This window comes from Pan troglodytes, chromosome 2, assembly GCF_028858775.2.
Source record: "Pan troglodytes isolate AG18354 chromosome 2, NHGRI_mPanTro3-v2.0_pri, whole genome shotgun sequence".
Lineage (NCBI taxonomy): Eukaryota > Metazoa > Chordata > Mammalia > Primates > Hominidae > Pan > Pan troglodytes.
Window position 1 is genome coordinate 82422658 of NC_086015.1, and position 288358 is coordinate 82711015.

At 37.0% G+C, this 288358-nt stretch overlaps 1 long non-coding RNA gene across 4 annotated transcripts; it reads right to left on the reverse strand.

Moving 5' to 3' along the window:
• Nucleotides 1-2023: 2023 nt before the first annotated feature.
• Nucleotides 2024-211953, reverse strand: LOC104005631 (uncharacterized). Of its 4 annotated transcripts, XR_001713442.4 has the most exons (6): nucleotides 211700-211953; nucleotides 180434-180512; nucleotides 104078-104220; nucleotides 43735-43902; nucleotides 33594-33652; nucleotides 2024-2586 (listed from the first exon to the last, which is right to left on the reverse strand). It is a non-coding gene; the product is annotated as an uncharacterized LOC104005631 (long non-coding RNA). The 4 variants fall into 4 exon arrangements; XR_001713444.4 differs by lacking the exon at nucleotides 43735-43902 and having other exon boundaries at nucleotides 2026-2586; XR_002943149.3 differs by lacking the exons at nucleotides 2024-2586; nucleotides 33594-33652; nucleotides 43735-43902 and adding an exon at nucleotides 58883-61313.
• Between the last annotated feature and the right edge of the window lie 76405 nt (nucleotides 211954-288358).

Below are 288358 nucleotides of genomic sequence, written 5' to 3' on the forward strand. Positions count from 1 at the left end.
CCTCAATTCTTGTCTCCTCAGAAAAGGAAGGGCATGAGGCAGCAGGAGAAACCGAGGCAAGTTTCAGAGCCAGGTTGACAGTTTATTAAAAAGTTTACAGCAGGAATGAAAGGAAGTAAAGTATACTTGGAAGAGCGCCAAGTTGGGATTTGAGAGCATCAATTGCCCCATTTGAACTTTGACTTAGGGTTTTATACATTGGCATACTTCCAGAGTCTGGCATCCCTTCTCCTCTGATTCTTCCCTTGGGGTGGGCTGTCCGCATGTGCAGTGTCCTGCTAGCACTTGGGAAGGGCCGCATGCCCAGTGTGTTTACTGGAGTTGTGTGCATGCTCACTTGAGGTATTCTTCCCTTACCAGTCAAATCTGCCTAGGAGGTCACATACCAATTAAACTCCGCCATTTTGCCTCTTAATGTGCACGTTTGAGCCCATTCACTCAATTCCTGAAATCTTACCAGGAAACTGCTGATCACCAGTTTTGGGATTTTTTCTATTTATTGAGAGAGTGCCTTCTCCTGGTGCTGACTGTGACCAACTATTTTAGGAGACTGTTTAACAATTGCCTGACTATCTCTGATGGTCATCGGAAAGTCACGGTAGAAGTGAGGGGAAGCGCTCTCCTGTCCTGCTCATGCCTGACTAGCTACCTACTGCAACAGTCTGAGCTCTAATTGCTCCATCATAGTGACCAAGGAATTACCATTCTTGAAATTTTAAACATTGCCTTGCACATATTGACTATTAGTAGAAGTTATCCCTCCTTGCATCCCAACAATGGCCATCCTGTTTCTAAGGTAACAAGTACTGTTTCAATAGGCTTTACATGAATAGTCACTAGGGATATTATGTTGTACTTTGGACTTTGGAAGAGTGCCAGTGATTTTGAGGTTCATACTTTAGATGGTTAAAGGAACAAAGGAAAAACAAGATGTTTGTCCACCTTCCATCTCAGGTGTAATATCTGCCCATCCTGACCTGAATTAGAAGCAGGACTGGAAATTATTAAGGCAGTGTGGAGAAGCATTTGGGAGTTTTGTAAGGTTATCCCCCTCAGTCCCAAAGCCAATGGCCATGTTTTAGCAACATTGCTTATATCTTAGAGAAATAAATGCAAAGAATACATTTAGTTGAATCTTCTCAACAAATGGAACCATGTGTTAATCTGTAGACCTTATTTTAATCCATTCACGTATTTTGAGCCTAGTCAATTTTAAAACTTGTCCAATGACAGTTATTAAATAACAATGTAATTATGTGCATCAAAGAATATAAAATTATTTATTTACAATGATATTTAACTTTTCTCATAAAAATGTTTTTTGGGAATATACATTTATTGGTCTATTTGTAAGCTATGAGAACAAAGTATAAAATAGGTGAATTTTAAACTCCTCCTAGAGAAGAGTGTTTGAAACCACTACTGGATTAATTCCTTTAGCCATCTAAAGTATGAACCTCAAAATCACTGGCACTCTTCCAAAGTCCAAAGTACAACATAAAATCCCCCAGACATGGGCGGTTCCATCAAATAAACGGGTTATTGCTAATATGGGGAAGACTGCTGAGATCTATTTTAACCAAGAAACTGTTGAACATGAATGAAAAGCAGGATGGAATGCCACCCTTCCTGTCAATGCCACTCAGGACAGACCAGGAAAGTTCAAGGATAAGCAGAGGGATGCAGCTAATTTTTAGTAGAAGACAGAGGTTTCATGAGAGAGGAGAAAGGAGACTACAGTGCTGCACAAACAAAGCTTTTAAAGCTATTTTTTGAGGTTAATATATACACAAAATAAGCAACAAATTCTTTGTAAAATGCACATTGGCTTCTCTTTATACACAAATTCAAAAGACAAGAAGACTCTTGAAATTCTGCAATAAAAATTACGAATGACAATAAAAATAGACAAAAGATTTAAGCAAACACTTCAGAAAGGAAGATGCATAAGTGGCCAATGAACACGTGAAAAAGTGCCCAACATCATTAATCATGAGGGAAATGCAAATTAAACTACAATGAAATATCACTATGTATGCATTAGAATAGTTAAGTTGAAGAAAAAAAAAGATTGGCAATGCCAAAATATTGGTGAGGATGTGATACAACCAGGTCCGTTGATGTTAGAGATGGAAAATGATAGAACCATTGTTTATTTTATGTCTTTCATTTAAAATGACATCTTTCAAATAAGGAAAAATTGAGGGAGATCTGATAAACATAATGTCCAATATAAGCATGAGTAGAAATAATATAGGTTAGTATAAAGAAATGTGGTGAATTACATATAATTAGTTTTATTTTAAAATATCTAGTTCAATGCTACAGTTGAAATGACTCCTTCTAGTTCAGATGAGAGGTTCTACTCAAACTAGATGTAAATGCAATGTGAGCTTAACTCCTCTGATAAAGCAAAATTGATGTCATAAAGTATTATGTGGCTCTATTTATCTCCGTGGAATGACTCATATTTTAAAATATTTCCTTTACTGACCTCAGTAAGGAACAGTTGATCATTTTCTCCTTCATCACTCACTTTAAAGAGGGCCTTCTGGGTACTCTCCTGAGTTGCTAGTGCTTGACAGTCTGAGAAAACAGCAAAAAGACATACTGATATCCAGTTTTTCCGTAAGTATATAGCCTTAAGTAGCCAATTAACTGAAATCACCACTACTGGATTAATTTCTTATGCTTAAGGTATTTTCTCCAAAGAGAACTTGTTCAAATAAATATATATTTCAAGATATGAAAGAAACATGAAATAATTAAAAAGTCTTAAGTGGCAAGTTTCACATCAAAAGAAGACTTGGATATTTTCTATATTCTCCTTGGAGATAGGGAAGAATACACTGACAAAAATTTGAAAGAAACATCTTATGCTCTCATTGCTGGATGGAAAAAGAACCATAAAACTAATATTTTCATATCCTTAAGAAAAAGGAAAAGAAAAGTGGGTTAACAAGAGAATTAGTATTTATCTGTCACGAACTCCAAATAAAGGATTTTATATACTTTCTAATTGATGTACTATCTCATTTCTGTATCCACAGCATTTCTAAGAAAAACTTTTGGTCCTCAATATACAGAAAAAGAATTTGTACCTTCTAAATTCATTTGCTTACTAAGGCAAGAATTGGCAGAATTCTGATTTCTGTTATTTCTACTACATAAGCTCCTCCAATGTCTATATCTTCTAGCTGTATCCAGGAAACTCAAATCTTAGTTGTGAGAACTGGTTAACTATAGAAAATACACTTGTGGTTTCTGAAAAGACTATAAATGTAATCTGAGATTCTATTTCATAAAAGCAAGAAAAGGAAAGCAAATAAAACAAAAAGACAGACAACTGAGAATAATAGTGGAAAAATGTACTGTTGGACCATTGTCAGATCAGGAGATTATATTCTATCATATTTTTTCTTTATGATCTTTATATATATAAATTAAATATATATGTGATATTAAAACATATCTCAGTAGTTTGGAGATAATTTTCTAAAGAATGAAAGAATTATGGTCTCTGGTATAGCTTCAACACACTTAACTGAACAGACTCTTACATTTGGTATATAAACCTGTGTTATCATCTAGTGGTAAAGTGTTAGAAATACAGACACAGACTCCCTGAATCCCCAGAAGAAGCTAATTCACGAATCCAGAAAATACAGCATATCATACAAACAATGTGGTCTAATTGCATTCAGCTTGGTTCTCAAATACATAGAGATAAAGTTGGATCACAGTGAAGCTTGATAAAAGCTTAAGTCTGTGCATTTAATGTTCCGCGGAGGTGTGAATAATGCTACCTTCAGAGCTGGGTGGGAAAAGTTTTATTACTTTTATTTAAATTGTAAACAATAGTTAAGAAATAGCTTTCCTGATTAAGCACTGGAAAACCACAAAGCCTATGAAATATTGATGCCAAAAAACATGCCCAAAAATGAAAGTGGGAAATTAAAAATAAAGGACTATTACTTAGATACAAGTGCTATTCTTTCCTAAGAAGAGGAAAACACTGCCAACATGGTATAATAGACTTGGTCTTTCTCCTGGTATTTCCCTAAAATTCTGATGAGAAGGAACACTGATAAGATGCAAAAATATCAGAAGGTACACTGTGGCACATAAGTCCGTGAATGCAGTTTCTTTTGGATCAGGAATGAATATAAGAGACTAAGATAGGAAATGGGTACATTATCAATCCTTCCCACACACATTCTTTCAGCACCTGTCATATCAGTCTCTCTATAAGTTACAAGAGCTAAAGCAAATAAGTAAAGATCTAATGGGGGAAGAATTGACATACAATTACAATCCAAAATAAATGGCATGATAAAGACCTGCACAACGTCTGTGAGCAACAAAGAAAGAGTAAAAAACTGAAATTGGGAGCAAAGAGAAGCTTATGAAAGAGGTACTAATTGAACTTGGCACTGAATTATGAGTAAGGACTTAACAGCTATCTGAGATGGAGAAGATCAGAGGCCTAGAAACATTTAAAAAGCTGCTCTGCTTGAAAAACAGTAAGAAGCTTGAAGACGGCAAGCTCATGCGTGATGTTGCAGTAGAAAATCCTGGGCAGTCAGAGAGTCATAGGTGATGTGCGATAGGTGGAATGTGGAAATGACTAACAGAGAAGATATTTAGGGAGCAAGAAGTCCATCTAAAACACAAGCTATTGACTTATTGTATGGTTTGTTTTGATATTTTTGTAATTTTATTTGTCATCAATTTAAAGGGACAAACTTTTAGAAGTTAAACTCCTTGGAAACATTTTGTCTATTTTGGTCAGTGCTTAATTCCTCAATGCTTAGAAAAGTACCTGGCACATAGCAGCAGCTGAATGAATATGTAAATATTTGTAAATGAAAACTTAAAAACATTCAGTAAATATTTATTGAGCCCTTGATGTGTGCTGGCACTGTAACATATATTAGGCATGTTGACCTTTTGCCCAAGAAGATTAAGTTAAAGATAAATTATAACTGGTGACAAACATGCTTTCTCAAATGCCTGGGAAATCTACCAGAAGGGCCCTATTCAATATAGTAGCCAATAACCACATGAGGCTCTTGATCACTTGAAATGTGTCTATTCCAATTTGAGATGTGCCATAAGTATAAAAGTCACACAAGATTTTGAAAGCTTGGTGCAAACAAAGAGAATAAAAATATCTCAGCAAACTATTTTGTATTGATTGCATGTGGAAATGATAATATTAAATGTACTGTCTTAAATAAAATATCTCATTAAAAGTAATTTACCCCTTTCTTTTTACTATATATGTGGTTGCTAAAAAAATGTAAAATTACATACATACCTTGCTTTATATTTCTACCAGACAGTGCTCTGCTAAAAATCAAGGATTGAACTATTATTCTCAAAGTATGGGTTGAAAAGCCTCTTTACATTTAATTTTCAGACTATATTAATTTTGAATGCTGAGGCTACAGATGAATTTGCTAAACAATTTGAGTGACTTAAGTGAGTTGCACAATTAAGAACAACTGTACTCAATTCTATAGGAAGTAACCTAATTCAATACTTGATGATTCAGGCACAGATATAGAGAACCAATCTTGAGCCTTCACAAAGCTTAAGATTTCTTGCTGACTGGAGAGAAAGTAAGAAACTTTCAATAGCTTTTTCTGCAGGTATTCAGATTTGACCTAGTGCCCCAGTTTATAAATGGAATCAATTTCTTTGTGAAGTTCCACTACTTCCTGGATGCAGGAAAATAGCGCAAGCACTGAAATGGCAGAATTGGAGAATATGATCTACACTGCTAGACCTCTCTGTCAGAGCTGTATGATTGTGACCCCGTGTGTGCTTCCTGACGGGAAATGTTTTCCCCTGGGCCAACTCTGCTGCCAGAAATTTCAGAATACTATTTGAGGTGTGTGCATTCATGTGAAATAGCAGTATTGTGAAAATTCAACTTGGAAATTCTATGCATTATGGAACCAGCAATCAAATAGATGAGGAAGAAATGGGGATGCTGGAGCATGGCTAACAGCAGGGATGGCTGGACAATGTTATTCTGGTCTAGGAAAGTTATGAAGGAGCTTTATCTAGGATGAACAAATAACTGTTTAAAGAGGGTGTAGACTCACTCAAGGCATTTGCAAGAAAGAAGGAATCAGAAATCCAACAAATTGCAATGTAACATGAGAAAAAATATTGGTAGATGATCTAGCTCTTAAAACTCTTCCTGTCAGTGCAAAAATTGAGTTCACACATGGTCAACATTCAATCTGAATTTCAGGCAGGAAATTCACTGTTGGTTCACTGTAGTTATTAATGGTATTTGCCAAATAGTCCCAGTTCTCTCCACTTCCTGACACATAATAGGATTTTATTTCCTGGCAATCTTGTGGTTTGATGGAAACATGTGATTAACTGTATCCAACAATTTGTGTGTATTAGTCCCTTTTGAGAGAGAGCATTTTATTATCAATTCAAGCTTGTCAATACTACGTGGAATCTAAGATCCACAATAAGCTGAGTCACATTGATTACGCTGCCTTTGACATAATAAGTAGAAGCTAACCAGAAGTAGCCTTTCCATCTAACTTATTTATTATAGGGTTATTTGACATAACAAAAATCTATTTAATATAAAAGTTATTCAATATAAAAAGCTACCCAATCAACCAGACTAAAATTTTTCCATCTACACACAAACACATATATTCTTTTGGACTAGAAGTAAGGGGAATACAGGGACTTAACCTGTAGGGTTTATTCCCACAGACCCTCAACCAGTGGTAAAGTTTCCTGATAGGTATTTATCCTCTCTCTTTCTCTGATAGATGCCTACACTGCCACCATGAATTGAATTCAGTATGAGGGCTCTCATCTGAATGATACCCAGGGTTCTGGGCTTTTTCAAATACTAGGAGAGTGTGGACAGAGCATTCTCATCTGCAGTGGGAGCAAGAGCCATCCATCTAAGAAAGCCCAAGGTTTATATAGCTGTAGTGAGAATTTCCATTTCTGTGATTTTTCCCCTAAAGTTGGTGTTATTTCCTTGCTATGACTAGCTATTGCAAAATAGTTGGTATAATGTGTTGATATGATATTTCATTCATGTACATCTAGCTTTGTGACCCCACCTTTCTGGTGGTAGATTTTAGCGATAATCAAATTACGCAAAACTCATATATTGACACTAATAAAATGATATTCCCTTATATGGGACTTCATAACATTTTAGACCCTTGTATACATTGAGGATAGTTCTAGAACTCTCTTTTTCCTGTGGCATAATAATCTTCAAAGTTCAAGACAGTGGCTTCTCCATCAGCTTCGATCTCTGATCGACTACAGTTAAACATTTCTGTCATTAGGCCGGGCGCGGTGGCTCACATCTGTAATCCCAGCACTTTGGGAGGCAGAGGCGGGCGGATCACGAGGTCAGGAGATCTATCTAGACCATCCTGGCTAACATGGTGAAACCCCGTCTCTACTAAAAATACGAAAAATTAGCCAGTAGTGGTGGTGGCGCCTTTAGTCCCAGCTACTCGGGAGGCTGAGGCAGGAGAATGGCGGGAACCCGGGAGGCGGAGCTTGCAGTGAGCCGAGATCGCACCACTGCACTCCAGCCTGGGCGACAGAGCGAGACTCCGTCTCAAAACAAAACAAAACAACAACAAAAAAAGATTTCCATCATTAGTAACCAGAAAGCTAAAGACAAATAAAAGAATATCATTTCTGGTGTTACTGGTCTGGCTTATGATCTTGGTTACAATATTTACTAGTTGTGTTGCCATAGGAAAGTAAACTCTCCTCTCTGAGACTTGATTCCTTCATCTTTAAAATAAAGCTAATCATGGCAACCCAATGAATGACTATGAAGAACAAATGAGATAAAATAAAGGAAAGCCATTCCACAGATGACTAGTAATTCACGTTATGATAAGCAGTAGATATGACATTTTCTTTTTGTCTCCAGTTATAGATTTTCCATTTGGTTCTTTTTTTGTATTTTTCTTTTTTTTAATTTTTAATTTTTAATTTTAGTGGGTACATAGGTATATATTTCTCTGAGTACATAAGATGTTTTGATACAGGCATGCAATGTGTAATAATCACATCATGGAGAATGGGGTATCCATCCCCTCAAGCATTTATCCTTTGTTCTACAAAAAATCCAATGACATTCTTTTAGTTATTTTAAAATGCATAATTAAATTATCATTAACTAGAGTCACCCTGTTGTGCTATCAAATATTAGGGCTTATTCATTCTTTCTAACTAATCTTTTTATACCCATTAACCATCCCCACCTTCTCCCACCCCCACTACCCTTTCTAGCCTCTGGTAATCATCCTTCTCTCTATTTCCATGAGTTCAATTGCTTTGATTTTTAGATCCCACAAATAAGTGAGAAAATGTGATATTTGTCTTTCTGTGCCTGGCTCATTTCACTTAATATAATGATTTCCAGTTCCAGCCATGTTGTTGCAAATGACAGGATTTTATTCTTTTATATGTCTGAATAGTACTCCATTGTGTACAGGTACAACTTTTTTTTATCCATTCATCTGTTGAAGAACACTAGGTGGCTTCCAAATCTTGGCTATTGTGAAGGGTGCTGCAACACACATGGAAGTTCAGTTATCTCTTTGATATGTCGATTTTCTTTCTTTTGGGTATGTACGCAGTAGTGGGATTGCTGGGTCATATGGTAGCTCTATTTTTAGTTTTTTTGAGAAACTTTCAAGCTGTTCTCCATAATGGTTTTACTAATAAACATTCCCACCAACAGTGTACCAGGGTTCCCTTTTCTTCACACCCTCCCCAGTGTTTGTTATGGCCTGTCTTTTCTATGTAAACCATTTTAACTGGGTTAAGATAACATCTCATTGTGGTTTTGATTTGCATTTCTGATGATCAATTATGTTCAGTACCTTTTCTTATGCCTGTTTGCCATTTTTATGTCTTCTTTTGAGAAATATCCATTCAAATCTTTTGCCCACTGTTTGACTGGATTATTAGATTTATTTCTAGCATAGTTGTTTGAGCACCTTAGATATTCTGTCCTTGTCAGATGGATAGCTTGCAAATATTTTCTCCCATTCTGTGGGTTGTCTCTTCACTTTGTTGATTGTTTTCTTTGCTGTACAGAAGCTTTAACTTGATGTGATTTCATTTGTACATTTACTCAAGAAAATTTTGTCCAGACCAATGGCCCGGAGATTTTCCCCAATGTTTCTTGCAGTAGTTTCCTAGTTTGGGGTCTTTGATTTAGGTCTTTAATCCATCTTGATTTTTGTATACAGTAAGAGACAGGGGTCTAGTTTTATTCTTCAGCATATAGATATACAGTTTTTTCAGCATCATCTATTAAAGAGATTGTTTTTTCCCCAGTGTTTGTTCTTGACATCTTTGTCAAAAATGATTTCAGTGTAGGGGTGTGGATTTTTTTCTGGGTTCTCTAGGCTGTGCCTTGGTCTATGTGTCTGTTTTTATTCCAGTACCATTTTGTTTTGGTTACTATAACTCCAAGGTATGATTTAAAGTCAGGTAATGTGATTCTTCCAGTTTTATTCTTTTTGCTTAGGATAGTTTTGGCTATTCTGGGTCTTTTGTCATTCCATATAAATTTTAGGATTGTGTTTTGTATTCTAAATTCTCTTTCAATGTAAGACCTCTATATGCTAACTAGCATTTGAATAGTGGTAAAGTTAAAGTGATGTTGAAGCTGTTCCTTAGCTTTCCAGTTAGATGATGTGGCCATCAAATGAAAGAGAGATTATGAAATAAGGGGGAGGTTGTGTCCTGCTGTTGTCTCATTGAATAGAATAAGTAATTTGCACGACTTGTTAAAAAATACGGGTATCCTTCCCCTACATTGCCTTTAGGAATGAAATTTCCCATTTACATCTTAGGTATTGTACTCAGTCTCCTTTTCTTCCCCAATACATAAATGCCTATATGAACTTCATGCCTGTCTAAATCTAGTAGACTGTTCTCTCCTAGCCTTAAAAACTCTTCTCCTATCTTTTTTTTTTTCTTTTGTGAGACGGAGTCTCACTCTGTCGCCCAGGCTGGAGTGCAGGGGTGCCATCTCGGCTTACTGCAAGCTCTGCCTCCCAGGTTCCCGCCATTCTCCTGCCTCAGCCTCCCGAGTAGCTGGGACTACAGGCGCCCGTCACCACACTCGGATAATTTTTTTGTATTTTTAGTAGAGACGGGGTTTCATCGTGTTAGCCAGGATGCTCTCGATCTCCTGACCTCGTGATCCGCCCGCCACGGCCTCCCAAAGTGCTGGGATTACAGGCGTGAGCCACCACGCCCAGTCCCCCTTCTCATATAATTCTTGAAAATCGCTCACCCCTCTCTGCCCTGTCAGCAAATGCTAAATTTTAATTCTGAAGACCCACTGTATTTTGCCTCATATTACTTTTTTTCTGCCAAGGCTGCATAGCAAGAACACAGACTCTTGCCCCAGCATCTATTTTACTTTCTGTTTTTCCCTTTGACACCATTAGCTTTCTGTCTTTACACTTATTCTTGAATTTAGGAGAAGATCGCCCCCTGAGCCAGTCACTGTGCATTTGTTGGTACAAAATTGGATGTTCTTTCTGCTCTATTTCACTTTTCACAGCATTTTTGCTCTCGTAATCCTATCCCTGTCTTGCCCAACTTGAAGTCTGAGCAATACATAGTCTATAGTCTAACAATATTTTGATTTTTAACTATGATCTAGCATTTTAGTAAGCGTTTAGCTAGGGTCTATATTTGGTCAACAGAAAGAAAGATGCTTAAATTATTTTCCTGGAAATTCTTCATTCATTCATTCAACAATAGTAGTTTACTTACTAAATACCTAACAGTAAAGGAGGTGTTCAAGAAGAAAAAAGAAAATTGTCCCTCAATGAATTTACAGTCTACTTGAATAAAAAAGAATAGTCTATTTATCGTTTTAGTTTCATTTTATTAAAAATACTTCAATTCCCTTTTTTTTTCACCTTTAGATCAAATGAATTCAACAACCACCTAACATATTTGGACTATGTACAGAGTCAATCTAAAAACATAAGATTTTAATGAAGAACATTCTAATAGTAATTATTAAAGTAAAAACTCTGTTTTCTTTATATCTTTATTTAATTTTCTTTAGGTAGAAATCTAATTTTGAATATTTGCCAATTTGATATGTAGTTAAATAAAAATCTACTCATGACTTCTTAAGTTCAGGACTCCACTGGGTGTACAAATGAATAATTGAGGGAATTTAAAAAGAATTCAAAGAAGAAAATAACCATTTGGATTTATTAATTTTATTGCCATCAAAGTTTACTTCAATTCTCAACTTAATTGTCCTATGGGTATCTATCCTTTTTTGCTTTTACATGCTTCACACACACACACACACACACACAATACTCATATATCATGAACATCCACACGTTTCAATTTAATCCAATAGAAAACTCTCATTCACCAAAAGCTTTCTTTGATTTCCATAGCTTTGAAGGCCTCCTCAGATCTATTTTCCCGCTGTCCTATTTTCTTTCAGTTTTATCCTTAAGAAAGCCTCTCTGTGATTTGAAACATTTTCTACTGTTACTGCAGTGGTTAATTTTTTATCATATTTATACCAATAATATGATGCATTTAAGCACTCTGCTGTGTTTTGATAAGATTCCATGGGGGTCTAGGCATTTCCAGCTCTATAAAAATGTTCAAAAAATAAAGCATGAGGGCAAAACTAAATGCCCTGCTGACCAAAAGAGTTCAGAAGACACGGTCGAATCCTGATCTATAGAAGCATTTTCTGAGGATGGGAGCCACACAGAGGACTTCATTAACTTCCAAACACTCCAAAATGAAAAATGGGAAGAAAGTATCTTGGAAAGATTGGACAGCAAGATGACACACTAAATAGCATACACATTATGATAAGTAAAGGGGGTTGTTTGATTTAAGGAGTATTGATTTCACTTTCCTTTTTAATGAAAATGGAGAATAAACTGGTAGTTTCAAGAGAGGAAAATAAAGTATTATATTTTTACCAGATATTGACCACTTATGCTTGCTTACTCATGCCTTCTAGCCCTCTAAGTTTCAACACGAAGAGAGAGGGAAAAACACTCTTCTCAGACTATAATGAACAAAGTAAAAAGAGGAATAATGTAATTCTTCTTAAAATTTCAGAAAAAAAAAGTAACAATTGAAGCTTATCGTCCTGCCCAAATATAATCTGTAAGAATAAATTATAGTTAGTGAGTCTTGCAGCATACACAGGACACAGGATGTTGTAATTTTTATAATATTATCTTGATATATCATTAGTGATTTAGCAATTCTAAATGTTAAATTCCTCACTTGCCCTTGGAGGTTATGCTATAAGCTATTTGAAAAGTAGTTTATTCAGATATGTTAGGAAATGTGAGTTCAACAATGAATAACTTTTAAAAATATTTTTTCATAAAGGAACAGAAAAATATCAACTGCAGAGCAGAGAAATATTCTATTTTCTACCACCTTTGCCAGGATAAAGACTATTTTTTAAATAATTAATTAGGAGGCCATTAGACTGAGGTGGCTCCAGTACCCTGGGTTTATATGTAAGCAAACCAAATCCAATTCAATGTAAACAGTCATTTTCTAGGCCAATCAGAAACTGCCACCTAACTCCTAAGGAATTTCCACTCCTGAAGCTGAACCAATCAGAAACTGCAAATTAACCTCTAAGTAGGAACTTTTCCCTGGAGTGCTCCCAATAAGGCTACTGGTCCTCTTTAGTCAATCAAAAATTTTCTTTCTTGTTCTGATTCTGCAGAGACCTATTAAAGCCTTCCCTCTGTGGCCCTTTATTAGATCCCCAAACCCTCTGTGGTCTGGAGCTACACAATTCATGAATCACTGTCTGTTCAAATAAACTATTTAAAATTTCCATGTGCCTTAGTTTATGTTTTGGAACTGCCTAAAGGTCATTTCTCATGTCTAAAATTTGGCTGTGTCTTATACTAATTGAGGTAAATAAAAGATAGAATGTTCCTAACATCAAAATAATAAGTAAATAAATAAATAACAACTAAAAACTTCTCAGAACCAATTACATGACTACATTAGGTAAAATAATTTTGTTTACTATTATTTTAACCCAAATCACTAATAAAAAAAAATTAGAGATAGGCTCTTGCTATGTTGCCCAGGCCATCTTCAAACTCCTGTGCTCAAGTAATCCCTCCACCTCAGCCTTTAGAATAGCTGTGATTATAGGTGTATGCCATCATGCCTGGCTTTCCAAATCCCTAAATTTTAACTGTCAGTTTTCTGATTTATTTTTCAACTGGTGACAGAACTTTTGAATGTATTGGGATAGTTTTGATCAGCATTCCAACTATCCACATAACAGAAGAGCCCCTGGATGCACATCTTTTGTATTTCTCTTGACACTGTATGCACCAGATACTTTATGGCATCAGAGGCTGTGCCACAGAAAGTCACTCAAAATTGGCTCTAATTTTCTTTTCACTCTTATTAATGGAAAGTAACACATCATACTATTAACATAATTAATTTGACCTAAAAGTTGTATACAAAACTTTCTTAACAGAGGGAAATTATTTCTTTAAATATACTCAAACTAAACTTTAAATAGATATGCTTCATTACAACTCAAGAAAGAAAAATGAGGCTAAATTAAATTTGAATGAAGCTAATGTAAATTTGAAGTTATTACCTCTTTCCTTTTAACATGTTAGGTGGATTCTGACAACAAAGACATTCAGACTTACAATTTAGTTATGTGAAATACTAATGACGATTACCTTGGAAACAGTTACAGTTTCTCAGAAATCTACTTATGAAATCAAAACACAAATACAATCATAACATTCTCTCTTACAACAGAAGCACAGGAAGCAATAAATGGTTGGGTCTGGAAATAAACTATCTATAATTTTGGTAGATGTGCATTTCTACCCCTCAGTTATTGACCTATCACCAGGGAGAGAAAGGTCAAGTCTGTATTCAACTCACTCCACCTGCTACAACTTGCCAATGGATTAAAAAAAGGAAAATGTAAGAATTAATGTGGAGAAGTATAATATTTCAAAGGAAATATCAATGAGCCAGTATCCAAGTTTTTAAGTTAAATTCAGATGTTCATTGAGCCAATGACATTGTTATTTGGAGTGTGTGTGTGTGAGTGTGTGTGTGTTTGTGTGTGAATCTCAACAAATATGTCAAACACAGGGCTATGGAAACTGGAAATTGCTAGCAGTCATTAGGCCACACTTGAAAAACAACTTTTTGGTAAAAAAAAAAAAAAAAAAATCCGCAAAAGAAAGAAATCAACTAATTGATCATCTTTGATCAAGATTTAGGGCTATAAATTTGCTCATAAGTATTTAAACTAATTGTGAGCAAAAGACTTGAATGCATTATGACAATTAGACTATGCCTTAAAACTGTAGAATCAGACAACCTTGACACTTGTTTCACCTGAACTATTGAGTCATTTCAGTTGCAAATGTTCCCAAAAGAAGAAAAATTAATATTCTGTGGAGTTGCATGCAATATGGAAGCCCTCTGAACTACCTGAAGGGTTCAAGGCAGGTGTAGCCCTTCTGGTCTCTGACTGTGTCTACAAAAGCAAAGTGAAGTGAAGAAGTAAAGCAATTATCCTGATTAACCAAGCAAAAAATAATTCCCTGCAAGTTAGTAACAGGCAATTGGTGAAGCATGAATTATCCAGATTTACTATACTATATATGTTGGTCAACTCGTCAAACAACACTATTTTACCTGACATTGTTTGTGTAGACAATTTTAAAAACCTAATAATATTGTGAAAGGTAGCTAACCTCGAACCTTAAGTGTGCCTACATTTCTTTTCATAACATGGAGATGAAGGAAAGGTTTATTTCAGGAGACCTAGCACATACTGAAATACAATGAAGATGAAGGAGCATTCCAATATTATGAATTGAGAATGCTATGTCTCTAATGACCACATAGTCTTCATAAGCACCCTAGGCTAGAAGGAAATATGAAGCTAGGTCAACAACAGAGAAGAGGCCATGGATAAATCAGTGATGTATATTTCACTTCAACCTCAGAAAACTCACACTTATGTAGGGGAGCCTAACCAAATAAAGTAACCAAAGATGAGGAGATAAAAGAAATTCGAGTTTTGAATATGTTCCATTGGAACCAGATGAAAGGTTGAGTACAGAGAGATCTACTGTAGGGTAGTTAGTGAATTCCCCCTGAGATGAATTAAGTATTTCAAATTGTCCATAACAAATGACCACAAATCGAGTAGCTTAATGCAACACCATTTATGCAATCCTGAGTCAGGAATCTGGGATCTGCTTAGTTTTGTTCTTTTAATTTAGGGTATCTCACAAGACTGTAATCAAGGTTTCAGCCAGAGCGAGGGTCCCATCTGGAAACTCGACTGAGAAAGGAATTTCTTGGGTTGTTTACAAGATAAGGTTACATTTGAGTTATTGGACTGAGGGCTTCAGCCAACGGCTGCTGGCCAGGGGCTGCCCCAGGCCCTTCCCACATGGAAATGCAAACATAGCAACTTATTTCATCAAAGCCAGCAAGAGAGAGAACCTGCTAGCGAGATAAAAGTCAGACCTTTGTAATCTCATTGCAGCAGTGACAAACTCTCTGGGTTGAGATATGCTATTGGCTACAAGAAAGTTACTAAAAGGAAGGAGATAACACAAGGCCATGCACACCAGAAGGCAGGGATCATGTGGGGCCATATTAGACACAGTTTACCACAGAAGGCAGGGATCATGTGGGGCCATATCAGGCACAGTTTACCACAGAAGATGTCACCTAAACCTAGCCCTTGGAAAAGTAAGGGAAAGAGAATCCCAGGCAACAGTAAATGCCGAAGGCCTGAGATTAAAAAAAAAAAAAAAAAAAAAAAAAAAAAAAAAAAAAAAAATTAAAAGCTCTTTAGTGTTCAAGAAATTGAAATAAGACAGAATAATAGAAAATTATAAATGATGAGGAAAGTGTTAAAAGATGAATTGGAGAGATAAGCTGAAGTCAGGCCATGAAAATCCTCTTAGACTATGGTAAACTGTTTAGTTTTATTCTAAGTGTGAGGAAATCTATTCACAGTTTTTAGCAGAGGAGTTACATGATCTCGTTTACTTGCTAAGTGGATAACTGAGGCTGTTGTGTGAAAAATGGAAGGGATGTCACAGTAGTGGTGGTAATGAGATGGTAATGAAGACAAGATAATTGAGACTATTCTGGACTGAGTGAGGTGACAGTGGCAATGGGTAAAAGAAGAAACATTCAAGCTATATCTTAGAAGTAGAACCAACCTGGCTTGAATATGACAGGTGAGGAAAAGGGAGAATTTAATTACTGCTAAATTTCTAGAATAAACAGCATGATTGTATTATTAACTGAGATGCACAAGACTGTGGAGTGGGAATGAAAAAACAATTTGACCAGAAGAAAAATCCCAAATTGAATTTTGGAAATGTTAAATTTGATATGTTTGTAGGACTTCCAGTGGAGATGTCAAATAGGTAGTTGGAAATAATCTGAAACTCAGACAAAAGATCATGCTGCAAATTTATCTGCATGATATTAATGAATTTTAGACGTAATCACTCTAGAAGATAATGCACTATTAAATACATATAATTGATATGTATATATACATATATATTTGATAATCATTTTCTTAAGATGGCAGATTAGAGGCATTGTTAGCATACCTCTCCCACTTGGATGGACAAAATAGTGTTTAGAAATTCACACTGTGAACTTTTTTTCGAGAAGCAACACAGGAACTGAACAAGAAAACTGAAGGCATCTACAGACTCTTTGATGGAAGCAGGCGGCTGCAGTTACACTGTGAGCCAGGTGAAGGGCTGCAAGTTCCCAGTGTGACAGGGGGAGAGGCTGCCTCTGGGATACACCCCCTGACCAAGGACCTGAAAGTCCAGGCCATGGAGGAAAACCCTAACTCCACCCAGCACAGGAACTGACTTGCAGAGGGTTGTAGAATTTAAAAATAGAAGCAGCATCAGGAAGACCCTTGCATGCACTCCCAGATTCTAGCATGGACCAAGTAAACCATTCCTTACTGTTCCTCACAGGGGACCCTGCAGAGGACAGCCAAAAAAGTGCAGGCAGTGGTCACAGGTTGAAAAAAGTCCTAAATGGGGTTCGCAATATAACCTCCTGTGGTGACCAACTCCCTTGGCCAGGGTCAGGGCAGCAAAGAGTGAAAAGCAGGCTGCACCTGCAAGTGCAGGAGTCGCGGGTACAGTTGTGGGTACAGGAGCCAGGGGCCCAGCTTGGCAGTGGACAGGGAAAGGTGTGACCTGAAAGCTGTGGCTGCTGTCCCCGGAGGGAAAGCTTATGACTCAGGGCGGTTGAGAGTTCTGAGTACAGCCTGACTGGAACTCAGGTCACCTCTGCCAGAGGAACACTGCAGGAGAACATTTGCCTCCTCAAATGTGTGGGAACCATGCGGGGCTTACCACTCACCACTGCTCCCCACTCCCTGTGCAAACTCTTCTGTGCAGCAGAGGCAGCAACACTCCCCTCTGGAATATCAACCCAGTGGCCCAAGAAATGTTCCTGCTCCTTGCCCTGTAGGCAGAGACTCAGAGCACAAATCTTCCTGATGCAGCCCCCACCTGGCTTTGCCCCACCACCTGCTCTGGTAGCTTCACACAAAAGACAGAAACTCTTTGGCGCTATATGGCCCTGACCATTATCTAAGAAACCAGAATACTCTCCCTGGGCAACATAAGGCAAGCAAAAATCCCACTGCTACTACCACAGCTGGTTCTCTTGTGAAAGCACCACCTCCTGGCTGGAGGCCAACCAACACAGTCCATTACAGCATCTCCTGGTAGAATAACACTGTGCCCAGGAAGGAGAAAATGGCTGTGCAATCTCAGCTATCACCACTGCTTGCACCACTCTGGCTAACCAGGAGGTCCTGAGTCTGTCCACATGACCAGTTCATTACTACTATAACTGGCATTCAAGAAAGCCAACATACTAAGGCTATCAATAACCAAGAAATCTCATAAAGTCTATGTCATGCCCCTGCCATCTCAATTAGAGCTGATGCTGCCACCCACTGCTGGGAAATTTGAGAACATGTCACATCACCAGATCCCTTGCAGACATTTCTGAGCACCAGCCTGGATTGTGGCAAATTCGCTGGGCCTCTAGACCCAGAGGAGCAATAACACTCACAGTAGTCTGGCTCCCAGGGACTCCCACTCCTAGGGGAAGAGGGAGTGTACCCCATCAAGGGAACACCCTGGGGGACAAAAGAATCTAGATAGCAGGCCTTAAGTACCAGATCTTTTCACTGGTGAGAAGTTTCTTTAACCAGAGCCACCGTTGCAGTGCTGGGTTCAGCAGGGTAAGTCTTCAGCTCTAACCCAACATTCAGACAACCCTGTTTCACGTGAAGGGTCTTGGAGAAGAGGATGTATTACCCCCCTTACCCAACACCACTGGCACAGTTGAGACTCCTCCCATGTGAGCTTGGCATGGGTGTGACCATAGACAGCCTTTCTGGGACACATCAGGGTGACTGCATCCCCACAGGAGCAGCCTCCAAGTACAGGCTTGCACGAGAGACAGAGTTCCATTTGTTTCTACTTGGAACATCAACATTTCTACACCTGAGAAGAAGTGCCTATCTGATCTGAATAGCTAGAGCTCTGGGACAGAAGTATCTGAGAAGTAGATAAATTTCCTGCTGACCTGGCAAGGGAGCTGAGGCGGACCCAACCCTTCCCCCGATAAGACCGTAGTGTGACTCCATGAGAGCTTCTCCAGCTACCTCTATCAAGGCTGAGACCTCTGCCTACTATTGGGTATTGCATTTACCCACCTGCTTTAGCCACAACTAGTTCCTACAACCTCCCCTACTGAACTGAAGCCTGAACCATCAAACCAGTAAATAAAATACTGGGGGAAAATAAATCAATATAAAAATGCATGCCATGGAAGAATGAGAAAAGCTTTAAGAGACGTCTACTATTCCAACCCCATAGGAGACAGTAAACTTGCGCACACACTGAGCACATTGCTACCAACATGTGAGAAAGCCATTATACAAACTCTCTATAATGAAGGAACTCTTACAGAGTCTTCACCTCTGAAAGCACCAAGAACCAAATTAGGCTATGATAAATTATAAACATTAAAGTCTTATCCTTAAGGGGAAAAAAGAATTTAACAACAAGCACAGGCAAATCAAAAACAAATTCAAGAACAACTAGAAGAAATAGTCTACGCAAACACCCAAAATATCACACTACCTCTCCAATAATGGATGTAAACCAAGATGAAATCTGTGAAATACCAGATAAGAAATTCAGAAGATCTATTATTATTAAGCTACTCAAGGAGATATGAGAGAAAGGTGAAGACCATCATAAAGACATTTAAAAAGCAGTTCAGGGCCGGGTACGGGCTCACGCCTATAATCCCAGCACTTTGGGAGGCCGAGGCAGGCGGATCACGAGGTCAAGAGATTGAGACCATCCTGGCCAACATGGTGAAACCCTGTCTCTACTAAAAATACAAAAATTAGCTGGGTGTGGTGGCATGCGCTTGTAGTTCCAGCTACTCAGGAGGCTGAGGCAGTAGAATGGCGTGAACCTGGGAGGCAGAGGTTGCAGTGAACTGAGATCACGCCACTGCACTCCAGCCTGGTGACAGAGTGAAACGCCATCTCAAAAATAAATAAAAACAAAAAACAGTTAAGGATATGAATGAAAAATTTTTTAGAGAGATAGATATCATCAAGAAAAAACAATCAGAACTTCTGGGAATGAAATACATACTTAGAGAATTACAAAATACAGTGGAAAGTTTTAACAAGACTAGAACAAACAGAAGAAATAATTTTAGAGCTCAAATACAAGGCTTTTGATTTAACCCAATCAGATAAAAATAAAGAAAAAAAGAATCAAAAGAAATGAACTAAATATCGAAGAAATATGGGATTATGTAAAATGGCCAAACCTAAGAATAATTGGTGTCCCTGAGGGAGAAGAGGAAATAGTAAGTCTGGAAAACTTATTTGAATAATTGAGGAAAAGTTCCCTAATCTGGCTAGAGATCTAGATATCCAAATCCAAGAAGCTCAAAGAACACCTGGGAAATTCATTGCAAAAAGATCCTCACCAAGGCATATAGTCATCAGGTTATCTAAAGTCAACATGAAGGAAATAATTCTAAGAGCAGTAAGACAAAAACATGAGCTATCCTACAAAGGAAAACTTATCAGACTAACAGCAGACTTCTCAGCAGAAACCTTACAAGCTAGAAGGGATTGGGGTCCTATATTCGGCTTCCTTAAACAGAATAACTGTCAGCCAAAAATTTTGTATCCTATAAAACTAAATCGCATAAATGAAGAAATAAAATCTTCTGAGACAAACAAATGCTGTGGGAATTTGTTACTACCAAACTAGCACTACAAGAAATACTAACAGGAGTCTAAACCTTGAAACAAAAGCCAGATATGCACCAAAATAGAACATCTTGAAAGTATAAAATTCACAGGGCCTATAAAACAATAACACAACAACAACAACAATATCTAGGTGACAATAAATATGATGAAGAGAACAGTACCTCACATCTTAATATTCACAGTGAATATAAATGCCCTAAATGCTCCACTTAAAAGATACAGAATGGCAGAATGAATTAAAAAAATCACAACCCAAATATCAGCTGTATTCAAGAGACTCATTTGACATGGAAGGATTCATATAAACTCAAGGTTAAAGGGTAGAAAAAATATTCCATGCAAATAGAAACCAAAATCAAGCAGGAGTAGCTATTCTTATGTCAGACAAAATAGACTTCAAAGCCACAACAGCAAAAAAAAGATAAAGATGGTCACTATATAATTATAAAGGGATCAATTCAACAAAGAGATATTACAATGCTAAATTTATATGCATTAAACACTGGAGCTCCCAGATTCATAGAATTATTACCCCTGGACCTAAGAAATGAGACAGACAGCAACACAATAACAGTGGGGGATTTCAATATACCATTGAACCACACTAGATGGATCTTCAAGACAGAAAGTCAACAGAGAAACAATGGATTTAAATGACATGCTAGAATAAATAAACTTTACAAGACATTCTACCCAAGAACTGCAGATATATATTCTTATCAGCACATGGAACATTCCCCAAGATAGATCATATGATAGGCCCCAAAACAAGTCTCAATAAATTTTAAAAACTCAAAATTATATCAAGTGTCTTCTCAGAACACAGTGAAATAAAACTAGAAATAAACTCCAGAAGGAACCCTCAAAATTATACAATACATGGAAATTAAATAATTTACTCCTGAATGATATATGGGTTAACATGACATCAAGATGGAAATTTAAAAATTCCTTGAACTGAATAATAGTGACACAAACTATCACAACCTCTGGGATACAGCAAAAATGGTGCTAAGAGAAAAGTTTATAGCATTAAATGCCTACAACAAAAAGTTTGAAAGAGCACAAATGTACAATCTAAAGTGACACCTCAAGGAACTAGAGAAACAAGAACAAATCAAACCCAAACCCAGAAAAGAAAAGAAATAACAAAGATCAGAACAGAACTAAATAAAATTGGAACAAAAAAATACAAAAGATAAATGAAATGAAAAACTGATTCTTTGAAAAAATAAATAAAATTGATAGACCATTAGCAAGATTAACCAAGAAAAGAAGAGAGAAGATTTAAATAAGCTAAATTAGAAGTAAAATGGGCGCTATTATAGCCAATACCACAGAAATACAAAAGATCATTCAAGGCTACTATGAACACCTTTACATGCACAAACTAGAAAATCTATAGGAAATGGATAAATTCCTGGAAATATACACTACTACAGTGACAGGTGAGATCAGATATCAGAATGTACCTCTTTACAATTCATCCATTTAACCAAATACCACTTGTACCTCAAAAAACTATTAAAATAAAAATTTACATATATATATATACACACACACACTCATGATTGATTTTCAGATCTTCCAACATTTAGTTACCTGTCCTAAGACAAGTCACATTATCACTTTGAGTCTGTTTCTCATTTATAAATACATGTAATGATTTTATATTTGTGACATGTAAATATATATCTCCAAAGCATAATTATTTAATTAACTATGTGAATTTAGTCAAATTATGTAACCTCACTGAGCCTCAGTCCCCTCTTATGAAATATGAGCAGACAGAACCCTATGGGACCAGAAGTCACTTCATTTTTCAAAATTCTGAGTCTATGTTTGAAATATATCATATATTCAGATTTAGATGGAACGATGTCTTAAGCAGATTACTTTTAAATTGTTAAGAACTAAAATTGTTTCTAATGTTAAAAATAAACATTTAATATTAGCGTCTAATTAGTGTACTGAATATAATATACATGTATCTTCAAATACTTTATAGAATATAATATGCAAGCATCTTCAAATACGTTTAGAAATAAATTAGAACTGAAGCGAAGATAATCCATAGAAGTTTTATCACATTTCCTGAGCAAAATATATATTCAATATTAGCTTGATAGCAATAATATACTTTCAAGATTTTCTTACCATCTTCAAGTCTATAATAATACACAATCAGAATATATTTAATAAATTCTGCAAAAGAAGGTAAGTGAAAAGAAATTATCCCTTTTTCATTTTAGGTCAGGCCAAAAGAATCCAGCCCTTCTATTTAAAAACAAAAATTATTACATTGGCCTAAATTATCCAAATTGGCTATTTTTTTCTTTAACATTTACCTTCAATGCTTTCTTTATCAAATTCAGCCTTGATTAGCCCTATTATGATTATAGAGTTAATGTGCCTTTTACCAAAATTAACCTTATTGTAAAATAGACAATCATCTTAACAATATTTGCATATCTGTTTAGTATGAGAAGTTGTGAGTTGAAATGTTCATGACTTTTCAAAAAGCAACAAATTCATTATCTAAGCATTATAATTCACAGTGTAATATATAAACATTAGCAACTGCCTAAGCTATTAAGCAAATACTCTGATTTGAATTTAATTTCTCTTTGTTTTCTTCATCACAATGTTTCTTTTTCCACAGTGGTTCTTATGCATGTAGATTTTTTTCCATAGGCAATTAAAGTGTAGTTATTTTTAGGGAAGTGATTATAAAATTTCCACAGTGGAATTCCATATATGATTTCCCTCAACGACTCCTGAAGCCATTTTTTTTGGTTTATATTTTCAGGATAAAAAACAAGATAGAATCTAAAAATCATCATCCTGCTTTCTGCTTTTCTCTCCCCTAGCCCCATGGCAATTTGCTACACTCGTTTGCTAAAATACTAAAGAATAATAAAAAGAAAAGATGGAAATAACTTCTCCCCACATAATATTATGGCTGCCACAAAAACATTAGCCACAGAGTTAAGTGACTCTGAAAATCCACCTATGGTAGCCTTCTTCTTGCAACAGTTGGACTGTTCTATGAAGCTTTACAGTGAGAGAGTTATTCAGTTTTCATTATTTTTATCCAAATGTATCATGATAAAAAAAACAAGCATTTATCTCATACTTTCTTCTGATTGTAATCAGTATGATAAAAAACATGAATGTGGCATACAAAGAGTGAGGCAAAGAATTTCAAATTATCTATTTAGTATGGTTTGAGATTCTAATGGAATGTTCACTCTTGGCTGTGTCTCCACATTAGAAGTCAGGATATTAGCACAAAATGTATGAAACCTGATAGAAAAGGAAACCCAACTTTTATTTATTGTATTTCTGTTTTGTAAACCATGATGAAATCTTCCCTCTCCCTGAGAACTCTTCTTTTGAGAATCATAAACTCGTGGGCATCCAAGTTAGAGGAGCAGACTCCTGGGAAGATGTGTTTGAATGCTAGAATTTAATACTTCAACAGGCTGCTAGTTCAGGTGTTTTTACAATTTAGTACCGATTTTCAACTTTCATTTGCCTCACTGCCTTAACTTTAAATCATGTGATTCTTTCTCTTCCCCCCTCAGGCGTTAGAGCTATCAATCAGCACACTGAATTTTCCTTTGGATTTTTTCATTAGCGTTCCCCCAAAAAGGATGGAGCAGCTCATGGCATTTTCTGCATGTTGACCTTTCCAACACAGTGTCATCAGTTTCTCAACCTTTTCAGCTCCTGGAGCTTCAACTGCATTTGCTTTTTGCTATCCACCATCAAAGCTACAGTTTGATTCTGGTATCGTTCTGTATTTCTCCTCCTCCAAAATCTTCAGCCTGAAATTATCCTCAACTCTCTTATATTTTCAGTACTATCTTTATCTTGCTCTTACTGAAATTATGTTTTATTTTTTTAAAGTCATAATTTTGTCAAGATTACAGTGAATTTTTTCAAAAGTCAAATAGTTGACATACCCTTTATGAATTCAGCCTCTCTTGTTTCCTGTTTTTGATATCTATTAACAAGTTTTAAAATATTTATCTTTTTCTCTAAAAACATTGATTATATCAGTACCTCTTGATTTTCTATTAGATATTACCCATTGATTTTTTTTTAATATATAAAAGCTTAGGATTTAACATTTTCACCATTCCCCTCTTAGGCACAAAATTCTCCCCAAATAGTGCTGATTTCATTTTTATTAATTATTATTCAGTGTTTGAAACAGCTTACTCCATTTAAGAATATTTATAGTTGGATGTGAAGGCACTCTGGCTGCCACGTCTGTCACCCCAGTGATCACCAGGGTAGATTTACACTGACCTGGCTGGCTAGGCTGGTGTCTCTTTTTTCCCTCACCAGTCCCCATGCTTCCCTCCAGAAGCTCTTTCAGAGGACGCCCTCCCTCCTGAGCCATGAGGATCTTTCTTCTGCGCTCTGCTGCTAGAGCCTCCAAACTCTCTAGGTCTGTCTGTAGAACACAGAGTAGTCCAGCTTCCAAGACTCCAGACACAGCAATGAGGTGCTGTATATGGCAGTCTGCCTTTCTTGGAGGGAAATATATATTTATAGCTGATCCATGCAAAATGTTATACTTCTTTTGTCGAACTTTTTGTTTTCTCTTAATTGGATTGTCTTATGCATTTGCATTGTTTTCAATTTAACCTCAAATGCTCACCAATTTGAATACATTCTTTTGCAATATCTTCAAATCTATTACTTGTTCTATCACTTTAATCCTCTTTTACCAATGTTCTATCATTTGTGATCCTTTTTACAAATCTCTCACCACTGCTCCCACCACCTAAGGTGTGACTATGGTCTTGGGATGTCCCTTCGCCATCATGTTGGGATTTTCTAGACTTTCCCTGTGTAGAATCTCCTTTTTCCTGGATCCCATGTCCCTTTTTCTAAGTTTACTCTTTGGTATCAGAGAAAGAAATCTTCCACTAGCTTTCTGGAAAAGGGCTTATTTAAATCATATTCTTGGATAGCCTTTATGCCCGAAAATATCTTTTACTGCCCTCATTATTAGTTGATTTCTTAACTAGGTATTGAATTTAGTGTTCTCGCAGAATTTTAGAGCAATATCCCATTGTCTTCTAGCTTCCAGTGTTGGCCACTATTGCAGTTTGATGCTGTTCTGTTTCTTGATCCTCTGTATGAAACCAATTTCTTTTTCCAATTTGGAAATACGTAGACTTAAATATTTGTCCACAGTGTTCTGAAATTTTACAATGATATGCCTTATCATGTGTTTATTTTTATACATTTTACTAGGTAATCAATGGACCATCTAATTGGAAAACTCATATCAGAATTATGAGAACTTCTTGAATTAGTAATTTGATAATTTACTCCTCTTCTTGGTGCTCCCTTTCTTACACTCATATTATTCAGATATGAGGCCTCCTAGACTAATTCTTTAATTTTCTTATCTTTTTATTTTAATTTCTCAGTCTCTTTTTAAAAAATTTACTTTCTGGTAGATTTCTTCAACTTTATATTCCATCACTTCTGTAAAGTTATTTAATTCTTGCTCTTATATTTTTAATTGCCAAAAGCTATTTTTTCTGGTAATTCATTCATACAGTTTTCATTTTTGGATGCAATATTTCTTGTCTCTCAATTTAAAAACAAAAATGTATTTTATCCAAGTTTCTGATTGCATGGCCTCTCTTTTCTGAAAGTTGTTTTTCTGCTACTACCTTAAGGCAAACTTTCAGGTCAGATTCTCTTCTTAATTTTCTGATGTTTCTTGACAGCCTGCTTATATTTATAAATGTAGCACTAAAACAATGTATGGAAACTTCCTTTGTGTTGTGGGGTGCTGACTGAGTGTGGTTCTTTACTGTAGACTGACTTTTCTGATCTGTTTCTGTGCAGAATCTCTGATTTTAGTTTTAGAGTTTTTTCACTTAGGCTGGTCAGTCCCTAGAGAAGTGTCAAAAATATCCTACCTGTGGGGCTTAGTGTGGTATTTGTGTGGGGGTTGAGGACTGAGAGCAAAACATTTAGTTTATAAACCTTCACTAAAATCCATCATTTTCAGTAAAGTGTCTCTGTGCTCAGCTGTGCTTAGTGTCTCTGTTACTCACTCCAGAGAATGATGAACCCCTGGTGTTCAGCTGGCTCTAACAGAAGCAGTTGTTAGACTGGGAAGAGTGGAGGGGGAGGAAGGGATTCCTAACAGCTTCTTGGTCTCCTAATACTGGTGAGATTAGACCAATAATTGTGCTTTGGAGGAATCTGTGATATAAACTGATTGCTTCTCAACTTTCTTAACTGTTGATTAGCGTTCAGCCTTCTCAAGATTGCTTACCTTATATGAGCATAAGAGAATCAAAGAGAAACATAGTTTAAAAATCTTCAGCAAACTAATGTTTTTATATCTCAAAACTGGCTGCTGATATTTAGAAAATTGGGATGACAAATTCAAATGTTAATAGAGATTCATGGAAATAGCAGTTAACCATGAGTCAGCTAGTCATATAACTTTCTTCTTTCTTTAATTGCTTTAATAGAAGCAATTAATTACAGTTTCTTGAATTGCTTTAATACAAGTTGCACAGTAATATCTAAATAAAAAGTTTTTTGAAAAAACTGGGGAAACTTTTTGAAACAGACGTGACTAACAAAGGATTAATAGCCTACACATACACATACACACACACACACACACACACACACACACACAAACACACTGACAGAGAAAAAGAGAGACCTAAGAATTAACAAAGAAACAAAAGAAACCACTCACTAAATGGACAAGAGACATAAACAGGCAAGTTATCATATATATGTAAATCAAATTGACAAATACACATAGGAAAATAGATCTAATGTACATAAAAATCAAAAAGCTTAAAAGTAGGACAATGCATTACTATTATATATTTATCAGTTGATGAGGTTTAAAAATAATTTTAATATCAGTATCGGAAAAGTTGTCACTTAACACACATTTGATATGAAACTTGGCACACATTTTCTGACAGGCAATTTAGTGATAGAGATCACTAAACAATAAAAGGCAAAAAATGTTCATTTATAATAGATAAAAATTTATAGAAAAATTTTACTGAGATCTTTTTAGGTTACGTATGTTCTACTCAATACAGAGGTTTCAACCTGTTTTATCAATTATATATTTATTGCAATCACAGTCAATAGTCATCTTACTTAATCTATAAAATTCTAGTTTTTTCACTTCTTATAACTGAAAATTAAAATTACATGGTAGCTGATAATAAATAACTTTTATTAATATTTTTATTTTCATTAAATAAGCAGGAAAAGATTGCTACAGTATTTAATGAAACTGATGGAGATATTTCTGAACTTTATACATGATTAACTATTCCCCCAAAACTGAAAACTGGAATTCAAAATATAAATGTACATATATTCATAAAAAATATTATTTATCATACTTTTGCCTACTAAATAACTGAAAGATATAGTTTCACATATAACATTAAATTATTATAACTTGTTTTAAAACTAGTAATAAACATTCATTAGTTAATTACATTATATCAATTGCCTTTAGTAACCTATTCTATAGAATGTTTTCAATCCTTAATTTAATTTTTTAATAATATTCCTTGAAATTTTCAATAATGTAATTGAGAAATTCCATGTTTGTTTGCTTGTATATGTTTGCTTTGTCCTGGCAGAAAGTAAGTCTGATCTGGTTGATTGTTTTGACAATGAAAACCAGCTTTAGGAAGTATGTTATATTGTAGATATTTCTCCATAATTGAATTAGTTAAATCTGAAGTTTCAAGATTTAAAAATATTTTAAGACATGCAATAAAAGTATTTTATTAAAAACAAATACTGCTGGTGTTTAGAAATTAATAACATTTTAATTCTCCTAGCACTTTCTGATTATGTTGATTTAAACACTGTCTCTAGTTTTTTAAAAAATTATCAGTAATTTGATATATTTCAATAAAATATTTTTCATATTTTTTCCCCAAAATGAGAAAGTGAATGATCCAAATGTAATGTTTTGAGTTATTTGTTTTTAGGCAAGTTTAAGGAGAATCAGATAAAGTTGTCAGCTATTAATTTATAAAAAAATACTTTTTATAACAAATACTTTTTTATATTGGACATAAAAATAAAAAGTTTATAAATTCTCATTGATTTTAAAAAATTCTTTTCCCATTCTTTAACTTACTTAAATATAAAATTTCAGTGCTTGCATTTATAAACCACAACAAAATCAAAACAAAAGAGAAAAATTGATTTTGAACCTACATCGTTTTAAACACTATTCACTGGAAAATACATACATTGAAAAAGAATTTCCTTTTATTGCATTTCAAATAATTTTACTCTTCTTAAAATATTTATCAAAGTTTCTAATATATTTATAGTTTACAATCAATTGTATACAAACATTAATTGAAACTAAAATTATTCAAAATTTATTTTCTAACTTTTTATTCTATGATCATTTTAGACATTACAAATATTGCAAAAATAACAAATATGAATCTTGTGTATCCTCTCAGCTTTCTTTATGTTAACCTCATACATAACCACAAATGCAACAAAAATCTAGAACTAAGCATTGATTTAACACTAAGCAACAGATATTATTCAAGTGGCTCCCTCTATCTGCCTCATTGTTTTTCTGGTCTAGGATCTAAATCCTGATCACACATTGCATTCAGTTAGCACATGTTCCTAGTTACATCTAATTTGGGAGAGGTCCTCATTCTTTCTTTGTCTCCCATTATCTCGACACTGTTAAAGAACATAGAAAAGTTATTTTCTAAACTTTTTCCTAATTGGGGTTTTTATAATATTTCTCCTTGATTAAATGCAGGTTATGCGTTTGGGGCAGGAATCTAATAGAACTGACGCTGCATCCCTCTCAGAGCGTTGTATCCAGAGGCACATGATGTCAATATGTCTCATTATTGGTGTTTTCTGTTAAAATGTTAATTTGCTAATATTTTGATCTTTGCAAATACTTACACTTATAATGAAAAAATTAAAGATCAATTGAAACATACAAGGGGTGGATATATAGTTTTTCAAAATTCTGTTAAAAAATGTTTTAAGATCATAGTGTAGACAAATATTTTTAGATATTAATTTATAGTGTGAAACAGATGATGGATGCAGAAAAGGGTGTGGTCAAGATAGTTTTTTAAAAATATTTAAAAATATGTTTACATATTATAAATTATATTTATTCATTATTTTTATTATTTTATTGTTATATATTTTACATATATTTTCTTTATCAATAATTTAAAATATTAACTCCATTAACATTTTTAATAAACTATTTTTAAAAATTAACTTTTTACGTGAATAAAACTTTTTTGCTATTGGGAACATATTTATTTGCTAGTGGGAATAATGCAATAAAAGGCAGAAATCCATTATTATTTTAAATCATTACTTATAAGAAACAAAATTGTCTATTAATATGGTATATCCACAAAGTAGAATCTTATACAACTTTTTAAAAAATGATGATTATAATTGTTGACATATGTTGTTTACTATTTATGTTTAGTGAAAATATAAAATTTAAAAAGAACATGCAGAATATGAGTATACTTTTTAAGCATGCATGTGTGTTTGTTTAGAATAACTTTTAGAAGAATGTTACTCTATTAGAAAGTTTAACAATGAATCTCTCTGCATGGTTAACATATATAGTTATCATAGTATTTTGTATTATCAGCTTAAGAATTCAAAATAAGAACCAAAGCCTTAAGGCTAGTTAAAAATTAAATATTTAGACTATACTTGAATATCTACATGTACATATTAAACGTTCCCAGTGAAAATACAAATATTTTTCAAATGGTAAGCTTTCCCTTTCATCTAAAGAACATTAAATATTCAGATACATTATCCAGGCTTATATAGAAACCAGAAACAGTAGACTAATTTTATATCCACCAAGCATTTTACGTACATTTATTAGGCAGCAGTTATGTTTTTAGGTGCTGAGAATACAAAGAAGAATATGACATAGTTAACAGTAAAAGGAGGCCCAAACTTACATTACACAACATGCCTCAATGGACTAGATGCTGTAATAGACTTAACTAGAATTCAAATATTCTTATATGGGCTTCACACACATTAGCTTACTTAGTTTTCTTATGATGACACTGACAAGTAGGTAAGTAAATGATACTTATATTTATTCATCATAAAACTGGAGTTCAGAGAGGTTAAGTGATTTTCTTCATTTCATAGGCTACAAAGTGATGACTATAATTTTATCCTAGATCTTCAAATTAAAACGTACACACTTACATTTGAATAACATTTTTATCTGTATTCCTGAAACCTGGCTACTGTTCATTTTATGAATGATGATTTTTGGAAGATTAACTGCATATTCAGTACTCATATTGATGTTAGTAGTCCTTTGTTTCTTTAACATAAAAGTTTTAAATGAAAACATGAAAGAATTATTTAATGCTTTTAAACATCATAAATAAATAAATGGAATCCATTTTTGGACTTTCCATATTTAATATTTTTCTTTTGTTACTTCATTGTGCTATGAATATACTCCCAGCATAAAATCCATAATATTTGGTTTAATTTATTTTTTGGTAAATCTATCAGCTCTTTGAGGGAAGGGGTTACTTCATATTAATCTCTTTTTCTTATCCTTTAGATTACTCTCTGGCATGCATTATATGCTCAAAAGTTGTTAAATATTTGAATGGATCCCTTGGACCTAACTACATTACATTATTACCAACAAAACATTAAAGGCATAATGATGTTCACTATATCTAGTTAAATTTTAATTTACATGGTTTATTACAAGAAAACCTAAAATGTGTGTTTCTTGAAAGATTTCCCTTGATTTACTATTGAAATTATTATTTAATTTGCTGTTGTATTTTATAATTAAATCCTTATTTTGTTTTTTTAATTTGAACTTCTTAGGTAACATCTTAACTGTTACAAATATTTTAAACATTGAAATCACATGAGAACATAATTCATTATAATGCAGATGTTACAATGTATCAGAAGTCAAATCATGGCTCAAATAGGCCAAATACAATTGAAAGTGAATTTACCCTACAAAGCACTCTTCAACACCAAATTTACAAACGGATTACCTTGTAGCTCTGAGCACATTAAAGTGGATTCGCATGATACACTCTTTATCTAATCGGCAACTGAAAATGCAGTTACAAGTATAGGTCCTTGGAGATTGCAGTTTTGGAAACCCATTGCAAAATATAACCCTTAATTACCTTCATGGTTAAAAAAGCAATCCAGTGTAAGCTAACACATTTTTTTCCCAGTAAAGAAAGGCTAGGAAAAGTAATTTTATTGACCTAAAGGTAGTGTGTGTCCATGAGGCTAGAAAATAATTTTTTTTTTGAAAGATGTATTCAGGGAAACAGAGAAGAGATCAAATTTAAAACTCCTCTTAAATGGTTCATGGAACGGCATTAATAGGAAATCCAATGGGACTTATGCTAATCTACTTTCTTGGCTAAAACTGAGGATGTGAGCAAAGTGATTTCTATAATGCGTGGATAAAATACATTTTATTCTCTCAATGTTGTTTTGTCTTACAGGGAATATCACTATAGGTGATATTACATAAGATTTTATTCAGCCCTCTTACATCGTATTATCGGGTAGACATTAAGAAGCACGTATTTGTTTACAGAGTCATAAGGAATTCAGTTTTGGACTCTGCCCCTCAAAAATCCTAGGCTAGTTTTTGATGCCTCCCTTATTCTCTAGTGACACATGGGAATTGTAGTCCCAGGGCATTCTCCTTGGTCTTAGTGAAGCACTTTTCCGTAGATCTAGGAGCAAAAGTAGAGTAAAAATATCTGGATTGAAGGTACCTATTCATACCTGCTTCAATTCAGTAACCTCTCTCATTTTCCTGGTATCAGCTTCAGCTTCTGTGAGATTCTTTATATTCCTGCATCATGCTGTGCTTGGCTGTACCTCAGAATTTCAGCACGAGCTGTTCCCTCTGCCTAGAATGTCTTCACCGCTTTGCATATTTGATTCCCTTCTCCTTGCATATTTCATTCTTCAGGTCTCAGATTAAATATCAGCTCCTCATTCATTTAGTTCACTCTATGTTACTTATTCTCACATTTTCATTAACTCTATCAAATTTTTTTTAACATTTTCTTGATTACAGCACACTTGCCACTGATTTAATTATTTGTGTTATTGTTTGTTACTCTAATACAACTCCTTTCTGACCACCCAGGGACTAGCACTATACTTAGCACATAGTTGGGGGTTGACAAATATTTATATGGTTAACACATATTTCTTAAGGTTTTTTCTTTCCCCCCCCCTCTTTTTCTTCTTTCTCCTCCTTTGCAAACTCCTCCTACTCCTTCTTTTGAGCAATGTAGTTTCAAATGTAGAATCGAATTATTATTTTAAAAAGTTTGTAGCCCAAAATGTTACATACTGGCTATGCCCAAGAAAGTTTGAGGTTTAGCTCATATTCCTACACCGAATACACATTATATTTAATATAATGAGACTAACTCTGATTATTATAGACTTGAGATATAAAAGAACTTCAGATTAAAAAGACGAATTATAATCAGTATACTGTTGTACCTATCTCCCACTTCATAATATGTTTCACATGAACACATTACAATTATCGTTAGTCTTCCCAGTTGTGAGGCACATGATACATAGTAGATGTTCAGTAAATATTTCCTGAATGTATGTGTTGATATATCAATTGCGGAATTTAAGGCTGGAGAGCAGGCAAATAAGCTTGCAGAAAAATGTCTAACTGCAAGGATTGAAGCAAAAATCATTTCTGATTAACTTAGTTATTTGGAAAATGCATTTCCCCACTTCAGTCTCAAAATATGTTTTAGATAGAGCTTGTAATATGATTTTCAGTGATGTCTTAATTATGTTGGCTGAAAATAAAGAGCATTTGAAGCAGAAAATGTAATGTGATGTCACCAGAAGCCAGTTTCCTCTGTGGTTCAGGGAAATATGTGTCAAGTCCGTTGAATTGAGTTTGAAACACAGTTTTGACCATATTGGCTGGGTCCCTGGGCAGGTTACTTAGCCTCTAATCAAGAGTTTACTTGTTTTCAAAATGGAGATAACACCATACCTGGTATATCTGATTATCTGGAAATAGCTTCAAAATCCCAGTAGCTTCTGGACGGTCTCCTGGAATATTAAGGCATTGTCAAGACTAAAGGAAATATGACAGTTTAATGAGATAATTAATAGACAGCAACTTATGACAAATCATTTATTTTAAAACTAATTTTTCCAAAAATGGCATTGAAATAACATTATAGCAAGTATTATTTCAAGTTTAAAATTTAAGTCTCCAAGTGAACCAATAATTATTATATATTGCAATTATTTTTTTAATATTTTGGGACCACATATATGCCATTTCTAAGAAAGACAGAGGCCCCTTTTGTGTGTAATAGTAATAACTTTCATGATGGGAGTTTGAAGCTCCCAATAAAAGGTCTTCATTCCCTAAAATATCTTTGACGCTGACTACCATGAACCTAATTCCCTATCATAGCCATACATTGGAATTCCACTGTTTATATGCAAATTTCAAAGCGTAAGGCTGAGCCACATGAAATTGATTTGGTTTGAGCATGAAACTGATGGCCAAATACAGGCAATTTAATATGGTTCAATTTTTATATTTAATCCATAATCAGGCATTAGCATCTATGTGAAATTATTTGCAATGGCATCACAAAGCAAACACCAAGCAAATAAATAAAAATTTAGATAAAATAACTTGGTTCTGGATGAGTTATAAAGAAATCAAAACCAAAGGTAAGACATTATAAGGAAAAAGAGAATCAAGAAAAGAGACTCATAGGTTCTTCATAAATTTTCTTTGATTAGACCTTAGCTAGACATGGCATTTGTGGTAGCATCCATCACATATTGATGAATTTATCTTTGAAAAATTGTGTAAGATAAAAAGTGCAGCCTGGGTGGCTGGGCGCGGTGGCTCACGCCTGTAATCTCAGCACTTTGGGAGGCCGAGGTGGGCGGATCACGAGGTCAGGAGATCGAGACCATCCGGGCTAACACGGTGAAACCCTGTCTCTACTAAAAATACAAAAAATTAGCCGGGAGTGGTGGCGGCGCCTTTAGTCCCAGATACTCGGGAGGCTGAGGCAGGAGAATGGCGTGAACCCGGGAGGCGGAGCTTGCAGTGAGCCGAGATCGCGCCACTGCACTCCAGCCTGGGCGACAGAGCGAGACTCTGTCTCAAAAAAAAAAAAAAAAAAAAAAAAGTGCAGGCCGGGCGCAGTGGCTCACGCCTCTAATCCCAGCACTTTGGGAGGCCGAGGCAGGGGGATGACGAGGTCAAGAAATCTAGAGTACTCTGGCCAACATGGTGAAACCACGTCTCTACTAAAAATACAAAAATTACCTGGGCGTGGTGGCGCTGCCTGTAATCCCAGCTACTTGGGAGGCTGAGGCGGGAGAATCGCTCGAACCCGGGAGGCGGAGGTTACAGTGATCCCAGATTGCACCACTGCACTACAGCCTGGGTGACAGCGCATTACTCTGTCTCAAAAAACAAAAAAGAAAAAAAGTGCTAACAAGACTAGCATGCCTTCTCCAGCATTGGCATATAGCACACATAAAGCTGGGACTTAAAAAAATAATAATAATCTATAAACCTGACTCAGAAAGAAAATGTAATTTTTGCTAAAAAAAATTATAGTATCTTCAATGATCATTAAAAATAGCAAGCTATAGGTTGTGCTAATGATTCATATTATTATGAAAAAAATGTAGGTATATTGAAGGATCGAGTATTTCTTTCCTCTAATTTCCCAGGGCTTCCCTTTCTGGAGTTCAATATACACAAACACACACACAACCACCTTAATATACATTATTTAAAAAGTGGGTGAAGGTACTGCTGGACCCAATTAACATAACAACAAAATCAGAGCAAGCGAAGTTCTGAATAGCCTGCCTCAAAACTTCCTGAAAGTTTTTCTATTTCAATTCGGTACATCAAGTCTGAAAACAAAACAAAACCAACAGCTTGTCATGGTGTTACTTTTCCTACCTGAGTTACCAGCACCATTCCCTTTCTTTCCACCCAGGCACAGGTCCATCTGTCCTGCCACTGCTAAATTTGAAGGCTGGGAGTATACACATCTGCCCTGGGCAAACACAATCAGTGTTTCCTCCACAAACACAGATTCCCATGACAGCCAAACAGAAAAGAGAGGGGAAGAAAAGAGAAGCTGCGGATATTAAATTTCTCTTAGACCTACCACCTGATTCTCATTTGACCCACTCTCTCAGTCTTATAAGCCCACCTTCATCACTTTTTATTCACGTGGCTCTTTTACCAGCTGGGCATATGAAATTCTAAGCCTTCGTACTTTTCCAAGTTACTGCACAACAATCTTAGCAAGACAAGAGAATATTTAAGAAGTCCTTTGCTTTCCATCTTTTTTTAGGTTATTGGACTCTTTTGCAGAGGCTATCAACTCCAACTGTGTAAGGACACCTGTCTACCAGAACGGGCTTGAGATTACTAATTCATTTCACATGGGTCACCAAACTGATATCAAATAGCAGTAGTTCTTGTTTATTACCAGCTTAGATCAGATTCAAACGGGAGACTCAAAGCTAAAAGGCTTAACCTCCAGCCCCTTAACCCTGGGTCACTCTCAATCTGTCTCTGGGGCACTTTTAATTAATGGCAGACTGAAAAGGATTATAAATTCCAGAATTCCCATATACAATCCCTTATGAATGCCCAACTCACTAACAGTCAAGAAGCCTTCCAATCCACACATATTTGTTCACATGATTATATCTATACAAACCAAATTAAGTGGAGGCATGAGGAGGCAATCATCTTGAAAATTCAGGCTAAAATAGAAATACTTCAATTGAGGTTTGGGAATTTACCTTTTTAAGATTGGAAAAATGTGCCAGATGATGTCCCTGCGTTAATTTTAACTTTGCATGTGCTAGTGCCAAAGGGCAAAAAAAAACAAAGGTAGAAAATTCAGGTAATTATCTAGACCATTAAAACCTAGCCATCTAATACTGAGAGAAAAATACATATAAAGAGAGGGGAAAGCCGTAAGCAACCAGGTTGAGAAAATTCAGCAATTAGCCAAAATCCAACATTGCCTTATGGTATAAATATAGTTAAGACTATTGCAGAGTGGAAAAGCAGGATTGGGGGACATCAACTTTACAATTTTTCTATATTTTGGTTTTCTAATGGAATACCCCAAGGTAAAAGAAAGCTCTAGGACCACTAAATGTTCTCTTGGAGTCATGTGCTTTTTTTGGCCACTTCTATATACTTATGATTTTGTTTTAAACTGATTGAGATTTGGTACTTCAGCAATTGTACAGAATATAATTAAATAATCCTTTTCTAAAGCTCCCCTGGAAATAATTATCTGAATTAAGTCTACTAATATTTATTGTACCTTAATCACACAGGTAACTGTGGCCTATGCTAGATCTTTCACAAGATGTTAAACTTCTAACATCTTGAATCTTATGAAGCAATCTTATGAAGGTAGTATCATTATCTCTATTATATAATGAAGAAACTGAGGGTCATTTGTAAGAATATCAATTATTTGGTGTATTAAAAAACATAGTCATCTGTTATAGGTTGAATTTTGCCCTCACCTAAAAAAAAAAAGATATTTTGAAGTCTTAATCCTCAATACCTATAAATGAGACCTTATTTGGAAATAAGGCTGTTGCATGTTTAATCAAGTTAAGAGAATGACACTAGGGTGGGTCTTAATCCAATATCATGTGTGTCCTCATAAGAAGAGGGAAATTTGGACACAGACCCAGAGACACAGGAAGAACACCATATGACGATGGAGGCAGAGAGTACAGTGATACATCTACAGGCCAAGGAATGCCAAGGTTTGTTGGCCATCAACATGGGCTAAGAGAGAGGCATGGAATATATTCTCTCTCAGAGTCCTCAGAAGGAACTAACCTTGCCCACACTTTTACTTCGGACTTTTAGGCACAACAATGAAGAGAGAATACATTTATATTATTTTGATCCAACCAGTTTGTAGTACTTTGATATGATAGCCCTAGGAATCTAATACATCATCCAATGAAGAAGAGATAAAATAACAAAGTGGGGAGTTAATTTTACATATTAAGCAAGTTTAGACAATACTAGCATAAATGTCTTTTATGTTTCTTTAGGTAAATACAGCTGGAATATTTCCAGCAGAAAAATATAAAGTCTGGATTACAAAAGGGCTCTTACAAAGTTGTATCTTGAATGCCATTCTGAACACTGACACACACACACACACACACACACACACACACACACAGACGAATCTCAATAAGGGAGACCTCATTACCTATGGAGTGAATGCCTAGCTTCTCAGCCTGGCAGTGTCTTTATGTTTTATACTCTTAAAAGATGTCTGATAATTAGATCTATGAATTCTCCTTCTTTCCCAGGCTAATCTTGTGCTGCTACTATAAAAAAAAAACCACACTATCCTCCAGCTAAACTGAATTCCTGGCTGTTTGCCCAAACAGGCGTTCTGCTTTCCCACTTTCTTTCTTTTACTCATGCCGTGCCCATTATATTAAAGTACTGCCCTTCTTCCCTCTCCTTCACCTCACTATATTTAAATCCTTCCAGGCATTAAGACAATTTGATGAACTATCTCCTGTACTCATCCTTTGCCAATTAGAGAGACTTGGGTTCAGTTATTCTCCTGTCCCGTACTTTTTGTGACTCTCCTGTGGCTTTTCCAGTTTTCTGCTTTGCCATATAGACGTGTGTTTATCTTATCTCCATTACTGTATCAGAAGTCTCTTGCAGTGGGTCGTATCCCTACTTGTCTTATACACCTTCCCTCTACCTCCAGGACCTAGTACAATACCTTCCACATAGTCGGTCCTCTACAAATATTTGCTGGATTGATTTTAAGTTTGAATTAAACAGCACAGTATCTCTTGGGCTGAAAAATCACATTGCAGATGGCATGCTTTTATTGCTCAGTATTGCTGCACCAATGGAGCAAGGCATATTGCTGCAAATTCTTCATCTAAATGATGGGAGCTACAGAGGGAAAGGTTTTCTAAAAAAAGAGTATCCACAAGCTAAAGCAACAAGAGGAACAGAAAAATGCTATAGCATTTTTTCCAGTTTATTCTATCCATCTAGTGGCAATTCATTTGTCTGGTAAGAATATCTGCTAGATTCCAGTGTTAGATTCAAAGTAAAGCTAATTTGCATTGGCATAGTGACTTAACTCACTAGTGTATTATTACTGTGTAAGCAGGTGTACATGCGACTACAAATAAATGCTTGCTGATGGAATCCCAGCAGGGCTTCTGATGAGTTTTCATTTTGTTGAACCTTACCCAGGAAATTACTGTGTAAAAAGCTTTCTATTAGTTATTTGCCTGAAATATCATTTAGCTACACCTGGCCAAATTCATGGCAATTATACTAACTATACAAGAGGACATTACAAAAATCTCATCAGTCTTTTATATTCATTTTCTCAAATTTATGACTGAGACTATAGAAATATACATACATATATGCATACTCAAATACAAAAAAGCACACATCAAGAGAAACTTAGTATTTAAAAGTGAAGAAAGAAATATCAAAAGAGGATAACAGAAGTTAATCTTTCCTCCGTATGGTATCCACACTAAGAGTTATCAACTCCAAAATGCAAGTTACTGTTTACTAGTAGCCATAAAAATACATACAAAATAAATTTATGCATGTTGATTGTAGCCCCAAACATGCTTACATGGAAACAATATAAGCTCTTCTATTGTATTATAGGATACATGAAAAAGCTGACAATGAAAATTAGGACCCTCAGTGTCACAGCATATGACCATATATATCAGTATTTTCCGTAACAAGCCCTGTGATATGATCAAACCCATCTTGTCTCCATAGCTGTGTAATAATGAATTTTGTTATATTTATTAGAATACGTTAGTAGATCTGGAGTTTAAGAATACGTTAGTCAACAAATATTCATTGTGTGCCTCCTTTGTAGGAGTTTTTTCTGTGACAGATTCTGTAAGCAGAAAATGTAAGATAATCTCGCATTTCAAAATTGTCACTCTATTTTGAAATGAGAAATAAGACAAATATTCACATGGAAGAAGATTTAAGGTAATGTATGTAATAATAAAAGTGAAGTAATGTATGCCAAATGGCAAAATACTTGCTATAGACAATCAGTCAGTGCTATAAAAGTCCATGGTGGAGTGAGATTGCCAATGGTAGAGTCAATGGTGGTGTGGAAGAGATCAGGAAAGTGTCATAGGGAGGGTGACCATCTATGCTAGTTTGAATGAAAGAGTTCCAATCTATACCTATACTCCTGGTGTAACAATGGGACCTGCTTTCACTCTCAAAAGTGTTTTGATCTATGGGATAATTATTTGTACATTCTACCACAGGAGCAAATGAGCAAGTGTGGCCTTGAAATGAAGGTAGAATTCGAACAAGCAGAAGTGAATGTTTCTGGAAATCGGAGACAGGAAAAATGGTGTATGCAAAGGGACAAAAGACCATGAGGCCTAGAAATCAATAGGGTGGATGACAGCAGCTTTTGCACAATGAGGCCTTGTCTGCATTGTGAACTACAAACAAAACATGCATTGGAGACCTAGCCTTCCAGATCCAGCTTTCTCCTGAGAAAACAATAGGGCTTTTTTTCAGAGTATGCTTTAAAGACCATTACTATAGCCCGAATTTATGACAGAAAGAAACATTTGGGAATATGCAGTGATTCCACTCAATGTTCAGTATCTCCTTCTGCCAAGGGTAACCAGATTTAACCAAAAGCAACAACAACAAAGATAGATCATTCCTAAATTTGAACTCCTATAATTGATGAATAATTTTCTAGTATAAGAATGTCCCAGATATTGCATGAGGCATAATGCAAAAGCACTTTTTTAGTGTCAGTATGCTCCAATTATATTACACGGGACATATACTAAAATTCTGCTGCTTGTCTGGAATTCACATTTGACTGGGTATTCTATATTTTATCTGGCAACGGTATTTCTGCCTCATCAGCCTTAAGGGGTTTCACTTAGTTACTTTTAGGGTTGACAAATCTCTCCAAGCCTTGACTCAAAACACCAGCTTCTTTAGCTTTCAAAGGTAATTGCTGTTTTGAATTTAGTTGTTAAGAGGGACTTGTATAATTATTTATTGATGTTTTTCTGATTTTTTTTAGTTCCAAGTTTATTTATTATATGCTGTGGATTAAAACTCAAATCTTAATTTCTAATTTAGATTATCCTCTAAAGTAACTAAAAATAAAGGTATGTAATGATCACATGAGTTCAACTGATGCTAATTTTTCATCATTGGGCACTTTAAAATTTGAGGCAAAATCTTCAACCAAATAAATCATGTAATGTTTTCCGAGCTCCTCAACTTCCTCAGTTCCCTTTCACAATGGTCGTATGAGGCATTCCACAGAACATAAGTGAACAAACAGGCTCGGCAGCTTGGGGATGCACTTGAAAGTCCCCTTAACTACTAATGGTGCTAACTTTTGTACCTAGAACCCATAATGGCAAATTTAGTCAATTTATTTACACTATAATATAACTGTCTCCCAAACAGCAATAAACATTCCTTGTCATTACTTTCCAATGATTCTCAAAACTTCCTGGTATGCAAGTGAAAATAAGTTGCTGCTTTCTGATTAACTGTGTGAATATTCTCCTCATGTGTTTTCTCATTTGGTTAATAAATAATGAAAATGACAGTGACAATATTTTCACTTGTTGCGAGCACTGTGCTAAGCATATTAACATGTTGCATTTTACTCGATGTCATTAAAATGTCATTGAATGATTGTGTTCAATAATCAGGAATTCCTTAAGCCATTGGAAGTATGAAAAATGACAGCAGTTTACAATCTTCTGACACATGGATATAACCTTTTGACAGGTACTACAGGAGATAAACTTTTACATCTTAATGTTCTCCATTTGATGGACAGATGGTGCTAGATCAAGAAACAGACTTTGAAGCCTGAAAAAGAACAATTCTCAACAACAGGAAAAATGGTATTTATTCTCCATGAACACACAGACAAAAAAAATCAATATCAAAAAATATTAAAATACTGAAGTATCAAGAATTTATGTTGGTGGTTACAGATATTTATAAGAAATTATTTTAATGTTGGAGTTAATAGAAAGGAATCCTATAAATTCAATGAACAAATAGCCAATAGCAGCTGATTCCAGAAATTGCTAAAAACTCACAGTGATTCCAGAAATTGCTAAAAACTCACAATGATTCCAGAAATTGCTAAAAACTCACAACTTTATTTTCAAAGTTTTCAAAGCTCTGATCCAACATCAGTTACCCTCTAGCCCTGAAACTCTGTTACAACATCACAGACACTTTTCTTGGCTTTTTTCCCTTCCTGCTGCCTGCCTGTCTGTGGGGAGTGAGAGGTATTTTCTCACCATTCCAAGCTATTCTTTGGTTTCCCTGTATCCTTTGTGACCCACCACCCAATCCAAAAAATGCATTTCAAAGCTCCTCTTGGTTCCAGTCTTTAATCTGAATGGCTGGCCTTAATCAAATGCAATGGATTGTACAGGCAGTATGATGACCAATAGATTCTCTCACTTGTCAGGCAGGGCTCACTTCACATATATGTAGCAACATAAGAGTGAAAATACAAGGGAGTAGCCTCCTTACTTTTAGGCCAACATAATAATGCATTAGCCACATAATTGTCAGAGTACGTAAGCCAATTATATGCACATATAGTAACTGGAAAATAATGTTCTTTCACTAGAGAATTAAAAAAAGAAATACATTTTTAAAGATATTTTCTAGTATAAGTAGGGAAATCCGAGGTTACTTAGAAGAGACATAAAAGGTAATGGCCTTCTTTTGATATATTTGTGACTCACTTAATAGGATGGACCAAATAAATAAAGAGAAAAGCCTGGAACAAATAGAGAAAGCCAAACATAAGTGATTCATCACTGAATTATTTCTGTTTGGAATTTCAAATTTTAAAATTTATGAAATAAAACAGAACTTTATAGAAAGTGAACTTTTAAATGAAAAAATTTTAAGCCAGAGCACATTGTTATAGATTATAGCAAAATTTCACTGGGAAGTGTAAAGACCCAAACAAAACAGATCATACAGAGGTAGAGGATTGCTAGAATGGAAAACGTGTCTGTGATCTGACATTTGCAAGTGATGCCATTCAGTTTCTCCTTGCCTGCCGGCCTCTGTTTGTATGAAATAGTTGCAATGCTGGGATCGTCTGTCCACTTCCATTAACTTGCTAGTCTTACTTCTAAGTTCCATATCCCTGACAGGGATATATTCCAAGATATGCTATCCATTGGGAATATTGTTCAAAGAGATGCTACCTATCAGGAATGTTGTTAAGAGGATTTCTGCACAGGTTTTGAGTTGGATTAGACATCTTTTAAGTTTCTTTTAAATTTCAGTGGCTTATAACTGTATTATGATTTTCTTCTAAATAATAGATATTTTTGTCAAAGCACATTAAGACTGTGGCTATACAAAGCAGATTAGCAAATGAATTGTTCTCTTTGCATAATAGCATTATCGAACTTTTTATGAATAATTATGATCTTGATTTCAATTGTCCATGAAACATAAATTTTGTATTTCCAAAAGGGAGCATTTAGCCTCTATTTTGAAAACCAACATTGTCAGGCCGTTCCATGAGTATGTTAATTTCAATTCAGGACATATCTTCTTCATGAAACTCTTCTAGACACTCATCAACTCCAGACTAAATGGTTTTTTGATCTATATCAGCCATGACAGCAGATGTGAATCTTGGTTTATAAACTCAAGCTTTTCATTTATATTTATCATATTTTTTATATGTATTTAAAATAAAGGTTAGCATAAAATTCCATCTTAGGCATTACTAAAGTTTCCTCCCCAAGTACAAAGCTTCTTGAGCCTCATATAGCAAAAAACACTGGCAGCCATCCTACCCCCTTCAATGGGGATTCACCTTTCTACATTGTTATCAGTACAAGGTTCTTTATCCTTGCTGAACTCTTCTGATGATTCTGCTGCTTCTATGCTTAAGGAGTGAATTTTTGTTACAATGTTGGCAATCCCTATGTCTAGAGTTCTGCCTCCAAATGCACTATACCCCCAATGACACCACGTGTGGCTATCTGAGGACTTGCCATCTCACCTGAGACTGTCACCATGAATCTCTGCTACACGTGGGAAAAAGCTTCTTTGTAGTTTACCAAAAGTCTCTCTTCCAGCTGTCTACAGTTGTATTTTTCTCTGTTTGTTGTTGTTGTTGGTGGTGGTGGTGGTGTTATTCCATCTCAGGCCTTTTCTGCCTAGTTACTTGCTTAAAGAAGAAAAAATATAGACCAAATGTAAACTAATAACTCAAGAAATAATTCTTCACCAATGCCATTAGGCCATTTACCTCTAATGAACACTTGTTATTTCCCTGAGAAGAATGTACTGTATCATTTGATCTAATCATCTTCTACCTGATGTTTCTCACTGCTATCTATGTAACTAATATGGGAAATATCTGTGCCAGGGTTTATGTGATAATAAATCAATCTTCAGTGTTCAGCCTGTGAGGGTTGTGGGGAGGAAAATGTCTTAGTGGTTCTCGTTACACAGCATCTAGCACTTATGACTGGTCTTCTCTAAAACTGTTAAACCAACAATATTTCCTTAATTTGATGAATAATTTCTGTGATGACAATCTGCTCTATTAAAGCAGGACAAGCACAGAATAAAATGTTGGTCACTAACCTTTTGTGTTTCTCATGTAGGACATAACATTTCCCCAGCAATCTTTACTTGCATTCATTTTGAATCATCTTTATTTTGCATGAAGCCCTATGCTTAATGTAACAAAAAATTTATCGTTTATGAACTTAAAGTCAAAGCTCTCATCTTGAAGTAAAAGATAAATATTAGTGGTAAGAATAAATCTATATCCAGGAGTTTACTCAAAATTATCTAAACAATAGAATGACTGTAAAATGTTTTTCCAAAAATAATCATATGTTTTTTAAAATGCACTGGTATAAAAAATTGAAGAACAATTTGAGATAATGCACAACAACCTACTGGGTTTGCGAGTGACTAGGCTGTGATAACAACAGGAGTCTGAATCTAGTGATAACAACAGGGCATTTTTATCTTAATGAAGGATAGTAATGATGGCATGGTATTCTCACTGATGACACGAATTTTGACAGTTCTTGACAATTTAGGTATTTTGTCCATATATCATATTTATAGAGTTGAATTTATCTTGTACAAGTTTATTGGATATATATCCCATTTCTTTTTCTTTGTTTTTTTGTTTTGTTTTGTTTTGAGATGGAGTCCTGCTCTGTGGACCAAGCTGGAGTGCAGTGGTATGATCTCAGCTCACTGCAACCTCTACCTCCCAGGTTCAAGCGATTATTCTGCTTCAGCGTCTCAGGTAGCTAGGACTACAGGCATGCACCACCACACCCTGCTAATTTTTATATTTTTAGTAGAGACGTGGTTTCACCATGTTGGCGAGGCTGGTCTTGTACTCCTGACCTCAGGTGATCCACCCACTTTGGCCTCACAAAGTGCTGGGAATACAGGAGTGGGCCACCATGACTGGTCCATATTTCCTAATACATAACATGGAAAGAAAAAAAGGAGAAAGCATAGAGGAGATGACCTGGCTGAATCTGATCTGCTGTTTCAATCATTTAATCTTTTGGAGTTAAGCTGTTTAAATTTCATCATTAATCCAAGCAATTCATGTCATAGATACGCAAAATAAACAATCAGCTACTGTATAAACATCCATTGTACCTTATCTTGAGAAATATGTATTATACAGTATACAATATATAACAGAAATGTATCCCAAATATACAGAGTTTATAAAATATTCTGGTTTGCAGATATATTTCTAAAATAAACGAGTATGAACAAGACACCGCTGAGATGCCACTGATGGAATATTCACATTGTTATTTTCTACCTCGTTTCAATATTGTACATGCGCTGACTTCGCAATCCTTCTCATCTCACATCCATTAGGAAGACTTTCAGGGGAAGAGGGTGACAATAGAAACCAGATAATATTATTGGGTGTGAAAGTATCAGAAGGGACTGAAAAGATTGATAGATTAGGTATGTTTCAAACAGAAGAGTGAATACAGACACTGTGTGGTGGAGAGTAGAATCAAGATTCGCTGTGAGGCCACCATTTACTTTCAGAAATTATCTGACTCTAAAGCTGAAAAGAACATCCAAGGTAATTTTGTCCATCCTTTTCTCAAGGTAATTTATTCAAAGCCCACAGTAACTCATGATAGAATTAGGCCCACAACTATTATTATACAAATTCTAAGGTTCTGTTTGAATTACAGGAGGGCCTTAATAATATATACCACTGCAATGAAGTATCTTGTGCATAATGGACACTTATGTGCATTAAATGTATGCATTAAATAATTAATTTTCTGGGAACTATTCATAAAATGAAAGAAAAAAATTGTCATCATTTACAGAAAATGGTAGCATTTTATAGACATAATTTCAGATTAGTGAATGCCAAATTAAAATTTCTCTTTTCACTCTCATCTCTCCCAATATTCATGGTTTCAGAACTTCATCTTTTCTATAAACTTACTTAAGTACTTACTTTTTTATTCTTGTCTCTTTTTTTTTTCCATTTACTCAATTAGGAAAACAAGAGATAATTCAGATTCTTAAGGTGAACATTGTTTCATTTTCCTTTGTTCGAAACCACTTATACTGACACCTCTCAGAGTCTGTTTCTCTTATTTAAGACTCCCCCTCGCTAGTTCTTTGTCTTTTATGAGGAAATTTCCTGAGATTTACTCTGTACTGTGAAACAAAGCCTAAGCAGCTGTGTGTGTGCTCCAGCAATACCAAACTGCCAGGGCTGTTGTTTCTCTTCTCATTGCCAGGCTCTTGTTTATTTGTTTGTTTGTATTGGAATGGTCCGACGGGAACTAACAGGAGTCTACCTGCAGGGCCTGAGTCCTCCATGTTCTCAACATGAGTTTAAGAAGCCAGGCTCTGCACATGGCAATGCCAGCAGCCTGCACAAGTCACCGCAGTTCCCATGGTACAGCTCTGCAAATTTTAAATATTCCTGTCGGGTTGCATTTTACACAACACTACCACGATACATAGAATAGATTTGGACATTTCTGAGGTGAGGGAAATCAATGCGATGACGAGGAATTAGGAACAGTCTGGTTCACTAGCTGCCTGGAAGAACTACCCTTAGAGAGATCAGAAATCTAAACACACACACACACACACACACACACACACACACAAACCCCATACCACACACTCAATTAATAAGCCAGTCAGTCAGTCGTCCATGAAGATCCTTGTAAAGAAAATGAGGCTATTTTGTCAAGATAATAATCATGTTTTCTGAGGGCTGTGCTGCTAAAAATATAGCTTCTCCAGAGAAACAGCTATATGCTCTCCCTAAATAGTTCCATTTGGCTTGCACCACTGCTTGTCCTTATCTTCACTGAATAAGAACTGTCTAATATATTTCTAAACGAAACTAATTTTTGGACTCAGTCACATTGCACATTTGACAATCCCTTCCAGATGTGATTCTATAGAACTATCTCTCACACTTACAAAATGGGCAAAGGGAATTTGGAGATGTCACATAGCAAATCACTTTTTCTGGCCCTTCCAGGATTGAAGAGGAGGGTGGTCCATATGACATTGAATATAGGTGAGTCACACGCTGGGCTTTGAAAAGAAAAGCATTCTCCTGAGCTGTGAATAGAAGCTCTGTATTCCTCTTTGAGGCTAACTGATACCCTGTGATGAAAAACACTGTATAAACCCAATAAGCTTTTGTTCACAGCACCAGCAGGTGTTGTTAAAGCCTTCTGTCCCAGCTCTGACAATGTTCCAGAAACCTGACCTGCCACAATAGGAAGGCCCTGAACAGAATAGTTAATTGTGCCAGATTGTGCAATTCCATTGTGATACCTAATAGACAAAAACAACAGGTTTTTATGGTTTGATTTTTATATTGATAATCAGAGTAGATAAATGGATGTGTTTGGACACACACACACACACACATCTTCACATACACATATACACTCTTACAGTCCCCACAATAATACCAGGCTCAGACTTCCATCTCAAAATGCAATGGCTCTTGAGAAGTTGTCATGCAATTGCAGTACAATTGATGAGAATGTTATGAATTAGCTCTGATTGCAATATGTCCAACTTCTTCAAGATCCAGTACTACTCAATTTTAACCTTTATCAATACTTAGAGATATTTTTATACAATTCAATTAAGCATAATCAACAATGGTATATCCAACTGTTCTGCTCTCATTGTTACCATCTTGGAACAATGATGTCAAGCTGCTTATTAAGATGGTAAAACATACCTGTGGCAAAAAAAATAGGTTTTATTAAACAGGCACTGTATAGGGAAATGGAAAATTGGGATAATTACTTGGAAAAATGTAAGGCAAGTAAAGACTTACAAAGCAAATATACAAATAAAATATACAAAAATGCAATTTAATTCATTGTTATCTTCTAAAAAATTCCTTTAGCTATCACCCAGCCTAAAATGTTTTTCTTGAGCTTCACTGTTTAAATATCTGTAGCAAAGAAAGTTTTGCAAAGTTTGAACCTCACTGACCACCTAGCTTATGGTTTTACAGCCAAAAATATCTGGGTTCAAATAATTATTCTACCTTTTAATCATATGTGGATCCAGTAAGTTACTTATCTGGTATAAGCCTTAATTTATGCATCAGATTCTTATAAATTTGTTTGGAAATATATTTATAATCTCGCTTAATTTAAGTGCTTAGCCCAGGGCCTGGAGCATAGTTAATGATACATTGTGACTATTAAACTATTTTCATAGAATTCTGCTCTAGTAGGGGGTGTAGAGTAGGAAAAAGAACTCAAAAGATGTATCTTAACAAATTTTATCACTTTTAGTCATATGATTTTTCATTCTAAGATTAATACAGTTTGAGTTTTTATCAAAAAGTAACAAAGAAAAAAACAAAGAAAATATATAGCAATAAGTATGAGATGGATAGAAACAAAAAAAAAGTAGCAATAAGTATGAGATGGATAGAAAGTAAGATAGAAGATTTTCTCTTGCCTAAAAGTCTGAGTTGCTCCATGAAGTGAGAGTGGCTCTGCTTTATGAGTCACTCGGGAGTCCAGACTCCTTCAGTCTTATTGTGCCTAGAGTGTTGCCTTCATTCATACTATGAAAAGAATGATCTTCTAGGCCGGGCCTGATGGCTCACACCTGTAATCCCAGCACTTTGGGATGCCAAGGCAGTCAGATCACTTAAGTCAGGAGTTCAAGACCAGCCTGGCCAACATAGTGAAACCCCATCTCTATTAAAATTACAAAAATTAGCTGGGCATGGTGGCGTGTGCCTATAGTTCTAGCTACTCGAGAGGCTGAGGCAGGAGAATCGCTTGAACCCAGAGGCAGAGATTGCGGTGAGCCAAGATCAGACCACTGCACTCCAGCCTGGGTGACACAGTGAGACTCCATCTAAAAAAGAAAAAAAATAAAGATCTTCTCCATGTCTGTGCTGTAGCCAGTAATCAGATAGGAAGAGGAAATGGAAGCCAAGCACCTGGAAATTTTTCACTTTAGTTCTTACAATCCATTAGCCAGATTACATAAGCATATATGGCCATAAGAGCAGCTGAAAAGTATTGTCACTGCCATGTACCTCATCAAAGCTCAGCAAGTCAAATTGCTAAAACAAAGGAAAGGGTAGATAGGGAAAGACAATTGTGAATTTATTTCAAAAATTTATGCATCAGTTATCCATTGCTCCATAACAAACCATCCCACAACTTAGTAGCCTAGAACAATAATCATTTGTTTAGCTCATGATTTTTTAAATTGGCAATTTAGACTGGGATCCACTGAATGGTTTTAGCTGGCTTTGGTGGGACTCACTCATATGTCTGTGGTTAGCTGAAGTTTTGCAGAGGGGCAGGGCTGGCTGTCAGCTGGAGTGCTTTGACTCTCCTCTTGTCCTCCAGCAGGCTATTTTGGTCTGTTCGCCTGGTGGCTGTGCAGGGTCTTTCACTTGTACAATGTCACTTCTGCTACATTCTGTGGGCCAAAGCAAGTCACAGGACCAGCAATGATTTAAAAGGTGGGCAATACATTATACCCCTTGATGGGAAGAGCCAAAGGTCACATTGGCAGAGAATGTAGAGGAGAAGAACTTGTCCCAATTTGTGTAATCTATCACAGAGGATAATCAAATCGGGTTTGCTATTCATAAATTTACTGCAGTAGAAATATGAGAGAGCACTCTTATTGCAAAATGTGATATTAATTAGAGACATATCGAGTTACTCAAGAATGGATATGGATACAAATGTAAAGTCCCTAGGTCATACATAGTTATGAACATGTGCACGCACACTTGCATAATATTTAAATCTGATCTAGACCTTCTACAGTATACACCTAAGCCATGTGTTAGGGGATAGCCAATCTCTGTTTTGGTGGTTATGGACTCTCCAGTGATCTGGAGGAAAGGAAAGAAAACATCTATATCATCTAATGATAATAGAAGTCCAATAAATATTACAAAGTAGTGGCAAAAAAACTGGCCTGCATATCAGAATAGCTGAATTTTAATTCAAGCTAGGCCTCACAATTTAGATGATATTTACATTTGCTTTGAGCTCACTTTTCATTATGCATTTTGTAAAGGTTTTACTAAATTAAATATAATATTCCCTCTTGTTTTGACTAGTGTTTCTGAATCACTAAGACTAGTAAAAAAAGTGACTTGTCCTTTCAGGTGACTACAAAACTATTAATATATGAGTGAAAAAAGAAATACAAATAATCAGGGTACCTAGTGTGAAATATCAAGATATATGGAAATGTATATACCTATCTAAATTGTGTACATAAGAACTAAAGTCCTAAAATATACCATGTCTGTATGCCAACTACAGAGACATTTTTTCTTCAGAAGAGACCAATGTTATTATTTAAAGTAATAATAAATCATTGATTTACGTATGGTAAATATCCCACAAAAATTATAATTAGAATTCAAATACATTTATGTAATTTATTATATAAAAAGGTTTCAAGTGAATTTGTTTTTAATAAATACATAATAATTGAGTTCTAGATATGAGCCTCCTATATTTTCATAATTGCAGGATATATACACCTAGATAAGAATTTATTCTTTTCCTCATACCTTAGAAATCCAACACTAAGTCATTTTTCTTCTGCAAAACAGACACTAGAATGACAACCAATTTTTCATTCAACAAGAAGTATTATATAATCCACAAAGATGTGAGCAACACAACATATGGCTACCTAAAACATATATTCATACCTCCATAGTTAGCTACAGTTTAGGAAATGCCTCAAACTTTTAAAGAACCCTATAGATTGAACAGCCTAGTGGTTATCGAACAGTGGTGGCAGAACAATAACCAGCGGCGTAAGTATTGCCTAGGAACTCATTTGAAATGCTAATTATCCCACCATACCCAGACAAACTGAATCAGAAACCATTTGAAAGGATAAGGGTGTTTTAACAAGTCCTACAGGTGATATTGATGCATACTAAGGTTTCAGAACACTAAACTAGTGAATACTATTCAGCAAATTACCTAGGAAGTATATTTGGAAACATCTGAATGGAATCAGCTCATTATGCTGCCACTAATTATTACTATCTTCTGTTTTAAATAGATCAACAAAAGTTACCTATGTTCTCTACAAGAACAATGTCTTTGTGTACATTATGGCTCTCTGAAAAAAGTAATGCAACTTTACCCGGAGAAATGTGGGCCATATGCTTAGTATATAAAAGAAACCAAATAAATATTTGTTGACCTAATTTATTATCATTTCAAACAAGACCCAAAGAAAATAATTTTTCAAAATGCTGTAAGAAGATAACTTCAATATTTCAATGAAAAAGGGATTCCAACCAGTTATATTGTTTTAAAATCAGAAAGAACCATGTGGTTTGACAACTTCTTTTTACAAAGAAAAAAGTCGCAGCTCACAGGGGGTCAGGTGATTTTTTTCAAGGTCAATTCAATTTGTAGTGACAGAATTTGGACAGGAATTGAGGTTTCTAACTCACAGTCCAGCATTCCCTTCTTTAAAATCCAGCTTTCCTGATGAAGTAGAGCTCCAGAGAAGTATTTCGTTGTTTAAAATAATAACACAAAAACCAAATGAAAAAAATAAGTCTTTATGTGAATAGAACAATGGCAGGAGGATGCAATTAGTCCATACAATATGGAAGAAATAAAATTTTAGATTTTCCAAAGACTTTTTATTTCTTTCTTTTTTTTTTTTTAACAGATCAACTTTTTCATTTTAAATCTTAAATAAGACATGACACCCCGGAATGTGGAGACTTTAACTAAAAGCTTTTTTTTTATTTCTTAAAAATCCTCTAAGCATAAAGAAATCAAACTCCTTACCTAGAAAAACTCTTTTTATAACATCAAAAGGAGATAAATCCACAAAAGAGAAAAAAAAAAAAACTGTCAAAGGGGATTGTCATAGCAACCAGATAAGAACAAACTTGGCATAGAAAGCAACCTGATTATTTCTTCTTTTTAATCAAAATTACATATCATCAGGATCTGAAGCAAAACAATTGGGAAACCAGCAAAATAATTTCAAAGTATATCACATGCACATTAGTGATTATTAACTCTCTCAGCACCTGAGGCAGATGCAATTATTAGTTAATACAGGAGTCATTTATTTTCATAAGATTTCCAGCCGCATTCCTTCCCTCTACTTCATATATTTAAAAATAACCAAAGTGTTTTTTTCAAAAACATTTAAATTTATTTTTTATGTTCCTATGAAAAGTCAGTTCATACTGACACTCAAGATTTTAAAACTGGTTTATATAATATTCATAGTTTACAGTTAGTGCCTTATGGACAATTAATACTGACTTACATAGCTTTCAAAAATGTTCATGTTTACTTGGTTTTGTAAAAACAGTATGTTGTTTATGAATCTGAGTTTAGTCTCCTACTTGTAGTGACCTCTTTGTAACAAGACATAGAACAGAAATCTGTGATAGACACTTATTTTCCCTTTTCTGCAGTGTCATATGTCTGGAGGAGTAGGCTGATGAAATGTAAGCTGCAGAGTACAATGACCCTCACAAAATAGCCTCAGCAAATTTCCATGAGGCCAAGACATGTCAACCATATTTCTTGGGTTGGTAGATCATTGCTGCCCTCCTCAACTATGGTAAATTGCGAAAGATGTGGGTTATCCTAATGGCCCCTGGGTAGATGCTTACAAATCTCTAAAATAAAATGCTACCACTGCAAAAAAGAACACTAATTCTTCTAAGAAAAAATTAGATGAGTTTCATTGCACAAAAACGTGTGTGAATGTGCAAAATAAATTGCCATGAAGACACACCTCTAACCTCTCCATTTATTCCCGTATCCACAACAAGTTGTTCAAGAAAAATGAAAATTCTCAGTTTACCTCAATATCCAGTTGAAAGCTGCTGCTACCAAGGGGACATGGCCGTCAGAAGGCATGAACAGGGAATGCCATAGCCAGAACAAAAGAGAATAAGCACTATCCTTTTCCTTAGTGGACACTCGACTGTGCCTTGGAATGAGCATGGAAAGTTTCTCCTCTGAAAATAAAGTAGCAGCTACATAGTGCTGATCAATCAGATGGTTGCATTAGTGTATCTTACTTCTTGAGTTCTAACTGAATGTCTGAGAACCTGTTTCCTACTAGAAAGAAGAAATAAGAAAGTAAACCTAAATGAACATTGATTGCATAAAAAATAAGAATACAGATATGCTAAAAATTATGTCTTAGGTCAGATTTTATAGAAGCAGAGTCTGAGGTGAAATTCCTATGGAAATAATTTATTGCAAAGACTTTATTATGCTTCATTCAATAGCTAATAGAACAAATAACAAAAATGATATCAAGAAGGACATGCATCTGAATTTTAAAATTAGTTATGATTAGTATGCATGACAAAATAAGACCAAAAGAATAAGAAAGGTCAATGAAGTTAAAATGCTCTAAGTTACATGCATTGCATGCTGCATTGTAAAATTATTAACTTATTAAAATTGAATTATTTTTAAATACATTGAAAATACCTAAGATTATTAATTTATCTAACAGTTGAGAATGAATATTGTAAACTCTTGGATAATTGGTAAGAGGAAAGTAAAAGATTGATTAATACGTAGCCTCAGAGATTGTCTTAGGTTGGCATCTCTAGAAGTAGCGCCTGAGTTGGGAATTCTGTGGAAGTGACTGTTGAGGAAGTAATTGCAAGTAAACCTGTGAGGCATGAGGAAAGTGGGCAAGTACAAGGGAGAAAACAAAACAAAGGTGTAGTTTCAGGAGTACCTTAGCTTCAAGGTGATCCCACCCGGTATTCTTGAGCATAATGATGACAGAGTTATCCCAACTTTAAGTTAAGGGACTAGGTTTTTGTATGCTGCCATTTCAGCCAGTGATTGGCTGCTGTTGACCTAGGGTTAGCTAATGTCCCAGGCATTTTGATCCACGTAGATCCCAACTTGAAGAGAGCACTTCTGAGAAGTGTGTAGCTTCAAGCCATGAGAAACCTACATTCAAAACAGATAGGAGTTTGGCACACCTGCCCAGAAAAGGATAACTAAGAAGGAAAGCATCAGCATCTAATGCAGAAGGGAAAATGAAATAATAGAAACATTTAATTAATCCAAAAAGGGCAAAAAATATAGTGAAAAAGTATATAGGTGGGACAAATAAATAAAAAGTAAGATTAAAACACAAATTGTTAGTAATTACATTACATATAAACAGATTAATTTTTCCAATTGTAATACAAAGATTATCAGACTGGATTAAAATATATATAAGCTGCTTATAAGAGACCCACCCTAAATATAAAGAATATTAAAGAAAAGTTAAAAGAATAGACAGTAAAATCCTAAGAAAATGCTTACCAATAAAAACATGGTGTAAGCTCTACTAACATGAGGAAAAGTCAACTTTAAGGAAGAGAATTATGAGAGAAAATAATTTCTATATTGTGATAATGAATGATTCAAGCAACCAGAAGTATATAAAAAGTTAATGACATAAGCTTGAAATTTATAAGGAAAAAGTTGACAGAACCAAAAACAGGAATATGTAAATCCATAATACTCCCATAATTGTAATGAAAAAATTTAGCATGCATTGCTCAATAACTGTTAGAACATGCAGACAAAAATATCAATAAGGATATAAATCTGACAATCAAAATTAACTAACCTGTCTTTATTGACATATATATAATACTATATTCAACTCACACGAGAATTCAACTCCCTTACAAATTCACAAACAACATTTACCAAAATTGACCATATGTGGGGTCCATAAGCAGAAGATAATCAAAAAATCTGAAAATTTTAGACATGAAATGATAAACTTTTAAATAATTTTGCTTCAAAGAAGAAAGCAAAATAAAAGTCAGAAGGTATTTTAAACTGAATCATAGTAAAAAATCAGACATATCAAATACTTTTGGGATATAGCTAAAACTGTGATTAAAAGAAAATGTACAACTTTAAATGCACAGGAAAAAGACATGGATAAGTCAATATTTTTAGTATCTATTCCAATAATTTAGAAAAAGAAAAGCTAATTAAACTCAAAGGAAGAAAGGAAGTATATAATCCATGAACATAAAAGCAGATGTTAATTAAATATAGAAACATACCATAGAGAATATAAAGATTAGTTATTTGTAAAGATATATTACATTTATTACTGAGACCAATTAAGGGAATAAATGCAGAGGGAGAGAAGAAATCAAATTACCAAAATCAGAAATGAAAAGACAGACACAACAAATGAAATTACACATCTTAAAATCAGATATTTGAAACATTTTATATCAATTAATGTACAAACTTAAAGTCAACAAATTCTTTTTTAAAATGTACTATACCAAGGAAACAGATAATTTGAATACTATATCTATTTTAAAAATTGATTCTAGTTAGAACCTATCCACAAAGAGATCCTCAGGATGAGATGAATTTACTTATGAATTCTACCAAACATTTAAGGAAAAAAAAATAACAAAAATCGTATGTAATTCTTAAGCACTGTTTTTTATGACACCAGCATGATCCTTATCCTAATCCTTGAAAATAATATCACAAAATAAAATTACATAACAATGTTTATCATAAAAATAGATGCAAATATCCTAGAGAAAAACTGGCAAACCATGTAAGTGAGGTCTGTGTGTTTGTGTGCGTGTTATTTTCTTCCTTAAATGTTGCTAGATACAAAAAGTCGTGTACAACTCAGCTATATTTCTCTGTAGTAGCAAACTAAATTACAAAACAGAATATAAAAATTATGCTATCTAAATGATACTAGAATTCACCAAATGTTTAGAAATAAATCTAACAAAAGTGTATGAGACTTCTCGGAAAACACTAAACGCTGCTGAGAAAAATTACAGAATATTCCATTAAATGCTATTAAAGATAACTTAATAAAATGGTAAATTAAATACACTCTACCCTCTTGATCCATGAGTTCCGCATTCACAGATTCAGCTAACCATGGATCAAAAATATTCAATATAATAAAACCAGCAAAAAACACCAGCCATTAAAATAATAAAAATAGAAAAGAAAACAGTATAACAACTATTTACACAGTATTCACATTGTATTAGGTATACAATACAGTGTATGATAGGGATGATTTAAAGTATACAGAAGGATTGCATAAGTTATATGCAAGTTCTGTGCCATTTTATACAAAGAACTTGAGCATCTGTGGGGGTCGTAGAAAAAATCCCCTTCAAATACTGAGGGATGACTAAAATGTTCTTGCTTTGGAACAAGTACTGAATAAATGTCAGTTTTCCCAACTTGACCTTTACTCTATCAATGCAAAATTTCTGCAAGCTTTTTTCAAGAAATAAAACTAGAACATTAAGAGATGAGTTATATGCTATTTATATGTTGACTATATCTTGATTTATATCTTGATTAGATTTGTGATATTGTCCTTACTTTCTATGTATTTTGTTACTATTGTTTAATGTTCAATGTATTAATCTTATAAGCCCATAATATAATTATTATGCCTTTCAACTTCAACCAGTATTTCTCTTCTTTTTTTGTCTTCTTTTTTTTCTTTCTTTCTTTCTTTCTTTTTGTTTGTTTTCTTTTTTTAGACAGGGTCTCACTTTGTACTTTGTCATCCAGGCTGTAGTGCAGTGGTGCAAACACGGCCCACTGCAGCCTCAGCCTCCTAGGCTCAAGTGATCCTCCCGCCTAGCTGGGGCTACAGGCATGTGCCACCACGCCCTACTAATTTTTGTATGTTTTATAGAGCAGAGATATTGTTCAGGCTGAATCAATATTTCTCTAAATATTTATACACATCATATTTAATGAATAAAAGCAGAATCAAAATGTTGTAAGATATTTAAAAATCTATAGCTTCTTCTTAAAAATCCTCTTAAAATCACAAATTTAATATATCAAATTGTCTGAAATGCTTTAGTCATCTTATGGAAGAAAAAATATGTAAATTATTCCATACATTACAAACTCATTACTATACACTTGCGCATAAACACTGCATTTAAACATAGAGAATTTAAATGTGTTCTTTATCGTCACTATATTTACACTTTTACTTTCTTGAGATTGCCTTTCTAGGATTATTATTGACATTTTTCTAGTATAATATAATACATTATATTTATATCTGCTTAGGATTACTACAATCATAAGAACCAAAAATATAAAGTCTCAGAACAAATACTATTCAGGTTTTCATTAACAACTGATTTTATTTCCAGGTTTTGGTTCTAGAAATTTTCAAATCTAAAAAACAATTTAAATGTTAGTGTTAACGAACCCTTTTAAACTCTCTCCCTAAATTATTCAATATTTAGTGTTTTGCTGTATTTATGGTTCTCTTTGTGTGTATATAAGCGATGTGGAATTATTAAAAGTAAATTGCAGACATTTTGAAACTTCATTCTTAAATAGTTCAATGTACGTTTCCTAAGGATTTTTTTTAATAACCATAAAATCAATATCACAACTAAGAAAATAAAAACAATAAAATCTAATATAAGGTCCATAGTTAAATTATACAATTGCTCTTAAATGCCTTATATACCTGCTGAGTTTTAAAATTTGTATTGTTTTTGTTGTTGTTGGTTTTCTATAATCTGGTATCCAATAAGGTTCACACAATGTATTTAATTATTCTTTTTTATCTATTTCTAGCTAGAAGAGGCATCTTTCCCTTTTGGCTTATTTTTCATAACAGTAATTTATAGAGTCCAATCAGTAGTTTTACAGAATTTTACATATTCTGGATATTTTCTTATTGTCTCTTCATGATTATGCTCAGGCCAAATGTTTTCATTTTTTCCTACAAGAATTCTGCACAGTTAATGTTGTGTACTTCTTATTGTATATGCTAAGATCCAAGTAATCTTTGGAGATATTTTGAGACAATGTTAATGACCTTTTCTCCCGCAAACATTTACCTAATAGTTTTAGGATTCATTGATGATCATTGCCTCAACACTGTGATTTATGGAAGGTCTTGAAGTAATTTAAAGATGAACTCATTAAAAATAAAAACTATAGCCAGACAGACATTTTTAAAGGTTTATCTAATGGAAAAAGTAGATAAATAATATATAATTCTGAGGGTTAATTTTATTGTTTATTTTGTTATTGTTGCTAAAAGTTTACATATGGCTTTTAATATAAACCAGTTTCTAAGTCATTCAAGATTTTAAAATAAAGATGTAAATGATCATCAAAATGCATAATATCTAAGAATCACTTTCATTTCACTCAAAGCACATTAATAGATAACTGTTACAAATATATATTAATTTCATATTCCTACATGTAATTCAACTAAATTTAATGTTAATTTGTTGTGGGGTGGGGGGAGGGGGGATGGATAGCATTAGGAGATATACCTAATGTTAAATGACGAGTTAATGGGTGCAGCACACCAGCATGGCACATGTATACATATGTAACAAACCTGCACATTGTGCACATGTACCCTAAAACTTAAAGTGTAATAATAATAAAATTTTTAAAAAATGTATTATATATAAATTGAGTAAACCAATTTCCTTTTGGGATTTTCATAATTAATGAATGATTATAGACATTATTTCTTATGCCCTACATTAAATTTAAGAAGTATTTTCTACACTTTACCTCAAATGCCTTTAATTATGGTTGAAATGAACAAGAACATTTACCTATGCACTTCAAATAGAGGAGCGTGAGCATGAGAATGATGTTTGTCACAAGCAAATAATTACTTTGAGGATTTACAAATACACTCAATGGATCCAAAATTATCCAAAAATAGGAAAATAATAAAATGCCTGTTTGGAAAACATGATTTTGAAAAATAATCTGTCCTGCTCAGTAAAAATAGTTTGCATAACATTATCAGTTAATATTTAATCTCAGGATTGGTAACAATAAATCAGTAAGTGTAAAGGAAAGGTAGAAACCTTCCTCTTTCCCTCTTCCTCTCTCCCCATCATTTTCTTCCTTACAGATTATTAGTTGAGTAGTATCTAATGGAAAATAAAATACCGATCTTTAAATGAATGGTAACTAACACTTATCAAGTAGGTATTACGCATCAATCATGGGGATAAGCCCTTTTATTAATTACAGAATCAGATTTAACATTCAAGAAAAGCTTATGTGGTAGACACTATTCCTCCGCCCATTTTATAAATAGAGAAACTAAGGACCATCGGATATAGTCAATTTGTGTATTGCAACTACCTACTCATTCCTTCCTAAAAGAGTCACAATTTTTGTTAATTACCCAATCATCACGCATGAGTTTGTATTCTCGGGATCTTATCCAATACCAATTTATTTCAATAGAACTGATACCAGTAATTGTATGAGACCCAACTCCCCAATTCTTCAATCATGAAGCTAAGTTGTCTAATAAGCTTCTGGAAAAAAAATGTACTCATTAATATCAATGGACACAGAAAAAAAATATTTTAGCTTCTTCCCCTGAATATGATTGTGTTTGGGTAATAACAAGATTACTTGCAGTATGAGCTGCAGTTTGAAGATGAAACTGATTATGAGCATGGTAGATGTGACAGATAAAATAAATTCTGCATCTTTGATAAGATATGCATAAATGTTAGCCAGGGAACGAACCAGTCCTGAAAGTTGTGCTACCTGTCCTTATTGTGTAATGAAGTTTAAGTCAGTTTGACTCAGGGTTGCTTTTATATGTAATCAAAAGTATCCTAATTAAAACAGAGGTTGTATTAGTCAGAGTTCTTCAGAGGAAAATAGCCAAATATATATATATTTCTGCCTATACATAATATATATTTACATAAATATATTTGTCTATATTATATGTGATATACACAAAAATAGACTTTTTCAACAAAGAATTGGCTCATGTGATTATGGAAGATGGTGCATCCCAATATCTGCAGGGTGATTCAGCAATCAGGAGACCCAGGAAATCTTACGGTTTAATTCTAGACTGAGTCCAAATGCCTGAGAACCGTAGAAGCCAATATTGTATTTCCATTCCAAAAGCTGGCAGACTCAAGACCAAGGAAGGGCCCGTGTTTCCCTTTGAGTCCAAAAGCAGAGCAAAAGCTAGTGTCCCAGTCCGAATCCATCAGGCACAAAGAATTCTCTCTGACTTGGAGGAGAATCAGCTTTTTGTTCCATTCAGGCCTTCATCTGATTGGATAAAGCTGACCCACCCTGTGGAGGGCAGTTTCCTTTACTCAGTCTCCCAACTTAAATGTTAATCTCACCCAAAACACGCTGAGAAATAACCAGTGTCACATTTGACCAAGTATTTGGTATCCCGTGGCCCAGTCAACACATAAAATTAACCATCACAAGTCTACCCATCGTCAACTTAGCACATACATACTTCTTAAATATACAAAATCTTCAAATAAAGACAATGACAAGGTCATGATCCTGCTTAACATGACACAACTCTCCTGTGTACAACCAAAAATACATTAACCCCCTCCCCAGAAAAGTGAAGTTCTTCACTGATGCCTACCCTTCTCCTTGATATCTTATAACTTAAACACTGTACGTAACATTAAAAATACTGAAGTACTATGTTATGAAGTCAATATATCTTATGTCAATTGGAAAGTGACTAAAAGGAAAAATAAAACAGATATTTGCTTAATATGTATGCATAATTTCCACACACATATGTACATAGATATGCATATACACACACACATTCATAACAAAATAAGGAAGATGGACTCATGACAACTATGGTCCTCATTCCTTTAACTTGTTTTGTGATTATAGCTGCTATTTATATCTACCTTCTTCCAATGTCCATTTTGCATTATCTTTGCTTTCACCAAGCACTTCAGCTGGCCATGGTTCTTAACCTAGTAGGGTAACTCAGACTTTATAAAGGACACTAGTAGAACTGTCTAGATGATTGAAGTTTTCAATTGACCTTAATTATAGGGCATGGTAATAGTAAGAGACACCTTAAGGGATGTCCTGTATTCCAGACATACATTTTCTTACCTCCATTGTGGACTGGTAGTCCAATTTCTTTTTGGCAGTCAGGATCAATCAGCCCAGCCAGCACAGTAACTTCCTTTCTTGCCTGATAGTGCAGAGAAATAAGAACCCCAAAGTGACAGAGTGGCAGTCTTAACCACCACTCATTAGCATCTTTAAATCTAATCAAAGAGTAAATTTCAGAAACCACAAAACAAATCCAGAAAATTCATCCTTAAAATTCTGTTCTAAGAAATAACAAGGATCAGAACAGAGGTAAAATAAAGACTAGACAAAAAAAAAAAAAAAAAACAGAAAAAAATTAATGAAAGTTTTGTCTTCCTGAAAAGATAAAATTGACAAAACTTTAGCTAGATCAATAAAAAAAAAGAGATGAGCCAAATAACAAAATTAAAATTGAAAGTGGGAACATTATCACTGACAGCAACAAAATACAAAAGATCCTAAGGGACTTTTATGAAGAGTTATTCTCAAATTGGATAACCTATACAAAAGTATAAATTCCAAGAAACATACAACATACCAAGACTGAATCATGAAGGAATAGAAAATCTGTTAGGAATAATAATGAGTAAGGAGATAGCTTCACTGGTGACTCCTACCAAACATTTAAAGAAAATTAATACCAATCTTTCTCAAATTCTTTCACAAAAAAATAAAAAGAAAGGCACACTTGCAAATTCATTTTATGAAGCCAGCATTACAGCATATCAAAAGTAAACAAGTAAGGACACGATAAGAAAAGAAAATTTCAGGCCAATATCCCTGATGAACATTGATGCAAATATCCTCAATAAAATACTAACAAGTCGAATTCAACAGCACATCGAAAGGATTATACACTACAATCAAGAGGGATTTATTCCAGGATGCAAAATAGTTCAATGTACACAAATTAATAAATGTGATACACATTAACCGAATGAAGGACAAAAATTATAGAATCATTTTAATAGATGCAGAAAAGCATTTGAGAAAATTCAATGTTTTTTAATGATAAAAATCTTCACCCAGTTAAGTATGGAAGGGATGTACTTTGACATAATAAAGAGCATACATCACAAGTCCACAGCTAGCATCATACTCTATGGGGAAAAGTTGAAATCTTTTTTCTCTAAGATCAGAAATAAGACAAGGATGCCCACTCTCACTGCTTCTACTCAACAAAATACTGGGAGTCCTAGCTAGAGCAATTAGGTAGGAAGAAGAAATAAAAGGCATCCAAATCAAAAAGAAAGAAGTAAAATTGTTTTAAGACGACATGATCTTATATATAGAAAACCCTAAAGACTTAATTAAAAAAACTGTTAGAATTAAGAAATTCAAATTAAGATTCAAAATCAGTTAACACAGTATCTGAAAGGGAAATTAAGAAGATAATACCATTTATAATAGAATCAAAAAGCAAAATAAAATACATAGGAATAAATGTAGTCAAAAAGGTAAAAGATCTGAAAACTGTAAAACACTGATGAAAGAAACTGAAGACACACATACAGTCATGTGCCACATAAGGACATTTGGTCAATGACAAGCCACATACACAACAGTGGTTCCATAAGATTACAATACTGTTTTTTTACTGTAACTTTTCTACAGCTAGACACATAAATACTTTCCATTGTGTTACAATTCCCTACAGTATTTAGTCCAGTAATATGCTGTGCAGGTGTGTATCCTAGAAGCAATAGGCTATACCACGTAACCTAGGTGTGTAGTAGACCATATATACTGCCTAGGTTTTTGTTAAGTACACACCATATTGGCCATACAACAATAAAATTGCCTAAGTATGCATTTATCATAAGTGTCCTCATGATTAACTGACACATGACTGTAAATAAAAACATATGCTGCGTTCATGGATCAAAATCAATACTGTCAAAATATCCATGCTACCCTACTATCTGCCATACTACCCAAACTACCCTACCTACAGATTCAATGAAATACCTGTTAAAATTCCAATGACTTTTTTCACAGATATTTTTTAAAATCTTACAATACGTACAGAACCACAAAAGACTGCAGATAGCTAAAGTGATCTTGAGAAAGAAGAACAAAGCTGGAGATAGCACACTTCTTGATTTCCAATTATATTACAAAGTTGTGGTAATCAAAACAGCCTAATACTGGCATGAAAACAGACACAAAGGCCAGCAGAACACAATAGAAAGCCCAGAAATTAACCCACATATATACAGTCAACTAATCTTTAACAAAGTTGCCAAGAAAACAAAATGGAGAAGGATGGTGTCTTCATTGAATATGTTGGGGAAGCTGGATAACAACACACATACACACACACAAAATTATATTTTTACCTTACACCATATGTCAAAATAAACTCAAAATGGATTAAAGATTTAAATGTCAGACCTAACATTTTTAAATTCCTGGAAAAAATTCTAGGGGAAATTCTCTATTACATTGGTCTTGTCAATAATTTGTTTATACGATACCAAAATCATAAGCAACAAGAGCTAAACTAAATGAATTGCACTACATCAAACAAAAGAAGTTACGCACAGCAAAGAAAACAAAATAAAAAGGCACCCCAAAGAATGGGAGAAAATATTTTCAAATCACATATCCAAGGAAATAAGAATTAAAAAGATAATAGGACTTATAATAGAATCAAAAAGCAAAATAATCAATATCCAAAATATTTAAGAATCACATAAAACCCAATAGCAAGAAAACAAATAACCTGACTTAAAAATAGGCAAAATAACCTAAACAGACATTTCTGAAAAGAAGACATGCAATAGCCAACAGGTATCTAAAAATGTGCTGAATTTCATCAATCATCAGGAAAGCATAAGTTAAGACTACCATGAGATAACACCTCACATCTGTTAGGATGGCTTTTATTAAAAATTCAAAAGATAACAAGGTCTTCAAGCTTATGGAGAAAAGAGAATCCCTTATACATTGTCGGTGGAATGTAAATGGGCACAGTCTTTATGGCGAACAGTGTGGAGGTTCCTCACAAAATAAAAAATAGAGCTACCATATAATCCAGCAGTCATAGTTCTGGGCATATATCCAAAGGAAATAAAATCAGTATGTTGAAAAGATATTGGCACTTCCATGTTCACTGAAGTATTATTCACCATGGTGAACATATGGAAATAACCTAAGTGTCAACCGAAAGATAAATGGATAAAGAAAATGTGATATATGTGCACAATGGAACACTATTTAGCCTTAACCAAAGAAGTACATTCTGCCATTTGTGAAAACATTGATGAATCTGGAGGACAGCATGCTATGTAAAAGAAGCCAGACACAGAAAAACAAATAGTTCATGATCTCACTCATAGGTGAAATATAAAAGACTGGAACTCATAGAAACAGAGGGCAGAAGGGTGGCTACAAGGAGTTTAGGGATGGGGGAAATGGGGATAGTGGTCAAAGCATACAAACTTGTAGGTATAAGATGAATAAGTTCTGGAGACATTCAGGAGGGTGACTACAGCTAATGAAAATATATAATTGATATTTGCCAAGAGAGCAGATCTTAAGTATTCTTACCATACACACACACACACACACACACACACACACACAAACACACACACACACAGAAAGCTAACTATGTGAGGTGATGAAAACATGAATTGGCTTGATTTTGGTAATCACTTCACAATATATATGTACATCAAGACATCACAACGTGCAACTTGAATATATATTATTTTTATTTGCCAATTGTATCTCAATAAAGCTGGGGGCAGGGGGAAAGACTTGAGGACCATAAGCCACTACCTAAAGCTATATAGAATCCACCTCTAAATCCAGCCACCTGCTCAGTACCCAGAACCTTCCTCAAAAAGCACGCTAAACCAGTATCTGCTCCCCACCCAAACTAGTAATGATTTTAAAGATCTGCTTTCTCAGAACCACTCTCAGTATCAAGATCTGGATTAATCAGGGTTCACCAGGGAAACAAAAACATGAAAATGTTTACTCATTTATTTATTTTATCTATTTATTATAATAAACTGGGTCATATGATTATGGAGGCTGGCAAGTCCCAATATCTGCAGAATGAGTCCATAAGCTGGAGATCCAGTAGAGCCCGTGGTTTAGCTCTAGTTTGAGTTCAAAGACCTGGGAAACAGGAGAGCAAATTCCAAGCTGAAGGGTGGCAGGTTCGAGACCCAGGAAAAGCCAATGTTTCAATTTGAGTCTGAAGACAAGAAAAAAGCTGATGTATCAGTTCAAAGGCAGACAGACGAAATAATTATCTCTCACTTTGGTCAGTTTCTGTTTGTTTGTTTTATTCAATTCTTCAACTGATTGGATGAGGCCCACCAAATCATAAAGAGCAATGTTTGACTCAGTCTAATCATTTAAATGTTAATGTCATCCAGAAACACCCTCATTGAAACACCCAGAATAAAGTCTAACTAAATATCTTGGCACTCTGTGGCCCAGTTGAGTTAACACATAATATCATCACAGAGGTTAAGATTGTGAATAGTAGAGGCAGAATTTGAAACTGGGTGCTCTGAGTCAAGAACTTTGGCTTACAAACACTAGCAAATATTGATACATATACTTCAGCGAAAAAGGAAAGTTATGTCTTAGGTGAAGTATAAATAACCCTGAAAGGAGGCTCTGATACAAATTACCATCACCACGGATTTTCCATTTTTGCTTAAATTTCCCAACACTCATAAACACCAAAGAAATTTCTTAAGACTTGTTTTTTTGGTAACCAGTTTATTCTGTTGGAAAGTTGGGAGGATGAAGTCAAAGTTTCTTCCAAAAGCTTCAAGTCTTCAGTGATTAGAATGTCGATAATATCAGTTTAAGAATAAGAATTTTGATGGAAGAATTTAACTTGGGGTTCTAGTGAGATATGCATATGGAAATATCAAAGAGTGGCCAGTCCACAATTCAACTGAAAGATTAGAACAAGGTATATAAACCTGTAATGGTGGGGTCTCCTTTTTCTTTATTATATATATATATATATGTATATTTATATATACATATATATGTATATATTATTAAAGCATTATATATATATATGCTATACTGAGATATATTTCAGATGCCATACAATTCAACCATTTGAAGTGTACAAGTCAATGGTTTTCAGTGTATTCACAGAGTTATGCCACGGTCTCCACAGTCAACTTTAGAATATTTTCATTATCTGAAAAAGAAACCTGGGTCCAAAAGCAGTCATTTCCCCTTTCCACCCAACCCCCCAGGCATGGGGAACCACCAATTTACTCTGTTTTCAAAGATCTGGCCTACTATGGAGAGAAAATACCATGAAGATAATATCCATAGTGAAAGAAGAGCTACAAGGAGGCCTCCAGGAAATACAGGGGAGCTTAACATATCTCTTATGAAACATCTAAAGGACAAGAAATGCACTCACTGTTTGGAGATGGAAACAGAAATGTGCCATTGAATTGGGATCATCCTGTTTGCCCAAAGTGTATTAGAACAAGATATGCATAAATGTTTCTCACACACCAAATGTGTCCCATGAATGAGAGAGTTTGGCTGAGGACATTGAGTCTGCTCTAATAGGCCACTTAGGGAGCAGACGGACCTACAACTACAAGGCCTAGAAGGGACCCCTGGGACAGGGGAGCAGTTACAAGTAACCAGTAGATATACATCCATTCTTCACCTGAGGTCAGGAGTTTGAGACCAGCCTGACCAACATGGCAAAACCCCGTCTCTACTAAGAATACAAAAATTAGCCGGGTGTGGTGGTACATGCCTGTAATCCCAGCTACTTGGGAGGCTGAGGCAGGATAATTGCTTGAACCTGGGAGGCAGAGGTTGCAGTGAGCTGATATCACGCCACTGCACTCCAGCTTGGGTGACAAAGCAAGACTCCATCTCAAAACAAACAAACAACGAAAAGAAGATATGCATCCATTCTTGTTAAGTGAACTACAGAAGAGAGAGCCCAGCAAGAGATCTTTAAGGAATCCTCAGAAGTTCCTTGTCAAGAAAGTGGTAAACACAGTCCTGCCTCATGACCCATCTATCTTTTCTTCTAACAGAGAAAACAATCAGAGCTTTCCAGCTCGGTGAAACCCAGAAGGGCCTGCTAGATGGGAAAGAAAGTAGGAGTAACTATACAATCTCGATATATACCCAGGGGAAAAAACCTTCCTGGTACAATACGAGTGAGCATAAGATAGTTTTACATAAGAGCAGCGTGGTTCTCTGACTTTTCCTCCAAGCTTCACAGATCCAAGAGGAAGTTTGCTCACTGAAAGCAGTTTGGGCATATTCAGGCATCTCTACAATAATTTTCAAGGATACAATGTCACTCTCTCTCAATTTGCCCTTAGCAGATGCACACTTCACAGTAGCTCTTTGATGGTTTCCTTGCATTTCCCTGTAAGATGGTGATAAAACACATTCCTTAGATAATGATAGGAAGACAAAAATTGAGCCATGCATGTAAATGGTTTTGCTCTTTATAAGTAAAAATTATGTTTTTGTTTTATTATTTTTGCCATTATTCTCTTCTCAGTACTACTATAAAAAAAAACACTGTGGTGATTAAAAATAGTCTGTTTAATCAAACTACCTAAGGTAGAATCCTGGCTCCATCTTTCAGTAACCATTGCATGGGGGCAAGTAATTTTATCTCTCTTAGCCTCTTTTCTTTCATCCATAGAGTAAGAATGATAATACAATATTTCTTGCAGAGTTTTGGTAAAAATTCAGTGAGCTACAACAGAAAAAACATTCAGTAAATGTTAACCAGTTATTGAAACTTTAGTATTCATAGAGGCTGCTGGCACCACAGCCGGGGATTCTCTACTCTGGGTCCATGAAGCCTGGCTGGAGGGACAAACAGAAAAAGCCACCAGCCAAGATCATGTGTAACTAGTGCCCTCTTGGGATCAAAGAAAAGAATCAAAATTACTGAGGAATTTGGAAAAGGAAGAGGCATGACGTGGGAACGCTAATCCCACAAGAGCTATTTATCACGGACCCCACTCAGGGACCAGGATGCTATGGCAGCCAGTGAGTCAGTTGAATGAAGCTGAAAGTTATTTTTTGGTCTAAGAAAATAAATCGTCTGAATAGGGTCTCCATGTGGTTTTCACAAGGGTGGGGAAAGTTGATTTGGATTGTATGACGAAAAGAAAACAAAATTTACAACCACAAAACAGAGTACAAAGATTCCAAAACTGGCAAGAGGAAACCAAGAATTTTGTAAATAGTTCATAATTCAGTTTCATTCACATCCTCAATCCAGCAGGATCTATGACTGAGATCAAGTTCCTCTCTCTCTCTCTTCCTTTTGATTTACTACTGTTTTTCCCTTTAGATCCATTCATCTTTTATTCTAAATAGAATATCCATGATTGATTAGGTTACTACTGGGCACTTTCTGTTTAAGAGCTGATGGGAATTTTCAGTGTACTAATAATTTGATATGACGTTCAAGTTATTTTATTCTTACTGCATTATTTTATTTAACCAAAGCTTAGTAAACTCTGTTGTAAGTTTGTTTTAAAAAGAAAAGAAAAAATAAAAATAATATTTTCTCATTACTTTGCCTTTTCAGTGTCCACTATATTAAATTACTTTCTTCTAAATTGTATTGCATTTTCCCTACAGGAATTGACGGCTGTCTAATGGATTTATGCAGTGTTTATATAAGGTAAAGAACACTTCAGTAAAAAATTGATTCAATGTAGGTACACTGTAATTGTAGTAATGCAACTTGACAGGATGAAGTTGCTTTTTTTTTTTAAGTCTGTTTTGTAAAGGCATTCTTGGAATTTTGAGGCTTTTCTCTTTGCAAAATGGTCTTCTTTTGTGGCTTGACTGTACACAAAGCAAAGAAAGCATAGGAGAATATATGTCTCTCTCTCTCTATGTATATATATATAGATAGATACAGACATACGTATGTGTATCTATATATTTAAAATTGAAGAAATTATCAAAATTCCTTATTTGAAAATTACAATAAAATTACTATAACTAAAACATTTCACTTCAGATACTTCATGCTGATCATAAATGAGGGGCATGGATTTAGAAGGTAAAAATATATGGAGAAAAAATTTCAGGAGTATACGACTTGTTTCCATGCATTCTGCAGGAACTGTAAATTTCTCCTTCTTCTCAATATCCACTTAAGTTCACCTCTTTTTCCATTACATAATTAGCCAAATCAAATAGAAATACAACTTTGCAATCTTTTCGTATTAGGATGCTACATTATTAATTAAATAAGTACACAAAGCCCAATGGTGGATAATTGCTCCTAATCAATATATGTTATGGGATCATAATCTCTATTTTGAGGTCATGATTAATAATCTAAAAGCTGGATGTTGAATTTGTTTAGCTATCCATTATGATTTGACTTTGAAGCTGTTATAAAATTTTTTATTTGGCCAGCCAGAGTTGTCATTAGGACTCCTCACCTCCACTCCTGGCCCCACTCCCATTTCGAGGCCTTCAAGGTCCATAGTCAAAGACAACATAGGTAGCCCCTTTCTGACACAACTATGATAGCCAGGAGCTTCCCTACTGCTACGTTTGCCTCCTGCTGTGAACTAGTTCACAATATTGTACTTTTCGTCAAATGACAACTCATGAACCATCACTTTTATAAGAGCCTAACAACTTCAGCTAACTACTTCTCTGCACAAACATGACAACTTCTGTCTCATCCTTCCATTTCACCTTTCCCTTTCTATAATTGTAGGTTTTATAATTAGCCATATGTGTCCCTTCCTTGTCATTAGATTGTGAATCCACTTAGATAGGGACCATATTATCTTTCATTCTACACACCAAATGCATAGTTAAGGTGAACACTACAGATAATGACAGAGAGCCAACAGGCTGATGTGAGCAAATTTGAAATAGGAGCTTAAAATATGATGACTTTTTTTTTTCTAAAAGGCTGCCATAAAAGCATAAAGAGACTTCAAACCTGAAAATGAGTATACTAAAACTAGGAAGCAAAGTGTCAGAAAAGAAATACTATAAACACAGGACACTGACCCAAGGCCACCTGACCTGTGAATTCACTTCTCATGTTCCTCTCTTTCTCCCCTTGGTGTGAACATTTGGCCCTCTACTGAACTCGTTAACCCAGTTGCTATGGTTTCGAAGTTTGTGTCTCCACAAAGTTAGTATGTTGGAACCTAAGACCCAATGTGACAGAATTAGAAGGTGGGGCCTGGCTGGGTGCAGTGGCTCGCTCCTGTAATCCCAACACTTTGGGAGGCCAAGGTGGGTGGATCACCTGAGGTCAGGAGTTAGAGATCAGCCTGGCCAACATGGTGAAACCCCGTCTCTAATAAAAACACAAAAATTAGCCAGGTGTGGTGGTGCACGCCTGTAATTCCAGCTACTCGGGAGGCTGAGGTAGGAGAATTGCTTGAGCCTGGGAGGCGGAGGTTGCAGTGAGCCAAGATAGCACCACTGCACTCCAGCCTGGGTGGCAGAGTAAAACTCTGTCTCAGAAAAAAAAAATAGGAGGTAGAGCCTTTAAGAGATGATTAAGTCATGAAGCTTCCACCCTTATAAATAGCAACCACCTTAGAAACGGCTGGAAGGAGCTAGCTGGGCCTCCTATGTCGTTCTGCCTTCTACCATGTGAGGATACAACACTTGCCCTTTTGGCCACATGAGGATGTACCGAGAAGGCCTTCACCAGACGTCAAATGCCAACACTTTGACCTTAGACCTCCCAGCCTCCAGAACTGTAAGAAATAAATTTCTGTCGTTTACAAACTATCCAGTTTCAGATATTTTGTTAAAACAGCACAAAGACACCACTCCTTCCTATAAACCACTTTTTCTACATGCCTATTATGTGCCAGCCACCTTCCACCAAATTTCAGACTGTCCACTTGATTTATATCCTGTGGTTTGTGGGGTCTTTTTCCCAATAATTTCACTACTCCTGCTTTTGAAAAACATTCTACATACCTATGAATATACATGTTACCTCATTTGGTAAGAAAAACATCTCAATAGCAAACACATTGAGGAAAGTTCCTCCAAAACTTGCTGCACATTTGTAAAGTTTAGATGACCAGGTAAAGAACTGGGATTAAATCAAGAAACTAACATCTTTTTTGGGTGAAGGTGGTAAAACTAGGGGCAAATGACACAGTCAGGTATGTAAAGCAGGAATGCTAAGCCAAACTCATCAATATTAAAACAAACAAGGAGGAACTCTAGACCAGATGTGTAAACTGAATCAGAGCAGACCCTGTGATGCAAGTAAATTTAGAGAACGAATGGCCTTTGGAATTAATAACCACTGGTGTGTATATGGAACTATAACTACCTGATAATGTAGAGACCAAATTACCTTGGGAATCTAATAACCTTGGGTGTATCCACATGATTATATCCACCTGACTGTATGCTTAAAATCACTGTTTTCCATGAGTTTCTGACACTCCCCAAGTGGCATTTAATACACAGACATATCTTTTGCAATTTTCAGAAACCGATGATATTTATTACATGGAGAGACAGCAGATACCTTGAAGGTGAAGACAGTGATTCATTTTTCTTTAAGAGGCAATATAGCAGGATGGTTAACAGCAAGGGTTCAAGCACTGGTGTGCTGAAGCCATTCACTCTCGTCCCAAGACTACACTGATAAATATTAAAAAATTTTATGACCCAGTTGTTAAACCTCTATTGATTGCCTGAAATCTGCTATGGTAGGAGTGTCTAAACAACGAAAACAGCAAACACTACAAACAAACACTTGTCTTAGAAAGCCCATTTACCAGCACAGTATTGGATGATTTGGGACCCAGCTAAACCACATATTGTGGGGAAATTATGTAATTAATTGTGAAGAAATTATTTAAGACATCTGGGCCTCAGTTTCCTCAAATGAAAAATAATGGTAAAACCTGTTTCAGAGTGTTATTGGGGAAATACCCAAATTGAGTGTTCTGTTTCCTGCCAAGACCTTTGACTCACATATTTCTACAAGTTTCTGCTATTCCTTCAAAATACATTTATTTCATTTGGAGGCAATATCCTTTACCTAATTGATTACATTGATAATGACAGTATTTCAAATATGAACAACACTTTGAGGAGGTAATTATACCTCTCTAACAACTTTCAAATCATAGTCCATAACTATCTGTCTACACAGGACAAACTTAAATTTGGGTATCATAACATTGAAAAGGCTAATATAACATTTCGTTAGATAGCAATGCCTACAAAATATAATTACAGTGGCATAGAACATATTAAACACCACAGTTGAACTAAATATCTGGTTATATTTGAAATGAGATAAACATGAATGGAAATTTGAGTGCCATCTTCATGAAGCTTGGGAAAGTGGAAAGCTTGTGAGATTGGAATCAGAAGACTTCAGGTTTGGTGTTAGCTTACTGTTATATATTGTGACTTGTGGATAAATCATTCAACCTTAACTTTTAAGCACATATCTGAAGGCCAGAAATCCAAATATCTGTTATATTTACATGCAAGCTTATCTTGAAGATTGAATTAGATAATATCTTTGTAATCATTTTATAAGATGTAAATAAATGTAAAAAAAAAAAGGTTTGTTATACCTTAGCAGTTAGACTACTACCACTAATATGGTGTCTTTTTATTTTTAAAAATGTCAGATTGTCCTAAGCTATTTGATATAGCTTGGATGTTTGTCCCCTCCAAATATCATGCTGAAATGTGGTTCCCAGTGTTGAAGGTGGGGCCCAATGGGAGGTGTTGGATAGTGGGGACAGATCTCTTATAAATGGCTTAGCTCCATCCCCTTGGTGAAAAGTGAATTCTTGCTCTGTTAGTTCACATGAGGGTGGGCTGTTTAAAAGAAGCCTGGCACCCTCTCCCATCTCTCTCTTGCTCTTCCTCTTACCATGTGACTTGATGGCTCCCCTCTGCCTTCTGCCATGATTGTAAGTTTCCTGAGGCCCTCATCAGAAGTGCTGTGCTTCCTGTACAGCCTCCAAAACTGTGAGCCAAATAAACTTCTTTTCTTTATAAATTACCCAGTCTCAGGTATTCCTTCATAGCAGCACAGGACAAACTAATACACCATCTATAATGTACTGGTTTAGACAGATTTCTGACTAAAGGGATGGGGAAAACAAAATGACCTTTAAGATTCTTCTTTGGTTTAAAATTGTGAAATTTTAAAATGCCTATTCTTTGAATCGCAAACTGGTAAAATATCAGAGGAAAGAGTATTAATTTATGAAAAATTGGGATGATATAAATAATTTGAGATTTCTAAGTAAATCACATAGTGTGTCAAAAGAATTAAGAGCAATTAATTTCTTAGGTTTTTCAGGAACCAAAGGTGTCAAAATCCCAATGGAAAAAATGTTTATATCCTCAGGGAACATCTTAAGTGGTGATAGTAGCTCTAATTAATTCTGAAATTCATCTTAATCTACTGGCCAAGGCACCCACAAGTGTTAAAGAAAAAGCTATTATAGGTAAATTAATAGTCCTACACTAGTAACAAAGCCACAGTTAGCATATTTAGATAAATATTCTTAAAAGGAAACCTGATTTCTTAACCTTTTATGAAGTTATCTTTAATTGAACGATAACATTGCATAGTGATTCAAAGCACATTATCACAGATTCTGGAGCCAGACTGTTCAGGTTGGAATCACAGATCAGCCTCTTGCCAGATGTGTAATTTTGGGCAATGCTTCTAATCTTTCTGTGCCTCAGCTTCCTTACCTATAAAATGAGAGCAGTAATAATATCTTTGTTTTGGCCTTCGTGTTATAAAGATCAAATGAGTTCAATTACTCAAAGCACTTAGAACAATGTACGACATATATTTTGTCATTGCTATTGTAATAAGATGCGGATCTACCTCCTCCTCTAGCATGCTCCCTATCCCTGTTCTTCAAAAAAGCACTCACAGAGTCACACATCTAACACTTTGTATTCCCTACTTTAATCTCTTTTTTTGAGAGGAATGCTTGACTCTAATAGCCTAAAATTAAGGCTTTTCTCACTACCTATACAATATATTCCATTAAATACTCAATTATTAATAGTTTACATATTTGATATGATTTAATGTTCACTAATACCTGTAATGTAAGCATATTATTGTCTCCATTACACAGAAGCAAAAAAAGGAGACACAAACACTTTAAGTAACTTGCTCATGGTCACCTGTGTAGTATGTGTAAGCTAAAACTTCAACCCGGATTTGATTATTGAACAACTCATGTTCCTCAACTAAGCTGTGACGATGAAATCAGAACAGCAGTAGCCTGTGGGAGATAAAGAAAGGAGCAGGGCTGGTTGCAATTGGTAAGATGAAACTTACTGGGATGATAAGACGTGGTCTGCATTGTGATGGGAGCAGTGGTTCCATGGCATGTACCTTTTTCAAAACTACCAAACTGTACACTTAAGATTTGTGCACTTCTTTTTCCCACTTCTTTGTCAACTATGCACTTTAAATATGTGCATTTTGTTGTATATAAAATATATGCCTCCAGGCCTTTACGTTATTTATGCTACTATGCTTCCTTACCCCCAAGAAGCCTTAATAGTGACCCAAAGTAATTGTTCTCCTACTCTTTTATTATTGTGGTTACAGCAACTTTGTGCTACACGTTTACTTATATTCTCAAGTTTTTTCAGTATTTATAGATCTTGCTTACAGCATGGTTTTCTCAGTAGCATAGAACATAAGTTTTATTTCTTTTCTTCAGCAACTGCATCTAGCTATATATAAACTCATTTAGAAAAATGATATGTGGGCCAGGTGCAGTGGCTCTTGCCTGTAATCCCAACACTTTGGAAGGCCGAGGTGGGCGGATCAACTGAGGTCAAGAGTTTGAGAACAGCCTGGCCAGCACGGCGAAACCCCATCTCTACTAAAAATACAAAAAATTAGCCGGTTGTGGTGGTGCAGGCCTGTAATCCCAGCCACTTGGTAGGCTGAGACATGTGAATCACTTGAAGCTAGGAGGCAGATGTTGCAGTGGGCCGAGATCGTACCACTGCACTCCAGCCTGGGCGACAGAGCAAGGCCCCATCTCAGAAAAAAAAAAAAAAAAAATGTAAGTATGTGAGGCAGGGGGAGAAACATCTCATATTTTTTGCATGCATCTTTCTATTCAAGTCTCTGTATCCTTAACTGGTGAATAAAGTGTTAAAGCTATTTGAGAGGCTGAGGCAGGACAATCACTTGAACCCGGGAGGTGGAGATTGCAGTGAGTGGAGATTGAGCCACTGCACTCCAGCCTGGGGACAGAGTGAGACTCCATCTCAAAAAATAAAATAAATTAAAGTATTAATGGTAAATAATTCTGTTTTTATAGGACTAATACCATCAATTTAGGAATAAAATGATTTGCGTTAATTTGTGAAGGACATTTTAATTTAATTTCTTCCTCATTGTGATAACAACTGAAAATGCAAAGCTCCCCCTATACACACACACATATACACAAACACACACACTTATGCATGCATGCACACAGACACACAGGAGAAGGGGGTTGCTTCAACAGGAGGATAATAATTTTTCATATTGTCTCTCATTTACTTACAAAATAGTAATGTGGAGGAGCCCTGATTTTGAATGTTATCCTGTGTAAAGTATAAAAACGTGGTCATTGGACTTGCTATTGTTCAGTCAGAGAATGATCATCATCAAGAATCAGATGACCCTACAGCTTGAAAACAGAATGCAGCACTAGGTTGTACTTTAATGTACCTACAGCTTTCTACGTATGGTTTAGAAACAGAAGGGTAAGAAAATAAGGGTGAAGGGGTGTCTCTAGCAATTTCTTTAAACATGTATATGAAGCTTTGTCCTTTATGTGGAAGAACGTATGTTGCACTTAGAGAAAAGATTGTTGAATCTGGACCTATATTTACTGTCTCTAGAATTTGGTATTTGTTGTTGGGAAAGGTGTGTGTGTGTGTGTGTGTGTGTCCCAGATAACTAGAAATAATAAAGAAGAATATGCCAAACTCACATTGGCTGGGATAAATTAATGAGATCAAGACTTAGAGTGCTAAATTTCATCCTAGACAGACTTATTAAAAAGTACTGCAGCCTATTCCATGTACTTTAGGATTAGTATCTTAGACTTTGGCTTATATACTGCTGATGGCTATCTTATCCTAGAGAGTTTGTAAGTGGAAGAAGAGGAACTACACTTAGAGTAAGAGCCCATGTGTATTCCTCTAAAGATGATAGGGGTGAGTTGGATATTGATGTAGTAGAAGTTTGAAGAAAGGATACTGTCTCCAAAGTGGGGAGACTTTCACAAAGCTAGGATCTAGAATGTATCTTAGGAGTGATCACTTCAAAATGGTTTGGATACTCTTTCTTGGCCTATGAGAAAATCTCATTTGGTGTTCAATTGTCTTTAGTTTTTACAGGGATTTTCCATTCAGCAACTTCCAATTCTTCCTTCAAGTTTCAAGTACCTATAGCCTTTCATGGTGATGAAATGCAGAATAAGAGGAAGGACCATCAAGGGAAATGTTGGTCATTCTGCTTGTACCCTTTTACTGGGGAAATTCAGAAAAAGTTTTCATAGTTAATAATTAGCAGAGAAGGTCACTATGGCTCATAATAGATGGCCAAATGTCTGCTAGAGCTCCACGTGGAATAACAATTGACACAAGGCAAATATGAAATGGGTATTCAAAAGTTCCTTTCTTCCCAACATATTACAATAAGGTTACCTTTTAAGGAGATGAGAAAGGTAATATAGCTCTGAATAATTAAATACAGTAAAAATACAATATTATATTCTTATGACTTTTTGTCTCCTTTTAAAAATCTCAAATCTCAAATACAGTACTTTGATCTTTAAGTGAAAACATAAAAATATTCAAAGAGGCTTGTCTGCAATGGGTTAATATCTTTAGAATTGTCCTAGGTAAGACACATTGGCCAACGGTGAAGAAATAGTTGTATATGTGGGATGTCCAAACAGAATTGGGTTTTTGTTGTTGTGCTTATTGAACTATAAAGTACCAGCATTGTCATGATTTTATTTTTATTACATGTCATCTGAAAAGAAAATCACATTCTTTCAACCCACTGATGAATGAACATTTGAGCCATGCAAATGTATTTCCATTTGAACTTTATATTTCTTTATTACTTCAAGTGACATTGATTTCACTGCCCTCAATATAAACTACATGCATTTCATTCAGAGGGGAAAAAAACTTCATATATGCAATGTCAATTTATATTGTAAAGGAACCAATAAACCCCTAAAACCTTATTATCTTTATAAATAACTTGATAATCTGTTGCTTGCAGAGCATTAAACATCTCTGTTCTAAACTTGCTTATAATCTAGTAAGGGACGCAAGAAAAAAATACCGAGATAAATAGGATGCAAGGCAGCATATGCTAAATATATTCACTGAATTTTTAAAAAACATCTTAAGTAAATTTCTCTTCTGCAGGGTATAAAGAAGCAGGCTGTGCATTATGAAAGATAAAAAAGATATTTTAAGGTAAAAAATGATCCTTTAAAAATTTTAGTTTAGTTGGGTAAGACATGGGGAATATGAACGCAAGGAGTGACTTAGAAGAGAATGAATATGAGGATTAGCTAAATCTAGTGATCTTCAGATTGTAAAGATAGAAAACTGATTTTACTGTGCTTCCTTAAAAATCCTTGTCGCGGCGGGTGCGGTGGCTCACGCCTGTAATCCCAGCACGTTGGGAGGCTGAGGCGGGCGGATCACGAGGTCAGGAGATCGAGACCATCCTGGCTAACACGGTGAAACCCCGTCTCTACTAAAAATACTAAAAATTAGCCGGGCGTGGTGGTGGCCCCTGTAGTCCCAGCTACTCGAGAGGCTGAGGCAGGAGAATGGCGGGAACCCGGGAGGCGGAGCTTGCAGTGAGCCAAGATCGCGCCACTGCACTCCAGCCTGGGCGTCAGAGCGAGACTCCGTCTCAAAAAAAAAAAAAAAAAAAAAAAAGAATTTGCCCTAAATTCCTAAGAATATTGCAAAGCACAGTAGAGGTTAGAGGGATACAAACTTTGGACTGGAGTAACCATGGAATACTTCAGGAGGAGACAGCAGATGAGTTGGTCTTTGAATGATGGATAAGGTTGAAGGATGGAGTCATAGGAATCATTTCAAGCATAGTATCAGGTTGATGCAAAAGTATTTGTGGTTTTTGCCATTAAAAGTAAAACCTTTATGCCACAGTTGTAAAGGCTTGAGATATGGGAGGGGAAGGGTCAAGAATGTTTAACAATTTTTATAAGAATTTTAAAGTCAGTCTTTAGTTTAAATCTACACATCTCCTACTCACCTTCTGTGTAACCTAACAATTATAATCCATTTTTTCATCTAGAAAATGGAAAAATACTGATGTAATAATGTTTTACAAAATTAAATGTAATATCCAATCACAGAGCCTTCCACTTGCAAGGGCTTTAAAAATAATAGTAGTAAGTTGGTGAGTGAGTTTACTGCTAACAGTCAGGTACTGGCTGAGGAATGTCAACGGACGTGGTTTACTGTATAACAATGCTCCTTCAAGAAAATGTTGTGTCTTGATGAGTTATCACACCCTATAATCCTGTGAGCTTTGTTTGTATTGATATGTGTTCGCTCTGTTTTGCAAAAATGTTACCATTTACAGCATAGGGCAACTTGAGCCAGTCAGTTTAAAAGGCTGCTAAAAATACGTCTCTCATTCTTAGGTGCTCAATCAATGTTCTTGCCTCACATTGGGAAGCAACAGTTGTCTACTTTGGTTAGAATATGGAGCCCAGACATGCAAGGAAGTTATGAAAGATAAGGCTAAAAATGCAGTTTGAAAATAGATTTAAAGAACCTTGTGCCAGAGTGACAAATTTTCAACATCATGCTCATCTACTTGCTTGCTCATCTAGATCAATAAATATTTTCAACTTAGCCATCACCTCCTCTATGAAATCCTGATTCTTTTAAGTAAAACTAATCAGTTCCATTTTATGACATGGCTGAACTCTACAAACTCATTGCATTTTACCTTGTTTACATTGTTATGTCCTCACCCTGGATGGTGAATTCTGTAGACTATATCTTATTCACTGTATTTTCATCGATTATGTTCACAGGAAATTTGTCACATAATAGATTCTCAATAAATGCTCCTAAATTTCAGTGGTGCTACTCAACCTGTTTTACTGTTGAATATCCTAATCATTTGCTACTGAACCACTAAGATAGCTTTTTCACTTTTCCACAAATCTCAGAATTACACAGGCAGCTCTGGTTCAACATGTAAACTCAGCACACACATGTTTTTCCTGAGATTTCTATTGGGTTGGTCACTCCTATAAAATTATGCCAAAAACACTTTTTTAATGTTATTAAACTCAGACAAAGAAAAGATCAGTAGTTAAAGCCATAGTGGATGAGAGATTTCAACAAATTTCTGAAAGATTAAATGCAGTTGGACTAGTGGTAATGATAAAGAATCAGAAGTCCTTTCCTAGAATACGGGTTAAGAGAGCAATAGCAGTGGAGCGAGACCATGTACCCATGGGATAACCCTATAAAGAGAGGATTCAAAGATATCAGAGTATGCCAAAGTTAGAGGTGGGACTGAAAACATGAAAATGATTGAAGGTCTCCCTAGGAAACAATTTCCTCTCATCTTCACTACTCCCATCTTTCAGATAATAGACACTCATCTGCTAGCCAAAAATTCTAGTGTTATTACCTAAATAAATTGAACACACTTTCTGGACAAAACTAGGACAGTTTGAAGCAAAGTCTTCTTTATCTCAGCATTTAGGTGTCACTCAAAATGATGTCTGGAACCTAATCAACTCACCCCAAAGCAATTTGACAAGGGCTGCCCTTATGTATAGAAACCCAGTCAATCTTTCCACTGCACTTATTCTTAAATATAAATAAAAAAACAAGGATAACCGGACATTAAAGGATGCAACACGATTCTGGAATAAACAGCCATACTTCACTCAAAAGAAACAATGGGGTGAGACTTCAGGCTTCCAGGACATAATACCTTCAAAGACTATGAAGCAATGTCTTCAAAATTGTAAGAGAAAATGTTTTTCAATCTAAAATTTTATATACAGGAAAGCTATCAATATTGCATAAGACAGAGTAAAGACATTTTTACACTCTGGTTTCAGGAAATGTATCACGTTGCTTAAGAAATAAATAAAGGTGCTTAGGCAGATCAAGATAGTAAATAAAGGTGCTTAGGCAGACCAAGAGGAAATACAGGAAAAAAAAAAGAGCCAGGAAGGAAACCCCTTACATGCTGTTTTTACCCTCCACTCCTCCAAATCCATCTTGTCTTCCTGACTCTAGGCCCTGACTGATATACCAAGTGGACAGCCACCTTAGTCCCACCCAAGAGGCAGAGACATAACCTTCCGTAAACTTCTTCGCCAGCTCACCTCTACAACACTACCTGGAAGCTGAATATGCTCGGCTTCCTAAAAGGCCCTGCAAGTTCCAAGTTATTTACCCATGCCAGTGCTTCAGGGAGGGTTACTTTTGTGTGATTTTCCTACTCCCTTTTCCAGACCTTACTTCCCTAGTTTCTCCCAAAATTGTGTGAATTCTAATTTCTTTAAGGAATGACTTATTCCATATTCAATAATATTCATAATGGATCTGCTTCTCTAATTCAAATTGGACTGATAAAGACCCTTTAGGAAGAATATATAAGCCAACCACATGATTTGCCTTTACAGTAAATATTATTTGCAGTCTCATACTAAACTAGACATTGCTTACTGGTTTTCAGGTTTTAGAATAAACCTGTGGAAAAATCATGAGATTGAAGTATGGTGTTACAATAGGCATAGCTCTCAGTGTTTAGAGGTAAAACTGGGTGAAGAAGGTATAAAGAAGATTGGATCTACTGATACCTTTGATTTCCAGAGTAAAGAATGAACTGAAGCATGCTTTATGAAGTTGCAGTGTGGATTAATGAAGAAACTTGGAAGACAGGTACTTGGAATTATTTGGTAGGAGAAGAAAGCAGGGAAAGGAGGGTAGTGTAATTAAACTAAGTCTTTATTAATTATAACAAAAAAAAAAAAATAGAAGAAACCCAAAACTGAGGAATCAGGAAATAGCAGCACAAAGCATATTATTTAGAAATGTAGCTTTGATTATTGAAAGACTAAATATAGAAATGGTTATCTCTAAAAGATCAATAGTTAGCTGATAAGATTAGTTCCTTCGGGACAAAATCAGGACACAGGCATTGGAAGGGATTGAAAAGACTTTTACATTTCCCCACATATCTTTCTGTAGGGATCGAATGGTGTATTATATGTGTATTAGTTTGCTAGGGCTGCCATAACAATATACCACAGACTTGGTGGCTTAAACAATGGGAATTTATTTTCTCACAGTGCTGGAGGCTGGAAGTCAAGGTCGAGGTGCTGGCGGGATCCATTCCTCCTGAAGCCTTTCTCCTTGGTTTGCAGATGCCTTCCTTCTTGCCATGTCTTCACATGGTCTTTTTTCCTTGCGTGCTCATTGCTAGTATCTTTTCCTCTTCTTTTTTTTTTTTTTTTTTTTTTTTGGATGTGGAGTCTCGTTCTGTTGCCCAGGCTAGAGTGCAATGGTGTGATCTTGGCTCACTGCAACCTCTGCCTCCTGGGTTCAAGTGATTCTCTTGCCTCAGCCTCCTGAGTAACTGGGATTACAGGCGTCCACCACCATGCCCAGCTACTTTTTGTATTTTTAGTAGAGACAGGGTTTCACCATGTTGGCCAGACTGGTCTCAAACTCCTGACCTCAAGTGATCTGCTCACCTCGGCCTCCAAAAGTTCTGGGATTACAGGCATGAGCCAGCACACTCGGGCCCCTTTTCCCTCTTTTTACAAGGACACCAGTTCTGTCGGATTAGGGCCCCACCCTTATGATCTCATTTAACCTTAATTACCTTTTTAAAGGTTGGATCTACAAATATAGTCACATTGGAAGTTTGGGCTTCAACATACAAATTTTGGGGGGAAACAATTCAGTCCCTAATGATCCTGTGAGTAGAATTTATTTATAGTCACTAAATAATTTATTTTAATTTTAAAAATTTTAAAAGAAGTTGCCTCTAGAGTATAAGATTAGGTGTGTAGGCGAGAAAATGAGCTTTCTCATTTCACCTTAAGCCCTTGTATACTATTTAATTATTTTAATTGGGTATAAACATTTTAATATATCTAATAAATGAGCCATAAGGAGAGAAAGCTCATTAGCACTGTGATGGCCTCTCCTAGTATGAAACTTCCAAGGCAGCTCCTACTCTCTTATGGCCTCCCAACTGTCACATGGAGGCCAGTTATTTCTAAGCTCTAACCATAGCCAGCAAAACCTTTCTTCTATTTTTTCTTATTTTTTTATTACTTTTTTCTTTTTGTCATTGACAATTTGTTTTCTTATTTTTTCCCCTCTCTCTCCCTTAGTATTCTTATACTGTGGATTTTATATGGATATTCTAATCTTTCTCAAAACAGTATAAATTCCTTTAGTACTGGGATGCTACCAGAAAGAACTGGTATTCTTCATAGATTGTAGTGGTCTGCACTTAGGAGGAACTCCTAAATAAGTAGCAAAATAAGGAAGAAATCAAGAGGGGAGAAATGACAATGCTAATGAAAATATTTGCATAGAATATAATCATATTTTCCCATTTCTTTTCTGTGCGCTAAAGAAAGCATATACATAAAACATAATATATTTCATGGCTGGACAACTGACCCTAGGGAGTGAGTAGAAGAGAATATTTTGTAAGGATTATCTAGAGAGACATATAATAATAAAGCTAAAGTGTAGAACCCAAAATCAATCATTCAACATTCAGCTGATACAAATAAATAAGAAGCAGATGGGGAGTTAACTCAGAGAAGCAGGATCAATATTGGTAAAATGCAAAATGAAATCAGCAATAAACTCTAGGGTCCAGTTAGGGCCTAAGCAAATCTGCTGTACCTTTAGCTCCTGGCCAGATGTTTCTGGAAGAAAAGGGAGGATTCTATGAGTCCTGGCATAGAGAGATCAAAGACCTGAACGTTTCAGGCATGGGGGAATTGCTCTGTTCCATTTGAGGACCTATTTATAATGTAGAAATGTCAACTCCATGTTGTTAGGCTAAGCTGAACGTGTATTTGTCATATTTGCATTCAAGAAATACTGACACTATGGTCTTGGTTGATGTTGGTATCAATTTCATTTTAATCCTAAATTCATAGAAGGCAAAGATGAATGCATACTTTATTAAGGGGAGGCTTTATTTCAAATTTAAATATTTATAGTATTTGTCAGTTCAGTGCACATTGAAGACATTGATCTGACTTCAGAAGTCTAGCACAGAAACTGAACTGACTGCTGAGAACATGTTTATCCCTAACACAACACAAAGAATAATACTATGCTGTCATTGTTTGGTAGTTCCGTGAGTATAAACTGCATTAATTGTATTTGAATCCATTTCAAAACAATTATTGCAGCTTCACGCTACCAATCAAATATTCAAGGTCATTTCTTAAAGTCTGCCATTTAATAGATATTTATCAAGATCGGTAATAGGAGCTGTGAGGAAAGAAGCTGCTGCCTCAGAAAGCTCATGATCTACAGAGGCAAGTTTCCCATATATTTTTAAATTATCTATCAATACCAAGAACACTGCAAGCTACCTTAGAAAAGAATACAGTACTAACCAACTGGCTATCTTGCCTCCATCACCATGCTGACTTTTACTGTAATTTAAGATGAATTCAGAAATAATGTATCAGAAAAAGAAAGAAAAAATAAAAAAATTTAAACTTTTTTCTTCAAATACACAATTCAAGTGGTACTGCTCTAGATCAAGCTTAAAGATGGTGCAAAATGTTTTTCTTTACATTCCTGAAAGAGAATTCTTTGTAGTTTCTTTGTCTCTCTCTCTCTCTCTTTCTGTGTGTGTGTGTGTGTGTGTGTGTGTGTGTGTGTGTGTGTTGGTTATTAGCTATCCAAAAACTGGGTACAAATTAGATAATGTGTTTGATCTAAACTAAACTTTTAAACAACCAGAACAAAACATGAGTGTCCTGAGTGTGACATATTAAAATATTGCTATGCCAAAAATATTTGTATTCTAAGGCTCCAATACCCCCCAATTTTCTGTAGCCCTGGGGGTCCAAAAGATATGTTATTTTCTGAGTGTCACCCCCCAGCAGGCGGGCCCCTGGGCTTCCTAAAAACCCACTACTGAGTTGCTTCTCCAACTATCCTGCAGAGGGTGATGGCTCACCTGAAGTCCCAGTCCACTCCACAGTGGAGCCTCACTTGTCTGGTTTCCTGCACAGCTAGGATCTTCCTGGGGGAAGGACTTTTAAAGGAAGACCTTCCCCCTCCCTCAGGACCAAGGTTGTTGGATATTAAGTTTGTCAATTTATATAGCTAGGGTCAGGTTCTCCGCACATAAGGATAAGTAAGCATTGTGACTGGGCAGCTGTACCTGCTTTGCTTTGAAATAGCAAAATGCTATAGTCATAGCAGAAATGCTATGACTGCTTTGCTTTGTTCAAGTAATTGTATTTTAAAGTATTCCCTGCCTTTTTCTGAAATCCTAGTCCATCTGAGAAGTTTTTTTAAAAATTGCATCTTATTATAGAGAAAGGATTGGGATCTTAAGCCCTTTCATCTCAGAAAACTCTCCTATTCCTACACAAATGTGACTCACTTCACCACCACCAATTACACACACTCACACACACACACACACACCCTGTCAGACCTCTGAGCCCAAGCTAAGCCATCATATCCCCTGTGACCTGCGCAGATGGCTGGTTCCTGCCTTAACTGATGACATTCCACCACCAAAGAAGTGAAAATGGCCTGTTCCTGCCTCAACTGATGACATTATCTTGTGAAATTCCTTCTCCTGGCTCATCCTGGCTCAAAAGCTTCCCTACTGAGCACCTTGTGAACCCCACTCCTGCCCGCCAGAGAACCACCCCCCTTTTTCCTTTACCTAACCAAATCCTATAAAACGGCCCCACCTCGTATCTCCCTTCACTGACTCTCTTTTTGGACTCAGCCCGCCTGCAAACAGCTTTATTGCTCACACAAAGCCTGTTTGGTGGTCTCTTCACATGGACGTGAGTGAAACACAGTAGTTTCATATACCAGGAGGCTTCATCAGTGATGGACTTGATTAAGTCACTAAAGATTTTTCGGAAAGATGCAATAGCTTCATTAAAATTAGAAACTTAAAAATATTGACTTGGTTATAGACACTAAATTTTAAAAGAATTAATCAATCATATGAATTGATTTCCCAAGAACCTGATAAAAAAGTAGAATTTTAAATTTGGGGGAAGAAAAAAAACAAAGTCCATCAACTACCTTTAGTATTGTAATTCTCTTGACTCTATTTATTCAAGTAGACAAACTTAATTTAAGATACCCAGAAAAGCTTTCCAGTCACAAATCTAACTGCTCTGGGAACTCCTTCCATGTACTTCAGAAATGCTATAATTTTATTCTGTTTTCTCATATTGCTCCCATCTCTTAAGAATAAGTGTGTCTCATGTTCTTCTCCTTGGTACTTGCAGTAGATTAAAGACTACCACTAGGCCTACTCTTGAGAGCTGGCCTTCCATTGAGAGGCCTTCTATTGAGAGGTGGCATCTGATTCCACTTCCCTTGAATTTGGGATGACCTTAATTACTTGCTTGAACACTAAAATATGGCAGAAGTGTTTTTCTGAGACTTCCAAGATTTGGTCGTAAGAATCTTCTGCCCATTTCTCTTACAACGTTCCCTCTGGGGGAAGCTAGCCACCCTATAAGGCAAGCTTGTCCAACCCATGGCCCAGGATGGCTTCGAATGCAGCCCAACATAATTTCATAAATTTTCTTAAAACATTATGAGATTATTTTGCATTTTTTTATTAGCTCATCAGCTATCATTAGTGTTACTGTATTTTAAGTAGCCCAATACATTCTCCTCCTTCCAATGTGGCCCAGGGAAGCCAAAAGATTGGAGACACCTGCAGCATAGATTCAACCTTCATGAGACTGGCCTGCTGTTAGGAAGCCTAAGCCTGCCAGGCAGAAGGAAGAATGCGGAACAAAAGATCCCCAGCCAGGCCGGGCGCAGTGGCTTAGCCTGTAATCCCAGCACTTTGGGAGGCCGAGGCAGGCGGATCACGAGGTCAGCAGATTGAGACCATCCTGGCTAACACGGTGAAACCCCGTCTCTACTAAAAAGACAAAAAATTAGCTGGGCGTGGTGGCGGGCCCCTATAGTCCCAGCTACTCAGGAGGCTGAGGAAGGAGAATGGCGTGAAACCAGGAGGTGGAGCTTGCAGTGAGCTGAGATTGTGCCACTGCACTCCAGCCTGGGTGAAAGAGCGAGACTCAGTCTCAAAAAAAAAAAAAAAAAGAAAGAAACATCCCCAGCTAGCCCCAACTCTCAGCCACTGGCTGGAGCCAGGAGTCAGACATGAAAGACTCATGCACACGTATGTTTATAGCGGCACTATTCACAGTAGCAAAGACTTGGAACCAACCCAAATGTCCAGCAATGATAGACTGGATTAAGAAAATGTGGCACATACACACCATGGAATACTATGCAGCCATAAACAATGATGAGTTCATGTCCTTTGTAGGGACATGGATGAAACTGGAAACCATCATTCTCAGCAAACTATCTCAAGGACAAAAAACCAAACACTGCATGTTCTTGCTCATAGGTGGGAATTGAAAAATGAGAACTCATGGACACAGGAAGGGGAACATCATACACTGGGGCCTATCGTGGGGTGGGGGGAGTGGGGGAGGGATAGCATTAGGAGATATATCTAATGTTAAATGACGAGTTAATGGGTACAGCACACCAACATGGCACAGGTATACATATGTAACAAACCTGCACGTTGTGCACATGTACCCTAAAACTTAAAGTATAATAATAATAATAAAATAAAATAAAATAAAATAAAGAACTACCTTGACCTCCAGCCCCAGGACATCCAACCTGGAGAAATCCAAGGATCCCAGTTGACAGCCAGAATCAAAGATTCATAATGTTGCCACAAATATCCAATTTGAATCCCTAATGTCTTTCTTTCCTGTGGCTTTGATAACAAATTACTCCAAACGAGGAAGCTTAACACAGTAGAAATTTATTCTCTCATAGTTCTGGAGGCCTTAAGTTTGAAAGGAGTATCACTAAGATGAAATTAAGGTGTCGGCACAGCCTCATTCCCTCCTTCTAGAGGCTGAAAAGGAGAATCCATTCTTTGCGTCTTCCAGATTTGGATGGCTACTAGCATTGCCTGGCATACGGTCGCATCATTCCAATTTCTGCCTCTGTCTACACAGCAAATTCTTTTCTATGTGGGTCAGTATGGAAACTCCTTCTACATTTTTCTAAAAGGACCCACATCATTACATTTAGTGCCCATCCATATAATCCAGAATAATCTCCTCATCTAAAAATTCTTCTCTTAGTCACTTCTTTTGCCCTATAAATCAATACTTACAGGTGCTGGAGATTTGGGCTTGATATATCTTTGGGACATTTTTCAATTTACCACTAAATATATTATATCCTTTATTCTTATTTACATCATCCATAACAAAAATTCTTAGACTTCCAGTTCGCTCTTCTTTTCTTATACTCTAATTGGTATAAGATTCTGTATCTGTCCCCTCACTTTTGTTTTTTCTTCTAACCTTCACAACATCTACCACACTCCCTATTGCCTTCACACAAATCATTATCATCAGTTTCCACCCTGTGTTTGATCTTTGTTTTCAATAACACATTTACCTTTTTGCTCTGATGAAAACATGACAATCTATTAAGAACATTGTTTCTCTGCAGTCTTAAGTGGCCACCGATTTTTCTCCCTTTTTCATGCCACTGGGCGTGGAAGTGGCATAGATATCTTTCTTGTTCTCCTTTGCCGGTTTTAAATCATTCTTTCTCCTTCCCTAAAATTCTTCTTTTTGAATCATCTTACCATATCACCCACCACCATTCATATTGCTGATATTATAAACTTCAGTTTATTTTATTTATTTCTCTAATGCTATTCTAGTCTTAAATCTTGGCATTTTCAACATATACAGATATGATCTTTTCAACACGTTTGCTTCTCAACCCCCGTTAGTAAATGACCTTGTCTTCCACTTTACATCAGACATACATTTTAATAGTCATAACCTTAACTTTGTTTTTACTAATAAATACAACTTTTTCATAATCTCAGTTGCGTGGATTCTATTCTTTCACTATTATCCCTTCTTTTTTAAGTCATTCAATGACTTTGCTCTCACAATTCTCTCCTCTCTTTTTGCCTCATCAATTTTCTTTCTCTACTGGATCATCCACCATTATGCAAACATACAGTTAGTTCCCTCATCTTAAACAAATATTCTCTTTCCTTACTTCTCCAGCAGGAGAACTTCATTTATTTTTAAATTTATCATTTTAGAATAATTCTTCTAAGAATTTGCCTAGTTTTACTGTCTCCAAAATTTTGGAGAAACTTCTCAATCCTGTTGTCCTTGGAGAGTCTTGGTTTATAATTTTTTCTCGTGTAATCAACCATGTATAGTCTTATTCTCAAAGCATCCTGATTCAGATGTTAATTCTAAAGTTACCCTATTTGTTCTCAGTATTACACAGATTTAACTGATGTTTTCATCCTCCAAACATTTTCTTAATTGATTTCCATTTTTCTGGTTTTCTTCTTTACTCATGAGCCACCTTGCCAGTCTCATTTATTGGTCCTTCCTCTTTTCCACAGCCTGTTCCACTCCTGAGGAGGAGTATTGGGCTCATTACTTGGATTTCTTCTCTTCCTGTAGGTAACCACTGCTGCCATATTTAATGAAATTACACTGAAAATGAAATAAATTACTTGAGACAATGATTAGTCACATAAGGTGATAATTTCTCTATGATGGCTACAAAGTATTTTCACTTTGTACATGAGGCTAAAGCAAAGAAAGATTTTAAAAAATGTATCAGTGGGATTGCCAAACTATCAAGAATTATTCTGCTTTATTTCTTTCCTGTCTTCCCTCTTGGATCAGCTTTCCATCATCACTCATAAAAATAAAATATTTCTGACATTATCGTGGTAAAAAAGACACTTAGTGTTCAAGTGGAAATATAAGCTCTAGCCTTAACTTGACCAATCCTCCAAGACTATAATTATTGATAACAAATTCTACTACAAATTTTTTTGTATAATCATGGAGAAGCAAAAGGCTTAAAGAAAGAAAACAATAATTATATATGTATAAGTAAAATGCAGATTGGTGCTTAGAATATTATGTATAATCTGTTACCTCATTCTTTCTACCCAGAACCTTTCATATAATGAACAACAACAACAACAGCAAAAACTGGTAGAGCCTTGATTGTTCCAAATGTAAAGCAAATACTTTTTTTTTTCTCTTGTTTATTTTCTTGGTGAAAGGGTAAAGGGGCCTTTAAGAAAGAGGCATGTTGAAAAGCAACCCTTGAATATAAATGTAAATTACAACATTCCCATAAATTGTAACATATCATTATCTTGCCCATTCTTTAAAGAAAGAAAAAAAAAGACTAATAATCATCCAGTTACATGTTAGAATAGTTTCGGGTTTTTTCATTAGACTATTATGTTCATTTATTTATAAATCAAGATGTTTAGCACCAAGGTGCCCCTTTCTGACCTTTTAGATGCCCTAATGTAAAAGTTGCTTCTCATGATTGCTCATCTCTATTGTCAGTAGGCTACTCCTGTCTATATCTTTGTATTGCTGTCTTTCTGTATTTGCATAACATAAATCTTGCTTCATTTCTTTACGTCCTTGAGTCAGTTGTTTTCTAGTCAGATGCTGAATAATTCCTCAATATTTCTTATTGAATAGCAAATGGGAAGATGAAGTCTAATGTTCATTCCTTCCATAAAAGTCTTCATCACAGAACAGAATATCATATGGATTGGATGCTTCTTAATTCACAACTCTGGTCCATTAGTGCCAGGACTGAAATCTCTTTATATACATTAAATCTTTCTCCTTCAGTAATATGTGATGTTTAGCCAATCTGTCAAAGTATTTCTTTTATCACATTTTCACTGTCTATTTTTTGTACAAGATCTCATTGTTAAGCTGCATTTTATTGATGCAAAGAAATTTTATATGCAATTTCCATTCCATTAACTATTCCAAAAGATAATACACCTTCTAATGGTGCTGAACAGTAAACTACAGCCAGTTCTGAGTTGCTGTCTGATGTTTTGTTCAGCTGTCTTGTGACCCTCTCTGACATTTCAGCCATCTTTTGGGGGTGTTGTGGGCTTTTACTATTTACCTAAGAAAATACTAAACTAGTTATAACTTGTTTGAATGAAGAAGTAGCTGCTATGTTTCAAATTATTTGTTATAAACAATGATACTTTCAAATAAAATTTCAGTGGCTAATTCAAATATTGTGAATGTGAAGTATCTGTGCTTATTATCAAACTTGTTGTAGATATACATTTTATAGATATTGTTAAAAAATAAAGTACACGTTGTTCAATACTGATGTCTTAGCTTCGAAATCAGAGAGTCCTGTGTTTTTAAATTAACACTTCAAAATTATACATAGATCTGTGTGGGCAAACTACTTACCCAGCAGGGTCTCTGTATCTATAACACACGGTTATTTTAAGGGAAAAATTAGTTAAGGTATGTGAAGCTGTAAGCCTGGAACACTGTAGGACCATCCAGTGACATTGTATTTGTTATCAGGAACTTAAAATCTAGGACATGAAACCCTAATTGTGTCCTTCAGAAGGGCAGTGTGAGCAACATTTTAATTGATCCTAGTATTATTCTTTGTTATTGTCCTTCCTATTAGACCAGTTTTTATGATGGTATTGATTGATCCTGGGATGAATAGTATTGTTAGCACGAGCGTTTACGCCACACAGGCTGTGACCACGCAACTGTCTTTGTCCAAAAGGGAATTTCTTGGTTTCTACTATAATCCCTTCCATATGCATTTCTGCTCAGATTTCTGATGAAGAACTACTTGCATACATATTTGGCCAACATTTTATATTAGTTAAGGTAAATTTCTAATTGTACCATCTCATAATGTCTTGAATATATGTTTGATCACTCAAGTACTTTTTTCCTTGAAAATAAAACTAAAACCTCAAATTGCATAATATTATAGATTTCATCCAGGCAGTGCAAATATTTTGTTGACTTTGGCTGCTGCCACGAGATAACTAAATGTAAATGTATATTACCTTTTTTTTTTTTAACAAAGGTAAATTACAGGTTAAATGAGCTTATGCCTAAATAAATAGCTTTTATAATTTTAGATCTCAAATCATCTACCTAAATTTAGTTTAATAATTGCAAATACATTCAAGGTATATTAGAGAATTTGTTCTTTCTTTGTATTGCTGCCAAAATTTCAGTTTGCAGTTTCTGACATCACCAACACTTAAAACGGTGTGACACATGGAGTTGGGATGTAGCTAGAAATAACAGAAGAAAATTAAATCACTTACACAGGCAATCCTGCGGTCCATTTACATTTGAAAAATAAAACCCTTTACTAGCACACTTCTGAAATCACTAAATGGCCTTGCAGAGCTAAACTTTTTGAAAGAGAAAATGAATAAGATGATAGGGAAAGAGAAAGCATAAGAGAAAAAGATGAAAGAATTTCCAGGGAATCAATAAACACAGTAAGAGCCAAGAACAAAATGTACTTTGAAGAGCCATTTTGAGATTAAGATTAAGAAACTGCCTATAAACAAAAATGAGTTTTCCAAAGATTGAAAAATATAAAATATCTGATTTATCTCTTCACCATATCTAATATGTCTGGTACTGTAAAGACAAAGCTTACAATCTAAAACAGAAATTTCATGTCTGAAGAGGAAGTTAACAACTAACTAGTTCAGACTTGAAAAATGAGAAATGTGATTATTAAAAATTGAAATCACTTGCACAGGCTGTGAAGCTGTTGTTTATCAATTCTGTGAGATTCTATCTCCATGGCTTCCCTCCTCCTAACTTTCAATCTTGTCACCTATTCACAGCAATGGCACTGTGATTGTTAATACTGAGTGTCGACTTGATTGGATGGAAGGATACAAAGTATTGATCCTGGGTGTGTCTGTCAGGGTGTTGCCAAAGGAGATTAAGATTTGAGTCAGTGGGCTGGGGAAGGCAGACCCACCCTTAATCTGGGTGGGCAAAATCTAATCAGCTGCTAACACATGTAGAATATAAGCAGGCAGAAAAATGTGAAAAGAGAGAATGGGGCCTAGCCTCCCAGCCTACATCTTTCTCCATGCTGGATGCTTCTTCCTGCCTTCGAACTTTGGACTCCAAGTTCTTCAGTTTTGGACCTCAGACTGACTCTCCTTGCTTCTCAGCCTGCAGACAGCCTATTGTGGGACCTTGTGATCCTGTGAGTTAATACTTAATAAACTCCCCTTTATATACATATATGTGTGTGTGTGTGTGTGTGTATATATATGCACACACACACATATATTATATATACATATATAATATATACTTATATATAAATATATACTTATTTATATATTAAATATATATACTTATATATTTATTACATAAATTATATATATTATATATGTATTTTATATATATTATATATGTATTTTATATATATATTACATGTATGTATTTTATATATATATATATATATATATATATATATATATTCCATTAGTTATGTCCCTCTAGAGAACCCTGACTAATACAGGCACATTCCCCTGAACAGAGTAATGATCCAGAAATGACCCATAGGTGACCAATCGGGTTCCTTTTTTGGACTTTCGCTTTGAACATTGAGAAAAGAAAGAGGTTGCAATCTAAAGGAAAAATATGTGACTTGGAGCTATAAATACCTGTAAATCTCCAGCCACAGGAGAAAACCAACCTGCAGTAAAACGATAAAGGTAGCACAATTTATTATCATTATTTTTAGCCCTTGAGTCCTGCTGTGTTTGAAGTCAGATCCAACTCTGGACTTGCAAGTGAGACAGTCCCTTATTTCTACTGTGATTTGTACAAATTGATTTCCATCACTTGCAACCCAAGGTGATCTGCCTAATACGTGTGTCTGTATTATAATGTGTATCCTTCAGAAATAAGGCGTGGCAGCATTTTTGTAGCTACTCCAGGGATGAAAAATATCTTTCTTTCCCATCACTATGTTCATGGCTGAGGTCTCAAGAGATTAACAAGAGAAGAACATACAAACTGATTTAATATGGGTTTTATATGACACAGGAGCCTTCAGAAAGGAAGACCCAAAGAAATAGGTAAATTTGTATATTTTCGTGCTTAGGTTTGACGAAGAATGGAAAGTCATAGAGAAATATAATTGAAGGAGAAAAGGATATGACCTAATGGTTATAAATTGGGGGAGTGGGAGGGTAGAATTAGCAAGGCCTGTTTATTCAGATCCTTCTCTGTTTCTCGTATCTTCAGAGATAAGGATGCCCCTCTCCTTCAGTTCTAGGGAAGGTACTTCTCAGATGAGAGTCTTATGACCTGCTTCAGAGGAGAAGGAAGATGGAAGGTGAGAGCGACCTTCCTAGTTCTGCTGTTTTCTTAAATGCCAAGACGCCATATTTTGGGGTAGTGTGGCCTAATCTTATAGCAATAAATATAATTTTATTGTCATCTTTCTTTTGATTCATTTTATAATTGTATTGATCTACCTGGGATAAACATGTGCCCATCTAAGTCTATCCAGAGGCCAAAGGCAGTCTCAGAACCTATATCTCCTGAAGCCATTATGCTTTCTCTGTAAATAATCTCTTTTTTTTATATTTTATATTTAGAAATTTGTTCAGTATTCTTCCTAGTCAATCACAAAGCTAAAACAAATAATTAAAATCCTTGCTATGTGCTAGGTTTTAGGGGATAGACAATTTATGTGGGAGTTTGGTTAATATTAATAACAAACTTTTTATACTAGTTGATAATATCCACTTTAGAGATAGAATAGCAGGATTAAACAAGTGAAAAAGTTGGAATTTAAACCTGAAGATGGGGGAATAGGATTTTCTAGCACACATTCTATTATGTAAACATCCATTTGAAAAAACTATTCATGCATGAGAATACTTTTCCAGGAGTTACAGAATCCAGAAATTACGGTGCCTGAGTATAGCAGAGAAATAATAAAAGGTGCATGTAAGAGGGTAGCAAGGACAGGTTCACAACACCCACATTAACCCCTTGCCAAGCCTGAGCAGCACCGCACAAGAGAAAAATACTCTCACAAGGGAAAGGAGAGTGAAGCAAGAACAGTTCTGCGCTGAACACCTGCACCAGGCCGATTCAGTGCAACCCTGCCCCAAGCCAGCCGCTGAACACCAGCACCAGGCCGATTCAGTGCAACCCTGCCCCAAGCCAGCCGCTGAACACCTGCACCAGGCTGATTCAGTGCAACCCTGCCCCAAGCCAGCCTCCACAGCCTCAGGCTCCAGGCTAGCCATCATAGACTAAGGCTTCAGGCCTGCCCGAGGCTTTAGGCCCACCCCAGTCCAAGGCCAGTTCCAGTGGACTGCAGCTCCACAATGTCATCCAAAGTACTTAGCCAGTAACTGTGGACCCAGGCTTCAGGCCAGCATCCAGGCTCTGGTAGACCCAGGCTCCAGGCCCAACTCAATAGACTCTGGTGCTGTGCTTGCCCCCATATTTCCAGTTTTATGGACTCAGGCTCAATGACTGTCCCAGTAGCAGGCCATCCCCAGTAGAATAGAAACAAATAACCATGCAATGGAGCGCCAATACATCTGGTAGTAGACTTCACAGTGGAAATCATACAGGCCAGGAGAAAGTGGCATGCCATATTTAAAGTGCTGAAGGAGAAAAACTTCAATCCTGGAATAGTATATTAAGTGAAAATATCCTTCAAACATGAAGGAGAAATATTTTGCCAGACAAGCAAAAGCTGAGGGATTTCATCAACATTAGACCTGTCTTATAAGGAATGCTAAAAGGAATTATTCAATTAGAAAGACAAGGGCATTAATGGGCCCCAGGTGTGGTGACTCATGCCTGTAATCTCAGTACTTTGGGAGGCCGAGGTGGGTGGATCACTTGAGGTCAGGAGTTTGAGACTAGCCTGGTCAACATGGCAAAACCCCATCTCCACTAAAAGAAAAACACAAAAAAAAATTTAGCCAGGAGTGGTGGTGCACACCCATAATCCCAGCTACTCAGGAGGCTGAGGCACAAGAAACACTTGAACCCGGAAGGTAAAAGTTGCAATGAACCAAGACTGTGACACCACACTCCAGCCCAGGGAAAGAAAAAAACAAGAAAGAGGACATTAATGGGTGATAAGATATCATCTGAAGGTACAAAACTCGCTGGTAATAATAAATACATAGAAAAACACACAATATTATTACACTGTAATTGTGTCATGTAAGCTACTCATATCTTGAATAGAAAGACTAGATGGTGAAACCATCCAAAATGATAACTACAACAACTTTTTAAAATATAGAAAATAAAGTAAGACATTAATAGAAACAAAAAAAAGTTAAAAAAGCAGGGGAATGAAGTTAAAACACTGAGTTTTTATTAGTTTTCTCTTTGCTTGTTTGTTTATGCAATCAGTGTTAAGTTGTTATCTTTTTAAAATCATGATTTATAAGACAGTATTTGTATGTTTCATGGTGACCTGAAATCTAAAAACATACAAGAGATAGATAAAAAAATAAAAAGCAAGAAGTTAAAATATATTATAAAAAATGGCCTTTACTAAAAGAAAGACAGGAAGGAGGGGAAAAGGGAGAGAAGAACACAAAAGAACCAGAAAACAAATAACAAAATAGCAGGAGTTAGTCCTACTTATCAATAACATTGAATGTAAATGAACTAAACTCTCCAATCAAAAGCCAAAGAATAATTAAATGGAGAAAAACAAGACCCAACGATCTGTTGCCTACAAGAAACACACTTCACCTATAAAGACATACATGGACTGAAAGTAAAGGGATAGAAAAAGATATTCCATACAAATGGAAACCAAAGAAAGACCAGGAATAGCTATATTTGTATCAGACAAAATAGATTTCAAGACAAAAATATAAAAGAGATAAAGAAGGTAACTATATAATGATAAAGGGGTCAATTCAGCAAAAGGATATTCCATTGTAAATATGTATGCACCCAATGCTGGAGCAGCCAGATATGTAAACCAAATATTGGAGATGAAGAGAAAGCTAGACCGCAATACAATAATAGCTGGAGATTTCAACACCCCACTTTCAGCATTGGACAGATCTTCTAGACAGAAAATCAACAACAAAAAATCAGACTTAATCTGCACTGTAGACCAAATGGGTCTAACAGATATTTACAGAACATTTCATTCTTTTCCTCAGCACATGGATCACTGTCAAGGATAGGTCTTATGTTAGGCCATAAAGCAAGTCTTAAAACATTCAAGAAAATGAAATTATATCAAGTATCTTCTCAGAGCACAATAGAATAAAACTAGAAATCAATAACAAGAGGAGTTTTGAAAACTATACAAACACATGGAAGTAAAGAAATATGTTCCTGAATGACCAATAGTTCAAGGAAAAAATTAAAAAGCAGATTGAAAAATTTCTTCATATTATAGGAATGAAAATGGAAATACAACATACCAAAATCTATGGGAGACAGCAAAAGCAGTATAGTATAGTGCAGTATAGTATAGTATAGTATAGTATAGTATAGTATAGTATAGTATAGTATAGTATAGTAGTGTAATATACTATAATATAGTGTAAGGTAGCATAGTATAGTATAGTGTAATACAGTATTGTATAGTGTAATGTAGTATAGTATAGTGTAATGTAGTACAGTACAGTGTAATGTAGTATTGTATAATATAGTATATTATAGTACAGTGTAGTGTAATTTAGTATAGTATAGTATAGTATGGTACAGTGTAGTATAGTATTAGTATAGTATAGTATAGTATAGTATAACACAGTTTATAGCTATAAGTGCCTACATCAAAAAAGTAGAAAAACTTCAAATAAACTAATGATGCATCTTAAAGAACTAGAAAGGCAAGAGAAAACCAAACCCAAAATTGGTAGAAGGAAATAAATAATAAAGATCGGATCAGAAATAAAATTGAAATTAAAAAAATACAATCCAGCCATTTGCAATAATATGGATGGAACTGCAAGGTCATTATGTTAAATGAAATAAGTCAGGCACAGGCATGTTCTCATTTTTATACCAGTGGAAGTTATCCCAGTTACCAGTGGCAAATCCGTACAGGTCTACAGCAACCTCAATGCTTGCCTCCTCTGAAGAAAAAATTCAACTGAGGGGCATAAGGCAGAAGAGACTGAGGCAAGTTTTAGAACAGGAGTGAAAGTTTATTTAAAAGCTTTAGAGAAGAAATGAAAAAAAAAAAGTATACTTGGAAGAGGGCCATGTGGACATCTTGAAGGTCAAGTGTCCCATTTGACGTTGGACTTAGGGTTTTATATGCGGGTCTACTTCTGGTGTCTTGCATCCCTTTTCCAGTAGAATGTCCCTGGAAGGCTATATGCCAGCTAAACTCTGCCATTTTGCTTCTTAATGCACATGCTCAAGCCCACACACCCAACTCCTGAGATCTTATTGGGAAGCTGCCTATCACCAGTTACAGGTGTTTTTATCTATAGGGAGACTGCCCTTCCTTGGAGCTGGCTGTGACTAATTATTATTTTACAGAGACAGTTAACAACTGCCTGGCCATCACCTGATGGTCACCTAATATTTCTGGTTGTTGGGAGGGGGCCCCTCTCCTGCCCTGCTCATGTCTGCCTGACTACCTGTTGTAACAATTTATTTGTGGGAGCTAAAAAAAATTCAAACAATTGAACTCATGAAGATAGAGAATAGAATGATAATTACTAAAGGTAGCTGGCAGCGAAGCACTGGAGCTGGTTAATGGGTACAGAAATATAGTTAGATAGAAAAAATAAGTTTTAGTATTTGATAGCACAGCTAGTGACTACAGTCAACAATAATTTATTGTACATTTGAAAATTATTAAAAGATTATATTTGTATTTTTTGTAGGACAAAGAAAGGATACATGCTTGAAGTGTAAATGGGATACCTCATTTATCCTGATGTGATCATTATGTATTGTATGCCTGTATCAAAATATCTCATGCACCACATAAATATATACACCTGCTATATACCTATAAAAATAAAAAATATTAAAATTTAAAAATAAAGAAAAATATTTGGCTTCCCATATAGCATGTATAGGTCTATAATTTCTGTTTTCTATGATATATAAATTCAAATATGATACTGTAGTTGACTCTGGATATATATTCTCATCATTTCCATGACTGATTATAATTGTGATATAGTTCAGACTATGCCATCTCAAAATGTGCCACTTCGACATATGAATTATTTTGAGATAAAGGCAATTATAAGGAAGTGCACACATGCCCTCATCTTCTCTGCCAGGACACAGGACAACTCTTAATCATATTAGACAACTCCAGACCGTTATCAGCCCAGAGATGGCACCAGAGGAATTTACATAACAAAGCTAACTAACTGGCCTTTTATATTCCACTAGTTTCCATCATATATTTATGTTTCCACTGTTTGCCACCCATAGGAGCTCAGTCTTTTCTTTTATCTTGCCTTTTATTTTTTAACAACATCATTCTTCTTTGCTGAAATGCTATGTAAACTCAAGTTCTACCCACCCCCTTTAAGTTACTCATCACTGAGTGCTCCCGTGTGTATATGCAATACACATGTCGATAAATGTGTTTGTTCTCTCTTGTTAATCTGTCTTTTGTCAGTCAAATTTACAGGGTTCTAGCCTTAGAACCTAAGCTGTGTAGGGGGAAGAATAATTTTTATGCTCACCTACAGTTTTATCTACATTTGTTTTTTCCTCCTTCTTATCTATAAGTTGCTTAAAAATTCTCCCACATTAGGTCATTTTTTTTCTTTTTTTGAGACAGAGTCTTGCTCTGTCACCCAGATTGGAATGCAGTGGCATGACCTCGGCTCACTGCAACCTCCACCTCCTGGGTTCAAGGGATTCTCATGCCTCAGCCTCCCAAGTAGCTGGGGTTATAAGCGTGCCCCACTACGCCCAGCTATTTTTTCTATTTTTAATTGAGACGGGTTTTCTCTGTGTTGGCCAAGCTGGTCTCGAACTCTGACATCAAGCAATCCACTTGAAGACCATCCTGGGTCTATCTACACCTCAGCCTCCCAAAGTGCTGGGATTACAGCCATGAGCCACGGCACCTGGCCACCCACATTAGGTCTTTTTATTAAATGAGATAAAATAGTGCCACACACTTAAACTGTGGCATAGTTCCATTTTATCTTCTAAAATCCTATAGTAACACCAGTCTCTTTCAAAAATTTTATTCTATTCTCTTGATAATCTACATATTACATTCTGCTGACACAGGTTTACAGGATATGCTAAACTATGTATGAACCATTTTAGAAATTTCCTCTTAAATTCATCTCCCAGATAAATCTACTGATTTGTTTATTCCATTAAATTTACATTCATTCAAGTGTTTCTATATATAAAGCCAATTATATACACGTTTCTGTGTGTGTGTTATATGTGTATATATATGTGTTATATGTATACATATATATATATATACATACACACATATGAGAAACTTTGTAGTGGAGAGTTTTATATAGACATATATGCATATGTATAATGTGTATATGTTTATTTACACACACACAAATATGAGCAACTTTTGTAGTGGAGAGTTTTATATATACATATATGTATACATATAATGTATATATATCTATTTATACACACACACAAGGAACTTTTGTAGTGGAGAGTTTTATCACATAAACAACAAGGTAGGAAGAATTTTCTATAAGCAGATATCGCTTACAGTTGTTATTTATCTGAAAAACAGTGAAATAAATATAAATTAGCCAGAGGTTGTTGTCATTTTTTAACAACCAATAGTTTGTAATAGTGAGCAAGTATTTATTATACAATCTCTAGGAATCAAATAATTATACTAAAAACTAGAGATAAATTTCCCAAATCAATATGCGGTCTGCGCTATGCCAACAACTCAATTCTCAACCCTAAATTAAATGTTTCTATTTTCTAAACAGAATAAGAGAATACATTGATCACTGACTTTTGAAATACTCATGTTGATGTTAACTTTCTCCCTTAGATTAATATCCTTATCATTGTTTTTGTAGCGTAGACCTAGACTAAATCCTCCTTGAGGACCATCCTGTGTCTGTCTACATGATTAGGCTCACTCATTTAGTTTAATTACTTTATTCAAATTATAATGAAACAATTCTTAAATCTTTTCTTTTGTTTTTGGTTTAACCCATGAAGTAAAAGCATGGTTTAAACCAGGCAGTAACAATAACAGCAGATAATTAAGTACAAAATATTTTTAGATTTCGACTAGCAATGTTATTTGATCAAAATTAAAAGAAGTTGAGAGAGAAAGGCATTCTTCCACTTTCAGAAATAATGGAAACAAGATGCTTATATACATCTAGAAATTCTAAATTAAACATTCTAATTATGTTTTTCAAATTAATAATGAAGCTTATAAGACAATTAGAAAAATGATATGGGGTTATAAATTTTTTAAAGTATGTTAAAAATCAGAGTTAAATCTGGCAAGCAGACTGATGGTCTGCATCATTTTAGGCAATTTTGGGCCCCTGCAAGGTGGAAAGTTGAAACTAAGATTTCTCATAAAAATTCCATGCTCCCTCACAACTTGCTGAAGGGCTCATCCTCACAAAAAGCTAGAAGTATAAGAAAGAAAGAAAGAGAAGAAAGAGAAAGAAAGAGAGAGACAGAAGAAAGAGAAAGAAAGAGAGACAGAAGAAAGAGAAAGAAAGAAAGAAAGAAAAAGAGGAAGTAAGGAAGGAGAGGGAAAAGAGGGAGAAAAGGAGGAAAAAATGTGACATGAAAGTTTGTCAGTCTTGGCTTGGGCTCATAATAGAAAAGAAAGACTTCTCAACTGGAATTCCACAACCATAAAGCTGTTCATATTAGGTTGTAGAGTTAGAATTTATGTTATCTACATATTCCAGGGAGTCCCCTAAAAATGTAACATTAAAAATGGTTCCAATTTGGTTATACCTCAAGGACACTTAGAAAAACCAAAAAGAAAATTATTTGGGGGAACATGCCCTTAACCAAAACTTCCAAGAATTCCAACGAATAAAATCTAACCTTAGAAGCATACACATTTATTTATTCCCAGACATTGTGCTAGGCATTAGGGATGTACTGAAGTTGAAACTTTTCTTCTGAAGGTTTGAGTCTAAGTCTGTTGAAATGAATTGACAATCAACAGATTCACAGGAGAAAAGGTATACAAATTTATTCATGTGCACATGGACACAAAAGTCCCACAACTATGAAACTCAAAGAAGGGACAGATAGTTGAGGCTTAAATACCTTCTTCATAGTGATACAGAACAGCTGGGCTCCTTGTTAAACCTCCCCCCACCGTCAAGCCTGCAACCTTGGCCCTAAGTGAAAACAGCTGACCCCATTTTTCACCCAAATGATTGCCTTTTGGCCTGCTGTGCCCCTATCCTGTTCCCATAAAAAGACTTCAGCTGGCAGAACAACACAAGCAGTCGAGCATCTGAGATACAAGGTGCTGAGCATTGAGGATACAAGCTGCTGAACGTCAAGGATACAAATGACTGATCATCAGAAACTACGGATAGACATGAGTAACTTCAAACAGTGCAGCTTCAGGAAAAGATCACATTCTTCCCACACCATGCCCTTTCCAACTTCCAACCCACTGAGAGCCATCACTCAATAAAATCCTCTGCATACACTGCTCTTCAATTAGTCCATGTGACCTGATTCTTCCTGGACACTGGACAAGAACCTGGGCGCAAAGAGGGCAGGTGCATGGATGCTGCTGCAGGGCCTGCACAGAGCCTGCTCCCACACTCACTTGCTCGCATGCTCCCTCTCTCAAGGAGTGGCCAGCAGCAAGCTGAGTGAAATGAGTCACTCCAGTTCCCCCCACCCATGAAGGGAGTCAAAGTCAAGAGAACAGCCCCATCTCATCAAAAGAGAGGAAAGTTGGGGGCTGTAACTAATTTTAGAGGGGGAGTAAATGATTTCCAGGGTAATTGAATGGATTTGAAGGCAGACGTTATCTGGTAAATGATTGTCTTTGAAATTTGAATGATCCAGAGAGACAGACAAGATCTTGTGACAAAGTCTATCTAGAAGCAGTTATGTTCCTTAGTCGTCTACCTGTGATTATGAAATTTCCGGGAGAACATGGAAGGTAATTTTGTTGCTTTGGTGAGTCTGGTCATAACGGACATAAGGAAATTTCAGAGAAAAATTCATCCCTGAGTAGGGGCAGAAGAGAAACAGGAGAGATCAGGAAGTCATTGATTCTAAGGCAGCCTCTAAGGCCTTCCTATTTTAGTTCAAAGTGCTCAGCAGGCCAAAGTGCTAGACTTTTGGGCTATTGTTTTCAGAGCTCCAACAGAGACATACAGTGCACAAAAGCAGCCACAAATCAGTCCTCATAGAGTAAACTGATCTTTTATTTTAAAATAGTTACTGTAGATTTTGTGTCTAAAGTAGATTGAAGAGAAATAAGACAAGAAGAGAGATGAATGAGGGGCTATTGCAATCATCCAAGAGAAAGAAGACAGTTGCTTGGACAAAGATGTTAAGAGTGGAACTTTTAAAAAAATGTTGAAAATAGGAACAATAAGATTACTTCCAGATTGCATGTGGGGCCTTAGAAACAAAATTATTAAAGTCACAAAGGATTGAGTAACCATTAACTTTAGATGTAGAAGACAGAGAAAGAAGTAGATTTAGGGGGAAAAAAACTGACTTTTAGAAATATTATGTTTGAGATGCTGAGTGTTATAAAGGCCATATGTTGAAAAGCATTTGGAAATGAAAATATACACTTAGAGAAGTCTTGGCTAAAGGCACAAATTTGGGATTCATTGGTATATAAGGAATATTTAAAGTGTGAATGAAACCGTCTAGAAAAAAAAAATTAAGGTAGAGTAAATAAAAGGCTAACTTCTGATGAGTAGCCAGTGAGAAAAAATCAAGAGGAAGTAATCAACTACAGCCAATCTGCTAATAAGCCAACTTATAATGGTGGCTGAGTACAGATCATTGGATTTAGCAACATGAAAATAATCGATCATCTTCATAAAAGCTGTTTCATTAGATTAAAGGGAGAAAAAGCCTTATTAGAATCTGAAAATAATTGGAGGTGAATGAAAATATTAAACGTAGAAAAATCTTTCAAGAACTTTTACTAAAAGAGAAACAGAAATGGGGCAGTAGCTGGAGAGAGTGTGCATCAAAGTGAAACCATCAGGAAGAAAGTTTTATAAAATCAATTAGGGAAAAAAAAAAAACTTCAACTAGGCTTGCAGCACAATCAATAGCAATCATGAAATCAGCTTGCCTTTTGGCCCACAACCTTGTAGCTAATTGCTGCTTACCGCCCCAGGATCACATAGCCCTTGTCACAAGACTCTTTCTTCCTATTCTGTTCTAGAGATAAAATCTAAGACATTGTGAGATCATATGGTTTGCTTTTGAATTTCTCCTTTTGGTTCTGCATATCAATATAATTACCGATGAAGGACTGAGCAAGGAGCTGACTTATGGAGGAATGCAGTTTTCCGCATCCTGATAATTTTGTCTCCCTTACCCTGACCTCTTAACCACTCCAATTTTCCAGCCTCTTGCCATCATCATTCCCCTTAAAAACTCTTACCAAGAACCCCTTGAGGAGATAGATTTGAGGCTTGAGGATTTCTCCCATCTCCTCTCTCAGTGGTCTTGCATTCTCTGTTGCAAACCTCACTGTCTCACTGTGTTGGTCTGTTGCTACACAGTTGGCATATGAGCCTGGCAGTCCTGTAAAAAAAAGAGATTTTTTATTTTTTTTTTATTTTTTGAGATGGAGTTTCACTCTTGTTGCCCAGGCTGGAGTGCAGTGGCACAATTTTGGCTCACTGCAACCTCCGCCTCCTAGGTTCAAGCAATTCTCCAGCCTCCCAAGTAACTGGGATTACAGGCATGCACTACCACACCTGTTTAATTTTGTATTTTTGGTAGAGACAGGGTTTCTCCATGTTGGTCAGGCTGGTCTTGAACTCCCAACCTCAGGTGATCCACCCACCTCGGCCTCCCAAAATGCTGGGATTACAGGCATGAGCCATGATGCCCAGCCAAGACCCTTTCTTATAAAAAGATAAATTATAGGTTGTTTCTATGTTGGTAGAAGTGCTCCCATAGGTCAGGAAAAACCAGTTAATCACAATAAAAAGGAACAATTGCTAGGGCCTTATTACTGAGTAGGTAAAAAGGAAATAGTTTCCATTGACCAACTGGAAGGGTTGGTCTTAGTTAGGAGCATGAATCATTAAAATGTCAGGAGGAAAGATCATATTATATTGAAGGGAACCAAAATATTTCACCCTAAAATATACTTCTTTGACATATTTTGAGATGACTGTTCATACAAACAGGCCTACAAACAGAATAGCCCTGCAAAGTTATCTTTTGTGGAGATTTGTGTCTGTAGAGAAAATCTGCATTGATGCAGTAAGGCATTCTCTGAGGCCTTGTCTAGATATGGAATAGATCAACTGATATTTGACACCTCTCAAGGTCTGAAAGAAATATTTAGCATTTATTCTCTCCATGGGCTGCTACCTGTGAGGTTTCATCTACATAACGAGACCATCTTTGCTAGCCCATCCTCTTCTTCCCTTCCTATATAACCTGTTTACCACCATAAACTGGTTTGCCATGATTCAATCCCCTATTTTTTCTGTAACCTCAAGACATTATAAAAGCCTCAACTATCCACTCATTTCTTTGAGCTCTTTATAAGATCCCCATGCACATTAACAAATTTGTATGCTTTTTCTCCTGTTAATATATTTTTTGTCAGTTGATTTTTCAGAGAACCTTCAGAGGGTAGAGGGGAAGTTTTCCTTTTGCCCTTGTGAGGGTGATGAGGATGCATAAAAATGTTATGAACATCCATTTATTTAGGTCTTGATGATGGGGAATGATTGTAGAAATCAGTATAATAAGACAGGAAGTTGAAAATTTACAAGGTGATAGTTTTAGAACAGAATGCCTGAAATTAAGTTTATGGAATTCTTCTAACTTCTGTTAATAATGAAATCTGATGTATGTTCATGGAGACAAAGTTGGATGGAAGATGAAATCAGTGCAAAAGAGAAAGTCAAGAACTTAGGATACAGAATATTGGCAGAATCATCAATGGAAACAGAAATATCACAAAGAATAGTAACAGAAACAGTGATAGGAGAGACAAGGAGTTAAGTTATTCAACAAATGTTGAATAATAGCCTCAGGTAGCAGCAAATGAAAGCACTGGTTTATAGAATTGCCAGATAAAGTACAAGACACCAAATTATCTGTACTAATTTATTTGAAATTCAGATTTAACTGTGTGTCCTGTAATTTGATTCCCTGCATCTGGAAACCTTAACTTGGTGGTACGATCTGATAATATCAGATTCAAATCTGGAGTTTTTAGACAAGAGATAATTTGAATGATATGTAAGCAAGTTTAAGACAGAATATGTCACCCCAAAATGTGCCTTGTTAGCATAAAAATTATTTTGAGTTGATTATTTTGAGAAACTGCAGACATAGAAGAAGTTCTGAAAACAGAAGTTACCCTTTTATAAGAAAAATTTGCATCTATAAAGAAAATCTCTATTTGTAAGGGTGTCTCCCTCTCCGTATCAGGAATAAAAGGATGATTCGAAGCCACTAGATAGCTCTTATCAATGGAGAAGGCACCAACTTAAATCTGCAAAACAAACCTTACTGTTGTTTACTGTGCTTTTCCTGGTCACCTCTCTATTACTGGCCTCTTAACACCCTTTTTCCTTTGTTTCAGTTGAAGATGGTATTTAAGCCCACACTCTTAGCCACCTGTGTGAGATTTACTAATTTTTCTGCATATTTTCTATGTATACATGAGGTATACGTGTTTATAAACTTCTATTGTTACTTTTTTCTCTCTCTTATTGATCTGTGCCTTGTTACAGGTGTCTGTCCCAACTTAAAACTTAGAAAGGGTAGTGGGAAAATTATTCTTCCTCTCGTATAGCAGCCATAAGAATCAAGAGAACAAATTCCTTTACTTCTGATTCAGTACTACCAGGAGTGAGCAAGAAGGTCAAGAGTATCTTCAGAGAGAAATTTCATGATGTAGAAAATCTGGGGAATGACAAATCATGAGTTCTAGAGATTAGAGTTGAAGAGCGTACAGGGTTGAAAAGAGATGTAGGATAAATTTAGTAACAAAGGGGTTGTCTTGAGCAAAAAGAAATTTGAAACTGGGGAATAACCTTAGCATACTGTGGTTCTTATAGTGAGGGATACAAGTAAAATTACAGGGCATAATGGTATTTTTCAGGTGGGTCTCCAAAAGCTAGTGAGACTATGATATTTGAGGTGGGAGAGGAGTGATTTTTCCAATACTATGTACTGTTCTGGGATATTTCTTTACTTCTGCCGAGGAGAATGTGAAAACTGGGTAGAAGATGAAACTCCTGAGCTTTGGCTCTTGCCAATAAAGACATGGAAGTGAAGGAGTGGGTGATCCAGATGAAGTCATGAAATAGGAAACAATATAACTAGACTGTCCCTAGAAGTCAGCTTATTCTGTCTGATAGTAAGAATGAGAATTGATAAGTTTGGAATAAATGGATAATTGTATAGTTTGTTAGTGAGAAATAAAAATGAAATCCTAAACCCCACAACTGACTTAATGGATCCCCTCTTGGCCAAGGGGACCCTAGAGTAACCTTGAAAACTAAGTTATTGTCCATGACAGCAGGGGAGGTCAGACATGCCTGTTACACCCCTTCCCTCACTAAGTGCCTTTAAACTTTCTTTCTTAAAAGCTAAACAGAATCCAACCCTTTCAAAAGACTCCACAGCTGATATCAACCAGCCGCCTGACTGCTGCCCTTCCAATTTGTGGTTTCAACAAAACAACAAACCAGTATTTCTTCCTGATAAGAGACCACCAACCATGGAGTGATTCTGGCCAGTCTACAAAGGATGCACTGTAAGGGCTTTTGTGTTCTCTGTGTGTGTACCTTTTGACATCAGAGAGCTGAAAATTTCACCCTCAGATTATGTTAATGCTGCCATTTTTTAAATGGGACACATGAAGGGGCATGAAGCTTAATTGTGCATGCACTTATTTCTTCTTTCATAAATATTAATTACTGTTCCTGTAGCTTACTGAATATGTACATTTGCCCACCCTGCCCAGCAAAAATTCCTGTCCCCTTTCTCCTTCCCTTGACGTGTCTGTTGCCATGTGCATTATGCATTTCATCTTTTACAACACCATGCTCAGCTAAAACCAAAATAAAGATTCCTGCTTAAGCATATTTGATTCTGTGAGCACATTTTGTTTAGAATTATATTACTTGTTGAATTATGCCTTCCAAAATAGAATTTTTAAAATTAAATTGTATTATTATGGATGATTATATGTAAGCCATTGATAATCTTTGTTACTTATACAAAGATACATAAAATTATCTGCCATATGAATTATTATTAAACAGATTCATTATAAAATTGAAAATGTTTATTGACCTAATGAGTATGAAATTAAATGAATTAAAGTTTTCTCATCTCTAAGGCAGGGGCTAGAAGATGTTTCCTGTAAAGGTCTGGATAGTTAATATTTTTGGCTTTGTGGACCATAAGCTTTCTCTGCCAACTACTCAGCTCTGCTGTTACAACATGAAAGTAGCAACAGACAGCACTTAAAGAATGAAGGTGGCCAGATTTGGCCCAGTTGTGAAGCTATAGTTTTCAGATCCTGCTCTTAGGAATGATTTTTTTTACTTAGGTTTATTGTAGTTGCTGCTTGCTTTCATTTTAACACTGAAATCTCAATGGCATTAAGATAAAGCCCAAAAGGGCAGCACCTAATATTAAAATGGTTAACAGTCATAAAATGATTTAATAGATGTCATTTAGACTCTGGCTTTGCCTCTAGCCATGATGGGTTGTATTTTTGAGAACTATCCTTCCTGATGGAAAAGTGTTCTTAGTAACTGAGCTGAGGTATTTTGATCATGGTTAATTTGTAACAGTCCTTAAAATAGCCCTGTGTTCAAAAACCAGTTGAAAATCCTCCCAAATAGCTTCTAAAGATATATTTCTTACTCGTTTCAGGTATCTGTTGAAATGTCTCCTCAGTAAGGTTTTCTTTTTGATTCCCCAATACAAAATTGCAATACCCTCAGGAACTCTTTGACACTTCCTCTTCCCTGCTTTATTTTTTCAAACTACTTATCAAACTACATATGTTTTATTTCACCATTTACATTTTAGTTTCTGTCTCCTCTCACTTGAATGTAAGTTATACAAACAGAAGAATTTTCATGGTTTTTGCTCATTGTTGTATTTTCAGTACCAAGAAATGCCCATGAAATACAGTAGACATTTAAAAATACCTGTTGCATAACTGAATAAATGGTTATTGATAAATATGTTAATATTAGTCAGATGTAATCATCTTGGAAAGTACCCAAAGAGATTTTACTGTTTGATTGAAAAAAAGAAAATAAAGTAATACATTTATTACTAGTAATAAATTCAATAAAGCTTGAATTACAGTTTTAGTGTTGTGATTTGAAGTAAGTCAGTGAACCTCTTCTTAGAGGCATCTCATTTTCCTCAAATATAAAATAAGAGTGTTAGACTACATTATCTAAGGGTGTGTTCTCACTGGTTTCCGTTGCTTTTACTGTCTTATTACCAGATCTATACCATCCGACTGGTCTCCCAACTGGGTAAAAGCTAAGCAGAGATCTTAATAACACATTAGTGGAAGGAAAAAAGGTAGCCTCTACCATTCTGACTGTCAATCATCTCCAAGCTTACTGAAATATTCCTGAGTATCAAGTTCAGTAAAAAACAAATCTAGGACAAAATTGTGGCAGGCAGGTGGGAAGGGCTCCCCGGCAAAACTCCAGCTCACGTGTGCACTGGAAGGAATGCACACTGGAGTGGAACCACAGAAGTCTGTGCATTTGCAGCTAGGGAGGAGCCTTGACTCTCCTCTTCCTGGGTGGAAACTGAGATTCAAACTGCGAGGCAGGAAGCAAACCAGCAGAGATCCTGGCTTTGCAGAGAGTCCCCATTTTTCTTCTTTTCCCTTTTCACCCGATAAAACCCTGCCTTATTTACCCTTCAAATTGTCTGTGAGCCTAAATTTTCATGGCTGTGTGATAAGGACCCCCATCTTTAGCTGAATTAATGAAAAAGTGCTGCAACAATTTTGGCACCCAACGTGGGGCTCAAGAAGTGTTGAGTGAAATGGGGACTCTCACTGTGGTTTCTAAGCCTTTTTATCCTCAGACTTCTGAGCTTACTGGAAACCGCACCTCCTCCTGCATTGTTCCCAGGGGTCAGGAAAGTTGATCAGCCTTGATCTCCATGGCCTTTTCTTTCCTTTTTCAGGACAGACCAGTGAGCAGTGGCTCCCTCTCTCCTCCCCTCCCTGCCAGGGTTGTGATCCATAACCCAAGGGCCCCACATCGCTGGTCCCTGCTATGTGCCACAGGAGCTTTGCCCTTCCCCAGCCAAGGGGTTTTACTCCATCAGACAGTAATTAAGCTTTTGTCCTGGTGGAGGAATCAGTTGCACAAGAATAAGAGATTCTTCCCCAAGCATTTCAAAACTGCTTCTTTTCTTCCCCTTCTCTACCCCATCAGCAGGTAACTTTTAAAGTTTTGTCTTTTCTTCCTTTTGGAAGACGTCTTACTAGCCTAGGAATGATAAAGATCACTGTTTATATTCTCTGTAATGTTTTGGTTGTGATAAAGGGTCTTATGGGGACTGGGTTTTCTTCTGTCTATGTAGTTATATGTGTGTGTATGGTGTCTGCAAAAAGAGCTCTAATTAATTTGACCTAAAGAAAGACAAGCACTTGGATCAAATATTTTTAAACAGAAGATAAAAGCTGTGATACCTTCCAGTTCACGTGACTTTAATCTTTGAGAAATAAAAACAGTCTTAAAGACTACTGGTAAAATGCAGGTGTCATTAAAGTGTAAATAGGTGAACTAAATTATGCAGGTCACATGCAAGGTTTGCTAAGTGTTTAAGGTTATAAACTGCTTTTTGGATTTTGAGAACTTTTCAATTTGCCAGTTTCACAATTGGTAAGGCCCGAGGACATTTGGAGCTAACCATGCCCTTAATTATGCTGGAAGAAGGCAAATCTTGGCTGCAGATAGCACACAATTAAAACAACTTACCAAGTTTTACATTAAAGTTAAAAATTTCTGGGAGTTACCATTATAACCTGTAATTGAGACTACCAGAACTAGATTTACATGCAAGTTGTGTAAGAACAATAAAATGTGTTTTGTTTTTTGTTTGTTTGTTTGTTTTTTGTAAAAGGTTATAAGGAGGCATGGAAATGTAAATTTTTGCCTAGGGTTAAAGGATTGTTTTAAATTAAATAAGATAAAGCTGAAGGTTCAAACAAGTGGTGGAAAGATTGTGGAAATTAATCTTGCAGAAGAGATTCTCTGTGTGAACATAATGACTAAATTCACAAAAAGGTATTATATGATCATTCTGTGAATTGAGCATTTAAATAAAAGCACAGAAAGATTTTCTTAATGCACTAATCTGCTCTTTGGCAAAATTTGTAAAGGGTTATAAAAGGTTTTTGCTTCTTTAAATTTCTGAGTCATCACTTTGGCAAAACAAATAACTTATGATAATCTGGAATTCTATTTCATAATATCAAGTGTTTAAAACTTTGAACATATTTAACAGGCTCCTCAAAATCATACTTCACTTTCAAAATTGTTTTTCCTAATGCTTGTTTTTTTTTTGGATACTTCAGAGGGCCCCTGAAACATCCAGAAAAGAGGTAAACAGGATTATTTGACATGTTTAGGTACATGGAAATGCCAAAATGATGTTCAATCTTCTTTAAGTTATATTTTGGTAAATAATACTAACATATATTCTAAAATTGTATGGGATTTCTAAAATTCTAATGTCTAAGTATATGCTATGAATCAAAATTAAGGTTGCTATGTTGAGTTATTGTAAACCAGGGAGATAATCAAACTTCTTTGATAATTGTGTTTCTAAGTGTTAACTACCCTAGACATTTTGTTATTTACAGACAATTGTTGTCTTGTTTTAGTCTTTTTCAAAAGATGGTTTATAATAAGCTATAGAACTGTGACAGGTGCTCTCAAATATGGGCTTCTGATAACTATGGAGACTGTAATATTGGAATAAAGAAAAATATACAGGACTCATGAAGAGCTGAAATGCTGATGAAAAGCAGGTATTTTCTAAAAAGAGAAGGGAACCAGGAATACCTGCCTCCCTTTTTCTAGATAGGTGACCATTCTACCTCCAGGTATTTGCTAGGAAGAGATGGGAACCAGGAATTACTGCTCCCCTCTTTCTACATGGGTAACCATTCATCTTCAGTCAGTACCCCTTTCAAATGCATCCTGAACCCCTGATATTCCCTTGAAAAATGTCTTCTTTCTTTTTTCTCCTCCTCTGCTGTCTCTTCACTGATAGGTAATTGTGTCTCTGTACTATGGGATGCTCCGCTCAGATGCATCCTCCAAACTGGAAAGAGTTAATTTCCCAAACATTAAACTGGTTGGCTTAGGATTGGGCTCAGGAGAAGGGAACCCAGAAACCCACCATGCCGGCAAAAGAGTAAAGTTTCTTTTTACCAGTGAGGCTTTTGGCATCCCTCTCCCTGTGCAAACTGGTAAAAGGCCTCGGGATTTTTGAGCTACCTTTACCCCTCCCCTTGTTTCATTCTGATATGTGTTTTCTAATATCCCGATTTGTCTCTTCCTGCCTTCAGGCCATCAAACTCCAAATGGTCACGCAACCGGAGCCTCAGGGGATGGCTCTTTCTGCTGGGAACCCTTAGATAGGCCTCTGAGGGAGCTCTGACTGCCATTTTTCCAAAACAGCATCCCCTGTCAGCAGGAAGCAGTTAAGATCTGTCTTTATCCTTATCCTTAGTCTAACGGCAGTTCAATGTACTTCTTTAAAGAGGGGAGTGAGACAGACAGGTGGGAAGGGCTTCCTGGAAAAACTCCAGCCGGCCTGTGCTGTGGGAAGAATGCACACTGGGGTGGAGCCACAGAAGTTTGTGCATTTGCAGCAAGGAGGAGCCTGGCCTCTCCTCTTCCTGAGTGGAATCTGAGATTCAAACAGCAAGGTGGAAAGCTTACCAGCAGGGACCCTGGCTTTGCAGAATTTTCCTGTTCCCATTCTTTTCCCTTTTCACCCAATGAAACCTTGCCTTACTCACCCTTCAAACTGTCTGTGAGCCTAAATTTTCATGCCCGCGTGATAAGGACACCTGCCTTTAGCTGAACTAAGGAAAAAGTCCTGCAATGGAATGATATGGACTCATTTTTCTATTTTTCTCTTTCTAAATACAATTCAACACTGTCAAAAGACAAAGTTACAACAAATTTAGTTATAGATCGAATTGGCTTTTGTTTGCAATTCACAAACCAGACAGACTCCATTCTACAAAAAAGAACAAGAGCTCCCACTGGGCAATAGAAAACAGTGGGTTTTGGAAGGTAGGAACTACAATAAAATAAAAACCTGGAACAATAGAAAAGTAAAACTGATTGGCTAATACTTAATTACTTCAGGCTACTTTTTTGTAAGGGTTAAAGCAGAGAGGACTTTCTTATTACACTGACTCAGGTAGACTGGACTTTTCTGTTTTAAGAAAAAAAAAAGTCTGTTTTGGATGTATCCATTTCCTTAAAAGTTTCTGTTTGATTAAGTGGCATTTAGCACGAGTGACCTCATTTTTGTTTAGTCTGGTCTTTTAGGGTCTAGAGCAGGAACTCAGTCCAAAACAATAGTCTCCCATAGTTTTTGTTTAACAAAACTATGGAAATAATTCAATAATAATCATAAAAGGACACTGAAAGGTAGAAAGTGGAAGTGTCATAAGGACTTGAAGAAAGACACAGTGGTGGGTTCTCTGGGCTTTCCTTTTACCTGCCATAAATCTCAGACAAGGTGCCGGAGAGAGCTACAATGTAGAACTATCAAAAGGAATGGTGGTGGGGGAGAAGAAAACCCTCATTTTGGGAAAGGGCAAATCTGGCAGACTCAGCAGAGGATCGTGCCCAGTGGTGGCAGTGGCCCAATTTGTCTGATGTAGTACCAAGAGTGGATTGCAACCTGGCTGACCACCCAATACTCCACAGCCAGAAGCAACAGGCAGATCGCTCCATCCACACTGGTTGTACCAACAGGCCTATTATCTCCCAGGCTTCCACCCAGCAACAGAAGGTAATCTAGGCCTGGAGTCCTCCAGCTCTCTAACCAGTGACAGTGCAATATGCATACCCTACCCCTGCTTGTCCTCCACCCAGTGACAGAAGATGGCTCAGGTAGATGCTTGCGTCCCTGGATAAAACTAGCAGATGGAGTGAAAAATCCAATAGCACTTAGTGACCAGAGAACAGGCCAGAAGAAACATTCTCCGTCCTGTGTGTCTGGATACCCCTTATCCTGTCTATCACTGGGCAGCCTAGAGAAGCACATTCTGCTCCCAGAAACAGCACCACCAGTGATCCAGCAAGAGTTCACATAAACCAGAAGAATGATTTAGACCAGAATAGACTCACAAGGACTCAGAAACCTAAATTGTCATTGGGATACAGCCCACAAAAGTAGGCTACTTACTACACATTGAACCTAAAGAGGGTGACTGCCTGCTAACATAGAAGATTAGAACAGGATCAAGCATCTCCTAACATAATATGCAAAATCTCAAGGATACAACTGAAAATCACAGGTCATTCCATGAATCAGTGAGATCACAGCTTGAATGATAAAAGAATCAACTGACACCACTACTGAAATGGATCAGATACTAGCACTGTCTGACAAAGATGTCAAAGCAACTTTAACATTATTATCAGTTCCCTTGCAACAAATGAAAAATAGAAAACCCATCAAAAAATGTAAATTTAAAAAAAGAACCAGGTGAAAAATATGTGACTGAAAAATACAATAACAATTTTTTAAAGTTGTTATATGCACTCAATTGTAGAGAAGACAAAAGATAGAATCAATGTACTTGAGAAAAAAATATTTACTCAATTTGAACAAACAGAAAATAAGGTAAAAAGAAAATGAACAGAATATCAGGACCTGTGAGACAAAAACAAAGGCAAAAATCTAGTATTTATATCATTCGAGTCTCAGAAGTAGAGGAGAAAATGTGGGACTGATAGACTACACAAAAAATATTAGCTGAAATCTCTATAAATTGTGTGAAAGGCAATCCTGCAAATTCAAGAAGCTGAGTGAAATCTGAGTAGGATAAACACAAATAAATCCCTTCCAAGACATATTATAATTAAACTTTTGAAAAGTAAAATAAAAGGAAAAGTCTTAAAAGCTACCAGATAGAAATAATGTATAACCTTTAGAAGAACACCAACTCCAATGACAGTGTGTTTCTCATCTGAAACCTTGGAGGCCAGAGAAATTGGCATAATATTTTTCAAGGGGTGAAAGGAAAAAAATGTCAACCACAAATTCTATATCTAAAAAATCTTTCCTTTAGCCATATAAAGGAAATAAAGACATTCTCAGACAAATAAGAGCCAAGAGAATTTGTCACTAGCAGACCTACCTTTAAAGAATGGCTATAGGAATCTCTTTAAACAGAAAAGAAGTGATAGCAGAAGAATACTTGGAACTACAGAATGAAAAGAAGAATAACAGAATAAGTAACAATAGGGATAAATATATTAGACTCTCCTTTCTCTCATGAGTTTCTAAAATAATAATTGATGGTTCAAGCAAAAATTAAAATACAATATGTTATACTGTATAAATATGTGGTACGCAAGCCTGTTAACAGAAATATTGGAAAAAAATATATTTCGGTGGTGGAGGCTAAAGGAAACTAAGTGGAAGTAAAATTTTAATAGTGACTCGATAAAACATTAATGCAAGTAGGCTGTATTAAGTTATACATTTTATACTACATAGGGCAACCACTATGAAAAATTTGCAAAATGATATACTAAAAACAAGGTAGAAAAATGAAATCCTACCAAAAAAAAATGAATAACCCACATGTATATAAAAAAAGAGAAACAGAAACAGGAAACAGAGAAAATAAGTGAAAATAAATAAAACAGCAGCCTTAAACCCTAACATTTCAATCATTACTTTAAATATGAATTACTTATACACCAGTTAAAAAAGATTGGCACGAGGGATTAAAAAAAAAAAGACCCAACTTTATACTGCCTACAAGAAACTCACTTTGAACATAAGGACATAGGTAGTATAAAATGAGAAGGACGCAAAATGCTATATTATGTTAACATTAATCAAAAACAAGCAGAAATATTTATAAAAAATCAATGAAATTAAAAGCTAGTTATTTTAAAAATTAGAAAAATTGATAAACCTCTATCATGACTGACAAGACAAAAAGAGAGCACACACAAATCATGCATAATGAATGAAACAGGATCTATTACTATAGATCCTGTACCCATAAAAGGATAATAGTGGAAAACAGCAAACAACTTTACATTCCAAAGTTAAAGTTAAAAGAAATAAAAGAAATAGACCGATTGCCTGAAAAACCACAGAATGTACTTTCTGAGGGTAAAATTACTGACCTGAATCATCTTATAACCATGCATTTAATTTTATAATGTAAAAGTTCCCTCCAAATAAATCTTGAGGCCTAGATGGCTTCCCTGGAGAATTTTACGAAGCTCTGAAGAGGAATTAACACCAATTTTATAAAATATGCTATAGAAAACAGAAGAGGAGTGAACACTTTCTAATTCATTTTATGAGACTATTGTTACCTTGATATCAAAACAAAGATAATACAGAGAAAGGAATCTGCAGACCAATAACTTTCAGTAAATTAGATCCACAAGTTTCAACAAAATGCTAGCAAAACAATTTTAGCATATAAAAAAGATTATATCTCATTACCAAGTGAGAATTATCCCCAAAATACAAGGTTTGTGGAATATTTAAAAGCCAATTAATGTACCACATCAATACTACAAAAGGCAAAAAAACCACATGATCATCCCAAAAGACGCAGAAAAGTCATTTGACACACTCAACATTGTTTTCTTGATAAAATTACTCCAAAAACTATCAATAGAAGAAAACTTGCTTAGCCTGATAAAGGGCATATATGACAAACCCACAGCGAACATGAGACTTAATGGTAAATATGTTGATTAATTTTGTGTCAATTTGACTAGGCCACAGGATGCCAGGTATTTGGTTAAACATTAATTCTGGGTATGTCTGTGAGAACGATTATGGAAGATATTAGCATTTGAATTTGTAAACTGAGCAAAACAGATAGACCTCCTCAGTGTGGATGTAGATCATCCAACTTATTGAGGGTCCAAATAGAACAGAAAGGTAGAGAAAGATTGGGTTCACTCTCCCTCTGCCTGTTTGAGCTGGGACACTGATCTTCTCCTGCCCTTGGTGCTCCTGCTTCTCAGATTTTTAGACTCAGGCTGGAATCTACACTGTTAGTTCTCCGGCTCTCAGGCCTTCAAGCTACAACACAGGCTCTTGTGGGTCTCTGATCTGCAGACAACAAATTATAGGACTTCTCGCCTCCATAATTACATGAGCCAATTCCTTATAATAAATCTCATTATATATTATGTATTATAAAAATACATAATATATAATGTATTTTAATTAATATATAAATTATATTTATATAATAATATATAAATTATATTTATATAATAATATATAAATTATATTTATATAATAATATATAAATTATATTTATATAATAATATATAAATTATATTTATATAATAATATATAAATTATATTTATATAATAATATATAAATTATATTTATATAATAATATATAAATTATATTTATATAATAATATATAAATTATATTTATATAATAATATATAAATTATATTTATATAATAATATATAAATTATATTTATATAATAATATATAAATTATATTTATATAATAATATATAAATTATATTTATATAATAATATATAAATTATATTTATATAATAATATATAAATTATATTTATATAATAATATATAAATTATATTTATATAATAATATATAAATTATATTTATATAATAATATATAAATTATTAAATATAGAAATATAAATTATTTGCCTAATATAAAATAATATATAAATATTCAATATGATAAATATAATATATAAATATATGGTAATATATATTTATACCCAGAGGATATATATGTATATATATTCCATTGGTTCTGTTTCTCTTTAGAACCCCTACTAATATAGTATAAGATTTAAAACATTGAATGCATTTTCTTTATGATCAGAACAAGGAAAGAATGTCTTCTTTCAATCCTTTTATTAAAAATAGTATTGAAGTCCTAGCCATTGAAACAAGGCAATGACAAATAAAGGCATTCAGATTAGAAAGAAATAAAACTGTTCCTATTTGCTGATTCCATTTATACCATAGTTTTGAAATTACAAAATTACAGCAATGGAGAATTGATGGTGGTTGCCAGGGGTTAAGGGAGGGGGTGGATGGGGGCAGGATGTTTGGTTTTGAAAGAGTAACAGGAGGAATCCTTGTGGCAGTGGAACAATTCTGTATTTTGACGTGGTCGTGGATGCATGGACTCACACGTGATAAAATTGCTCACAGAATGACAAAGCCAAACAAATACAAGTAAAATTGGAGAAATAAAAAAAAATGGTAGATTATACAAATGTTGATATTCTGGTTGTAATATTGTACTATAATTTTGCAAGCTGCTATTAGTGAGGGAAACTGAGTAAGAGGTGCACAGAATCTCTCTGTCTGTATAATTATAACTGCATGTGAATTTACAATAATATCCAGAAGGTTTTAAAAAGCACATTTAATGCCATAATTATTTGTTTTTTATAACCCAAAATTGCCAACTCTGGGGACATATTATGGCAATTATTTGAAATGGTTTGAAATACTTCCATACCTCACTCACATTTACAGGATCATATATAATAATAGTGGAATCATTATGAATGCACATAATCAAAGAGAACCACAATTTGACAGTGCTGATAAGAATGAAATCAACTTGAGGCAGAATAGTATGGTTGAGAAAATAATCTATGCCACTCTCTGTAATAAAGTGTTCAAAATCAGGTGTGTAACCAGCAACTTTTGAGAGTAAAAGGGAGTTGACGAAAGATATCAGAACTGATGAAATTACTATCAGCTCTCCAAAAGTAAAGACTATTTTATTATTTACAAACAAAACACTAATATCTCTCCTTCTCCACTTCCAGTCCACAAAGGAATTAAGGTGTCTCCAAAACCAAAGTTGCTTTTGTGATTACTAGTGTTCACTTAAAAAATATCGGTCATTTTTCTTTAAAATTAATAGACATCTTCCAGAGGAAGTCAAGAATATTTATGTGATTGCAGTCAACTTTTACAGATCTGAAAACCATCGCTCAAACAGATTCTCATATAAAACCTGAGATTGATAAGGGCACTGAGTCTGGTTTCATCATCAAGTGGTGATTTTAAGGTACTCCAAGCCAAGATTTCATGTGCAGTCACAGGTAAGTCAAAATGTCTGCTGTAAAATGATGTCTGGTTTCAATTAAGCTCATGATGAGACATTTACATATAATTGTTTACATGATTTCATGTCAATGTCTTTACATCATATGCTGTAGATAAGAACTGGAATTTATAGTGAGCTTGAACTTATTCTTGTAACTATTTCACAACAGAAAGCTAAAGTTCATTTGTAATTGTTTTCTGTATTTTAAAAGACATTCTTTTTTAGCTTTAATTATTTATAGATAAAATGTTTTATATGTCTATCTTTAACAAAGAAAATGTCATTATGTATTATTTTCTTATGAAATCCCTAAGTAATTTTCCGTCCAATAGGTCAGAGATTCTTTATTTTAAAAAAAACAAAAACTATTCTTTTCACCTTTCACATGTACATTTCCAAATAATCAATTTTTACCTGAATTTAATTGAATAAGAACTAAATATGTAATCTTTTATTTTAAAATATCTTTTCTATATTCTGGATATGTCACAGGAACTTTTTTTTGAAATCTGAAATCATGCAAATGCCTTTCATTAAAATACCAGAGATTTTACTCCCCTGAAAATTTGCATTGTTAGGAATATATAGCATAAAAAGACCCAAATGCTATTAAGGTTTTTAAGCTGTCAACTGAATTCTGCACACTACATTTATTCTGTTTCCATTTGCTACCAAGGAAAAGTGCAAAGTCAAACATGTTCTTACAAAAAGCACTATAAGCTGCATGTAAATGAGACCACTTTTCCTGAGGGTCTATCTTCAATTTGATAGTGCATTTAAGTGCTTGCTTTCACTTAGAATAGACTGAAATATACAAATAGAAATTGAGAGCAGTGAAAATGACATGTATCCAAGATTTTACCCAAGAATAAAAGAATCAAAACAGATTATGCTGTCTCTTTAAAAGACCTACTTGATTAATTAAACGATTACTTTCTATAAAAAAATACAGATATTAAATGTAAAAACAAATGTTTCAGGCAATAGTGACCAAAAGGAAATACTAATCTGGCAACTTGATTGAAAAATATTGCTGTGATACAGTGTCTTTCTTTTCTTATTTTTTCTTTCTTGGTCTAAATACCATTTTGCAAACTGCAGATGGTTTGGATTTATAGCTATAGCTATTTACTATACATGTGCCATTTTCCAACTGGTAGGAGCTCTGCAGATGTGTAAGCCTGTTAATCCAGACCAAAACACTCTAACCATTTTTTCTTTTTCAATTTATGATTTGTAGACATATCTTAAGATTACAATATTAGTTTTTATGGCCTGTTTTATGAAAATTATTCATACTGTAGGTATTTTTACAGTGGTTTTCCAATTGAAACCCATTTTGGATGGGTGTGACTTTGACAGGCATAGTTGCACAGTGGTGAAAAATATGGTTTGTGTTGTCAGACACACCTAGATCTAGATTCCGTCTTCTTCTAATTAACCGTACCACAGAGGGTAAGTCACTAAATCACTCAGAGCTTGTTTCTCTGCTTTTGTATAATAGATATAATAATGCCTAACTCATCAGTGAAATAATACCTATAAATTTCTAAAATAGTCCTAGAATTTAGAAAAGACAGTAAATGTTAGCTCTTACGATTTTAACTTGTTTCAACTGAATGTGACATTTTAATTAATCTCTGGAAAGGCATCTCTGCTCATAATAAAAACAATTTTTATTTTTTAGAGGTGATATGAAATGGAGATCAACCTAGTTTTCATGTCAGATTGTATATTGCATGTAAAAATTCATTTCTATTCTTTCTGTAGGAGAATACCTCCTCAGGCCCTTGAATTTGGATTTACCACTTTATATTCTTAGGCCAATGTATGTGAGCAGAGATAATTTAAGCTGCTTTCCAGCAGAAGCTTAAATATCAAAGTTACTACTTTGCTTCCAAAAAGAGAGTTGGTATGTTCTGCATACAGGGGACTCTACATCCCAGGTCCTGGATCTGAGCTGAACAGAGATAACAACAACCAAAATAAAGCAGTCAGGATAATTAATGTGAATGAAAAAAAAAAAAAAACGTTTGAGTGATAAGCCAGTGAGATTTTGGGATTTTTTTATTATCTCTGGAAAATTGACAAATACAAAACTCGATACCTAAAAATAGGGCACTACCATAACAAAAACTCTCTAAAATATGTGACCTGGGCTTTGGGCCCAGGGCCTGTACTGGGAAAACTGAGATGGCAGTCTGGAAAAATGATAACTCGTAACAGGCAATGGCAAGTCATAATATGAAATAGAGAAACAACTTGAGTGGTAAATGATGTATGTAATACATGTGTGGCTTTAGGGAAGGGATTTGCAAAATTCAATGTTGTTAATGTGCCTTGGTTGCCATTTGCTGCATTACACAAAGCATGGCAAGACAGAGGTGTTTTCAGAAGGAATCCATCATTTTTCCTGAAGGAGTAAAAGGAAGAGAAACGAATCGAGGTATTTCAAGATTTGCATTGTTGAAAGATGCAAATATTCCTCTCTGAGCAATTAAGGCTGGTTTATGTTCAGTCTTTGAGCAAGCCTTTGTTAAAGCCTCTGATTGAATTAAGGCGGTCCCCAGGAAATCCTTTTAGTTGGAATAGTTGAGCAAAAAAAGACAAAGAATGTGGTCACCCAGAAGCATGAAATATTCAAAATACCTATAATACCTATAATTACCTGTAGAAAGAGGTAGTCCCAAAGAGGCTATACATTGGCTATTGGGATGCCAATCTGACTGGAATCAAATAGTAAAATAAACCACAACAATGAAAGACTGTTTGAGATATAAAATGACATTTAGTATTCAGATTTCTTCAGACAAGAAGTAGCATTAGACAACTGCTAAATCTATAAAGACCTTATGATGCAGCCAAGGAAAATAATATTAAAAACTCCTATAGGGTAAAACCAAGGAATATGGAGATCCACAGTCAAGAAAACCAGAGTTTCTTTAGAAATATCGTATACTCCCAAGGTAAGGGACACATACAAGTTTTCCCAGAAGGATATTCTGAATGGCTATGAATCAGTGACTGCTACGTACTTTCCATTCTTTCTCTATGAAAGGAAGGACTTTATGCTGTTACCCTCTCTGTTCTATCGTTAAATGTGAGGGCTGGAATGGGTCCTTTTGGGTCATGGACTCCTAGATTCTGATACCTGATATAGAGGGTGTCTTTCATAAAATCCCAGAAGGAGAGCTTGATGTGACTGAATGTGGCTTTGGAAATTCCTCTTTGGGGAGGGTGTGGGTGTACTTTAAATGCAGAAAGGAGGAAAGTAAATAGTTGTGACTAAACAGGCTGATTACAGTAGATTTCAAATATCCAGTCCCTTCTTCCCTGTGGGAGGATAATATCCTGACCCTACTGACTAGAATTTGGACATGCCATGAGCTTCAGCCAATGAAATGTGAGCAGATGTGATGTTTGCCACATAAAAATTTAAAGAATGAGGTCAGGTTTTAGAAGGAGAAAATACGTGTGATGGAATTTTAGGCCTTCTGTAGCCTGGAGCAGAGGCTTAGCCTTTACATAACATGAGTGCAAAGCAGAATTGGCTCTTAAAAACCACTGAGATTTTTGGATTGTTTGCTACCACAGTAAAGCTGATAGAGATTGTCTTGAAACTCTCATGTTAAATTTGGAATTTTGCTGTTCCTCTACCAGACCAAGGAAACAATTAAGTATTTTTCCCCCAAAACTATGTATAATCTGTCTTTCAAAGAATCATTATGCATCAATCAATAGAGGGAAATGGAGAAAAACTGCAAGCTTCAATGTTGATCTATGCTTCTAGGCATAAAAGTTTCTGAAATTTCAGAGCCTAGTTTCAAAGACTTTGAGTACCTATTATGAGTGCAGAAATTGTCAAAATAAAAATGGAGTCACTTATGTTAAAAACAAAACAAAACAAAAACCCTGACACATAGGACCAGGGAAGTCTAAGAAGTGAGGCTTCTTATGCTTGTATTCCTGATAACAAAAACTATCACAAAAGACTGCAAAAACCACAAACCTAGCACAAAGGCCATCGCAACTTTACACAAAAAATAATTCTGCCAAGAGATCTGCGGAGCAACTGCCTGTCCAGCCTCAGACTGACATTACTCTTGTTTTTGATCCTTGCTGTCAAGGGTAATCATTTCAAAGCAATTATGTAATCCTCCTCATTTTTCTTTTAAAATCCTTTGTCTTCCTTTACCTCCCTGAATACACACATACTTTACTATGACATGCATATTCCTACCTCCATACCTTATTCTCTAATAAGTATTATTTTCTAGAGAGCGTTTCTCTGTTTGTTGTTTAGGATAACATGGGCCTGGTATTATACAAATACATTTGGTGCTTCATATACAATTTTTAAAAATCTTTACAATAGGATATAAAGATTATTACTGCATGAAAAAGCAAATACTCAGACCAGTAAGCAATTTCCTAAAACCACAAATTCAGTAATAGGGAGAGGCTGAAGTCCATTCTAGCTGCGTCTCATCCCTGTATAGCCAATGTTCTTTCCACTAATCTAAAATGATTCAATGCCAGGTTTTCACATGTGTCAGCATACTTCGACAAAAATCATGGAAACCATCACTTTAAAGCTCCTATTTTGACTTATTTATTTAAATCTTGCAAAATTGGACAAGGATTAAAGATGGATCAGTTGATGTAATCTTTCCTCTTTTCGTTATTGGATGAGCCCAATTAAAGCTATGTAAAGTGGAATGGGTTAGTGATAAAATGGCTCTTGATTGTAAAAAAAAAAAAAAAACCTTCAAAAACGAACTCCTAAAAACAATATTTCACCTTGAAAAATACTCTGAAATGTATGGCTAGTACATGACTAATAGATTCACATAAAATTTCCATCCCTGATAAAAATTCCCTCAGAGGCTTTCCATCACACATATAATGAAATTGAAACTCTTCATATGACCTAAGGTCTGACATCATTATCTTGCCCTTCTCTCTCTCTCCAACTTCAATTTTTTCCTTTCTCTCAGATTCTTTCTAGGCTAGACAAACTGACTTTTTTTCTTTTGTTTTTCTTTCTTTTCCTGTTTCTTGTGGGTTTTTTTTTTTTTGGGGGGGGGGGGTTTGTTTTTTTTTTTGTTTTTTTTTTTTTGAGACAGGGTTTCACTTTGTTTCCCAGCTTAGAGTATAATGGTGTAATCACAGCTCACTGCAGCCTCAACCTCCTGGGCTCAAGTGATCCTCCCATCTCAGCCTCCCAAATTGTTGGCATTAAAGGCATGAGTCACTGCACTTGTCCTTCTTTTGTTTTTCCAGCATATAGAATTCATTGTCACCTCAGGACAGTTGTACTTCTTGGTATATTGCTTTCTCTTCAAAACTTCACATTGCTCATTCCATGCCAACATTAAGGTTTTCATTCAACTGTCACCTTCTTAGAAAAGACTTTTCCAACAGCTTCTCCTGTCATGTTTTATAATATTATTCTTTATTATCTTCTACATGGTACACAGCTATGTATCTATATGTTTATTATTTTTCTTCCTTCAAGTAAATGTAAGCCTTACAAGTCATTATCTGATGACTTTTGTATCTGTAATGCCTAATAATAGTGCCTAGCATATGACAGACACTCAAATATTTTACAACTAAAATTCCCCTATTGTAAATGCATTCTGTATTAATTTACAAGTGCCATAAGTGAAAGTAACTAGTAAATTACTAGTAAAGTAGCTAGTAATTATTGATTTCTTAATTATTCTCTTATTATTTTTATTAACAAATTTGGATTTTAGGAAATGACATGGTATTGGCATTAAAACTGACATAGTATTGGTAGCACTGTTTGCTAAGAATAGAAATAGAATTACCAAATAGTAGATAAACTGCTGTGCATGTTAATTTATTTGCTAAAGATATATATTTAAAAACTAGTAATTCTATTGTTTCATTAGTATTCACAAAGTATTTCAAGAGATGAAAATATACTGGCAATTTTTTGTTTCATTTAATCCATAAAAATAGGGCATATGTTAGCATGCCATATTAATCTTTTAATGGAAAATAAAGATGAATATGTATCTTCAACAAAAGCTATTCAGATACCTCATCAAAAGAAAAAAGTCAGGGGTAGAACAGGTAACTAGAAACTATATCTTATATAATTTCCCTGAAACTACAAATTACATATGTTAGAGAAATAATGATGAAAATATTTTTAATATAAGATTTTATATAACAACATTTTAAAGTACCATAATACTAGAATTCTGTTGGGGTTAATTTGTTGATCTCTATGCCTAAGCAAAAATTAATTTTTTTATTTTTTATTGATACAAAATATTTCATTTATTTACAGGGTACATGTGAGTATTTTTTACACACATAGCATGTACAGTGATCAAATTAGGGTCATCCTTTAGTAGTTATCATTTCTCTGTGTTGGTAACATTACAAATCTTCTCTCCTAGCTGCTTCAAAACATATAATATATTGTTGCTAACTATAGCTGCCATTCTCTGATATGGGATATTCGAGCTTTTTTTTTTTCTATCTAACTGTAAGTTTGTACCCAATAACCATCATCACTTTGTCTACCCACCCACCCCACTCCCCACCTAGCACCCTTCTCAGCCTCAGGTTTCTGTCATACTATTCTCCATCTGCATGAGATCAACGTTTTTAGCTCCTGCATATGACCGAGAAAATGTATTTGTCATTCTGTACCTGGACTATTTCACTCACCATAATGACTTCCAGTTCCATCCATGTTGCTTAAAATGATAGGATTTTGTTATTTTTATGGCCAAATACTATTCTATTGTGTGTATATCACATTTTCTTTATCCATTCATCCATCAATGGACACTTAGGTTGATTCCAAATCTTGGCTACTGTGAATAGTACTGTGTTGAACATGTGAGTTCAGGTATCTCTGATATACAGATGTTTTTTCCTTTGGATAAATACCCAGCAATGGGTTTTCTGGATTGAATTGTAGCTCCATTTTTAGTTTTTTGATAAATCACCATACTATTTTCCATGGTGGCTGTACTAATGTATATTCCAGTCAACAGTGTAAAAGAGTTTCCTTTCTCCACATCTTCACCAGCATCTCTTTCTTTCTTTTCTTTCTTTTCTTTTCTTTCTTTTCTTTTCTTTCTTTTTCTTTCTTTCTTTCTCTTTCTTTCTTTCTTTCTTTCTCTCTCTCTTTCTCTCTTTCCTTCTTTCCTTCTTTCTTTCTTTGTCTTTTTGATTATAGCCATTCTAACAGGCTAGTCAGAATATCTCATTGTGGTTTTTATTTGCATTTCCACGATGATTAGTGATGCTGAGCATTTTTTCATATAACTGTTGGCTATTCGTATGTCTTCTTTTGAGCAACATCTATTCATATCCATAGCCCACTTCTAACAGGATTATTTGGTTTTTTATTGTTGAGAAGTTTGAGTTCCTTGTATATTTTGGATATTAGTCTCATGTTGGATGAAGACTTAGCAAATACTTTCTCCCATTCCATAGGTTGTCTCTTCATCTGTAGATTGTTTCCTTTGCTGCATAGAAGCTTTTTAGTTTAGTACAGTACCAGTTATCTATTTTTGTTATAGTTATTTGTGTTTTTGAGGTCTTAGCCATAAAATCTTTAACTAAGCTAATATCTTAAAAGTATTTTTCCAATTTTTTTCTAGTAGTTTTATAGCATTGAGTCTTACATTTAAGTCTCTTTTCTATTTTGAGTTGATTTTGTATATGGGGAGAGATAAGGGTCCAATTTCATTCTTCTGCATATGGATATATACAATCTTCCCAGTACCTTTGATTGAAGAGAGTAGTTTCTCCCTACTGCATGTTTTTGGCACCTTTGTCAAAAATCAGTTGGCTGTAAATACTTCAATATTTCTAGACTCTCTATTCTGTTACATTGGTCTATGCATCTGTTTTTATGCCAATGTCATGATGTTTGGGTTACTACAGCCTTGCAATATATTTTGGTGTCAGGTAGTGTGATGCTTCCAGCTTTGTTCTCTCTCTTTTCCTCAGGATTCCTTTGACTATTCACGCTCTTTTGGGGTCTATACAAATTTTCAGTTTGTTTTTGCTAATTCTGTGAATAATAATGTCAGTATTTTTATTGGGATTGCGTTGAATTGCTAGACTGCTTTGGAACGTATAGTCATTTTAACAATATTAATTCTTCCAATCACTGAGCACAGGATGTCTTTTCATTTCTTTTTGTCCTCAATTTATTTTATTTGTGTTTTGTAGTTTTCCTTGTAGAGATCTTTTACCTCCTTGGTTACATTTATCCCCATGTAATTTTTGTAGATATTTTAAGTGGGATTGAATTCTTGATTACTTTCTCAACTAGTTCATAATTGGTATACAGAAACACTACTCAATTTTGTATGTTGATTTTATATCCTGCAACTTTACTGAATTTATTGATCAAATCTAAGAGTTGTTGGTGAAGTCTTCGGGTTTTTCTCGATATAAGATTATATGATCAGCAAAAAAAAAAAAAAAAAAATTTACTTATTTTCCAATTTGAAAGCCTTTCATTTTTTTTTTTCTTCCCCAATTGCTCCAGCAGTATGTTGAAAAGAAGTGGTGAAAACAGGCATTCTTGTCTTGTTCCAGATCTTAGAGGAAAGGCTTTCAGGTTTTTCCCATTCTGTATGATGTTAGCCCTGAGTTTGTCATGTATGACCTTTATTTTGTTGAGGTATGTTTCCTCTATGCCTAATTTGTTGACAGTTTCTCTTATGGAGGGAATAATTTTATAAAATGCTTTCTTTGCATCTATTGAGATGATCGTATCATTTTGGTCCTTCATATGGAATATCACATTTATTGTGTATGTGGAATCATCTTTGCATGCCTGGTATAAATCCCACTTGGTCATGGTGTATTAGCTTTTTAATTTGTTCTTGAATTTGATTTGCTAGTATTTTCTTGAGGACTTTTGCATCTATGTTCATCAAGTATATTGTTCTGTAGTTTCATTTTTGTTGTTGTTGTATTCTTGTCTACTATTGGTGTGAGGGTAATGCTGACCTCATACAATTTTTTAAGAAGAGTTTCCTGTCTTTAACAGTTTCAGGAGTATTGGTATTAGTTCTTCCATTTATATTGGTAGAATTCAGCTGTGAATTCATCTGGTCCTGGGCTTTTCTTTGTTGGTAGACTTGTTATTACTATTCAATCTCACTACACAAAATTGGTCTGTTTGGGTTTTCTATTTCTTCTCATTTAATTTCAGCAGGTTGTATGTTTCCTGGAATTTATCCATTTTCTCTAGGTTTTCCAGTGTGTTAGTATATAGTTGTTTATAGTAGTCACTGATAATCTTTTCTGTTTCTCTGGTGCCAGTTGTAATGTCTCCTTTTCCATTTCTGAATTTTTTTATTTGGCTCTTCTTTTCTTGGTTAGTCTATCTAATGGTTTATCCATTTTGTTTATCTTTTCAAAAGATAAAATGCTCATTTCATTGTTTTTTATTGTTTTTCAGTCTTTATATTACTTGGTTTCTCTCTGATCTTATTTCTTTCCTTCTGCTAATTTTGCATTTCATTTGTTCTTGCTTTGCTAGTTCCTTGAGGTCCATTGTTAAGTTGTTTATTTGCAATATTTCTACTTTTCTGATGTAGGCATTTATTGGTATGAAATTTCCTCTTAGCATTGCTTTTTCTGTATCTCACAGGTTTTGGTATATTGTGTTTCCATTTTCATTTGTTTAGAGAAATTTTTGATCTGCATCTTAATTTCTTCATTGACCCAGTGATCATTTAGGAGCATGTTGCTTAATTTCTATGTATTTCTATAATTCTCAAGGTTCCTCTTAGTGTTGATGTCTAGTTTTATTCTATCGTGATTATGAGCGATATGCTATATGATTTCAATTTAAAAAAATTTTTTTGAGACTTCTTTTGTAACCTACCATATGGTTTATCTTGGAGGATGTTTCATGTACTAATGAGAAGAATGTATATTCTTCTGTGTTGCAGTATGATGTTCTGTAAATGTCTGTTAAGTCCATTTTGTCTAAAGTACAATTTAAATCCAATGATTCTTTGTTGGTTTTCTGTCTAGATGATCTGTCTAATGCAGAGAATGAGACGTTGAAGTCCCCCACTATTATTGTACTGGAGTTTGTCTCTTTGGATTTAGTAATAATTGTTTTATGAATATGAGTACTCCAATTTCAGTGCATGTATATTTAGAATTGCTGTGTTTTTTTCCTCTTCCTTTTCCTGCTATGTCCTTTTATCATTATGTAAGGATCTTCTTTGTTTTTGTTTTGTTTTAATTTTTTTCACTTAGTTTCTTTTATCTGATATAAGCATAGCTATGTGTGCTCATTTTGGTTTCTGTTTGTATGGAATATCTTTTTCCATCCCTTTTCTTTGAGTCTATATGTATCTTTACAAATAAAGTGTGTTTCTTGTAGGCAGCATGTAGTTGGATCATGTTTCTTTATCCATTCAGCCAGTCTGTGTATTGTAAGTGGAGAATTTAATCCATTTATAGTCAAGGTTATTTTTGATATGTGAAGTCTTGTTTGTGTCATATTGTTAATTGTTTTCTGGTTATTTTATATATTCTTTGTTCCTTTTTCTCCTCCTTCTGATTGTCATTGTGGTTTGGTGGTTTTCTACAATGTTATCATCTGAGATTTTTTATCTTCCTAATTTATGTGTTTGGTTAACCAATAAGTTTTTTACTTTTGTGTGTTTTCATGATGGTAAGTGGCCTCTTTTAACAGGTTAAGGACTCCCTTGTGGATTTCTTGTAAGATCAGACTAGTAGAGATTAATTCCCTCACTTTGCTTCTCTGGGAAGGCTTTCTTTCTCCTTCATTTATGAAGAATAATTTGCAGTATATAGTATCCTCGTATGGCAGGTTTTCCTTTTCCTTTTTTTTTCTTTCATCATTTTGCATATGTCATCCCATTTCTTCCTGGCCTGTAAGGTTTATGCTGAGAAATCCACTCTTAGTCTGATGGTGAGGGAAGAGACAGACCCTCTCATATTGTTTTATATTGTTTTATACTCAGTACCTGTTTTAAGGAAAAAAACAAGGAAGTGAAACCAAAGGCAGGCAGCCTGGCACCAGGCCCGAAACCAGGCCTGGGCCTGCCTGGCCTAAACCTACTAGTTAAAATTCAACTCATGACTTAGCAACTGATGTTATCCATAGATTCCAGACATTGTATGTAAGAACATTGTGGAACTCCCAGCTCTGTTCTGTTTCACTCTGACCACCAGTGCATGAAGCCCCTGTCACATACCCCCTAGATTGCTCAATCAATCACAACCCTTTCACGTGAAATCTTTAGGGTTGTGAGCCCTTAAAAGGGACAGAAATTTTGCACTCGGGGAGCTCAGATTTTAAGACAGTAGCTTGCTGATGCTCCCAGCTGAATAAAGCCCTTCCTTCTACAACTTGGTGTCTGAGGGGTTTTGTCTGCAGCTCGTCCTGCTACAATGGTGGTTCCTTTATAGGTGATTAGATGCTTTTCTATTGCTAGCTTTAGAATCCTTTCTTTATCTTTGACTTTAGACCGTTTGACTATAATGTGCTGTGGTGAGGACCTTTTTGCATGTATCTGTTTGGAGATCATTGAGCATTCTGTATTTTAATGTCAAAGTCTCCTATTAGACTAAGAAAGTATTCATCCATTACTTTATTCAATTGGTTTTCTAGCCCTTTTGCTCTCTCTTTGCACATAGGGGCATCAATAATTCAGCTGTTCAGTTGCTTTTTGTTTTCCCAAATGTCACAAAAGCTTTGCTTATTCATTTTATTATTTTTAAAAAATTTTGCCCAACTGTTTTACTCCAAAAGACCAGTCTTCAAGTTCTGAAATCCTTTCTTTTGCTAGACCTAGCAGTTGTTGAAGTTTTCTAATGTGTTTTGCATTTTGTTAAATAAAGTGTTCAGTTCCAGAATTTGTTTGGTTCTTTTTAAAAATATTTATATTTTTTGTAAATTTCTCATTTATAACTTGAATTGTTTTTCTGTTTTCTCTGTGTTGGTTTTTAGAATTCTCTTGTATCTTGTCTAGCTTTTTAAAAATCAATATTTTAAGTTCTGTGAATTTTGTGATTTCTTTTTGATTGAAGATACATTGCTACAGAATTATCTAGTGTTTCTTTGGAGGTATCATATTTCTTTGCTTTTTTGTGTATTCTGTGTCCTTACATTTATATCTATGCATTTGGTGTACCAGTCACTTCTTTCAATTTTTAAAATTTTGTTGCACTGGGGAGGATTTTTCCCTAAAGATGTACAGATATTGTTGGGTGGCTTGGGCACTTTGGCTTTTATTTTGGGTGCATGCAGTAGAGTAGACTCTGTATGATTTATTTGGCTGTAAACAGTATCAGTGGTATCTGTGATTTCCTCAGTGGCTTAGGGTATGGTTATTGGAGAAGGCTGTGGTGAAGTTTTGCTGGGGACTGAGATGCCAGATGGGCCGATCTTCAGGCCCCAGTAGTAGCAGCATTGGGCTGAGCATGCCTGTCCTTGAGCCCCAGAGCAGTATGTGCTGGCTTCCATGTTAGCAGGTATAGGTGGGCCAATTCTTGGGCCTCCAAGTGACTTCCTTGGATGATGGTAGTGGCAGTAGTGGGATGAGTGTATGGGCAAGTTCTCATGTCCTTTGGTGTTGGGCGTGATGTGGGTGATGGTAGTAGCAGTGGTAGGACAACCTACTGGAACCCAAGTGGCTTATGCTGGTGGTGGTGGTGGCTGCAACAGGGTTGGACAGGCCAGTCCCCTGACCCACAGGGATGCATGTGAGTGAGTGCCAGCTATGGTGGTATTAGCAAGTTGGTTCAGACTCCAAGAGAGATATTCAAATGCCAACAGTGGTGGACTAAGCTGAGTGATCCTCAGGCCCCTGGATGGCATGATCAAGTACTGGTAGGATGAACTGGGCTGGTGAACTTGTCCTCAAGCTCTTTGGTAGTACATTCAGGCTCTGGCTGTAATAAGCAGAGGCAGGATGGTCCCTGGGCCACTAGCATAATGCTCAGATGAGCAGTGAAGCAGCTGTGCTACATCACGGAAGGCAGAGGGACACTCTCATCGGCAGCACCATAGGTAGGCAGCTCTAGGAGGCATGGTTTGCTTGTGGCTCAGTCCCACAGCAGCCCACAGAAGTAGTGCTGGCATTTGTCCTCAGGGTATATGGATTTGCCCAACATTCCCTCTCCCTTATTGGCCCAGTAGCTGCAGTGGCATCATCAGCCCCAGGGCAGGACACATTTCTTTGAGGGCTGGGCTCTCAGAATGCTGCTAGCTGCAGGTCTGTCACCCAGGTGGGTGGGGCCACTCTCAGTCAGAGCAGCATAGGCAGGCAGCCACCAAGAGTGTGATTTCCTGGCCCCTCAGTCCCACAGCAGCCTGTAGGAGAGGTGATGAAATTTGTCTTCAGTGTGCATGAAAGTGCTCAGCTTCCTCTCTCCCTCTTTGGTCTGGTGTTGGCAGTGACAGTGGCAGCCCTCAAGCAGGATGCAGACCTGTGGGGGCTGAATTCTTAGAGAAGCGCCAGCTCTACCTTCAGGCTTGCCCTCTGGGATTTGAGGCAGGGGTGGAACTACTCTCCGTGGGAGTAGCATAGTCAGGCAGCTGTGGGGAGTACAGTTTGCTTGTGCCTTAGTTTCACAGCAGCCCACAGCAGCAGTGGTGAGATTTGTCCTTGGAGCGCATGAAAGTGCCTGGCCTCCCCTCTCCCACCTTGGCCTGGGGGTAGCAGCAGCAGCTTCAGCCCCGGGGCAGGATGCAGTCCTTTGGATCCTGAGGTCTCAGAATGGCACCATGCAGGGAGTGCGCAGGGCTCTGAATCCTGTGGGTCTCTGTGTGAGTTCCCTCTCTGGAGCAATGTCTCTGTGCAATCTGAGGGCAGCTGCCTTTTTGTTAGTCACCTGCAAGGGTGGAGAGGCTCCCCTGGAGCTAGGACTGTAAAAGTCTGTGGCAAGAATGTGGAGCCCTGGTGTCTCTCACTTACCCTTTTTCCACATTCAGGAAGTTCTCCTGGCTCCTAGACTAAGAGACTATATTTAATGTGTCTTGCATTTCACATCTGAGAAAGGTCCAAGGTCATTGAGTAATTTAGATGAGAAAACGGTGAATAAAATCAATCTTGACTTTCTCAATGTCAAATTACAAATTGCACAGCATCAAGCATACACTTTCCTTACACATAGTAGCTGCTTAATGAATATTTGGTTAAAGGAATGGTTATTGGATGATCTGAAAAACAATTTTGTTAATTTGTTTTATCTTCTTAGTCTGTGAAATCTTTGACCTAGATAGTTAACAAGTAGCAGAAAGGGATTTTTTTCTTCTCCCAGCAAGAAGTGATTTTTTAAAATGTAGTCATATCACTTGCAGAATCAGGTTCATAATATGTCATATGAATTTAGTCTGACACTAGGGAAATCTATCTTATTCCATCTTTTTTTCTAATGACTTGTGCATAAAACATTTTTCTTACAACTTTTTCAACACATAGTATATAAGACATATTTCTTTGAGGTTTAGACTATCCACACATTCCCTTTTTCACTGCTGATAACCAATAAATTTCTATTATCTTCCTTTTACTCATTGGAGAATTTGGGGCCAGCTCACAACCTAATAGCTCATTTCTATTCTATCTCCTACAGATTTATGTTTTCATGTAGGTGTAATTTGATAATCTCACTGCTATAGACTGAATTTTTCTGTCCCCCCAAAATTCATATATTGAAATCCTAACCCCTAATGTGAAGGTATTTGGAGGTGGGGACTTCAGGGGTGGTTAGGTCATAAGAGTAGATCCCTCATGAATGGGATTAGTGTTCTTATAAAAGTGACCCTAGGGAGTCTCCTCACTCCTCCTGTATGTGAGATTATGGGAGAAGATGACTTCCTTTGAAGCTAGACCCTTGCCAGATTTTAAATCTGAGAGTACCTTGATCTTGACTTTTCATTATAAGCCACCCAGTTTATGGTTATAACAGCCCAAATGAACTAAAACATGTATTTCCGGACCTATTTAAACTTAGTGGCCATACCTGCCCTCTGCATCAATCTTCCAAACAGTGGCCATCATCATCTAGGGAGCTGTTCTAACTCAAAATTTGAAACCCCTTGACTACTATTCATTTGCCTTTCCTTCTTTTCCAAACTTTATCCAATTTTCTTTACCAAAACTTTGACCTCATGGGGACCTTCAGTGCTCTGACCTCTCCATTTTATCCTCCTCTGTGATCCCTCTGTAATCCTTATAATCCTTCTATTTTATTTTAGCCTCTATTCTTTCCATATTCAGCCTTGGCCTCAAAGTTGATTACATGAACTATAAACCAATCTATAAGCCTATAAGCATACCTACATAGTTTTTTATTTATTTGTTCTTTTTTATTTTACTTATTTTTTATGGCTACTCTATCTCCCTTCTCCTCCTCCTTCTCCTTTTCCTCCTCCTCCTCGTCGTCCTCCTCCTCCTGTTCACCCTCCTCCTTATTCATCCTCCTAGCAAAACTGCAACAAAGGTGGCTAAGAGCTGCTAGAGAAATCACACAGCTAGACAGGGACTGCTATACGTTCATGGACTTCTATACATTCATTCTATATATTCATGGCCTCCAACCTGAATAGGGTCCCAACAGGGTCTTCTCATTTCTAATCCTAGAAATATTATATAAATCTTACCTTAATGAATCTTCCTGCTTTTTAAACTACTAATTACTCTCTCTTTTTTTTTCAAATATTCTCTTCTAAGGTCTTTTGATAGTACACTTGTTGAATTTTCTTTGTACCTTCCAACTCTTCTTTCTTTCCTTGGTAGACTTCTACTATACTATTCGTATCTTTAATGATAACATTTCTTGCTCCCTCAGTCCACTGCTCTACTCATTATATAGGGTTTCCCTGAGTAATCTCATTCTTTTTTTATATATTGGTAAGTCATAGATCTATATTTCCCACTCAGCTTTTCCCTTAAGTTTATGACTCATACATTCAGGAGCATGCAGAATATTTATTTCTACCTAGTAGATCTAAAGTGTCTAAAATTTATCACTCTTTTCCTGGTTCCTCCACCAATACTCACCTAATGCTTCTAGCTGGTAACCTGGTTCCTCCACCAACACTCACCCAATACTTCTAACTAGTAACATTTTTTGGCTAATTTTCTCCCTCATTTCCCATATACAAGAAATCACTAATTTCTGTTGAATTGTGCCATTAAATAATTCTCTAGGCCAGGCTTGGTGGCTCATGCCTATAATCTTAGCACTTTGGGAGGCCAAGGTGGGTGGATCATGAGGTCAAGAGATTGAGACCATCCTGGCCAACATGGTGAAACCCCGTCTCCACTAAAAATACAAAAATTAGCCAGGCATGGTGGTAGGCGCCTGTAGTCCCAGCTACTTGGGAGGCTGAGGCAAGAGAATCACTCGAACCTGGGAGGCGGAGGTTGCAGTGAGCCGAGATGGCACCACTGCACTCCAGCCTGGTGACAGAGTGAGACTCTATCTCGAAATAATAATAATAATAATTAATAATAATAATTATTATCTAATCTTAGTTTTCTTCATTTCTATTGTCTTTGTATTGACTTGGGCCTTTTTTTCCTCTGGCTTGGCTTCTGTAACTACTATCTAATTATTACTTCTCTTGTCTTCTCTTTGTTCAGAATTTTCAAAATGACCTATGTAAAGGAGATTCTGATCTATTGACTTTTCCTCCTAATACACTCCCTATGGAGTATGGGATCTAACATCATAATTTCCTTTCTAATCCTCAAGACTTCTTCCTCTCTTACTCTTGTCTTGTGCACTTAACAGAGATATACCAGAAGTATAAATATGTGCAACCGCATACCCTTTCTATCTCCCCTCCTTCTAGCAAATTCTGAATCAGCCTTTCTAATTAACATCAGAAATCACCTTATTCAGGAAGTCTTACTGGACTTATCTATGTCCTTGTCTCAGCCACATAAAATAGGTGCCAAATTTGGTACCTGATAAGGTTTGGATGTTTTGTCCCCTCCAAATCTTATGTTGAAATGTGACCTCCAATGTTGGAGGTGTACCTGGTGGGAGATGTTTAGGTGATGGAGTCGGATCCCTCAAGAATGGCCTGGTGTCTTCCTCATGGTAACGAGTGAGTAGTCACTCTGAATTTACATGAAATCTGGTTGTTAAAAGATCTTGGCATCTCTCTCTTGCTCCCTTTCTTGCCATGTGACATGCCTGCTCTCCATTCACCTTCCACCATGATTGTAAGCTTCCTGAGGCTTCACCAGAAGGAGATGCTGGTGTTATGCTTCCTGTATAGCCTGTAGAACCATGAGCCAAGATAAATATTTATTTTTCTTTATAAATTACCTAGTTTCAGGTATTCCTTTATAGTAATGCATGCAGACTAACACAATATCCTCAAGGTCCTGGGTATAGCTGCATTTGTATAAATATCTATTTATGTCTATAGCACCGAGTAGAAAATTTTTCATTTGAAGGTAAGTACTGGGTTTTATTCATCTTTGTAGCTTCAGCACTTAGCTAAAATATTATTTATTGAAACATTTAGTACTTCTGTACATGCCAGTACTCTATCTGGACAGTTTATTCAACTCTTCTCTCTGTGCGTATATCTTACCTATTTTGGTAGGTTGTGTTACTTACTGTTTTAGGCTGCCTGACACATTTTATTCCCCATGGTAAATCTTTTATTCCCAAGATTAAATGTGATTCAGGCCTGGCCAGTCATGGTGCTCCACTGTCCTGGACACAGTGCTTGATTCAGAGATGGATTTTCACTAAAGCAGAGCCCATCTAATTTTTTTCCTTGACTTGAGAAATCAGTGAGGCATTCTTTTCCACATGTACTGCTAAGTTGGAGAAATTTCAGTGTGTGGCTGATGATAGCCATTTCCACCAGTCACGTAGAGGAAATCTGTTTGTAGGAAATATGAAACCCAAAAGCAGAAGGAAGCAGAGCTGAGAAATCATGAGAGCAAGCCCTGATGATATTGTAGGATGGTAAAGTCAGCTGGGTCTGAAAGCACTCCTCCTTGGTTCTTATCTGCTATATAAGCCTGCAAAGTACCTTACGATGATTGAGTTTTATTACTGATACTTTACTGAGAGTGGTTTTTAGAGCGTAATTTGAAGTATACCTTGACCCCTAGCCCTTCTCTAAACTCACTAGCCCACAATATATATAATCCACTCTGGGCTGCATAGATCTATTTTATCTATTTCCTTTTGGCATCTTATACATAATAACAGAGTCTTTCTCTCTCTCTCTCTCTCTCCCTCTCTCTCTCTGTCTGTCTTTTTTCTTCCCGCCATACACACTCACAGTACCAACTATATGCATACGTTTATACTCCTCCTTAATTTGGTTACTGTCTGTTCTAGAGATTCTATGTTTTAATTTTTTGGCATGTCCCAAAGTCCTAGGATATGTGATTTTTAAAAGACTATTTATTTTTAATGAATTGGTAACATTTATTGAATATCTGCTACATTTAAGTCAGTGTTGTAAGTGTTAAAAATATTGGGGGTGGATTTTATGTATTTAATTTATGTCTGCCCAATGTTCCTGTCATTGGGGAACCACATATCTCCTGTTTCATTTTCCAGAGTCCATCTGCTCACTACATGTGATTCAAGCCTAGCTGGAAAGATAGGCAAGTGATGACTTAGGACACAGTCAATGGCATGAGACTTCTTTCCAAGCTATCACAAGACCGCCTTCTTTTCCCGCTGCTACTGCCAGGTATATGGTTAGCACTTGGAGGTAACCTTTAAGACAGTAAAGCAAGGCAGAGACAGGGACACAAGATCGAGATACAGAACCAGATCTCTTGCAAACTCCTAAATTCATCCAGGCCAGACGCTAGTTTATATGCCTTGATATTCACTTTAAGTGAAACAAAACTTGTTTGTCTTATTTTTCTTTTTCTTGATTAAAATAATTTGAGTTGTATCGCTCTTTTCATTTAAGACTGAAAGAGTTCTACTTAATACATATGGATGCCAAAATGAGGGAGCTAGAGCCCCTGTCCTCAGGGAAGTTTTAGATCATTGCCAGTGGAGAAGAAACACCTTCAGAGTGTACTACAGTGCTGCATACAGCACAACACGTAAAATGAACAGCCCAGAAGAATTGTTACTTAGAATAAAGAAACTATAGATTGAGGTATAAGAGTTAGAGCTTAGACATGAAGAAACATGCTATATAATAAATATTTATATAATATATTAAATTAATCAGTAAAATAAATATTTATATAATAAATATAATGAATAATAAATCAATATAATTATAATTAGTATAATATATAATAATCATATAAATGATATCAATTAAAATTATAAATAATGTAATAATATAAATGTAATTATAATTAATATATTAATTAAATTATCATAAAATAATACATATTTATATAATATATTAAATTAAGTAAAACCTAGAAACTTGACTTAAGAGCAAATTATCTGCTTTTCTTTCAAAAATCATTAAATTGCTTTTTCTAAGAGAATGGAATATAGAGAAAGAAACCTCTCATTACACAAAGTTTATTCATAATTTTAAGTGAGCTTGTCAATGTTGTAGATGCTAAGAAGATATGCAACAAAGACACTAAAATCAAGTAAATATCTCACCATGAGTCACCATTTCAGAAGAGACTATTTTTTGCCATAAATAAAGTTCCTTTAGGAAAAGAAAAGACACAAGGAACATCAGATGACCTTGCTATGTTTCTAAATTCAAGGAATTGATACCTTTATAAAATACACATAACTAGATTATGTGAAGGAAAAAACTGGATATACACTGGTCAGAGAGAGTTCACCCAAGTGGGTTTTGTTTGCGGTTTTCTTTATATAGCTTGAAAACAATAGCATCCCTGTAGAAAATATGTAGTGCTTAGTGCATATAGAGACAGGAATAGTCACAGCTAATTGTGAAGATGATGTAAGTCTGTCTGTTCTAAGTCAAACCTAAACTAACCGTCTTTCACCTCCTATCCCAAATCTTTCTTTTTTCTATATTCCCAATCTCAGAAAACAGCACCATGGTATATGAAGCACTAGAGCTGGAATCCTGAAAGCTATGTTCTAGCCTTCCATTTCTTTTCATCTCCATTTCTGCTTGCTAATTGTGCTTTGCTCACTTCAACACATCATCCTGAAAACAGAAAGCAGCGTCTTTTTCACCATCCTCTTCTTTCAATTCCTACTTCTATGGCCTCGACTCTGACCTTGTCACCTCTCTTCTTTGTCTAACTCTACTTCCAGAGAAAGAGACTTGCAAAAACAAAGATGGTTATTTGTGAGCTAGGCCAGAGAGTAAATAACAACAACAACAACAAAAATCACAAAAACAAAATATCTGTCCTGAAATAAAATACCCAGGTCAAATTGGAAAAACCAGAAAAAAAAAAAGGTGTGGGGGTGAGACTATGCTTTTCGTTCAGGGCTAAATGTGGAGGAGAGTTATAAAGAGGTGAGATTGAAAGTGGGAAGAAGGAAATATATATTGGCCATCCCATGAAGAAGGCGTATGTGAAGTGGCCTGGATCAATTCTGAGACAGTGTGGCAATACCTGTGGTGTTTGTTTTGTGGTCCATGTGCACAAGCATGATTGAGCCACATTTATTACAGTGGTCTGGATAGGGTAGACATTCAGAACCCTTGCAACGATCTCCCTACCTCCATCAAATTTTCCACACTTACTGAACATATTTTCCCTCAGTTATCTGTTCTTATTTCTCTCCTACTTGAGACCTTTCAGTGACTTTTTAATGGCTGTTCTTGGCATAAACGTATAGGCGAAGAAAAATAATTTTTTCTCCAACTCTCACAGGTTCCAGTTGAAATGGAACCCTGTAGAAAAGATAAATCAACAAGAGAAAAACAAAAAGAAATATATATATATGGAGAGAGATAGCCAGGGAATGAATAATTCTCAAAGAGGTAGCTTTGAAACTCAGCTTACATAACATCTTCAACAAAGAACAATAAATTTTTAGAGAAGTAATGACAAAGAAAAAGGATTTTCACTCTCTAGCAGTGGTAATTTTAAAAAGGCAAATAATTGGCAGAAAAACACTAATTAATAAGGTTTTTCACAAGGGCAGTAAGAGTCTAAAGTTGTCTTCAGTGGTTAAGCTTTGTTCCCCTTGTAGAGGGGTGAGACAGGATATCTTCTGTCTTTGTAAATCTATGACCTGCTTTTAGGCAAAGAGAAGGAGGGCAGACAGCTTTCCTGCATTTGCTCCTTCTTAACTGTCTTCAGCTCAACAATCTTCCATATTTTGGAATACTTCCATATTCTGATCTCCCACTAAAGCCATGCTAATGACTGTCAAGAACTGATCTTAGGCCAGGCACCATGGCTCACACCTGTAACACCAACACTTTGGGAGACAAAGGTAAGAGGATCACTTGAGGCCAGGAGTTCAACACCAGCCTGGGCAACATAGTGAGACCCCCATCTCTACATTATAAAAATATATTAAAAATAATGTATTTTGATCCCTTAGTGCCAGTGGAATAGAAAAGAAGGTGTTGGCAGGGTTGAAGGCAGTATACCAAGTATCAATAGTCTATGATAGATTCAGTTATAATCACTATGTCTAGAACATTAGAACAGCCAGTTTATAGGAGAAATGACTGAATTCAATTGATCATCATCTGCCAGCTCACTTTTACTGGTCATGCAGGGCTTTTGTTTCAATATACGTCATCTCTTACTACCCCTTACTACTAGTAAGAGATGTCGTATATTGAAACAAAAGCTCTGCATGACCAGTAAAAGTAAAAGTAAAAGCTACTTTCATTTCCTTAATCCAAGCTCTCATTTTTCTTTCTTTTCTTGTGATTCTATATAGTTTTGGTTGGACTACTCAAGAAAAGACCAAGAGGGGGTTTGATGACAGATTTATAGGTCTAACTATCACTTTCTACACGTGGCTCTTCAAGATTCAGAGAATCACTATACATTCAGCAGTGGAAGCTACAATGTTAGTTAACAAACAGGCCCAAATGACCCTACACAGGTCTCTTTCCCCATCAGTTGAAAGCAGGTACCCCCCTTATAGGTCCTGTTCCCATGGTGACTTTGGCATCTATAGCCAAAAGAACCATTAATGTTGGATTCCCTCCTCTCCTTTGCAGTGTGTTCACATGGATGCATGAGGCCTTTATTCCCTCCTTTGGGGACAGGGAGACCTTGGCCTCACCCTAATCATCATTCTGCTTAAAGCAGCTAAAGTATTAGAGAGCAAGTGAGGGAGAAAGTGGCTCTGTGCCACACACACACAAAAAAGGTACATTTACATGTGGTTTCAAGCTGTGCTGGGACTGGTCATGGCTGAATAAAAAACACTTTAAATACTGTCTGCCTGCCTAAAGTCCTACATGAAGCAGCAAGGTCATCATTATTGCTACCATCTATGTCAACTTTGGGGACCTCTTGACTCAACAGCTGCAGACACATTGCTTTCTGCTGGAGCTGTAGTTTTTGCCCCTTTTTTGCTGACTCAAGCTTGCCAACACTTTTTGCTAAGGAACCCACCACATTGAGGGCATTTCCTGCCACACTGTCAAGATAACTTCTCTGAAATCTCACCTGTTTTTAATGTAACAGCTAGGAGAGTTTTCCAGGGCAGCAGGGTTGACCACAAGAAATTCTTTATATTTATTTCAGTCATTTCTCATTCTTTAGTGGGTGACCTTTATTAGCATTATAAATTCTCTGCAGTATCCTCCGAACACTATCAGTCTGTCAATTTTGGGTGGAGCCTAATTTATCTGTCTTAAGGAACTCTCCCTAAAAAGGCCAAAGCTTTCTTAGAGGACAGGAGCCTCTGCCTAGGACCCTAAGACATTATTTTAGATAGATAGTTCGAAGAAGGCCTCACTGAAGAGGTGATATTTTAGAAGGATTTGTTTAAATTGTGAACATGAACTGTGTGGGTATTTGGTGGAAGAGTGGTCCAGAAAGTGAAACAGCAAGTTAAAGGATCCTGAAACAAGAATCTGAGGAGTACAAGAGAAGAACAACAGAGAAGCCAATGTGACTGAAATAGTGTGAAGGAAGAAACATGTGGTAGGAAATTGTTTCCAATATAATATTTAAAGGAAGACCTACTGAAATATTATAACCAAATAATTTATTATTATACTTCATCAGTATTGATTCATGTATCGAAGATATCGAGTCTTGCTCTGTCACCCAGGCTGGAGTGCAGTGGCACGATCTCAGCTCACTAAAACCTCCGCCTCCCAGACTCAAGTGATTCTCCTGCCTTAGCCTCCCAAGTAGCTGGGATTACAGGTGTGAGCCACCACTTCAGACAAAAAAAAAAAATTTGAATACTATACTTTCTCATAGTTTCTTACATATAACCTCTTACATTTATGTGTTTTGCCCTGTTCATCCCCTCCCCCTCTTTTTTGGTCTTACTTGTTATCTGTCTTCTAAATTACATCAATAGCAAATTATGCTTTACGAAGTTTAATATTTCTGGAGAACTCAGTGACACATTAACTCAGAGTGCTAAATACACTTTGTTCTAATATTGAAACCAGAAGGAAAATGCCCACGTCCTTTTGAGAATGTGGAAGAAGACTTCAGGTTATGCAAGAGTTAACCCTGTATGTGAAATAGAGGATGATTATGTTGGCCACTGAGTAAACAAAGAAAAGGAGACAGCTCTGCTCTCTTATTGTAATTGCAAATTTATTTTTTATAGTTTCTATTTTCCTTTAAACTGCCTTAATCTGTCTTCCTGCTGTGACCTATTTCCGGTAATGCATATTCAGTATAAAAATAGTAGATCAAATCATATCAGAACTCAAGTTACTCCTTGTGGAGCAGAAATACGTACTTTTATACAACAGTGAAATCAATTCCCCTCATACTAATTATTTAATTTCCATAATACACTGACTGTATTCTGCTATTAAGTATTCATATCTAAAACTTGTTTTGTAATATTTCAATAGTTCTTCCTTTAAACAACACTGTGAGGAAATAGTTACTATTTTATAGATCAAGCAATTGAGCAGTTGGAAAGTTAAATTATTGATCCAAAGCCATAAAATGAGGCTTTGCGTATACTTGTAACCAGGGTGTCATTTGGCCTAACTGATCTTTTTAGTTCAAATGTGTTGATTGAATGAAAAATTAATCAGTCATACTGACATATGACCAAATTGATCAACTACTAACATTGATCATTTCAGGGTGGTGTTTCTCGAACTGTGGCCCACAGACCATTTACAGACCATTTCAAATTGCATGCATGTATCAAAACCTCTCATGTACTCCATGAATATATACACCTACTATATACCCACACAAAAAAATTAAAATTAAAAAGCTATGAATTCTGCTTCTCACCCCAAATATACAAATAAGAATTTCCTGGGCTAGGGTCCAGGACTCTGCATTCTAAACAAGTATCCCAAATGATTGTTATGCATGCCAAAGTTTGAAAATGTGATCGTTTGTGGGCAGTATTAGCGAAGTGCAACTGAATTACTTCCTAGGGTGTATCTAGCATTCAAATAAGTAGAAATCCTTGATGTTAATTAACTAAGCCAGGAAGGAGTAGAGTGGAACTGGCTAAAACTCTGATGATTCTAGACGCTCTTTCAGATATTAAATGCAGCCCCTCAGTCTACCTGAAGAAATTTTAAAATATTCTACTTTGATTTTACATCTAAGAGATATCCCTTAGTGGTCAAACTGTGGTGTATGTATATGTATACGGCCACGTTAGGAAAAATAAAAATTTGTAAACTATTCAATTTATTGTGATTCAACTATTTAATAACACCACAAAATGTATAAGACAGGTAAATTTGCTTTCATTTAATAATTGGGCCATGCAGTACATAATTCTCTTTCCAGGATATTCATGATTCCCTACCTTGAATCAATGCCGCCATCTTCCTTTTAACTCAGGTAAGCAACAAATGCCAATCTACAATTATGCTGCATGATGCAAAAAGAGCTCCAATTATCATTTATCATAAAAATTCCCTTATTCACTGACTTAATGAATCCATACTAAGTACCTACTGTGTTTGATGTAGATATCTATATAGTCTCAGATGTTCCTGCCCATCACTTTCATTTTCAGAAGACGAGCTTCATTTCTTTGCAATGAACGTTGACGATAGCAAGAACTTCTGTTATTTTTTTTTTATCCACATGCTGCCATAAATTGTAGTACAATTATTTCTGATTTCAAACTGTGAATTTGTTCTAATGCAACTCATATATCCAGGAACCTTTTAAGCATAACACAAATGTCATGCTTGCGGATACATGATTTGATTCATGAGAAATACCAGAACACAGAAAGCTGTGTTAAGTCGAACTGCCTAAAAATGAACAAAATACACTTAAACACACATCTCAAATATTGATCAGGGGCGGGGCCAAGATGGCCGACTAGAAGCAGCAAGGTTCAGAGGCTCCCATCAGAAAAAAAAACATAATAAGCATGTGAATCCTTCACCAGCAACCAACGTATCCAGGTTCTCTCATCAAAATTGACTAGAAGGCTGGGGTGACCCACAGAGAAAAGGAAGAGCAGTGTGGTGTGGTGGCCCACCTGACAGCCACAGGGGGAAGGGGAACCCTCTACCCCCAGCCAAGGGAGGCAGTGAATGAGCGCCACTACCCAGCCAGGGAAACTGTGTCTTTTCCAGGGAACTGTGCATCCCATGTATCGGAAGATGCCACTCTTGAACCCACGCAACCAGGGCCTAGCATCCCAACTCCAGAATGGGCAGAGCATTACAGCTTCTCAGCTCGAATCTGCTTAAGCCTACTGAACTCCCAGGGGGAGGTGACCTGAACCAGCTGCCCCTGCCTGCTGTCTAAGCCATTTGAGCTCCTTGGGGGAGGGGCAGCAACCAGCACTGGGACTGGAAATTGCCTAACAGGCTAAGCTCCCGGGGCGGGAGAGGGGCGGCACTCATTTATACAGCTCCAGGCTGTGCTTTTCCCCTGCTGGAGCCAGGGAGGCTGGGCAGCTTGGTCCAAAGACTTGTCCCCACAGTCCAACACACCGGCTGTGGCAGTCTGTGGCCAGAATGCCTCTTCAAGTCTAACCCTGACCCATCCTTCCTCAGTGGGTAGGGCTTCCCTGCAGGATCTCCAGTAACTCCAGCCAAAGGCTCAGAGACAGAATTCGGATCTCCTTGGGCCTGAGCCCACAGGGAGTGGGGTGGCCGCCATCTCTGCAGACCAGCAGACTTAGCCTCTCCTCCTGGTACTTCTGAGGAATCCGGGAAGCCCAGACGAGTGGGTTTTCCCCCAGCAAAACACACCCTCTCCAACAAGGGACAAAGTGCTTAATTAAACAGGTCCTGCTCCCTGTGCCACCCAACTGGGTGAGATCCTCCGACAGGGGTTGTCAGACACCCTGTACAGGAGTGATCCATCCTACTGGCATCAGGTTGGTGCCCCTCAAGGTCAGAGGTCCCAGAAGAAGGAGCAGGCACCCATCTTTGCTGCTCTCCAGGCTCTTTGAGTAACATCCCCAGGCACGGGAGTGAATCAGATGAATAAGGCCTGAAGTGAACTCTCAGCAAATGGCAGCAGCCTTACAGAATATGGAGGGATCTATTTGAAATAAAAACAAACATGCAGAAAGTAACAACAACAGCATCAACAACAACAACAACAACATAAAAGGCCCCCACAAAAACCCCATCCAAGGGACAGCAGCCTCAAAGACCGAAACTAGACAAACTCATGAAGATAAGAAAGAATCCATGAAAAAATGCTGAAAATCCAAAAGGGCAGAGTGCCTTTTCTCCTCCAAATGATTGCAACGCCTCTCCATCAAGGGCGCAGACTGGGAGGAGAATCAGATTGATGAATTCACAGAAGTAGGCTTCAGAAGATGGGTAATTAAAAACTACAGTGAGCTAAAGGATCATGTTCTAACCCAATGCAAAGAAGCTAAGAATGTTGATAAAAGGTTAGAGGAAATGCTAACTTGAATAACCAGTTTAGAGAGGAATATAAATGACCTGATGGAGCTGAAAAACACACCACAAGAATTTCGTGAAGCATACACAAGTATCAACAGCCAAATTGACCAAGCGGAAGAAATGATAACAGGGTTTGAAGACCACCTTGCTGAAATAAGACATGCAGACAAGAATAGAGAAAAAAGAATGAAAAGGAATGAACAAAGCCTCCAAGAAATATGGGACTTCCTAAAAAGACTGAACCTATGATTGATTGGAGTATCAGAAGGAGACAGGGAGAATGGAAACAAGCTGGAAAACACACTTTAGGATATTATCCAGGAGAACTTCCCCAACCTAAGAAAGACAGGTCAATATGCAAATTCAGAAAATACAGAGAACACCATTAAGATACTCCATGAGATCTACCCCAGATTCTCCAAGGTTGAAATGAATGAAAAACTGTTAAGGGCAGCCAGAGAGAAAGACCAGTTCACCTACAAAGGGAAGCCCATCAGACTAACAGCGGACTTCTCAGCAGAAACTCTACAAGCCAGAAGAGATTTTGGGGGGTCAATATTCAACATTCTTAAAGAAAAGAATATTCAACCTGGAATTTCATATCCAGCCAAACTTAGCTTTATAAGTAAAGGATAAATAAAATCCTTTTCCGACAAGCAAATGCTGAGGGATTTTGTTACCACGTGGCTTTCCCTGCAAGAGCTCCTGAAAGAGGTACTAAATGTAGGGAGGAAAAACTGGTACCAGCCACTGCAAAAACACAACAAAATATAAACACCAAAGATACTTTGAAGAAACCACATCAACTAATGCAAAATAACCACATAGCATCATGATGGCAGGATCAAATTCACACATAGTAATACTAACCTTAAATGTAAATGGGCTAAAGGCCCCAATTAAATGACACAGACTGGCAAATTGGATAAGGAGTCAAGAACCATTAGTGCGCTGTATTCAGAAGACACATTTCATGTGCAAAGACACACACGGCTTAAAATAAGGGGATGGAGGAAAATTTACCAAGCAAATGGAAAGCAAAAAAAAGCAGGGGTTGCAGTCCTAGCCTCTGATAAAACAGACTTTAAACCAACAAAGATCAAAAAAGACAAAGAAGTGCATTACATAATGGTAAAGGGAACGATTCAACAAGAAGAGGTAACTATTCTAAATACACATGCACACAAAACAGGAGCACCCAAATTCATAAAACAAGTTTTTAGAGACCTACGAAGAGACTTAGACTCCCACACAATAAAAGTGGGAGACTTTAACACCCCACTGTCAGCATTCAGCTATGAAATCATGTTTCCTCTGAAAATTTAAAAAAAAACAAACTGTAAACCTAAATGCCATTGAGACAACCTTTTTTCAAACAATATGAGGGGAAGGTTCACTTTCTCAATACATTTATCACTTCAACTTTGGCAACAGCTTCATTGTTCTTAAGGATACTATCCAGGCACAATATGCAGTGAAGCGGATTCTGATAATGACAAGGAATTTTTCATAAATTCTTAACATAGTCCATTGGGTTTATGTGGAATTGGTGAATTAGAAAATTTCTCTAATGTTTAGTTGTGTTAATTCCCTGAGGGGTTAATTCAGTGGTTCCATGGCATATATCACAAGATGAGATTCCCATGTGGCACAGTGAAGAATTGCAATGAATGGAATAAATCAGATGCCATATACTTTACCCTAGACCTTAAATGTCCTTAAATTGATTACTATCTTTCTCAGCCATGTGACTTTTCTATAATGTTAATAATAAATACATGTTAGCGACCAAATCTATAAAATATATCTTTCATTTCTAGTTGAGTGAATGTTTTTCAAGGAGTGGATATAATGGTGAACAACAGCCACAAAAACTTTATTTGAATCCTTATTTCACTATTTACTAGCTGAGTGACCTAGGACAAATTACTTAAATGCCCTATTTCTTTATCAATAAAATGAGAATCAAATAGCTATTTATAAGGTGGGTTACAGAATAAAATATAATTGTGTATTTTAAGTATCTACTACAGAGGCTGGTATTTATTATATACACAATAAAATGAGTGTCTTTATGATTTGCTCAAAATATAAGTTCATACAATATAATGTCAAAATCATTTTGAAAAAAATCAACTGTATATAATCTGATTTATTTTTCAAATGTAAACATTAACTGTTCTTTCCTATTATCATATGAACATGCATATTATAAAAATTTTCCACAACTCGGAAGTATGAGTAATAAGGGAAAGTCCCTTTGTATCATCCTCAAAATGATAGCCACTATTAACTATTTGCTGTAAATGCTGTCACATATTTTCTGAGTGTATTTTTCTACAAAAATGAATGAATAAACATATACATATGTTTATTTCTGTAGCTTTTTATTTAATTTGTCATAGAAAATTTTCTTTGTCATCTATACCACCCTTGTAAAATAACAAGAGTACTTATTTGTATTTGCAACCTTGTTTTAGTCCATTTGTGGTGCTACAACAGAATACCTGAGACTAGGCAATTTACTTAAGAAGAGAATTTTTTTTTTTCTCGTAGTACCAGAGGCCGGAAGGCTTAAGTTCAAGGTACTAGCAGTTTCAGTTGTCTGATGAGAGTTGCTCTTTGCTTCCCAGATCACACTTTTTGTTGCATCCTGCAGGGGAAACCAATGCTGTGTCCTCACATAGCAGAAGGCAGAAAAGAGAGCCCAGTGTTGCCTGAAGCCTTTTTATGAAGAACTTAATCTCATTAATGAGGGAGGAGCCCTCATGGCCTGATCATCTCTTAAAGGCCCACCAACATCTGAATTTTAGAGGGAGCACATTCAAACCATAGAAAACCTAATTGAAAAAAAAATTGTCTTTTTTGTAAGCAGTGCAAGAATTCCTTGGAAGAGGGAGAAGGCAGCCTTTGTTAAGAAAATGCTATGACAACCCGGCTGTAAGATGGAGGGTAGTGACTAGGACTGAGCGTCAGACTGGCAACCAGAAGCTCTGAAGAAGAAGGCATCTGCTCTCCCTGAAAAGGAGAAGGACGTGGATGTTTTTGGAGAGGTAGAGTGGAAAAGGCTAGAAGCAAAGAAGAGGAACTAACAAGGCTAAGCTCTGTGTGTGTGTTGGTGTGTATGTGGTGGGGGGTGGAAAGCTGGCGGCCAGTGAGGGGGTTGGGAGAGAGAGATAGGGAAGGACAGAAAGAGAGGGAAAGAAAAAAAAGAAAAGAAGAAAGAAACAAAAAGAGAGAAAGAAAGAAAGAGAAAGAAAAAAGAAAGAAAAGAAATAGGAAGAGAGGAAGGAAGGGAAGAGAAAGGAAAGAAGGAAGGAAGGAAGGAGAAAAGAAATAAAAAGGTTTGTAGGGATAGTATTGTAAATATATATTTTTGCATTTACTTATGTCATTATTTTATTAAAGGTTATATTTTCACTTATATATCATACCTAATTGACACTCTATTGTTGAATATGCTAAGTTATACTCCTTTCCTAGCATCCAAGAACTTCTGAAGAGCTTTGACCTCTTTTCTTCTATAAGAACTCTGTTCCAAATGAAAAGTTCAATATTTGTTTCCCTAATACATGGTAAAATCTCATCTTAGAACTTCTTACTTATATGTAACCACACACTTGTGAATTTAAATTTTATACATTTCTATGAAATTCCCTGAATTTAAATTCTGCCTTCTCTTAAAACCTGTTTGAGGTTTACTATCTCTATGAGGCCATAATTGGTTATTTCCTCTCAAGCCATTTGTCATTTATCAAGCATCCTCAAACTTGTAAAGCAAAGCTAACTTCAGCCTTTTATTTTATTAAAATGAATTAATCTAAAAAATTATTTGAAGAGTGGATCAACACAAGCACTTCAAGAAGTGTAGTTCAATTTAAGCATTAATTGGGGGTCTGGAGTAGTGGCTTAAAGCCACTACTATGGTTTGAGAATGCTTGTTGTCATATTCTATGCATTCCTTATCTGAAAAACAGGATTATAAGTGCCTGAAGTTAGGAGCCTCCCCCTTATGGACAGCACTTATCCTGGAACTCACTCTGTGAAAGTCTACCATAAATATTTGTAAATGTTCATGTTTTGAATATTTTAAAGAATTTCACAAAGAAATCATATCCCCAAATTCTAAACCATTATGATTTCCCTCAGAGAAAAATTCTGAATTAAATACTAGTTTATACATTTCCTGTTATAAGCCCAGGTACTGAAACTAATGATTAAGAAATAGTTGATAATAACTATATATTTAGTGCCTATTGGGTGCCAGAGACTGTGCTAAACCTTTATATAATCAGTGTATTTAATCCTTATAACAATCAGAAGATAGGTAGTATTACTTACTGAAATTTAATGTTCAGTATACAAAGAACTAAAAAAGCGTAAATAACATACATACCTAAGGACATATAGCTGGTAAGTAGTAAAGTTGGGAATTAAATTCAGAATTGTTTTACTCCAGCTTTAAGCCACTACTCCAGACCTCCAATTAAATGCTTAAATTGAACTGCACTTCTTGAAGAGCTTGTGTTGATTCACTCTTCAAATAATTCTTTAGATTAATTCATTTTAATAAAATAAAAGGCTGAAGTTATGTTTGCTTTACAAGTTAGTTTAATGAAGCAATAGCCTCTTGAAAATCCTCTAGGATTTTAAATAAACTCTAGGTCAAAACGGACAAATTAGCATAACATTCATATTAATGCCTCTGAAAGAGTGTTACAGAAGAAGTCAATGCTTTGGAATCTATGCAATGCCAGATATATTATTTTCAAAGGGGCTTTGGTTACTCATTACAGTGATGGATGACTGTGATGAAAATATCAATGTATGCCCAAGTCTTTCCTTCAGTGTTTCTCCCATAAGCATAACACAGTGACACACAATGAAGATTATTTAATGAGACTGGCAATGGGATTATTTGCTAAAAGTGTAAGTAAATTTGATTTTCAAATCACACAGTCTGACATTCCTTGTGACATTATCTACTGATTTTATTTGACCTTGCCATTGTTAGAATTAAGAAATGTCTGAATAGACAATAACCAGTTCAACAATTTTCAATACATCAATTGTACCTCATTGTAAGATAAATTCAGAGACCCAAGGGAGACAATTTTGTTTAAGAAGAGGTATAAGACTAATAGATTAGATATAGATGGTCTTTAATATACTATATACAGTGTAGAATTTGTGATCACAGTTGTTAAAGTTATACTTACACAACACACAAATACTTCAAATTTGAGAAAGTGTGAACACAAAAATCCAGTTAATTTAAGAATATGATAAAAAATGTAGTAGATATAATTTTTTAGCCTATGCTATGGTCCAATTTGCCCAAACATCATGCATAAGTGGGTTGAGCTTGCAGGTACTCAAGAGAGTAAGTAGTTAGTAATGTTGTGCATATTTTGCATAAATAACTATATTTTCTAAGTAATACCTCACAAGGTTTTGTTCAAAGGGAGATTGAGCAGGAACTAGAAGATAGCAGAACCAGCATTCAAAGTGGACTTCAGAGTTCATGCTCGTGACTCCTCTGTGATGCTCCCTCATCTGAATAAAATTTAGCTAATCACTGTTTTCAGAACAAGACCATCCTATATGTTCAAGTAATTCAGCCCCCTATTCATCGGTCAGTATTCTACCTTTCTGGACTCTCTTGCTTTTGCACAGCAAATATTCTGGAATATTGAATTGTGAGAAAAGGCAAACTATCTCCCAATGGGACTCTTGAACTGCAACCCTAGTCAGGCAGGACACTGGTCATAAAGTCTCTTAAAACTCCAAATTAGTATTGGAGTAATCAGTTAGACTATGAGGCAAGCTTGGAAGAGCCACCTAATGCTTCAGCTGTAATTACTGCCTTTCCACCATGTAACTGTGTGATCTTGGAGAACTTAGATTTTCTTTCCTGGCCTCAGCTCAGTACCTGATATGGATAAAAATGATATGGTTAAAAAATCTTCTGTTTCTAAAAGGATCTCAGTGCTAACAAGGCTAACCTGGGACCAAATTGAGACAGACAGAATCCTTGTTATACTTGCACATGTAATAATGGGAGAATAGGTTGATAAATATATTTCTTATTTTTTCATATAAAAAGAAGAAAATTATTCTCTGTAGGATTATGATCTGGTTACATTAATTTTTTGGACAAAGGAACTTACAAGGGGTATGCTTGCTTCTTTAAGTGCAAGGAGATAATAACTAATTTAAATATGTGAAATAAATAAATTAGTTGAGAAATTATTACTGAGAGCAGTTCTCCCTGGTATTTTGAATCCATGATAAAATGCAGTTTCTATCTCTAAACAGGAAGCAGTTGTTTAGCCAGGTTTTTCACAAAATGTATGTTCACAAAATGCTACAGAAATAGAAACAGTCTTTTCCTTATGGAGAAAAATGTTAAATATAGTTACAGTGATGAGAGCTATATCAATACGTCAAGATAGTTCAGGTTTCCTGATTTCCAGAAAGATGTGAAGCCTAAAGCAAATAATACATAAGTGAAGTCAGAAAAAAAAACATTATTATTTAGGGACATTTTCATCTGAAAAATATTGTTCACTCTTCCACAAATGATGACTATTTTGTGAATAACAGTTTTCTGCCTATTGTGTTGATCAATTTATCACTAAGATTCTTTCTCACCCTTCATTCCTATTAGTAAGTGTGATGGTTAATTTTATATGTCAAGTGGCCTGGACCACAAGGTGCCCAGGTATTTGGTCAAACATATTCTAGATGTGTGTGTAAGGGTTTTTGGATGAGATTGACATTTGAATCAATAAACCGAGCAAAGCAGATTGCCCTCCTTGATGTGGGTGGACCTCATACAATCTTTTGAAGGCCTACATAATACAAGAAGGATGACACTTTCGTGAATAAGAAGGAACTCCTCCTGCCTGACTGTTGAGCTGAGACATGAATCTTTTTCTACTTTTGGACTTGAACTGAAACATTAGCATTTGGATCTCATGTGTGCTGGCTTTCAGGTTGAAGCTGTATCATCAACTCTCCCAGGTTGCGTCTTCATCTTGCCATTTGATTTTAGAACTTAGCCTTCATAATCACATTAGCTGATTCTCTAACATAAATAAACAAACAGTCATCCTGTTGGTTCTTTTTCTGTAGAGAACCTTGACTAGAAGAGTAAATTTTACATACATTTAAATAAATGTGACTACATAACAGAAGAATTTCCTTTCATCAAATAACTTGAGGTAAAATAATTTCCTGTTCCCAAATGTGAGCTTAATTCATTTGGATTAGTATCTAATAATAAGATTTTTATTTCAGGACAAATGTCATAGTTGAGAAAACATTAATATACAGATAACTCTATTTACCTGTGTAGAAATATTATTGAAAAATTGGCTTCTTGCCACCTAATTTTATCAGACTTTCTCTCTCTATCCTATCAAATCCAATGCTTTTCAAGAGTTGCAAAAATAGTTTTTCTTATTAACCCAAGAAAAACAAAGTAAGTGTTTAGCTTTAATATAATTAAGAGTTTTTGAGCTATTATCTGTTTTATTAATTTTTTCCGCTACCCTCATTATTGTAGATTGATATCTACAGTTTAATAAATAGTTAATTAGCCCTCCTTACATGCTACATTCTATCTAGGAAATGGAAAAATAAAGAGAAATAAGACAGAGTCTCTACATTTGTGGGGCTTAAATACAGCCATACACTGAACAACAATGTTTAGTTCAATAATGGGTGACATATAATGAAAGTGGTCCCATGAGATAAAACGTTGTATTTTACTGTACCTTTTCTGTATTTAGGTGTGTTTAGATACACAAATAGTTACCATTATATTATAATTGCCTACAGTATTCACTACAGTAGTATGCTATACAGGTTTGTATCCTAACAGCGATAAGGTATACCATAGGGCCTAGGTGTGCAGTAGGCTGCATCACCCAGGTTTATGTAAGTGCACTCTATGATGTTCACTCTCGGAAATTGCCTAACGACAAAATTCCCACCTTTAAGTGAGGCATAACTATAATTTATTCCATAGTCTCTCCCCTCTTTCCTGTTCTTTATTAATACATTTGCTTACTCTATTGTGAGAAGTATAGTGAGCGAATTTACCAACCTCCAAATTCACAAGTAGAGAGAAATGTCCTTGACACTATCTACCAAGAGGATTTATTTATGTAGTCAGAGGAAGAGTCTAGACGTTGTTCCTGAATTGACCTAGGCACCTGCTAGTTGTAGAATATTCCTATGATGGCCTGAGAAAATGCAGGTTCACATGAATAATAACCTTTCTATTCTGCTTATTCTGCCAGCGGCAGCATGAACTTCTCCCAGTAGCCTCTTTGTCCGTGAATATGGACAAGTGGAAGAGAAAAACCACAGAGGAGAATTTGAGCTGAATTTGTCTTTCAACTATCAAGATTTACATTTTCTTTGTCTTTTTTTACCTTTTTTTTTGTTGTTGTTTCTTTATTCTTTGCTCTATATTGTGTGGGTACTTGCCACAAAGTTTATGTTTTATCTCTAAATGTATAACAAAAAAGTATTTCAAAAGATGAATGTGAGCTTTATAAAGTAGTGGTTAAATACTAGGGCTTTCCAGTTAAATGGACATGGATTTGAAAGGTGATTCTAGTACTGTAAAGGCAAATTTCTTAACCTCTCTATGCTCAGGTTTCTAAAGTTAAAATAGGAATAAAAATAATACTAATCTGTTAGTATTGTGTGACGCACTGTGTGCAATGATATTTTAAAGGGTAGCTACAGACCAATCATTCTGAGGTGGTAGAATGGGTGGGATGTGGTCCTGAAGTAAAGGGTTCAGAAGATGGGGAGAAAGGGTGGGAGACTTAGTAACTTGCCTTTTCTCCCTTTAAGATTTCATATCTTAGAGTCTGATTGATTGCTACCTTATACCAAGACAAAGGTTATAATGTCGGGTAACACCGTAACTAAATGAGGTCACTTTCTGAATAATATGATAAGTGAATTTAGAGAACAAAATTAATGCTTGAAAACACAATTTTTAAACTTTTAAATATATTATTGTAAAACGATCTCAAAGGTAAGTTAGTATGTTTTAAAAAAACACAATTGTTTCCAAAACCACTGTTTTTATTAAGAGTGATAATAATAAAATATGTCTCCATCTAGTTTAACAGTATACTAAGTCCTCACCTAATGTCACTGATAGGTTTTTGGAAACTACAACTTTAAGTGAAACTATGTATAAAGAAACCAATTTTCCCATAGGTTAATTGGTATAAATGAGAGTTAAGTTCCTGTATTTCTAGTCACAAAACATCACCAAATTTCTAAATAAAGGTCAAAACACTTCCAATATTAAACATAGAAATAAATGAGAACTATACATACATTTAAGAAAGATTAATGAAAATAAGCAATATAATCATATTAGTCCATTTTCACGCTGCTAGTAAAGACATACCCAAGACTGGGTAGTCTATAAAGAAAAGGAGGTTTAATAGACTCACAGTTCCACGTGGCTGGGGAGGCCTCACAGTCATTGTGGAAGACCAAAGGCATGTCTTACATGGCAGCAGACAAGAAAGAGAATGAGAACCAAACAAAAGGGGTTTCCCCTTATAAAACCATCAGATCTTGTGAGACTCATTCACTACCATGAGAACAGTATAGGGGAAACTGTGCTCATGATTCAATAACTCCCACCAGGTCCCTCCCACAACATGTAGGATTTATGGGAGCTACAATTCAAGATGAGATTTGAGTGAGAACACAGTCATATCATATCAATAATTATTTACCCAATTATTCCATTTCAGGTCTCAGATGCTGCACCCCATCCCCACAGCCCAAGGAGCAAGGCAGGAACCCACTCTGGACAGAACATCATCCAATTGCATGGCACACTCACACACATCCATGCTCACTCAGGCTGGGACCACTCAGCCATATGTCCACACAATTCATTTGGCGTGGACACTTTGGGGATATAGGATGCTTTGGGAATGTAGGAAAAAACAGTGTACCCAGAGAAAGAAAATCCATGAAGACATGATCCAGATGTGCAAATGTCACATATATATTGGCCCCAGGCAGGGAATCAATGTTTTTTTCTCATCAAGGTTATAATGAAACAACACTGAATGAAAGGATGTTATTTCAGGGTGTGCTATATAAAGGAAGCCTAGAATCAACTACCAAAAGGAGCACAAAGAGGCAATTTTGAATACAGCCTCATGTTATCTCCACCCATATCATGGAGCAGCATAAGATAGGATTCATTGGAAACCTGGGGAGAAGCCACGCAAGAAAATGAATGGGAAGATTTTTACTCATATATAAAATCTGACACATTTTGGGTATTTGGGGTTTGCAGAATGGGAGAGAAATCACTTCAGAGGAAAGCTTTTGTTCTGTAAGCAGATGATACTGAGTTTTCTAGATGTTGTATTGCAAATTAAAGAAAGAGTTTTAGACTATACGGCCTCTGCTCCCACAGTCGGGTGGGCTGCGGAGGAGAATCTAGAGGAGGATTCTATAGACGAGCTATGGAGAGAATCTTTAAGAGGCATTCGGCATGTGACAAATGAGGTAGTTCAATGAAGACCAAATAAGATAGACACATACCAAAGACTATTTTAAAAATTTGCACAATTGGTCTCTTTAGCTACAATTATCATATAACTAAAATTGCCTGACATAAGAATCCTTATTTCTTCTCCACTTGCACTATACAGTCACTTATACTAATACCATGGATGTTTAATCATAAGAGTTGGAAACAAATGGATATAAATGTCACACTATACAAACTGAACCTGCGCTGAGAACATTTCTACCACTGGATTTTTCAGGTGTATTCTTCACCATAAAGGAAATTAATTAGCAAACAAGAGCAATACTAACATGATTGATGATCTCAATGACCTTTTAAATCGTGACAATTTGCTCTTTTCTGGGTATTTCCAATGGCACCATCATTATTAGTACCCTATTAGAGTCATGTTTTATATTTTGTTTCTAGACTTTGTATTTGACATATTTCTTTTTAATTTCTAACCCAGAGAAGGCCAATAAAGAATGTCATGAGAAAGGCAGCTCTCCTCTGAGACTTGGTATTAGGCAAAAAAAAAGACCTGTTTTCAGATCAGCTGCTCAGGTGGAATTACTCTCCAAGGGCAGTCTCGTTCCTCTGAGGTAAAGTAGATCTTCCCCCTTTTTGTCTTTCAGGGACTAATGAGATACACAGGTCTTCAATGCCAGTCACCTCATGGACTCACCACCTAGTTTATCAAGGAGAAGTTGACGCTGGGAGCAGCTACAAAAATGAAGCTACTCTGATTTAGATGGCACAGAAAAGCAGGCGAGGGTTTCTCCCTCCTGTCTCATTTGATCATTTTTCATGCTTTACCTGTGCTTCTAGGGGCCAATCTATCTTTTTTTTTTTTTTTTTTCTGCCTTCTCTGCTTTAAATGTTCCCAGTTCCGTCTGGAACTTGTCTTTGAACAAAGAAAGATTTACTTCTTTCTTGATTCTTTTATTCCCCTCATTTTTGTTTATTCTCCTCCTGGCTCTTAGAGCTTTTCTCTTGACATTGTGACTGGTGCATCTATTTTCTTCATCTCTCACCTCCTGCCCATGAACTTATTTATGAGGAAATGTGTAGGATAATAGAAAGAGCAACAATTTGGCTTAAAGGGCTCTAGCTGTGTGACCCTAGGCACATCAGTCAACTCCTTATAAACAACAGGTTTCTTTTCTCTAAAATGAGGATGTTAGATTCTATTATCTCAGTAGTTCATCTCAGCACTAATTTTCTATGATTCCTTTTCTCACAGTGCTGTCTACCTTGCAAGCCCAGTACATGTATATTAGTTCCCTATTGCTGCTGTAACAAATTGCCACCAGCTTAATGGTTTAAAGCAAGGCAAATTTGTTATTTTATATTTCTGTAGATCAGACATCTGGCACGGTGCCCTTGTGCTAAAATTAGAGTGCTGACAAGCCTATGGTTCTTTCTGGAGCCTTCAGGGAAGAATTGGTTACCTTGCGTTTTCCAGCTTTTGAGAGCACCTGCATCCCTTGGGTCATGCCCTTTTCCTCCATTTTCAAAGTCCAAAACAGGATGTCAAGTCCTTCTCTCTTTGCATCTCTTTGAACAACTGTAGCCAAAAAGATTCTCCATTCTAAGGACTCCTGTGATTTGATTGGGTGCCTCTACATCATTCAGGAGAATCCTCTGACCTCAAGTTCTGTAACCTGAATCACATCATAAGTTAATCTATTCATAGGTTCTGGGGATTCGCGTGTGGGCATCTTGGCAGGCAATGATTTTCCACATTCCATAATGATACGGAAGAGCTAGGCTCCTGGCTAAACCCCACCTTTAAGCCTGGGACGGTGACCATAAGTGAAAACATCTGACCCCATTTTTCTGCCCAAATGTTGCCTTTTTGGCCCAGTCTGCCCCTATTCTGTGCCCACAACAGACTTCAGCTGGCAGAGCAACACAAGCAGCTGAATATCAAGAGGTGAAGAAGCAACTGGGCATCTGAGACTATGGATAGATGCGACTTAACTTCAGACGGCACAACTTTGGAGAGGAGCCCAGATGGAGACGACCAGGCTTCAAGGAAAGATCACCTTCTTCTTGCACCCCCCCTTTCAGCTCCCCTTCTGCTGAGAGCTACTTCCACTGCCTAATAAAATCCTCTGCATCATCACCTTTCAAACCATTCGTGCGACCTGATTCTTCCTGGATGCCGAACAAGAACCTGGGAACCAAGAGGGCAGAGTATTAGGCTGTCACCCTGACTCTCCACTAAGCTGGTTAACACTTAGCTGCCATGGACAGCAACTGCTAAAACAGCATTAATTTTATCACACCCCTAGATGCTGCCAGGGGGCTGGAGCCCAAAAGCATTTGCCCCAGCTCCAGCACCCGCTTGCCTGTGTGCTCCCTCCCGTGAGGGGTTGAGCCCAGCGGGTTTGAGTGAGTGAAGTTCATCCCTGTTGGCATCAAAGTGGCAGGCTGGACCCAGAGCCAGTGCACTCTAGTTCCCATCTGCAAAAGGGTCAAAGGAACTCTCCTGTCTCAACAACATGTTACTAACACAAGCATCTTATGCCTGGTAGCATCAAATTAAGCAAAGGTAATCAAGTACTTTTGTCCTTTTTCCCACTTTTCTTGTTTCAAATGGCATCATAGAACGATCCTGCTCAGTCTCAAACTATCACCATCCAGAGCACACTCTTCTGAAGCCATTCTTACACTGTCCCTCAGATTAGATCTTTCAGAAACCTACATTCCTGCCTGTAACTCTTCTATCTACTGTCCCTGCCTGAATTCAGTTTGCTGTTAAGTGTATTTCAAAGATTTCCACATTCTATATTAGCTTCTCAACATCCCACCTTATTTTTCCATCATTATTCTCCTCTCCTTCTATCTTTGGTCATTCTAAGTGACTACTGCTCTTTGGCTTTACACTGTACATTCCTAATGAGGACAAGTTGTGACACTAGACTTTTGGCTTCCTGCTGTGGTTTCAAAACCCTTGAATATAAAAGACATATCTTCTCTTGGACCTCTCAAGAATCTCTTGAGATTCTTGCTCTAGCTATGCCTTCACCTTTTTAATTCCTTCCAGTTATCATGATCATTCGACAGGACCAACTCGTAGGTAATTGACCAATGCAGCCACACAAGGCTCTGTGCTCAGAAGAGGGCCCCATTCTTGGGGCTGAATGCTATGTCGTTGCCATCTTGAAATTCTTAGTAATTCTATCTTCGAATTTATGTTTGGATAGTAAAGTCTGACAGCACAACTGAAGCATGTACCAGAGACTTGGAGCCTCAGCGCACTGCCATTTTGCTACCATCCTTCTTTCTTGGCAGATCCTAAATGTAGGAAAAGGGAGAGTCAAGGATGGTGCTGAATTGACAGGCAGAACCCAGGGTGCCTGTGAAACTCTGAAGTTGCTCAACCTAATGACATATTTCCTTGGGCACAGGATTGCAAGGAAACATGACATTAATTAACAAATAAAAGACACCGGCCGGGTGTGGTGGCTCATGCCTGTAATCTCAGCACTTTGGGAGGCCAAGGCAGGCAGATCACGTGAGGTCAGGAGTTCGAGACCAGCCCGACCAACAAATTAGCTGAGTGTGGTGGCAGATATCTCTAATCCCAGCTATCAAGATTGCGCCAAGATCACGCCATTGCACTCCAGCCTGGCGGCAGAACAAGACTCCATCTAAAAAAAAAAGACACCATGAAAGGCAGACAAAGAGAAAAAAAAAAAAAAGTTTTTCCTGCTTTTTGAACACAGGACCCTAAATATTTATTTTGTACTGGCCCCAGGAATTATGTAGTTGTAGATGGCCCTGTCAGTTTCATTTGAGATTTATCAACCTCAGCACTTTTGACATTTTGTCCAGATAATTCTTTGTTTGAGTTACTGTCCTCTGAATTGCAGGGTATAGAAAAGCATCCCTGGCCTCTGTCCTCTGGATACCAGTAGCACTCTCCAAACTGTGACAATTGAAAATGTCTCCAGACATTCCAATATCCCTGGGAAGAGGGGTAAAATCATCCTAATTGAAAATTAATGGTTTGCTTTTTGAAAATTTAATCCTTATTCTTGACTTTCCTGTTTGATGAAGGTACTTATTTCTACCCTGAACTCTAAGTCCAACTACTTTAATTGTCTAATATTGAGTAAAATCACAGGGGCTAGAATCCATCTTGGATTTGAAACTAAGCTTTTACCTTTATTAGTAGTATTAGTGTGAGCAAGAAAATCTTACAATCTAGTTTTCCCAGAATAGGGGAAAAAAATTATCTTTTCCTTCTACTCTCCTAAGTTCATGGCCTCTATTACAAAAGACAGATTAACAAGAGAAAAGTATACAAATTCATTTAATATAAGTTTCACATCACACAGGAAATGAAAACCTTCATAAGAAAATGAGATCTGAAGAAGCATTTTAACATGAATGGGCATTTTTTTTTTGTAGTAGATTTGATGAACAGTGGAAAGTTGTGGAGAAATATAATAGGGCAAAAAGAGTATGATTTGATGGTAATAAACTAGGAAAACCTTAGCAAAGCCTGTTTGTTCAAATTGTTCTCTGTGTCCCTGTGTCTTCAGAAATAAGGATGTTCCTTTCTTCCTGCTATAGAGAAGGTATGGCTCACCTGAGGACCTTCTGACCTGCTTCAGGGAAAGGTCAAAAGTTTCTTCCTAGGTTTTATGACCTATTTCAGTGGAGAAGGTAAAGGAGAAGGTCAGAGTGAACTTCCTGCTTCTGTGATCTCAAATTATTCCTTCACCTTAAAATGTTTAATATGCCAAGGTGCGGTATTTTGGGTGGTGTAACCTGAACCCCATCATTACCTTTAACTGAAAATAATAATTATAACAACATCTACAATAAAATATTATTGTGAAAATTAAATGGTGTAATATACGTAAAGTTCTTAGCACAGTTCCTTGGTCTGGCACATAATGGATAATCAAATGATAATATTACTATTATTATTATTATTATATTGGCATTATTAGAGTCAACTCCATCATTCCTAGAAAACTATACAGTGCTGATTCCTTTGCAGCGTTAACTTTTTCCTTTTACTGATTTTTGTTAACTTCTTTATTGTAACATAACCACTAGTAGTTTTGTGCTTAATGTTGATCTTCTTTGTCTATTGATTTAAGTTAATATCAGAGTCCTTCCTAGCAGTCATGGGGTTTTGATAACAGAAGCTAACATAGTTGTATCTTCTCTTTCCTGCAGGGTAGCCTGAATGCCATGTCTTCACATTTTATTCCACTTGGATCTCCTGTAGAATGGCTGTTTACCATGGAAGGGCTGATTCCAATTCTCACGTTAATCACTTACAAGGCAGAAACCAGCTAGTCTAGACTAGCAAAGGGCTTTCCAGTTCATTCATCAGCCTCCTCTGATTCTCTCAGGGCTCATTCAGATGTTCCCAATCCTTTCACAAGATTACAATTCAACACATATGGAAGCACAAAAAAAATGCTGATTTCCTCACATAAATAATAATTAATTACTAATGAAGATAATGGTGGCAGACTATGGGACTTAAGAAAGAACCTACGAGGATGTATCACAAGAAAAATCCTTTTAAAAATTAAACTATTTGCAGACATGCAGAAAGTCAAAACTAACAATCTGTTAAACATTTCTCAGATATGGCTGTAATAACATAGCATTCCTATAAAAATGAACATTTAGGTTAAATATAAATATATCTTTACACACACATGCACTTGCACCCACATGTACACACAATCTATTTTTGGATCTACTGAATAAAGCATCATTATTTAAAGTGAAGCAATAAAAGTTTCAACGTCTTTTTTTCTAAGCCAAGTATTAGCCTTGAAGTTATTCACCCTAACCAAAGCACTAAGTTATTTAAGGAAACACCTTGAATTAATTGCTCATTTTCAAGTTCCTTGCACATTCATTCAACAAATTGAGTCTTGTTTTTTGTTTTTAATTCTCAATTCAATTAAACAAACTGATTTGGCTAATCACCAAATCTACTGAATGATTTACTATTATATTCATAGAAAGAGCAGAGATTGTGTTAAATATGTTGGCAACCCTTTTCATTCAGCTGAAATTTGTTTGTGTACCCATAGTTCTCTGTACATCACCCATCACCACACTAACCGCTTTGTACTCTGTGATCCCTGTCTGTCTGCTGCACTGGATTGACAGCCTTATGCCAAAGTTCCTGGCACAGGTTAGGCCTCAAAACATATTCACTAACTTGTGAATTTTCTATGTTTTGACAATTTCCAACAGGTTTAATAATTTTTTAAGAAAAAATTCTAAATGAACATAGTAAAATAAATGGAAAAAATCAAAAGACAGTATATATCAAAAGACAGTAGATATATATATGCACCTGTTTTTTAAAAAATTGTTTATAAACTCATTTGAAATGAGGAGATATGGTTTCTATTATTTAAAAAACACACACTAAAATTCAGAAATCTTTTTTTAATGAAACAGGTGAAGAAATGTAGACATAAACCTAATAAAACTGAAAAGAAACTGAAATATGCTATTTACCTGATGTTAAAGAATGAAACTAAATCTTAAAAATTAAAATTTAAAATTAGAAACCTCTTATTATTAAACAAATATATACCAATCTTGGTTGTATTTGGGGTAAGAACTTTTTGAAAGCAGATGATGTACTCTTCATAACCTAAAATGTTTCACGCATATTCATTTAAATTTCAAAGAGGATCTCATTATCTCATCCAAAAAAGAATTAATAATCCTTAATGGTTTCCGATGACACTTGTCTTTGTCCGTTTCTCAAACGTGCAGATGATTTTAAGCATACAAATGTTTCTGCTCATGCTTTGACCTCTAAAGTTTCCTGCATGATTACAGAATTGAAAAGAAATCATTCTTTCTACACTTTGTTATGAATTTTGTATTCCTCTTTTACATATGTCAACAAAACTATACTTGGGTTTACTTTATATGTTTGCACCAAGTTTTTAGAATTTAAAAAATTAGCAAAATAAGAAAGGGGCCTTTGTTGATTCTTAGAGGAAAGCAAAGTACTGATGGTCAAAGCCCCTGTGAGCCCTCACGGGGACTTGGGATCTATTCCTAAACACAACAGGAAATCACAGAAATGTCCTTAGGGATGAGCAAATCAAACAGACCTGGGTTCACATACAGCTTTACTGTCCACTCAATGCCCTCAGCTACTCAACAGATGCAAAAATAGTAACTATCTCATTCAATTATGACAACGATGATGTGAATGTAAATGACTTCGTATGCTACTGGGCACCTAATAAAAACATGCACATCTTAATATATTCAATTCAACAGTTTATTGAGAATCTCACACTAGATATAAAAATGAACCAGTTGTTTTTTTTTCCAATAACCACGTTCAAATTGTATTGCCAATTCTTCCTTTTCTGCCTTTTAACAGTGTCTTAGACAAATTTTGTAGCTCTCTAGTTACTTTAGGTCCATTTTGAAATTCTAGTATCATACATTATTTTAAATTCTTCTGACCACAGCTAATCTGATGATTGAAGAGGACTTGAAGTGGACAGAGGGATTGATCTGCTTTTATTCTTCCTCCTGCTCTGTTACTTTAAAGTAGAGAGTCTATCCTGGTCTGATTTTGAGATAAAGGCAATCTCTTTCTGTGGCTTCTATCCTCTGTTGTTAGATGTTACTATGGTCTGAATGTCCTAAAATTCATATATTAAAATTGAATTCATAAGTTGAACCTAAAATTCATATATTGAAACCGAATTCATATGTTGAACATAAAATGCATATGTCAAAACCTAATGGAGGTGAAACTTTTGGAAGGTGATGAGGTCATGAGGGCCAAGTCATCATAAGTAAGATTAGTGCCCTTATAAAAGAGGCTCCAAAGAGATTCCTCACCCTTTCCACCATGTGACAACAAAGAAAAAGATGGCCACCTATGAAGAGGGTCCTCAACAGACAGAAATCAGATAGATCCTTGATCTTGTACTTCTGTGCCTCCAGAAGTGTGAGTAACAAATTTCTTTTGTTGATAAGCCATCCTGTCTGTGGTATTTTGTTATAACAGCTTGAAGAGACTAAGACAGATGGTGCTTAGGAAGAGCAAAGCATGGAGGTAGTTGTCTGCTTACATTCCTGGACACCTGTCTGGATTAGAGTTGTCTCACATGGTACTATTATTTACATCTAGTGGATTCTACCAGTATGGTGGTCTCATGTGGACTGCACGTGGTTTTCTAGTAATGAATTCATCTTCACTCCGCTACCATTCAAAACTGAGAACTCCCTCAGAGAACAACAGCTACATTTCCATATGGTCTGACAATGTGTCCAAACCCCAATCCCTATGGATATTGCATTGCTTTGTTAAGCTGCCACTCAACTAGTCCAAAAGCTCTTGCCTCCTCTTTTATCTACAGTGCTCCTTCCTGTAGAAAGGTATTGTCTGCTAAATCTTTCTAAGAAATCTGGTATGGGAAAGGCATCTTTTTCTTCCTAGGCACCCTATAGTTACAAACAACTGGGGAAAAAATTTTCTGAAACATTGTCACCTTTGAAATCTCCATTCGAAAAGTGTGAACCATACCCTAATTTCATAAACATTCCTAAACTCCAAGGAAAGATGTTCAGCTTGCTCAAGAACTTCATCCTGTTTTTCACTGACAGAACCTAAACCAGCTTGAAGACTGTAACCCAGAAAGCAACGAGCCTTAGGCCAAGAGTCCAGTCTCTCCTTGTAGGACTCTCTAATCTCTCTAGTGATTCTCTCCAAGCATAACTTCCTCTGACTAGTAAAAGTATAGGAGTTGGTGAAGTTAGGTATATTTACCATAAACAGTTCACCCCCCTCAAAACACATGATCCCAAACTCTGATTCTTCTCTCCTTATACCCATCCCCAGATGGCCTCTTGTAAGAAGTAGGAGGGTTATATGACAAAAACAGCAGATACAGTTCTACCACTTTCTGATGAAAATATGAAGGATTTCTCCTAGTAATTTTGGAGTTGATCGGGCTACTTCCTTACATAGGAATGAAATAATCTAGTGTGCAGAGCAAAGATAAAGAAGCAGCTGTGATTTTGGAAGTGGAAAAGAACAGAAAGGAGCAGGTTGAATGTTTCGAGCTAAAGCAAAGTCTCACATCATAAGTAGGATAACAAAAACTATCAAAGATAGAGGAGCAAGGATACAACCTTAATAATCTGTATCTAGATTTGGCTGGCAATGCCTATTTTTTTCCAGGGTTGCATTATTATGTATACAATGCAGCTAACAAAGTCATTTTAGGAGTAAAGAAATATCACCAAGATCCATATGTAACATTTTATTCCCTTTTGCATCCTGAAGATATGGATTCCATATCACAGATGAGACTTTCTCCATCACTTCATTGGCTTTGTTTGGAGAATCCTGCTGGTTATGCATTTAGTTGTTGGCATTGATCCTGCTGAATTCTAGAGTTGTGATGATGAGTTATACAAGGTTTTCCTGTGAGAATTGCTTTGGTGTTAGGAATGCACTCAAAAGTGTATCTAATAAATTTTAAAACATATATATATGTATACATATGCAATAGTACTCCAATTTCTTCTTTTTCACCATCTGTATTAGGAGCTTTTATTATTTAACTTATTAGTTAATATCTCAATTTGATAATTTGAAAACATTACTGGCAAACCATTTATTTTCAGTTGCAAGTAGTTAGGGAAAGTTACATTTTTCTCTTATCCTTAGGCATTATAAATTCCTGAGTGTTATGCAAAGCATTACTAGAATGATTTGCACAACAGGGGTCTCAGTTTTCAATAAAAGTGACTCTTATTTTTAATTATAGCAATTAAGATCTTCTTATTGGCAGCCAGGCTACTGCTTTGCAGTGATGAGACTTTGCTTCTGCCATTCCACTGGGCTTAGAATATATCCTACTCTTTCGGTTATGAGTCTCAAGATTACTGAACATAGATAAGTAATACACGGAAGGCATAATTCTTGAAAATAAGTCTGAGGACCTGCTTTTATCCTGGTAGGCTCAGACTCTCCTCATATCTTAGGAAAAGGAAAACGAAAGAAGCAATGCATAAAGAATGAATATGTATCTTTGCAGAAACCTTGGTTGGAAATATTTTTTCACTGTAACATATTGTGAATGAATATTACACTTCAGCTTGGTACATACTTGAACAATATGTTTTAAACAAATGACATGTTCATTTTCTCACTCTCTATATGTGATCCTCATAAAGAAGAAACCCCATACAGGAATTAGAACTGCCAAAATGCTAAGCCTTGTGACAGTTCTATTTCTGTGGTAGACCTAATTAAACCTCAAATTTTCCAATATTTTCACTGACATCATTTATGTTGTAATTAACACTTTTTACTGCTAAAGACAGTTGTTTTCAGATGAAGTCTTTCATCTTGTTGTGGTTATAACTACAAAACTGAAATAATAAAACCATAATTATGAAAATTTCCTAGCCACAAGTTTGCACATGAGACTGCTCTACATCTGAACAACAACAAAAGGTAATTAAATGTAGACGGGTATAAGATTGCAGAATCATAGAGCACTGCCTAGTGTTTCTATCTTTCTGGTATATTTTAACAATATTTGTAATTTGGCAAGCTATGTAGATGACAGCATTATTATAAACCTAGAAAAATGTATATTTTGAGCAGATGGAGCAGCTAACTACAACAGTGTGGATGAGGAAGAGTCAGATAACTATATATAAATATTATGATGACACCTGGAAGTCTGTACAATTTATATAAACTAGCATAACAGTTGGTAACATACGAATCTGTAGTCTGACATACATACACACACACATGCATATATGTATATATTCTTTGATATAAAGTGTTAGGCTAGGTAGTAATATAAGTATCTAGTAGATAACTAATCAAATTCATTTCTTAATATTACTTTAAAATCCTCAACATGTATGTTTTTAAATTTCCATATTTTAAACCAATCCATTTCAATAAAAAAATTATAGAGAAATAGAGCTCTATTTATAGTAGTTTTCTTTTAAGTGGAACAAGGTTGAAATAAATGGAGAAAATTGACATTCTACCTTATTGGTCATCATAAAAAATGAAGAGAAAAAAGATGTTGCTATTACAGAATGATTTGATCAATTGTATTGATGGGCTGAGATAAAAGTGCTGAGAACTGTACCTCAGGTTGGCACAGCTCACTGAAAGCAAATTTGCTGTGAGTGATGATAATTTGTACTGAAAGAAATTAGTGCCAATTTGATTAGGAATTGTCCTTCTGTTCAGATTTCAGTCGCTAATATATCCTGTCATGGTTACAGCTTTATCTAGGACAGAGGAGTTAAAAAAAAATGGTCCAGAGAGGAAAAAGAATGATTCAGGGACATTCTCCTCCTTTGATTTGTAATTTTTTAGGGCCAAGACAGGAGCACAAAAGAGATGATATAATCATACTTTACATTTCATGAAAAACTATGCATTTTCCCCACCTGAGGGCATTATGATAATTTATCTTAAGCTTGAATGATGCATGAAATGAAAGTGTTTCTAGCTCCTGTTTCCCCTTCATTTTATAAGTGAGAATAATAGATCTTTGTCAACAATGGACTACATACAGTGTTCCCATAAGAACCCTGAACTGAAAAATTCCTATCACCTAGTGACATGGTAGCCATCCTAATATTGTAGCACAACACATTACCTTTTCTGTTTAGATAAACAAATATTGATCATTGTGTTACAGTTGCCTACAGTATTCACTACAGTACCATGTTGTACAGGTTTGTGGTCTAGGAGAAATAGGCCATGCCATATAGCCTAGGTGGGTAGGTGAGCTATTCCATCTACATTTGTGTAAATGAACAGTGTGATGTTCACACAATGACAAAATTGCCCAGTGACACATTTCTCAAAACGTATTCCTGTCATGAAGCAATGCATGACTGTATTTGTTCATCTGCTTATTATATCTCAGCATGTAAGCTCTATGAGGTCAACCATTTTGCCCTGGATCTAAATAATGCTTGACACATATTACTAATAAAAACTAACACTAAAGAGTTCTTACCACATATTCATTCCTTTACTTGATTTCCTACTAAATAGGTGATCCTAGCTTCTCCATTTCAGATATGAAAAATCTGATGCACAGCAAGTTTAAGTAATTTGTCCAAAGTCACACAACCAGGAAATGATAGTGCTGAAATGTGAACCCAGACTGTGGCTTAACCACTATGTTGTAGACCCCTAAGATACACACATGAATTAATAAGTGGATTAGTCAAAGAATGTTGTTATTTGATATAGTTTGGGTCTCTGACCTTACCCAAACTCATGTCAAATTGTAATCCCCAGTGGTGGAAGAGAAGCCTGGTGGGAGTTGATTGGATCATGGGGGCAGATTTCCCCCTTGCTGTTCTTGTGATAGTGAGTGAATTCTCATGAGATCTGGTTGTTTATAAAAGTGTGTAGCACTTCCCTCTTCTCTCTCTCTTCCTCCTACTCCAGCCATGTAAGACATGACTCCTTCCTCTTTGCCTTTCACCATGATTGTAAGTTTCCTGAGGCCTCCCGGGCCATGCTTCCTTTACAGCCTGTGGAACCATCAGCCAATTAAACCTCTTTTCTTTATAAATGACCAGGACTAATGTGGTTCTTTATAGCAATGCAAGAACAGACTCATAAAGAAAATTGGTACCTAAGAGTAGGGCATTACTATAAAGATACCTGAAAATGTGAAAGTGGCTTTGGAACTGGGCAGAGGTTGGAACAGTTTGGAGGGCTGAGAAGAAGACAGAAATTTGAGGAAATGTTTGGAACTTCCTAAAGACTTGTTGAATTGTTGTGAGCGAAATGCTGACAGTGATATGAACAGTGAAGTCCAGGCTGAGAAGGTCTCAGATGGAGATAAGGAATTTATTGGGAACTAGAACAAAGGTCACTTTTGCTATGTGATAGCAAAGAAGTTAAGTTGTGCCTCTGCCCTAGAGATCTGTGGAACTTTAAACTTGGGAATGATGATTTAAGGTACCTAGCGGAAGAAATTTCTAACCAGCAAAACATTCAAGATGTGACCTGGCTGCTTCAATCAGATCACCTCTATGCTTAAGCAAAGATTACCTCTATGCCTAAGCAAAGGGGTGATCTGAAACTGGAACTTATACTTAAAAGGGAAGCAAAATGTAAAAGTTTGGAAAATTTGCATCCTGGCCATGTGGTATAAAAGAAAAACCGATTTTCAGGGCAGGAATTCAAGCTGGCTGCAGAAATTTGCTTATGCAAAGAGGAGCCAAATATTAATAGCCAAGACAATAGGGAAAATGCCTCAAAGGCATTTTGGAGACCTTTGCAGCACCCCTCCCATCACAGGCCTGGAGGCCTAGGAGGGAAGAATGGTTCCTTGGGCCAGGCCCAGGGCCCTGATGCCCTGTGCTATCTCAGGACACTGCTCCCTGTATCCCAGCCACTCCAGCTTCAGCCATGGCTCAAAGGACCCAAGATATGTCTCAGGCCACTGCTCTAGAGGGTGCAAGCCATAAGCCTTGTCAGCATTCATGTGGTGTTAAGCTTGCAGCTGTGCAGAGGGCAGGTGTTGAGGCTTAGGAGCCTCCACCTAGATTTCAAAGAATGCATGCAAACTCCTGCATGTCCTGACAGAAGCCTGCTCTATGTGTGGAGACCTGATGGAAAACCTCTATGACAGCAGTGTGGAAGGGAAATATGGGATTAGAACTTTCACACAGAGTCCCCACTGGGGCACTGCCAAGTGGAGCTGTGAGAAGATAGCCACTGCCCTCCAGACCCCAGAATACCAGATCCTCTGATGGCTTGCACTGTGTGCTTGGAAAAGCTTCAAGGACTGACTGTCAGCCAATGATAACAGCTGAGAGGGCTGTGACCTGCAAAGCCACAGGAGAGGAGCTGTCCAAGGCCTTGGGAGCCCACCCATTGCATCAGTTTAATCTAAATGTGAGAGATGGAGTCAAAGGGTATTATTTTGGAGCTTTAAGATTTAATGATTGCCTTGCTGGGTTATGGACTTGCATGGGGCCTGTAGCCCCTTTGTTTTGACGGATTTCTCCCTTTTGTAATGAGTGTATTTACCCAACTCCCATATACCCATTATATCTTAAAAGTAACTAACTTGTTTTTGATGTTACAGGCTCATAAACAGAAGGAACTAGCCTTGTCTTAGATGAGACTTTGGACTTTGGATTTTTGAATTAATGCTGGGATGGATTATGACTTCGGGAGACTGTTGAGAATGCATGATTGTATTTTGAAATATGAGAAGAACATGAGATTTGGGAGGAGATAGTGGCAAAACTGTATGATTTGGGTCTGTGTCCTCACCCAAATCTTATGCTGAATTGTAATCCCTAATGTTGGAAGAGGGGCATGGTGGGAGGTGATTGGATCATGGGGGCAGATTTCCTTCTTGCTGTTCTTATAATAGTAAGTGAGTTCTCACAAGATCTGGTTGTTTATACAAGCGTGTAGCACTTCCCTCTTCTCTCTCTCTTCCTCCTGCTCTGGCCATGTAAGACGTGACTCCTTCCTCTTCACCTTCCACTATGATTGTAAGTATCCTGAAGCCTCCTCAGCCATGCTTCCTGTACCGCTTATGGAATCATCAGCCAAATAAACCTCTTTTCTTTGTAAATTACCCAGTCTCAGGTAGTTCTTTATAGCAATGTAAGAATAGACTAGGCATTATTAGTTAAGACTTGAGTAGTAAACAAACAGACTTTATTGAAAAACATTTCTGATTACAGTCTTCTCTTGGAGTTTTGAACCATTCATGCATGGACTTTGCCAAAAATACTATTAATTAATTTGAAATCTGAAAATAGATGGGAGTTTACTCAGATCTTTTGTTTACAATTCTCCTAAACTACCTGATCAAGAAACTTTGTAAATATTGTTGTTTGGGGTTGTTTTCCCTTTATAGACTAATCTTTTGTAAAATGAAAACTGCTATTAGCCAATTTGCTAATTAGGGTCATGTTTAGTGGAACAACAAAACATCCACTTGATCATTTATTACTTCCCATAATAAGAGTTCAAGCACTTGAATTTCAAAACCAGGCAAATTAGCAGCTAGGTCTCAGTCAGCATTCTATTCCCAGTTAGGGTGGAAGTTAAGAGTTTGTATTAAGTTACTAGGCTTTTCTTTAGCTGAAATAATGAGTTTACAATAATATTACAATCAGCATCCAATGACTTGATAATGAGTTCTTCTGTTTGCCTGGAATTCATAGCTTAGTAATAGCAGGTATATGATATATGTGTAACTATACAGAGGTTTAAAATTAAAAATGCCTCGTTGTAAGTATTTATTTAAAAAAAAGACCATTAAGCTCTTCTCTAACAATATACAGTTTTTAAACATACTCACTTTTCCTATCTATAACCTATGATTCAAGATGAATCTAAGATTTTAAGTGAAACTCATTTAGGAAAGTTGCTTGTTTTGTTGCTCTCCCGGAGCCCCCAGAAGCTGGTGTCTGTAGGGTGGACTTTTCTAGGCTTCAATTCTGATCTGTTCTGCAACCCTAAACAAGATGAAAAATGTGCTGCAAAATCTTTGAGAGTCAAGAATACCTGGAGTTTTATTTATTCAATTTATAGCACCAACTCAAAAGAGAGCCTGAAGGACTGGAGTAATAAATAACATTTATTTTTAATAAAAATATAGAATATGCCAATTCCTTTCACCATAATTCTTACCCTATCTATTATCTTAATAGTAAGGGTTACTAATGTTGATGTTTTGCTATTTGGAATGTACACACCCTGATATATTAGAAAAGTAAAAATAATGATTTTACATTTAATATGGGATTATTTACTTATTTTATAACAATATACTCCAAGTCTCTAGATAAAGGGAAATGGGTGCATTTATTTTCATTCTGAATAAATTGTATGGACTCAATTTGTAGGACATGTCACCAGTAACAATACAATATGTTTCAAGCTACATTCAAGACAGGAAAGCAGTTTGCCAAGTTGTAAGCACATTGTTTTCACCCAAACCAATTATTCAACGTAATATTTAATAAAAAGGCTGAATAGCATGTGGTTCAGTGCTTGACAATTCATAGTATCCAAATACATCTTTTGAATTGAATTGAATTGGCTGAAAACCTCACATATAGAGAGACTTTTTTGAATGATGTTAATTTATTGTCTCTGAAGGAAAGAACATTTAATCTCAGGCAAACTTCCTCTAGTAAATTCTTCTTTTGATTTATACAAAGGGCATCTATTACAGTAGTATAAACATGCACAACACTCTCCAAGGGAAAAAAAAAAGGAAGAGAAAAATATGAAAGAGTAAACAGTGAATCATTTAAAAATATTTTTTTGTGTTTTGCCTTGCTTTGTTTTTTGTATTAAACACAGCACTTAGTTAATTTAAAATAGTGCTTAGTGTAAATTATTCCTGAGCTGATCCAGGGCTTAATGAATAGGTGATTGCTTAGCTGCAGGGCTTCAGAAATCCAAATTGCCTTCTTGAAACAAATCCACACCCTCTTATCCTGATCCCAGTAAAATATGTCATAAAGGTGGTAGCTGTGGATTCAGAACTCTCATTTTCAGTATTAAAAACCTAGACCAGAAACCCATAAGCTTCCAATTATTATCTTAGTACAAATAGAGAATACACTCCCTGAAACCTCTTCTGTAAGAAATTATTAAACTTTTCTGTTTTCATGCTACTCGTGATTTTGTTTGCCCACAGTAATTTAATAGTTAACATTTTTTAGCATTTACTACATGCTAGGTGCTGTTCTAAGAAACATATATTAGCTTTAATCCTATAAAAACCTTATGAGAACATTTAATACTACAAGCTAACTTCCAAAAAGGAGGAATTAGAAAAAAATCACTGGCTTCTATTCAGAGTTGGGTATCCTTCCATGGAACACCTCTGACTCCCTGACTCCATACATTCCTCCTTGGGTATTGTTAACATACTCCTGATGCCCACACATTTGTTCTTTCCTGACCACAAGTGTAAGCATAGCTGCCTTGTCTGGAGATGCAGCATCTCACAGAGTTATCAACACTATGTCTTACAAAGCAAGGAAACTCTACAATAGGACCTGAGGGTTGTGTATACAGGTAGAAAAAGAAAGAGAGAGAACTCTTCCACTTTACAATAATGTGGCACCACGTGGACTATATCCTCATCTAATCTCAATGCTAGATGTCCAGCTCCCTTTCAACCTGTATCACATCTAAATCCTTTCCTCCTTTACCCGGTAAATCCCAGACCAACTTCTTCCTGTCTCTGGCCTCAGCCAAAGCTGTTCCCACTATGATCTGAGCACTATTTTCCCTGCTAAGAAAGAAGTCAGGGCCAGATGCGCTGGCTCATGACTGTTATCCCAGTACTTTGGGAGGCCAAGGCAGAATAAACACTTGAGGCCAGAAGTTTATGACCAGCCTAGGCAACATAGTGAGACCCTGTCTCTACAAAAGATAGAAAAAAATCAGCTGGGCTGGTTGCACCAGCCTGTAGATGGAGCTACTCAGGAGGCTGAGGCAGAAGAATTGCTTGAGCCCAATGGGTCAAGCCCACAGTGAGCTAAGATCATGCCACTGCACTCCAGCCTGGGCAACAGGGTGAGGAAGGAAAGAAGGAAAGAAAAAGAAAGAGAGGGTGGTGGGGGGCAGAGAGAGAGAGAAAGAGAAGAAAGAAAAGAGAAAGAAAGAAAGAAAGAAAGAAAGAAAGAAAGAAAGAAAGAAAGAAAGAAAGAAGGAAGGAAGAGAAAAGGAAAGGAAAGGAAAGGAAGAGAAAAAAGGGACGGAAGGGAAGGGAATGAAAAGGAAGGGAAGGAAGGAAAGGAAAACGTTGCGAAGGAAAAGAGGGAGGGAAGGAAGGGGGGAGGAAGGGAGGAAGGAAGGGAGGGAGAGAAGGAAAAACAAAAGAAGGAAGGAAAAGAAAGGAAAAGAAAAGAAGTCAGAACGTTGCCTGAGAGAGACAACCCAAAGAAAGAAATTAAGAAAGTTGCTAGTGAGCCTTTCTAAGGGACAGACCAACTTTGGTAAAAGAAGCCGCAGTTGAAGATGAGTCACCTGTCAAGCCAGAGGCCCCTCCTGCTGCTCCAGCATTGTCCCCAGCTGGGTCATCCAGCATGACTGCCCCTGCTTCCACTATGTCCTATGCAGGAGCCCGCTAAAAGGACACAGGCTGTTAGCAAGAAGATAGCAGCCAAGAAGGAGAAAAGAGAGAGGAGAAAGAGGGACAAATTCAACAGACAGAGAAAAATTGGCCCAAAAGGTGGCTGAAGAGAGGACTCACAGTGAGGAAAACTGCTGATGGTTAGGAGCTGGACAAGTCAGAAGGAAGAGCAACTGTAAGGGTGAGCAGAAGAGAGAATGAAGGTGGTGGGAGGAGATGAAATGCATTCAGCAATAGAAAGAAGCTAATGTTCCTAAAGAAGAGAAAGTCCCACAGGATGAAAGAAGCATTTCCCAGGACAAGAGCAGGAATGCTGTAGACAAAGAAGTGACTTGAGCAGATTATGAAAGAACCAGGAGCATGGAAGCTACAGGTAGGAAAACTTTGACCCAAGAAATGGGGATATCAGTGTCTATACTTCCATATGAGGCACACTGCCCAGGAAACGGAGTCCTTGCAGCTGGCTCCTCTGTCGGAGCTCAGATTAATCGGGAGTGACGATGGAGAACCCTGCCCATGTGGAAAAACAACCAAGTGAAGAGACAGTCTATTCTGAATGAAAAGTTTAGAGAAATTATAAACTCACCCATTGCTTGAGCCCAGGAAGTCAAGGCTATAGTGAGCCGAGATCACACCACTGCACTCCAGCCTGGGTGACAAAGTGAAACTCTGTTTCAAAAAAAAAAAAAAAAAAAAAAAACTCTTCTAAAATCTGAGTGGGGAATGATGGGCATAGATGTAATAAAGGGCATGCCAAAGTCCTCAGTTTTCTCTTCAGGTTGAAAGGCAAGGCCATCTGCTAAGGAAGGGGTGGATGAGAGTCAAGAAAGCCAGAAAATGTTGGGAATAATTGCTGACAGAAACAAGATAGAAGATGGCAAAAGACAAGTAAAACAATGACGAGTAGTATAAAGTTTTAGTGAATATTGTTGGATAAAATAAGTCCATAATTGACATATATATGGACCCTGTGTTATTAGATATTAGGTAGTAGGTAGTATATTTGGTAATACTTAATAGAATATTTAGAAAGACACTGACTTTGATTTAATACAAATAGACTAGTAGTTTACCTCTTTGAAGTGATATGTCAATAGGACCCTTTAACTAAAATGCTTTTCTGGCTATCTGAAATTCCTCTACGAAAAATTCACTCATTTGACTATGAAAACTTTTCAAGGCTGGCATGGTGGCTCATTCCTGTAATCCCAACACTCTGGAAGGCTGAGGCCTGAGGATCACTTGAAGCCGGGAGTTCACGACCAGCCTAGTCAGCATGGCAAAAGCCTGTCTCTATTAAAAATACAAAAATTAGCCAGGGGTCATGGTGTACACCTGTAAACCCAGCTACATGGAAGAGTGAGGCATGAGAATCACTTGAACCTGGGAGGCGGAGGTTGCAGTGAGCCAAGATTGTACCACTGCATTCCAGCCTGGGGGAGGGAGTAAGACTCTGTCTAAAAAAAAAAAAAAGAAAGCTTTTCAATTCTAATAATTTTCTTCTAAAATCCTCCAACACTCTGAGCATTATTAGCTGAGGACAAAGCCACAGAGTAATGTAAACCTATTTTTTAAATAGACGGTTACTTCCTAGGGACAGAGACCACAGAAACTTTGAAACAGTACTTGGAGTTGTAGACCCTGAAAATGAGCAAATTAAACCTACATTGATTTTTAAATTTTTACTGCTGTAAAAATCTGACTATTCATCTCAAGAACTTCTTGATAAATAGTTACCACCCTGGAAATGTTTCTTTGCACAAAAGATCAAAATTGCTTTTCCCCAGAGTTCCCTTTACGATCCAACTCTATTGAAGTCACGGTTATATTTATCCTTGGTTTTCTTCTATCACATAAAAGCTGCTAAATGCCATCTATTTGCATGTGTGTGTGTGTGTGTGTCTGTGTTTTCCTTACTGAAGTTACAATGCAAGAAGCATTGATTTTGCTGAATGAAAAGGTGCCGTGCTCTCAACAGAAATGATAACTTGCCATTTATTATGAAATTTGACCTTGGTGGCACAGCAATGAAACTATTGAAGGGGATCAATGTGATATCTTGGAGAAAAATACCATTTAAAGTTAAGGTTGATGAAGGTCATTCTGTCTTATAATTCTCTCCTGTACCATTTACAGTCAGCAGTGAAAACAAGAGAAAGAAAAAAGACGAATATTACTTTTTTCTATGAAAAACTTTGACCTTGGAGGAGACCTATTAGTTCAGTAGAACACAACAATGAGTCTTCATAGTGGGTGGAGAACAAAAGTGTTTTGCGTAATTAAATTGGGGTAGATCCCAGAAAGAAAGCATAAGAGATTTAAGGATGAGGCCAAGTACTTGGGCAGAAAGCAAAGCAAAGCTGATGTATCACACTGCATTCATGCAGAGCAAAGAGGTGAGAACATCATGGAGGATGAGATAAAAGTCAAAAGGAGTGAACTGAAAGTTGAAAACTGGACTTGTTTAATGGTCAAAAAATTTTATTTGTCTAGTCAACATTTTGAGATAACAAAACATGACAGACAAACTGTCTTATTACTTTCCTAAATACTTTTTTACCATGCACTCACACCACAATATGATTTTTTTAAGCTGATAAAATGCATACGTATTTATCCTTAGTGTTAAATGTAAAAATGTGAATTAAGTCTGATATCACAGGCTTGGTAGCTCTGAGGTTAAAAAAGAATTAGCTTTTAAAATAAAACAATAACTTGTGTTTTCTTGATCTAATTTCTCTGAGGGTTGGAACTTCATTTTACTTCACAGTTAAATTAGGTAATAACCAAAGTCTCCTCTTTTACCAAGTTGTGAATTTCATATGAAAACACTGCTTGGAATCTCTCAGTGAATAGTTCTACTCTCCATGCCTAAATTAAGTATTTGAGGTGCACCAATGTTTTAAGATCACAATTGTATTTAATGTATATAACTTCAATGTGGCAAGTGGTACCCTGGAGTTTCCCCATTTGTCTGTAACACATGCATTCATATCAAAATATGTACAAAAAGGACAAAGTAAAATCATCACATAACTATTTATTTAGGAGAACTTAATTCATTTTTTGAAGTGAAAATGAAGTCTTATGCTGATAAAGGGGGAAAAGCATTAAGTCAATATTTGAAGAGGGAGGGTGAATACCAACTGCCAATTTGCTAATCAGCTCTCATCAATGTCCAAGATGACTGTCTTTCATTGAGAATGCATTTCAGCCTCTGTTTATTAAATTTCAGATGGTTTACTACAACTGCCAACAAGAGAACTAATTGATGCCAATTACAGGGTCTTTCTCAGAGGAATTGGAATGAGTCCACACGATCATTTCACACACATGACTTATTTTCCCTCAATGTAATAATGATGATTAGCCACCTTGATACCATTATAGATAAAAATACAATCTCTGAATTGTCTTATAAGATATTTGATCTGAAGTTAAATCGAGATAATTTACTACTGGCATTGATAGAGCAAATTTCCCAGAATTTGGATTTAATGTTAGCTTTCTCAGTATTACCATCTCTGTAGGAATGCAATATCCAGTTTCATAAGAAATAGGAATATATTTTTAAAATATTGTGGAAATGCTACTCTTGAAAAGCCTTTTTTTAGAAAATGCAAAAATAACGCAAGCTGTGCTACTATAACACACGTCTGACTTAACAACACAAAAAAGCATTTTAACCTAATTCTGAATGACAATTGCTATTTATGCTGTTGCTTTTTCTAATGTAAACAACTGATCACTTCTCCAGAAGTTAATGTCCTGCCTCCCTAAAGCCCACTGAAATCCTCTCTTCTATTTAAAAGCTATTATACAACTCCACAGCATCATATTTTATTTATTCTTATAGGTAAGGAAGTGGGATGGGCATAATGGCTCACACCTGTAATCCCAGTACATTGGGAGGCTGAGATGGGAGGATTGCTTGAGGACAGGAGTTTGAGACCAGCCTGGGCAACATAGTAAGATGCCATCCTTTAAAAGAAAATGGAATTCTTACATTGCAAAAAGAAAATCTCTTCTTTACATATTCTTAATTTAAAAAAACGGTAGGATTATGCCTTAAAATGAACTAGTAGAACAGAGGATAAACTCTATCATTTATTGGTGCTAGGATATACCAGACTTTGCACTAAGTATTTTATGTATTTTTTCTAATTTAATCCTCAGAGTGTCTTTGTATTGTAGATATAATGATTCCTTCTCAAGAATGAAGAAATGGAAACTAATTCTCTGGTAGCACCATTATGCCAAAAAGGATACAACATGGAAATGAAAGGAGACCTGGAAGGGATGACTATGAAGTTCATATGGTGAATGACTTTGTTCTGAGTATACGTGTTTTTCATATGAGTCAAAATAATTTTATATATATGTGTAAGTTCATATAATAAGTAACTAGGGCTCTTTGTTTTTTACTTAAAAATAAATGAAGAAATTGAACCTATTTATTTTGTTTCTACATACAAGTATAACATTTGGTTCAAAGATTGGCAGTTTCTCAGCCAAGTAAAATTATTGTTTTTTAATTCGTTATCCCACTATCACCTAAAAGTCACCTTGAGAACACAATATACATATCCAAGGTCTGGTTTTAAAAAAACAGAAGAGCCAAAAATCTAAATTTCCAAACATTTAGAAGGGAAGAAGATAATCCTGGAAATCAAAGGTGGTCAGTATTACCAGAAAAGTAAAGAGATTATCAAAAATCACCGACAACATGACAGAATTGGCCTACACATTACAACGATCATTCTTCCTACCTCGAATCCACTGAAAGTTTTGTTTCTTTTTTTGTGGGTTTCAGATGAATTTGGAGCACTGAAATACCTTCTCTCTGGGCTGACATATACTTTATTCTACAGAACAAACTCCTCCTGATAATAACATGGTATGAACTCTCTTACTGTGATCAGCATCACAGAACTGAAATACCTTGTTTCTCTCTGGACTGACATATACTTTGTTCTACAGAATAAACTCCTCCTGATAACAACATTGTATGAACTCTCTTACTATGATCAGCATCACAGAATCTATAACTTCTGTAGTGGTAAACTTTAATTGACCATTTTAAAAGATGCACTAAAGATTTAATGGTTAACATTTACTTAAAAAGTAACTCATTTATAGCATATTAATAAACTCTCTGATAGGTTATTAGTCCATTTTCATACTGCTATGAAGAAATACCCAAGACTGGGTGATTCATAAAGAAAAAGAAGTTTAATGGATTCACAGTTCTACATGCCTGAGGGGACCTCACAATCATGGCAGCAAGCAAAGCAGGAGCAAAGGCACATCTTACATGGTGACAGGTAAGAGAGCATGTGCAGGGGAACTACCCTTTATAAAACTATCAGATCTCATGAGACTTATTCACTATCCTGAGACCAGCATGGGAAAAATCCGCCTCTGTGATTAAATTACCTTCCACTGGGTCCTTCCCATGACATGTGGGGATTATGGGAGCTACAATTCAAGATGAGATTTGGGTGGGGACACAGCCAACCCAGTTAGATATTACTCTTTTTCATGCACCTAAAATAGGTTTTAATTTTTTTAAATTTAAGAATATTAAGAATAACCTTGTAGCCCTAAAGTTTCACTAGTGAGGATCTCAAATAAATTACAGTTTATACTTACCTACTTGCCTCATCCTTTTAAAGTAGTTCCAAAGTATCTTAATAATGAAACAAGTATGTCCAGATCATCTACCCGGTTCCTAAAAGGAAAATAGTGGACAAGCAAATGAGCAAAAATAGCAAAAGTTTAAGAAAGATCATTGCATGCAGTCCCAATTACCTAGTCCCAAGACATTGCAAAGTCACATTGAATGAAAATGGATGAACTATACTTTTGGAAACCTACATCAACTATTGCCACATCTGAAAATTTACCCATTGCATCAGTTTTACAGATTTAAATTTGTCACAACAGCAACAAAATCAAAAACAACAAAATAGAACTATGTATCTTTGACTTTAATCCTGATATTACTAAATGTATTCACAGAAATAGGCTGTCTATTCTGCTGTTTGCTTGTTGTTGGCAGGTTTTTCCACCTAATTTTCTGTTAATTTCAAGCTTAAAAGCAAGCAATTTCTTTGGCCTGAGAACCCCTGCACAAGTAAAATGAAAAACGGTGCAGGAATACAAAGGATTTACTTAACAAGAGTCTAATGAAATCTGATAAACCTTTCTAGGAATTTCAGGATAATTTTCTCATTAATTAAGATCAAATATAGAAACACGTGCCAAGGGATTTCAAAAGTTATGTTAATAAGAGCATGGAATTTTCTGACGTTTCCATAGATAAGAAAAATAAGGTTATAGTGTAGAGATTTTCTTTCTTTAAATGCCATCAAATGCAACCTTGGGTGCATGAATGAATGAAAGGTATAAACAACTGAATGAAGTTTATACTTAGAACAAGAAAAGTGTTTAATTATTTTAAAATGCTTTTTGAAATATCAAACGTCATATCAGAGCTGAATAAAATTATTTTCCCCTAAGCCTATTTTCTAAAAGATATGTATCAGACATTTTATATTGTATCTAAAAGCTTTTCTTATATAAAAATATTATAAAATGTCTGTAGAGAATGGAGCCCTAACATGTTGGTGATCTCATTTTTAACTGTATAATTTATACATTGGGAATTTGACAGGAAGAAAAATCTTTGAGTGTAGTAGTAGAACATCATTTTGAATGTCAAAAAATTCTCAGAGGACTTGGTAACAAGAGCCATTCAGTACAAAATATTCCATGTACTCTAATATGCTGAGAACTATTCACTAACAAGAAGCAGAAAATAGTAAGAAATAAATTTAGGTGCTTAAACATTTGCTGGTATTGCCAGAGAAATACAGGAAAGCTCTGATCCATATGTTATGGGAATTAAAAAGAAGAAGGCCGGGCGCGGTGGCTCATGCCTGTAATCCCAGCACTTTGGGAGGCTGAGGCAGCTGGATCATGAGGTCAGGAGTTTGAGACCATCCCGATCAACATGGTGAAACTCCATCTCTACTCAAAATACAAAAATTAGCCAGGCATGGTGGCACACACCTGTAATCCCAGCTACTTAGGAGGCTGAGGCAGGAGAATCACTTGAACCTGGGAGGCGGAGGTTGCAATGAGCCGAGATCGCACCATTGCACTCCAGCCTGGGTGACAGAGTGAGACTCTGTCTCAAAAAAAAAAAAAAAAAGAAGATACTTGTCTAGGAGATTTCTGTCAGAATTAACTTAAAATACTCACATACTCTGGTATTACTACCTCGCATCCAGATGTTTCAACAGAATCTTTTACTTCTAAACAACCTCAACAGGAGATGAACATTGTGCCAATAAATATCTAAGGTCTGAAATAATCACTCTTAGCTGGCTAAATCAATACAATAAAGAGAACTATTAGTTCAAATGAGGGAAGGAAAAACAGGGATTGTATGAAATACTGTAGGAATTTGCAAGCTATTAGTAATCTAAATATCATAAATAAGGATCAACCAAGTGAACTGATTATTGAACTCATTTATTACAAAATGGGCAGCTTAGTTTTAGACAATACTTTAACCATCAATCCACAGCCTATGCAAATCTTACTTCTAATTTATAAATGAATACATGATATAAATATATTTTTCTCCAAAATACTGTAATGGGAATTCACATCCTCTTCTCATTAAAAAATTATTAAAATATATCTTATGTACTTGACATATTTGGTAATGCTTTATGTAGAAGTAGCTGAGACCCACTTGCTTTTCTTATAATTTAGGGAAGAAAGTTCAAAATTAACAGAGGATATTTTTGATTGAATGAAAAGAGAGAACATTTCAGTATACAATGATGAAATGATAGACATAGCAAGGCCTGCTTGTTTAGATTCCTGTTGTGTCCTGAGTCTTTAAAGATAAGGATGCTCTGTTCTCCCAGGTAGAGGGAAAGCACTTATCACATTAGGGCGTGATGACCTGGTTCAGGAGAAGCTCAGAAATTTCTTCCTGGGTTCTATGACCTGGTTCAGTGGAAAAGGGTTGGAGAAGCTCAGAAATTTCTTCCTAGGTTCTATGACCTGGTTCAGTGGAAAAGGGTTGGAGAAGGTCAGAGATTTTCCTGCACAGGCTGATTTTCAGATTTCTTCATTTTAAATATTCAATATGCCAAGGTGCCACATTTTGAGATAGCATGTCCTGAACAGCATCAATGTCTATTAAATTCATCATAATGATAACTACAATTAAGTATCTACTACAGAAGACACAGTAGGCTAAGCACTTTAAATATACTTTAATCCACACAATACAGAACATTTCGTATTAAACCAATTGTAGAGATGTACAGAGCAAGTTGTGGAAGTGATAAAACAACACTTTATCCCAGTTAAATAGAAGGCATTTTAAAGCAGGGATTGTAACCAACACTCTCTGACTCCAAATCCCAAGTTCTTTTCACATTATGCTGCTTCTCACAATTACTTATTCCACAAATATTTATGGCTTCTCTAGTGTGAATCGGACATTGTGTTAGGTGCCAGGTACTACGCTACGTGCTAAAATCTTGATATGGTCTGTCTCTGTGTCCCCACTCAAATCTCATCTTGAATTGTAATCTGAATTGTAATCCCCATGTGTAGGGAAAGGGATGTCTTGGGAGGTAATTAGATCATGGAGGCAGTTCCCCCATGCTGTTCTCATAATAGTGGGTGAGTTCTCATGAGATCTGATTGTTTCATAAGGGGTTTTTCTCCACTTCACTCTGCACTTCTCACTCCTGCCAACTTGTGAAGAAGGATGTGTTTGCTTTTTCTTCCACCATGATTGGAAGTTTCCTGAGGTCTCCCCAGCCATGTGGAACTGTGAGTCAATTAAAATTCTTTTCGTTATGAATTACGCATTCTCAGTATTTCTTCATAGCAGTGTGAGAACAGACTAATATAAAGCTGAAGAGGCGGAATGTATGCAAAATAGTATACACTTTATCATGAGACAAATTTGAATTTAAATCCAGTTCTGCTCTTTGGCCACTCACTATATGACCATAGGCTGATTATGTACTTCTTGCAGTCTTGGTTTCTCCTCTATAAATGGAAATGGCAGCAGGATCTTTTTCATTTGTTGCTATAAAGATTATTTTTATGAGCATCAAGTACCTAGCACAGTGCCAGGCACATGGTATAGAGACACAAAGCAATATCTGTTATTATTGGTACTTCATAGAATTTTTCTGAAGATTAAATGAGTTAACATCAATTTCTTAGCACATCAAATATATTAGTTTTAACCTTTACCCTGTACTAGAGAAAGACATAGTGCATACCTCTTGGGCCAAATAATTCTGGTTTTCTGTGATGTTGAAACCCACAGATAATTAACAGGAAATTATAGACTTGGCCTAATGAAAACATAGTTATTATTGACTAAACTGCTTATGAATCCAGTCTGGGTTTTGTGGGTTATATGGCAATAAATAAACAAAATCGTCATCAGCAAGAGGTCCTTCTGCTCAAGAAAAAAATAGTTCTTGCTTTTTTGTCTAATATGTCAAAACCAGAAAGACCAAGTTTACTATCTTTGGATTTTGTAAACAATAAATATTTATTGAATGGGTGTATGATTCTTCCTTCAAGATCTTTCTCCCTCTCTCTCTTTTTCTGTGTGTGTGTGTGTGTGTGTGTGTGACCAAATTAGTCTAACTCAAGAGGAAAACACATATAAGAGAAAGAGCAGATAAGGAAAAAGAATTGTGAAGATACCAAAATATGCTATCCCAAAATATGCCTCTTTGGCATCTGGAATATTTTGAGCTAAAGGCTATTGAAAAGCGGCAAACCTAGGAAAAGCTCCAAAAACAGGGCACAAGTTTTCTTTCTATAAAGAAAAGTCTTATTTGGAAAAGGTATCTCTCTCTCCTGTACCAGAAACAGGAAGACTCTTAACAATTCTTATCAAAGGAGAAAGCACCAATGAAAATCTGCATAAAAATCTTATTAAATGGCCCTTATTTAACATATTTTTTTAGTCACCTTTCCATAACTCGCCTCTTCCATATGAAGACCAAAACCCCTTTTCCTTTGTTTAGCCTAAGGTGGTATATAAGCCCAAGTTCTAACCACCCCTTGGGGTTTCTCCTCATTGAGTGCTCTCATGTGTATGTACAAGGCACATCTTACTAAATTTTGTTTGTTTTTCTCTTGTTAGTTTGTCTTTGGTCAGTCTAATTTTCAGAGTCCCAGCCAGAGAACCTAAGATGGATAAAGAAAAAAGATTGTTTTTCCTCCTTCAGAGTTGGATAGAAAAAAGCCACAGTTTGACCTTAGGAAAATTCTTGTCTCTTAACTTGTTGCAATCAGTAAAAGTTGTTTGGTTCTGGATGGTTGTGATCCCAAAGTAATGGAAAATCTCTGGCAAAGTGTTGGAAAAACAGAGTCTAAACCTGCCTTTGCTGTATCTCTTCATTTCTGTGAGCCCCTTCTGTGAGAATAATAATAATGTCTAGCAAGTACTGAGCAATTACCATGTCAATCTTTATATCTATGTAATCATTTAATCCTGTAAACAATGAAATGGATACAGATGAGGGGCCATTGGTAGTGGGAATTTTTTTCAAACATTTTGTTTCAAAGCTAGTTTGCACTAGAATCTGGATTACAACCAAGAGATTCTAGCAGCAGAGTTTCATCCTCAACTGTAGGGGAGGAAATATTACTTCCTTCTGTGCTGCTGGGTTCTTTGGCTGGCCTAAAAATTAAATTGACATAAGACACATTAACAGGAGAAAAATAATTTTAATTATGTATGTATGCATACAAGTCCCACAGAAATATAGAACTCAAAGTAGCTGGATGATACAGGCTTATATATTATCCTGAGCTATTGAAAGTAATAGGGGTTTGAGGGTAAGAGCGAGTAAGGAGGAAGGCCCAGTTAAGAAAGATGGTGAGTAAAAGCATCATAAAATAAACATAAAGTTTGTTATGCAAGTTTCTTTGTTTGTTTTTTTTTTTTTTTTTTGAGATGGAGTCTTGCTCTGTCGCCCAGGCTGGAGTGCAGTGGCGCGATCTCAGCTCACTGCAAGCTTTGCCTCCCAGGTTCACGCCATTCTCCTGCCTCAGCCTCCTGAGTAGCTGGGACTACAGATGCCTGCCACCCCCACCCCCCAGGTAATTTTTTTTGTTTTTTTAGTAGAGACGGGGTTTCATCATGTTAGCCAGGATGGTCTCGATCTCCCGACCTTGTGATCTGCCCGCCTTGGCCTCCCAAAGTGCTGGGATTACAGGCGTGAGCCACCATGCCTGGCCTGTTATGCAAGTTTTAAGTCCATGATTGAGGGTCCATTCATTAAGTCTCTAGTGATTTAGTCATTTATTCCTGAAGCAGAGGCAGACACCCTTACAAAAGGATATTTCCTTTATAGATATAAATTTCTCTTACAGATGGGCAACGTCTCACAGATACTTCTGTATCTACAGTTTCTCAAAATAACCAACTCAAAATAATATGCAAAAGAGGTATATTTTTGGTTGGTGTGTCCTGAGTCTCAATACAACCAATATACTATGTGTAAAAATGAAAGAATCAGTATAGGTGGGCTCAAGGACTCCCTTCCAATACCAGCTTTCTTTGTGCTTATGTTGGGTATGAAAAAGATGACAACAAAATTGACTGCCTACAAGTATGGGAATTATTTTAGCTCACAAACATGATGCTTCACAAAAAACAAATTCTGTTTTTCAGATGTAACAAATAGGGATAGAATACTTAATTCTTAATAATAATTTTCATAGGATAACTTTTGTTTTACTTTCAAAGCAGAAATCAAACTCTTCTCCTAAGGGATATTCTTATCCTTCTAATAGAATTTTATTGGTAAATGATTTCTCTTCCTACAGATCTTTTTCTTTATGTCAATATGATGTTTTTTTGTTATAGATTTAAAACATTGTGTTGTATTTTTTGTTTGTTCATTGTTTGTTAGCCCCTGGCAATATTTACAAGATTGAGAAAAAATACAGTCCCTAGCAGTGTGGCTTATCATCTCAAAGACAACACTGACACATGCATATTCCACACACAGACACACATACATACATCCTCCTCATAAATGACTCAATCCAGAGTTTCAGATGCTAAAGTCTAACAGTTGCCACCATTGACATTTTCAGCCAGGGAGGGGAGAGGGTGTCATTCTCTCTTTATTCATTTTCACTTTTATTATGTAACTGTGTAATGTGAGTGAAACCTGTATTTTAAAAGGAAAGAAAGGGGTAGCCTATTCACACTCTCTAGGTGTATGCAAACCACTTGAAACCAATTAGGTGTCAACAGAATTGTTAATTATCCTGGGGTCACCACCTTTTGTGAAGCCTTTCAGAGTAAAGGGGAGGTGTGGCTTAGCACACAGCAGGTTCAAACAACCCTCTAATTGACAAATTTTATACTCAGCAGTTGGGTTGGCTGGAGAGGTTAAATCACAGTTACTCTCCTTCACAGGAGAACATGGATAGACCATTATGTTTAATATTCATTCATTTATGAAACAAAGATTTATTGATTTGTTGGTTTTAACTTTAGAGTTTGGCTACCAGTGGTTAATAATAGGTCACTGCCCTATGAATATTTCCTTATGAGAGATACTCTCACTTTGCAATTTACAAATAACTAATTCAGAGAAACCGATTGTAGGATACATCAGAAAACTATAAGTCTGGAGACTTCTAGAGCATAGGCTGCTTTGTTTCCTAATTCTGAACCTGAAAAGTCAAGGTGCTGTACATTTACTTAGGCTAAAGAATTAACAGTCTTCATAAGCACAGCCCCACACCCATAAAACACCAGCTTTCTCCATCTATATTTTTAATTCCAAGATTCCCATTCCCCTTTGAAGAAGCCACCATCACTGTCAGGCCTCTGAGCCCAAGCCAAGCCATCACATCCCCTGTGACTTGAACGTATACGCCCAGATGGCCTGAAGTAACTGAAGAATTACAAAAGAAGTGAATATGCCCTGCCCCACCTTAACTGATGACATTCCACCACAAAAGAAGTGAAAAAGGCCAGTCCTTGCCTTAACTGATGACATGACCTTGTGAAAGTCCTTTTCCTGGCTCATCCTGGCCAAAAAGCTCCCCCACTGAGCACCTTGCGACCCCCACTCCTGCCCGCCAGAGAACAAACTCCCTTTGACTGTAATTTTCCTTTACCTACCCAAATCCTGTAAAACGGCCCCACCCTTATCTCCCTTCGCTGACTCTCTTTTTGGACCCAGCCCACCTGCACCCAGGTGAAATAAACAGCCATGTTGCTCACACAAAGCCTGTTTGGTGGTCTCGTCACACGGACGTGCATGAAATTTGGTGCCGTGACTCGGATCGGGGGACCTCCCTTGGGAGATCAATCCCCTGTCCTCCTGTTCCATGCTCCATGAGAAAGATCCACCTACGACCTCAGGTCCTCAGACTGACCAGCCCAAGGAACATCTCACCAATTTTAAATCAGGTAAGTGGCCTCTTCTTACTCTCTTCTCCAACCTCTCTAACTGTCCCTCAACCACTTTCTCCTTTCCACTCTTCAATCTCTCCCTTCTCTTAATTTCAAATCCTTTCATTTTCTGGGAGAGACAAAGGAGACACGTTTTATCCGTGGACCCAAAACTCTGGTGCCGGTCACGGACTGGGAAGGCAGCCTTCCCTTGGTGTTTAATCATTGCAGGGATGCCTCTCTGATTATTCACCCATGGTTCAAAGGTGTCAGACCACGCAGGGACGCCTGCCTTGGTCCTTCACCCATAGCGGCAAGTCCCGCTTTCCTGGGAAAGGGGCAAGTACCCCAACCCCTTCTCTCCTTGTCTCTACCCCTTCTCTGCTTTTCTGGGGGAGGGGCAAGTACCCCTCAACCCCTTCTCCTTCACTCTTAGCTGCAAGTCCCGCTTTTCTAGAGCAGGGGCAAGTACCCCAACCTTGTATCTCTGCACCCCAATCCCTTATTTCCACACCCCAACCTCATATCTCTGTGCCCCAATCCCTTATTTCCTTGCCCTGACCCCTTATTTCTGTGCTCCTACCCCTTATTTCCATGACCCGACCCCTTATTTCTGCACCCCGACCCCTTATTTCTGTGCCCCACCCCTTATTTCCATGCCCTGACCTCTTATTTCTGTGCCCAATCCCGTATTTCCATGCCCCAACCTCTTATATCTCTGCGCCCCAATCCCTTATTTCCACACCCCGACCTCTTATTGCTGTGCCCCATCCCTTATTTCTGTGCCCCGACCTCTTATCTCTGTGCCCCAACCCCTTTTCCCACTTTTCTGGAAGGTAAGAACCCCCAAACCCCTTCCCTCCGTTTCTCTACTCTCTCTTTTCTCTAGGCTTGCTTCCTTCACTATAGGCAACCTTGCACCCTCCATTCCTCCTTCTACTCCCTTGGCCTGTGTTCTCAAAAACTTAAAGCCTCTTCAACTCACACCTGACCTAAAACCTAACTGCCTTATTTTCTTCTGCAATGCTGTTTGACCCCAATACAAACTTGACAGTAGTTCCAAATAGCCAGAAAATGGCACTTTGAATTTTTCCATCCTGCAAGATCTAAATAATTCTTGTCATAAAATAGGCAAACGGTCTGAGGTGCCTGATGTCCAGGCATTCTTTTACACATCAGTCCCTTCCTAGTCTCTGTGCCCAGTGCAACTCGTCCCAAATCTTCCTTCTTTCCCTCCCGCCTGTCCCCTCAGTACCAACCCCAAGCATCGCTGAGTCTTTCTAATCTTCCTTTTCTACAGACCCATCTGACCTCTCCCTTATTCCCCAGGCTGCTCCTCGCCAGGCCAAGCTAGGTCCCAATTCTTCCTCAGCCTCTGCTCCTCCACCCTATAATCTTTTTATCACCTCCCCTCCTCACACCTGGTCCGGCTTACAGTTTCATTCCATGACTAGCCCTCCCCCTCCTGCCCAGCAATTTACTCTTAAAAAGGTGCCTGGAGCTAAAGGCATAATCAAGGTTAATGCTCCTTTTTCTTTATCCCAAATCAGATAGCGTTTAGGCTCTTTTTCATCAAATATAAAAATCCAGCCCAGTTCATGACTTGTTTGGCAGCAACCCTGAGACACTTTACAGCCCCAGACCCTAAAAGGTCAAAAGGCCGTCTTATTCTCCAAATACATTTTATTACCCAATCTGCTCCCGACATTAAATAAAACTCCAAAATTGGAATCTGGCCCTCAAACCCCACAACAGGACTTAATTAACCTCACCTTCAAGGTGTACAATAACAGAAAAAAGTTGCAATTCCTTGCCTCCATTGTGAGACAAACCCCAGCCACATCTCCAGCACACAAGAACTTCCAAACTCCTGAACCGCAGTGGCCAGGCATTCCTCCAGAACCTCCTCCCCCAGGAGCTTGCTACACGTGCCAGAAATCTGGCCACTGGGCCAAGGAATGCCCTGCAGCCGGGGATTCCTCCTAAGCTGTGGCCCATCTGTGTGGGACCCCACTGAAATCGGACTGTTCAACTCACCTGGCAGCCACTCCCAGAGCCCCTGGAACTCTGGCCCAAGGCTCTCTGACTGACTCCTTCCCAGATCTTCTTGGCTTAGCAGCTGAAGACTGACACTGTCCGATCGCCTCAGAAGCCCCCTAGACCATCACGGATGCCGAGCTTCAGGTAACTCTCACAGTGGAAGGTAAGCCCGTCCCCTTCTTAATCAATATGGAGGCTACCCACTCCACATTACCTTCTTTTCAAGGGCCTATTTCCCTTGCCTCCATAACTGTTGTGGGTATTGATGGCCAGGCTTCTAAACCTCTTAAAACTCCCCAACTCTGGTGCCAACTTAGACAATACTCTTTTAAGCACTCCTTTTAGTAATCCCCACCTGCCCAGTTCCCTTATTAGGCTGAGACACTTTAACTAAATTATCTGCTTCCCTGAGTATTCCTGGACTACAGCTATATCTCATTGCCACCTTTCTTCCCAATCCAAAGCCTCCTTTGCGTCCTCCTCTTGTATCTCCCCACCTTAACTCACAAGTATAAGATACCTCTACTCCCTCCTTGGTGACCAATCACACACCCCTTACCATCTCATTAAAACCTAATCACCCTTACCCCACTCAATGCCAATATCCCATCCCACAGCATGCTTTAAAAAGATTAAAGCCTGTTATCACTCACCTGCTACAGCATGGCCTTTTAAAGCCTATAAACTCTCCTTACAATTCCCCCATTTTACCTGTCCTAAAACCAGACAAGCCTTACAAGTTAGTTCAGGATCTGCGCCTTATCAACCAAATCATTTTGCCTATCCACCCTGTGGTGCCCAACCCGTACACTCTTTTGTCCTCAATACCTTTCTCCACAACTCACTATTCTGTTATCGATCTTAAAGATGCTTTCTTCACTATTCCCCTGCACCCCTTGTCCCAGCCTCTCTTTGCTTTCACTTAGACTGACCCTGACACCCATTAGGCTCAGCAAATTACCTAGGCTGTACTGCCGCAAGGCTTCATAGACAGCCCCCATTACTTCAGTCAAGCCCAAATTTCATCCTCATCTGTTACCTATCTTGGCATAATTCTCATAAAAACATATGTGCTTTCCCTGCTGATCATGTCCGATTAATCTCCCAAACCTCAATCCCTTACAAAACAACAACTTCTTTCCTTCCTAGGCATAGTTAGTGCGGTCAGAATTCTTACACAAGAGCCAGGACCGCACCCTGTAGCCTTTCTGTGCAAACGACTTGACCTTACTGTTTTAGCCTAGCCCTCATGTCTGCGTGCAGCGGCTGCCACTGCTTTAATACTTTTAGAGGCCCTCAAAATCACAAACTATGCTCAACTCACTCTCTACAGTTCTCATAACTTCCAAAATCTATTTTCTTCCTCATACCTGACGCATATACTTTCTGCTCCCCGGCTCCTTCAGCTGTACTCACTCTTTGTTAAGTCCCACAATTACCATTGTTCCTGGCCCGGACTTCAATCCGGCCTCCCACATTATTCCTGATACCACACCTGACCCCCATGACTGTATCTCTCTGATCCACCTGACATTCATCCCATTTCCCCAAATTTCCTTCTTTCCTGTTCCTCACCCTGATCACGCTTGATTTATTGATGGCAGTTCCACCAGGCCTAATCGCCACACACCAGCAAAGGCAGGTTATGCTATAGTACAAGCCACTAGCCTGCCTCTTAGAACCTCTCATTTCCTTTCCACTGTGGAAATCTATCCTCAAGGAAATAACTTCTCAGTGTTCCATCTGCTATTCTACTACTCCTCAGGGATTATTCAGGCCCCCTCCCTTCCCTACACATCAAGCTCGAGGATTTGCCCCACCCAGGACTGGCAAATTAGCTTTACTCAACATGCCTGAGTCAGGAAACTAAAATACCTCTTAGTCTAAATAGACACTTTCACTGAATAAGTAAAGGCCTTTCCTACAGGGTCCGAGAAGGCCACTGCAGTCATTTCTTCCCTTCTGTCAGACATAATTCCTCAGTTTAGCCTTCCCACCTCAATACAGTCTGATAACAGATGAGCCTTTATTAGTCAAATCAGCCAAGCAGTTTTTCAGGTCTTAGTATTCAGTGAAACCTTTATATCCCTTATGGTCCTCCGTCTTCAAGAAAAGTAGAATGGACTAAAGGTCTTTTAAAAACACACCTCACCAAGCTCAGCCACCAACTTAAAAAGGACTGGACAATACTTTTACCACTTTCCCTTCTCAGAATTCAGGCCTGTCTTCGGAATGCTACAGGGTACAGCCCATTTGAGCTCCTGTATGGACGCTCCTTTTTATTAGGCCCCAGTCTCATTCCAGACACCAGACCAACTTAGACTGTGCCCCCCCACAAAAAAATAATACTTGTCATCCCTACTATTTTCTGTCTGGTCATACTCCTATTCACCATTCTCAACTATTCATACATGCCCTGCTCTAGTTTACACTGCCGGTTTACACTGTTTCTCCAAGCCATCGCAGCTGATATCTCCTGGTGCTATCCCCAAACAGCCACTCTTAACTCTTAAAGTAAATAAATAATCTTTGCTGGCAGGACTATGCTGAATCTCCTTAAGCACTTTCTAATCAGATATCCTGAGTCATCCCAATTCTTAGACCTTTTATACCTGTTTTTCTCCTTCTGTTATTCCATTTAGTTTTTCAATTCATACAAAACCGTATCCAGGCCATCACCAATCATTCTATATGACAAATGTTTCTTCTAACATCCCCACAATATCACCCCTTACCACAAGACCTCCCTTCAGCTTAATCTCTCCCACTCTAGGTTCCCACGCCGTCCCTAATCCCGCTTGAAGCAGCCCTGAGAAACATTCCCCATTCTCTCTCCATACCACCCCCCAAAAATTTTCGCCACCCCAACACTTCAACACTATTTTGTTTTATTTTTCATATTAATGTAAGTAGGCAGGAATGTCAGGCCTCTGAGCCCAATCCAAGCCATCGCATCCCCTGTGACTTGCATGTATATGCCCAGATGGCCTGAAGTAACTGAAGAATCACAAAAGAAGTGAATATGCCCTGCCCCGCCTTAACTGATGACATTCCACCACAAAAGAAGTGTAAATGGCCGGTCCTTGCCTTAACTGATGACATGACCTTGTTAAAGTCCTTTTCCGGGCTCATCCTGGCTCAAAAAGCACCCCCACTGAGCACCTTGTGACCCCCCCCCTCCTGCCCACCAGAGAACAAATCCCCTTTGACTGTAATTTTCCTTTACCTACCCAAATCCTATAAAATGGCCCCACCCTTATCTCCCTTCACTGACTCTCTTTTCGGACTCAGCCCGCCTGCACCCAGGTGAAATAAACAGCCATGTTGCTCACACAAAGCCTGTTTGGTGGTCTCTTTACACGGACGCGCATGAAAATCACCACCTTCCTTTTACCACTATCTCAAAATATAATATGGATTACGTTGAAACCTACACTTTCACACAGAATCAATTAAGGATTATACTTAAATCGACTTTAAGTTTCATTACTAGTTTTAATATGCTGTGTGTAAAATATCCTGCATCAGGAGCAAAAAACCCTGAATTCTGACTTCCGCTCTTACACTTAACAGCCAATTAATATGGGGCAAGTTTTAACTTTTCTAACCTTCATTGTCCCCATCTGTAAAATGGGGCTAAAACAATCTCTTATCCATTTAACAGTGTCAGTATAAAGGTTTTAAAATGCTGTATATAAGATTAATTTGAAAATGTATCGAGTATGTAAATATAGAGCATATAAAATTGCTATGATTGCATTCTACAAACTGGAAATAATAATGTCTATAATCCACCCTGCAAAATTGTTCAGTTAAAACAGTAGTTTCCATGGTCAAATCCAAGAACCCCTGATGGTTCCTCATGCCCTTTTAGGGGGTCCATGAGGTCAAAACTATTTTGATAGTAATACTTTTGTGAACCCCCCAATTCTGAAACAGGTCTCAGTTAATTTAGAAAGTTTATTTTGCCAAGGTCGAAGATGCGCATCCCTTTGGCAGCCTCAGGAGGTCCTGACGACATGTGCCCAAGGTGGTAGGGGCACAGCTTGGTTTTTTTTTTTTTTTTTTTTTTTGAGATGGAGTCTTGCTCTGTCGCCCAGGCTGTAATGCAGGGGCGCCATCTCGGCTCACTGCAAACTCCGCCTCCCAGGTTCCCGCCATTCTTCTGCCTCAGCCTCCCTGGTAGCTGGGACTACAGGCGCCCACCACCACTCCCAGCTAATTTTTTGTATTTTTAGTAGAGACCGGGTTTCACTGTGTTAGCCAGGATGGTCTCGATCTCCTGACCTCGTGATCCGCCCGCCTCGGCCTCCCAAAGTGCTAGGATTACAGGCGTGAGCCACCACACCTGGCCCACAGCTTGGTTTTATACGTTTTAAGGAGACATGAGACATCAATCAAAATGTGTAACCTGTGCATTGCTTCAGTCTGGAAATGTGGGAAAACCCAAGGCTAAGGCAGGACAACTCAAAGTGGGGAGGGGCTTCCAGGTCATGGGTAGATAAGAGACAAATGGTTGCATTCTTTTGAGTTTCTGATGAGCCTCTCCAAAGGAAACAATCAGATATGCATTTATCTCAGTGAGCAGAGAGATGAAATTCAATAGGATGGGAGGCAGGTTTGCCCTAAGCAGTTTCCAGCTTGACTTTTCCCTTTAGCTTAGTGATTTTTGGGGCCCCAAGATTTATTTTCTTTTCACACTATGAAGACATTATTTGCCTTTTTCACTCTCATTCTCTGAGAATCATATATTGGATTTTTCCAGAAGCTACATGGCACGTGATATCACAACAGATTAAATGAAGAAGCAGATATGAGAATCCAGAAAGGAGTATTTTTTAAGTCAGATATTAAAGAGCGTTTCCAAATTATCTTAAAATGCAACTTTTCTCAGGAATTATTTTCTATTTTGGAAAATGATTCAAAATGTCCTTAAAATATGTTATTTATAGTAACATAATACATTTATTATGTACTTCTAATGAAATAAACATTTTTAAATTTTTCCAATTTTAATTTTTAAGAGAGTGAATATTGATTAATATAATCTATATATATATAAGCTCTATAGGGTTGTAGAGGAGGAAATATACAGTTCTGACTTTCTGTCACAGTCACCAGAGCTGTAGCGGAGAAAGTTTTCTCTCTTCACTTTGTGAGTTCTTATCTGAACTGCCTGTAACAAAAGACAGATGAACAAAAGAAAAACAAACAGAAATGTATTAACATGCATACCTCCTGTATATACATAGGAGACACCCAAAGAAATGAGTAAATCTCCAAAAGGTGGTTTAGACTTCAGGCTTAAATACTATCTTCAGCTGGAACAGAAAGAGGAAACCAGTAATGGGGAGATGACCCAGAAAAGCACAGTTTAAAAAAAAAGTGAAGTTTGTTACGCAGATTTAAGTCAGCGCCTTAGCCATTAACAAAATTTTCTGGTGATTTACAACCATCTTTCTCTTTAGGAGATACTCTTACAAATGGATACTTCCTTCATAGATTTAGATTTCCTTATAAAAAAAATTCTACTCCGTTTTCAGAGCTTTTCCTATGTCTGAAGTTTCTCAAAATAATCAACTTTAATTCTTAAGCCAAAAGAGGCATATTTTAATGTGGCGTACTCTGGTCTCCTACAGTCATATTTTGAGGTAGCATAGTCTGTTCTCCTATAGTCTGCTAAATATTTTTTTTAAGAGTGTAAAGAGATCAAGAGGCAAAGAAGTTTGAAAACTGCCTAGCTAAAATATTATATAAAAGGGGGCTTTTTTTTTTTTTTTTTTTTTTTTTTTTTTGAGACAGAGTCTTGCTCTGTCGCCCAGGCTGAAGTGCAGTGGCACGATCTCGGCTCACTGCAAGCTCCGCTTCCCGGGTTTCAAGTGATTCTCCTCCCTCGGCCTCCTGAGTAGCTGGGATTACAGGCACGCACCACCACGCCTGGCTAATTTTTATATTTTTTTTAGTAGAGACGGTGTTTCACCATGTTGGTCAGGCTGGACTCGAACTCCTGACCTTGTGATCCTCCCACCTTGGCCTCCCAAAGTGCTGAGATTACAGGCATGAGCCACTGCACTCGGCCACAAAGGGCTTTTTAAATGTGAAGTATCATATTCATAAAAACTGTTAAAATAAAAACTGAACTAGAATTAAGTCATTTGTAAATAGACTTGTATAATTAGCTGTTCCCTACTTTGTGTTCCAACCTATTTCACTACACATGTTTGTAATAAAACCTGTTCTTACATAGGATTAAGAACACGGGTCTGACTTGGCACAGCAGCTCACACCTGTAATCCCAGCACTTTGGGAGGCTAAGGCAGGTGGATCACCTGGCCTGGCCAACATGGCGAAACCCCATCTCTGCTAAAAATACAAAAATTAGCTGGGTGTGGTGGTGGGTGCCTGTAATCTCAGCTACTCAGGAGGCTGAGGCAGAAGAATTGCTTTAACCTGGGAAGCGGAGGTGGCAGTGAGCCGAGATTACACCAACGCACTCCAGCCTGAACGACAAGAGCAAGACTCTGTCTCAAAAAGAAAAAAAAAAAAAAAAAACAGGGGTCTGATGGCCTATTTACACGCATTTAAGAAATAATGAAACAACATTAAATTATGGCAGAGGAGTGTAAATGAAATTCATGTCTACATAATCAACCCAAAGCTACCATATTATTGAGGATGTGAAGAGTACTGGTATTCTGACACTTTCTTTTCCCAAGGGAAATGCCATATTAGTGGCATATCAGTCCCTGTCAGACACTTAAAGAAGTTAAGGGTTGAGGTATGGGGGTACTCATTCTCTTCCCCTCTTGCTCCGGGAGCTGGGGAACATTGGTTTAAGAAACTAAGTATTCCTACCTGTACTTTTGAATCCTAAGACAGTAAAGCAAAGGCAGAGAGACAAACAGAAAATTCACAGCAGTCATGGCAGGGTTGAAAATGTAGTTGTGGGCTGGTAAGCATCTGCCCTACAGTAGTGGCAGCAGCTGTGGTGGCAAATGAGAGTCCATTGTTGGTGGTTCTAGTGTCAAAGACATGATCTTGCCTCTGTTTTCATCAGTCTAGTCTCTGTTGGTTCAAGTCCAAATTCTGAGTCTGATTCTGGAGCCTTCCCATGATGCTGCAATTACCTTATCCTTCCAGTTAAATTATCTGCTTATTTCACCAGAATTGGGAATTTCGTTGTTTGCTACCCAGAACCCAACAAATACTGGCTGCTGAATTAGACAGATTTGGGCATTCAGTTCCAGTTTCACTATGTTCAAGCTATGTGAACTTAGCCAAATTGTTTCACCTCCTAAAAATGTAACAATAATAATAATTGTCTCTTTAGTTTTGGTTTATTGATCTGTATATTAAAGTTATTGTTATGAAGATCAAATGAGATAATGCATGTAAAAACAGTACAGCATCTGCTTGGAATACATTTGAAATATAATCAGAGAAAAGTACATTTCACAAATAAATTAAGATTAATATGAGTGAATATAGACAAGACATTACTCTTACATTGTTTCAATATTTTTTTTTTCCTGAGGGAACATGTAGAGTTTAACAAAAAATAACCATTAACTTTTCTATCATATTCCTCTAATCCATTTCTGTTGCTGTATCAAATCATCATTCCTTCTTTCTACTTAGAGCTCATTCAATACTGTTTTTTAAAGTAGTGATATTGGTATTTTGGATGGGACAAGTGTTTATTGTACACGGCTGCCCCAAGCATAGCATAATCATCACTGATTATTGCCCATTGATATGGTTTGAATATATGTCTCCACTAAATATCATGCTGAATTGTAATCCCCAATGTTGGAAGTGGGGCCTGGTGGGAGGTAGGGATCATGGGTAGGGATCCCTCTTGGTGTGGTGCTATCCTCGCAATAGTGATTTCTTGTGAGATCTCGTTAATGCAAAGTGTGGCACCTCCCCCCGCCCAACCACCACTCTCTCTTGCTCCTGCTCCCTCCATCTGAGATACCTTCTCCCTCTTTGTCTTACATCATTATTGAAATCTTCTTGAGGCCTCCCCAGAAGCCGATGCCAGCACTATGCTTCCTGTACAACTTGTGGAATTGTGAGCCAATTAAACCTCTTATAAATTACTCAGTCTCAGGTATTTATTTACAGCAATGCAGGAATGTCCTAACAGGCCCATGTATGAGCCAAGGAAAAGTTTATCTCCATCCTGTAGAAGTTCACTGAAAATGAACTAACAAAAAGTGGATTATAGGAGAAAAAGGCATAGGAAATTTATTTTAATATGCATATGGATATGAGAGCTATACACAAAGTGAGAGACTCAATGAGGTGCCAAATGATTGAGGCTTAAATATTCTTTTCATAGGGGAGAAATGTATGGACCCAGAAAGCAGACATTATTTTGAAAATGATTCTCTATGGAAGTTAGATGGGAAGGTTATGGGAAGGTGAGAGGCGGAATTGCACAGGAACAAAAATTGTCTTATTATGGAGATAAAGTCCTCCAGGTAATCTCTGGGAGCTTCCTCACAAGAATAAATACAAAGTCTGTTTGGGTGTGGTGATGACTTCTAGTCTCATCTCTTCTGTGGTGGTTAATCTTTCCTGGTTAATTGATGATGTTCCTTGGAAGGGTGCATTAGTCGCTCTTGTATTTCTATAAAAAAATACATGAGGCCGGGCACAGCGGCTCACGCCTATAATCCCAGCACTTTGGGAGGCCGAGGTGGGTGGATACCTGAGGTCAGGAGTTTGAGACCAGCCTGGCCAACATGGTGAAACCCTGTATCTACTAAAAATATAAAAAATTAGCCAGGCTTGGTGGTGGGTGCCTGTAATACCAGCTACTCCAGAGGCTGAAGCAGGAGAATCACTTGAACCTGGGAGGTGGAGGTTGCAGTGAGCCGAGGTCACGACACTGCACTCCAGCCTGGGTGATGAGAGTGAACCTGTGTCTCAAAGAAAGAAAAAAAAGAAAATAATATACCTGAGACTTTGTAATTTATAAAGGAAAAAGGTAATTGGCTTATGGTTCTGCAGGCTTACAAGCCTGAATCTACTTGGCTTCTGGGGAGGCGTCAGGGAGCTTTTACTCATGACCGAAGGCAAAGTGGGAGCAGACACATTACATAACCAGAGCAGGAACGACAGAGAGTGTGGCAGAGGAGCCACATACTTTAAACATCCAGAATTGGAGAGAACTCACTCACAGCCCACTACCACAAGGCTACCACCAAGCCATCTGAGATCCACCTCCCGACTCAAACACCTCCCAGTAGGCCCCACCTCCCACACTGGGAATTACATCTCAGCATGAGATTTTGCAGGAATATATATCCAAACTATATCAGAGGGTGTCTTAGGACAATTGCATTTCCTTTAGGTATCTGTTCTAGGTAAGAAGCCTCATGTACAGAAAGAACTTAGACTTTGGATTCATCTAGGGATAGACCGCAGACCATAGACAAGTTACTCATTCTCTCTGGGCTTCAGTTTTCTCATCTGTTAAACTAGAATAAGAATTATATCAACTGGATGAGATTGATGTGGGATTACGTGAGGTAATATGTGTAAAGCACTTCAAATAATGCTAGACACAGAGTATGATCTCAGCATGTTAGTTGCTACCAAGCCATCACACTAATATTTTTAATTATCTGTGAACTGGGACTGAAATTAGCACCACATCATCAGATTTTAAAAAGTAAATGAGATAAAATATGTAAAATGTGTACTTTTTCATAGTAAATTCTCAGGGGATGTCAGCCATTATATTATTGTTCTTAAAACTTTGGTTTACTTCCTATAATATGAAGTCAAGAAGATGGATGCTGTGGTTTCCTTTATGTAACAGGGCAAGTCTTTCTTCCCTGTAATATAACAAATGGAGCTTTATCAACTACTCTGGCTTTTGGCAAAAAGTAAATTTTCAAACTGAATGTGCTTTAGAATAATTTTCAGACAGTTATAAATGTAACTCTCACACAAATATAAAATGAATATATGTCAAAAATTTCATTAAACTCATTAATGAAGGAACCAGTAGGATGTTAAAACAAGTTCAATATAGAGTTTATAGAGCAAAGCTAAAGCCAAGAATGTTGAAATGCATTTTCTAAGAGTTGCAAAACTGATTAATATCCTATAGGACCATATAATGTAATAATTGCTGTTATCTTTTCTACAGAGCAAAAATTAATTGTATATCATCCAGACAAAATTTACTTACATTGATACAGACAAGAATCACTTTTATTACTGTCAGTCTTCTATAATTTAACTTGTATTCCTGTAAGTGCTAACCCATAAAAAGCCAGTTAAAGGTACATGGCCCTATGGAATCAGATCATCTCTGAAAGCTTGCATGACAAGACTCAGCATTTTATCGAAAGGACACCTGATAATATTTTTTGCCCATTTCCAATCTTGAACATTTATTTTCAAACAAGTGCTGCTTCTGAATACTGCCCTTTCAAGGAGAAGTTATTTATTCTATGACAATTTTACAATACATATTAGATAGTCCCCTCCTATCTATACCACTGTGTGTATATGTTTATAGACTTTTTAAAACATTGTTTGCCAACTTATTTTTCCAGTTGTATTTATTTATTGGTATATAAAAAGACTACACATAATTAATGCATACAATTTGGTGAGTTTGACCCACCTGTGTGTTACCATCACCAAAATTCAGGTAATAATTAAATGTTCTTCTCATTATAATCAATGAAACTCATTAACACATTGTTATCACCCAAAGTACATAGTTTAAATTAGGCTCACTCTTTATGTTGTACATTCTATAAGTTCTGGCAAATGTATAATAACATATATACACTATTGTAGTATCATGTAAAGTGGTTTTACTTTCCTAAAAATCCTCTGTGCTCTATTCATCCTTCTCTCCCTCCAACCCCTGGCAACCACTGATCTTTTTACTGTTTCCATAGGTTCGCCTTCTCCAAAATGTCTTATAATTGGAATCATACAATATGTAGTATTTTCGTATAAGCTTATTTCACTAGTAACATGCATTTAAGTTTTCTCCATGTCTTGTTATGGCTTCACAGCTCGTTTCTTTTTAGCACTGAATAATACTCCATTGTCTGAATGTACCACAGTTTGTTTATTGATTTGTCTACTGATGGTCATCTTGGTTGTTTCCAAGTTTTGACAATTATAAATAAAATTGCTGTAAACATTTGTGTCCAGGTTTTTGTGTGGATATAGATTTTCAATTCCTTTGGGTAAATATTAAGAAGTGTGATTACTTTGTCATATGGTAAAAGTATGTTTAGTTTTATTAGAAACTGCAAAACCATCTCCCAAAGTGGCTGCACCATTGTACATCCCTACTAGCAATGAATGAGAGTTCCTGTTGCTCCACACCATCTCCAGCAGTTAATGTTGTAAGTGTTTTGGAATCTGATCATTCAAACAGGTATGTAATGATATCTCATTGTTGTTTTAATTTGTAGTTTCCTAGGGACACATGATGTGGCGCATATTTTTATATGCTTATTTTCCATCTACCTATTTTCTGTTCATGTATTTTGTCAGTTCCTTTAATCACATTGTTGATTTTCTTTCATTAAGATTTAAGAGTTCTTCGTATATTTTGAATAAAAGTCCTTTTTCAGATGAATATTTCATAAAGATTTTCTCCCAGTCATTACCTTTTCTTCTTTTATTCTTGACCATATCTTTTGCAGAACAGAAGTCATTAATTTTAACATCATCAAGCTTATCAGTTATTTCTTTCATGGAACATGCCATTGGTGCTTTACCTAAAAATTATCATCATACACAAGGACATCTAGATTTTATCCTATAAGTTTTATAGCTTTATATTTCATATTTAGGTCTATGATCCATATTGAGTTAATTTGTGTGAAGGTTGTAAAGTCTGTGTGTAGATTCATTTCTTTGCATGTGAATGTTCAGTTGTTCCAGCAGAATTTATTAAAAGGACAATCTTTGCTCCATTGAATTGCCTTTGCTCCTTTTTCAAAGATCAGTTGACTATATTTATGTGGGTCTATTTCTGGGCTCTCTTTTCTGTTCTATTTATCCTGCTTAAGAGTTCTCTGAGCTTCCTGGATGTGCAGTTTGGTATCTGACTTAATTTGGAGTAAATTCTCAGTTATTATTGCTTCAAATATTTCTTCTGTTCCTTTTTCTCTTTCTTCTTATTCTGGTATTCCCATAAGGCATAAGTTACACCTTTTATAGTTGCCCCACAGGTCTTGGATAGTCTGTTCTGGCTTTTTTGTTCTGTTTTGTTTTGTTTTTTGGCTTTTTTCCCTTTGCCCTTCCATTTTGGAAGCTTCTATTGACATATCCTCAAGCCCAGAGATTCTTTTCCTCAGCCATGTCTAGTTTACTAATGAGTCCATCAAAAGCATTCTTCACATCTGTTACAGTGTTTTGATCTCTAGCATTTCTGTTTTTTTCCTTAGAATTTCCATTACCCATCTGTCTTTGCAGGTTGTGTACTTTATCCATTAGTGCTCTTAGCATAATACTCATAGTTGTTTTATATTCTCCATCTGATAATGCCAACATCCCTGCTATATCCACGCCTGGTTCTAATGCTTGCTCTGTTCTTCAAACTGTTTTTTTTTTTTTTCTTTTTTGCTCTTTAATCTTTCTTTAATAGCCAGACATGGCATACTGGGTAAGAGGATCTGTTGTAAATTGGTCTTTGGCCATGTAGTGGTAAGGTGTAGGAAGTGGAAGAATTTTTTCATCCTATGATTAGGTCTCAGTCTTTTAGTGAGCCTGTGCCACTGAACTGTGAACTGCACAAATGTTTCTCTCACTTTAGCGGGGATAGGATGACTAAAGGACACTGAGGCTGAGTATGTTCCTTCAACCAGGTAGGTTAGAGTTTGGTAAAACCCAGCAGGTTAGGCTCTGTAAAATATATTCTCCCAAGGATGAGTCTTATTAAGAAAAACAGAATGCCCTGGCATATGTCAAAATGATTCCTTTTCCCCATCCCTTGCCAGAAGCACAAAGGAATTTTTCTCCAATATTCACTATGAGAACCTGGTTGAGCTCCTGGAGGTAAAACTCACCAAAATGTGCCCCTCCCACAATGCCCTGGAGTTTTCAACTCTCATCCTTGTCCATACTGAGCCTCCAGGATTTGTCAATTACAGTTTTAAGGTTTCCCTAGTAAATACTAGTTCTGGAGAAGTTTGCTCCTGGGTTTCTCCCTGTCGGTCATTCCTATTTTGGGGGTAGGGGTTTGTCCTGTAATCCCATTCTCTAACAAATCTTTGAAGGGTTGCTGATTTTTCAGTTTCTCAGCTTTTTACTTACTGTAAGGACAGAGTGAAAACTTCCAAACTCCTCAGATGCCAGACAGAAAATCCTCCTACTGTTTTTACTGTGATTTTACCTACAGATTTGGCGTCATACATTCCCACTTGTGTGTAGCCCACACATTTTCTCCAAATTAACCTAGAATTGCCATTGCCACTTCCAGAATTTGACCAAAAAAATTATCTAAATATGCTGTCTTTCTGGTTATAGTAATTGTCATGGGAATACTATGACTAAGAGAAAAACGCTACAAATATGGGATTCATTTTGTTCACAGAGAGTTTTCAATGTGAGGGAAAAAAGCAATGTATTTAAAAGCTGTTTCTTCTTGTTCATAGGCACTAAATACTGTCCATCTCTTTAAACATTTTACCTCTCTACGGGCTCCATGGTAAAGTGAATTCTACTCTTAACTATTTGGAAAGCAGTTTGTTAAGCAGAGAAACACTGAGCTGTGAATTAAAACTTCTAATGTGACACTGGAGGCACATAGAATTTTATCCAGATATTATAGAATATTCATGTATTTAAATTTTATTAAGCAAGTCAATGGGAGTAATTTCATGGTGATAAGATATCTAATTTCATTGCCTTCAGTGGCCCAGCTTTGTCTCATGTTTTTGTCCATTTTTTGCAGGCTTATAGCTAAACTGTTCTACACATAGACATCATCTTCTCTATTTTAAAATATTCGGACACCTGCAATAACACATAGTCAAAAAGCTCTTTTATATTGAGTTATTCATCCTTCAGCTTGTTTTTATTATAGGTCTATTGGAAGATTTCCACCCTCAGCCTTACTCTCTTAGCAGTTAATTAAAATATTCTTGCTACTGAAATGTACTATATAGTTCCTATAAATTAGGGGATGTCAAATATTGTAGTTTTCTTAGAGTAGCTAGGATTCCTCCTTTTTTAAAAATTCCCACTATTTCATACTTGCAGCAATTTAGAAAAATTGCCAATGCATCAATTAATGCCAATTGTCTAAAGGCTTCTATAATTTGAGCTTAAAATGCTAGCTCCAACCATAGAGCTTTGTATTTCCATGAACTGAGACTTAAAATACTGGGTTCAATGTTCATTTACCTAATGTTCCCCGGTAATAAAGACGTCTATTAAGGACATCTGTTGCAATTTGGTAACCTCTAATTTTAATGGAAAATAATAGAGTTCATGTCTGTAAGATTAGAGGTTATGGACTAGGTCTTTACACTGGTTTGGCGTCCTGGATATAATGTTCTGCCAGCCAACCTAATACATTCGCAAAAGGCCCAAAGTCTTGGTTCTGCAGGCCAATAAAAAGAAATAAAGAAAAAAAAACTTTTCTATCTTGTCACTTTGATCATTGCCTTGTCGAAAATCTGTCACCACCTGCTAGAAAATAATACTTTGTTTCTCTTTTTAAAAAGCACATGAAGAGACAAGAAACCAGTGAATAATTACACAGTAAAATGTACTTTGCCAACTAACAACAAGAGGGTGGGAAAAGGCAGAAGAGAGAAGAGAAGTAGAGAAAAGGGTAGGGATGAAAATCTCTGAAACTCTGTATAGTCCCCAAAACCCCCGATAGAGTTCATGGCCTTTCACTGATATTCAGGTTTTCGACATTTTTCTCTTTGTAGGGGATGGGGATTGGGGGTGAGAGAGAGACAAAACCTTTGCCTCTTGAACTGACAACCTACAGATAGTAAAAAGAATGCATCTGAGAAAACAATTATATCTGCCAACTTCAGCCACTGTAACAATGAAATTGTGACTGTTTTTAAATTCAAGCCAAACTTTAGCATTCCTTTTGAATCCAAGTCCTTAATGGCATTTATGACTCTCACGGGTATTTATTTTAGCTGAATATCTTGCATTTGCTATGCCAAGAGCAATCCCAAGTAAAAAGGATTCCTGTCACTTTATTCAGGCTTCAACAAAAAGCACCCAAGCCAGTAAATCACTAAATGGGACTACCAACTTCCTATGACATGCATGAATAATGCCTTAGCAGTCAGCTCACCGGAAAAATTAGAATGGGAGTGAAAAAAATCCTGTAAAAGTATGCCTTCACAAGCTGAGCCCAGAACTCTATCAAAATCAATTTCTTCCATTTGACATCTGAGTATGTTGAAATGTTCTAACAGGAAGCAACAGAATCAAATTTCTTTTCAACTTGCGTTCTGCATAAAGGAGGAATTATGATAACCAAGCTCACCAGGCTTTAGGTATTACTCAAAGTCCAATGTTAACTTGAGGCCACCTTGAGGCAGGAAAAACAAAGATGAAGGCAAAAATTTGGTGTTGGACACCTAGATTGACAAAAATTGAGCAAGTCAAGTTTCACACAACTATGTTTTTTCTTTAGTGACAGAAAGTTGGAAATGTCCTTGATCCAGTTTTACATTGGAGTATCAAAGGAAAAGGTTAATTGTGTAAGACAGTAACAAGATTATGGAATGGGTGTAGAAAGTTAAATATCTTTTACTATGATCAGTCCTCTATATAACAGTCCATACAACCTCCTTCATCGAAACCATGAGGCCCCTTGTAACTGAAACTATGTGCTTAACATCTCTGTTGAAGGAAATAGAAAGTCATTGAGATGCATTCAAATGTGTTCCTTTTGCTTTTTAGTCAGACTGTGCTTGCAGTTACCTTTGCTTTCTAAATATAATAAACCCAGAGTTAAGTCATTAAGTGTTGTCACCGAATGTATAAATGGCCACCTTACACATTTCTAAATGAATATCTCATTTTACATGTTGTTTTCTTCAAAAAATTTTTTATCTTAAATTGATTACCCATTACCAAAATGACAAAGAAATTTTTAAATCCTAGGAAAGAAACAAGTTTTTAATGGCATAGCTAATGAAACACATTTCTGTTGTATTTTCTAGTATATTAATTTGTTTCAAAGTATTTCTAAATGTACCAAAATTCACATATGTTTTGCTGAGTTTATTTCAAAATGATTTAGTAGTAATAAAAAGTAGAGTTTTTATATTATACTAATTAACATTCTTATCTTGAAAGGTCTGACCTATCATTTTGTATTAGTAATAATACAGAATTTTTCAATAAAAAATAAATAAGAAAGCTAAGGCATCATTTTTTGCAGGCTCATGTGGCTCTTTTGGTGATTTATAGACTAATCAATCATTAATAGAATTAAAGGCCATTTATACTAAATAAATTGCTTATGGCTGCAGCAAATTGTGTTTTGAGATTTACTGGTAAAGACTATAAATTGCCAGTCATGTTATTAGACATATAAATCACACAGTTACTGAAAATTGATTATCTGACTCCAATTTTTCTGAACATATTGTTACTCTTGCTTATTATTTTTCTTACCTAGGTCAGAGAAGTTCAACGCTACAGTGAATGAAGAAATGTGCAATTCTAGTATCTAAGGCTAATACTCTAATGTTTTTTGTTGTTGTTTTCTTGTTTTGTTTTGATTTCAATATTCTTTGAGATAAAGAAAATAAGATTTTTGCTTTTATGTAATATTGTAGTATTGTTTTTGTTTTTTCTATTCACTGTCTGCTATGGTTTGAATATTTGTGCCTCCCCCAAACTCATATATTGAAATCCTAACCTCCCAATGTGATGGTATTAGGAGGCGGGTCCTTGGGAGATGATTAGCTTAGGAGAACAAGGCACTCTCTAATAGGTTTAGTGCCTTAAAAAAGAAAAGTGCTCTCTTCTACCATGAGAGATTATGGTGAAAAAACCATCAGAAAGAAGGCCCTCCCCAGAACCCGACTGTGCTGGCAGCCTAATCTTGGCTTTCCAACACTGAGAACTGTATGAAATAAATTTCTATTGTTCATAAGCCATCCAGTCTATTGTATTTTATGATACTAGCCCAAATAGACTAAGATACTACCCGAGTCTAACTATCCCAGTCTAACTATATAAAAACTAATATATTTTTTAAAAATCATTGCAAAATATCTCTTGAATTTTATGATGGAACAATGTTATAACAAATCCATAATGAACACAGCTTCGTCCTCCTCCTTTGGCATTTTGCTAAGATCCCAAATATATAGTCTGCTTCTAAGAATAGAGGAATCACAAAAAGTTAAGGCATGCACTATGAATATTTGTGGTGTTTTGATGGTTTTTATGATAATTATTTAAGAGATAAGGTAGCATGTATTATTTGCATCTAGATGAAAAATTGGTTTAGGAGAACATTCTGGATACAGATTTTGAGTTCTAAATTAGTATGCTAGTTTCCCTGTCACTTGTCTTTTCCTATCTGGTATATGATACACCCTACACAAAGTTACCAGAATATTCTTATTTTGTTTTGTTTTTGAGACAGAATCTCGCTCTATTGCCCAGGCTGGAGTGCAATGGCAGGATCATAACTCACTGTATCCTCCACCTCCGGGCTCAGGTTATCCTCCTGCCTCACCCTGAGTCGCTGGGACTACAGGCACGTGCCACAATGCCCAGCTGAATTTTATTATTTTTAAAATTTTTTTGTAGAGAGGAGGTCTTGCCTAGTCTGGTCTAGAACTTCTGGCTGTAAGTGATCCTCCTGCTTCAGACTCCAAAAGCACTGGGATGACAGGTGTGAACCACCACACCTGGGCAGAATATTCTTACATATGGCTCTCATGGTTCCTCCGTTATTTATAGTATAATTTTCAAGAATTCCATTTTCTTAAACTGCTCTTCACAAGCTCTATCGTCCAGTCAGTCAATTCCAAAAAGTGACTGTTACCTAAACACCCACGTGCCAGATCCACTATGACTGCCTTTATCCCTCTGATGGTGCTTTGCAGCCCCAGCGCTACCATCTCCATCCTTCAGGGCCAGCTCAGAGACAACTGTCTCCAGAAAGTACTTGTTTTCATCAAAATGCTAGCACTGTTTCATCCCCTTAGGAAGCATTGCAAATTGTCAGTTCATCTCACGTACTTATATTTCTATTTATGCATTTATCTACTGTATCTACCTTTTTTTTTTTTTTTTTTTTTTGAGATGGAGTCTTGCTCTGTCACCCAGGCTGGAGTGCAGTGGCGCGATCTCGGCTCACTGCAAGCTCCGCCTCCCAGGTTCACGCCATTCTCCTGCCTCAGCCTTCCCAGTAGCTGGGACTACAGGTATCCGCTACCATGCCCGGCTAATTTTTTGTATTTTTAGTAGAAACGGAGTTTCACCGTGTTAGCCAGGATGGTCTCGATCTCCTGACCTCATGATCTGCCTGCCTCGGCCTCCCAAAGTGCTGGGATTACAGGCGTGAGCCACCGCGCCCGGCCTACCGTATCTACTTTTAAAATTTTTTACCACAAAATGTATATACCTTCTTATAATCTACAACAGGCAGAATGTAAATTTTTACAAATAGGTGATCATAGCTTTTTATTTCAGTATTTCAGGTATGATGTACTTTATAGAACAGACAAGTGTCTCCACCAAATCACTTGCTAGCAATCTGATATATTGTGATTTGATAGCAATTGAATAACACACAATTATCAAATGATTTAATTAACCTAGAAACAAATATCTGCAAATTAGAAACTAATTTTAAATATCTTGCAAAATTCTCCATTCCCATCAGGTCCGCAAATGTAAGATCTTGAAAAGAAACAAGGTCTGATCACAGATGAAGGAATTCAGAGTATGCCATCCTCAAATATGCAAGTTCGACCTAAGGTTTACTTTGAGCTGAAAGCAATTAAAGAAGAAACAGACTCGAGAAACTCTCTGCCCTCCCTGTTTTCCTCTCTACTAGGAAAGACAGGAGAATGCCTAATCAGAGGAGACAACTCTAGACCTTAATTAGCCCAGAGATGGCACCAGAAGCATCTGCATAACAAAACTTACTAACTAGCCCTTATCTTCTATTTAAGCCCACCCACAATTTGCTGCCCTAGAAATTCAAGTCCTGGAGTCTCACTCTGTTACCCAGGCTGGAGTGCAATGGTGCAATCTCGGCTCACTGCAACCTCTGCCTCCCAGGTTCAAAAGATTCTCCTGCCTCAGCCTCCCAAATAGCTGGGACTACAGGCATGTGCCACCATGCCCAGCGAATTTTGTATTTTTAGTAGAGATGGGGTTTCACCGTGTTGGACAGGCTAGTCTCGAACTCCTGACCTCAAAGGATCCACCAGCCTTGACCTCCCAAAGTGCTGGGATTACAGGTGTGAGCAACCACACCTGGCCATCTTGTCACTTTTCTACAACATTATTTTTCTTTGCTAAGATGTCATATAAGCTCAAGTTCTAACCACCCCATTGAGTCACTACTCAGCACTGAGCATCCATCGTGTGTGCGTGATGCACATGTTAACAAACTTCTTTCAGTTTTTCTCTTTTTGATCTGTCTTTTGTGTCTAATTTACAGGGCTTCAGCCAATGAACCTAAACTAAACACAGGAAAAATAAACGGTTTCCTTCCTTACAAAGGAAAAGGGTACTTTGCTTTTCTGATGGACCACCACTGAGCCACAATGGTGGGGCAGTAAAAATACAGAAGATGAGAACCTCTGGAATGAGAAACACCTATGTTCAAATTTCAGCTCTCACTTATTTGCTATATTATGATAAAACACACAGACACACACACACACACACACACACACAAGCTGTTATTTGATGCATGTAATAATTTTTAGCTTAAACTTTGCAAAAAATTTATGTAAAATCATAACTTGGTCCCATAATTCTTCAAATATATAAAAAACTCATGCTCCTTTGGAAATAAACATTTTTTGAGCAAAGATGTAGAGCAAAATGATAGCACTGTTTCTTACATATTCACGCTGTGTTTAATCATCATAAATGTCATGACTTGTGCTTATACATGCAAGCTGAAGTTTAGAACAGAAATACATATCCAATTAATTTTGTTACAACTGTAAATATCAAGAACTCTTTCAAAATCCAGAAAAAGGGATTTGTTAGTTGTTTTTGTTGTTTGAGTCAGTGTTAGTTATATTTAATTAATATGACTTCCCTCCTATGAGTACACAGAAATGTGCAAAGAAAACATCCAACTTTACTTATCCCTAAAGATTTTTAAAGTAAACCATGACAGTAATACCTTTCTAACACTTGATTACAGAATCACATTTGAACTATGTACAAGATCTTACGATGTTGGAGGTGGTAGGACTGTTCCTGTTTTTTCACCATGCTATGAGTACGATAAGTAATTTCTTCTAACAAAAGGTTTTTCAAAGGTCTATTATGGCTAAGTTGTTAAAACTGCTGGTAAATGGTCTGAGGGTTTCACTAAACCACAAACATTTCTGCAGGTTTTTTTCCTTTTTTAAAAAAAAAAACATATTAATTTCCCCATGGGTATACTACACCTTAGGAACTATTTTTTTTCCCATGAAATGGAATAGCCCTTTGGTTGAAGGAAATAAAAATATGTTGCTGTTATTCTTAGCCATTAAACCAATATTTGCTTTAGTCACAATAGAATTCCTTTTATAGAAGCCAGTTAAAGGAAAATCCCTTCAAAATTACAACAACAACAAAAATCCCTCCAAAGCTATATGCTTTTAAAGATAACTATACATTTGAGGAGAGATGTGACTAGAATCATTTCAAGAATTATTTTCAACTATAATTAATTAAACTATTGTCTTCTATTTGTTTTTTTCTTTTTGCTTTCTCCTTTTGTTTTGAACAGTTGCCTAACTGATACCAACCCCAGACAAAGTCATTAGCACTAGAAGATGCAGAGTGTGCAAGAAATATAAAACCTTTCCCGAAATGTGAAAAAGCCAAAGCTGATTTTGAACTCTTTAGATTGTACCTGACTAGCTCTAATAAAAACTCAGGATTCAGGTGACCCATGGTGCCATGTGGAAGTGTTACTGGGGGTCCTTGCTCCCAGAGCTCCCAAGAGGGTGGTGGGCTGCTTCCAAAATGGCGGCAGGCAGCTTTCAAGATGGTGACAAGCCTCGTGTTCTCTGAGGTGGGGTTCTTGGCCTCACAGATTCCAAGGAATGGAATCTTGGGCCATGAGGTGAGTGTTATAGCTCTATTAGAAGCCGTGGGTCACAGAAGAGAACCGTGGAACCCAGTGACTAGTGTTCAGCTCGATTAGGACGAACCTGGGCACTCAGCTGTGCAGGAACAATGGCAAGCCTCTAGCCGGATCAGGAGCGGCAATGGGCGCCTCGCTGGATCAGGAGCACAGTGGACACCCTGCTGGATCAGGAGAGATGGAAGTCAGTGGCGGGTCTCTGTCTGCGACGGCGGCAAACCCCAGTGGTGGATGGCGAGCAAAAGCTCAGCTTGAGCTGTAACAAACACAGACCAGAGAGTGCAGTTGCAAGATTTAACAGAGTGAAAACAGAGCTCCCATACAAAGGGAGGGGACCCAAAAGGGGCTGTCGTTGCTGGCTCGAATGCCTGGGTTTATATCCCTATCATTGTCCCTCCTGCTGTGCTCTCAGACAATAGATGATCAGCTATTTCTTTACCTCCTGTTTTTGCCTAATTAGCATTTTAGTGAGCTCTCTTTACTCCCTGATTGCTTGGGTGTGAGCTAAGTTGCAAACCCCGTGTTTAAAGGCGGATGCGGTCACCTTCCCGGCTAGGCTTAGGGATTCTTAATCGGCCTAGGAAATCCAGCTAGTCCTGTCTCTCAAAAGCACTTAAGTCGCAGACACAGAGAATAGTCTTCTTTGGAACACTCATCAAATTTGCCTAAGTGAATATGGAAGGGAAGAATCGTTGCAACTTCCATAACACATTGAATCACATTAATTTTAGCCTATACAAAATATATAACCCTTTTCTTAATGGGTGTTGCTTGGTTTATTGTTGCCTTTATCTTTCTTTCTTTTTCTACTTCTGAACAAATATCCTATCCCACTTCCTGCTAATGTTAAGGTAGAGGTTAGAGGGTAAAATATACACTCTCAACTCTGTAAAACAAGTAAGGCACCAGATATTCAGTTTTGGATTATCATATCGAACTGAAGTCAGCTCATTAATCTACCATTTTCTCCCTAAGATTCCAAATCGACACTCTTACGCAATTTAGAAGTTACCAAAATGATTAATAGGTTTCTCTGGTGCTAACCTAATTGCTATGACACTAAAGACAAGAACATTACAAAAGATAAAGCATTGAGATGAGAATTACCTCCCTTCTAGGCAACAATCAGCAGTTCAAGGCAATTCGCCAGCTTCTTTGAGCAACGAACAAATTACTGTCACCAACTATGGTTTTCGCCTTTCTGGATTCAAATGGAAGATGTTATTAACAAACCCTCATGACCAGGTCACTATTTTCTGTCTTATCCAAAGCTTATGTTATAAAATTTCTCCTCCGGAAAAAAAAAAAAAAATTCATTAAAAAAATTCTAATTAGTATTCTTACATTTCACTTTCACATAGCATCATATTTCCATATGTGCCATAGACTGAGTTTTACTTAATGTAATATCACTAACCTAAAATCAAATGAATGTGTAGATGTATTTAACAAATAAGAAGTGAAGTGCAGAAAAGGCAATAATCTGAAGACTCTATGCATTAGTTCCATTTGTGCCATGTGTATATTTCCAAGGAATGTACTTTTCTATCAAAGTACCCACAGTATTGTTTTAGCTTTTTCATTTGCTTTTCTCTGTTTAGATGACCTATTCATAAAATGTCCTGTGGGCTATGTCGACAAAAGGAGTCAAACTCTTTGAAATATTTGAAGAGATTTATTCTGAGTCAAATATGAGTGACCACGGTCTGTGACACAGCCCTCAGGAGGGCCAGAGAACATGTGCCCAGGGCTGTCAGGGTGCAGCTTGGTTTTATACATTTTTAGGGAGGCATGAGACATCAATCAAATACATTTGAGAAATACATTGGTTTGGTCCAGAAAGGCAGGACAATTTAAAAAGTGTGGAGGGGGCTTCCAGGCTATAGGTAAATGTAAACATTTTCTGGTTGACAATTGGTTGTGTTTTTCTAAAGACCTGGGATCAACAGAAAGGAAATGTTCAGGTTAAGATAAAAGATTGTGGAGACCAAGGTTATTTTGAAGTCTCACAGTGGCTGCCCTTAAAGAGGAGAGATGACAACTGTTTCCTATTCAGACCTTTAAAAGGTGCTGGACTCTCAGTTAATCGCTTCAGGATTGGGAGGGCCTGGAAGAAAAAGATCTAGCTATGTTAATAGAGACTTTTTGCAGATGCAAATTTTCTCCCACAAAGGATGGCTTTGCAGGGCCATTTCAAAATAAGGCAAAGAAACATGTTTTAGGGTAAAATATTTTGATTTTCTTCTTAGTCATGTAATGTTATGCCAAAGTCAAATTGGAAAGTAAGTCACAATGAGGCAAGAAAATAGGGTCTGGAGGCAGGGAACATAAGGCCAATTCACACTTCAGCTATAACAGGAAATATCCTCTCCACAGGGCATACCTCATAAATGTAACTTTACTTCATCCTCTCCATTTACATAAGGTGTACCCAAAGTAACCAATGGAATCCTCTCAGATGTAAACTCCCCAAAATTCTGTAACGGGGCCTTTGAGCCCTCGTGCTCAGGCCTGCAACCACACTGTGGGGTGTACTTTCATTTTCAGTAAGACCCTTTATTCCATCCTTGCTTCGTGCGTTTTGTCCAGTTCTTTGTTCAAGACACCATAAACCTGGACACCCTCCACCTTTAACAACAATATATAGAGTTCAATAAAACCTATCTGATGAGAATTTGTGGTTTGTAGGGCATAACTCCCCAGACCCCTTAGATCGGAATTTGGACAAGATGAGAAAAAATCAGAGCTTAGTCCTCAACTACAAGGCACCAAAAACACATACTAAAAACCAAATAATCAATAAAATCTTAAATTTTCTGTTTCTTTTTTTCTCAGTGTTTACAAATTTCTCACATTAAATTGATATATGACTTCCGATTAGTTAAATGAGTATGAGTTAGTTATTTTCATAACAAACCTAAGTCTCCTTTTATGCTATCTTCTACCAAAACCAAGTTCATTAATAGATGCCTGTGTTTTTTTATTTAAATCCCTGAACACCAGTGATGGAAACATAAATTTCTAAATTGAAAAAAATGTGTCTGTGCTGATACTGTTGGCTACATGTTCTATCCTATCATCTTAATATAATCTGCAATACCTGTAATTTCCCCTAAAATAGAGTTTGTCAGTTAAAAGAGAAATATTTTCTTTCCTTTTGTACTTTGTGATTCCAATACTTTATTAATCTGTTTAAAAAAGACATCCTAGGTTTCTTTAGGTTCTCTACTTGGTGGCATTGCCACCACTGAGTTTTTATTATGTAAATCATTGCAATCTGGTTAGCTCCTTCCGTCTTGTTTCTTAACAAAAGGGGTCTGCAAGTGCTAATCAAAATGTTGCAATTTACATATTAATGAAGTTTTTATAATGACATTTCCTTCATACACAGGGTGAGCAAAAGGGAGACTTTTTATCCTTTTTTGAGAAAGCAACCACAAAATTTTGACCTTATGAAGTATCTTTGAAACTTTCCAAAGCTGATTGGAATAGCGTTGATGTATTTTAATCAGATACAGAAAGACTTTACAAAGTATGAGCTGCACACTTGCTGTCGTAATGCTTATAAGCACTAATTTTTTTGTATACATTCATGTACTTGTAATTGCACAAAATGCGAAGGACACATTTGGCAGTGAGGATGCTGTGCACAATCAACTCCTAATCATTTTCAGGAAAGGATAAACATTCCGCTAAAAATGAGGAAAGACAAGAAATGTTCAAAAGCATGTCAAAGGTGTCCAGCTGTTTTCATAGAATATAGGTGATTTCCTGGTGCTAGCAAAATCCAGAAGAAACGTTATAATAACTAGAAATGTCTATAATTGTGAAGAAGCCCAAGTATGAAGATTCACAAAAATAGAATAAGTGGATGAAATTAGTTAAAACAACCTTCTTAGTAATGAGGTACTCTGATTATAAAAGTACTTTGACTCTTTAGAATGTGTCACTGAACACCAAGCTGAAAAAACAAATTAACAGTCTGTCACTAGAACATGATCTCCCTCAGACAATATGCTCATAAATGAAAAGACAGAGAGTCCAATATTCATTATTATTCAGTCAATGACATTATTAGGAAATTCAGGCAAGGAACAACTTGTGTCATATTTTCTTTAATTATCAAATGAGCGTATATAGGCACAACATTTGCAATGAGAATTATTTTTCAACCAATAACATTCTTAAAGACTATTTATCTACATAAATATATATATTTAGTGTAGTTATAGATATATGCTAAAAGAGAAAAAAGATAAAAGTGGCCCAAATATTTTTGTCTGATTTCCTAATTGTACTATACAAAGTATTTTATGTGAAAAATTTATTGTCGCTAAGAAGCCTGAAAAATTGAACTGTTTTTCCAAATTAAACTCCTTCCCCCCCCCAGAAAATTGGTGTGAAAATTAGTAATTTGTTAGTTATTTCTAAGAGTAACAATGTAATATTTGATTTGTTTTCTCTAAAATAATTTTGTTATAAGAGACAACTTAGTATCTAAGATCAGCAAAATTTTTAGGATGTTGAACACTCTTAATAAATATTTAAAATTAGCTAATGTATCATAAAATAGTTCCTAAATCTGAAAAATAAATATATATGTATGTCAACTTACCTTGGATTAAATATTAGCTAAAATTTTTTTAGAAAATGGCAGTTGATGAGAACAGACAATTTGTGTTTTAGATTCATGGAAAGACACCCCAACGAGTGAAATAATAAGACAGGTCTTACTTCTTTACACAACAGGACAAGGACACCCATTCAATTGGATTAGATGACGTGATGCCAAGAGCCATTAATCCAATCATTGACTTGTGCCTGCAAGTGCTGCCATTTAGACACATGGAACCACTTCCAGTCACATCTGGCCACTTGGGCATGTGAGTTGGCACAAGCATGCTATGGAAAGAATAAATGTCCCTGCCCAAACTACCCCAAATCATTTAATATTTTGAGGTCATTTCTCTTTACAAAGAAGAATCCTTAAAACTAGAAAACTCTCAGCTGGGCATTTATGATCCACAGAAAGTTTATTTTTCTTTCTCTTCTTCACTTGAGTGGTTTGGTTTCTGAATAGCTTCAATCTAGCTCCAGGCTTTTGAACTGTTGATTGCTCATGTTCAGGCATTGATTTCGGGTTTTGCCAATTCTTTGAAATTGTACTTAATTTCAAAGGACTTCCATCACTTGCTAGAAGACCAGTTAGTGTAGAAGTGGACAAATGACTTCCCTCTGGGGAAACTGACCTTTTCCAACCACAGGTGTACATAGGCCTCTCAATGACAGAGAGTAATGGTTCTAATCTTTTGCTGATTTTCCCACAGGTCTCACAACTATTTCAGTCTCCAAAGGGGAAAAAAATATTTGCTTAATTTTGTTTGCTATTGTGTATGCCCATCCCCATTTATAATTACTAATGCTAAACATGACTGAATTTATACACTTGAACTGTTTTAAACACATTAAACTATAAACTCTGAAGAACCGAATGATATACAATTGCTAGTTATCTTTTTTTTAATAGTACATGGTCATCCAAAATTAAAATCACACATGCAAACTTATACACATACACATACGACACACACACACACACACACACACTCTTTCTCTCTCTCTCTTCAGTAACTCAACTAAAGCAATACAGATGCTTTAGAGATTCAATTATTTTCTAATTCTTTCTTTGCAATCATCAAATTCTGAACCACTCTTTGCTGACTTGGCTCTTTTATGAAACCTCACTGTGCCTTGTCTGTTTACCTCAACTTTATGCTGTGATTGTTTCTGGTACTATTTGATTAGAATACATAACAGCTGGAACTTGTCAACTTAATACATTTTTCCTCAAGAGGTATATTTGGGGTTATTTGACTTTAACTTAATCAAAACAGCATCAATATGGTTTCACCCTCCTTTTCTCGTCTCAAAATGAAAGTGTAGGAGACCGGAGAGTAAAATCATGTTGTACTAATCGGGCTTTTTTTTTCCTTCCCCCAAGGCTAATACCTGGTACTCACAGAGTTTTGCCAGCCTAAGACTTTTATAAGTATATGTCAGGGTATCTGAAAAGAAACAAACGAAGCATTTGGTTCAACTTGGATTTGCTGCAAATAAACAAATCTGGAAACACATTAAGAATCTATTAGGCCAATCCTATCAGAAAAAAAAAACTAAAAATACCATTAAACAATGTCACCAATGCCAAGGAGTGAAGTCATTACAATTTTAATTGATCTTCTGTTTGACATTGTAGGGGAGAAAAAAATTTTTTTTTCTCACCCGTCACTAGGTTCACGGCTAAGATACCTATAACAAAAGACAGACTAACAGGAGAAAAGCCTAGAACCTTCCTCAATATAAGTTTTTTGCTAACAAATTAAGTTTTATGTGACACAGAGTCTTCATAAATAAAGACCCAAAGAAATAGAGAAACCTGTTTTGTTTTGTTTTGTTTTTGCTAAGTTAGATAAAGAAGTAGATAGCTGTGGACAAGTATGACTGGAAAAAGGGGGTATAATCTATTAATAATAAACTGAGGGAACGAACTTGGTAAGGCCTGTTTGCTCAGACTCGTTTCTATCTTTCTTTGCCTTCAGAGATAAGGATATATTTTTCTTCCAGGCGTAGGGTGAGCATTTCTCAAATGAAGGTCTTATAACCTACTTTAAAGGAAGAACAGGGAATTCTTTTATGGCCTATTTCAGGGGAAAAGGGTCTGGGAATATCAGAGTGACCTTCCGGCTTCTACTGTTTTTCTCAATGCCATATTTCAGGGTAGCGTGGTTCTGGACCCCAACAACATTGTATTTGTAAGCCTTATTTTCTATGTTTAAAGCAAAATGTATTTAAAATATTTTAAACAGAGGCTCAACAAATTCCCTAATAGCACTAGAAAATAATTATTTCACTTTTAAAGGGCTTGTAAGAGCTTAATAAACCAATTTTCAAAAACAAATATATACAGAATTCACAAATGAAAATGAATCAGAATATAATACTAATAACACACTTACTAGCAAACAGTGATGCATTAGACACATCTTGACAGGTTGCAAGCTCTTTAATTTTTTAAATATTTTTTCTTTTCTTTCCTTCCTTCCTTCTTTCCTTCCTTTCTCTCTTTCTTTTGCTCCTTTTCCCCTTCCTTCCTTCCTCCCCACTTCCTTCTTTCTTTGAATTACTTCCTCTCAAATTTTTTTCTATAGTATGCCAAGCCAATCATAGAGAAAAGTTTCTATAAATTTTTCCTCCATCTCACTCCTCTTTACAGGTTTCTTGTGCACTACCTAATGAAATCGGGAGACTGTTATTAAGGAGGTCTCTGACTGTACCAGCATTTTGCAGTTACTCTTCCTATTCTATCTCTCATCTCTTCATAGGTGGGATGTTCTCAAGTCTCTCAGTTTCCTAATAAGAGCAAAGCTTTATTTCAATTGTTTGAAAAAGTTTCCATTGCGAAATCTTCTCACAGTTTGAAATTCTGGCATAGAATCTTGGAAGCAGATCATAACTAGACATGATATTTAAAAACCACATTTAGCATTTTTAGCACTAAGTCAAAATGTAAAAATACTAAAACTTTTCACTGGGAATATTTTTTTCCTTTAAATGGAAAAATATGAATTATTTACATTTATTAAATAACCTGCTCAATACATATATTATTTACAGCACTCTTCACAGGTTTCTGAGTTTATTCATGTAGGAACATAAAATATATTGTATGTATCAAATGATTTGTGTATTAAATTACTGTTTTGGAGGGTTTTACTTACCAGTCAGAATTTCCATTCTTATCTCCTTCTTTGTCAATGTTCCTCCATCTGGTTCTTAACCTATAGTTTTGTTAGGGCTCAGAAAGTGATACCTCAGAGACTGACACTTTGGCTGAGAGTCCTTAGACACTTCTCAGAGTCAAGGTCCATCTAACCTTATTTTGTTTCTCCCCACCCCCAACTGTAAAAAGAGACTCTCTCTTTCTCTGGAATTTCCTTCTTTGACCAAGAAAGCTTCTTTTCAAAATAAACACAATTTCCTTCCTTCCCTCCCTGAAATTTTATTGTCTTTCTCAGAAGAAAAGACTGAGGAATCCAGCCATACTAACCATACCTAGAGGGACTTTTTTTTTTTTTTTTAACAAAATTACAATGCTTGCATCTGGGATTCATTCAAATTACAAGGAGAATTACTTATAAGTTAATCTCTTTTCATCCATTCTCCTGAATAATCATTTGCTGCCACTTGAAATCATTATCTATTTCCCCACCTTTCCCTGCTCCCATGAAAAAGAGTATTTAAGCTTTTATACCCCATTTAGTTATTGGTTAATCATTTTTTCAGCGATTTTTCCCATGCTGTGCTCATTAAAATAAAATTTTGTATGCTTTTCCTTTTATTAGTCTGCCTTTTGTCAGATGCAGATTTTCAGAATGCAAAAGGAAAGTTTTCTCTTAGTCTCTATAGTTCATTGACTGGGACCTACATAGCAGCTGATTTTTGCAGGCACAACACAAACACATGCGTGATTCCTATAGTGTGGACTCTCCCTATGATTCACAAAAGCATATCTGAATGGAAAAGTATGAAAAAGATATCACCGAAATAATTTTAAAAATATTTTTAATAGACAAAAGAGAAGTAATTCACTTGTAAACGTTAGAACGTTAGTTAAGATTACTCATACCACTAATGATAATAACATATAGCATCAATGACACTGATTGAGTTCCGTTGTTCTGCCCTACCAATTCAATAAGTACCCTATCTATTTATTTTATTGTCTACAACTTCTTGGGGCTTAGAAACAATACCTCAAAATGAAGACCTCAGAAATAGCCTCAGAAGTTAAGTTTTTCTTTGATCTTCTCCCGTACTCCTTCTCTCAGTCCCATTCCCCCTCAAGGCTAGCCATAAAAAGTAGAATCCCTCTTTCCCAAGGTCATGGAAACCAGAACTCCTTTTCCCCAAAGCCAGGCATAAAACCTATGAGGAATAAGCTCTGATTTTCCTTTTTAATCTTGCCCAGATTCCTATCTAAGGGGTCTGGGGAGTCATGCCCTACAAACCATAAATTCTCATCAGATGGGTTTTATTTAACCCTATATATCGTCATTTACTCTTGCATAACATTAGGAAACAAGGAAGAAAATAAAAATATTTTACCCCAAAATGTATTTCTCTGCCGTATCTTGAAATGGCCCTGCAAATCTGTTCCTGGTGGGGGAAAATTTGCATTTGTAAAGATTCTCTATTAAAATAACTAGATCTTTTACTTCCAGATCCTCCCAATCCTAAAGAGATTAAGTAAGAGTCTAGCACCTTTTTAAAGGTCTCAATAGGGAAGATTGTCATCTATTGTCTCTAAGGGCAGCCACTATAAGACTTCAAAAGAATCTTGGTCTCTACAATCTTTTATCTTAACGTAAACATTTCCTTTCTATTGATCCCAGGTCTTTAGACAAACTTAACCAATTGTCAATCAGAAAATGTTTAAATTTACCTATAGCCTGGAAGCACTGCCTACTTTGAGTTGTCCCGCCTTTCTGAATCAAACCAATGTATTTCTTAAATGTATTTGATTGATGTCTCAGGCCTCGCTAAAATGTATGAAACCAAGCTGTGTCCTGACCACCTTGGGCTCATGTTCTCTGGATCTCCCGAGGGCTGTGTCACGGGCCATGGTCACTCATATTTGGCTCAGAATAAATCTCTTCAAATATTTTACAGAGTTTGACTTTTTAATTGTCATCTAAAAATATAACTCTAACTGTCCTTCCACCTTTTTATATAAAATCTAGTCATAAAGAAATTATCCATCCTAGCTTGTTGGACTGTAGGTCATAAGATCTCCATTCTAGAGAGGGTCCTGCCCCACAGCCAGATGGAAGAAATCCATACTTAGAGAGGGCAAGGAGACTCTGCGCAGGTAGGCCTTACTACGTTTCCCCACCAAATCTACTAGTATTACACTATGCCTGTTTGTCCATTTATATTTCTACACAGCTGTTCATACTTTGTTGAACCTAAGCATAAAAATGGACCCTTTATCCTCAGGTCTTCATTCTGAAGGCTCTCATGTATATGTATTAAATAAATTTGTATGATTTTTCTCCAATTGGTCTGCCTTTTGTGAACTGATTTTTCTTTTTCTTTTCTTTTTGAGACGGAGTCTGGCTCTGTTGCCCAGGCTGGAGTGCAGTGGTGCCATCTCGGCTCACTGCAAGCTCCGCCTCCCGGGTTCACGCCATTCTCCTGCCTCAGCCTCCCGAGTAGCTGGGACTACAGACGCCCGCCACCACGCCCAGCTAATTTTTTTTGTATTTTTAGTAGAGACGGGGTTTCACCATGTTAGCCAGGGTGGTCTCGATCTCCTGACCTCATGATCCGCCTGCCTCAGCCTTCCAAAGTGCTGGGATTACAGGCGCGAGCCACCGAGACCAGCCGTGAATTGATTTTTCAGTGAAACTTCAGAGGGCCAAGGAACCTTTGGCCCCTACACACTGCTTATATTTTATGTGATTATTGATACACACGTGCTTAAACATTTTTATCTTAAATAATAATAATATCTTAAATATTAATAATAACAAAAATAAACCTTCTTAAATCCCATATCCCACTCTGTATATTGTCTTAGCTCTCTTTAAAAAAGTCTACCAGTTGGCCGGGCATGGTGGCTCACACCTGTAATCCCAGCACTTTGGGAGGCCGAGGCGGGCGGATCACGAGGTCAGGAGATCAAGACCACCCTGGCTAACATGGTGAAACCCCGTCTCTACTAAAAAATACAAAAAATTAGCTGGGTGTGGTGGCGGTGCCTGTAGTCCCAGCTACTCGGGAGGCTGAGGCAGGAGAATGGTGTGAACCCGGGAGGCGGAGCTTTCAGTGAGCCGAGATCGCGCCCCTGCACTCCAGCCTGGGCGACAGAGTGAGATTCCGTCTCAAAAAAAAAAAAAAAAAAAAAAAAAAAAAAAAGTCTACCAGTTATTCACAAATCTGGCTGCATATTAAAATTACCTGGTAACTTTCAGAAAATACCGATACTAAAGCCGATGAAACAGGACAGTTCGCAGAACTAGCAAAGGGGTTGTCTTATTTACTCAGCTTGCAGCTCTCAACCCCTTGTGGGAGGGGGAGCATGCAGATGAGTGGGTGCAGAGGCCAAGACAAGCTGCTTCTGGGCAACTGGCAGGAGCAGAACTTTGCGCGGCCCTGCAGCAGCATCTAGGGGTTGCCTGTGACCCCTGGAGCCCCAGAGGGTGTGTGTTACAGTGTGCTCTTTTGGCTTTGCCATCCGTGGATGGCTTAAGTATTAAACAGCTCAGTGGCGGGTCAGTGTGACAGCCTCTTGCACCTGCACTGGGGCCCTTGTCCCGCATCCAGGAAAAATCAGGTTGCGTGAATGAATTGAAGGGTGTTGAATATGGAGGATTTTATTGAGTGGTGGGAGTGGCTCTCAGTGGGGTGAAGAGCTGAAAAGGGGATGGAATGGAAAGGTGGTCTTCCCCGGGAGTTCAGCCATCCCCGGCCAAACTCTCCTCTGAAGCACTGACATCAAGCCGTCCCTCTGAAGTCAAGCTGCTTCTCTCCAATATCCAGCTGTTTATTCTCTTCTCTCCTTTTCTGCCACTCTGCTGCTCCACTAGTGGGATCTGGGGTTTTTATGGGGCCAGGGTGGTTTTGGAAAAGGCAACATTTGGACACGAAAACAGGACTGCAAGTTCTTACTTTGGGCCGCTGGTCTAAGCTTGAGGGTGTGGCCCTCACCAGGGCCCACCCTCTTCTACCCAGTATTTCCCTGCCTCCTGTTCATCTCACCACCATACCAGGCTGACTAAATCGGAATCTCTCAAGGTAAAAACCTGGCAGAATAGCTTGAGAAACAAAGTTCTACATTCTTGTCACTATCTCCTCATTTCTATCCATGCACTCCTCATTTAACTGCAATCTGGCTTCATTACTCCACTGAAACTTTTCTATTCAAAGTTATACTTTTAAATTGCCAAACACAAAAAGCATCCTGTGCATTAAATACACAGTGTAAATCATTCTTGAAATTCTCAGCATCCCATCCACAAGAATTCAGCTACCCTTTGAGTATTTGTAATTCCAAAATGTACAGCTCTAACTCAATTCTCTCTCTGGGCATTAGATAAAATATTCATTTATTTAATAAACATTTACTTAGCATTTACTATTTGCTCAATATCCCATAGGCTTCTTAGACTCTAAGAATTCATACATTAATTAGTTTTCTTCTCTTTTCCCCCTTTTACTACTTACCTCCCCAAACACAAAACAAATAACTTTTAAATAAAGCAACATAGCACAGTCTGTCTTTTAAGACATAAACATAGGAGTAATTTTTCTTGGTTTCTTTCTTTGTCTTACTTCCAGATCCATTAAATTATTACATCAAATTCAATCTCACTTGCTGGAATCTCCCTAATTATATTTATTTATTTATTTTTGCCTATTTTCATTGCCATACACACACACATACACACACAAAATCCAGGTGCTCACAATGCTTTTCTTGGATTTTCCCAACTATTTTCTCACTAATTTCCTTAGGCTTGATATCCATCTAGTTATTCTTTCTAAACACCGTCGCTACTTTGAACTCTTTAAAATAATAGTTGGATAACATTATTTCCCTGCTTAAAGTCTCTCATTGCCTTGAGGAGCATTTCCCAGATTTCTTGGTGGAACATATTAAGGTGTTAATATGTTTAATTTTTTACAAAGATTGATATCAACAATGTTATTTTATTCTGATATCTAGGAAATTATATTTGTTAGACAACTACTATTATCATGCTAAATATGATTTTGGGAAATGGAGAACCCTAGGGAATTGCATGGAAATTGTTTTAGGTGTAAATATATATGCCCAATCTGTGATTAATGGCAGATTCAACGTTTCATTAATTGTCTATATAGAATTGCCTATTTGATTATATGCTTATAATACATATCTTAATATTACAAAAATATTTTGATATTAGTTTCATTGTGCATAAAAGCATGTTTATTATTTATCAGAGCAAGTAATTTGTTCCAATGACCATTTTGCTGTTGTTGCTTTTTACTGTAATATTGTCCCATACGCTGTTTTTTTCCAACATGTTATGATTTTTAAAATATTAAAATACTTCCATGATCAACTCAGTTTTACACTGTTGTCTTACCATATGGAATCCAAAGACTCTTCATTCTTTGTTTGCCTTCCTGTATAGCTAGATTTCTCACAGTTTCCATTCTCTCATATCTCTCTCTCTTTTTTTTTTTTTTTTTGGCACATGACATTCTCTCTATTATTGAGTACTCTGATTCTTTGAGTTTAGTTTGGATATAGAGTGAGCTGCCTATGCTCGTGTCTCTTTACACCACTCTACTATTTCTGTTGCTTACAGCAGATAGCTAATATTGAAAATTTGATGAGCTCTGGTTGCAATAGACTAAATGTTTGTGTTCCCCCTAAACTCATTTATTGAAATCTTAACCCCGAGTGTGATGATATTAGGAGGTGGTGCCTTTGAGAGGTAATTAGGAGGATGGAGCCCTCATGGGATTAGTGCCTTTATAAAAGGGACCTCAGAGAGTCCTATCACTTTCTTTCTGCCACATGAGGATACAATGAAAAGAAGCTGTCTGCAATCCAGAGGAAAGCCTGTACTAGAACCTGACCATGCTCTCATCTTGATCTCAGACTTCCAGCTTCCAGAGCTATAAAAAATAAATTTCTGTTGTGTATAAGCTACACGGTCAATGTACTTTGCAAAAACAGTTTTAACTGACTAAAGTATTGGCTAAGTTAATATATTATATTGATTAGTATTTGACCACAATTCAAACTTGAAAAAGTATATTTATTTAGTTTTTTAAAATGAATTATACCATAAATTATTGGACATGGAAATATATATATATATATATATATATATATATATATATATATAAACTTTTGTTAGTTTATGACAAAATAGGCAAAAACCAAACAACGAAGAAACTAACAGCATATTAACAAAACAAAAATATAGGCTTTTATTTCCAATAACTTATTATTCTCGAAAACATCAAGTATAAACTGAAAACACTCATTGTATCAGAGAAACAGCCATTAGGAGATTGACTTATTCTTTTTTAAAAAAGGCTTAAACAATTATGGAGACTGATAACTCCCAAAATGTGCAGATCCAGGAGAGCCAATGTGTATAGTCCAAGTTTAAAGGCCTGAGAATGAAGAGAGCAGATGCTGTCAGTTCTAGTCCAAAAGCAGGAAAGCTCAGTCCTCCAAAAGAGCTGATGTTTCAGTCTGAGACCACAGGCCAGAAAAGACCAAAAGCTCAACATGTCAGGCAGGAGAAGTTCCCTTACTTGGGCTTTTTATTCCATTCAGGTCTTCCACTGATTGGGTAAGGCCCGCCTTTATTAGGAAGGGCAATCTGCCCTACTCAGTCTACCAATTCAAACATCAATCCCGTTTGGAAACACCCTCACAGACATACCCAAGATAATGTTTGGCCTAATGCCTGGGCACCCCATGGCCCAGTCAAGTTGATACATAAATTAATTGTCACAAGTCTACCCCTTGTCAACTTGGCATACACATACCTCTCTTTAAACCATACTTAAGCTCCAAATAAAGGAAATTAGAAGGTAATTATTCCATTTCACATGGTACAACCGTGCTGTATATAATTGAAAACTCACTAACACCCTACCCAGAAGAGAAAGTAAAGTCCTTCAGTGATCTTCACTCTTCTTTTTAATATCTCATAACTTCAATAGTATCGTGTAAAACGTACAGTACTTAAATACCAGAATATAAAGTCACATCTTATGTCACATGATAAGGGAATAAAAGAGGGAAGAAAAAATGTATTTGCCTTATACATACACACATATACACACACACACAAACCTATTAAATACAAAATAAGTAGAAAATACTTGGCCAGGCACGGTGGCTCATGCCTGTAATCTCAGCACTTTGGGAGGCCAAGGTGGGTGGATCACGAGGTCAGGAGTTCAAGACCAGCCTAACCAACATGGTGAAACCCCATTTCTACTAAAAATACAAAAATTAGCCAGGCATGGTGGTGCATGCCTGTAATCCCAGCTACTCAGGAGGCTGAGGCTGGAGAATTGCTTGAACCCAGAAGGTGGAGGTTGCAGTGAGCCGAGATCGCACCATTGCACTCCAGCCTGGGCAATAGAGTGAGACTCCGTCTCCAAAAAAAAAAAAAAAAAAAAAAATACTCTTGACAATTATGGTTCTCATTTTTATAACTTGTCACTTGGTTGTAGCTAACATTTAAACCTACCATCTTCCATTACCCATTTTTTATTCCCTTTGCCTTCAGTAAGCACTGCAGTTGGTTGTGGTTCTTTACCTGGTAGGGTGACTCAAACACTCATTCCTGAGGAGTCTGAACTATTAGTAGAACTACGTGGGTTGGTTCATTGTAGTTGTCCACTGACCTTAATTACAGGACATGGTAATACTAAGGGACACCCTATGGGGTCTCCTGTATTTCAAACATTCTCTTCCTTATCTCTACTATGGAGAGGTAATCAATTTCTCCTTGGTAGTTAGAATCAACTAGCTAAGGTAACACAAAAATTCCTTTCTCTGTCTTATAATTCAGAGGCATGAGGAGCTTAAAATGGCTGGGTGACAGTCTTAACTTCCAGTCATATGGAATCATTGTTGGAAATTCTGGTGGAAGCATTCACCTCTCTGGAACTAAGATTTCTAAGCCTGCAGAACATAAGGTCACTGGAATAGGAAGCAATAATTTTTCTAGTGGATCACTAGGTGTAATAGTGAGTGGCACTACTTTTATTTCCACTCTTCAATTTCTGGATCCATGAATCCTGGTTATGGAGGATACAGGACAATATACTGGGTGCTAATTCAGAGCACATTCAGCTTTTTAAAAAATCTTGCCTTAGCCCTGCAAGGTTTTACCCCCAGCTGACATTGTGAGTCTTCAAAAGGCCATTCTATCGTTCTGTCAGAATGGTTGCTTCAGGATGGTGGGGAACATGGTAAGACCAGTTGAATTCCATAAGCCTAAGCCCATTGCTTCACTTGTTTTGCTGTGCTGTGAGTTCCTAGATCAGAAACAAATGTACGGAATACTATGGTGGTGCACAAGGCACTCTGTAAGTCCAAGGATGGTGGTTCTCATAGAAGCATTGTATACAAGGAAGGTGAATCCATATTCAGATAAAATGGCTATTCCAGTAAAAACAAAATGTTGGACCTGGCTGGGCACGGTGGTTCATGCCTGTAATCCTAGCATTTTTGGAGGCTGAGGCAGGTGGATCACTTGAGCCCAGAAATTTGAGACCAGTCTCAGCAACATGGCAAAACCCTGTCTCTATGAAAGTCACAAAAATTAGCAGGGCATAGTGGCATGCACCTGTAGTTCCCACTACTCAGGAGGCTGAGAGGCAGGAGGACCAGTTGAGCCCAAGAGGTCCAGGCTGCAGTGAGCTGTGTTCGCACCACTGCATTCAAATCTGGACAACAGAGCACTACTCTGTTTCAAAAAAAAAAAAAAAAAAATTTGGACCTTCCAAGATGGAAGCAGTTCAATGTAATTGGCCTGCAACCAGGGTAGCTGGCTCATTACCCTTGGAGAATAGAACCATATTGAAGATTTAGTGTTTGTCTCTGTTGTTGGCACATTGGGTACTCAGGAGTGGTTGTAGTCAAGTCAGTGTTGGTGAGCGGAACTTGAGTGTAGTCAAGTCAGTGTTGCTGAGCCCAGCATAATTTCCAGTCCTGCCACCACAACCACTTTGTTTATGAGCTCACTGGGAGATGACAGGAGTGGCTGAGGAGAGAGGTTGACTGATATCCACAGAAGAGGTTATCCATCCAGTTGATTATTAAAATCCCCCTCTGCACAATTCATCCTTTGGTAAGCATTCACATGGCATACAAATATCGGTATCTTTCTGTTTATTCAGAGAGGTTCATTTACATATCTATTCTCAAAATTACCTTGTCATCAATTTTTCTAATCATGGTCCCTCCAAATCCCTGATCATCCAGCCATATCATTGGTCACAGATCATGAATTGGTATATAATCACATGTCCAGCCATTTCTCCTTTCAAGCAACGTGAACAACCAGGTGCATTGCTTGAAGTTCTGCCCACTGGGAGGATTTCCCTTTATTGCTGACCTTCAGATATATCCCAGAAAGGAGCTATAGTGCTGCAGCTGTCCACTTTTGGTGGTGCCTTCATATTGTGCAGAACCATCTATAAGCCAGGCCTGAGTTGTCTCTTCCTTTATCAACTGATTATAGGTAATTTCTCACGAGGCCATAGCTGCAGGCAGAGAGAAAGAAGGCAACGCAGTAGCAGCAGGAACCATAGCTATTTGGGCCACTTCTTCAGGGAATTTACTTGTGCTTTTAGGGCCTCTCTAGTCCAGTCACAGATCTCTTCCATTTAATGATGAAATGCTGCTGTGCACACCCAACTTTATGACTAGGTGGGCCAGACAATACCCGTTTAATGATGAGCAACTCAGGTCACATGTTAACTTGGTGGCCCATGGTTAAGTGTTTAGTCTCTACTAAGGCCCAGCAGCAGGCCAAGAGCTGTTTCTCAAAAGGGAAGTAGTTATCAGTAGAAGATGGCAAGGTTTTGTTCCAAAATCCCAAGAGACTAGGCTATGATTCATCTATGGGGGCTCCAAATAGCATCTCTGTCTTCCACTGACACTTTAGATCTTACGGAACATCTAGTCCAATTTGCAGAGCGGTTTACATGGAAGCATGGACCTGATAAACAGATGGTTTTTGCTCTGGGGCCCACTCAAAGCTACTAGCTTTTCAGGTAACTCAGCATATGGGTGAGAGTAACACACCCAAATGAGGAATATGTTGCCTTCCAAAGCAAAAAGGCCCAATAGGCATTGTGTTCCATTTGATTGTAGAATGGGTTATTTTTTATCTTAAGAAGAATATCTCTACATGTCCCATATTACTAGACCCTTACAAATTTCACTGAGGTAGAAGGCCCCTGAATTTTTGTTGGATATATTTTTCTACACTCTTGCACATATCCTACTAGTAAATCTAAAGTGATTGCTACTTTGTGTCCACTAGGGAGATAAGCATAATATCATCAGTGTAGCAGACATTTTATAACATGATATCTTGTGGAAAGGAAAGACAATCAATCAAGATCCATGAAAACTAAATCACGACACAGGGCTGGAAAGTAGAGATGCCCCTGGGGTAGGATAGTGAAGGTGCATTGCTGGTTTTGCCAGCTTAAGGGTAAACTGTTTCTAGTGAACCTTATTGATAGGTATGGGGGAAAAAAGGCATTTTCCAGATTAATAGCTGCATACCAGGTACCACGGAGTGTGGAAATTTGCTCAATCAATGAAATCACATCTGGTACAGCAGCTGCAGTTGGGATCACCACCTAGTAAAGCTTGAAATAATATTTTGTAATTCTCCAGTCTCTCTCTGTCTTCTATGTAGTCCAAATAGATGAGTTGAATGGACTGTGGTGGGAATCACCACTCCTGCATCTTTTAAGTCTTTGTTGGTGGCACTAATCTCTGTAATCCTCCCTAGAGTACAGTATTATTTTTGGTTTAGCATGTTTCAACATAGACAGTTCTATTGGCTTCTACTTGGCCTTTCCCACCAGAATGGACATCACTGGGAAAAGGAATGTGGAGACTCTGCCAGCTGATGAGCATATCTATTCCAATTATGCATTTCAGAACTTAGAAAATAACCATAGAATAGGGCCAGGGACCCACTGGACTCACTGACATGGACCTGAACTAAAACTCTATTGATCATCTGGCCTCTATCAGCTGCTACTCTGACTAATGGATCACCATGACATTTTGTGTCTCTTGCAATTAGTGTTAGTTCAGTGCCGGTGTCCAGTAGTCAATGAAAAGTCTGATTATCCCTTCCCTCTGATGCAAAGTTATCCTGGTAGAAGGCTCTGTGCTGCTTTGGGGGATGCTAGGACAAAGAGTAACAGTATAAATTTTTGGTAGGTCCTGGGATCCTCTTCAAGGAAATGCAGGCTCCCTTTGCAGGCTGGAGTGCAGTGGTGCCATCTCGGCTCACTGCAGCCTCCACCTGCCAGGTTCAAGTGATTCTCCTCCCTCAGCCTACCAAGTAGCTGGGATTACAGGCATGCACCACCACGCCCAGCTACTTTTCTTTTTCTTTTTCTTTTTTCTTTTTTTTGTATTTTTAGTAGAGACAGGGTTTCACCATGTTGGCCAAGATGGTCTGGATCTCCTGACCTCATGATCCGCCCACCTTGGCCTCCCAACGTGCTGGGATTACAGGCGTGAGCCATCATGACCAGCTACCTCCCTTTCATATAAGGGTTTCTGGGTCTGTAAGCTGGTTCAAGTGTTAGAATTGATTGAAGGGCTTTAATTCTCCATTTGTATTATTCAAGTTAGCCTTTCATTCACTTGACCTAGACTTTTTCTTTTTTTTTTCTTTTCTTTTTTCTTTTCTCTTCTTTTTTATTTTTGAGATGAAGTCTCACTCTGTCACCCAAGCTGGGGTGCAGTGGCATGATCTCAGCTCACCGCAACCTCTGCTTCCCAGGTTTAGCAATTCTCCTGCCTCAGCCTCCCAAGTAGCTGAGACTACAGGTGCCTGCCACCACACCTGGCTAAATTATATATTTTTAGTAGAGACTAGGTTTTGCAATGTTGGCCAGGCTGGTCTTGAACTCCTGACCTCAAATGATCAAACAGCCTCGGCCTCCCAAAGTGCTGAGATTACAGGTGTGTTCCACCGCACCTGGCCTGACTTAGACATTTTCTATTTTTACAGACCAAGTAAGAATTTAGTAGGCTTTCTATTGATTTTACTGCCAGGAACACTGTGATCACTAGCCAGTGCCAGACCTTTGAGAATCAGACGATTCTGATTACTGGTTTGACAATTGTGGTTACCAAGCTTACCTTACCTATAGCAGTTGAGTGACATCACTTTGTCTCAGACATAACAGGATCCAATCTCATCCATTGCATTTAGGTTTCCTACTTCCATTGCCACAGTTCCGTGTAAGGCCTGATCCACAGAGAAGAGTAATCGCAGAGCTCTTCTAGGATACTAGCATTCCCTTCACAAATTTATTTCTCACAGTCATGAAAAGTGTGTCTTCTGGACTTTCTCAGGATGAGTGAGGAGGTTTTAAATGGGTCTAACATTTCAATCTCTCTAAAACTTTGAATTCCTTTCTCCACCTTAAAAAAAAGATAGGTCCAACATTTGTAACTTCCTCTTATGCGCTATCTTCTTGTCCAAGTTTCAGCAAACCAACCAAACAAACCATTATGGCCCTTTCTAACTCTTCACACTGCAACATTAAATGAAGAATATCTGCTTAATAAGCCCATATCAACGAATTCAGCCTGATCCAACTTTGTGTTTTTTCCACCATTTTCCCATATGCCTAATGTCCTTTCTCAGACCATGTTCCCCAGATTTCTGTCTGTAGAAATTAAAATTTTCATATAGCTCTTTTGTAATGTAGCACACTTCCTCTTTGTTCACACTTAGTACCTCACCTTTAGGATCCTGCTGGGTCTTGAATCTATCATAGGTCTAGATGCAAAGGGGGCTGGTCATGTAGGTCCTGAGCAGAATCAGCATTGTCTTGAAAGGCAACTGCTTCAGGAGAGGCCATTCCAATTTCTTCAGGCAATGTAAGGTTAATCTCCCTCAAACAGGAGTGGAAAAACCATTTCCACTGAGCCTGTAGAGGCTGCTTTCACTGGCAAAATCAACTCATCAAAATTTAGGGCTTCACTATCCCCATCTTCATCAGTGACTTCCCACACATCCCCATTTCAACTTTAACATCTCATTTTTTTCCCAATCAATGCCCTCATTTGAACAGTGAGCACCCTGTGAGGCTGAGAGTTCAACTTGTACTATAATTCAGCCACTCAGAGTATAAGACTTTAGGTGCGTTTTCAGCAATCGCAGTCCTGTGGCTACAAGGAAATAAGTTTTGGGGCACACAAAAAAGCTTTCAGTTCTTTTATATGGCTCCCGAGCTGGGAATTCAGATCCCTGACCTTATCTATTTCTTTCCCCGCTTTGTCCAATGACATTAGAACAACCAGCCAACCCATTCTACTCATTAGTTTGATAAAAGTATTGAGGATATCGTATAGATAGTCACCCAGGTCTTTGCTTCTCATACGTGTTTGATTAGGAATATCCAGTGGTGACATTTTGCAAGTCTCTCTTGCCAGATCATGCCATGGACTTTCAGTGCTTTACTACTAGAAATGGATTATTTTAATCTAATCAGATTAGAGAACCAGTTCAAAAAACCACAGAACCAATTCACAACACTTATTTTTAAAATGTTGTTCCTCTAGCTTCACTCATGGTACCAAAATCTATCGTCAATTAGCACACGTTATTATCGAGGATGAGAAGTGTCGAGATGTGAAGTTGGCAAGCTAGAGATCCAGGAGAACTGATTCCCAATGTCAGAGAACCAGGAGAGCAGATGATATAAATTTCAGTTCAAAACCTGGGAGGCGGTAGACCTAAAAAGGACTAATGTTTCAGTCTGAGTCCAAAGACCAGAAAAAGCAATGTCCCAAGTCATACAGTCAGGCAGAAAACGTTCCCTCATGCTCAGCCTGTTGTTTTATTCGGGTCCTCAACTGATAGGATGAAGCCCATCCGCATTATGGAGGACAATCTGCTTTACTGTCTACCAATTCAAACGTTCATCTCATCTAGAAACATTCTCACAGACGAACCCAGAATCATTTGTGGCCAAATGTTTGGTGGCCCAGTCAAGATGACACATACAATTCATCATCACAGTCATTTTTAGAGAGGAGCTGAATAATAATAAAGGAAAAACAAAAAATAAAGTAAATTAACTTTAAATAAAGTAAATTAACAAAATACTATTTTACATTTGGGAAAAAAAAACCCACTTAATAATTTAGCTACTTGAAAATTTACCCAAGATGAATTAATCTCAGTTTTGAGAAATCTCTATTAGTAGTTTTTGCTTTAATATTAATATGCTGAAATATTAATTATATCTAATTGATCTTATTTTTAAACATCTAAATTCTGACTAGAGGTGGTGAAAATCTCTATACAATATTATGTATTTGTTTATTGCTTGAGTTTCTATGAACGTTTCCAAATATCAGCTTTTTACACATTCTAAACAACAAAAGAAACTCAAATGTGGCCATACGAGTTAAAGGTTGTTAGGAGCACACAGTGGGTGGCATGTGCCTGGTAAAATTCCAGACTTCATTCCTAGACTAAACACTTGAACATAAACTGTGTTGTATTAATTCATTTTATAGAACTTCTCTCTGCAAGATGTGACTTGAAGGGGCGTGTGTGTGTGTGTGTGTTTATTGGCTGAATATCATTCTGAACTTCATGGGGACAGAGGTCCTGTTTCTTTTGTTCATTATCATATATCAGGCACCTGGCACTGTCGCTGGCAGGAGAAAGGAACTCTGCAAATATTTGTTGAATGACCGAATGAATAAAGATGAATTATGCATTTTCTAGGTGTTCTTCTATTTTCTACCCAAGAGCAAAATTTGTAGGCCAGTTACAGCACATCTAACTGTAATTCTTTTTTGCCATTTAGAAAAATAAAGGGCAGGCCAAGATTGAGCCATTGCACTCCAGCCTGCGCGACAGAGCGAGACTCCATCTCAAAAAAAAAAAAAGAAAAAGAAAGGGCAGGCTCAAAGCCTTTTGATTTAGAATTTAGGCTGGTTTGCCCCTCATTGTTAAAATTCTATGGGTAAGTTTTGCACATAAATTAATATAATAGAAGATATAAGAACAAGAGTAGAGCAATCAAAAGATATAAACATACAAAGGACAGAGTTAATAGATTCTATGTCTCCAAAATTTTATTATGATTATTTTACATGTTCTAAGGAGTGACTTGTTTTATAATCTGACTGAATACAGGGTAGAGCTACCACCATGTTTGTTTGTTTGTTTGTTTGTGTTTTGAGACAGGTTCTCACTCTGTCACCCAGGCTGGAGTGCTGTGGTATGAACAGGACTCACTGAAGCTTTGACCTCCCGGGCCCAAGCAATGCTCCCACTGCAAGCTCCTGAGCAGCTGGGACTACAGGCCTGTGCCACCATGCCCAGCTAATTAAAAAAGAAAGAAAGCCTGGGCGCGGTGGCTCATGCCTGTAATCCTAGCACTTTTGGAGGCTGAGGCGGGTGCATCATGAGATCAGGAGATCGAGACCAGCCTGGCCAATATGGTTAAACCCCGTCTCTACTGAAAATACAAAAATTAGCCAGGCATGGTGGCAGTCGCCTGTAGTCCCAGCTACTCGGGAGGCTGAGACAGGAGAAGAGCTTAGCTTATACCTGGGAGGTGGAGGTTACAGTGAGCCGAAATCATTCCACTGCACTCCAGCCTGGGTGACAGAGTGAGACTCCGTCTCAAAAAAAAAAAAAAAAAAAAAAAAAAAGAAAGAAAATAATTCTAGAGATGGGGTCTCTCTGTGTTGGCCAGGGTGGTCTTGAACTCCTCAGCTCAAGCAATCCTCCTGCCTCAGCCTCCCAAAGTGCTGAGATTAGAGGTGTGAGCCACCACACCCATCCTACTATCATTTATATTTGCTTTTCTGTTATCTGGGAACAAATATGCTACAGCATAAATTGACTAGCAATAAAATTCTTCTCATTCTCTAATAACTAGTTTCACTTTTATTTTTAATTGTATATATACACTAACACTAAAAATTTCAAAAGTAGTTTACAGAATCTTATGGGATGAACTATCTTACATAAATTATAAAAATTATACCAGGAGGAAGCCAACAGTGACCAAACATAGCACTAGTATTTAGGCAATCTGTATTACCAACCCTTTTCAGCTGGATGAGCATAGTCAATTTTCTTGCATTACCCGGCTTTTTCCATCTTAATGTGGGGTAATGAAAGCACTTTGTAAACTGAAAAAATGTATATAAATGAAAATTATCATTACTGGTCGTAAAAACTGATTGCTGTGTAAAATTTTAATTTGGAAATATTCATTTTCTAAATAAAGCAGTAGGATGGAGAAAAATTTCAGAGAGCAATGTAGCAAAAAGTCATTTTGAAAATTTTATGTTTATAGGAAATTCAGGCTGGGAGCGATGGCTCACGCCTGTAATCCCAGTATTTTGGGAGGCTGAGGCAGGCAGATCACTTGAGATCGTGAGTTCAAGACCAGACTGGCACCAGCCTGGCCAACAAGGTCAAACTTAGGCTCCATTAAAAGAAAAATTAGCTGGGTGTGGTGGCACACGTGTAGTCCCAGCTACTTGGGAGGCTGAGGCAGGAGAATCACTTGACCCTGGGAGGCAGAGGTTGCAGTGAGGTGAGATCTGCCACTTCACTCCAGCCAGGGCAACAAAGCAAGACTCAGTCTCAAAAAGAAAAGAAAAGAAAAAAGATGGAAAAGAAAATTCAATTTCGATAAAGCAATAAAACCTCTTACCTTTTCCCCAACCCCAAAAAGATGTAGTAATTTATGGAGTATTTCTCCCTTTTAACAGAAATGCAAATAATGGTAGCACTGCTACTATAATAAACTAGATTACAAAACAAATTTTAATCGCATATAGAATAGTGCAGGAATGATGCAACAGAGAGGCAAAGTCACGCCTTCTCTGCATTTTCATAGAGCATTGCTTAACTCTCTAATTGCTCTTAGAATGTGTCATTGTTTTCATTTTATGGCAACTATTGTGAGAGCTAATCTTTTACTATATGTATTAGCGACTGGAGTTAGGCAAGTATCTGAACATAATGTAGAAAAACATAAGAATGTCTTCAGAATTAACCAGGAAAAGATAAGTGGTTATCCTTATCAAAACCTTAATCAAGGAGTATTATGTTCCTAGTACATTATATCTTTAGTGCACAAAATAACAACCGTCGTTCTTTAGTGCCCACACATAATTAGTTATTTCCTTTTCTGATATGCCAAGCAAGGTGACTTAGCTCGAAGGGTCACCTTCCATTCAAAAGCTGTCTTGGCTACATGTTTGCTAAAGCGATTAACTTATAACAAACAAAGGCTCTGCTTTTGTAAAAGTGTACAAAGCCTTGAAAGAGCTTTCAGTTTTGGACAGTCACAATTGAGTTATTTGTAGAGGTATAAACATTCATCAAAGACCACCCATCTCTATCATAGCACAAGGCCAACCAGTTTAATGGTTGTTAAATCTGTGTAGCAAGAATGTGATTAGCAGCTCTCGTGATAGCGCTTCTTTATTGTTTGCCAAATATGTGCTCAGAATTAAACAGGATGATAATTTAGATATGAGATTCTGATAAACAGGATGTGACTGAGGCACTTTTCACAGAAGAAAGTGTATAGCTATTTGGCGAAAGCTAAAGTGGGGCCATATTTTTACAAATCTCAAGCCCTACTTAATATATTTGTGCTGCCTTTAATTTTGCATTGGAAATGTCAGTCATTAATAGGAAATCCTTCCCTCTCCCACAATCAAACAACAAAAATACCTATGTTTACTTTCGTTTCTTCTTTCTCACTATCATTACAATAGAGGAATTGACCTTTCCTCTCTCAAAGGTTTTCTGCCACTACTCTTAATCTCATCTCCCCTAGCTTTGACAAAATTAGCCATCCTTAACTGTCCCATCTAAAATATATCTTATTATAATTGTTTTCATAGCCCTTATCAAACCTGGTACTACTTTTCCTAAATGTCCATATTTTTCTGCCCATCTAGAATTAAGCTATATAGAGACAGATATCCTAGTTTGTATTATGTCATCTGGTACATAATGCCTATCTGACACATTGCAGGTGTTAAATTTTTAACTGAAAAAACAGAAGACTATATGAGTTGGTTACTGTGTTTGAAGATACTACAAATTGGCTTACCAATGAATTCTAAGGTTATTGCCAGGAAGTAATAAGTTAATGGGTATAAAATATTTAAAACAGCTTGATCAAAATAAGCTATAATTTGCTAGTGATAACACTATTTCCATGAAAAAATGAGCTAGATTTTAAGAAACTGGATATGAGACAGCGTTCTGGCAATTAATTTGAAAACAAAAAAAAACTTATTTATTATCGTCTCACGATATGACTTTGAAATGTGTAGCACATACGTGGGTTGGGCCAATGGATATCTTATTTCCTTTTCAACTAAAAATTCAGCAGCTTTGCAATTTGAGTCATTACAAAATGACAACATTATTATGGCTAAATTCAATAACAAAGCTTCCAAGAGGATCTGTGATATAAAATAGGCTTTTTAAAACAACCAGTATTAGATACAACCTTCTAGATCTAAGGCATAGTATATAATGCACAGATGGATGTGACTCTCTTCCCACTTGCTGGGAGCTCAGCATCTGATGAGCCTGTTATTTAAACTAATAATCAGAACACAGTGTGATCGGTGCTAGCCTATGAGAGATGTGTGTAGGAGTTTCTGTTAAAATCCAGTGGAGGAAGAAATTAATTTAGCTTCAAAAGTCTGGAAAGGCTTTATGTACAAGCCAGGAAAAGAGAGTGGGAATTTCCTAGACAAGTGAAACAGTGAATGTTAATCGTAAGGAATAGAATAAATAGATATATACAAAACTATGTAAGTACTTGGAATGTTGGAGAAATGGCAGTAGTCTAGAGCATACACTATTTCAGAAGAGGAAATAGAGAAATGACGATTGTAAAAGATAAGGCAGGAAAGTGAGGTTGGAAGAGCCATATTTATTTGAATCAGTCAAGAATCTGTATTGACTGTATCTTCTAGGAAAGGGGAAAACAGCTCCACAAAACAAAAGAAAACGACAACAAAAAACCTCTAGCAATTATGAACAGGTATAAGGGCTTACAAAATTGAATGCAATGGTCTGCTGCAATGATAAATATGAAGTTTGAACTTTATTTTGTAGGACGCACCAAAGACTTAAATGTGAGGCCAGGCGCTGTGGCTCATGCCTGTAATCCTAGCACCATGGAAGGCCGAGGTGCCGTGGAAGGCTGATCGCTTTGAGCTCAGGAGTTTGAGACCAGCCTGGCAACATGGCGAAACCCAGTCTCTACTAAAAATACAAAAGTTAGCCAGGCGTGGTGGCACGCACCTGTAATCCCAGCTACTCAGGAGGCTGAGGCATAAGAATCACTTGAATCTAAGAGGTGGAGGTTGTAGTGAGCTGCAATAGCGCCACTCCACTCCAGCCTGGGAGACAGAGAGAGATTCTGTCTCAAAAATAAATAAATAAATAAATAAATAAATAAATAGATAAATAGATAATGTGAGGCATTTCCAGGATAGATTTGAGAAAAGAGTTCAGGTAAATTGATGGTATAGTGAGAAGGGCATGTCTATAGAAAAGTAAGAATAACCAGCTGAATAAAACGAAGTTAAGAAAAATAAAACAGGATAATTCACAAACTGGGGGGGGGGGGTCTTAAAATATAGGTATTATACATGGAATATGATGTAGATGATAAGAGGGAATTGTTATCACTTTTGAGTGAAGAAGACTCAAGATGTTAAAAGTGCTTTAGGAAAACTACTACTAAGTTAGTGGATGATTTGAAGGAGAGACTTGGAGTTAGTTGGAATCAGCTGTATCTGCCTGGGAATGTTGCAAAAAGGTAAGTCCTTTCTGTAGGACGTTGGAATAATCATCTGTTACATAGCAGTTCAAAGAAATATAAACTTCAGTGTTTTGTTCATTTGGTTCAAATTTGGAATGCTAACTATGCTTCATGTTTAGTAAATAGATATTCATTATTATTCTCATTTTACAGATGAGGAAATTGAGGCACTGAGAGTTAAGGAACGTGTCTATGGCCACACAGCTAGAAAGTAGTGCAGTCAATTCAGTAAAGATGAATATGGTGACTTTTTTACTAGTAAGCTTCAAATATACAGTATTTCACATATAAAAGCATAGGTGAACATGGTTTTTTTGTTATTATAAATTCTGACATGGTGTATGTCTTGCTTTCGACCAGGCAAAAATGGAGAGAAATATTTTAACATAAGGTGTAAAAGCACTCTGTTAGGGCTACCCTGTTTTAATCTTAATTTGAGGCTCCCCACAGTTTCTCTTTATGCCTGTAAGTATTATTTTGTCAGAAGCCAATGTCTGAACCTCCTTGCTGCCTAAAGATGCCTCAACAGTTGACTTCACTGTCCCTTTCTTTCCAGCTAGTTATTGGAAGAAAAATTGCATTATAGTCTCAGACTGACAAATGAATAAGAGGCCAATGTCACTGTGAGTGTCAATTTTTCTCTAAAAATTATAAAACCAAACCAAAATAAAGATAGCTTTTATAAAAACTACAAACCTCATCCAAGCAAAAACAAAAAACAAAAACAACAACGACAAAAATTATGTTATGCCCAGACTGTTAGTTCCCCAAAAAAGACCACCAGAGTCCAGAGTCAAAGCCAAGCGGCAAGGATCTTTACTACAAGTTCGAACCTGGTCCCTCCATTCCACAGCATACAAGAGGGCCCCGAACAATGCGAGTGTTTGCTTTTTTATAGCCTGAAAGTTACAGGGGAACAAAGGAATTCTTTTGGTTCCCGCTCTTTCAGTAAAACTTTGAATGGCTGTCCCCTCATCTGTCCCCTTATCGGAGACTTTCCTGGTGGTGTTTGTACTGGGCTTGTTTGTTTTGAGCCCGGGGGAAGTTTAAGAGATATATGGTGATATGTGGTGGGATGGGAGGATGGGTTGTGTTTGTACTGGGCTTGTTTGTTTTGAGCCCGGGGCTGAGGAATGTGCCTGGCTCTTTTCATTCCCCCCCTTTCTTTTCAGGTATTTTTTAGAGCCAATCTTGGGTCTTATAAGTCTGATTCTGTTTCAGCATTTACAGGTTGGTATTGGGCTCTGAGGACCATGAGTTGTACAGTGTTAAACCTTTCTTTAACGAACCGCAAAATTCTGTTAACAACACAAGGTCCTACGGTAAGCAGAAATAGTAGACTCAGCAGGGGTCCAAGGAAGGGGGCTAACAGAGAAAACATAGATGAGTTCCACCATTGGTCTGCAGCTGAAGCAAATGGCCGTGTTCTTACTTCTGTGCTTAACTTGCGTAACTATTGGACTCGGTCTTCCATGAGTCCTGATTCATTTATGTAGAAACAACAGTCTTCCTTTAGAAACATACACGTTCCCCCTTTTTCAGCAGTGAGTAGGTCTAAGGCCCTCCGGTTCTGCAAGGTTACCTGTGCTAGGGACGTGAGCTGCCGCTGGAGGGAGGCAAGGGACTCAGCTGACTCCTCCATAGCAACGGCAAATTGTTAGTACAGCTTGTTACTTTCTATAAGGGTGTGACCTAGGGCTCCCCCAGCCAGTCCGGCCGCCATGAAGGATGCGGTGAGGGAGATTCCTGCAATGAGGGGGAGAAATATGGCTCGTGCAGGTCTCGGTCTAGGGTCTGGGTGAATAACAGCACTAGTCCAGTTACTGGTATACCCTAGGAACTTGCCGGCAGTAAGTAGAGTTAACCGGGGAACTAATGTGACAGGAAGACACAGTAGGTTGGTAACAGAGGGGCTTGATAGGTTTTTAGATAATGTTCCATTACACCAGAAGAATATGCCTGACGGAGCCCTTAAGGTGATGTTAGGGGGCGTTGCAGTGATGTTGCAGAGGCTGGAATTAGTTCCTGAGAAACAGTAGGGAAACTTCTCTTGACTGGGGTTTAGGTATAGTGGCACGTTAGGGATAGGGGCATATGAGAGGTTTTGGTGGTTGTTAGCTTGGGCAGAGGTGGAGGATCCCCATGGCAGGGGGACAGCGGTTAGTGGTGGACGCCCTAGAGTGGCACACAAAAAGCAGCCAGACAGGCTGTGAAGTCCTGTAAGGTTGGCAAGTTCTAATCCTTCTTGCAATAATTTTAACCAGGAAAAAGGACATAAATCTTGTGTCAGGTGGTTTTCTTGTCGCTGGATATTTCCATGGACCAGGGGCCGTACCTGCACTAGACCCCGCCACAGATAGAGGTGACTGCTAGGCCACGTGGAGGCGGAGGAGTAGTATACAGCCCCGTGTTGAGGTGTGGTCCAGCGGGAGTTCCAGGGGTCTCTAACTATCCATGTATATGAAAGGTCTCTATCTCGTCTGCGATGGAAGGGCCATCTGGGATCTATCTGTTCTTTTCCACCCCACCATTGGTATTTATGGATGTTACAATAGTTATAAGGGCAGCCGGCACTTTGGTGCCACCAATAGTGCTTACAATTGTATTCAGTCTGATCATACTCGAAGCATATTATTGGTGCCACTGGTTTGGCTACTGGGAAATCGGTAAAATTTAGTAAAATTGGGCTATTGCACCCTGAGGAGGGGCAATCTGCACTGGCCACTAGTTTCCCGGGCTTATGAGTTTGCCCAGGGTGGGTTTGGTTTTCATAAAGCCAGAATCTCTAGACAAAGGGATTAGGAGCTGGCTTTATGTTTTCCCCAGCGGCCACTAGGGCGACCAATGTTAGAGTTAGACTACCTAACTGCATGTTTGCAGTGAGTTATGCTGCTGGCGCAGGGTGAGTTTTAAGGGGTTGTTCTTAGCTCTGTCCACAGTCCACGTGTCCGGTGCTTCAGCCGCCGCCGTGATTGGCCCCAGAAGGTCGGAGGTTGGGTCCACTGGCTTGACGTGGTTGTAGTGGATCCACGACGCAATGCCTTCTACCTTCAGGGCGGTGGGTGTGGTCAGGAGTACTTGGAGTGGTCCTTTCCACCTGGGCTCTAGGGTCTCTTGTCGGTGTCGCTTAACCAGGACCCAGTCTCCCGGCTGGTACGGATTGGGTATCGGTGGGGGACTGGTCTCATATAGCTCTTTCAGCTTGGGCCAGATTTCTTGGTGAATTTTCTGTAAGGCTTGTAAGGAAAATAAGAATTCAGAGACATTTTCTGTTTCAGACTTAAGCAGGTCATCTTTTAAGCTAGGAACCAGGGGTGGAGGTCTGCCATACATGATTTCGTAAGGGGTAAGGCCCAGTTTGTAAGGGGTATTACGGGCCCTGAACAGAGCATAGGGGAGAAGGACTACCCAATTAGCGCCAGTCTCTATAGTCAATTTAGTTAAGGTCTCTTTTAAGGTCCGATTCATCCTTTCTACCTGTCCTGAACTCTGGGGCCTGTAAGCGCAATGTAGTTTCCAATTTGCCCCAAGGATGGAAGCCAAGTCCTGACTTACCTTAGCGACGAAAGCGGGCCCATTATCTGACCCTATCTGGATGGGGAAGCCATACCTGGGAAGGATATCTTCCAGAATTTTCTTTGCTACGACCTGAGCAGTTTCTCTTTTGGTTGGGAATGCTTCAGTCCACCCTGAAAAAGTATCTACAAAGACAAGTAAGTACCGGTACCCGTACTTTCCTGGCTTTATTTCAGTAAAATCTACTTCCCAGTAGATACCGGGCCTGCTTCCCCTGAGCCTTGTTCCTGTTGCAGCTTGAGATTGGGGGTATGCGTTGTTAAGCTGGCAGACTTTGCAACTTGTCACGATACTGCTGGCCGTCTCAGCTATATGTCTGATTTTGAGCTTGGAGCGTCTGATCAGGTCTATCATCCGCCGGGCCCCCAGGTGGGTGGTTCGGTGGATGTGTTCTAACACCTGTTGTCCTAATTTTTCTGGTAGGATGGTTTGGTCATTAGTATCAGTCCACCACCCATTCTGGATTTGTTTCAGGGGAAGTTTGTCAATCCACTGGAGATCTTGTTCTGAATATTCAGGGAAATATGGCAAGTCCCGGGGGCCCGGGTCAGGGAGCTGGAGTGCAAGGAGTTGGCTGGGAGCCTTCGCCACATTTCTTGTAGTTTGGTCTGCCAGAAAGTTGCCTTGAGCAGTTGGAGTAGTTAGTTTCTGATGCCCTGGGCAATGTACAATGGCTAATTTTTCCGGCCTCCATAGGGCTGTTAGCAGGGCTAGGATCTCTTGCTTGTTTTTTATCCCTTTTCCTTCAGCCGTCAGTAACCCTCGCTCCCTGTAAATGGCCCCATGTATATGCGCCATTGCAAAAGCATATCGGCTGTCTGTATATACTGTCAGCTTTTTCCCCGCCCCTAAGGTAAGAGCTTGGGTGAGCGCTATCAGTTCGGCCTTCTGGGCCGATGTCCCCGGGGGCAGGAGTTCCGCCCAGATTACCTCAGTCTCTGAAGTTACTGCCGCCCCAGCGTACCTCTGGCCTTGATGCATGAAGCTGCTCCCATCAGTGAACCAGACGAGGTTGGCGTCAGGAAGTGGGCGGTCCTGCAGGTCTTCTCGAACTCCGTGCACCTGAGCTAGTATCTTGGTGCAGTCATGGAGTGGGGCGTCCAGGTCCGGGTTGGGCAGCAGCGAGGCAGGGTTTAAGGTCGTTGGGGGCAGGAAAATTATCCTGAGAGGATTTAGTAGTAGTCCTTTGTAGTGGGTGAGCCGGGCGTTACTCATCCATCGATTAGGTGGCTGTTTGAGTACACCTTCGATGGCATGTGGAGTAACGACCCGCAATTCTTGCCCCATGACAAGTTTATGAGCATCTTGCACCATCAGAGCCGTGGCTGCAATCATTCGGAGACAAGGGGGCCACCCGGCAGCTACTGGGTCTAACTTCTTTGACAGGTAGGCAACTGGCCTCCGCCAGGGGCCTAAGTTCTGAGTTATTACCGCCTTGGCGACACCCTTATTCCCATCCACGTATAAGTGGAAGGGCTTGGTAACATCAGGTAGTCCTAGTGCAGGCGCGGAGAGTAGGGCGGTTTTAATCTGTTGGAAGGCCAACTCGGCTTCGTCTGTCCAATTAAATGGCTGTTGCCCCCGTGTTGCCTGATACAAGGGTTTAGCCAGTTCTGAGAACCCAGGTATCCGTAGTCTGCAAAATCCCGCCGACCCCAGGAATTCTCTCACTTGTCGGGTGGATTGTGGCCTGGGGATCTGCAGAACAGTTTGTTTCCAGGCGTCTGTTAGCCAGCGCTGCCCTCCCTTAAGCAGGTACCCTAGATATGTTACCTCTGGCTGTAGATGCTCTTTCTGTACCACTGCTGCCAGGACCTTGGTCATTTTTTTTTAGTGGCCTTAAATTGGTTTTCCTCTGGAGTATCTCTGTTATTGTAAACCCGCTGGGCTATCTGAAGGAGGTCCTGAATCCGCTTTCCCTCCAAGTCTTCTAATTTCTGGAGTTTTCTCTTAATATCTGGGGCTGCCTGATTTACGAAAGACATTACAACAGCTGCCTGACTTCCTGGAGCCTCTGGATCTATGGGGGTGTACTGTCTAAAAGCTTCCATTAATCTTTCTAAGTAGGTAGCTGGGCTCTCTGTCTTTCCCTGCAGAATAGAATATACTTTAGCCAAATTAGTGGGCTTGCGAGCAGCTGCCCGGAGACCTGCCATTAGAGTCTGGCGATAAAGGTGTAGCCGTCCCCTACCTTCTGCCGTGTTGTAGTCCCACGCCGGCCTGGTCAGAGGAAAGGTTGCGTTTATGAGGTCGGGGTTGGCAGTCGGTTGACCGTCGTCCCCCGGGACCAGCTTTCTAGCTTCTATCTGTATTCTCTCTCGCTCTTCCGTGGTGAACAAAATTCGGAGGAGCTGCTGACAATCATCCCAAGTGGGCTGGTGGGTGAACATGACACTATCTAGTAAAGCCAGTAAATCTTTGGGGTTGTCTGAAAACCGAGCACTCTGAGTTTTCCAGTTATACAGATCACTGGTGGATAATGGCCAGTACTGGAGCCTGGGGATTCCTGTGTCATCTGGGGGTCCTATTTCCCGAAGGGGTAAAGCCACCGTGGAGTGAGGCAGCTGAGGGGGGCTAGTCTGCGAAGTGCGCCCTCGCGTCCTCCCCGCCGGCCCTTCAAAGTTACTTTCCCTTTCAGCGGGCCCGTGTGTGCCGGCCGCCTCCCGTCCGCCTGCTCCCTCCCGCAGCTCAGCCAGGGGGGCTGGGGCCTGGGGCCCAGAGGGGTACGGAGGGGGTTCTGTGAACAGTGGGTCCCCGCTGTCAGGTAGAACAGGATGGGGGGGGCAGTTGGTTGCTTGGATTTTAGTGGTCGAGCAACCAGTGCCTTACAGGGTTCAGAGGCCAATTGGAAAGGGGACAGCCAAGGAGGCGGGTTCTCAACAAGGTCCTGCCATATGAGGATATATGGGATTTGATCTAAGTGGCCCGCACGCCCAGGTAGGAAAATCTTGGACTTTACCCTAGTGATGACAGCAAGTCGGAAGGTCCCTTCGGGCGGCCACCCCACATCAAAGGCAGGCCATTCGGAGCGACACAGAGTAATTAGCTTTCCTTTCCTGATTTCTATACCAAGATCATGGCCCCTTGCTCTAACTTCTTTGAAATTACTCGTAAGGAGAGATAGAGGAGTGCTCTGGGTATTACCCATCCTGTAATAATTTGTAGTCTCTTCCTGTAAAGGAATGTGGGTTTGAATCCCTGTAAAATAAATCTGATCTGACTTATTAATGATATATAATCGCAGGCGCACTTTGGCAGCCCTGGTCAGAGGCAGCTGCTGCCCACCAAACCGGGGCAGCTCAGATCAGAGACAGCTGCTGCCCACCAAACCAGGGCAGCTCAGATCAGAGACAGCTGCTGCCCACCCAACCGGGCAGCTCAGATACGGCTGCTGCCCACCAAACCGGGGCAGCTCAGATCAGAGACAGATGCTGCCCACCCAACCGGGCAGCTCAGATATGGCTGCTGCCCGCCAAACTGGAGCAGCTCAGATCAGAGACAGCTGCTGCCCGCCAAACCGGGGCAGCTCAGATCAGAGACAGCTGCTGCCCGCCCAACCGGGCAGCTCAGATACGGCTGCTGCCCGCCAAACCGGGGCAGCTCAGATCAGAGACAGATGCTGCCCGCCCAACCGGGCAGCTCAGATACGGCTGCTGCCCGCCAAACTGGGGCAGCTCAGATCAGAGACAGCTGCTGCCCACCAAACTGGGGCAGCTCAGATCAGAGACAGCTGCTGCCCGCCAAACCGGGGCAGCTTAGATCAGAGACAGCTGCTGCCCGCCCAACTGGGCAGCTCAGATATGGCTGCTGCCTGCCAAACCGGGGCAGCTCAGATCAGAGACAGATGCTGCCCGATCAACCGGGCAGCTCAGATACGGCTGCTGCCCGCCAAACCGGGGCAGCTCAGATCGCAATATAGATCAGATGAGAGCCAGGGGACATCTCCCACCGGTCTCCGCTGGCCGTCCTATAGCGCGTCCGCCAGGACTGTGCCAGCTCCAGTTTCAGACCTCGCGAGTCACAGATTCGGATTCAGAACAGACACAGACAAACGGAGACGAGCCAGCTCACCTATCAGTAGATCGATCCTAGCAGATCCGTTGACCAGGGGTCTGGTGGGCTTGGGGAATCCCAGACGGGCCCCCAGATGTTATGCCCAGACCGTTAGTTCCCCAAAAAAGACCACCAGAGTCCAGAGTCAAAGCCAAGCGGCAAGGATCTTTACTACAAGTTCGAACCTGGTCCCTCCATTCCACAGCATACAAGAGGGCCCCGAACAATGCGAGTGTTTGCTTTTTTATAGCCTGAAAGTTACAGGGGAACAAAGGAATTCTTTTGGTTCCCGCTCTTTCAGTAAAACTTTGAACGGCTGTCCCCTCATCTGTCCCCTTATCGGAGACTTTCCTGGTGGTGTTTGTACTGGGCTTGTTTGTTTTGAGCCTGGGGGAAGTTTAAGAGATATATGGTGATATGTGGTGGGATGGGAGGATGGGATGTGTTTGTACTGGGCTTGTTTGTTTTGAGCCCGGGGCTGAGGAATGTGCCTGGCTCTTTTCAATTACAGTCTTCCAGATCAAGGACTGTAGCTCTGAAGATGATATAGATCTGAATGTCACTTCATTTTCAAACCATCAGCTTTGAAATTCTACTTCTTAGCTGCATTCCAATGTCTGGGAGCTGGGTCCTGGTCAACTACAAAGCAATGGAAAACAAGCGGGAATGAAAGAGTCCCGATAGTCTGTCAAAACCAACGAAATTAGGTACGAGTAAAGTCTCTACTGTTATAAACTGCCTGGATTTGAATCTTAGCTCTGCCACTTTTTAGCACATGATCTTGGACAAATTATTTGAATACTCCATGCCTCAGCTTCATTATCTCTAAAATGGGAACAATAAATATATCTACCTAGTAGGATTGAAGTAAAGTAAAATGAGTTAATATATGTAAGCAGAATTAGAACAGTACCTACATATGAGTGAGCTCTGTAAGCTTTAGCTACGGATGTGATTGTCCCCACTCAAAGAAAAACTTCTTGAAAGAGTGATCAATAATAGTTGTCTTCATTTTCTTTCCTCCTTTCTATCTTCAATTGAGATCAATTTGTTTTCACTGACTACCAAGCCATTGAAATTGCTTTTTTAAAGATTATCAGTGATATTCGTGTTTTCAATTCAAAAGTTATTTGTTGTTCTTTATATTACTTAATGTCTCAGTGACATTCTATATATATATAATATATTCTATGTAATAATGTAGAATATATTATATATAATAATATAGAATATATAATAATATATAATATTATATATAATATATAATATTATTATATAATTAATATATAATATATAAAAATATATAAATATATACATTATATATAATATATATATTTATAATATATATGTTATATATATATATAATTTTTGTTGTTTTTGAGATGGAGTTTCGCTCCTGTCGCCCAGGCTGTAGTGCAGTGGCATGATCTTGGCTCACCGCAACCTCTGCCTCCCAGGTTCAAGCGATTCTCCTGCCTCAGCCTCCTGAGTAACAGGGATTACAGGCATGCACCACCACACCCGGCTAATTTTGTATTTTTAGTAAAGACGGGGTTTCTCCATGTTGGTCAGGCTGGTCTCAAACTCCTGACCTCAGGTGATCTGCCCACCTCAGCCTCCCAAAGTGCTGGGATTATAGGCCTGAGCCACTAAGTCCAGCCCTACCTTCAATATTTTTAAGCACTGCTTTCTTATTAAAACATTTTGTTTCCTTGGCTTCCAGGAGATCACATTTTCCTGGTCTCCATCTTATTCAGGGACTCATTCCTGACACTTCTAATTCCTCCTTTACAATAAATAAATATTTGAATGCCACAGAACTATTAATGGATTGTAGATTCTTTTCACATATACTGCCTTATTCCAGGTAATCTTATACAACTTTATCGCTTTCAATAGCATCTTTACATGAAGACTGAATTTATAACTTTAGTTCTGACAGCAGTTCAGACTTCTCTACAGACCTCCAGATTCATACTATAATCATGCAATCACTTAAGTGTTATCTCCACTTGCAAATATAATAGAAATCATGAACTTAAAATGCCCAAAACAAAATACACCCGATCTGCTGTTTCAGATCTCCTCAAAAAGAAGACTCACTTCATCTTCCTATGAATCAATTGTTGTAGATTTTGTTACAACTTCTTTGGGATAAACATCAAAGAAAAAAATGTAATATGTATTTAGATTACTCTTGTGTTACAAGTTTCTGAGAGTTAGAAAACTCTTGTTTTACTAATCTTGGTATCAACTGAAAGTTCAGGAGATTTTACTACTAAAAGGAAGGAGAGAATGAATAATAGAAGACAGCTGTTTCTGCAACAGACGTGATTGATAAATATTTTGCTAAATAGAAGAACCTGATGTCTTCAGTTTAGAAAATAATGATTAATCAAAATTAACATGGCCCTGATTTTTGTTTTATTTAAAAAGCTATATTAATAGTGAGATTTCTCATTTAGGCAATGACACATATGAAAAATATTTCACATCATTGTAGTATTATAATGTTAGAAAATTCCTTATTTCTTACACAGAAATAGGAAAAGGAAAAGGCCAAAGCTACATTTGTTCATTGATTATATTAGTAATAGGTATAATGTATTTGTTGATATGTTTTCAGATTAAAATATGTCAGAATTTAATGGCCAGAAATAATGTTTCTATCTTACAATATAACTACATGAAGAACATGCTTGCTGTTTCTCCTCCGTGAATTTGCAAAGCCACCCAGAGTCACATCATCTCCACCTTCGCCTCCACAAGAAAACAAAAACAACAAAAAACAGAGAGGCATCACTAGAAACCTTAATGTCTAGACTTGATTTACAAGGTACAAATGCTCTGGATTTAGAACCAACTTCTTTTTCCTTACTTCAAATTAACTTACTAATGTACTTGGCCCTGATATTTGTTCACTCAGGCTTACGGTTTTTTATTTCTACTTTTGGAGTTGAAACATGTATAAATATAATAGAAACAATAATAACCACGGTATCCAGTCTTAGGGGTCAAATACCAGTTTCAATTTAGCCTTGACTCGAGGCCCTTTGATTGACATTTCCATTGCTAGAGTTAACTCAAGTCATTTTAAGATCCAACTAAATTTTATTTTGCCTTATCTGCAGGTTATCATTCTTGCAAGAATCATCTCATCCTGGCAGGATCTTGATTTAAGGCTTTACAATTTAGTGAGGCTCCAAGGTCGTAAACAGTGTAGGTTTGTTTGGTAATACAACACCTGAAGATGGAATGCCAGCTCTTGAAAAGTCTGGGCAATAGTTAGACATGTCACACACTATATTCTCATTTACAATCAGGATGACTTTTAAAGTGTCTGATTCACAGTTTTCTCTTATGACCTGATTTCAATATTTCTTTCAGGTATACACTTCTTATAAAATTTTGTTTCTCCCCAACTCACTCACCTCTAGGGAGGATGTCAGGCGAGATATTAGTATCAGTGAACACTCTGACAGTACACTCCAAAGGGGTATTCATTTATCACATTTTTACTCAAAAAAATAAGTTTTCCTCCTATGGAAAGTTGCTTTTAGTCCCGTAAGTCACATATCATATAGAAGCCACTATAGATATACAAGCACCTATGGATATTCAGTTAACACTTGAACAACACAAGTTTGAAATGCACAGGTGCACTTATATGTGGATTTTCTTTCACCCCTGCCATCCTTGAGATAGCAAGACCAATTCCCCCTCTTCTTCCTCCTCAGCCTTCTCAATGTGAAGATGATGAGGATGAAGACCTTTATAATGATCCACTTCCACTTGTCAACAACAAGGGTCAAACTGCAAAATATTTGAAGAGATTGATTCTGAGCAAAACATGAGTGACCATGGCCTGTGGCACACCCCTCAGGAGATCCTGAGAACATGTTCCCAAAGTGGTTAGGGCACAGCCTGGTTTTATATATTTTTGGGAGACATGAGACATCAATCAAATACATTTAAGATGTACATTGGTTCATGACAACTGAAAGCGGGCAGGGGCGGGATTGGGTGGAAGGAGTGTTCCAGGTTATAGGTAAATTTAAAAATTTTCTGGGTGACAATTGGTTGAGTTTATCTAAAGATCTGGGATCAATAGAAAGGGAATGTTTAGGTTAAGATAAAAGATTGTGTGGACCAAGTTTCTTAAGTCTCATAGTGGCTGCCCTTAGAGACAGTAGATGACAAATGTTTCCTATTCAGACCTTTAAAATGTGCTGGACTATCAGTTAATCTCTTCATGATTGGGAGGGCCTGGAAGCAATAAGATCTAGCTATGTTTACAGAGATTCTTTACAGATGCAAATTCCCCCTGCCCCCGCAAAGGATGGCTTTGGCTTTGCAGGGCCATTTCAAAATATGGCAAAGAAACATGTTTTGGGGTAAAATATTTTGATTTTCGTCTTTATCTGTCATGTAATGTTATGACAGAGTCAGGTTGAAAAGTAAGTCATAATATATAGGGTTAAATAAAACCCATCTGATAAGAATTTCTGGTTTGTGGGGCATGACTCCCCAGTCCCCTTAGATAGGAATTTGGGAAAAATAAGAAAAAATCAGAGTTAGTCATCACACTTAATGAGTAGTAGTAAATATATTTTCTCTTCCTTATGTTTTTTTTTTAAATAACATTTTCCTTTCTCTAGCTTTCTTTATTGTGAGAATACAGTATAAAACACATATAACATACAAAATACGTTTTAACTGTTTGTGTCATCCATAGGGCTTCCAGTCAACAGTAAGCTATTAGTAGTTAAGTTTTTTGGGGGAGTCAAAAGTTATATACTAATTTTCAGCTGTGCAAGAAGTTGGTGACCCAACTCCCACAATTTCAAGGGTCAAATATACACATAGAAGCATCTATAGACGTACAATTAGATATTAGTAAAGAGAGTTTGTTAGAATGTTGTCACTCAATAATAATATGTTGTTATTAGTAGTAAGATGGGTAATAAGTTATTTGATATTAACGTTAGCAAAAGTTCTGAAGTTTAAAAATATGAGAAGTGATATAAAGGGGAGAAAGAAGGCTAAAAAGGCATTTAGAAGCCTCACTGAAATATATAATTGAGAGTATTCACCTGGAAGTGGTATATGGGCTGACGTTTATAGACAACCAAATTTTTTGCATGCATGTGGATATGTCACAACTATTTTTGCTATAATTTCATATTATGCATCTGTGGAACAATGATGTCATCTTTCAATTTCAAGATGGATAATCTGGTATTTTAAGTTATTTTGTAATTTATATCCATATTGAGGATTTAAGGACAGTTTAGTTAAACTGTGTCAATATGTCATATAATACAAAAAGGAGTTAATTGTATAGACATGCATATGTAGGTTAAAGAGTTAATAAGCCATCACACTTCTCTTGCTGCCTGGCATAAGCAAGATAGCAGGGTGAAGAAGGGCAGACATTTGAAGTCAGGTTGAGTTCAAATCAGGTTGACTTGCAATCAGATCTAGCATTTGCACTTAGCGTGATCCTAGTCTGATTTCATAAGCACTCTAGGCTGCAGATTCTTCATCTATTAAATAGGGACATTAAAACTTACCTCAGAAGATTATTGTAAAGGTGAAATAAGTTAGCATATATGTAAATCACTAGGCACTTAATGGCTGTTCATAAATGCAGATTTTTTTTTTCTTTTTGAGACAAGGTCTGTCTCTGTGGCCCAGGCTGGAGTGCAGAGTTATGACCTCAGCTCACTACAACCTTTGCTTCCCAGGCTCAAGCAATCCTCTCACTTTAGCCTCCCAAGTAGCTGCAACCACAGGTACTCACCACCATGCCCAGCTAATTTTTGCTTTTTGTTTTTTTGTAGAGACAGGTTTTCTCCATGTTGCTCAGGCTGATCTTAAACTTCTGGGCTCAAGCGATCCACTCACCTTGGCCTCCCAAAATGTTGATATTACAGGCGTGAACACCGGGCCTGGCAATAAATTCAGATATTTTTAAGTTTCTGATAAAGCTTGGTAATCTTGGAGGGTGTAGGTTAAGAGTAGTATCATCCAATAAGGTATATGGTGATCACTAGTGGGATGAGTAACAAGTCATTTGTTAATGTTAGCAAAAGTTCTGAAGTACATAAATGTGGAGAATGGTATAATGGAAAGAAAGAAGGCCACGAGCCCTGCCACACACACTTCATGATCAGGATTCCATGTTCCATTAAAAAATGAGGTATTGTTATAAAGTTACAGTGCATATTGTTGAAGTCATGTTGATCCAGTGTTAGCTTTTTTGCTATAATTATCATTCCATGACCACAAACTAATTATTTTGTAATATGTCTAGATATCTTACAAGTGTGTATTTGGCTTTAAGGACAATCATGTGGGAGAACATGTTAGAAACCATGTAAACTGTCTTTAATGCTGGAAAAATCTCAGTGAACCTCTTCATTGTATGACTTAGACATTTTCTATGTTATTCTGTCATGCGGCTCGAAAATTCTTTAGAGAAAAGTGTTTAATGAGATCAGGCCTTTCCTTAAAATATAAGTCTTCTCTTAAATTTTTAGAACTGGAACCAAGCAATAAAAGTGCCCCAGAATCATCATACCTATGGAACAATAAAACAGTGGAGTTTGTGGGGCAGCGGGGAAGAGAGAGAAAGGAGGCAATAGGCATAGAGGAATAGCTAACAGATAGAGGGTCCTGATGCTGTTTGACTCACTGTCTCCAATTATTCCTGTGGTTCAGACTTATTCCCCACATTCCTGAATCTCTTAAGAATACCCCATATGCTTGTCCCCAAAAATCATTTTCTTGCATAGTCTAATTTGAATCAGATTTCTATCTTGTGTAACAGACACTTGTGTAGCAGAAACAAGAAACATGCTTCTTGCATGCCCTTCTGTATACACATCTTTCTCCTAAGCAATCCATTTTGCTCTATTACTTTAAGTTGTCTAAGAGGAATCACATTTCAAGTCAACTGCTATCTAAACGGCTTCATATCATATTCCTTCTGCTTCCTCAAAAATTCTCTTTGCCTATACTACTATTTTAGGACAATACAGTTTGCCCATTCTCCTCAGCCAGAATCAGGAACTTTCTCAATAGCTCTTTTTCTTTTTTTCTCTTTTTTTTTTCTGGAGATAAATAATATTTACTACCATCTTTAAAATCAAAACTAATGCAAAAATATCCACGATGAATAAAATACCACATTTATAGATAAAGACAAGATTACTAGTGCGCTGTGTGGAGCCATCCTTTTCTTTTTGAGCTCCACTTTATCTCCTCTCTCTTCTTACCTATACTTATCTTTTTAAAGCTATTATCAGTATTTTCCCAGCTATTAAAATAGCTTTCTAATTGTTCTCCTCACCTAGCCTAAAAGCCCTTCAATTTGTCCTTAACTTAGCTAACAAAGTCATTTCTAAGCATGCAGATCTGATTATATCTCTTCATTGCTTAAAACCTTTATAATGGTCTCCATTTTCACATGTTACTGAATGTGCTATATGAAACATTTTATGATCAGGTCCCTAAATCTCCAGCCTCATCTCCTACTACTTTCCCTAGCAATACTGAACTTTACCCTTCCACAATACTAAACTTCCTTTTGTTCTTTAAGTGCATTGTGGCACTTCACTCACCTCTGCTTTATTTACATGTTATGCCTTTGACCTAGGCAGTTTTTTTTTTTACCACTTACCCCCAATCTACCTATTAAGCACTTTCATCTTTCAAACCCAGTCCAGATTTGCTTAATCCAGGAAGATGGGTATCAAATATTATTGCTCTATAATTCTGTTTTACTTTTTTCCTTGTTCTTTAGCATTAATACACTTTCTCCTTGGATTATCTCAGCCACTTCCCATATCTTCAATTATTGATGACTCCCAAAGTCAAGATATGACCCTACCTTCTGAATTTTACACACATATATTCAATTGCAACTTATATATAAAACAGACAGCTCAAATTCAATATGGACAAAAATAAAATTTTATTCCCCCTTGAATTGCTTCTTATCCAAGATCTCTGCTTCAGAAAATTGCACAGCTCCATTACTTAAGGAAAAAAATGAATGGAAATTTTCCTTGACCCTTCCTTCACCCTCAAGATGAGTGTTATCCAATATGCAGAACCCTGAAGATACTCCAGCCATCATGTTGGCATTGCTAAGGTTTACATCTTTCCCAATGCCATGGTCACCAATGCTGCTGCCAACACTGTTGCTGACATTTACATAGAAATTTCTGCCAATGCCATGCCCCAGTAGTACTGCTAACACCATCAGCACCAATGCTGCCAATGCCTCACACTCTTCATATCCCACACCAATTACAGAGCAATAGCTCTTCTTAACTGGAGCTTCTTAGTTTGCGTTTCAGTCCCCTTGTCCAAGGATTTGTGTGTGAGATAATGAGATCTGGGCTATGTAACAATATCAGAAACACAAACCCTGCTCAGAATCATCCCTTCCTTCTGTGTACAATATGTGCCAACAATCCTTCAATAAAACCTACCCATCTTGACTTTCTTTTCCCCTAGGATAAATTTTTTATTTTTCTAGGAGGTTTTTTGATTCTCCGTGTAAACACACCGCTGGAAGCTATTTCCCAGTTCTACAAATTATGCCTGAACATGCGTGAATCTGACAGTAAACACAACTTAGGCTCATGCAATTACCACTGTCATATAGAACAAGTAGTTGTTAGTTAGTGAATTGTTGTTGAAAACATAAGTGAATATTCACTTTATACTTATGTTAAGTTTTGCAGGGTTTTTTGTTAGACCTTTATTCTTGTTTGATTTCCTTTTTCTAAAATACTAATCATGCTCCTAATGAATTAAGTTTTCTTTTTTTCTGAGCTCTGAAGGATTATTCCTAAAGAGCTAGGACCATGTATATTACAATTATCATTCAACTATACACAAATTGAAAATATAGGTAAATATTATCCTGTTCATTGTTAGAAATATAGTTTCTTTTTTCATGCTGTAGCTAACCTGTTAAAAGATATAAAAGGTAAAAGACAAGACATCCAATCCTCCTGAGGGCAAGCTCTTTGTATACTCAGTGCTTAGCACATTATCTGGCATATTTTATTTTAGGTCCTCAATATGTGTTTGTGAAGGGAAGAGCGTCTTAGTCCATTTTCTGCTGCTGTAACAAAATACCACATGCTGGGTAATTTACAAAGAAAACCCATTTATGTAGCTCACAGTTCTGGAGGTGGGGAAGTTTAAGAGCACGGCACCAGCATCTGAAAAGGGTCATTTCATGGTGGAAGGGCCAAAGACAGAAGCAAGAGCACACAAGACAAAGAAAATGGGGGCTGAATTCCCACAATAACTAACCCACTCCCCAAGTAATTACACTAATCTATTCATGAGTGTAGAACCCTCATGGCCCAGTCACCTCTCAAAGGCCCCACCTCCCAACACTGCCACACTGGCAATTAGGTTTCAACATGAGTTTTGTGGAGGGACATTCAAACCATAGCCGAGTGTTATGTTCCTGAAGCTTGACTTCTGACAACCTAGAATCACTTGGACAAGGAAGCAATGTGCTATGGTCTGAATATTCCCCCAAATTCATGTGTTAAAACTTAATTGCTAATGTGATAGCATTAAGAAGTAGGGCCTTTATGAGGTGAGTAGTGGGATTGAGTGTTTTCACCGCTTTTTCCTTCTGTCCCTTCTGCCATGTGTGGACACAGCATTCAGGGCATTATATTGAAGGCCGAGTCCAGGCCATCACCAGATACTGAACCTGCCATTGCCTCGATCTTGACTTTCTTAGCCTCCAGAACTATAAGAAATTAATTTCTATTATTTATTAATTACATAGTCTGGGGTCTTTTTTTATTATAACAGCACAAACAGACTAAGACACCAGGTCTCCATCTTTCTAATGGGGTTGGAGCATGTGATGGTTTTCACTTTATTGTGTGTCTTCGATGGGCTTGAGAGAAAATAAGTTGAGAGTCATATGATATGATAATGATTACCTACAAAAGAATCCTAAAACCAGGTAAGATCTAGTTAATGTGAGAAAATGCATCATTTGAGTCAGAAATGCCACAAACATTAAAAAAAATCCCTTCCTCTCTCTCTTTTTTTCTTTTTAAAAAAAGACATATAGTTCCAACAATAGATCATCCAGATGTCACAATGAATCACAGATAAAGTAAATTCACTGGGCATGAACAGATATAACACTATTTAATTAATGCCATTTATTTGGGGTAATATGGTCCTATCTACACAACAATTACCTGGAGTGCTTGTTAAACATGCAGATCCCCTTGGACTCTGGGGCCCAGGAATCTGGGTTTTACCAATACTCCGGGTAATCTGATGCACACATAGTTTAAAAGCTACGGATTGAAGGAATTTATAAGAACAACATAGACTGTATGCTGGTGAAACTGGTACATATCTAATTAATTTATATTGAAAAAAGTATATATTTAAATTAACATTAAATAAAATTAAAAGCATAAGTGAGAGTTAGGAATAATTTTGCTTGATGATAGTGTTGCCTTAGTACCTGCTTCTGCTCAATGTCAAGATTTTACTTTATGTACTAGCTAAAACTTTTTATGACTTTAATCACTTTCTAGGGATAATACCAGTCAAAACGTTAAAGTCAACTCTTGGTCAAAATTGTGTGATGCAACCCAGATGAGATAAGATTGATATTTATGTTTTAGGTACATAATAGATGCAAGAAGGTTAAAAGGCTAGTTTTTAAATAACTACCACCTTCTGTTATTTAGAAAACTTGTTGATATAAAATGTAAAATTGTGGTTTTGCTTTTCTATGAAAGAAAACCAAGTATTTTATACAATTGTAACCAATCTTCATTCTACACAGTATTTCTTTTCAGTCAGATATCCTTTGCCCTAGCTTCTCTTTTTGTACCCTGAGAAACTTCAACATTTAAAAAATCTCCTTCCCTGTTGGAATAGAGAACACATACCTGACTCACACTTAGAAAGTCTATGAATTGCATGCCCAAAAATGGAACTAGCCCAGCTAAGCAACTCTTTCCATTCCTTGTTGGATATTAGTGTAGGTTCTAATGAGCTGAGTCTCCTGGGGAGCATTTTAATAGTTTTTTCACCTCCCCTGATGACCATATTTATGCTGAGTTTTGATACAGTATACAGGACTTGTGTAGTAATTAGCATTCAAATGGACCAGTGATTTCCCTTTTAGTAAGTGGGTTGTACATTTTCAAGCTTGGAAATGGAATCTGATGAGTTAGAGCTTGTAATAATCAAGATATATTAACCATTCAAATCCTAAATTAAACATCCAAGAGAGAAAGTGCAAAAAGGAAGCATCATCCATGTCATGGACTGCTTAAAAAACCAAAAGGGAATAAAATAATGAAGAGGGCAAACTATCAGGGCTAATGTTTATTAGCAAAAGTGAGTAGTTATATATGTATATATAAAAATACAATTCCAAAGTGATATTAAATGATGAAATATGTCACTTTTAAGGTTTAAAATATTCATATCCTTAACCACTGGTTGAAATATTTTCAATATAGTCATTGATAAAATTTAGGCAAGAAAGTATGAAATAAAAATTCAGTATACCTGGCTAATAGATATTTTAGGGCATTTGAGGGAATTACCTACAACCTTAATAAACAGCTGGCACTTATTCCATATAAAGCTTGAGTATCAAAATAATTTTGCAGTTTTCTCAAAGCCCATTATAGTATCTGAAAACATTTAACTTTTAATATGATAATATTTTTAGACATACATCCCCTGTCAAATCTAGTGAAATTCTTGTGCTTTTTCCTTAGAAAAATGTACATCTATTCATACAGCAACTTATTAACACTCTTTTTGTGTCATTATATTAAAGAGGTGGAGCAAATAAAAGTAAAACGACTTTACACTTCAAGTCTTTAGTAAATAATAGTCATATAATTTATATACATATTATTGATTTAATTTTTATTTTCTTTTATTCCTAAGACTATACCTATAATGAATGGTTAAAAAAATAAAACAATAGCAACAAAGATATTGAATAAAAACATATATAAAGATAATTTTACTAAATAAATCTCTCTCAAACACAAAATAATTAAAGGATTATTGTTTGGTAAACAGTCACCTATCAGGTTTGCAAAACATCGAAATAGTCACTATTATTCACATCTACAAATGAAAGGGAAAGCAGAAGAAATCAAACTAATGTAAACTACCCATATTTTATTTAAAAAATACTTTTGCTACATTTATGCCCGCCACAAAAAGCATGAATATATTTTTAGCACAATTAACCAAATACCCTTGAGCCTACTTTCCTGTTCATGGCTTTAGGTTGGTTAACATGAAATTTAATTTGTGCTAATCTTCTCAAGGTCAGTAAAGTGTGAAATACACTGTACACTGGATTTACCCAACTTACAGTAGCAATGCAATTATAAAATTCTAGAAAATAATGTCTTAGAATTTTCTAATAAAAAAAAGAAGCATTGAGGATCTATTACCAGGGTTGAAACTATGCTAAAATTATAAAGGAGAGGGAGTGTTCTAGGTAGGCCAACAGAGACTGCAAATGAGCTTTTCAAATGAATTTAGGAATTATGGAAGGACTCTACTTAAAGCTATGGTTACAAATTATTTATTTATAAGCTGAAACTTAAGAGGGATGGAGAAGTCACCTGAATGTTACTCTTAACAAAATGTACCTTCTAATCTAAGAAACCATATCCTCTAATAACATCTAATAATGCAATTGTCTAGGATCAATTCATCTAATAGTGAAAATTTGAAATTTCTCTTGTATAGGAACTAACTGTCCTGGCTCTATATAAGCTAGAAAAATACGCATCTTATATTTAGGGGACTCTGTGAAATCATTTAGGTGGCCAATCCAGTTACATATCTAATTCATCTAAAAAGCATTAGTCAGTGGCACATATAAATAACTTTTAAATGCACAGTAGGTGGTAAAGAAAATGGGTGTGGTGTACAATTTGTATTCTAAATGCACAAAGCTATTACATTGGAAGAAAATCCTACAAAACACTTAATGGTTTAAACTTGAAAAGGAGTAATGATGTGAAAAAATATACAGGAGAAGAAGCAAGTTGCGTGCAATAAGGCAGAAAATAAAATTCAGTGATATTTAGATTTGTACACAGTTATCTCAAAGAAGTTCCCATTTTCTGGGAACTCATAACAGAGCTATAAAAATGCAATAAGGGTTGAATAACTTGATCCTACAAAATTAAAATATGTGTGTGCATATGCATGTATATCTACACCATTTAGATGAATAGTATTGAAAGCCATATTTTAACCATATACCAGCATTTAAAGGAAACACAGAGCAAATAAAGTAGAAATTTATTCAAAATAATTCACAGCAACTCCATTACAGTATTCCATGATGAGCTCAGTATGGTCAGATAAAATATATTAAATTCATTGAAATCTAATAAATCTGTTATTGTTTCTATCTGAAGATAATTATATAATACCACTTTTAACATTATTAACACTTTTAGCTATCCATTAAGAAAACTAGTTAATCTGGAAATAAAAAGATAAATGGAAAAATATTTAGAGTCATATTTAAAATGGTTTTACTTATAAGGGAATAATAGGAAAAAAGAGGAATGTGTTTTAAAAATAAACTTTATTTCCCAATCTCAAAAAAACTTCAGATTTTAGATTTATTTTGTGATAGATGCAAAAAATTCTTTTAATCTGCTTAGCCTAAACTGTCCAGAGAAGACGTTGAAAAATACACCACTAGAACCTTAAACTAGACTAGAAAGCACAACCACTAATATACCTGGAAGAACTTTCTATATTAATCAGCTTATTGAGATGATGGGAATAATTATCTTTATTGATCAGAATTAGAAAAATAATGTAGCATCTCAAATAATGTACTATCTCGAGATATTCAACACTTAGCTATGGCTATACTTTTCTTATCATCATAATTATTCATATGTGTTACAAAATGGTTGAAACCTTAATTATATGCAACTTCATAATAATCATGTAATTCTCTAGCTTAATGAGTGATTTGAATATTCAAATAATAACAACATAGGATTTTAGTGATGACTCTGCAAGACAACATAATATACGTGCATTACATGTTCTTAGGCATGTCTCCAAGTTAGAAAGAAAATGGCTGTAACTTTTCTATACGCATTTACATTATTTTCATCCTTCAAAGATCAGTGTTGGGTTTCACCTCTTCTATGAGACATTGTCAATATTTTCAGCCAACACTGGTTATTTTCATTTCTGATAATCTAGATGGCCTGCTTAAATAATACTGGCAAACCAGAAGCTTTAAAAAAACAGACAGACAAAATTGATGGCATAAATATTTTTTGAAAAACATCATAAAGTCAATAGACAAAAAAAATTAGAAGGAAGATTTATAATTCAATGACATAAGATTAATACATATAAAATATAAGGAGCTTGGCAGTACACTGAAGACCAAATGCAAATATCAACAAATAAGAAAAGACTCTCAAGCTCATTAAAATTTAAGAAAACATAAATACATATATACACACACACTTACATATACATATTATATATGTGTATATATACACATACTATATGGATATATATAGTGTTTAATGCAGTGTTATTGATAAGTACAAAAGCAAAAAAAGAAAAAGGTGAATGATCATCAATAGAAAAATGGAGGAGAAAATTTTTGTACATCAATTATATTAGTTTGTTTTCATGCTGCTGATAGACATACACAAGACTAAGCAATTTACAAAAGAATGAGGTTAAATGGAGAACTCACAGTTCCATGTGGGTGGGGAAGCTTCACAATCACGGCGGAAAGCAAAGAGAAGCAAGTCACATCTTATGTAGATGGCAGCAGGCAAAAGCAAAGCTTGTGCAGGGAAACTCTACCTTATAAAGCAGATCTGGTGAGATTTATTCACTAGCACAAGAACAGCACAGAAAAAACCTACCCCCATGATTCAATTACCTCCCACCGGTCACTCTCATAACACATGGGAAGTCAAGATGAGATTTGGGTGGAGACACAGCTGAATCATATAATTCCACCCCTGGCCCCGACAAATCCCATGTCCTCATATTTCAAAATCAATCATGCCTTCCACAGTCCCCCAAAGTCTTTTCTCATTTCAGCATTAACTCGAAAGTCCACAATCCAAAGTCTCATCTGAGACAAGGCAAGTCCCTTCTACCTATGAGCCTGTAAAATCAAAAGCAAGCTAGTTATTTCCTAGATGCAATGGGAGTACAGACATTGGATAAATACAACCATTCCAAATGGGAGAAATTGGCCAAAACAAAGGGACTACAGGCCCCATGCAAGTCTGAAATCCAGCGGAGCAGTCAAATCTTAAAACTCCAAAGTGATCTGCTTTGACTCCTTGTCTCACATCCAGGTCACAGTGATGCAAGTGATGTGTTCCCATGGTATTGGGCAGCTCCACCGTTCTGGGTTTGCAGGGTACAGCCTACCTCTCAGCTGCTTTCATGGGCTGGTGTTGAGTGTCTGCAGCTTTTCCAGGTGCATGGTGCAAGCTGCCAGTGGATCTACAATTCTTGGGTCTGGAGGACAGTGGCCTCTTCTCACAGCTCCACTGGGCACTGCACCAGTAGGGACTCTGTGTGGGGGCTCCGACCCCACATTTCCCTTCTGCACTGCCCTAGCAGAGGTTCTCCATGAGAGCTCTGTCCCTGCAGCAAACTTCTGCCTGGACATTTAGGTGTTTCCATACATCTTCTGAAATCTAGGCAGAGATTCTCAAACCTCAATTCTTGACTTCTGTGCACCCGCAAGCTCAACACCACATGGAGACTGCCAAGGTTTGGGGCTTGCACCATCTGAAGCCACGGCCTGAGCTCAATGTTGGCCATTTTTGGCCATGGCTGGAGTAGCTAAGATGCAGAACACCAAGTCCCTAGGCTGCACACAGCATGGGACCCTGGGCCTGGCCCGCAAAACCAGTTTTTCCTCATAGGCCTCCATGCTTGTGATGGGAGGGACTTCCATGAAGACCTTTGACATGCCCTGGAGACTTTTCCCCATTGTTCTAAGAATTAATATTTGACTTCTCATTACTTATGCAAATTTCTGCAGCTGGCTTGAATTTTTCCTCAGAAAATGGGTTTTTCTTTTCTATCACTTTGTCAGGCTGCAAGTTTGTCAAACTTTTATGCTCTATTTCTCTTTTAAAATTGAATGCTTTTAGCAGCATCCAAGTCACCTCTTGAATGCTTTGCTGCTTAAAAATGTGTTCTGCCAGATACCCTAAATCATCTCTCTCACATTTAAATTTCCACAAATCTCTAGGGCAGGGGCAAAATGCTGCCAGTCTCTTTGTCAAAACATACCAAGTGTCAATTTTGCTCTAGTTCCCAACAAGTTCCTCATCTCCATCTGATACCACCTCAGCCTGGACCTTATTGTCCATATCACTATCAGCATTTTGGGCAAAGCCATTCAACAAGTCTCTAGGAAGTTCCAAACTTTCCCACATTTTCCTGTCTTCTTCTGAGCCCTCTAAACTCTTCCAACATCTGCCTGTTACCCAGTTCCAAAGTCGCTTCCACATTTTCAGGTATCTTTTCACCAAAGCCCCACTCTACTGGTACCAATTTACTGTGTTAGTCCATTTTCACCCTGCTGATAAAGACATATCCAAGACTGGAAAATTTACAAAAGAATGAGGTTTAATGGAGAATTCACAGTTCTACATGGCTGGGAAAGCCTCACAATCATGGCAGAAGGCAAGGAGGAGCAAGTTACATCTTATGTAGATGGTGGCAAGCAAAAAGAGTGCTTATGCAGGGAAACTTCACCTTATAAAGCCACCAGATCTCATGAGACTTATTCACTATCACCAGAACAGCACAGGAAAGACCTGCCCCCATGATTGAATTACCTCCCACTGGATTCCTCCCACAACATATAGGAATTCAAGATGAGATTTGGGTGGTGATACAGCCAAACCATGTCATCAATGTTTTGGAATTTTACACAGAAAGAAAAAAAGTCAAGTGTCTCCTCACTCCCATAGTGCAATTAAATCATTCCATGTTCTTTAGGTTTCCTCACTTTCTAAAGGTAACAATTGTTAACCTGACCAAGAAAGTCATGCTACTTTATATGGTTTAGCTGTGTCCCCACCCAAATCTCATCTTGAATTGTAGTTTCTGTAATCCCCGCATGCTGTGGGAGGGACACAGTGGGAGGTAATTGAATCACGGGAATGATTACCCTCATGCTGTTCTCGTGATAATGAGTGAGTTCTCATGAGATCTGATGGTTTTATAAGGAGGTTTTCCCCTTTTGCTTGGCACTTCCCATTTCTGCCTTCATGTGAACAACGACATGTTTGCTTCCCCTTCTGCCATGATTGTAAGTTTCCTGAGGCCTCCCTAGCCATGCTGAACTGTGAGTCAATTAAACCTCTTTTCTTTATAAATTACCCAGTCTCGGGTATCTCTTTATTAGCAGCATGAGAATGAACTAATACAGTAAATTGGTACTGGGTAGTGGGGTGCTGCTGTAAAGATACCTGAAAATGTGGAAGCAACATTGGAAGTGGGTAACAGGCAAAGGCTGGAACAGGTTGGAGGGCTCAGAAGAAGAGAGGAAAAGGTGGAAAATTTCAGAACTTCCTACAGACTTGGAAGGCTCAGAAGACAGGAAGATGTGGGAAACTTTAGAACTTCCTAGAGGCTTGTTGAATGGCTTTGACCAAAATGCTGATAGTGATATGGACAATAAAGTCCAGGCTGAGATGGCTCTCAGATGGAGGTGAGGAACTTGTTGGGAACTGGAATAAAGGTCACTCTTCCTATGCAAAGAGACTGGCAGCATTTTGCTTTTGCCCTAGAAATTTGTGAAACTTTGAACTTGAGAGAGATGATTTAGGGCATCCAGTGGAAGAAATTTCTAAGAAGCAAAGTGTTCAAGAGGAAGCAGAGCATAAAAGTTTTGAAAATTTGCAGCCTGAAGATGTTATAGAAAAGAAACTCATCACCTTTTCTGGGGAGAAATTCAACCTGGCTGCAGAAATTTGCATACGTAATGAGGAGCCAAAAGTTAATCAACAAGACAATAGGGAAAAGGTCTCCAGGGCATGTCAGAGACTTTCACAGCAATCCTTTCATCACAGGCCTAGAGACCTAGGAGGGAAAATGGCTTTGTGGGCCAGGCCTAGGGCTCCCCTACTCTATGCAGCCTCAGGACATGGTGCCCTGCATCCTAGCTGCCTCAACTTCAGCCATGGATAAAAAGGGATAATGTACAGCTCAGGCTGTTACTTCAGAGGCTGCAAGCCCCAAGCCTTGGCAGCTTTCATGTGGTGTTGGGCCTGTGGGTGTACAGAAATCAATAACTGAGGTTTAGGAACCTCTGCCTACATTTCAGAGGATGTATGGAAATGCCTGCATGTCCGGGCAGAAGTTCACTGCAGGGGTGCAGCCCTCATGGAGAACTTCAGCTAGGGCAATGCAGAAGGGAAATGTGGGGTCAGCAACCCCATACAGAGTCTTCTCTGGTGCACTGCCTAGTGAGGCTGTGAGGAGAGGGCCACCGTCCTCCAGACCCCAGAATGGAAACTGACAGCTTGCACTGTGCACCTGGAAAAGCTGCAGACACTCAACACTAGGCCATGAAGGCAGCTGGGAGGGGGGCTGTACCCTGCAAAGCCACAGGAGCAGTGCTGCTCAAGGCTGTGGGAGTTCACATCTTGCATCACCATCACCTGGATGTGAAATGTGGAGTAAATGGAGATATTTTCAGATCTTTAAGATTTGACTGCTTTGCTAGATTTCAGGCTTGCATGGGGCCTGTAGCCACTTTATTTTGGCAAATTTCTCCCATTTGGAATGGGTGTATTTATCCAATCCCCATACCCCCATTCTATCTAGGAAGTAACTAACTTGCTTTTAATTTTATAGGCTCATAAGCAGAAGGGACTTGACTTGTCTCAGATGAGACTTTGGACTTGGACTTTGGGGTTAATGACAGAATTAGCTAAGACTTTGGTTAACTGTTGGAAAGGCATGACTGTGTTTTGAAATGTGAGGATATGAGATTTGAGAAGGACCGGGGCAGCATGATATGCTTTGGCTGTGTCCCCATCCTAATCTCATCTTGAATTGTAGTTCCCATAATCTCCATGTGTCATGGGAGGGACCCAGTAGCAGGTAACTGAATTATAAGGCAGTTACTTCCATGCTGTTTTTGTGATAGTGAGTGAGTTCTCATGAGATCTGATGGCTTTATAAGGCATTTTTCCCCTTTTGCCTGGCACGTCTCCTTCCTGCCATAATGTGAAGAAGGGCATGTTTGCTTCTCCTTCCACCATGATTGTATGTTTCCTGAGGCCCCTCCTAACCACACTGAACTGTCAGACAGTAAAAGTTTTTTTCTTTATAAATTACCTAGTCTCAGTAATGTCTTTATTAGCAGTGTGAGAATGAATTAATACACTACTTAATGAAGATCAAAAGTTACTAAATATTCTTTTGGAGCAAAACAGAGTGTAGTTTTGTTGTTGTTGTTGTTGTTGTTGTTGTTTTTAACCAATACTAAATATAAACAATATAGATCAGCCACCTGATCCTTCTGTCCTCTTCTCTCTGGTAACATGCATGCCTATGTCAAAATATTTTAATTCTTTCTATAATCTGGGTTGGGCATGTTTGAACCCAGCATCAGTAGGAAAGGACAGTCTTCTTCCTCTCAAATCCTACCCCATGTCAAGGAGCTCAAGAGAATTTAAGTTGATGAATATATCATGAACAATACAGCTGAAACAGACATCACACTCCCAAGTCACAACCAGAGTTCTTCTTCTTCAAAGAAGTTAGTGTATATAAGTAAAGTGTTTCATATGAAAGAAGTCCAATAAATTTGTTTGTAATTTTTTTTAAAAAAAGCATGCTTTGCTGGGTGCAGTGGCTCAAGCTTGTAATCCCAGCACTTTGGGAGGTTGAGGCAGGTGGATCACCTGAGGTCAGGAGTTCGAGACCAGCCTGGCCAACATGGTGAAACCCTGTCTCTACTAAAAATACAAAACTTATCTGGACGTGGTGGTGGGCGCCTGTAATTCCAGCTACTCGGGAGGCTGAGGCAGGAGAATCACCTGAACCCGGGAGGAGGAGGTTGCAGTGAGCCAAGATTGTGCCACTGCACTCCAGCCTGGGCTACAGAGACTCTGTCTCAAAAAAAAAAAAAAAAAAAAGAAAGAAGCATGCTTCTTCATGTTTCAAGATTCTATGCTAAAATATAATAAGAAAAAGAAATAAGTTGGAGGAGTGTGTGTGTGTGTGTGTGTGTGTGTGTGTGTGTCTTTCTTAAACTTAAAGCAAATGCTGAATATGTAATTTGTTCTTTCAGCTTATGTGGGTCAAGTCAATATCATCTCCCAAATTCAGTATTTCAAATTGAGATGTCATAAATTAGTTTCACTACTTCTTATTGTATAACGAGTGGCATTAACCCAGGTGGGCATGGTTGTGTGAATATATGAGCACTTTTTTATGAGGGAAAGTCTCTCTTATGTTTGTGAAGAAGATGAGTGCATTAGCTGCAATTATGAACTTGAGTTAAATCTTTCTTCATTATTCATTCTCAAGAGAATTTGAGATCATATTTTGTTTCCTTCCTGAATTCTCTTGGTATATATAATAGGGGCTTGATTAATTCATTTTGATTTTTTACATTTTCTTCTCAGTTCAATGGCAAAAAATAAGCATTTTTAAAACTCAACTTTCAGAATTTTGGTCAGTAATATTATTTTTAGTTTAAGTTTAAAAATATTGCAAGTATGGATTTTCTTTTGAAGCATGGCTTTGAGTGAAAGGAGGGTCATCAAACCCATTTATAGCATTACTTTATGCTCTCTCTTCTGTTTCAAGACTTCCAAAGAATTAATTAAAAGTTGATAGGATTGACCCTAAAACCAATTATCCTTTGGTCTGAAATGCTGAGCACACATTATTGAGTTTTCAAATAAATTGAAAAAAATTTTAGGCATCAGCATTATCTTAATTTATAAACATTAACACAAGAAAATATTGGATTTGTTTTAAATAATTACTCCACACTGCATTACCAGTATTATCTCTTTCTGCTGTTTAGATGTGTACCAGAATACATTCCCAATCTATAACAATGACAATCATGCAAAATTTCTCTGATATTGAATAGAGTGTTCTAGTCAAGGTGTTTCTGGAATTTAGTGACAGAGCATTTCACCAGATTTATATTGTATTTCAGTTTCTCATTTGATGAAGCCCTCTAACCTGTTTGTCTTTTCGATCCTGCAATATGGAGGACTGATGGCTTCAGGGATTTTGCCCTCTAACCTGTTGGTCTTTTCGATCCTGCAATATGGAGGACTGATGGCTTCAGGGACTTTTGCCCTCTAAGCTTTAAATCTGTTTTCTTGTCATTGTAACATGATTGTCCCATTTTCCATAAACACATTTAATTTTTCTTCCTCCACATATATGCACACAGACACACACACACACACGCACACGCACACACAATATGAGATTTATAAAAATTACAGGCAGAGACTGAGTTTACTTGCACTGTAGGTTTTTATTATCCTAAAAAATGTTAAATGAAAGAAAAAAAAGAGAGACACAAAACTTCTTGAAAGCAATAGCTAATATTTAGGTATCCTTATCATGTTAGGACACTGTTAAAAGTCTAAATGTAATCCTTTAATGTAAAGAGGAGGGGCTAAGACTCAGAGATGTTGAATAAGTTGCCAGGGTCTCCTGGGAGAATAAGTTTTCAGACCAGGATCTAAACTGAGGAAGTTTGATTCCACCATCTTTCATTATGGTACCATGTGTTAGTTGTTTAACAAGGACACTCTCTGCTCAATACAGAGCTGAAGAAAAAGCATGACGTGACACCCTGTCTTTAAGACCTCCAGTAAGTCACCATTCTTAGTTTCTACAATAACTTGCAAATAGTTTGGCTAAATAAAATTTGCTGAATCAATGAATAGTTGAAGAAAGAAACAAGATCTGCACAAGCAATTCCCATTTTAGGAACAGAGTCAATTCTTACTGTTCAGTAACAACACTGTTATTTGAACTTCATATTAATTTACATTTAGAGGCTTTATCTGGGGGTGAGGGGGTTGGAGTATGGTTTCAGTGACATTGGGAGATAGTTCTCAATGTGTCATTTAAACGTTGACTTCAACGACGTTGAGAGAGAGTTCTCTACTTAATAACTGATATTTTAGCATGTTCTGTATTCACTCTGTGACCTTATATTACATACTCCCTGCATACTCTCACATAATCTTGGTGATATGCTTATTTTCATTTGACAATCAAAGGATAGGCAGTGGGCAGCCAAAGAAGCAGGAATGTAACATGATGAAATCTCAGTAAAGTCCCCTCTTTCTCCAATCTTTTTTCTTTTCTTTTTTTTTTTTTGAGACGGAATCTTGCTCTGTCATGCCCAGGCTGGAGTGCAGTGGCGCGATCTCGGCTCACTGCAACCTCAGCCTCCCAGGTTCAAGCAAATCTCCTGCCTCAGCCTCCCAAGTAGGTGGGACTACAGGTGCACACAGCCACACCCTGCTAATTTTTTGTATTTTAGTAGGGACGGGGTTTCACCTTGTTGCCCAGGCTGGTTGTGAACTACTGATCTCCAGCAATCTGCCCTCCTCGGCCTTCCAAAATGCTGGGATTACAAGCATGAGCCACCATGCCAGTCCTCTCCAATCTTTATGTAGTAATATATATTAGCATTATGCAATTGTTTGAACATGATTTATCCAGTTAATTCTAGTTTCTCCTTTTATTTTGTGTAGTTGATGGGAAAGATCTTAGAAGAATTTCTTATTATCTCCATAAACCTTTGTAAGAAATCAAGAATAAAATTGCCCCAACATATTACTAAACTTCCACAGTTCTTTGTCTGTGCAATACAGCTATAATTCTAATAAATCTCCAAAATTTTGCCAACAGAATGGTTGATTTCCACACATACATTGTTGTCTCTCAAAGAATAGGAAAAAAGTGAAGGAAATATTGCCTAGCTTTCTGTATTGCTGCATCCTAAAATTTCTCCATATATATCTGCATTTTTATACATAGCAGGTTCTTCTGAATTATTTAGTTGTTTCCAGCATGTTTAGCACTTTCCTCTTTGAGCCACCTGAGAATTGCATCAATGTGCTATTTCTGCTCACTAATGAAAATGTCAAAGATCAGGTTTAAAAATGTTAAATAAAACTGAGCCAATCAGTCCCCTACCGCTGTTCATTTTGAAGTTGACTTTATTCAAAGACTGCTTTACTCCCTGTTGTTGCTTCTTAGCTAAGCCTGTAATTGTCAGTAAACATTATCAAACAGGTTTGGCATTGCCACTGTGAAATAGATGCTCTTGACTATGATTACAAGTAACCATTCAAAGGCAGGATTAAGCAAATATCACTAATTTAGACTACTAACCAGAGGAGTTCTAAAAATCACCCAACACTCAAACATCCAAACCACCCTCTCAAACTTATTAACATGTTCTCAAAGATTCATTTTATGAAGAATATTTCTGTGGAAAGTATCAGGAAAATAGTGAAGAATTTACAAATATATTTGTAACTGTAAAGAATAAGATATAGTTCTTTTAAAAACTTTATAAAATTCAGGAAATCACACTGGTAGTGATAACCACTATTAACATATCATATTTCCTTCCAAATATATTCATAAATTTGGGACATAAAATTGTATGTTTATATCCTGATTCTTTTTTACTTAACATATATTCCATGAGCTTTTTTATATCCTTAAAAATGTGTAATATATAATATGTTTATAATGCAGGATATCCACAAAGTTGAGAAACATAGAATAAACTTACCTTAAAACAATATGTGAGTTACATTTTCAAATAATGCTCAACATGTTTTCAGGTGAAGTACCTTTAAATTTACCACAATGGAACCAATTGTTAATCTGAAAGCAGTATAATAAATATAACACAGAATGTCAAAAGTGTCTAGATAGAAAAAAAAGGGTGTATTTATTGCACTCTCTTCAGATTAACACTTGTACACACCACTTTAAATTTAGAGATGCTTCATCAGAAAAGTGTCTGAAGACTAAAGAAAAATAATTTGGATGTATTACTTAAAAACACAGCCAATATATAATTTAGAAATAAGTTTATCTTACATTTCTCACAAATAGTTTATCTAGTTAAAATGACATAGTCACAGTTAATATTTTTGGTATCTCTCCTTTTTACTGGTAAAATGCATCACTTGTCATTTTACTTTTACAACAACAACTAAGATTGACAAACTTTCATCTCATCAATTCAAACTCTCAACCCTTTTCTCTGTAATCTCTTTCTCAAATCAGATCTATGAAAACATAAAGTCACATTTAAACCACATTCTCAGAACTCTCATGACTATCATGTTGAACTTCTCCATTATCATTTTTAACCTCTTGTCAATACGAAGACAAGATTACCATATATAATGATTTATGTTTATGTTTGACCATCTGATAGTGAGATTTTACCGTCAGACCATCAAATATAAATACTTCACCAAGAGAGGATACCAAAGAATTGTTTACTTTGAACTTTAAGTCCCTTATTAGATCATATAAGGCATCTGCTTTCATTATTATAATAACAGTCTAATTTTTACTTTTTTGCAAAGGCGCTCTTCTATTAACCTGGTTAAATGTGGAATAGGGGCCCACAATGAGGTTATATACTTCACCCTAGGAATGAGGAGTGATGGGACAAATCCACATTTCACCAAATTTTATTCAAAAGATGATGCCTGCTATGCAGGAGGCACCTGCCATGCAATAAGGATATGAAGTTTATCAAGCCACAGTCTCTGTCCTTAAGAAATCCATAGTCTGATGTGTGATATAGACAAGGAGGTCACTAATTATAGAATATCATGTTAACAAATGAACAAGTCACAAGAGTGGATGATTCCTAATTCAGACTGTGAGATCGGAAATGGATTCCTGGAGATGATATTTGAAAGCAAATAGGAAATAGATAACTCTTGGGCAGGGGGCAGCAGGAGCAGTAGCTATATTGCATGGGCAGTGATGACATAGAACATTCCAGAAAAAGAGTAGAGGTGAATGTAAGGGAACCATTATTATAAGTTTATGAGGTACTAGGGGAGGAGAAGAAAGTAAAGCATGTAGACAGGCACTAGAAAAAGAAAGGACTTAACACTCTAAGCTAAGATGTTTACCTTTACCCTGAAAGTTTTGAGCAGGAATTTAGCAGTTTTAAAAAAGAGAATTGTATGATTAAATTGACATTTTATCTGCAATATGAAAAATGAATTAAGCACAGGGACTATCATGGACGTGGTAGACCATTAAGAAGAGTACATTATCCTCAAATCAGTCCTAAGACTGTGGGGGTGGCAATCGAGGACAAGATTGGTTAAGGGAGGGAATTAAGATGCTGAATCTACAGTGCTGGAGGATTGAGTGGTTTGGTGGGGACAGTGAAAGAAAGTGGGTATCTCGATTGATTGCCATGTATCTAGTTAGGCCCTCTGGGAAGTTAAGTAGAGAATACAGGACTATGTTGGAGGGGAAATATGAGTCCAGATTTGGAAATACTGAGTTTGAAGTGCTTGTAAAACTTAGATGTTCCTTAGGCAAATCTATGCATTTGAGACACAGATCTGAGATCCATAAGAATATAAACAGTAGTTAAAGACATGAGCAAGAAGAGAACACTTAGAAGGAAAAACGAAAACAAGATCAACATTAAGGGAACATTAACTAATAAAGTATGGGTGGAGAAAAAGATCTTGTGAAAGAAATTTTAGAGGAAGTAGCAAGAAAAAATAGAAGGCAAGGAAGCAAATTAGAAAAGTAAGATTTGCAATCAAAACCAATTTTCTTTAGATTTAATATTAAAGAGGGCTTTGGTGATTCACATAGAATTGCTAAAAATGAGAAAAATGTAGATCCAGAAAAGACAGGTGGTATTCGATGGAGAAAGGGACTAAAAGTAGGCAGGAGGGGATTGGACCCAAAGCCCAGGTGGAGGGCTTGCTTTAGGTTTGGGGACACTGCTTCCACTGATAGGTGTGAAAGGAGAAAAAGATTTTCCTTTCTATTTGTGGCTAATTTAAAATTGCCCTAGGTAATAACCTGGAAATTATAAAGTTAGCCCTATCTAGAGAGAGTGAAGAGCTGCATAGAAGAAATGTGGGGGCTGATTAGTTATTGACACTTACACTACACTTATACTAGATTTGTTTACAGGCATCCATCCTTTTATTGTACATTGCTTTATTGTTTTTCACAAATTGAATATTTGTGGCAAGTCTGCATTGAGCAAGTCTATTGGTACCATTTTTCCAACATCATGTGCTCGCTTTGTGTCTCTGTGTCACATTATGGTAAGTGTTGCAATATTTCACACTTTTCATCATTATTTTATCTGTTATAATAATCTGTGATTTGTGGTCTTCGATGTTACCATTGTAATTTTCTGGGATTACCACTAACTGCACCCGTATTAAAGGTCAGACTTAATCCATAAATGTTGTGTGTGTTCTGACTGCTCCACTCACCAGTCATACCCCATCTCTCTCCCTCTTACTATATAGATATTAGGTTAATGAATAACCCTATTGTGGCCTGTGGTATTCAAGTAAATGGAAGAGTCCCAGGTTTCTCACTTAAAAGCTAGAAATGATTCATCTTAGTGAGAAAGACATGCCAAAAGCCAAGATAATCTGAAAGCTGGGCATCTTGCACCAAATAGTCAAGCTATAAATGCAAAGGTAAAGTTCTGAAAGGAAATTAAAAGTGCTACTCCAGTGGACAGTTTTCAAAAATTAACCCACAATCCTGTACTTCAAAAAACAGGGCACACCATGGTTAATTTGAACAAAAATAGAAGCAGATGTTATTAAGCAAAGCCTACACAGAGCCACACTTTATCCTGGGCATGGTGGCTCATGCCTGGAATCCCAGCACTTTGGGAGGCCAAGGCAGGAGGACTGCTTGAGCCTAGGGATTAAAGACCAGTCTGGGCAGCATAGTGAAATCCTATCTCTACAAAAGATTAAAAAATTAGCTGAGTGTGATGACGCACGTCTACCGTCCTAGCTAATTGGGAGGCTGAGATGGGAGGATTGCTTGGGCCCAGGAGGTCAAGGTTGCAGTGAGCTGTGATCACACCACTGCACTCCAGCCTGGGCTACAGAGCAAGACCCTGTCTCAAAAACAAAAAACAAAAACAAAAATAAAACAGTATGCACACACAAATAATCCCATAGTTGGGTACTCAGAATAGGCTTCACCTGATTCGGTTTCTCAATGTACTTTCAGCTGGGAGATAATCATAGAAAGAAAACAGAATTTTTGTGGAGGATTTTGGGTCCTAAACACTCCCCTCTTCCAGACCCATAGTGTAAGATCATGAATCCCCAGGGAAAATAACAGTACACAAGGTGCCTTGTCAAGAACTCTTCATGGTCTGGTTATTGCTCCTGTCATGTCTTGTCATATCACATTTTAGCTCATCTTTCAGGAAGCAAGTTCAGAATGACAGAGCAACCCACAGAAGCTCTTGGTTCATTTCATTTGTTCAGAGCTTTGTGTGAGCATGTACACACACACACACACACACACACACACACAGAGGCACTTCAAACCTCAAAGGGGAATACACCTCTACTGTTGCTATTCATTTCTATTAAGAGCACAGTCAAAATTTACCCAAGCATTTCAGACATTCTTCCAATTAAGATTTTGTATATTTCTTTTTGTAATGATCTTGTTTCTTTCCTGACCTCTCAAGAGTATTTTTAAGTGAAGGTTATTGTGATTACAGTGTGAGATAGCAACTTTCTTCTATTTCAGCCTTATTTATCTTACTCAGAGCCATTTCTAGGCTATCGTCCAAAATAGCCTCTAACCACCTAAGTTGTTCACTGAAGTGTATCGGAAAGCAATCCTTGAAACAGCTCTCGAAATATGTTCTCTTCCTTCATTTCAACATAGTTGCATGCCAATCAACGGCAAAGCAATTAAAATCCTGCCAGGATCAAAGAACGTGCCTTTGCCAATCTATAAAAACATTTCCCCATCTCCTTTGTTAAGGCCCTGGTGATCTCCACTAAAGCGATATCCAAAAATCTACTTATGCTCTTTATAGTACTTGTTTCCAAATATATGTCAACAAATTTCTTGTTGCAAAATACATACTATCAGTTTCCAGTTTTTCCCACCTTATGTTTCTCTACTTCATATACCCCCATTTTTTTAAAGTACCTGTCTTAATAACTTCAATATTCCTCCTTTTATCATAGATATACATACATTTTATTTTAATATTTTCATTAAGGCTACACCATTTGAGGACTTGTCATGTACTCTTAGCTATCACGTATATCAATTTGTTTTATGTGTTCTCCCTCTGCTAATAAAATAATCCCTTCGCAGATCCATTGAACCGAAGTACATTCTAATATCAGCATCCTGGAGTTAATCAGAGAATACATTGCTGTGGGAGGTACACAGTCCCTTTCTGGATTATTCTGCCTTCTCATCAATAATCGAAAGCACCAGTTAAGCAATTTTCCATACTGTCTCCTAATCCTTTTGCTCCCCCCCTGAGTGCAGTAGATATACAACTTGCTAATAGCATTATACTCAAGAGTTTTGAAGTTTTAGGGTACTCAGAGCATAGCTCTCTGACAGAATGTCAAGAAGCAAGCAAAACTATTTCTATGAATCCAAAACTGTCTATAAATGCAAAGAGACATGGAGAATTGCTGCAATTAATATGAATAACTCAAGTCAAAAGTGTGTCAGCTAAAAACACAGGCAATTGACGCAACCTATGTTCTGGTTTAAATTAGATGAATGATAGCCTATATTTCCCACTTTACTTTGTATATAGTTAAATGCTACATTACTAGAAATTTTTGATTCCCACAAATTCTAGGGACTGTTAAACTCCACTTTAAAGCTCTTTGCAACATAGGCATTAGCTTAACTTTATCATACCAGCATTATTTTAGGCTTCTAATGTATGTCTAATAATTGCTTCTCAATTGGCTATTTGCCCAAAACATAGCTTTACTGAGTCAAAATCAAATATAACACCACAAAATGTGATTAATCCTTCAGTCCTTTCATCTGATTAGCCACACACTACTTAGCTTTAAGAAAAAAATGACCTAAGATTTAACATTTTTTTGAAAATACAATATTTTGTGTTTGTCAATTTAATTTTAATTCTGCAAGTCTGATACACTATGACTTTAGGCATAACGGTATTTATTTCTATGTACATAAATAAACCTCATTAATTCTTTCTCCTCTTCATAATTATCTGCCTGTGCCAAGTTCTCATGCTGTTACTCTGCTTTTTGCTCGGAATTGAAGAAGGGGAATACATTTGGTCCTCCTGGTCTAGCATTTCTCAGCTGAGGCTGGCACTGGCCCACAGAAAAGCATTTGGAAATGGTGCGGAGCACTTTGCTGGTCAAATTGATTGTGAAGACCGACTCTTGTTGGGCAGGGTCACGCAAACTGAAAAACTATCTCTAATTATCTCTAATTATTATGGTGTTTTTGTTTTAAATGTAAAAACATGTTTGAAAAAATTTAAACAACTCCAAGTTGAAATATGGGGAATTCAGGTCTTATATTTCATCCCTTCACTTTTCCCACACACACAGGCTCACTTACAGAAGTGCCAAACCCTAATATTTTATTCCCTTCCACTTGTCTCTCGAATATTTTCTTTTTAGTATAAGGTCAGTACTTTAAAAATTATATTTCTCCAGAGCAGTTCCTTTGTCAAATCCATCCTGAGCTTGTGGCATTAGAAATTATCCTTAGCTGCTGTCAGTTCTTTAGAGGCTGAAAGTAGTTATGTGTCGTGTCATCGATGACGCTGAAATGAGGCTGAAAGTAGTTACGTGTCGTGTCATCGATGACGCTTCCATGTCCATTGGTTTTTCTGAAAACATCAAATGACCTCAGTAAGCAAGTGCCACCACTGAAAGTGCTCATACAATTTTTAGAAAAATTTAGACTTCCTTTAAAAAACCATCTAATATCCAGTATATTATATCTTTCTTTTTAAAAAATTTATGCCATATTATCTCACCCTACTATGTATTATCAGTCTTTTTAAATCCTAAATTGAGATAATCCAAAAGAATTTTTTCTCTGCAGCTTAAAAATAAATATGGCAATGAACTATTTTGTGCTTCATAAATTCCTTTTAAGACTCGTCTTTATTTTTTAATATGAGTTAATTAAAAGAAATAATTAGAGTATAGTATGAATATTACCTTTAGAATAAGTTTTCAGATTCTTCCAATAAAACAAAATTTATACTATAAAAATTACAATGATTAACAGACAGATACCATCAATACACTAATACATAAAACATCAGGAATTGATACAATGTCTTCATATAATGATACCACAATCTAACACAAAAGACCTGGTGATAAACAATAAGATAATTTCTTAATTTTTTATAATAGGTAATTACATGCTTGATATATATGATACCTGATGCTATAATCATTTATTTACCCCTACCCCCTCACTTTAAAGGTAGAAATCTTAAAGATTATTTCCTCACTTTATTGCCATGTTTAAAAAACTGTCAGTAATTCTCCTTGTTTACAGGGTGAACTTCAAGTTACGTAATGTTGTAATCAGGGCTGTCCATAATCTGAGTCTACACTGCCCTCATTCTTGGCAAGTCCTTGCCCAGTGCAAGACTACTCAACTCCAAGCAGAGTTTATGACCATACTGCTCTCTGATCTCCTGCATTATTTAATAATTTATTCATCCAGTCAACAAGGCATGAACCAACCACTATATGCTTCACATTGTTCTCTAAGGAGGGAATACATGACCTGAGACCTGAAGAGCAAGGCGATTCAGCTATGTTGAGACTTGAAGTGGGGTGGAGACTGTAATAGGCAAAGCAAACATCTGGTGCAAGAGCCTACAGGCAGGAAAGAGTCAGCATGTTTGAAAAACAGAAGCCAAGCAAGTACAATAGAAGCATAAGATTTCCGGGGACATTATGTGATAAGAAGACAGAGACTATACAATCCTTGTAAAAAGGTAGAAGTTCAGAGGAATTACACAGTCTAAAAGCTGGGTAGGGAATGGGGAAACAACCACTGCAGCAATGTTAATCAAAATACATTTATATAAATTTTGTTCTAGCAATAACTATCTCTAAGATATTCTAGCACGTGTGTCAATTATGTGTGAATGAGGTTATTTATTGCAGTATATTACCAAATGATGATAAACAACTCAAATATCTGTCAATAGGGGCCTGGGCAAATAAATTAAGATACGTCATTCAGTGAAGTATTATGCAGCTGTAAATAAGAATACAAAAGTCTCTGTGTACTGTTATGTAAACCTCTCCAAGCCCTGAGGTTGAGTGGAAACAAGTTAATGCAAACAGTGTAATACCATGATTCTCTTTGTGCTGGAAGCAAAATAAGATTGCATTTATTTTCTATTTTTTGCCATACAAGTTACCACAAACTCAACAGTGTAAAAAAAAACCATAAATTAAATTATTTATTTATTTATTTTTATTTTTATTTTTTGAGACAGAATCTTGCTCTGTCACCCAGGCTGGAGTGCAGTGGTGCAATCTTCCCTCACCGCAACCACTGCCTCCCAGGTTCAAGCTATTCTCCTGCCTCAGCCTCCCAAGTAGTTGGGACTACAGGTGCATGCCACCAAGCCCAGCTAATTACTGTATTTTTAGTAGAGATGAGGTTTCACCATGTTGACCAGGCTGGTCTCGAACTTCTGACCTCAAGTGAACTGCCCACTTAAGAACATAAATTTATTATCTCGTGGCTTCTGTAGGTCAGAAATCTGTGTTGCCATGGCTGGTTATTCTTGGTAAGGTTCCTCAAGAATGAAATCAAAGTGTTGGCTGGCCTGGCCTCTTACCTGGAGATTCCAGAGGAAAAATATACTTCCAAGCTCATTTAGGTGGTTGGCAGAATTCAGTTCCATGTGCTTACAGTACCAAGGTCTCCGTTTCTTGCTGGCTTTTGGCTGGATGTTGTTCTGAACTCTAGAGGCTACACAGATTTTTTTTTAGCCTATGGGACCCTCTGTCTTCAAACCAGAAATGGCAAATTGCATCCTTCTTACTTTCCAAATCTCTCTGGTTTCCTCTTCTGCCTCGTATTCCTGCCTCTTTTTCTCTTATTAGACTTTTCTGCCTTTCGTTTTTGTCTTTAAAGGGATTTTCGATCTTGAGTCCAGGATAATTAAAATAATCTCCTTATTTTCAGGTTAGCTGATTAGTTACTTTAATTACATGTGCAAAGTACCCACAGTAGTATCTAGATTAGTATTGGATTGAATAATTAGAGAAGAAGAATCTTCGTAAGGCACCTTCAGAATTCAGCCCACAACAAATATATTCTTATGTGCTTTATTGTGAGAAATAAAATTCTGAAAAAATATATGAGAATGTAATAATACTGGCTACCTAGGTGTGTATGTGTATAGTAGTAAAGAGAAGGGGACAATATGCAAATGAAAGGGAAGAAAAGAAGTTGAATTTTTTAAATCATATTTGAACCATGTAGCAATGTGAGGAATTCAACATAGTAGATTTTTTAAAGCATCATAAAACTAATAAAATCATATTTAAAACATTTCATTTTGCTGATTACAAGTTCACACTGGCAACATGGATATGATACTGAGAGACATAGCTCAGTTTCTTTCAAATTTGGTATCATTTATTAATCAATATTATGTGTTATGGCATAGATCTACAACTTTTCCATATTTAAACTCCTGCAAAACATTTTTTCTTAGAACCTACAATATACTATTTGTCTTTAATTTGGGGTAGACATTTGTTTTCATATCAACATTGGCTCTGTTCTTTTTCTCTTTGGCATGGAGCAACTAAAGTAATAGCATCTGAGACATCCATGATAATCAAACATGCAAATATAGAAATCAAATGACTATATAAGATGGTCATGCAAGTAATTCAGCATATGCTTACCTTATCTTTTCTAGAATACATCAAATTGAACTACAATATTAAAATTTTATAGATACCTGTGACATTCCTAGGATATGTCCAAAAACATGAGAAGTCAGTGAACCCCAGTTTGTGGAACATTTACTTAAATGACACCAAACAGGAAACATGTCCACTTTGAAGGATTACCAGGAGCCTCTAATGCCCAAGTCCATGAGCTGCTTTCCAGAGCCACGCTACCTTCTTGCATCAGTTGATATTCTGGCCATACCTTCTCTGAAAGTTTCTATTGGAAGAGTCTTCCATGGGCTCATTATTCTTTTTGTTGAGTTTGCCCAGAAATGCAAGGACCTGATCACTCTACCAGTGCCATTCCTCAGGTTTCTGTTTGCAACCTCCAGGGGATGAGGTAATGTTTCCCCCTGGGACAAAAACCAGGCTTATTTATAGGGTGCAATGAACCAGTAAGTTTCCGAGGGCCAGTGTCCTTCTCCTGTAATGCAGCCTACTGTGTGTGCAGGCATCAATCTATGCCCACTTGCGTTACCCCTGTGGGAACTGAAGATCAGAGAACCAACATGACCACGCAGACAATCAGGCTACTGCTTTAATGTGAGTAATAAAGTCTTTCATCTCTGACCTAGGAGTCTTGTGGCATCTGTCGGCATCCAGAGAATAGCAAAAGGCCAACTAGTTACCTTCCAAGTAAGGTAAAAATGTCAGGCCTTTCGCAATTCTTGCCACTCTCTCAATATATTTTTGTGAAAATATACTCTCGTTTTTAATTTATCTCTCTGACTGCTCCTCCCTCCTCCTTCTTTCAGCTGATCATCTTCTCAGCCATCTCTGAAAAATTGATGCTCCTCAGGGCTCTGTCCACGGTCCTGCTTTACTTTCGTTTAATATGCTCACCTTGACAATCTTCCTTTTATCTATCATTTTTATTCTAATATTTGTACCCAAATGTTTTTAAGCACATATTCCAGCAAATTAATCTCTTTCTTGAGCTTCAGACTTCTTTTTTCAACTTCTTAATATATACTTTTAGTATAACATGCTCTAGACCTATCAAACTTAATTTCATTTAATGTAATCTCAATTAACTCATGTTCTTAAGTGGAAAATATTGTAGTCATCCTCAACCTCCCTGAGTATTTTATCAATCACACAGCTAAATATCTTAAGCCTTATATTTTCTTTCACAGCCATTCTACTCTCACCTGACATGATGTGTGATAATATTAACTCCTGATCAAGCTTCCTCATTTTTTCACTCTCCTGTATATTTCACACTCCCAGCTCAGGTTTGTTTCTTAAACACAGATTTGAATACATTACTGTAAATCTCTGTTTTGCTTTTAGGTCAAATAGAAATGGTCATGGAATGACAGCCCAGATGCTTCATAACGCTTCTCATTATACTTTTCCAATTTCATTTCAAATCGCTTTGACATTATTACTATGCCAACTGGTGCACATGCATCCACAAGCATGCACATACACATATCCACCCACTTTGTACTGTACACCGCACCCTCACAAGTCATGACAGTCACCTTACTATTCTTACTGTAGTCTCTTCTGTCTTCTTTGTACATGCTCCTTCTTGCAGAATTATAGCAGCCTTTTGAATAATTGCTACTCCTCCTTTAAATAATAGTAGGAGAAGCATTTCCTCTCTCTCTTAGCCTCCTTACTTGCTTCCTCAATTATTTATCTTACAATACTATATTCTCATTTTTATTATTTTCTGCACTTCCTTTCTTTTCACCAAATCTCTTACTGTTGCCTTTCAAATGTTTCCACTACTCCCATGAAATAGCAAACAAAACAATGTCTATTCTTAATCTAGTTTTAAATGGTTTCTACACTAGATTTTTACTGAACTCTAGCTCTTCCCCACATCACATAGCTTCTATCCATGCTTCCAAAGGTAGTCTATTCATTATCTCACACACCGTGTGCCTTTAGGTGGGAGATATATGAACATGCTTTCAGCTTTCCAGGACTGCTTCCACGTAACTATGCAAAAAAAAAAATTCCTTCTTTTCTTCTCTATCTGTACTTATCTTTGGCATTTACTCAAGATCTATTAACATTAACACATTAACTGAATTCTTTAATCTCTATACCAGTCTTCTTCTCCACCTTAAGTCCAGCCGTCAGCTAGATGTCTTCAAAATCCATGGAGATAATTTTATCCAAAACTTTAGCCCCATGGTTTAGTGATGCTCTCACCCGTATTTGAGCCATCCACTCCCACGGCCATAATATGTAAAAATATTTTGCCTGTAACTGTGTTACTTCTGAAATTCTGAATTGAACTGTGCACTGATCAAAAGCTTCTGCACTTTGTAAGCTTTATTTTATAATCACACTTCATCTGCTCTTTAACTTTATACTCATAATTCCTTAATCTCTCAATTTTCTTTCCCAAAACATCTGTTCTTTGCTGAGTTAGCCTAAATCCTCTGAATATTAAACTACTTTTTCACCACATCCTAAATTTCTTTCCCTTTTATCCTTAAAGGTATTCACCCAGTAAAACGGTAACATTGGCAAAAATTACTATTCATTTTCACTGGTTCAAAGCCTAGAGGGCTGAGCCCTATCTGTAGAAAATTTACATAGAGACATCACTCCAAATGTCTACCCTTCAACCACAGTTATTTTGCATAGTACTATCTGTCAGTCCTTTCATTTATCCTCACTTATCTCTCTTCCAGATATCCTCCAATAACAAATGTTCACACTTCTTCTCAACCTCTTCTTCAGTCCCTGATCTCAGAACTCTCAGCAGGCAAATGCGCCCCTTATGTCAGGATTCCACCACACTCAATCTCCACTCTATTATTTACACATTTATTGACATTTTCACCCCTCCTCACCTCGCTTCTGGTTTTTGAGAATGAGATTTACCTCTAACATTTTAATACAAATCTGCTTTGTCTTCAGCTTTCTGCAACGCCTTGATTTTTTATGAGAATTATATTTTTACGTATGCGTTATCCCTCTTTTTTCCTTCCCTCTTTCTTAATCTCTTTCCACATGCAATTTTTCATCCTATTTGCATCCTTAAAACTATCATTTCAAAAAATTACTTCCCTTGACATGAAATTACCAACTAGCTCACTCCATTTTTCCTTTATAAAGAACTATATAAACACATTGACTCTACTTCCTGACCCTCTATTTACTGTTTGGCACTTATTATTTAATCTGGTTTCCTCTTTGATTCCACTGTACATGATTGCCTACAATGCAACATGAATTGTGCATCAGGCGTATGGTTATTAAGAAAATAGATTTTGCACTGCCCTCCTGGAAGTTACCATCTCCACCCAAAATTTTAACTCAACATTTTAACTCAACATCTTTTTCTATGAATCCATTGCTTTAAAATTGTCTTTTCCCTAAAGATTGAGATATGAAATTGCTTCCTTTCTCTTATTCACCTCATCCCATGTAATCAATCACAAATTCTTGCATATCTGCATCATTGCTTAATGATTTCCTAACCTTTTATTCATACTGCCTACCACTCTCTTCATTCATCTATGATCATTACAGGGCTGCTCTAATACACCAGCCCTGTAATTCAGCTCCCTGCTTTATATCTTGTACCAAGCAAATTCAGCCTGATAAAATGGTGCATCAAAATACAAATACAGTTATGCTGCTCTTCTGTTCTAAACCATTTTTATTATTCTTTTTGGACGAAAGGGCAAATGTCAGTCTGATATGACAGTCAAAATCCTTGAAAATCTGACCCTGTTTGATTCTCTGACCTTGTATCTCACCACTTTCTGCACTGAATTTTACACTGTGTCAACAACAACTACCAGTATATCCCCGTGTGCAATATATTTTTTCTCACTTTTATATCTTTATAATCTGTGTTCTACTGCATAGCTAACAGTTCCTCCAGAAAAACCTTTCCTGACCCATCAAGCCTGAAACTAGCTCCTCTTTCTTTGTGTTCACATAATATTCTTTGCATATCTCTATACTTATACATAAATATAATATATTATATTGATCTTTATGTATGTCTGTCTCCGCAACAGGCATTGAGGTGATTGAGGCCAGAGACTATATTCTGTTCAGCTTTGTATCCCTAGAAGCTGACAGTGTTTAGCAGATAGTGTTTAATAATGGTTAAAGAAAGGAGTAAACAAATGCTACTCACCTTTTATAATATTATCTTGATCCTAAGTTATCTTAGTTCCTTGAGTGCATGAAGTGTAACCTATTTATCTTAATACTTCCACTTCTTAGCAAGTGCTTGGTATGTAATAGATTCTCAGGAAATGTTCATTCTATGAAAACTTCTTGATTAGAATTGAATGGCAATGTATGGTCACTTGGGGTATGACATGATATACAACGGAAAAGAAGTGTTACCTGTGAAAAAAAGAAGAAAAAAGAAAAGCAAGATCAGTCATCAATTGTTAACAAGTATACCAATCTGCTGGGGAACACTGACAATATAATGGAGAGGCTATGCACATGGTGGGGCAGGGACTATGTGGGAAATCTCTCTACCTTCTGAACAATTTTTCTGTGAACTTGAAACTTTTATAATAAATGAAGTCTTAAAGGAAAACATTGACAAAGGCAAATAATTTTACCTTAGGATATTAATTGCTAGAAGTCAGTATTTTAGGCCGGGGGTGGTACCTCACGCCTGTAATACCCACACTTTGGGAGGTTAAGGCTGGTGAATTGCTCAAGTCCAGAAGTTTGGGAACAGCCTGGACAACCTGGTGAAACCCTGTCTCTCCAAAAGAAAATAAATAAGTAAAATAAAATAAAATAAGAAGCCAATATTATATTCTAAAAATAACTCTATAGCTCTGATTGTACTAAAGAGAGCTTAAATAGAGCATGAGGAAATCTTCACTCAAAACAAACCCAAATTATAAAGTTGTTCTTTTAGGGGATCATTTTTAGATAGATTGATGCCAGTTATGTGTTTGATTTTCTTTAAGACAACCCTAGCACTTTCTACCATTTCTAAACCAAATCTGTTCACCATCATCAACACATATGCATCCACCATGACAAACAACAATAAAGTTAAAGACAAAATTTGCACCAATCTTGATAAAAACTCATTGTAGCAGCAGTAGACTCTTACAAGCTGATCGCTGTGGGAAGCTTGAGTGTACATGGCTGCTATGATTCTGAAACCTAGAAGTGTGTCATTAGCTGCCACAACACTGACAAACAATAGCAATGTACCGATTTTCCTCAACCTCTGCAAAGAGTAGCTAGTGATTGTCAGGATTGTATTTCTGATGGACAAACAATTTATTTTAATCTGGGATGTATTTGATAAAAGCAAAAAAGAAGCAGCATTTTATTTATTGTATTGCTTTTTGAGCAAGTACTAAAGGATCCAAACAAATAAGTAAGGATCTAATGTTGAAAAGGCACCACATTATATGTTCTAAATGGTATTAGAGACAGAAGTCAGTTACTAACTGTGAAGAAATCCAAACTGATTACTGGAAAACTGACTTGGGAGCAAGAGAAACTGGATTCTGAAACAGAATCTACCATTATTTAACTCTATTGACATGGAACAAATCCATTTAAATTTCTGAGCCTCATTTTTTTTCCTTGTGCATAAAGAGTTGAGCCAATGGCTTTCTCAATTGTATTTCAAATATCACATTTCATAAATTTCAAGAAAAACCTGGAAAAAGTTGCCTACTCTCTTATCATTGGGCTCCGTAATATTTTCTCCTCATGGGAATTACGGAAGTATAGATGGAGAGATAAAGAAAAGGTGGACTACTGTTATTAACCTGTTTAATAAAGCATTTAAATAATCAAAGGTCTTTTGCATCCCCACATTGGGTTATGGGAAGAGCTGATCTGCACTGATTTTATTTCAGTGTGAATAAACAGATAGCCTAGTCAAGAACTCGTGGCTGTGATGGGCCTGGAAGGGAAAATGTAGTACAGTTACAATCAGTGCCATAGACAACTCGGGGCAAAGAATTTCATATCTTCTGTCACTTTGTCCATTTCAACCTTATGTCTTGTGCCCATCACTTGGTAAAAAAATTTGGTTTTATTTCAAGTGTGGTAGAATATTATTGAAATTATAAGCAGGAGAAGTTTATAATTTTGTTGGTTTTAAAAGTCACCCTGATATTGGAAGTTAGCCATGCCTGGTTAAAGAATGAGCAGTGAAGTGAAAAGTAGGGTAAAGAGTAGGCTTAGAGTAGGGTAGTTTCCATGAGATGAAAAAAAAGGACTAATTTTGGATAAATATTTAAGGTACAACATTAGGTTTATTCTCAGTTTGTCCTCTTAATCCTCCAAACTTGTTCATCCTTCTCTGCAGCACTCAACAGTTAGGAGGCTGATCATCCAGACTGTGTCACCCATGCTCCCTTTCCAGGTGACTTCTAGTTGGATTTGGCCAACAGGACTTGCTAGCAGTAAATTGGAAGGTTCAAAGATATTTCTTTTTTCACATTCTTCCTACTTCAGGCCTGAACTTCTGAGTTTCTGCATCTTTTCAAGAGTATAATTCCTCTTGCATGGGCTCTTTTTCACTTCCTTGGGTATTTCTGACTCTTGCAACACTCCTTTTTCCCTTTGCAATGGTATGAATGTTTATGTCCCCACAAAATTCTTACGGTGAAATCTTAGAGCAAGGTGATAGTATTAGGTGGTGGGGACTTTGGGAGGTGATTAGGTCAGGAGGTATTCTCATTAAAAGGATTAGTGCACTTATAAAAGGGACCCTAGAGAGCTCTTTGCCATCTTTCCACCTTGTTAGGATATGACAAGATGGCAGTCAGCAACTCGGAAGAGGGCCTTCACCAGACCCCAACCATGCTGGCACCCTGATCTCAGACCTCCAGCCTCCAGAACTATGAAAAATAAATTTCGTTGTTTATAAGCCACAAGTCTATGTTAATTTGTTATAGCAGCCCAATGAAGACTGACTAAGATACTCATTATCCCTTCAGCCCCTGGGACATTCTCAGCTTTCTACTATTGCTAGTCTCTGGTTGCCTCACCACTCCTTATTTTATCCATAATTCTGCTCACTTCACTGTGAGTAGTCCTTTCATTGAAGTATTTTTATTTGAACCATTTGTGTTGAATTCTGTTTTCTCTGGTGACTCTGAATAAATGAACAGCCAGTGCTTGCTGATGTGGCAGATGTGGAGAAGTGACGAAAAGTGAAGCATCAAGGTCAACTCTCACATTTCAGGCTGAAGCAGTTGGGTGCACAGGGTTGCATTGAATGCAGTGAAGAGGACTGAGAAAGAAATGATTCACTTGTGAAACCAATATACCATCATATAACAGTATACCTATCCCTAATATGTGCCCGATGAATAGCCACATGAGCCCAAGACACTGATAGCTGAAGACTGTATCACCCAGAGTTATGCTAAGTTTCGGAAGAATCATGATATGAGTTTTTTTTTAGTACTACAGCAACTAATACATATGTGTACTTTTCTGCTTTTTTATTTATTGCATTATTTTATCACATGATCTGAAGAATATTAGAAAACACATGAATTAAGCATTTGATAAAACATGTCAAAAGAAAATACCAAATAAATTTTAATTTCAATTATGTAAAGTAAAAATAATTGTAGCACATGACTCAGGGTAAGGGGAAGTGTAAAATTATTGCCAAACACAAAAGTTGAGAAGAATAGATGCATCTTCACTCAGAAGAAATTTAGTTTAATAAGAATCTAATGAATCCCACACATCTCCAAAATAATAACAAGTAGAGATAGGGTCTTATTATTTCAGATAAAACATTTACTAATATTTAACTACATTCGGGAGATAGATCTAAGAACTCCTAGAAACATTTGCTTTACTTCCCAAGGGATAGGAACATAATTATTAAAATTCCTTATAATAAAGTGTTATGTGATTTAATCAGAAACCTCATAGAGAAAGTTATCTTAATCTAACTACTCCAGTTTTTTTTTTTTTTTTTTTTTTTTTTTTTTTTTTTTTTTTTTTTTTTTTTTTTTTGTCTGACTCAATGTTTGTTAAAACATTTCTATCACCCCTTACTTTTTGGACATTATTATCCAAAATGGTCTAGATTTCCTAACTTCCACATATAACTAGTGATTTTTTTGTGTCCTAACAATTAATACTTACATAAATAGAACTAAGATAATATTATAGGAGAGTACTGAAAAAGTATGTTCTACAGAGACTTGAAAGAGTTAATCAATCTCCAAATATATATTTCTTAATTCCACATTTTATCTGATTTCTAAGGTTTCAACACAAACTTTACCATCTAATTAACATCT